The sequence below is a fragment of the Mus caroli genome, unplaced genomic scaffold (assembly GCF_978045245.1).
Source record: "Mus caroli unplaced genomic scaffold, Mus_caroli_1 scaffold_4, whole genome shotgun sequence".
In the NCBI taxonomy this organism is placed as follows: Eukaryota; Metazoa; Chordata; class Mammalia; order Rodentia; family Muridae; genus Mus; species Mus caroli.
In genome coordinates, this window is record NW_028227259.1 from 147,489,485 (window position 1) to 147,732,375 (window position 242,891).

The 242,891-nt window shown below is 46.8% G+C and overlaps 3 protein-coding genes and 2 pseudogenes across 5 annotated transcripts; 2 read left to right on the plus strand and 3 right to left on the minus strand.

Annotated features, from left to right (window-relative positions):
• Positions 1-40,867: 40,867 nt before the first annotated feature.
• On the plus strand, positions 40,868-54,113 carry Fscn1 (fascin actin-bundling protein 1). The gene is made up of 5 exons (XM_021162909.3): positions 40,868-41,801; positions 50,507-50,663; positions 50,769-50,890; positions 51,122-51,289; positions 52,835-54,113. Exons 1-5 carry the CDS (start codon positions 40,970-40,972, stop codon positions 53,035-53,037), a joined length of 1,482 nt encoding a protein of 493 aa, XP_021018568.1. The 5' UTR covers positions 40,868-40,969; the 3' UTR covers positions 53,038-54,113.
• A 17,071-nt stretch (positions 54,114-71,184) lies between these two features.
• Positions 71,185-186,042, minus strand: Rnf216 (ring finger protein 216). 3 transcript variants are annotated; one of them, XM_021162526.3, is made up of 17 exons: positions 185,957-186,042; positions 172,340-172,469; positions 166,567-166,697; positions 163,706-164,344; positions 162,269-162,345; positions 160,048-160,150; positions 158,374-158,538; positions 153,343-153,457; positions 152,594-152,733; positions 149,820-149,870; positions 148,149-148,286; positions 143,882-144,030; positions 143,342-143,420; positions 100,312-100,409; positions 90,855-91,077; positions 73,778-73,847; positions 71,185-73,246 (listed from the first exon to the last, which is right to left on the minus strand). In XM_021162526.3, the coding sequence occupies exons 2-17, from the start codon at positions 172,404-172,406 to the stop codon at positions 72,930-72,932; spliced, it is 2,562 nt and encodes an 853-aa protein (XP_021018185.1). In that variant the 5' UTR covers positions 172,407-172,469; positions 185,957-186,042; the 3' UTR covers positions 71,185-72,929. The 3 variants fall into 3 exon arrangements, with proteins under 3 accessions (XP_021018185.1, XP_021018183.1, XP_021018184.1); XM_021162524.3 differs by having other exon boundaries at positions 163,706-164,515; XM_021162525.3 differs by lacking the exon at positions 185,957-186,042 and adding an exon at positions 178,271-178,320 and having other exon boundaries at positions 163,706-164,515.
• LOC147005398 (large ribosomal subunit protein eL28 pseudogene) lies at positions 137,636-138,043 on the plus strand (annotated as a pseudogene).
• Positions 186,043-208,905: 22,863 nt separating the features above from the next.
• Positions 208,906-213,150, minus strand: LOC110294990 (olfactory receptor 10AC1-like). Its single transcript, XM_085836341.1, has 2 exons — positions 213,102-213,150; positions 208,906-209,897 (listed from the first exon to the last, which is right to left on the minus strand). The coding sequence occupies exons 1-2, from the start codon at positions 213,148-213,150 to the stop codon at positions 208,906-208,908; spliced, it is 1,041 nt and encodes a 346-aa protein (XP_085692467.1).
• Positions 213,151-223,869: 10,719 nt separating this feature from the next.
• LOC110294991 (histone H2A.J-like) lies at positions 223,870-230,850 on the minus strand (annotated as a pseudogene).
• Between the last annotated feature and the right edge of the window lie 12,041 nt (positions 230,851-242,891).

Here is a 242,891-nt window from a genome sequence, read left to right on the forward strand (position 1 = left end):
CCTGGGCTGATCTCAGAAGGTGAAGATTTTGGCCCCTGGCACAGTGTGAAGCCAGGGTTAAAAGTATGCACCACAACCAGAGAAAGAAGTTTTAAAGCATTTTAAATGGTAAGACTGGGGGACTTGTGAAGTTGTAAATGTTTTTTTTAATACTTATTTATTTATTATATGTAAGTACACTGTAGCTGTCTTCAGACACTCTAGAAGATGGCATCAGATTTCGTTATGGATGGCTGTGAGCCACCATGTTGTTGCTGGGATTTGAACTCAGGACCTTTAGAAGAGCAGTTGGCGCTCTTAACCAATGTAAACAATGTAAACATTTAACGGTTTAAAATGTTTCACAGCCTGGCGTTTGGGTGGCAGAGGCAGGTGGATTTCTGAGTTCAAGGCCAGCCTGGTCTTCAAAGTGAGTTCCAGGACAGCCAGGGCTACACAGAGAAACCCTGTCTCGAAAAACCAAAAAAAAAAAAAAAAAAAAAAAAAAAAGGTTTTGCATTGTGATGTCATATTAATGTGTGATCTTGGGGATGAACAAGAAGAAGACAAGGGTGTGGCTTAACAGTGACCCAGAGACAAGGGGGCTGTTTGTTAGGCTGGAGAGTTCTCTGTTCACCTGGTACAAGCTTTCGTAGCGAGGAGGGATCGTCAGTTGATGAACTCCCCCTGAAGACCGGGCTGGAGGCGAGCCTAAGGAGCAGTTTCTTAATTAGTGGTTTATAAGGCAGACCCAGCCCAAGGTGGGTGTGGCCACCCTGAGGTGGTGGTCCTGGGTTCCATAAGAAAGCAGGCTGAGAAAACCATGGGGCACAAGCCACTGCCTCCAGGTCCCTGCTCTGTTTGACTTTCTGTCCTGATTTCTTTCAGTGACAGACTATGATGCGGAAGCATAAGCCAAATAAGCCCTTTCCTTCCCAGCTTGATTTTGGCCATGATGCTCATCACAGCAATAGGAAGCCCAGCTGAGATCCTGTCAAGCCATCCATGGCTTGGTGGCTAAGAGCCCTGGCCACAGCCAGGGGCGTGGGGGCGGGGGGTAAAGGTGGCACACACCTTTAACCCCATCTTTAATCTCAGGAGGCAGAGGCAGGTGGATCTCTGAGTTTGAGGCCAGCCTGATCTATAAAGCACATTTCAGGACAGCCAGGGCTACAGAGGGGAAACCGTGCCTTGAAAAACAAACAAAGCCTTGGCTGCTCTTGCAGAGACACAGGTTAGGTTCCCAGGACCCACTCAGTGGCTCCCTAACAACTGCAACTCTAGTCACCTCTTTTGGTTTCCGTGGGCACCAGTACCAGGCATATAAGTGGTGGTGCACAGACATACACATAGGCAAAGCTCTCACACACATAAAATACAATTTAAAAATATAAGATATAAAACCGCACTCATATATATGTATATGTATTGTATTGTATATGTTAAAAGCAGAACTACTAATAGGAGAAGTGATTGTATATGTAAAACAAACAAATATAAGCTCCTTTGTCCTTCCTGCGTCTTCAGAACTGAAGCTGCTGCTGAGGTGGTCACACCCAGCCTTGCCAACTGTAGGCCTCCCCATTGGCCAGGCGGTGACTTTTGTCTTTTTTATTTATTTTATGTTTTGGTTTGGAAAGACAGAGGAAGGAAAGAAGGAAGGAAGGAAGGAAGGAAGGAAGGAAGGAAGGAAGGAAGGAAGGAAGGAAGTGAGGAAGGAAGGAAGGAAAGACGGAAGGGAAAGGAAAGAAAAAGAAGAGATAAGGAAGGAGGGGGGAAGGGCTGTCTTGACTCAGTCCTGTATCAAAAGTGGGGGGCGGGGACGGTGTGTGATAACTGTCTGGGGAGGTGTCCCTGTCCAGGAGGGTGTGACACCGTCTTGGCAGGGAGTGTGTCTGACACGGGCAGCTGATACCACACAGGCTGGGGAGGCAAGGCCTGAGCTAGCTTGGTGCTTACACCACATAGCGGATATTGGCAGCAGGGAGCAGGGGTGTGTCACAGGAAGTCCTGAGCTCCGTGAACAGCTAGTGACTCACTCACCCACAGTACTCACAGTTCAGACTCCAGCCTCACTCTCCAGAGGCCCCCAGGGAAAGCAATGAAGTCTGATATCTCAGAATGCGGGAGGGGCCAGCCCTGACGACTGTGTGGCAGGGAGGGGGCCTTGCCAAGGTCGAGAGTCTTTGGGGTGGGTTTCATCGTCTGAATTGGAGTCCACCAAGGAGTGGTTTTGGAGGAGGGGTGAACAGAAGGGCATGTTGGGGAACTGCTAGTTCTTGATGTAGTAGACACTTCAGGAAGTGAGGCTTTCCTAAGGTAACCTGGGCTCCATGCTATTGTGTTGACCAACTCCCAGGCTGTCCATATCCACCTAAGAAAGAGCCCAGGCAAGTGAGGGCTGGGTCCACTGTAGGTATTTGTTGGCGAGTCTTCTTAGCACTGCCTGTTCGTCCCCTTTTGATACTGATAATTCTGGGGCACGGCTTGGGAAAGGAAGGTCAAAGGGACATTATATTCTTGGCCCTAAGGGGACCTGCTGGACCTCAAATTGAGATTCCATTTTCTGACAGGGAAATGGAGGATCCCATGACTTCACTCAGCCTGGTTTCTGAATATTGTAGGGGTAAGAGTGAAGTGGGGCTGGAGAGATGGCTCAGCAGGGCAAGCCGGAGGACCCGGGTTCGATTCGCAGCACCAATATGGCAGCTCACAAACCCTCTGTAGCTCTAGTTCCAGGGGATCAGACAGCCTCCTCTGGCTTCTGCAAAGCACTGGCCATGCAAGCAAGCAGTGCACAGACATGCATGAAGGCAAAACGCCCATATGCACAAAATTAAACATTTGAAAACAAGCCAGGCACACATGCCTTTAAACCCAGCACTTGGGAGGCAAAGGCAGGTAGATCTCTGTGAGTTCGGGGCCAGTGTGGTCTACAGAGTGAGTTTCAGGGCAGCCAGGTCTACACAGAGACCCTGTCTTGGGAAAAAAAAAATGAAAACAAGAGGTGAGAGTCTCCTGGGGTTGGACAGAAATTAACATGTGGACCAGTGCCGGAGGAATGTGACAGAGGGCAGAATGTGTGCCCAACAGCCAGTTGCCCTTTGTGTAAGCTCCAAACCGGGTGTGGCAGGACAAAGTCAAAGGTTAGAGTTACTTCCTTGGGGAGGTAGAGGCAGGAGGAGCAAAAGTTTCAGGTCAGTTTTGAGTCCAGGGAGGGTTTGAGGTTTGCCTGGGCTACATGAGACCCTGTCTCAAAACTAAAATTCAAAAAACTTGGTGGGAACTGGGGACCATGCCCCAGAACAGAGAACAGAAGGGAGACAGGATGACAAGAAGGCTCACTAAGAGCACTTGCCGCAAAGTCCAGTGACCTGAGTGTTGTGACCCCAGGGAATCCAGAATGGAGAGACTTGTTTCTCAAAATAGGACCTCCACACATATACCTTGGCATCCAGAACCCACAAACGTATGCCCATAAGATAGACTGTCACCCAGGGCTACCCAGCGGAATGTGGTCTTGGAGCTCAGCCAGGAGGTGAAAAAGTGCTGTAGCAGCCTAGAGATTCGCTGATGTCCCCAAATGCCTGGGACAAGGTTGCTTCTCTGATATTGGGATGTCTGGGGCTCTCTGCAACTGGGACTTTGTTCTTAAAGGGCAATAAGGAAGCCACGGAGAGTGTGTGACAAGGAAAAGGCTAAGCCAGCATTCCAGAATACAGGTAACTTGATAAAAAGGCCTAAGGGACAGAAGGACTGCTCCGTGGGTAAAGGCACTCGCTTGCTGCCAAGCCTGATGACCTGAGTTGGGTCTCCAGAACCCACGTGGTAGAAGGAGAGAACCCAAGTCTGCAAGCTGTCCTCTGCACGTCTTCTACACATGTGTCAGGGCATGCACGAGCTCACGCCCGCAATAATACATATGTAAATAGGTAAGTGTGATAGAAGGACCTAATAGAACTGCAAATTAAACTCAAGTAGAGCCCAGACTTAGTGTGGGATGAGCCCGGGTTTGCAAAATAAATGATCAACATAATAAATAATGATAATAATGAGCGGAAGAAGATTGATAGCGCTGAAGGGATCTCAAAAAACTTGGGTTTGTTTTTTGTTTTTTGGTTTTTTTTTGTTTTGTTTTGTTTTGGTTTGTCGAGGCAGGGTTTCTCTGTATAGCCCTGACTGTCCTGGAACTCACTTTGTAGACCAGGCTGGCCTCGAACTCAGAAATCCGCCTGCCTCTGCCTCCCGAGTGCTGGGATTAAAGGCATGCGCCACCACGCCCAGCAAAACTTGGGTTTTTAAAAATAGGATGGGCGGGAGAGACGTCTCAGGGGTTAAGAGCATTTGTTGTTTCTCTGCGGAGGACCTGGGTTCAATTCCCACCACCCACATGGTGGTTCACAACCATCCTTAACTCCAGTTCCCAGGGAATCTGATGCCCCCTTCTGATTTGCATGGACACCAAAGCATGCATGCAGGCAAAACATTCTCACAGAAAATAAAGTGAATAAATGGAACAAAAAGTTTTTTTAAAAAATATGCACTTATTTCATTTTGTATATATGTATGTATGTATGTATGTATGTAGTGTGCCGGAGTGTATGTATGTGCACCGCATGTATGCAGGAACCCACTGGTGAGATGAGGTGTCAATTTCCTGGAACTGGAATTACAGGCAGATGTGAACAGCCATGTGGATTCTTGGAACCTAACCCAGGTCCTCTGCAAGAGTCATAGTAAATGGCTTCCAACTGAAGCCATTTGTAATTTGAAACAGTATCCATGGAAACGTAGGTAGGCATCTTACAGGTAATCCAGGGTTGTGGGTACCTTGCTCCAGTATGGAGGTCTAGGACTTCTCCTGGGTTCCTGAGTGCTGGGTGCGGCTGTGGTCACCTGGATGAAATGGGGAAGCACTGAGTCTAACCTGCTGTTGCTGTCTCTTGGCAGCTGGCCAGAGACTTTTGAGGGTTGTTAAGGGCTGGGCCTGGAGGCCAAGCCTGTCTTTCCAGCTACAAGGGAGGCTGAGGCAGGAAGATCAAAAGTTCAAAGCTACATAGTTTGTCCCCGGCCAGCCTCAAAATGAAAAGTAAAATGAGGACTGGGGCGTGGCTCAGTGGTAGAGTCCCTGCCTAGAATCCCCCAGTGAGGGCTGGGAGCATGGCTCAGTGGTAGAGCCCCTGCCTAGTCTTTCTTTGTTCCTGGATTCCATCCCAAAGCTGTCAGCAAAACCTCAGAAATGTCAAGCTGTTTGATTACTGCTCTTTCCTGGGAGGGGCTCAGGCCGTCTGCCTCAAAGGCAGGGTAAAGAGAGGAGGGAAAGGTGTTCAGGGGTCACCAGATGAGCTAAATTTCCTGGTTAGGTGATAGATAATCCACACCCAGGGGCCCCTGAACCCAGGGCAGAGAGTGAAGGGTAAAGTGCGGGCACAAGGGGCCTCAGCCTCCGCCTGCCAGCCAAGGACTGCAGGTAGCCTACACTGTGATAGTTACCCTTCCCCAAGGGTGCGCCAGGTGTGGCACCAGCCTCAAGCTGAACTCTCAGCTTTGAGCTCTTCCCCCCTCCCCACCCAAGTCATTCAGGCCCTTCGGGCAGAAAGCAGATATTTGCTAAGAGTCTCAGAAAAGTCAGGCACAGATTTTATTTTGTTTTGTTCACACACACACACACACACACACTCCATAGTCAAATGCTGAGGCAGGAGAATAACTGGGAGTTATAGTCCAACTAGAATTACCAAGTGAGTTCCAGATCAGACAAGAATATAGAGAACTGGTCTCAAGAAAAGAAATACAATGCAAAATAAATGTAGTTAAGCTAGGCAGGGCTGCAGGAGCCTGTGTCCCAGGGTGCTGGAGACATGGAGGTGAGTTTGGTTGCTTCGGCTACACTGAGGTCAAATACTGGACTACATGAGACCCTGTCTCAAAAACAAAACAAAACAAAGACCAAAAGAGGTTCTTGGGAGACACCTTGATGGCTGGTAAAGTCCTTGTTGAGTGGCCATAAGGACCTGAGGTTGTCTCCTCTGTACCTGTAACCCTAGCCGCTGGGGTCAGTTAGGAAGACCACCATTCATCTACACACATCCATACAAGGCCGGCAGGATAGAAAAGGAAAGTAAACATACAAAGCTTCCGCCTGGCAGTGGTGGCGCACGCCTTTAATCCCAGCGCTTGGGAGGCAGATCTCTGAGTTCCAGGCCAGCCTGGTCTACAGAGTGAGTTCCAGGACAGCCAGGGATATACAGAGAAACCCTGTCTTGAGAACCAAAATGAAAGGGGGGGGGAGCATTGTGCCCCCAGTTCCAACATTTCCGAGGCTGAAGCAGAGGGTCAGAAAAGTCAGCCTAGGCTTGATAGCAAGTTGGAAGTCAGCATGGGCTACAAGAGATTCAAAAACCAAAGCACAGAACAGTTACAGCGGCAAAATCAGACTGAGAGGGCTGAGACTAGGCTGTGGAGGGGGCCAGACAAGCCCTAGGTGGCACAGCAGCAGTAGTGAAGCCAGCCCAGGGTCCTACAGCAGCTTTGAGATAGCTTCTGGATGTCTGAACAGTCTGGGGTCTCTGGAGGGTGTAGTTCCGTGTCCAGGCAGAGATCTCTTAGCCATCTGTGGCTGGCTATCCATGAATGCCTGGCCTGTACTCTGAGGTCTCAGCCCTGGGCTGAGTACCTGGGTGGTACTCCCCAGGGTGATGGGGGAGCTGGGTGGCAAGGAGGACTCTTGATGGGAGTTAAGTAGAGTCCTGAGGCTGGAGGGGGGTGCACGGAAGAACCCCAGTAAAGGGGTTTCTCCATATTTTCTCTTGGGACAGAGTCCTATTAAATGGCAGAGGCCTGCTTTGAACTTTCAAGCCTCCTGCTTCAGTAGCTGAGATAACAGACTTTGGCTCCCAGGAGCAGCTGGGTGTTGTCAGTGCTATTCTCTTTGAAAGGTTTAGGTTGGGACTCACAGGCTCCCTGTCACAGGGCTTTGGGGCAGGTGACTACCTCTTATCTGATGGTTATCCCACCAACTCATGCGGGCCGGCCTGCCTCGGCGCCTTCTGAGAATCCCATAGCTCTCTATCTCAGCTCTGGAGATAAGCCAGGCAGCCGCCCCCTGCATGTCCCTGTCCAGCACAGCCTGGCCCAGGCTCCCTGCAGGCCCAAGCCAGTCCCTACCCCACCCCCTCAGCTAGCCCAGCCCACTTGGCCTAACTTCCTCTCCTTAAAAGGCTAAATTCTGGAGGAGAGTAGGGAGGGGGCGTGGGAGCCTCAGCACAGCTGTCCCCTCTACCCTCAGGGAGTAGTGGACCAACCTGGGGAAACAGGATGTAACCCCAGCACCTGGGGGTTCATGAGATCCCTGTCTGGGAACCCCACTACAGGCTCCTGCACAGGACCCTGAGGTCCTTTCTCGCTTTCTCCTCTCTTGTTCCCAAATTGGGCAGAAAATACTGACTGAAGCCCCAGGGTGGCCAGACCTGGGCTGTGGATTTGTGGTAATTAGGGTGTCATAAGCAAAAGATGCCCTGGGGCCCCAAGGGGCTACCTTGGTCTCTTTTACAAATTCTCCCTCACCCCCGCACCCCCCCCTGGGTCTCTGTCTGTCTCCCTCTCTCTGTGTCTCTTGGTCTCTGTCTCTCTCTGTATCTCTCCCTGCTGAAGATTAAACCCAGGGTCTTTCACATACTAGTCAAGAGCTCTATCACGCCCAGCAACATCCCGCCAGCCTCCCTTCCCTTTCTCTCAGGACAGAATCACACTAAATTGCCAGGGCTGGCTTTAACTTCCAATCCTCCTGCCTCCGTAGCAACTGAGATGACAGGTTCATGCCACCGGGATCAACTGGGAGTTTGTTGTTATTCTTTGTTTTTGTTTGTTTGTTTGAGCAGAGATGTAGCTGTGTATCCCTGGCTAGCCAGGGACTTGCTGCCTAGATTAGGCTCATCCCCAAATTGCTGTGCTCCCCTTGGCTCTGCCTCCTAAGTGCCGTGTCTACACAAGAGGGCCGCCATGCCTGGCTTCCATTAGTGTTTTGGAGACAAGTCTTTCTCTAAATGAGACTGACCTCAAATTCACCCTGCAGTCCAAGCTGGCCTGGAACTTGCAGCAATCCTCCTGCTTTCCCTTCTCCAGTGCTGAGATTACAAGTGAGTCTCCACACCCAACTTTTTGTCTACAGCTTCAGTATCCCTGTTTGTCAGCGGGGATGCTTCCTGCCAAGGCTCAAACTCCTAGTCTCCTCTGAGAAGCCTACTCCTCCAGGACAATAGACACAGCAAGGCCAGGATAAAAACTTGGAAGCTCATCACACGAAGTTCCAGCGTGGCCTGATGGTGCCCCTGTACTAGCTACTTGGAAGGCCAAAGCTGGAGCAGGTCATGAGTTCTAGGACATTCTGGTCAACTTAGCAGCATGGCTCCGTCTCCCGTCCCCACCGAGCCTGCCCCCCCCGCCCCCTCACCCAAAAAGAGTAAAGAGGGTTGGAGGGCGGGGAACGTAGCTCCCTCGGAAGAGCGCTGGTCAAGCAGGCATGAGATGTGGGACTCAGACCCTCAGCGCAGTATAGCGTAAACCAGATGTGACGATACCTGTCAGTAATGCCAGCACTTGGAAGGTAAAGGCAGAAGGACAAGAAATTAGTGGTCATCTTTGACTCCATAGGGAGGCCGAGGGTAGCCTGGGCTATGTGAAACCCAATCTCAAAAACAAATGACTGATAGGGGCTGGAGAGGTGGCTCAGTGGTTAGGAGCACTTGCTGATCTTGCAGGGGACCTGTGTTTGGCTCCCAGCACCCATGTCTGGTGGCTCCCAACTGCCTGTGACTCTAATTCCAGGGGATCCTATGTGTCTGGCCCCCATGGGCACCGACAGTTACATGCACATACCCACATACAAACACACACTCATACGCATAGTCAAACAAAATGAATTGCCAGATGTGCACCACCACTCCATGCCACACGCCTTTGCTATAGATCTCTGTGAGTTCTAGGCCAGCCAGGTCTACACAATGAGACCCTATGTCCCCCGAAACCAATAAATAAATAAATAAATAAATCTTAGCTAGGAGTGTGTGTGGCACAGGGCTTTAATCCCAGCACTCAGGGAGACAGAGGCATACAGATCTCTGTGATTTCAAAGCTAGCCAAGAATATACAGTGAGACTTTGTCTAAAATAATATAATAATAATAATAATAATAATAATGGCATGCAAATAGCTGTTGTTGGTTATTGTTGGTTCTTTTGGTTTTGAGATTGAGTTTCAGTAGGTAGCCCTGGCTGTCCTGGAACTCACTATGGCCAGGCTAGCTTCGAACTCACAGAGATCTGCCTGCCAATGCCTCTCCAGTTGCTGGAAGGTCAGTGTCACTATGCCAGGCCATAAATACAATTTTTTAAAAAGAAGAAAATCAAAAATAAGGCTGTGGCTACAACCCGGTGGAATGTTCTAGGCCCTAGGTTCAATTCTCTAAAGAAGCTCTGCCCTGCGTCCCTCCCCACCCGCCTTGGGAATGTCAGTCATCCAACCAGGCCAAGGGCTGGAGAGCTGGCGCTCTTGGCTGTCCTTTGGCCTCAAGTACTATGCAGGACCCTGAGCCACTCTCCATCCAAGCTCAGAGCCTCAGTTTCCCTTTCTGTACTTCAAGGAGGGCGGGGCCTGGCCTGCAGATGGGGGATAGCGGTGCACATCTGGGCTTGTAGTGGGAACTGGGGTTTGGCAGGGTTGGGGGGCTGGGGTGTCCCCTCCCTCTGATCCCCGCCCGCGGCCGCTGCCCACGAGTCGTCCATAAAAGGCAAGGAGCTCAGGTCGCGCCAAACTTAGTCATGCGGCGGCGGCCGGCGGCTGCCCGCGCGACTTCCTCCGCCGACTTCCCGTTTCGAGAGCGAAGCCCGCAGGGGATGTGAGGTGTGGTCCTGCCTTTCGAAATGGCCCCGATTCCCCTAAGGGGATCCGCGATGCCGGCGCTGGCGCCGACCCCTGTCCTGCAGAGGGGACCGCTAAGGGTCCGCGGGCACACACCCGGGCTTGTGTTTGAGAACGTGGGGATGGGGTGGGGGTTGGGTGGAGGCAGGGAATCTCAGATAGCCCAGGCTAGCCTGCCTTAGCCTCGGAGTGCTGGGATCTCAAGAGTAAGCCATTACTTTGGGCTTAGGAATGCATGAAGGGCTTCCAGAAAGCACAGCTGTTACCCTGGAGGGGGGAGGGAGCTTGGATAAGGGAGGTTAGGAGAGCATTGTTTGTTGGAGTTGGAGCTAGTACCTCATCCGTGCTAGCCCAGTGCTCCCCCTCTGAATGTTCTAGACTGTATTTCTTTGAAATAAGATCTTGCGTAGGTCAGGCTGGCCTTGAACTCTTTCTTTCTTTCTTTTTTTTTTTTTTTTTTTTTTTTTTGAGACAGGGTTTCACTATGTAGCTTTGGCTGGTTTAGAACTCACTCTATAAACCAGGCTGGCTTCAAACTCATAGAAATCTGCTTCTGGAGTGCTGGCATAAACAGTATACATCTTGGCCTTGAAGTCATTCTCCAGTCTCCACCTTCCAAGAGCCGCCCGCGTAAACCAGGCAGGCCTCTGGCTGCCTCTGCCTCCCGAGTACTGGGATTAAAGCTCTGCCCCATAATGCATGGCTTATTTTTTTATTTTCTTAACCATTTATATTGAGATAGGATTTCAATAAGTTGCCCAGGCTGGCCTGAACCTTTTCTGTATCCAGGTAGGCACTGACCTGTTTGGATTTTTGGAATTTTTAAAAAAAATATTAATTTTTAATGGGCATGGGTGTTTTTGTCTATATGAGTGTCTGTGTACCAGGTGCAGATGGTGCCTGCAAGGCCAGAAGAAGGCACCGGAGCTGGAGCTACAGACAGTTGTGAGGCACCATGGGGATGCTGGTAATTGAATGCTGTCAGTGCTTTTAGCTGGGGAAGAAACAGTCGGTCTGTGGGCACCATGCTCGTACTCCTTCAGGTACTTTTCCATAGATTGGAAATGTCTTACCTGGTGTGGCGGGCAATGCAGGTCTATAATCTTAGCACTAGGGAGGCATAGGGGCAGGAGGATCAAGAGTTCAAAGCCCATCATACCAAGTTCCAAGCCAGCCAAGGCAACAATGAGACCCTGCCTCAAGAAAAGATACTTTCTAGAAACAAGGAGACAAAATGGCTGCCCTGAACTGAGTGAGCTATCTCTTCCCCTGTTTCTTCTAGGCTATGACACTAATCCCTCTAAAGCAGTGATTCTCAACCTTCCTAACGCTGTGACCTTTGAATGTAGCCCCTCATGGGGTGGCGACCCCCCAACCATAAAGTTATTTGGTTGCTACTTCATAACTGTAGTTTTGCTACGGTTACAAATTGTAATGTAAGGATCTGATATGTGACCCACGGGTTAAAACACACACCCCCCTCCCCTGAACTAGGGGTTGTTATGAAACTATGACACACAGGCTGAGGCATGAGTCCCACGTACACAGTAGGTGCTCAACAAAGGAGTCTGCTGTATTGAGCGTCCTTTGCCTCAGCCTCTCTGGGAGATGGGAAGACTAAGGTGGGAGGGATCAGTTCACTGTGGCTAGTTCATGGCTAGCTGTAAAGGCTTATGTTTCTAAGGAATGGGGCCAGCCAGTCCCAAGGCTCAGTCTCTAGTCCTGTCCTGTCCTGTCCTGTCCCTTAGCCTGGGGTCACTCCAGGTAAGGCTCAAGGCCAGCACTCTTCGCAGGGCCCAGTCGGGCAGGTCACTTAGACTCCAATTCTAGGTGTCCATGTCCGGAACCTCAGCTGCCTGTTCGGACAGTGAGGACGTCTCGGGGCAGGTGCAGAGCTCACGGAACCCCTGAGGTAGAGAGGATAGTGTAGACTGATGAAAGGGCTGCAGAGGCAGAGGGCAAAGAGGACTGGCCTGGTGGCTCATGCCTGGGATTCCAGGACTCAGGTGGCTAAGGCCAGAGGCCAGAAAGTTCCAGGCCAGGGCCATCAAGATGGCTTAGGTAGTGTTTGTGGTGCAAGCCTGAAATCCAAACTAAGTTCAGTGGCTGGAACCCATGGCGGAAGAGAAGCAGTCTTCCAGAGTTTCTCTGATCTGCACGTGTGTGAATAAAAATTGAGACAGGGTCTCACTGTGTATCCCAGGCTAGCCTGGAGCTCAAAGAGCTCTCTGCCTGTTGCTGTCTTTACCTCCCAAATCCCAAGTGCTGGGATTAAAGTTGTCTGCCAATACATCATCGAGTAGTGGGACACGCCCACTCCAGTGCTCAGGAGGCAGGGCAGGCAGACCTTTGTGAGATCAAGGGTACCCTGATCTACATAGCAAATTCCAGGATAGCCAGAGCTTCACACTGAGAATCTGTCTTGAAAACGAATAAACAAAACAAAAAGAAAGAAATTGATCCTACGGGTCCTCTTGTGCATGTGTCTGACGCCCTACCCAAATCCTCCAGGGGGAGACTCCCCATGACCCCTCACAGTTTCTTTTTCTTTCTTCCTTCCTAAATTTTCATTTTTATTTTCACATGTATACGGATGCTTGCTTGCATGTATATCTGAGCACTGGGTGTTTGCCTGGTGCCTTTGAGGGTCAGAAAGGGGCACTTGCTCACTCTCCTGGAACTGCAGTTACATGAACTTGTGAGCACCGCGTGGGTTCAGAGAATTAAACTCCCGTCCCCTGGAAGAGTAGCCAAGGCTGTTAACCACTGAGCTATCTATTTCTCCAGCCTCTTGAGTCTTCCCCAAGGTTTAAGCAACTTGGCCAGAATGAACTAAAAGTGATGGGGGTGGGGTGCTCAAGAGGCGGGTGAGTGGGGCAGCTGCGGCTCTGTCTGGTAGGAGCAGAAAGGAAAGGGGAGGGAGTGTGAGGGATGAGGCAGAGTTAGTTACAAAAACTGGAGAGGTCCAGTTAGGGCGAGACCAGCAGGCCAGAGACCTCTCTCCGGCGCCACTTAGTGGCGAAACCTTATTTCTTGTTCTAGTCCTCCATATCCCCAAGGTACACTGGTGAGGGCTGACATCTCAGCTACAGGCATCAAGGACCAGGCCTGGTGGCTCACCATTGTAATCCCAGCACTTGGAAAGACAGGAGACGAGGATCACTGCGATTTCAAGGCCAGCCTGGGCTACATAGTAAGTCCAGGATAGCCTGAATCCTTCTTTTTTTTTTTTTTTTTAAAGATTTATTTATTATTATTATTACATGTAAGTACACTGTAGCTGTCTTCAGACACACCAGAAGGGGGCGTCAGATCTCATTATGGGTGGTTGTGAGCCACCATGTGGTAGCTGGGATTTGAACTCAGGACCTTCAGAAGAGCAGTCAGTGCTCTTCTTAAACCACTGAGCCATCTCTCCAGCCCCTGAATCCTTTTTAATAAACAAAACATAGAGCTGGGCAGTGGTGGTGCACGCCTTTAATCCCAGCACTCAGGAGGCAGAAGCTGGGGTCTCTGAGTTCGAGGCCAGCCTGGTCTACGGAGTGAGTCCCAGGACACAGATCACTTCTATGTTGGGAAAAAACAAACCAAAGTGAAAAGCGTGGGCGTGGCCAGGTGGAGATGTTTGCTGCCAAGCCTGGTGACCTGGTTTAACCCCTGGCGTGCACATAATGAAAGGGAACAGCTGAGACCTGCAAGTCGTCCTCTGGCCTCTGCAAAAATGTCTGGGCATGCGGAGGAACCACTTTAAAATAAGAAAACAACAACAACAACAACAACAAAACCCCAAGCGTTTGTAACTGACTTGGAATACGCATAGGATGAAAGTGATATGCAGAGTGTTATATGCTTATGCTTCGGGGTAAGAACAAATGTCAATATGTTCAGTACAGACGGTTTCGTAGAAAGTATTCCTATTGAGGTGTGGTGGCCTATTCCCGTATCTTAGCACTCTGGAAGCAGAGGCAGGAAGAGTGGGAGTTCTAGGCCAGCCTGGGCTACATGGTCAGACCCTGCCTATGAATAAACAAACAAACAAATAAATAAATAAGGGCTAGAGAGATGGCTCAGTGGCTAAGAACATGCACCGCTGCCTTGCAAGTTCAGTTCCCAGCACCCCACAGGACCCATATAACTCCCAACTCAGGGGATCGGACATTCTGGCTTTTGTGGGCATCTGCACTCTCCTGCATGAACTGAAACCAGCACAGATAACTAAAAATAAATATCCCTGGACTTGGCAATGGTGGCGCAAGCCTTTAATCCCAGCACTTGGGAGGCAGAGGTAGGCAGATGTACAAGTTCAAGGCCAGCCTGGTCTACAGAGTGAGTTCCAGGACAACCAGGGCTACACAGAGAAACCCTATCTCAAAAAATCAACAACAAAAAAGAAATCTCCTTGGGGGCTGGAGACATGGCTCAGTGGTTAAGAGCACTGACTGCTCTTCCAGAGATTCTGAGTTCAATTCCCAGCAACCACATGTTGGCTCACAACCATCTCTAACGGGGTCTGATGCCCTCTTCTGGTCTGTCTGAAAATAGCTACAGTGTATTCATACACAAAATAAATAAATCTTTAAAAAAAAAAAAAATACAGGGTCTAACTGCATAGCCTTGGCTGCCCTGAAACTCTCCATGTGGAACAGGCCCCTTGAACTCATCAGAGTTCCCGCCTGTCTCTGCCTTTCAGGTGCTGACATTCTATGTGCACCCCACACCTGGCTACTGTTTAACTCTGCCCTTTTATTTATTTATTTATTTATTTATTTATTTATAAGACAAGGTCTCTCAGGTTGGTCTCTAACTCACAGAGCTCTTCGTGCCCCTGCCTTCCTAATGCTGTGCCACCATGCCTGGCCTATATATATTTTTTTTATTTCTTATTTAGTCATTTTGCATTTTTGAGACAGATTCTCACGTAGCCCAGGCTAGCCTGGAGCTTGCTATGTAGCTGAGGCTGGGCTCGCACTTTTCATCCTCCTGCCTCTTCTTCCCAAGTGCTGGGATGACAGATGTGCACAAGCTCCTTCAGGCACGACTATCCTGTCTGCGCTGTTTGTTCTGAGATAGGGTCTTAAAATGTAGCCCAGGCTGGTATGGAACTTGATATGTAGACCAAGCTGGCCTTGAACTCACAGAGATGTGCCTGCCTCTGTCTCCCACAGTGCTGGGAGTAAAGGTCTGTGCCACCATGCCCGGCATTAAGTTGTGTTTCAAAGCATGCTTCTGTGAAAGATTTCTCCTAGGTGACCCATAGGAAGGTCCACCACAGGCAAGTTGAGCTCTGGTGCCTCCTATTGGCAAACCCTAACAGGAAGCTGGTCGCCAGGGATTCTGGGAGATGTAGTTTATAGTTGCATCCTGTAGCCCAGAGGAGACTAGCGGATCTGAAGCCGGGAGCCAATAGCTCTGAGCAGGCCATTAGGGACATTTTACTCTGGGTCTAACAAGTCCCTATGCTGCTACCCAGTTGCATGGATCTGGACACACAGCTGCCCACTAACATTACTCCACACACGGGTACTTTTGAGTTTGTGCCTGGACAATTTTGCCCATCCAAGCTATATGGACTTGTAGATGTCTCCTTGCTGGACCAGGGGCTTTGACTGTGACAGTGGACCGAATGTCTTGGCTTGCAGGTGCTCCAGACACAGAGCACAGGTAGTGCAAAGGTCCTGTGGTGGTAGGTGGCTTTGGGTGGAGGTGCCCTTGTTCCTCACTCAGCCTTAATTCGCACACATGAGCTTAACAACGTTAAGAATGATTCTTGCTGGATTTCTGGCTGAGCGTTGGGCACCCAGCTTTGTGCGGCGCTTGAAAACAAATGCACGCTCTCCAGGTCCGATTCCGACTTGTCCTCCTTAGGGAAGACGTCCACCATTGCTAGGAGGACAATTACAGGCTGGGCTCAGCTCTGGGGTTTACTTTTCTTAGGGACGGGAGGAAAGAGGGCCCCACTCTTGAATTCCACGTAGTTCAGACCTCGAATCGCCTCTCCGGGATAGGCTGCTATGTTCACGGCAGCCGCCAGGTGGCGATAGAGACGCGCCCATCGACTCAGGCTGGGCGGGGCTGTACCTGCCTATGCGGAGAACTGCAGGGGAGACGCCCACAGACTCATTTAGGAGGAGTAATTCTGAGTTCTAAAAGGCAAAATATCCCAGGCCCTGTTCTGAAGGCCTTTAATCTTAACGCTTGGGAAGCAGAGGCAGGCCGATCTCTATGAGTTTGAGGCCAGCCTGGTCTACCTAGTAAGTTCCAAGACAGCCAGGGCTATGTAGGTATGTAAAGAGATTCTATCTAGATGACCTGAGTTTAATCCTTGGTATGCACACGAAAAACTGGATTCAGGGCCATGCATCTGTAACCCCAGAACGCCTATAACAAGACGAGAGAAAGAGACAGGAGAATCTTTAGGAAACTGGCTCGCTGGCCAGCTAGCCTAGATAGAGGAAGAATAGCAGCAGAGAAGAGATACAGGAAACATTCCTGTGCTGGGTGTGTTGGCGATGTAGCACAAGCATATGACACAGGCTTATAGGAGGTAGGGGCCAGCAGTCTCTACGGGGCGCCAGGAGTACAGCTTTTTTTTTTTTTTTTTTTTTTTTTTTTTTTGGTTTTTCGAGACGGGTTCTCTGTGTATCCCTGGCTGTCCTGGAACTCACTTTGTAGACCAGGCTGGCCTCGAACTCAGAAATCCGCCTGCCTACCTCTACCTCCTGAGGCTGGGATTAAAGGTGTGCACCACCACGTCCGGCTTTTTAAAAAGATTTATTTATTGCTATATGTAATTACACTGTAGCTGTCTTCAAACATACCAGTAGAGGGCATCAGATCCCATTACAGATGGTTGTGAGCCACCATGAGGTTGCTGGGATTTGAACTTAGGACCTTCGGAAAAACAGTCAGTGCTCTTAACCACTGAGCCATCTCTCCAGCTCGAGTCCAGCTTTTCTTTTTCTTTTTTTTTTTTTTAAAGATTTATTTATATGTAAGTACACTGTAGCTGTCCTCAGACACTCCAGAAGAGGGCGTCAGATCTCGTTACGGATGGTTGTGAGCCACCATGTGGTTGCTGGGATTTGAACTCTGGACCTTCGGAAGAGCAGTCGGGTGCTCTTACCCACTGAGCCATCTCACCAGCCCGAGTCCAGCTTTTCATATGAGTGCTGAACACCTAACTCAAGCCCCCATGGTGTGTGTGTGTGTGTGTGTGTGTGTGTGTGTGTGTGTGATCATATATCACATAGCCCAGGCTACTCCTCAAACTCTGTAAGAAGGTGAAGATGACACTGAACTCCTGGTCCTTGCTTCTACCTCCTGAATGTTGGAAGTAAAGGCCTGTGCCATCAAGCTTGACTTGCTATTGTTGTGACAGGGCCTCTCTGTGTAGTCCTAGAGCTCCCTATGTAGACTAGGCTAACCTTGAACTTAAAGAGATCAACCTCTCATTGCCTACCGAGTGCTGGGATTATAGGTATGTGTTACAGGCTGGCCTCAGACCGGTATCATGCCTTCTCCCTCAGCCTCTTTTTTTTTTTTTTTTTAAGATTTACCAGAAGCATACATTGGATCTCATTACAGATGGTTGTGAGCCACCATGTGGTTGCTAGGAATTGAACTCAGGACCTCTGGAAGAGCAGTCAGTGCTCTTAACCACTGAGCCATCTCTCCAGCCCCTCCCTCAGCCTCCTAAGGGCAGGGACCACACACTTTTCAGCTGATTCAGACCCTACCCGCATGGATTTTACCTCCAAATGTATCCCAAGACACCAACTCCGTTTTCCCTGCTTTGGTTTAAGAGACTCTGGGTTTACTCGAGTGCTGTGTGATTTCACAAAAGTTCGCAGCTTCTCTGGGCTCCCACACACCACGTAGGCACAGAGAAGGGACTATGGCTGCTTCGACTTGTAGGAGTTGGAAAATCTTGCTTTCCTGGATCTCACTGGATTTAGAAAACCAAAATTTGCAGAAGCCTTTCACCTCTGTCCGGGTCAGAAGCAGCCGATTCTGATCTGCTGAATTCCCAGCGCCCTCTGCAGTGGGAGACCAAGGGTGGGGGTAGACACCACACACAACTGGGGCCAGGGGGTCAGAGAGAAACCCACCGATCTGCAGGCATCGTCTTCCCAGAACCACAGGCTCTGAAACAAACGTTTCCCCTGCAAGCTCCGCCCACGCTCCTGACCTCAGAGTCTGGAACTCTCCAATTGGTCCATCTCTGGTAGTTCCTACCCACAACTAACACAAAGAAATTGGCAAGCTTTGCCACACCCACTTCGCCAGGCCACGCCCACGAGAGTTCTGGCTTCCACCACCATATCTGGCTTAGGAGACAGATGTGGGACATTGAACCCAGGTTCTTGGGCCTGCGAGCAAGCACTCCACTGACTGAGCTCCAGTCCCAGCTGTTTGTTTTTCTGTTCTTGGGGTATCTATAACCCATACTGGCATGGAACTCATGGTGATCTTTCTGCCTCCACCTCTTAAATTCTTGGATTAGAGTGGGTGTCCCTGCAACAGTTTGATTCTGTTATTAGACTTGATCTACAGGGAGGTCTGGAGCCAGCTCCTACATTGTGTGTGTGTGTGTGTGCGCGCGCGCGCACACACACACACACACACACACACACTCACACACATAGATACAAGGACGCAGGCCAGAGAAGTACACCCACTGAGCCTGGAGCTACATTGGTAGCCAGCTGGTCCTAGAGTTCTGCTGTCTCCACAGCAACCGTGGTTACAGATCCTGACTTCCCTCATGGATGCTGGGGATTTGAACTCAGTTCCTCATGCCTGTGCCTCAAGTATCTTACCCACTGAGACATCTCCCCAGCTTCTCCTGTGTCCTAATGACATGTCATATGGCTCTTTCTTTTCACAGCTTGCCTATTTGAGACGATAATTTCTTTTTTTTTTTCCTTTTCTTTTCTTTCTTTCTTTCTTTTTTTTTTTTCGAGACAGGGTTTCTCTGTGTAGCCCTGGCTGTACTGGAACTCACTTTGTAGACCAGGCTGGCCTCAAACTCAGAAATCTGCCTACCTCTGCTTCCCAAGTGCTGGGATTAAAGGCGTGCGCCACCACGGCCCGGTGAGACAATAATTTCTAAAGGTACAAACAAAAATTTGGAGTCTGGGCGTGGCTGGCCGTGGCTGAAATCCTAGCACTTGAGAGGAGGGGAAGGGTCAGGGTTTGGCCGTGTGAGGCAGTGTCCAAGAAAGGGAAGCAGGGGGGCACCTCCGTGATGGCTCAGCAGGCAAAGGGGCGCGCTGCCAGGCCTGCCAATCTCAGTTTGACTCCCGAACCCTCAGAGTGGAGAGAACTGATTCTTGAAAAATGTTCACTGATCTCTACATATGTTACCAAGGTGCAAGTGTGTGCGTGTGAGCACACACACACAAACACACACACACACACACACACACACACACACACACACACAAATTGAAGCAGAACAGAATCAAAGACAGAGCTTGGTGGTGCTGTGCGCCTTCAATCCCAGATTCAGAGGCAGGCGGAGCTTTGAGAGTTGGAGGCTAGCCTGGTCTACAGAGCTAGTTCCAGGATAGTCAAGGCTTCAAACTTAAAATGTAACTGACAATGGCCTTGATCTCTTGTTTCTCCTGCCTCAGTTCTAGACTACTAGTACTGGAATTACAACACAAAGAAACTTTGTCTCAAAAACACAAAAACAACAACCCTCCCTGCCCTCCCCAAAATCCATGAGCAAACAAATGAAATGAAGTCAGGAGCCTCCTGTTTGAGGCTAAGCTCCCTCAGTAAGTCACAACCCAGGAGAATAAAAGTAAAAAACTCAGGTGGCCATGCTGAATTTTAAGTGACCCAGGGAAAAGAACTCACCTGCTGTCTGATCTTCGGAGAAACTCACAGATGAATATAACAGCCCCGCTTCCCAGCCAGGCCAGTTGAAACCATCAGGTATTGAAGTTCTTTGCTTTAATTATAACCAAAAAGTGTTACCACAAGACACCTGGGTCTCTTGAGTGTCCTTAGTTTTCGCCTCCCAAGGTCCCTCTTTCTCTAAACCCAGCCCCTCCCTAATGCAGCAGCCTACCCTTAGTAGATCTTTAAGTTAAAAAAAAGGTGAAGATTTATATATTTGTTTGTCTGTTCGTCTGCCCATCCATCCATCCATCCATCCATCCATCCATCCATCCATCCATCTATCCATCCATCCATCCATGAGTTTTACTACCTGTGCACTGTATGCATGTACATCTGCTTACCAGAAGAGGGCATCAGATCCTAATGTAGATGGTTGTGAGCCACCATGTGGGCCCTGGGAACTAAACGGAGGTCTCCAAAAGGGCAGCCAGTGTTCTTAACCTCTGAGTCATCTCTTCAGCCCCTGTTAAGTGAAACTTATTGTAAATTTTCCTTCCTGCTGCCTTGTCTCTCTCCATTTGCTTCTTTTTTTTTTTTTTTTTTGGTTTTTCGAGACAGGGTTTCTCTGTGTAGCCCTGGCTGTCCTGGAACTCACTTTGTAGACCAGGCTGGCCTCGAACTCAGAAATCCGCCTGCCTCTGCCTCCCGAGTGCTGGGATTAAAGGCGTGCGCCACCACGCCGGGCCATTTGCTTCTTTCTTTATTTATTTTGTGGTGCTGGAATCCCTAGGCCATACTGACTTTTTTACTTTGTAAAAACTCAGGAGTGGTGGTCCACGCCTTTAATTCCAGCACTCAGGAGGCAGAGGCAGGAGGATTTCTGAGTTTGAGGCCAGCCTGGTCTACAGTGTGAGTTCCAGGACAGCCAGGGCTATACAGAGAAACCCTGTCTCGAAAAAACAAACAAACAAACAAACAAACAAACAAACAAACAAACAAACAAACAACCTCAGGAGTGGAGAGATGACCCAGCAGCTAAGAGCATCCGTTGCTCTTGCAGAGGACCCAAGTTCAGTTCCTAGCACCCTACACAGGTGTTCATAACCACCTGTAACTCCAGCTCCCGGGGATCTGACGCCCTCTTCTGGCCTCCTCAGGCAACTGCATATATGAACCACCCCAAGACACATACATACATTTAAAGATAAAGTAAATCCTTTAAAAAATTCATTCATTCATTCATTCATTCATTCATCCATTCATCCATCCATCCATCCATTCATCCATCCATTCATCCATTCATCCATTCATCCAGAGACAGGGCCTCATATATCCCAGACTGGCTTCAAACTCAATACACATCCAGGCTGGCCTTGAACTCTTTCCCCTGCCTCCATTCCCGAGTGTTGGGGTTGCAGGCATGGAACAGCATGTCTTATGACTTCTAGTTTTTAAAATTTGTTTGTTTTCTATTTTTTGACACAGGGTCTCCCTATGTAGTCTTGGCTGTCCTGGAATTTGCTATGTAGACCAGGCTGGCCTTGAACTCACAGAGACTCCCCTGCCTCTGCCTTCTGAGTGCTTAGATTAAAAGAACGTGCCAACAAACCCAGGTTGTTAGTTTTGTTTGTTTATTTGAGAATCCTAAACTATCTCTAGAAAGGAAAAGGTGGGTCTGGGAGGTGGCTCAGTGGGTAGCTTTTACGTGTGTTTGTGTGTGGCCACATGAGTTGGAGAGACAGCTCAACAGTTAAGAGTGCTTGGTGCTTCCCAGAAGACCTGAGGTCAGTTCCCACCATCTACATTGGGTGGCTCACAACTGCCTGTAACCCCAATTCCAGGGGACCTCACACCATCTCCTGGTCTCCATAGGTACCACATACATGTGGCACACACACTCATACACACACACACACACATTTACACATACACACACACACACACACTCACAGACACAGGCACCACATACAGGTGACATACACTCACATATATACACACACATTCACACACGCATGTATACACATAAATAAGAAATTAAAAATAATTTGAAAATTAAAATTATTTTGTAAAACAGTAAAAAGGCTGGGGGTGTGGCTCAGTGGTGGAGCACCTGCCTATTCAGAAGCCCTGACAAAACAGTAAACAATTTTAGGCTCCAGATAATTTCAGGCTGTCTTGAAACTTGCTCTGATAATTTCAGGCTGTCTTGAAACTTGCTCTGTAGACCAGGGTGGCCATGGACTCCCAAGTGCTGGGATTAAGGACATGTGCCACCACCACCTGGTTTCTTTCTTCCTTCCCTTCCCTTCCCTTCCCTTCCCTTCCCTTCCCTTCCCTTCCCTTCCCTTCCCTTCCCTTCCCTTCCCTTCCCTTTCTTTTCTTTCCTTTTCTTTCCCTCTGTTATTTGAGACAGGTTCTCATGTAGCCCAGGTTGGCCTCAAACAGACCCCAGGTTTGTTATTAGCTCTGGGTCCCCATGTCTGTCCCTCTTCCTAATGCTGGGATAGCACTGTGTGCCCTCGGTTTATCAGGGTGGTGGGGATAGGAACCCAGGGCCTCCAGACCGCTAGCCCAGCACTTTGCTGCCTGAGCCATATCCGCAGTCCAGATCCCCCTTCTTCTGTGCTCACAGGATCCCGCAGACCTCTCACTTATCCCCAGGGAACAGCACATCTACCCCTGCAGGAAGCCATGGTGACTTAGGATCTGGGAGGATTAGAAAGGGCTGGGCCTGGGACCCTGCAAACTGGCTAGTGCTGATGGGGTGGGTTGGGGTTGGGGTGGGGGCGGGACTTGTTCTCTCTTGCAGATAATAGGCTAAACCTATGTTCAGAGGTAAAAGGCCACACCAGGGGCTGGTGAGATGGCTCAGTGGGTAAGAGCACCTGACTGCTCTTCCGAAGGTCCAGAGTTCAAATCCCAGCAACCACATGGTGGCTCACAACCATCCGCAACAAGATCTGGCACCTTCTTCTGGAGTGTCTGAAGACAGCTACAGTGTACTTACATATAATAAATAAATAAATCTTAAAAAAAAAAAAAAAAAAAAAAGGCCACACCAGGCACAGTCCTGGTGTGGTTCTGCCCTCTGTTGAAGGGATGGCTTCTGGTTTTTTATACCCCCTTACCTTGCACTTGACTCATGATAGAGAAGGGCAGGTGCCTTTGCCAGCGTCACTGGCCTGGGATGATGGCATGGCTGTGAAGTTGGAGACCTTGCCATAGCTGGCACACCCCACCTGGCTCTGGGATCCACCATAGCTCGAAGATAACTGCTTTCAGCCACACATGGTGGCACAAGCCTCTGATTTCAAGACTATGGAAGCTAAGAAGGCAGGACTGTAAGTCTGAGGGCTGCCTCGGCCTACAGAGCAAGGTGCTGAAAGGGTGAAATAAGAAGGAATAAGAAAGGGGAGGACGGGGAGGCAGAGGCAGGCAGATTTCTGAGTTCGAGGCCAGCCTGGTCTACAGGGTGAGTTCCAGGACAACCAGGGCTACACAGAGAAACCCTGTCTTGAAAAGAGAGAGAGAGAGAGAGAGAGAGAGAGAGAGAGAGAGAGAGAGAGAGAGAGAGAGAGAGAGGAGAGAGGGAGGAGGGACTAAGTAAGAGGGAAGAAGGACGAAGGTGGGAGTAGGGAGGGAGGGATGGATGTCTCTGAAGTGCTTTACGAATGAGATATTCCCCACGTAAACTATTTTTTTTTAAGATTTATTTATTTATTATATGTAAGTACACTCTAGCTGTCTTCAGACACTCCAGAAGAAGGTGCCAGATCTCGTTACGGATGGTTGTGAGCCACCATGTGGTTGCTGGGATTTGAACTCTGGACCTTCGGAAGAGCAGTTGGGTGCTCTAACCCACTGAGCCATCTCACCAGCCCTACTTTTTTTTTTTAAAAAAGATTAATTTATTTACTTTGTGCATATGAGTACATAGTAGCTGTCTTCAGACACACCAGAAGAGGGCATCACATCCCATTACAGATGGTTGTGAGCCACCACGAGGTTGAGATTGAACTCAGGACCTTTGGAAGAGCAGTCAGTGCTCTTAACCACTGAGCCATCTCTCCAGCCCTTTAACACTAAAGTTTTCTTTTAACTTAATTTAATTATTTTAAAATTATGTGTGCATGTGTGTCTGTGCATAGGTTCACCCATGAGTGTGTTGCCTGTGGAAGCCAGAAGCTGTCATTGGAGATGGAGATGGAATTATGGGTGGGGTGAGCCAACTGATGCTGGGAATTAAACCCAAGTTCTCCGGAAGAACAGGAAATGCTCTTAACCGCTGAGCCATCTTTCCAAAGATTTTGTGTTTTAATTATGTGTATCTGTATATGGATGGGTATGTGAATGTGAATGCAGGTGCCCTTGGTGGCCAGAAGAGGGCACTGTAGTCCCTTGAGCTGGTGTTTTACGTGGTTGTGAGGGGCCTACAGTGGGTGCTGAGAACTGAACTCAGGTCCTTTGCAAGAACAATGAGCACTTTTTTTTTTTTGTTTGTTTGTTTGGTTTGGTTTGGTTTTTTCGAGACAGGGTTTCTCTGTATAGCCCTGGTTGTCCTGGAACACACTTTGTAGACCAGGCTGGCCTCGAACTCATAAATCCACCTGCCTCTGCCTCCCGAGTGCTGGGATTAAAGGCATGCACCACCACGCCCAGCCACTCATTGAGCACTTTTAACCTCTGAGCCATCTGTCCAGCCCCTTAAGTTGTTTGAAAGTCTCATTCCACTTCCTGCCAGGAGGAAGGGTTCTGTGCCTATTGGTCTCTATTGCTGCTTATGGGGCCTCCAAAAAGAGATTTTGGGAGATGGAGGAAATCAGAACCCATTGTTTAGCATCTGGGGCTGGAGAAATGGCTCAGGAGTTAAGAGCACTGGCCGTGTCGGGCGTGGTGGCGCACGCCTTTAATCCCAGCACTCGGGAGGCAGAGGCAGGAGGATTTCTGAGTTCGAGGCCAGCCTGGTCTACAAAGTGAGTTCCAGGACAGCCAGGGTTATACAGAGAAACCCTGTCTCCCCCCCCAAAAAAACTAAAACCAAACCAAAACAAAAGAGCACTGGCCGTGTTCCATCCAGGGCTCACAACTGTCTCTAACTCCACATCCCAGGAATCTGATGCCCTCTTCTGACCTCCATGGGCAGCAGGTACACATGTGGTACACAAACAAAATCGCAAGCACCACACCACACACAGAATAAATCACGGCTATTTCTCCTCCCTCCTCCCCATGCCTCCGTCTTTCCTTGAGGACACCCCCCTCTTCTCAGAGTGCCCTCCCCGACCTGAAGCCTGTCTCCTCCAAAGATCTGAGGATCTCATTAAGAGAGAACCGGGGCTCAGGCTTCAGGTCTTTCCGGTGAAGAGGCCTTCCTTTCCAAACCTCCCTGGATGTGAAGGGAAACAGCTGGGGACTGCAGGGCAGCCAAGAAAACAACACAACTGCTTCCAGGCCTGCCCTGCCCGGATTTCCTGAGGCTGAGCTAGCTCCACAGCAGGAGGTCTGGCTGCTTGCTCCACATCCCTGGCTTGCTGGGTACCCTCAGGCAAGTCTCTTGCCCTCTCTGAGCCATGGGCGGGAGCAAGGCTTGAGAGTTAGATGGCCTGAGAGGTATCACTCACCCAGAGCAGGTGAGCTATACAGAGGTCACCACTGGCTACAGGTCCCCAGTTACCTGGTTGGTGGTAGTGGTGGTAGGCTTGTGTGGTTGTTGTTGGTGGGGGTGGTGTGTGGTGTGTGTGTGTGATGTGTATGTGTGTGTGTGTGATGTGTATGTGTGTGTGTGGTGTGTATGTGTGTGTGGTATGTATGTGTGTGTGTGGTGTATGTGTGTGTGGTGTGTATGTGTGTGTGTGGTATGTATGTGTGTGTAGTGTGTATGTGTGTGTAGTATGTATGTGTGTATGGTATGTATGTGTGTGTGGTGTGTATGTGTGTGTGTGTGGTATGTATGTGTGTGTGTAGTGTTTATGTGTGTGTGTGGTATGTATGTGTGTGTATGTGGTGTATGTGTGTGTGGTATGTGTGTGTGTGTGTGTGGTATGTATGTGTGTGGTGTATGTGTGTGTGGTGTGTATGTATGTGGGTGGTGTGTATATGTGTGTGGTATATATGTGTGTGTGTGTATGTGTGTGTGTGGTGTGTATGTGTGTGTGGTATGTATGTGTGTGTGTGGTGTGTATGTGTGTGGTATGTATGTGTAGTGTTTATGTGTGTGTGTGGTATGTATGTGTGTGTATGTGGTGTATGTGTATGTGGTATGTGTGTGTGTGTGTTATGTATATGTGTGGTGTGTATGTGTGTGTGGTGTGTATGTGTGTGTGTGGTGTGTATATGTGTGTGGTATATATATGTGTGTGTGTATGTGTGTGTGTGGTGTGTGTGGTATGTATGTGTGTGTGTGGTATGTATGTGTGTGTGTGTGTGTGGTATGTATGTGTGTGTGTGTGTGTGTGTGAATGCTGGTGTCTGTGGAACCTGGATGCTTTGTATGACCTTGGAGCTGGAGTTACAGGTGGTTATAAGCCAGGGCTATGGTGACTCGGAACCAAACTCAGGTCCTCTGCAACATCAGTAAGCACTTGCGACTGCTGAGCCACCTCTCCAGTCCTGCTCTCCCCTTTTATAGACAGCCTCCTTATGTAGCCCAGGCTGGACAGGAGCTTATGAGACCCTCCTGCCTCTGCCTCCCTATATCACCATGCCTGACTGGCTGTATGTATTTTCTATGTGATGTGTGTGTGTGGTCCACGTATCTGAGTGTATGGGTACATACGTGTGCCCATGCCTGTGCAATCAGAGGCCAGAGAAGGATACTGTCTCTCTCTCTCTCTCTCTCTGTTGCTCTCTGCCTTGTTGCCATGAGACAGGGTCTCTGGCAGGGCTTTGGTGGCACATGCCTTTAATCCCAGCACTGCGGGTGGAGGCTGAGGCACTCTGGGGGCCAAGGCAGGCAGAGCTCTATGAGTTCGAGGCCACCATGAGTGAGTTCTAGAATGGCCAAGGCTACACAGAAAAAAATCTGTCTCAAAAGTGAGTGAGTGAGAAGGAGAGAGAGAGAGAGAGAGAGAGAGAGAGTCTCACCGTTGTCTCGTTGTCTCTGTCCTCCAATGCTGGGTTACAGGCACACACAGACACACTTGGCTTTTTACACAAGAGCTAGAAACTCAAACTCAATGCCTCCTGTTTGCATCTATCTCCTCAGCAAGTGTATGCATACTGGAGATAGGATCTTGCTCTGTAGCCTAGGCTAGCTGCAAACTCATGGTCCTGCTTCAGTCTGCTGAGGCCTGGAATTGCACCACACCTGGGTGTTTTTAATCAATCAGTATACACACTGGGGCTGGAAAAATGGCTCAACTGTTAAGAGCATTTGTTGCTCTTTCGGGGGACCTAGTTCAGTTCCCACCACCCACTTAGCAGCTCATAGCCATTCATTGTAACACCAGTTCTAAGACGCCCAATGCCCTTTTCTGCCTCCCTTACATACCAGGCTGACCCATGTGTGCATGCATAAATGCAAGCAAAACACTCGTACACATAACATAAATAAATCTAAAGCCAGGCAGTGGTGGTGGACACCTTTAATCTCAGAATTCAGGAGGAGATCTCTGTGAGTCTGAGGCCAGCTTGGTCTACAGAGTGAGTTCTAGGACAGCCAAGGCTACACACACACACACACACACACACACACACACACCCTGTCTTGAAAAAAAAAACCCAAAAATTTCAATAATAAATCAATAAACCTAGACATATGTTAAAGTCATTTTAAAGATAAAACAACAACAACAACAAAATACAAGCACGCAGGATCCCCAGAATTTATATCAAATGCCAGGTGGGTGTGGTGGCCGATTTATAAGTCCAGCACTCGGAAGGTGAGACAACAGATCCCCGGAGAGAGCTGGCTAGCTAGACTAGCCCGGTTGGTGAGCTCCAGGCTCAGCAAAGAGACTCTGCTCAGTAAATAGAGAGTAATTACACAGGACATGCAGTGTCCACCTTTGACCTACACACATTGAGAAGGCAGAGACCAGCGGACCTCTGGGACTTAGACTCACCGGCCGGCTAGACTACTCTATTTGGAATTTCCATACCTGACAGATGACACTGTGGTCTTCCTCTGACCTCTGTGTGCAAACGTGCACACTCACACAGAAAGAAAGCAAAGTTAAGGGCTGGAGAAGCAACTCATTGGGCGGCATGCTTGGGTGTGGCACCACACACCTGGGGTTCTAGGCTCACCTCAGCTACATAGTGTGTTTAAGGCCAGTTCACGACACTAAAGACCTTCTCTGTCTCAAAAAAGGAGTCAGGCATGACCTCACATGTCTGTAATTCCAGCAATTTCAGAAGCCTCATCAAGAGGTTAGAAAGTTCAAGGCTAACCTGGGCTACTTTGAGTGACCCTGTTTCCAAAAGTAGCTAAGCTTAGGTGTTGAGGCAGGAGGATCATTTTGAGTTTGAGGCTGGTCTGGGTTTAGTATAAGACTCTGACTCCAAACCCCTGGGTGAGTGAGATCACTCAGTAGGTCAGAGCAGATGTCACACAAGCCTGACGACCTGGATTCCACCCCTGGGAGCCAGGAAAAAAAGCTGAACTCCATGGTGTGCAGCTGAAGTCATTTTCTGTGAGATGGGAGGTGGAGGCAGGAGAGCCGCAAAGAAGGTCTGACGTCTCCTGGCTGGTTTGAAGGATTCAAAGTGTGTGTGTGTGTGTATACATGTAGAAGGGAAAACTGACTCTTTGAAAATTGTCCTGTACTTGAGTACTGTGGGATATACTCAGGCACACACATACACACACAGACATACACATATGCAGACATACATACACACTTACACACATAGACACACAGACACATACATAGACACACAGACACACATACATACACAGGTACACACAAGCACACACACAGATTGAGATTAAAATTAAGAATTTTGGGGTTCTTTTTTTGAAACAGTGTTTCTCTGTGTAGCCCTGGCTGTCCTGGAATTTGTTGTAGACCAGGCTGGCCACGAATTCAGAAATCAGCCTGTCTCTGCCTCCCAAGTGCTGAGATCCAAGGTGTGCGCCACCACCACCCAGCAAGACTGTGATAAAAACAACACACAATACTGCCAAGCAGTAAATACCAACAACGAAACCCAAAGGGATGACTTGATGAGATCTGTACGAAATCTGAGTCTGAGTTAATTTTCTCTAATGCAACCCACGTAATTAATGTCAGACTGAGGCCTTTGCTCACTGGCTAGGCCAGGATGAGGCAGCCTCACCCGTTCTGAGGTTAAGGAGCTCTGCTGCGTTTGCTGTGGTGTGAGGGCGATGGACAAATGCTCACGCAGCATTTTGTGCTAGTGCCCATCTGTAATCCTAACACTCGGGAGGTGAAGGCAGGAGGACTAAGAGTTCAAGGCTAGCCTCGGACCCAGAGTAAGTTTGACAGCCTGGGCTACATGAGACCTTGTCTCAAAAGCCAATACATAAGTAAATACAGACTTTGAAGGGGCCTCATTTAGGAGTCAGGGAGGTGTGATGTCTGGAGACGAGGAAGCCATCTTAGGATCTTAAAGCTCTGTGTTAAGGACACCAAACACGGGCTGGTGAGATGGCTCAGTGGGTAAGAGCACCTGACTGCTCTTCCAAAGGTCCGAGGTTCAAATCCCAGCAACCACATGGTGGCTCACAACCATCCGTAACGAGATCTGGCGCCCTCTTCTGGAGTGTCTGAAGACAGCTGCAGTGTACTTACATATAATAAAAATAAATAAATCTTTAAAAAAAAAAAAGAGTTTAAAAAAAAAAAGACACCAAACACAGGGTGGTGGAATATACTCTAGGGTCCTTTCCCGGGTACATTCTAGTTACCCAACCCAGGGAATCCCCTATTTGGGGCCTTTCTTGTTTCTCATCACAATTCCTTGTCTTCCAGTTTAGCCACCAGAATTGGACTTTCCTGTATCTCCAATTTCAGCTCTGGAGACAGAAAGGGGAGTTCTCATAGCCAGCCAGAGAAACTGACAGGGCAGACCCTAGCCAGCCGAATCTGCTCTTTCCTGTAAATTAGATAAAAAAAAAACCACCTCACAGGTGTTGAGGCTGTCAGTCTAGACTCTGATTCTGACTTCCAGCCACTGCACATGGAGCCTTGAGGAGGGACACGGAGGCTGTAGAGAATGGGTGGGTTTCAGGTCTCCCAGAGCTGCAGTTACTGGCAGTGGATGCTGGGAGCCGAGCTTGCTTCCTCTGAAACAACCTCAAGCACTCTTTTTTTTTTTTTCTTTCCTTTCTTGAGACAAGGTTTCTCCGAGTAGCCTTGGCTGTCCTGGAACTCCCTCTGTAGACCAAGCTGTTCTTATACTCCTTCTGTAGACCAGGCTGGCCTCGAATCAAGAGCCGCTTGCCTCTGCCTCCCAAGTGCTGGGATTAAAAGTGTGTGCCATCACTACACAGCCTGTAAGTTCTCTTAAGCTGATCTGAGTTGTCTCTTTAGCCTCTCAAACTCTTGGTAATTCTCCTGCTTCGGCGCGCTGGGGACTGGAACTACACCTGTGTGCCACCATGGCTGGCTATTTCGCTCTCTTGAGCACTGGAAGAATGCTCAGAGTTTACTGGATCTGGGAGAAGCACGAGGCTGGGTTTTGGAAGCCGGCTCTGCTTGCTCCAACTCAGGGAGGAGTTGTCTGAGGGCCAGGCACTTCGAAGGACAGATGGGACCCAAGGCCAGACACTGGGCCCCAGCTCACCAGAAGTGGAGCCCTGACTGTCTCTGAGAGGGTAAGCTGGGGTGGCTGCCAGGCGGGCAAGGCCAAAGCCTGGCAGCAGCCAGTGGCCCCTCTCCTGGCAGAGATATCTTGGCATGAGCCTGGCTCTGCCCATGACACTAAAGTGCCCTCTTAATTAGCCAGGCTCTTGCCAAGCACTGGCCACGATTGCCTTGTTTCACAGAATTCACCTTGGACTGGCACAGATGGGGAGGGTGGACAGCCCAGTGTTTTGTCTTTCTTCTAGGGGAGCTGGGGTCAAGGCAGGGCTCCTGGGCCAGCCCAGGATTCTCCCTCAGAAACCACAGCATGGATACTGGCATGATGGGGCACACCTGTAATCAGCAGAATTTGAGACAGGAAGATTGTTGAGAATTTGAGGCCAACTTAGGCTAAATAGGGAGACCCTATCTCTACACACTCCCCCTCCCCCACCCCTGGAAATGCTGGAGGGTCTGGGGAAGATGGCTCAGTGGTTAAGGGCACTTGCTGCTCTTGCAGGGGACCCAAGGTTGATTCCCAGCATCTACAACTTGGTGGCTCACAACTCCAGTTCCAGGCACTCTGATACCTTCCTGTGGTCTGCAAGGCACCTGCATTCATTCACACATGCGTGCGCACACACATGCACACACACACACACACATCCCATAAATACAAATAAAATAAATCTTGAAAACAACAGTGACAACACCACATGCTGAACATGGTGGTGCTCCTGACATGGTGGTGCTCCTGACATGGTGGAGCTCCTGACATGGTGGAGCTCCTGACATGGTGGAGCTCCTGACATGGTGGAGCTCCTGACATGGTGGAGCTCCTGACATGGTTGTGCTCCTGACATGGTGGAGCTCCTGACATGGTTGTGCTCCTGACATGGTGGTGCTCCTGACATGGTGGAGCTCCTGACATGGTGGTGCTCCTGACATGGTGGAGCTCCTGACATGGTGGTGCTCCTGACATGGTTGTGCTCCTGACATGGTTGTGCTCCTGACATGGTGGTGCTCCTGACATGGTGGTGCTCCTGACATGGTGGTGCTCCTGACATGGTGATGCTCCTGACATGGTGGTGCTCCTGACATGGTGGTGCTCCTGACATGGTGGTGCTCCTGACATGGTGGTACACCCTGCACTGACAGTTCTGAGGAGGTGGAGATAGGAGGATCCAGACTTGGAAGCTTGCCTGAGATAGGAGACCCTGTCTCAGAATAGGCTGGAGGCTGCCTCTGCCCTTTGGTTTCTATCTCTTTTTCCATATGTGTGCGTGTGTGCATATGTGTATGCACATTTGTAAGTATATGTATATAAACACACACACACACACACACACACACACACACACAGAGAGACTTACTCTGTATACCAGGCTGGCCTTGAACTCAGAGACCTGCCTGTTTCTGCCTTCCCAGTGCTGGGATTAAAAGCATGTGCCAGCCGGGTGTGGTGGCACTTGCCTTTAATCCCAGCACTGGGGAGGCAGGGGCAGGCGGATTTCTGAGTTCGAGGCCAGCCTGGTCTACAAAGTGAGTTCCAGGACAGCCAGGGCTACACAGAGAAACCCTCTCTCTCTCTCAAAAAAAGCATATGCCATCATAGCCCAGCTTCCTATTTAATTAGTTAGCTGCATTATGTCTGAGTGAGGGTGTCAGATCCTCTGTAACTGGAGTTATAGACAGTTGTGAGCAGTCATGTAGGTGCTGGGAATTGAACCGGGTCCTCTGGAAGAGCAGTCTGGAAGAGCAGCTCTTAAGCACTGCGCCATCTCTCCAGCTGTCCTTATTTATTTTTAAGACAAGGTCTCTTGTAGCCATACAGGCCAGAAACCCACCATTAGCCACGGACCTTGAGCTCCAAGTGCTGGGTGACAGGCCCGAATCTCTCCTGGTTTGTGATCTGCTAGGGATGAGGTCTAGGACCTCACACAGGCTGCGTAAGCATTCCCCTCACCCACCCTCATCCCCACTCAGTTCCAGACAGGCTCTGGTTGTGTAGCCCTGGCTGGTCTCCTCCTTTCTATCCCCCTGCCTCAGCCTCCTGAGTGCTGAGGTGAAGGTGTGTGCTACATACCCAGCTGGATTCTCCTGGTGACCACATCCTTGGCGAGGGCACAGCCTCATGGCTCTAATTGGAGCCCCTGGGCAGGTTTGGAGCCTACTTTGGTGGGGGCAGGGGGTGGGCGGGGGCGGGGTGGGGAGGGGGAGTGGGGCTCATTTTAAGACCCAGGCAGAGAAGGGTCACACTTTGACCATTCAATTCTGCTATCTGGAAAGTCAGCTATGGTGGCTCACACCTGTCATCCCAGCACTCGGGGGGGGGGTTGAAGCAGGAGGGAGAATCACAGGTTCAAGGCCAGCTTGGTTTACTTGAGACTGTGTCTCAAAAAGACCAAACCAGGACTGGGAGGATGGCCAGTAAAATGCTTTTCCAGCTATCGAGGGAACCTGAGTTTCATCCTGGAACTCATACAAAAAGCTGGCTGTGGCCAGGTGGTGCATGCCTTTAATCCCATCACTCAGGAGACGGAGAGAGGCAGATTCTTGAGTTCAAGGCCAGCCTGGTCTACAGACTGAGTTCCAGGATAGCCAGGGCTCCACAGAGAAACCCTATCTTGGAAAACAAAACAACAAAACAAAACAAACAAAAAAACTGGGTGTGGCTAAATGTGCCTGTAACCCCAGTGCTGGGTAAACTGAGGCAGGTGAATGCATCTCCTGGATTCGCCAGCCTGTCCTATCTATGAGCTCTAGGTCTGGGGAGACAGCCTGTCAAATCAATGCAAGCAGGTGACAACCGAGGAAAGACACCCAAGGTTGATGCACGGGCAAGTGTGCACACACACACCACAGCAAACAAAAACTAACAAAACCCAAACTATATTTTGTTGTGGTGGTGGTTGTTAAATTTTATTTATTCTGTGTGTATGGGTATTTCACCTGCATGAATACCTGTGTAGCATATACATGCCTGGTACTTTCGGAGGTCAGAAGAGGGCATCAAATCCCCTAGAACTGGAGTTACAGAAAATGAGCTTGTGGCTTCTGGGAATTTAACTTGGATCCTCTAAAGGACAGGCAGGACTCTGCATTCCCGAGCCAGAGACACAGCTCCCCAAACCCATATTTTATAAGAGCCACCAGGCCTGAAAACCCTGGGCCATGTCCTGTTTGTTGTGTCTAAGCCTCAGTTTCCTGGAAGGCAGAGAATGCGTAGGTACGTTGTTAGTGGAGACAGCAATGGTGGTAACAGCCTCTTGGTCAGAGGGAGGCAGGCTGAGAGTAACTCAGGGCCTGGGGGCAACACCCAGCTGGGCCTGGGGCTAGTGGGGGCTCAGCCAGGCAGGACGTGTGGGTCCTCCTACTTCCTAAGCTCTGATGGGCAAGCGGTGCCAGTGGTACCAGGCTGCCTTGAGGGGCCCTCAGAGCAGGTGACCACAGAGCCACAAAGAGGCTATTCATGGCCTCTGGTTCACGAGGCTGCCCCTTTATTGAGGGCTTGAACCACAGAAGGCTGTGTGGTCTGCAGGGAAGCTAGTTCTGAGCTGTCTGGCCAGCTACAGTAGTGTGTGTGTGTGTGTGTGTGTGTGTGTGTGTGTGTGTGTGTGTATACACATGGTACTTTTTTCTATCTGTCTATCTGTCTATCTGTCTATCTATCTATCTATCTATCTATCTATCTATCTATCTATCTATCTATCTATCTTTGTGTCTATGTGTCTATGTATCTAACAATAAATTGATCTATTTAACTATGTAGATATCAATCCGTTGATCTATGTATCTATTTATGTATCTATCAATTGATGTGTATGTATGGATGTACCTACATGCGTACTTGAGGCAGGACTTAAAGTAGCCTAGGCTAGCCTTACCACATTTCATAGCAGAGGATGGTCTTGAACTTCAGGTCCTCCTGTCTCTACGTCATGAGTGCTGGGATTACAGGTTTGTGCCACCATGCCTGGCTTATGAGGTTCTGTGGTTAGAATCCAGGATTTCACTACCAACTGGGCCACATCGTCAGTCATATTCAATATGCTTTCTTTTACATTCTTACTTATTTGTGTGTGTGTGGCATAAATTACTGGAGCGTGTGTAGAGGTCAGAGGACAGCTTGTTGGAGTCAGTTCTCTCCTTCTACCATATGGGTCCCAGGAACCAAGATCGGCAAGCCTGATGGTGAGTGCTCTTCCCTGCTGGCTGACTGATTTGCTCTTTTTTTTTTTTTTTTCTAGGCAGGGTTTCTCTGTATAGCCCTGGCTGGCCTTGAACTCAGAAATCCACCTGCCTCTGCCTCCCGAGTACTGGGATTAAAGGCATGCGCCACATGCCCAGCTCTTATTTGCTCTTTTGAATTAGGGTCTCATGTACACAATACTGACCGTTCATGCACAATACAGCCAAGGCTTGCTTTGAACTTTTCAGTTTCTTTCTTCTACCCAACAGTTTCTGAGATTTCAGGTCCATCCTATGTCATGCCCAGGTTTTTTTTGTTTTTTGTTTGTTTTTTGGTTTTGTTTTGCTTTTTTTCAACACAGGGTTTCTCTGTGGAGCCCTGGCTGTCCTGGAACTCTGTATACCAGGCTGGCCTTGAACTCAGAGACCCTCTGCCTCCCTAGTGCTGGGTTAAAGGTCCCTGCCATCACCGCGAGACTTAAGCCCAGCTTCTCATTTGGTGGCTGGAAATTTGCCTGCCTCTGCCTCTCTCCAGCTGCCTAGCACTGATGTCTGGTTGAGAGCAGGGGAAACTGAGGTTCTGCTAGGACAAGATCTCATGCAGCCGTGAGCAGCCCTACTGAACCACCCTCCTGGGACAGCCTCTCAGGCCAGGCCTTCTGTGTCCTCTGCTATGTTAGCAGTACAAAGTTGACACAGCCTTGCTCTTGCCAGCAGCTGGGAGTTCCTGAGAAGTGTAAATGAGATTTCCAGGAAAACCAAGAGGTGAGAGACTGAAAAGTTGGAGTGATAAGGGGGTGCCTATCAAGCTGCAGTGTGGAGACTTGTTATCTGATGCACATCCCTGACATCTCAGCAGGAGGTTCAGGAGTTCAAGGGCATCCTCAGCAACATAGTAAGTCTATGGAGCTAGCCTGGGCTACACAGATGCCATTACAAACAAACAGTAAAATTAAAAAAAAAAAAAAATCTTGGGATATGGGGGATGGGTGGGTGAACTGTGTAGCCCAGGGAGTCACTACTGGTCCCTTTGGAAGTCCTTGCTCTGCACGGAGATCATGGGGATTCTGGGGACACTCCAGGAGTCCTCCTTCAGGGAACTAAGTTGGGGAGCAGGGCAGCAGGGCAGCCTATCCTGTGGCCTTATTTCCTGTCTGGTGCAAGCGCCAGGCAAGGCATCCAGCCAGGAGCGACTCAGGCCTGACCTCCCGCTAACTGTTCTGTTTTGTGCTGTGCCCTCATCTCAGTAGGGATCAGGTGGCACTTGGGTCCCCAGGGGATGCAGGGACACAGTGTCCATGTCCCCATCTTTCCCCACAGGGACCTGGGGCAGGGCCAAAGAGGAGACCTCGTGATGTGTACAGGTCTACTCATCCCTCCGAGGACTCAGGGGTGTCAAGGCTGGGGAAGGCTGGAGCTCTGTGCGGCTCTTTATTAAGTGTGCCTACAACAGCGGCAGAGACACAGCAGCGACAATGATAACAGCCCACTCCCAACCGAAGCTCAATGGTTACCAGACTCAGCCAACTGCAGAATTCCAGTCCATAACGGCCCCTCCTTTCCTTTCTCAGGACCTTACCAGAGAGGTCTCACCCCAAGCCTTCACCCCATCTAGAGCAAATGTTTATATCCCCCCATGTTTGCTCAGAGCAGAGCATGGAGGGATCTTCCTGTCATCAGAGGCAGAGGCATTCTGTATACGTGCATACACGCCTCTGTGTGTGTGTGTGTGTGTGTGTATTTGGTACAGATCTAAGCGAAGAAAAGTGAAAAGCATTGAGGCTGGTGATTGAAAGGTTCCCTGATGGGCGAGTCTGGTTCGAGTGCGCTAACTGTACGACTCTATGGATCTGAATATCATGCAGTTTTGGAAAGGAATGAGGGAGATACTGTTTCTAACGAAGAGAAGAGTGGGCACCAAGACATACGGAGGGAAGGTGGGAAGCCCAAGCCCAAGCCCTGGAACCCAAGGGGAAAAAACAGGTGTGGCCAGGCTTGGTGGCACACGCCTTTAGTCTCTGAGTTCAAGTCCAGCCAGGAGTACATAGCAAAACTTTCCCTCAAGAAAAGAAGGTAGGGGCTGGAGAGATGGCTCAGCGGTTAAGAGAACTGACTGCTCTTCTGAAGGTCCTGAGTTCAATTCCCAGCAACCACATGGTGGCTCAGAACCATCTATAATGAGATCTGACGTCCTCTTCTGGGGTGTCTGAAGACAGCTACAGTGTACTTACATATAATAATAAATAAATCTTAAAAAAAAAGAAAAGAAAAAAGGTAGAGGAGGAGGGAGAGGAGGAGGAGATGGCAAGACAAAACAATCAACTACATAGTTGGGGGAGGTGGTGCTTGCCTATAATCCCAGCACTTGGAAGGCTGAGAGAGGAAATCAGGAGTTGCTATGCAGCTTTGGCTTATGAGAGCCTTTCTCATAAAACCAAAAGCAAAAAAGCAAAACATGAATTGGTAACTCAGCTGGAGAGTGCTTGTCTAGACTCCCCCAGTGAGGGGCTGGGGTGTGACTCAGTGTCTAGGATCCCCCAGTGAGGGGCTGGGATGTGGCTCAATGCCTAGGATCCCCCAGTGAGGGGCTGGGGCAAGGCTCAGTGCCTAGGATCCCCCAGTGAGTGGCTGGGGGCGTGGCTCAGTGGTAGAGCCCTTGCCTAGAATCCCCCAGGGAGGGGCTGGGGGTGTGGCTCAGTGGTAGAGCCCCTGCCTAGAATCCTCCATTGAGGGGCTGGGGTGTGGCTCAGTAACAGACTGCTCACCTAAGATGTTCAAGGCCATGACTTTCATTGAAAACATCACAAAACAAACAAAACCATCAGTGAGGTTGAATATGTATCCATGTTTGCTTGTCTCCTTTTAAAGAACAACACCTGGAAGATCTCTAGCTGGTGGTGGAGGCAGGAGGGTGGGAACAGGGAGGTGAAGGCTGCTTCATCCTTTGTATTTGAACTGTGTGGCTGTGGATGTATTATCTGTCCCCAAGGACTGCACAGGAAATGAGAACAATGAAGGCTTAGGTTCTGCTGAAATGAACCTCAATTCTCCACAGATGATCTCACCCAGAGCCAGATGGAAGTCCCCCAACATTTAAGCCTCTGTTCTGAGTGCTGGACCCAAACTCATCTTAAGGGAAAACCCAAAGAGCCTTTCTGTGGTTTCCTTCCACAACCGTCTCTCAATGTGTGTATGTGTGCAGGTGTGTTTGCTTGTGTGTGTGTACTGTGTGCATGTGTGCACATGTATGCAGGTGTGTGAACGTGTGTATGAATGTGTGTATGTGTGTGAGCATGTGTGTATGCATGTGTGTATATGTATGTACATGTGTATGAGTGTGTGTGTGTGTGTATACATGTGAGCATGTATGTATAGGCCAGAGGTTGGTGCTGGGTAACTTTCTCCAGAGCTCTCCACCTTAGTTTTATTGTCTGTGTGTGAGTGACTGTGGGCACTGTACACCACAGCACATGTGTGGAGGTCAGAGAACAACTTGTGGCTGTCACTTCTCTTCCGCTGTGTGGGTCTAAGACCTGGATCCAGCGCTTTCGCTTGCTGAGACATCTCCTTGATTAGCTCCTCCATTGTTTTAAATGCTGTTTTTGTTTTTGTTATTCAACACAGGGTCTCACTATGTAGATCCAGTTATCTTGGAATTTGCTCTGTAGACCAGGCCGGCATCAAACGCAGAGATAGACCTGCCCTTGCCTCCAGAGTACTGGGATTAAAGGTGTGCACCACTACCGCCCAGTTTAAAATTCTAAAACGATTTGTGGGTGCAGGGATTTGAGGAGGCCAGGAGAGGCTGTTGGATCTCTTGGAACTGGAGTTAGAGGTGGTTGTGAGCCCCCACGGGTGCTGAGAGCTGAACTTGGGTGCTTTAGAGGGGGAGCTCACTGCTGAGCCCCCACCTTAGATTTGAGTCCCTCATACTGAAGCTGAAGTTCAGTGATTTGGCTGAGCCGACCGCTCAGGGAGCCCAGGGGTCCTTCTGCTCCCAGCTCCCCAGGGTGGGCTTTTAGATGTGCACCGTAGGCCTGGCTTTATAGGTGGGGTCATGCTTGCACAACTGGCCTTTTGGTGACTGAGCCAACTCCCCAGACTTTTTTTCTTTTGCATTTACGTGTGTGTGTGTGTGTGTGTGTGTGTGTGTGTGCGCGTGCGAGCACGTGCGCATGCATGAAGTGAGAGGGGGGATTTGGGTACCACAGTGCCGAAGATCTGGGAAGGGTCAGTGGACAACTTGAGGGAGTTGGTTTTGCCTTCTATCATAATGGTCTAGAGACTAAATTCAGCCCTTCAGCCTAGGAGCGTGCCTTTACCCTCCGACCTCCCAGCTTTGGGTTTTTGAGGCAAGGTTTCCTATAGCTTAGGCTGGCCTGGCATTCAAGGTCATCTCCGAGGCCTAGGATGACCTTGTGTTGTCGGTTCTCCAGCCTTTACCTCTGGTGTGCTGGCGTTTGCCTTACCACACCCAGGCACCCCCCCTCCCCCCATAGCTTAAGCCTAAAGCTGGGATGGCCAGCACGCCCATGCCCTGACGTGATGTTCAGTGACTAATCAATACCGAGCGTTTACGGAGCCCTGACACATAGCAGCAGTGACTTAACCTTAACAGCCTGGTGTGTAATGAGGCTAACTTGTCCGATTCTGCCCACGATGCGATGCTCTGGGTTAAACAGGTTTGAACAGAGTACCGGATGGCAGGGAGGGCACCCCTCAGTATAGGGTTTTGGGTGTTAGTGCTTCCAGTCTTCTGACCTGCTCCCTCAAGGCTGGTCTTGAACTCAAAGCAATCCTCCTGCCCCTGCTTCTCAAGTTCTGGAATTACAAGTGTGACTCACTGTACCCAGGAATATGTGTCTTTACTACAGAGGAAGGAGAGCTCAGAGAGCTAGAGTGACCTGTGCAAAGTCCCACAGCAGGAGAGGGCGGCTGGCTATCCACCTCGAACTTGGTGACCTTTCCTGTGACCTCTAAGGGAGGAACTAGATGTCTCAGCAAGGACTCTAAGGACTTGTCAGGACTGACCATGGGAAAGCCATGCCATCTCCCCTTCCCCTTTGATGGTCGCTGGAGGGGTTTGCCTGGGACAGAGATGTGTTTGGACACAGATCACGGTAAAGACTGGTCAGTTTCAGTACCCTGCCCAGCCTGTGGCTGGGAAGGGCCAGGGGCCCAGATCTTGTGGGCAGCCTGGGGTAGGGCCAGCATTCCAGGGGCCTGCCTGGCATGTGGGGAATGTCCCAGGAGAATTCTCAGTCTTCCAGAAACTCAAAGGGAAGTGTTCTTACTTGGGGTGGTGGGTGGTGGAAGGTGGTGTTTGTGGGAATGTCCCTCTGGTCTGGAACCCTGAGGGGCTGCAGTTACGAGTTACATTGGGGCTGTGCCATGCTAGGGAGCTGACCTGCTTTTCTGATGTCTTCATAAACAGAGACCACTATTGCTGCTTCCTGGTAGACCAGCACCCCAGGGCTTGAGCATCACCACAGTAGAGACTTTTGTGGGTCACTGACTTGGGCCACAGTCACCACAATTTATTTAGAGTCAGCAGGGTGGTTGTACTCTATGCTGACCCGGGAATAGAAATCTCGGTTTCTGCTCAGGAGGCTCAGGCTACAAGGCCTTGAGAAACCCTGAGGCGGGCGGGGCAGGTAGGGCTCTGCATGCGCCTTTCTATAGAAATTAATCTCCTTTCTACCCCAGACCCTTCTGATTCCAGTCCGTATCTTCTGGCGTCTCTGGCTTCTTCAAGGACCGGCTCTAAGGCTACACCCTGGACCCTCCCTCCATCCTGAAGTGATCATTATCTTAAACCTGGTCCTTCCCATCGACTGGGTTTGGGGGGTAGGGGTGTTCCAGGATGGCCTCAGAGAGCAGGAGAAAGTTGGAGATCAGCCAACTACTGCAGAGCACGACTGTGGAGGAACAGTTAAATGGACTAGCAAACACGAACGGGCCAGAGGCAGAAGGACTGCTATGAGTTCGAGTCCAGCCTGAGCCACACAGATACTTCAAGCTTAGTCTGAGTTACAGAGTGAGACCCCGTCTTAAACCCCAGAAAAACACGCCGGGGAAGCGCAGGGGCCCGGGCGCGCGCTGCAGAGCCCCCTCCCCGGCAGGCCGACTAGGGGCGTGGCCACGGTGACGTCACCCTCCTATAAAACCCTGGGCGCCGCCGGGCTGGCTTTGTGGAGAACTGCAGCGGGCTAAGCCGTGTTGAACAAAGGAGGTCGGGCACAGCCATCCAAGCTCCCGGGGCTACCGGGCCGCCCTCCGCCACCATGACCGCCAACGGCACGGCAGAGGCTGTGCAGATCCAGTTCGGGCTCATCAGCTGCGGCAACAAGTACCTGACAGCCGAGGCGTTCGGGTTCAAGGTGAACGCATCCGCTAGTAGCTTGAAAAAGAAGCAGATCTGGACGCTGGAGCAACCTCCCGATGAGGCGGGCAGCGCGGCCGTGTGTCTGCGCAGCCACCTGGGTCGCTACCTGGCCGCCGACAAGGACGGCAACGTGACCTGCGAGCGCGAGGTGCCGGACGGCGACTGCCGCTTCCTCGTCGTGGCGCACGACGACGGCCGCTGGTCGCTGCAGTCCGAGGCGCACCGGCGCTACTTCGGCGGCACCGAGGACCGCCTGTCCTGCTTCGCGCAGAGCGTGTCGCCGGCCGAGAAGTGGAGCGTGCACATCGCCATGCACCCGCAGGTTAACATCTACAGCGTTACCCGCAAGCGCTACGCGCATCTGAGCGCGCGACCGGCCGACGAGATCGCGGTAGACCGCGACGTGCCTTGGGGCGTCGACTCGCTCATCACCTTGGCCTTCCAGGACCAACGCTACAGTGTGCAGACGTCCGACCACCGCTTCCTGCGCCACGACGGGCGCCTTGTGGCTCGGCCCGAGCCCGCCACGGGCTTCACGCTGGAGTTCCGCTCCGGCAAGGTGGCCTTTCGCGACTGCGAAGGTCGCTACCTGGCTCCGTCCGGTCCCAGCGGCACCCTCAAGGCTGGCAAGGCCACCAAGGTGGGCAAAGATGAGCTCTTCGCCCTAGAACAGAGCTGCGCTCAGGTGGTGCTGCAGGCGGCCAACGAGAGGAACGTGTCCACGCGCCAGGGTGAGTTGGGGACATGTCCCCTCCCTTGGGTCCTGACCCAGTGCACAAAAGCATCTCTGCACTCCTTCTATTTCCCTATTTCCTCCTGGGCTCCCTTTAGGATCACAGGCCTCTGGGCTCCGCCATGGGGAGGTGGGCTTCTATTTTGAAAGACCTGATCTCACAAGAAAGCCTTGGCTATCCTGAACTCGCTATGTAGACTGGGCTGGCCCCGAACTCGCAGAAATCTTCCTTCCTGTCTCTTGTGCTGGGAATAAAGGCATGTACCACCCCTCTGATCAGGACGTAGGCTTCTTCTGCTGGGAGAAGGTGACGTGGGGAAGTGGGTAAGGCCTAACACATCCTAAAGCAATACTGTCCACCTCCCCCACCCCTGGCTGGGGGCGTGGGACTCTATAGACCTAGCTTAGATCTTCTCTGTTTCCTCTTCCTTCCCAGTCTGAGCCATCCCCATTCATGAGCCGATTCTTTGGGATAGGCTGTCCCAGGTCTTGGAGAGGAAGGGTTTCCCCCTCCACCCCCCTTGTTCATTTCCTCGTGCGTCCTCTCCCGTTTCGCGGGCCTTTGGCTGGAGGGCCAGGGGACAGTCACCCCTGCCCTCCCCGCCTTAAATGGCGAGATAGAGGAGGTTGGAGGGGCTTTTGATCCCGGCGGGGTGTGCTGGGCGGGGTCGGCCCTGCGACTGGTGGTGGTGGTGGGGTTGTCCGTAGGGGCTTCCCCTCCCCCACTCCACCTCCCCTCGCCAAGGCCTGGCGCTCCGGGCCGCGGCCTTTGTGAGCAGGGGGGCGGGTCGCCACGGCTGGGCCCTCCCTCGTCCCCTTTGTCCTGCTAAGGCTCTGCAGATGGGAAAACCAGATGCGGCGGAGCTGGGGGAGGGGATCGGCTTAGGCGGGTCCCTCTGCGGAAGAGCCACCCCCAACCCTCCAGGCGTTGTCCCTGGTCCAGGGTTCAGTGAGAAGGCGCGGAGTGAAGCCGCCTGGCTCTTCCTTCGCACCCCGGCTGGCAGGCGGCGTGGCGCGGGTGGCTGCGCGCCAGGCGCCCTCCCTGCCCTCCCATGCACGCCTTGCGGTCCGGCACTCGGCGGAGTGTCCCTCCAAAAGCCTCTACTCTCGAGTGAACTGGTCCCCAAGCCCTCTCTGGCTGGGAACAATCGTTTGCAACTCTATCTGTCCCCATCCAGGGCCTCCAGCAGGCTGGCAGGCCATTTCCGACCGGCATGGGCATGGCACAAGTAGGCGCCTCCTTTCTAGTGTACCCCGACTCTTCAAAGGGTTTTTGCTGCCTGCTGGCAGGGGCTTGTGAGAAGCCAAGGGGCTTCCTTGGTTGGGAAACTGAACCCCAGGCTTTGGAGATAGCTGGATGGGAGCCAGTCTGTGGAGAGGAAGACCCCCCTCCCCCAATGCAGAGGGCAAAGCCTTGGGTGGGGCCTGCTTGAGTTTGGCTGAATAACGCTCAGAAAGGCACAACCATTTGCTTACTGTTACACAGTAAGTCAGCACCATGCTGAACTGGGTGTACTTGATGCCAGAATGTTCTCTCATTACACACACACACACACACACACACACACACACACACACACACCAATGAACCATGGCCTCTCTTGTTTCACAGTGCTGGGCAAGGGGGTCAGAGTTCCCACCTGTTTAGCAAACATTGAGATACAAGCTGCGGTAAGTGTCTCTTGGGAATGTGACTGGTATGTAAGCAGAAGATTTGGGGGTACAGGATCGGGGTAGTAGATTATAAAGATCTGGGGTCCTTTCTGAGGACCCAGGAGCTGCCCCAGGAGAGTGAATAGAAATGAGCACGCACCAAGTTTATGGGCTGGTTTTGCAGGCAGGGGCCACAGCAAAGGCCCAGAGGCAGGGAGTTGCAAATAGAGAAGCCCTGCATAGCTAGGAGGAAGGTTGGGATTGGAGGGAATCCTGCAGATGACGGGTACTCCAGAGTCTAGAGAGACCAGCTCTCTGCTTACAGAACTGTGGCCAAGGCTTGTGCCCTGGGGAAGGTTAGGCAAGGCACAGGTGACTTGGGCCCTTGGGGCCTGAAAGGAGCTAGAGGGTGTGTTTTGCGAGCCTGGACAGGTACCCTTCTCTGAGGGTGCCATGATTGTGCATGATTCACACTGATGCGGCAGGAGGGGGCGGGAATTGAAGGAGCTGAAGGGGTGAGAATCTGACGGGAACTTGGGGTCACACACAGTCAGACCTCTTCTGCCCTCGTATGTCTGGGTCCATGTCTCATTCCCAAGTCAGCCAACTCCTCCCCAGGCTTTTTGAGGGTGAGCTGTTGGGTGGGTGTGCCGGGGAGGCCATTTTGGGCCGGCTTGCGTGGCAGGGAGGCGGGGCTGGGCTTCGGGGGAAACACGTGTTGAACTGCTAGCCAGGAGTAGGGGGAGGGAAGGCTCAATCTGGTCTGGGGTTGTGAATCTTCCATGCAGATTTGCTGCTTCCTGGCCTCAGTTTCCCCATCTGTAAAGCACAGAGGTACATTGAGCCAGAATCTTCCTGGGAGGTGGAGATCCTATAAGAGTAGGATAGGGGGTAGGGTCTTCTCCTCCTTGCTCCTCATACCCTCTCAAGCCCCTGCTGGCTCAAGGAGACCCCGTGCTGTGTCTCCCCACACTGCCCATCCTGGTTTACTTGTTGGGTTCTAATCCCCGAGAATGCTTTCAAAGGATTTTGTCCCCATCACTTCTAGGGCGGCTGGCTAAGAATGAGTGACAGGTGAGGCTGGGCTTTGTAGGGTATCCTTTTGACGGCTCCCCTCTTGGGTCAGTTTTGAGCACTTTGGGCGGTGAAGTCCTGGAGGGTTCTAAGCTAAGCCCCCTTCTGGGTTGTGGGAATTGCTTATTTCGAACAACAACGCTAGGGAGTCTGGCAAACAGCTAAGCCCAGGAAGGGGGTTGCGGGTTAAAGGACCCTCTGAGTCACCGCAGAGACGCCTAGGAAGCTGGAAGACAGCCACGCCCCCTCCGTGGGCTCCTAGGAGCCTGTGACTCAGGTTTTCTGTGCTGCTGCTGCTGCTGAAAAAAAAAAAAAAAATCCCACAGAAAACCTGTTACCATAGCAACGCAGCTCCAATATGATTCCAAGGCCAAGTGGGGCCTTTCCCCCTGGCTGAGCCTTAGAGGGCCCATTCTGGAAGGGGGATAATTTCCCTTTCCTGCTGAGGTGGGAGGGCCCACCATCTCCTTGGCAACAGGTCCTCGAGTCCTTTCACGGTCCCAACAGAATTGAGAGGCGATTCTTTTTGGCAAGGGAGGGAAACTGAGGCAGAGAGCGGAGAAGACATTCCCCGAAGGGTGTCTGAAGTCCACCTTTGGTGCCTCGGTAGCCTCTTTATTAAAAAGTGGATACACAGGCCCCATCGTCCCAGTACCTAGAGATGAGACCCAGATGGTGGCCTGGGTGAGGCCCTTTTTGTCCTCTGTCTGGACGTCTCATTTTTCAGAGGTACTGGGAGGTTGAAGGTTGGTGTATGTCCACAGCACTGTGCTGTCTTGAATTCAGTGCGCATGACATCTTGGGCCAGGGCCTCTCCTTTGTGTGAGGGAAGCTAGCATGCTGGGAAACTGCGAGTCCTTTAGTCCACCCACTTTAGTTGTAGTTTTTGTCTTGTAGCCCATCTGGCTTCCAACTCTCCATCCTCCTGCCTCAGTCTCCAGGGTGTGGCGATGACAGGCATGGGCCACCACAGGCTTCTGGCCTCCTCTTGATGGTTGCCGGGGTGGCTGGGAGTGGCTTTTCTTTTCTTTTCTTTCTTTCAGGCAGGGTTTCTCTGTGTAGTCCTGGCTGTTCTGGAACTATGTAGACCAGGCTGGCCTCAAGTGCTGGGATTAAAGGCACCATCTCTTGGTGGGGTTTTTATTTGTGGGAATGTGGGGATAAAACCTGAGGCCTGCTGGGCGGTGGTGGCTCATGCCTTTAATCCCAGCACTTGGGAGGCAGAAGCAGGCGGATTTCTGAGTTCGAGGCCAGCCTGGTCTACAAAGTGTCCAGGACAGCTAGGGCTACACAGAGAAACCCTGTCTCGAAAAACAAAAACAAAAACAAAAACAAAAAACAGAAAAAACCCTAACTACCTGAGGCTTTGTGCAGGACAGATGCTCTACCACTGAGCCACACCTCCAGCCCCTCCCTGGGGGATTCTAGGCAGGGGCTCTACCACTGAGCCACACCTCCAGCCCCTCACTGGGGGATTCTAGGCAGGGGCTCTACCACTGAGCCACACCCCCAAAGCCAGTTTTTCTTTCTTTTTTAAAAAAATACATTTTAAATCTAATTACCTTTATCAGTGTATGTGTGTGTGTGTGTCTGTGTGTCTGTGTATGTGTGTGTGTGTGTCTGTGTGTGTGTGAGAGAGAGAGAGAGAGAGAGAGAGAGAGAGAGAGATTGAGATTGAGATTGGAACTGACTGGTCCCAGTTCTGGCTTTCCCTGACTGTTCCATTCCCGCAGCGGGCACGGTTAGATCAGGTGGGGTCACTTAGGCTCGCTAGCACTGGGTGTGGCTGTTTTCTGCCCAGTATGCTGTGCTGACTCAGCTGTCCCTGCATGTGGCAGCTCAGTTACAGGTAGGCAGAGGGCACAGTGGGTGACACCCTGTATATGTGTAGCCAATTGTTCTCTTAATATTTAGCCATCCCTAGTGTGGGCCAGGGGCACCAGAGCTGTGGCCTTGGGGTGGCCGTCTAGCCTGGGATGGCCTTCCTGCTCTCCTCCATGCTTCAGTGGTAGATCCTGTGGAGGCACTGGGCCAGGGTCCTTGGGGACCCATCATGGAAGCCATGTCTGCTGATCCATACGTCTAGAAAGGGAGGCATCTGTCCATCCCCACTCCTGAAGCCAAGGGACCCCTTGGTCTTGCTGGGTGACCTTGGGCCAAGACCAGCCACCTCTGAGCTCCATCTTCTGCTTTGTGAGGTAGAGGTAAGAGCCTTTGGCATTGACAACACAGATAGAGACTTGGTTGGGTCAGGGTGGCATTGGCTGGCACACTCTTGGGTGTAGTGTCAACTAAGAATGAGTTCCTAGGGGCAAGGCTGAAGGTGGCATCTACCATCCCATACCAGGTTCTGCTGCCTAAGGACGCCTAAAGACAACTGTGAGACTGGCAGTGTGCACTGCTTCCAAGCTGAGGACATTGTTAGAATCCCAGATCCTTGAAACAATGAGTTTATCTTGTTAGGACCCAAGATCCCACTCCTAGGTGGAGTCAAAGCCACTATGCAGGGCCACAGAGCAGGCCTTGGGAGCTGCACCTCATTGGGGCTCAGTAAGGTCACTAAACCATGTAGTGTTACAATGTAGCAAGAAGTTAGAAAGCCATGCAACAAACCTGTAATTCCAACTCCTGAGGCAGAGGCAGGTGGATCTCTGAGTTCAAAGGTAGCTCCAGATACACTGTGAGACCTTCTCAAAACAAAACAAGCAGGCTGGAGAGATGGCTCAGAGGTTAAAAGCACTGACTACTCTCATTGGCTATTCTTCTAGAGGTCGGGAGTTCAATTCCCAGCAACCAGTTGGTGGTCACAACCATCTGTAATGGGATCCGATACCCTCTTCTGGTGTGTCTGAAGAGAATGACAGAGTAGTCACATACGTAAAAAGAAAAGAAAAATTAAAAGGGAGGGGGGTGATGGGGACATGGCTCAGACAGTTTTTTTGTTTGTTTTGGCTTTTTGGTCTTCTCTTCTCTTCTCTTCTCTTCTCTTCTCTTCTCTTCTCTTCTCTTCTCTTCTCTTCTCCCCTCCCCTCCCCTCCCCTCCCCTCCCCTCCCCTCCCCTCCCCTCCCCTCCCCTCCCCTCTCTCCTCTCTCCTCTCCTCTCCTCTCCTCTCCTCTCCTCTCCTCTCCTCTCCTCTCCTCTCCTCTCCTCTCCTCTCCTCTCCTCTCCTCTCCTCTCCTCTCCTCTCCTCTCCTCTCCTCTCCTCTCCTCTCCTCTCCTCTCCTCTTCTTTCCTTTCCTTTCCTTTCCTTTCCTTTCCTTTCCTTTCCTTTCCTTTCCTTTCCTTTCCTTTTCTTTTCTTTTCTTTTCTTTTCTTTTCTTTTCTTTTCTTTTCTTTTCTCTGTGTAGCAGCCCTGGCTACCCTGGAACTCACTTATAGGCCAGGCTAGCCTTGAACTCAGAGATCAGCCTGCCTTTGCCTTCCAATGCTGGGGTTAAAGGTGTGCTCCAGCACTGTCCACTCTGGACCACTTGTTCTTGCATTCACCTAGTTCTCACAGGGTGGCTCATGACAGTTCCAGGCGATCTGACCTCTTAGGGCACCAGGCACATGTGTGCATATTCATACACACAGGCAAGACGTTCCTACACGACACATAGAATACAAGATGTGTCTTTCTAAAAATTAAAGAAAATAAATGAGAAGAGAGAGGGAAAGGAGGGAGAGCCGTTGTTTGGACTGGACCACCACTGGCAGGGAAATGCCAGAAGGTTCAGTCAGCATTCAGGGTTTGTGGCTGGTGGGGGCAGGGATAAAGGAGGAGTTTTCTAAAGGAACATGTGGGGTGTGTGTGTGTGTGTGTGTGTTACAAGGGGTAGACTTCAGGGCCTTCCACCATGCTGGGCAAACACTTTACACTGAGCTATATTTTCGACTCCCTCTTTATTTTATTTTATTTTTATTTTATTTTATATATAGCTCTGACTGGCCTAGAACTCATTATGTAAACTAAGGTGACCTCAAACTCACCCATACTCAAACGAGATTCACCTGCCTCTGCCTCCTGAGTGCTAGAGACAGTCATGAACCACCACGCCCACCTTCTCTTTAAAAAAAAAAAGGCTTTTGTTTTTATTTTTGTTTGTGGAGGGTGGTGCTGGTTTGGAAGTTGGAATCAGTTCTCTCCTGCCCTATTCTACCTAGGGATCCACCTCAGGTGCGGTAGGTTTGGCAGCAGATGCTTTTATCCCATGAGCCATCTCGATGGCCTGTAGCCCTTTGTGTGTGTGTATCTGTCTGTCTGTCTGTCTGTCTGTGTGCATGGAGTGGAGTCTCATGTAGCTCAGGCTAGCCTGCGATTTGTGATCTTCCTGACTCTGGTAACCAAGGGCGGAGACTGCAGGCTCACTCTGCCACGCCCTTTTACACAGTTCTGGGATGGACTTTGCATGTCAAGTGAGTTATAGCCACGGCCCTATTTTATTTTATTATTTTTGAGATCGGGCCCCACTCATCATCGAGGCTAAGGTCAGCCTCCTGAGTGCTGGGATGACAGGCGTGGGTGGGTCGCTGTGCCTGGCTCCTACTCTATTCTTTTACTTTCACACATACCCACTACAGGAAGCGAGTAGCGAGCCCCCTTTTACCAGCACCCCGCCGCCATGTGACATTCCGCAGAACCAGCGCCATCTGTGTGTTTATTCAATGGTTTTGGTTGTATTTAAAGCAAATTCCCCACACTGGAGCTTCTTACCCGGAAACGCCTCCATCTGTAGCTACAAAACCAGGCCATTCCTTACATAACGGCAGCGTTGCCTAACTGGAACCGATCTTTAAGACCCAATCCAGGCCCACGGGAGAGTTCTGCTAGGCCTTAGAACATCTTTGTGGGTGGTTCGTTTGAAGTTTGATGGCTTCCTTCCTCCCCTGCTCCCCTTCCTCCTTGCCATTTTGGGCACTAGAGTTTAAAGAAACCCGCCTGCCACTGAGCTAAATCCCTAGATTTTTTTTTTTTTTTAAGTTTTTTCCAGACAGGGTTTCTCTGTGTAGCCCTGGCTGTCCTGGAACTCACTCTGTAGACCAGGCTGGCCTCGAACTCAGAAATCCACCTGCCTCTGCCTCCCTAGTGCTGGTATTAAAGGCGTGCGCCAGATTTTTTTTTAAAGTCTTATGTATCCCAGACTGGTCTTGAACTTGTGATCATGCCTGGAGTATCCGATTTTGATTGTTTATGTGAACACCCCTACTATGGATGTCAGAGATTCATATCATATGTGCCGTCTTTGGTCATCCTCCATACTTTTGGGGGATGGGTGGGGGCAGGCATGGAGTCTAGCCTGGGCTGTGGTAACATACGCTTTTCATTCCAGCATTAAAGCAGAGATAGGTCGGTCTCTGAGTTCTAGGACAGCCTGGGCTACACAGTGAAATTCTGTCTCAAAAAAACAAAAAGAAAGAAAGGAAAGGAAAGGAAAGGAGTCTCCCTATATTGCCCTGGCTGTCCTAGAACTCACTATGTAGACCACGCTGGCCTTGGACTCACAACAAAGATCCACGTGCCTCTGCCTCCTGAATGTCCACTCTCTGCTTGGAGACAAGAATCGCTCAGTGGCCCGGATTCAGGCATTCAGCTAAGCTGGCTAGTCCCTGAGCTCCAGGCCCCCATCTGTCTTGGCTTCCCTGTGACAGGATTATCGGCTCATGCCACCGCACCTGGCTCTTACACCATTCCTAGCAATCTGAATTTAATATTCTATGCTCAAGCCATCCTTCAATGCTCCCTCCCCTCCTGTTGAGACAGAGTCTTACTTGGTAGCCTGGGGGTCCCAGAACTCACAGTTAGTCTCCCGTTTGTTTCCTGAGTTTCCTGGCTAGCCTTGGCTGCTGACTTGGCAGCCTGGTCCCGCCCACTGCTTAGGATTATCACTGAGGGGGTTTAAGCCACACTTCCGGAAGCCCACTGCCCTGTGGATCCTGGAATAAGAGTGAGACAAGGGTAACACAGTGGCCTGACAGGCTCTGGTCTCTCTCTGCAGGAATGGACCTGTCAGCCAATCAGGATGAAGAGACCGATCAGGAGACCTTCCAGCTGGAGATCGACCGAGACACAAGAAAGTGTGCCTTTCGCACCCACACGGGCAAGTACTGGACACTGACGGCGACCGGAGGTGTGCAGTCCACTGCGTCCACCAAGTGAGTGACACGCTACACCCCTCCATCACCTGGCCTGGCGCTTCTCCCAGGACTGGGCAGCCTGCTTGATGCCCCCACGTTGCCAGCCCCTCTTCTCTTCCCCAGGAACGCCAGCTGCTATTTTGACATCGAGTGGTGTGACCGCCGGATCACTCTGAGAGCCTCCAACGGCAAGTTTGTGACCGCCAAGAAAAATGGCCAGCTGGCCGCCTCGGTGGAGACAGCAGGTAGTCACTTGGGGGCACGTACCCTAAGCCTGTTTCCCTAGTACCCCGTGGTCAACCATCAGCAGTCCCACCTGGACCTCTCTGTGTGTTCAGGGAATCCCTGTAAGTGGTGTACCCTCAGGCCAGCAGCCTGTGACCCTTAGCTTCTTGGTACCCCTCTCTGCGGAGCCATTCCCTGACTGGTCCATCTTTGTTGCTGTAAAGCTCACTGGCTCCCTTTCCCTGTGGCAGGGGACTCGGAACTCTTCCTCATGAAGCTGATTAATCGCCCCATCATCGTGTTCCGGGGGGAACATGGGTTCATTGGCTGCCGCAAGGTCACGGGCACTCTGGATGCCAACCGTTCCAGTTACGACGTCTTCCAGTTGGAATTCAACGACGGCGCCTACAACATCAAAGGTGGGTTCACTGGGTGAGGATGCACCTGGCCATTCAAAGCCGACGTTAGGGACGTTAGGGAACTGATGTTCTATGACTGCCTGGGGTATCCCCCTCCCTTCCCCTTGTCTTAGAACTTTCCTGGCCCATCCTGGGCAGACAGCAAAGGTGGGAAGCAGCTAGAGAGAGTGGTCGTGGCTCCAATCTGGGAATCTGAGACAGGAGAATTATAATCATGGCACATGCCTTTAGTCCCAGCACTCAGGAGGCAGAGGCAGGTGGGTCTCTGAGTTCTTGCCAGCCTGCTTTACAGAATATGTTCTAAGACAGCCAGAGCTATGCAGAGAAACCCTGTCTCAAAAACAAACAAAAAAAGGGGGTGGGGAGGGAAGATAGAAAATAAGGATATTCCTTCTTAGCTGTGGGACCAAAACCAGTGAGAGGACACAGCAATCCAGGGGTGTCAGTCGGAATCAGAGCCCTGTGCTGTGTGTGGCCTTAGCAAGGCAAACGTGACTCCTTTCTTACAGTGCTGAGGACTGAACTCAGAGCTAAGATCCAGCCCCTTACTGGGGGATTCTAGGCAGGGGCTCTACCACTGAGCCACACCCCCAGCCCCTCACTGGGGGATTCTAGGCAGGGGCTCTACCACTGAGCCACGCCCCCAGCCCCTCACTGGGGGATTCTAGGCAGGGGCTCTACCACTGAGCCACGCCCCAGCCCCTCACTGGGGGATTGTAGGCAGGGGCTCTACCACTGAGCCACACCCCAGCCCCTCCCTGGGGGATTCTAGGCAGGGGCTCTACCACTGAGCCATGCCCCCAGCCCCTCACTGGGGGATTCTAGGCAGGGGCTCTACCACTGAGCCACGCCCCCAGCCCCTCACTGGGGGATTCTAGGCAGGGGCTCTACCACTGAGCCATGCCCCCAGCCCCTCACTGGGGGATTCTAGGCAGGGGCTCTACCACTGAGCCACGCCCCCAGCCCCTCACTGGGGGATTCTAGGCAGGTGCTCTACCACTGAGCCACGCCCCCAGCCCCTCACTGGGGGATTCTAGGCAGGGGCTCTACCATTGAGCCACGCCCCAGCCCCTCACTGGGGGATTCTAGGCAGGGGCTCTACCTCTGAGCCACGCCCCCAGCCCCTCACTGGGGGATTCTAGGCGGGGGCTCTGCTGCTGATATATGTCCTTTTTGTTTGTTTACTTGTTTGTTTGTTTTATTGTGGCCCTAGCTGTCCTAGAACTTGCTTTGTAGACCAGAGATGTACCTATCTGTCTCTGCCTCCCAAATGTTGGATTTAAAGGCATGTGCCACCATGCCCCACCCTAGCCTAGCCCAGCCCTCTTATATTTTGTAGTTTGAGATGGCATGTTAGTAAATTTCCCAGGATGGCCTTGAATCAACTAGGTAATCCTCCTGCCTCAGTTTTTTGAGTATTTGAATTATGGGACTGTACCTTACATCCAGCTGAGCCCACTCAGTTCTGGAAGCTGACAGTGAGAGGGAGTGTTAATCCTTTTGGGGACTGACAAGGTGGGGTTAACGTGTAGTCTCCCTTCTCAGACTCCACAGGCAAGTACTGGACGGTGGGTAGTGATTCCTCGGTCACCAGCAGCAGCGACACCCCTGTGGATTTCTTCCTTGAGTTCTGTGACTACAATAAGGTGGCTCTCAAGGTGGGCGGCCGCTACCTGAAGGGGGACCACGCCGGGGTCCTGAAGGCCTGCGCGGAGACTATCGACCCCGCCTCACTCTGGGAGTACTAGGGCCACCTGCCCTCTGCAGGCCGCTCTCGTCAGCCCCTCCTCTTATCCTTACTCATCGGGTGGCCCTGCAGCAGGTGGCAAGCCCCTTGCCTTTCAAACTGGAAACCTGAGAGAAAACGGTGCCCTTGCTGTCGCCCTCTGTGGACCCCTTCTCCCTAACTCACTGCTCCCCATGGGTCGGTGTCTGCAGACTGTCCCCAGGAGGGACTCTGGTTCCCTCTGTCCCCTTCTTTCCATGGGGAACTCTGGCACCTTTCTTCTGACCTCAGTCAACTCTGAGCCTTATTTCCCCCCAGGAAGTGGCCTAGGAGAAGCTACAGGGCCTAGGGACTTACCCTGAGCTTGTAACTGGAAGACCCCGCCCCCGCTCCCGCCCCCACCCCACCCCACCCTTGCTCTGGCCCCAGCCTCTGGAGGCAAGCCTTTTGGCGGGACTGAAGCCGGGCATGGCCAACCTTGCCCACAAGTGTTTTTCTGGATCTTGGCTGGAAGGCAGTCTGTCCCATCCTGCAGTGTTTGGGCCTGGCTCTTTGACTCAAAGCTAGCTAGGTGGCACTCCGTGTCGCTCCTGCACATTCTGGAAGGGGCGGGGCTCTCTCCCACCTCATTCCTTTTCCCCCTGGCCTGACTGGAAGCAGAAAAATGACCAAATCAGTATTTTTTTTTTCTTTAAGGAAATGTTACTGTTGAAAGGCCCTAGGCAAGCCTGCCCTGTTGGTTGTAGCCGTGAGTGGTCTTGGGGGGAGATGCTTGGCTCCTGTCCCTGCCTCCCCAGCGGGTTCTCTCCCTCCCTTCTGCCTGTCCATCCCAGCTCTGGCTCTGTGATTGGTGCTCCACGTCTTCCCAGACACCTCGGGGCTCCTGGGCGGGAGAAAGCCAGATGTGCCCCTCCCTGGGAGCCCTGGAGTAAACCTCAGGGGGCCCTTTCCCAATCACCCCCTTCCACCGACTCCTCAACACCACGCATCTCACTCTGGGTGTCTCGCTCCTTTATTTTTTTGTAACTGTCATTTGTATAACTCTGAAGACCCATGATAGTAAGCTTTGAACTGGAAAATAAAGTAAAATCAAGTCTGCGGCCCGTGTGTGTCTCAGCGGAAGTGGATGCGGGAGTGGGCAGAGGGCGGGCTGGGAGGGAGGCAGCGCTGATTGATTGGCAGCCCGCAGACTCTTGTTCCGGTCTCGGACCCTAGCGGCTTCAGCATATGCCTTAGTAACTCTAGACTGAGAAATGGCTGACACGAGGTTCCTGAGTCTTGCAAGCTGGGCAGGCTAGAGGGTTCAGCAGGTAAAGTTGTGTGCTGTCAAGCTTGATCAGACCCAGCACCCGTGTGAAAAGTTGGGCACAACGGTGTACACCCACCCCAGGGCCTCTGGCAAGCGCAGAGACAAGAGGATCCTTGGGAGCCTGCTGGCGGCCCACCCTTGCCCAATCTGTGAGCTCGGGTTGAGTGAGTCGTAAGGTGGAGATGGGTTTTGGAAGATACCCCACATAGGCCTGCGGCCCCCACACCCAGAAATAAAAACAAGCCAGGCCTGTCATCCCAGTTATTCGGGGAGCTGAGGCAGGAGGATCACAGATTTAAGACTGCCCAGGTTGAAGAGTAAGTTCAAGGGCATCCTGGACACCTTGCTAGATTGTTTGTTTGTTGGTTGGTTGGTTTTTGTTTTTGTTTTTTTCGAGACAGGGTTTCTCTGTATAGCCCTGGCTGTCCTGAAACTCACTCTGTAGACCAGGCTGGCCTCGAGCTCAGAAATCCACCTGCCTTTGCCTCCCGAGTGCTGGGATTAAAGGCGTGCGCCACCACCATGCCCAGCTTAGATGTTTGAAGGGCTGTGGAGTGTGGTTCACGGGTAGCCTCGCTCAGACAGGCTGGGGCAGGAGAGATGGATGGCTCGGCTGATAAAGAGCGTCGGCTGCTGCCTTAGGGTTTCCATTGCTGTGAACAGACCCCATGACCAAGGCAGCTCTTCTGAAGGACATTCGCCTGGGGCTGGCGTACAGGTTCATCAAGGCAGGAAGCAAAGCTTCTAAACAGGCATGGTGCAGGAGGGGCTCAAGTCTTCATCCCTCCGAAACCCGGAGCATACTGTCCTCAGGCAGGGTCTCAAAGCCCACCCGCACAGTGACAGACTTTCTCCAACAAGGCCACACCCCCTCCGTCAAGGCCACACCTCCTAGTAGTGCCACTCCTTGAGCCAAGCTTATTCAAACCAGCAATCACAACCGCTTTTCTAGAGGACCCAAGTTCAATTCCCAGCATCCACACGACAGCTTACAATTGTAACTACAGTTCCAGGGGATCCAACACCCTTACACAGGCACACTTACAGGAAAAGCACCAATCAGTTCACATAAAAATACATAAATCATTAGAAGAGACCATTAGCTACCTTCACCCTTAACAGGCAAGCTGAGGTCCTGGGAGTGTGTTAGAGGTCCGCAGCTTGGAGCCTATAGGGTAGTGGCATCGCCTATACGTTCCTTCCTTGACAGGTAGGTACTTAGCTGAGACCTCTGGGGTATCCCAGAGACCCATTTTACAGAGGGAGGCACTGAGGCGGAGGGAAAAGACAACCTTGTTTGCTGGCTCAGGAGAGTGCCAGTGGGGTAGGCTCAGCCTCGCTAGGCACTGTGGAGGCGGTTACAAAGCCGCATTGATTGGCTGCTGATGACGAAATGAAGAGCCCCGCGGTGTGATTGGCGGTCCCAGAGGGAAGGCTTGTGGGGAGATTGACAGGGGCAGATGGCCACAAAGGGTCCAGTGACTTCCCACAGGGTGGAAGCTCTGGGCCCAAGCCAGTAAAGTGTCAATGACATGGAGAGACAGATGAATCCTTCCCAGTCGAATTCTCAGGCTCTGGTGGGGCCGCGCTGGGGAGAAAAGACACCCTGTCCATTACAACCACCAAGCGCAGCCTGGCTAGGTGATGACTGGGGAAGTCCCAGACGTGACTTCCTGCAGCACTGGAGGGGAGGGTCCGACAGAGGAGGCTGAGAGTCTGTTGGAGGCAGCCCAGGATCGGAGGGAAGAGGCACAGGTCTTACATGGGAGGCATAAAGTCTGGTGGGAGTCCAAGGGAGGACGGATGTAGGGTGATGGGAAGAAAAGACCTAATCCAGAAAAGGGAACAGAAGAGCCACCTACCTGGTTAGGGGACGCTGGCCCTCCGCAGGGAAAGCTGTCAAAGAAAGGCCTGGCTAATGAGACCATGTCGTGGGGGGGCCCAGGCAACTGTGGAGGCATCAGATACCTTGGGGCAAGGAGGGCACCCATGAGCTAGTACACACCCCTAAGTATCTCAGAGTCCTGCACACACACTCATTGACACAGGTGGGTGAGCAGCACCCACGGGCATCTGTAGCTGAGTATCCTGCCCGCCCCTTTGTTTCTTCCAACTGAGCAGGAATGAGAGGGATCCCTATGAATATGGCTTTTTTGTTTATTTGGTTGTTTGTTTGTTTGGTTGGTTGGGTTGGTTTTTGACTTGGTTTGGTTTTTCCAGACAGGGAATAAAGGCATGCACCACCATAACCCAGCTTTGTAAATCTGGTTTTTGTGTGTGAACCTATGAATTCCACTCCTGTTGCACTGATGGGAAATTGAGGCAAAGTCTCAAAGAAGCTGACAGCACAGGCTACTGTGTTCATTTTCTCTCTACAAAAAGAGAAAAAAAATTATTTATCATTTTATGATTAAATTAATTGTTGTATTTATTTTATTAATCTATATTTAATTTAATTTATTTTTATTTTGTGTGCATGAGTGTTTTGCCTGCATATGTGTGCACTGCCTGTGTGCCCACTGCCTATGGAGGTCAGAAGAAGGCGTTGGGTCCGGGAACTGGGGTTGTATAGTTGTTAGCCGCTACGTGCATGCTGGTTCTCTGCGAGGCGGCACTTAGTCCTGAGCCATCTTCTGGCTGGGCTTCGGCTTGCCTGGTGGTCAAGGATGACATCTTACATTTCTGCCTCACCTCCACCTCCTGAGTGCTGGGATTGCAGGCATGTGCCACTGGGATGGGTTTGGTTTAGTGCTGGCTTCTCACCCTGTAGCTTCATGTGTTGGGTCAGGGCCAGCCCTGTGCCCACTGAGCCATTAACCCTACTGAGCCCACTGTAGGTAAAAACCATAGAGAAGCTTTTGTGTCCCTCATGGGTCCCTCCAGGTCTGTCAGAGTTCAGGAGGCATGGATCTCTCTGGCAGGGAGCTGTTGACTCTAGCCTTGAAATTTCCCAACCAAGTCTACACTGAGCACCCTGTCCACAATCTGCTTCTGACTCCTCCTGTGGGGCTCTATGGGGGTGATCTTAGTCCCCACAGGGCCCCCATCTTCTCCAGAGCTGAGTGGCCTCTCCTACTGGACAGAGAAGAGCTGTCCTGACTTGGTTAAAATGTTGAATGCAAGGAGCGGAGGAAACGGCCCAGCTGGTGAAGTGTTTGGCTCGATCCCCAGAGCTGTGGAGTTACCAACAGGATGGGGCTCACTGGCTGCCCTGATCGGCAAGCTCAGAAACCAAGATGGATAGCTCCTAAGGCCTGGCATCGGAGGATGACCCCTGGTGACCACAGACACGCTTGCATATGCATCTGTCTGCACACATACACATATGCATGTAAAACCCTGATCCACGTGGTAGTGTCTGACTCTAATCCCAGTACTTGGGAGACAGGAGCAGAGGATCTCCTTCAGTTTGAGGCCAGTCTACATATCCAGCACCTTAGGAGACTCTGTTTCCAACTCTTCAGGGTGGCTCACATCTCTAATCGCAACCCTCAAGAAGAAGCCAAGACTGGAAGATGCCTAGAGAGGAAGGTTTGCTTGGGTTCAGTGCCAGCCTCCCGAGGCAGAGGCGAGCAGATTTCTGAGTTCGAGGCCAGCCTCTACAGAGTGAGTTCCAGGACAGCCAGGCAGCCAGGGCTATACAGAGCAACCCTGTCTCAAACAACAACAACAACACAACAAGAAAACTTGAGTGTGCCTGTGCGTGTGTGTTTACTATTTACAGTAAACGAGCCTTTGGGGAGGCAGCCAAAGTAGGCTAGGAACTTCTTGTCCCCTGCTGGACTTTCTGGTTTGAGATCTTGTCTTGATGGGGAGATAGGAAGGGATTCTCTGTCCCTCAGGGTGCTATCAGCAGAGGGAACAGATGGGGTCGGGAAAGGGACTGGGGGAGGGGAGAATCAGGGTGGAGGAGGGGTGTGATTTAGGTTTACCATGAAACCGGAGTCATCACCGGTGGGAGAGGCTGGTCAGAGTTCCTCTCCTTTCCTCTTCTTTCCCTAGGACCCAGGCCTGATCCGGTGGGGAGGGGATGATTGGAAAATGCTGCCTTCTAGAGTCCCCAGTGAGAGCCACACCCCAGGCCTCAGTAATCGTGACAACCTTTCTGTTCTCACTGGAAGCAATTAAAGATCTGTAAGATGAGTCAGTGTTACCCACTGTAAGCTGCTGACTGCCTTGGTCCCATCCCTGGGACCCACATGGTGGAAGGAAAGAATGGACTGATGTCCTCGGATCCCCACATGTGTGCTGTGGCACACATACACACACACACACACACACACACGCATGCACACAAAAATAAGTAATGTAGTTCAAAATTTAGAATAAATCAGGCGTGGTGGTGCACACCTTTAATCCCAGTACTCGGGAGGCAGAGGCAAGTAGATCTCTGTGAGTTTGAAGCCAGCCTGGTCTACAGAGTGAGTTTCAAGCCAGCCATAGATAGCTACATAGCCAGATCTTGTCTTAGCCTCCTCCTTCTACCAACAGAAATTAAGATCACAAATAAACGGGAAAAAGGGTGGGAGAGACAACTCAGTGGCTAAGAATATTTGCTGTTCTTGCAGAGAAACCAGGATTGAGTCCCAGCACCCACATAGTGGCTAAACATTATCTCTAGCTCGAGTTCCAGAGGATCTGGCTTCTGAGAGCACAGTACACATGGGGTGCTCTCTCTCTCTCTCTCTCTCTCTCTAACACACACACACACACACACACATGCAGGCAAAACAGAAAAGCACATAAAATAAAAACAAGTACATAAAAATAGAATCCAAGGGGATTCAACGATGTCATGAGTCCACAGAAATCCTATCCCCACTTTTTTCGGGTGTTACATGGGGGGATCAAACCCAGGGGCTCCCACCTGCTAGACAAGTGGTCTACCACGAACATGAATCCTTGGCTCACCCTTTTATATTTATCTTTGAGATGCTATTGGTTTTCTGTTTTGCTTTTTGTTTGTTTTGTGCCTGTTTGTGTGGGATGTGGAGTGTCTATGTGTGTGGATGCCTGTGGATGCTCCAGCATGTGTAAGTCAGATGTTGGATGTCTTCCTCCACCACACCCCACTTATTTACTTTCGCAGGGTCCATCCCTGAACCTGGAACCTGACAGTGCCCTGACATAGCTAGCTGGCTTACTGTAGGACCCCCATCACTGTCTTGGAAGTGCAGAATTCCAAGCTGTCTGCTATCCCCGCAGTCATGGGCACTAGAGATATGGACTCTGGTCCTTGTATTTATTTGGTAACAGCTTTTTCCACTGGGCCATGCCCTCAGCATGCCCATCTCATTCTGTTTGGTAGGATCTCACTAGGTAGTCCTGCCTAGCTTGGAACTCCTTAGAGTTAGTCTTGAACTCAGAGATCTGCCTGTCTCTGCCTCCTGAGTATTGAGATTAAAGGCACATGCCAGTATACCAGACCTCTTTTTAATTAATTAATTAATTAATTAATTAATTAATTAATTAATTAGAGTCATACCTTTAATAGGTACTCCAAGATTGGAGAGATGGCTCAGCAGTTAAGAGCACTGACTCTTCTTCCAGAAGTCCTGAGTTCAATTCCCAGCAACCACATGGTGGCTCACAACCATCTATAAAAGGGGTTCGATGCCCTCTTCTGGTGTGTCTGAAGACAGCTACAGTGTACTTATCTAAATAAATAGGTACTCCAGTCTGGCCTTTAATTTGTGGCAATTCTCCTGCCTCAGCCTCCTGAGTGCTAAGGTTAGGCACCACATCTGGTTTCAACACTTTCTTATGTTATTTCAGAACTTTTTGTTTATTTGTTTTTTTCCTGTTGTTGTTGTTGTTGTTGTTTTGTGAGTCTTGAGACAGGGTTTTTCTATGTAGCCCTGCTATCCTAGAATTCGCTCTATAGACTGGCTTTGAACTTAGAGATCTGCCTGCCTCTGCCTCCCAAGTGCTGGGTTTAAAGGTATGCGCCCCACTGCCCAGCAGTTTATGTAGTGTTGAAGGTCCAGTCTAGATCATTTCATTCATGGCAGGCAAGCGCCATTCCAACTCAGCAACATCCCTAGACTTCCTAATTTAGTCTTTTAAAAAATGTGGGTGTTGGGATTGGAGAGATGGCTCAGTGGTTAAGAGTACCGACTGCTCTTTCAGAGGGGCAGGCGGATTTCTGAGTTCTGTGAGCCATTTCTTCAACCTAGATATGTAATGCATATTGCATATAATTTCATTATATATCTAGGTTGAAGAAATGGCTCAGAGGTTAAGAGCACTGGCTGCTCTCCCAAAGGTCCTGAGTTCAATTCCCAGCAGCTACATGGTGGCTCACAACCATCTGCAATGGGATGTGATGCCCTCTTCTGGTGTGTCTGAAGACAGCTACAGCGTGTGTGTGTGTGTGTGTGTGTGTGTGTGTGTGTGTGTGGTGTGTATGAAATAAGTAAACCTTTTTTTAAAAGTGTGGTTGTGGGTGTGACGTTTGTACTACAGGAGACTGTGGAGGTCAAATCAACTTGCGGGAGTTAGTTCTATCTTTCCACCACAGGAATCATGGGGTTGGAACTCAAGTTCTCAGGCTGGGTGGCAACCACCCATACCCATTGAGCCACCCCACCTACCCAAATGTCCTCTCCATAAAGGTAGGTTGTCACTCACGGACAGCTTCGATAAAAAAGCCTTAACCCCAATGACCTCTGTGTGTTATATTTGTAGACAGAACCTTTTTTATTTATCTTTTTCCTGAGACAGGGTTTTCTCTGTAGCCTTTCTCCTGGAACTCACTGTGTAGACCAAGCTGTCCTCAAACTCAGAGACTGGCCTGCCTCTGCCTCCGGAAACTGAGAATAAAGGCCTGCGACACTACTGTTCAGCCTATGGGCAGGACCTTTAAAGAGGTGAAGAGAAGCCAGGCCTGGTGGTGCAGGCCTGCAATAAAGAAAGAGGTGAGGGCCGGGCGTGGTGGCACGAGCCTTTAATCCCAGCACTTGGGAGACAGAGGCAGGCAGATTTCTGAATTCGAGGCCAGCCTGGTCTACAAAGTGAGTTCCAGGACAGCAAGGGCTATACAGCTATACAGAGAAACCCTGTCTCGACCCCCCCCCCCCAAAAAAAAAAAGAAAGAAAGAAAGAAAGAAAGAAAGAAAGAAAGAAAGAAAGAAAGGTGAATAGGTTAAAATGAGGTCCAATAGGTTGGGGGCATGGCTCAGTGTTAGAGGGCTTGCCTAGCAAGTGAGAGGCCTGGGTTCAACCTCTGGCACTGAAGAGGGATGGTAGGTAGGTAGATAGATAGATAGATAGATAGATGATAAATAGGTAGATGGATGGTAGATATAGAGATAATAGATGAGGGATAGATGATAGAGATAGATACATAGATGATAGATTATAGATAGATAGATAGATAGATAGATAGATAGATAGATAGATAGATAGACAAATGGTAGGTATATATATGATAGAAAGATGAGGGATAAATAGATGGTAGATAAATAGATGATAGATAGGTAGTAGGTAGATGAGAGAGAAAGAGAGAGAGAGAGAGAGAGAGAGAGGGAGAGAGAGAGAGAGAAAGAGAGAGAGAGAGAGAGAGAGAGAGAGAGGATATAATAAGGTCATTAGGCTAATTTGATCCAAAGACAAAAGATTGGGGTTCTTATAAGACAAGTGATCAAGCGAGCCAGATATGGGGGAACTGATCTGTAATTCTAGCACCTGGGGTGGGAGATGGAGGCAGGAGGATGGGGAGGTCGAGGGTATCTGCAGATACATAGTGAGTTTGAGGCTATCCCCAGCCTCGTGAGACTCTGGCAAATCTTTCCGCACTAACAACAAAAATTCTGAAAGGAAAACCTCCCTTAAATCATAAAGCACGAACTGGGGCGAATGCGGGCCTTCAAAGCCATGTGGTGTGTTTGGGAACAGACAGGAAACACTGTTGAGAGGACTCAGACCCAGAGAGGAAGGGACAGCAGAGTCACCATGTGCACAGGCGTTGGGGCTTGCTGGGCAGCTCACAGGAAGCAGCGCACACCAGAGCCATCCGCCTAGGAGCTGGGCCACAGTTTCCTGCAGAGTGGGCCCTGACACACCCGGCCAAAGCAAGCACTCGACTGTGGACAGAAAGCAGACACAGGATGGAGCCCGTTCCGGGGTCAGCTCACTGCACTTGAAGATGTGAGCCCAAAGAAGTGAGGGGTGCCACGGCGTCTTCTGAAGATGTTACTATGCCAGTTGGTGTTAGACACTTAGATATATTTTAAAAAATATTTATTTATTTTATGAGTGTTCTGGCTTCACCTGCACCAGAAATCAAATCAAATCTCATTACGGATGGTTGTGAGCCACAATGTGGTTGCTGGGAATTGAACTCAGGACCTTTGGGAGAGCAGCCAGTGCTCTTAACCTCTGAGCCATTTCTTCAACCTAGATATATAATGAAATTATATACAATCTGCATTACATATCTAGGTTGAAGAAATGGCTCACAGAACTCAGAAATCCGCCTGCCTCTCCCTCCCGAGTGCTGGGATTAAAGAGGCATGTGCCACCACTGCCTGGCTCTTTTTTTTTTTTTTTTTAATTTATTATATGTAAGTACACTGTAGCTGTCTTCAGACACACCAGAAGAGGGTGTCAGATCTCATTATGGATGGTTGTGAGCCACCATGTGGTTGCTGGGATTTGAACTCAGGACCTTCAGAAGAGCAGTCGGTGCTCTTAACTGCTGAACCATCTCTCCAGCCCTACAATGACATTCTTCAAAGAGCAGAGCTTAGAGGCACAGGCACTTGCCACCAAGCAGCAACATGAGTCAGATCCCTGAAAACCCACAGGCAGAAGGAGAGAGCTGACTCCTGTCCGTTGACCTTCATGTGAATATAGTAGTGTGTGTGTGTGTGTGTGTGTGTGTGTGTGTGTGTGCATTTATGCCATGTGTGTCAGGATCGTGAGGAGGACCCAAGAGAGTTTCTAGACTTAAAGCTGGTTGTGAACTGTCTGACTTGAGTGCTGGGAACTGAACCTGGGCCCTCTGAAAGTGTAGCAAATGTCTTAATGTCTGAGCCATCTCTCTAGCCTCTGCTGTTTTTTAAAATATGCTTTTAATTGAACACCTCTCTTTCTCTCTCTCTCTCTCTCTCTCCCTCTCTCTCTCTCTCTCTCTCTCTCTCTCACACACACACACACACACACACACACACACACACACTGCCACATACACTGCCACACAGACACACATAAAATTTTAAAGATTTTTTTTTCAGGCTGGGGGGGTGTGTGTTACTTTTCAGACAGGGTTTCTCTCTGTAGCCCTGGCTGTCCTAGAACTTGCTCTGTAGACCAGGCCGGGCTCAAACTCAGAGGTTCTGAGATTAAAGTCTTGCTTCAACAACACCCCGTTAAAAGATCTTTTTAAACTAACTGTAACCCAGTACTCAGAGTCAGGAGCATCACGAAGCCAAAAGCCTCCTGAACTCCACCATGAAGCCATCGCTCACTAGCCCAAGGGCTTTGGGCAGAGCCCCACAGCAAGGCATGCGTCTAAGCGCGCCCACGGCTCTAACTGGCATCTTAGCACTTCAGGAATTCGAGCATGAATAGAGCTGCCTTGTCATCGGGCCATTGCACTCTGGAGAACAGAACGAGCGTGTTCTGCTCTCTCTCTCTCTCTCTCTCTCTCTCTCTCTCTCTCTCTCTCTCTCTCTCTCTCTCTCTGTGCTGGTGAGGGAGAGGATAAGGCCTCCCGTCTTCAGAGCTGAGACTCTGGATCTATACTGCAGCACCCGGCTCACTACACGGCTTTTAGGGGTTGAACTCAGGTTGTCAAAACTTGCATGGCTAGCACAGCAGAGCTATCTCAGCCTCTGCTTGAGACTGGGTCTCACAGTGTAGGGTTGGCTCACCTGTCACTTTCTGTGTAGATCAGGTTGGCCACAAACCTTTGGTAATCTTCCTGCCTCTGCCTTGGGAGTTCTGCCAGTATTATAGGCATGTACCACTATAACCAGCTTAATTTTTTTTTTCAAGAGTTCCTCTATGTTGGTCTGACTTTCTTTGCTTTGTAGTCCAGGCTGGCCTCAAACTCAGGGTGTGGAATCTCCCAGTGATGAGCTGGGGTGTGGCTCAGTGGTAGAGCCCCTGCCTAGAATCCCCCAGTGAGGGGCTGGGGCGTGGCTCAGTGGTAGAGCCCCTGCCTAGAATCTAGTGGTAGAGGATCTGCCTGCCTCTGCCTCTGTAGTTCCTGGACTTAAATGCATGTACCCCCTTAGCTGGCTACTTTTTAAGGAAGTATGATAGAATTCACCACAATGGCTGTCCCGTCTTACAGTCCATGGCTTGACAGTTCCAATTTTGTTTGTTCACACATGGGCTACTATGCACCCCGTAGCTGGGCACCTGAGTTGTCACCTAACGAGCGTTCATTTTCCTTATCTGCACAGACAGGCCTCACTGTGTCTTCAGCCCACGCTCTGTGAGTGGATGAATGTCACATCTTATCGACATCCCCCCACTCCCTGCCGCAGACATCGAGTCTCATTCATCACTAATACAAATACGCCTGTTAAGAGCTGCTGTGTCCATGAACCTTTGTGCGAATGTCTGAGAAAATTCCCTGGAGGGCAATGCTGGCCCATTTGACACTTTAATAAATGTGGCTGGATTAAAAGAAAGAAAGAAAGACAAAAAAACCAAACCAAACCAAACCAAACCAAAAAACCTGACTTCGTGGTGCACCCCTGTAATCCCAGTGCTAAGGGAAGTTGAAGCTAGAGACTCTGGAGTTTGAGGGTAGCCTGGGCTACATATAAGATCCTGTTTCAAAACAAACAAGATGAGAAGTCATTCAGTTGGTAGAACGCTTTTCTAGCAAGAATGCAGTCTTGGCTGCCTGAAACTCACCATGTAGACCAGGCTGGCCTTGAACTTAGAGATCCATCTGCCTCTGCCTCCTGAGTGCTGGGATTAGAGCATGTGCTACCATGCATGCTTGGTTAGTTTTTGGTTTTCTGATGTATCACAATGTAGTCCAGGCTGCGTTTGGACTCCTGATGCTCTTGCCTCAGATCTTAGAGAACAACAATCCTTTAGTAACACTCTCCTGCAGGACCAGCCCAGCCGAGGGTTGTGATGTAGGCTTGTCATCACAGACGCTTTCCGCAACCAGTGAGTCACAGCCCCAGCCCCTCACTGAGAGATTCCATGCCCTGAGCCCTCTTATTATTTGAAGCAGATAGTGCCTCACTAAGTTGCTTAGCCTAGCTTTGATCTTACTCTGGTTAGTTATTTCCCCTCTCTCCAATTAAGTGTCTTTTCTCTTTCTCTTCCCAGAATCCCCCAGTGAGGAGCTGGGGGCGTGGCTCAGTGGTAGAGCCCCTGCCTAGAATCCCCCAGTGAGGAGCTGGGGGCGTGGCTCAGTGGTAGAGCCCCTGCCTAGAATCCCCCAGTGAGGGGCTGGGGGCGTGGCTCAGTGGTAGAGCCCCTGCCTAGAATCCCCCAGTGAGGGGCTGGGGGCGTGGCTCAGTGGTAGAGCCCCTGCCTAGAACCCCCCAGGGAGGGGCTGGGGGCGTGGCTCAGTGGTAGAGCCCCTGCCTAGAATCCCCCAGTGAGGGGCTGGGGGCGTGGCTCAGTGGTAGAGCCCCTGCCTAGAATCCCACAGTGAGGGGCTGGGGGTGTGGCTCAGTGGTAGAGTGAGCATCTGTGATAACATGCCTGCATCACTACCCTTGGCTGGGCTGCTTCTTTGGCTGTTGGGAATGACATCCAATGACCACTGCAATAGAAACCTTCCTAGTGAGCATCTCCATGGACTTTGAAAGCTTCACATGGCAGAATGATGGGGAGCAGGTAGAGGGCTACCCAGGCAACTCTCTGTTTTGCTGATGTGAAAACCAAGACTCTAGCTGTCCAGAGTGACTTGCACACCATGACGCTGGCAAAAGTAACTTGATCCTAAAAACAGCAAGCCAACTTTCATGTGACTTCTAGTGGGTCCCACTGTCTTCACCAAGGCCATTTCATAGGATCCACAGCAAGTTCCCTTCTGGGCTAAGAACCTTGTCTTCCTAGCTCTTCTCTGTCTCTTCTCTTCTCCCTTCAACTCTCCTCTCCTTCTCCTCCTCCCTCTTCATCTGAGGCATAGCGTCACTAAGTAGCGTAGGCTAGTCTTTTTTTTTTTTTTAAGTTTTTTTTTTCTTTTTTTAAGATTTATTTATTTATTATATGTAAGTACACTGTAGCTGTCTTCAGACACTCCAGTAGAGGGTGCCAGATCTCGTTACGGATGGTTGTGAGCCACCATGTGGTTGCTGGGATTTGAACTCTGGACCTTCGGAAGAGCAGTCGGGTGCTCTTACCCACTGAGCCATCTCACCAGCCCTAGGCTAGTCTTAAACTCACTCTGGAGTCTAGTCTAGCCTTTAGTTCTATGGTGTCAGCTCACAGATGTGAGCCACCATTTCCACTCCTCAATTCCCACCCCTTCCTCCTTTTTCCCTTTCTTCCCCTACTCTTCTCTTCTCCCCTTCTTTCTGAGACAAGGCCACATTTTGTGTCCTAGGCTGGTCTTGAACTTACTATGTAGCTCAGGTTAGTCTTAAATTTATTACATAGCCCAAGCTAGCTTCGAAGTCTTCCTGATTGTCTTGGCAAGTGCTGAGATTTACAGGCTTATGTATGATTCCATGTCCATACATAGATGCTTCCACACAGCATTTCCTAAGCCTACCTGACCCTGATCTGGGGCTGAGGAGGTATTTCTGAGCCAAGTGGTTGTTTATGGTCTTTTGGGGGTTTGGAAAATATCCTTAAGGAGATTATTAATGGGCGCGTTAGTGCCACAGATGGGGGAAGAGGTCAAGAGCTAGGACTGAAGCCCGGTGTGGTGGCAAACGCCTTTAATCCCAGCACTTGGGAGGCAGAGGCAGGAGAATTTCTGAGTTCCAGGCCAGCCTGGTTTACAGAGTGAGTTCCAGGACAGCCAGGGCTACACAGAGAAACCCTGTCTTGAAAAAACAAACAAACAAACACCAAAAAAAAAAAAAAAAAAAAAAAAAGAGCTAGGACTGAACCCAGTGTTCTTGGTTTCCTGTGGCTCTGTCAGCTCTGACTTCATCCTGGGGGCTTCCTGGTTGGCCCTGTGTCCTGTCAAAATGGAGGAGGGAGAGGGATATTTTTAGGCCCATCAGCATACCTTCATAGGTTGGGTGGGCTGGTGTGGCCATGAAGCATGAAGGCTGGGGGGTGGGGTTTACAAATGTTCTTTTAGGTGTTTGTTTGTTTGTTTAGGTTTTTCAGGACAGGGTTTCTCTATGTAGCCTTAGCTGTCCTTAAAGTCCATCTGTAGACCAGGTTGGCCTCAAACTCAGAGATCTACTTGCCTCTGCCTCCTGAGTGCTGGGATTAAAGGCGTGCACCACCACTGCCCTGTTCACCAATGCTCCCCTGGGGCCTGAGCCTGTAGCCCAGTTGAATGCTAACCCAGCAGGGATTGATCCCTGGTTCAATCTCTAGAACCTCAGCATCTCTGTGCCTTTGCTCTGTGAGATCACACCAGGCCACCCTTGAATGCTCACAGGACAGGGAAGAGGACATAGTCTCCTGAAGATTTTATGTGTTTGTTCATTTGAAATAAAGGCAGTAGATAGCCTTGGCTGGCTTCGCTACTTGTTATATAGACCAACCTGGCCAGCCTGGTCTCCAATGCAGAGATCTCTCAAGTGTTGGGGTGAGTGCGTGGTATGACCTACTACCTCCAGCTAAAGTTAGATTTTTTTAGTTTATTGCATCGTGTGTATATATGGTGAGTGTATGTTTGTCTGTGTCATGGTGCAAGTGTGGAGATCAGAGGGCAACGTGCAGGAGTTGTTTCTCACCTCCCACCCTGGGATCCGGGGGTTGCCCTCAGGCGCTCAGAGTCTCGCCGGGTAGCCCTAGAATTGACTAAGTAGACCAAGCTGGGCTTGAACCCAGAGGTTTGTCTTTGCTGGGATTACAGGCATGTGCCACCATGCCCACCTAAGATTGTCCTATTTTTCTTTATTACTGTAAGTATATGCTTTACATATGTGTAGTGAAGTTCAGAAGCCATCTGACCACACCCACATCCACGTGGGTCCTGGGGATCAAACTCAGGTTGTCAGGGTTGCATAGCAAATGCTTTACCCTAAGGGTACAAGCTCATGCTCACCCCAGAATGCAGTCTTTGTCTTTTCTTTGTCAGATAGGAAATCTCACTGTGTAGACCAGCCTGGTCTGGATCTCACAGAGATCTGTAATCTTTACCTCCCAAGGGCTGGGATCAAAGGCATGTCCCACCATGTCCAGCTAGAATTAATCTTGATTCTTACTTTAATGACAAATAATAGGTCCCAGAACCTGGGCTCCAATGGCCTGGAGGACTTGCTGGACAAATGTGACAGACATCCTAGGGCCACCACAGCGGAGCTGTTTATGATCACTGACAGGGCTGGGCTGGGCATGACTGGGAGAGACAAATCTTCCCTTCGCTTCCATGTTCCTTACTGGCAAGCAGAACAAAAAGTCCCTGGTAGAGGAAGCAAGAGGAGCAACTGAGGAAGACTCAGGCAGCCCTCAGGTCATGCCAGTGACTGTCTCCCCAGTGGTCACAGGATCAGAGTGCTTGGAGCTTGGCTGCCACCCTGAGAGGGAAACCCTTGAAGATAGTAGTACTGTGCACCAAAGGCAGCTGGGCACACTGGCACCTGGCCAAGGAAGGATTCCAAGTTCAGGCTTCACAGGAAGACTAATTTGGCATTCCCCTCTCCCTAAAAAAAAAAAAAAAAAAAAAAAACGACACAACAAAAGCAAACAAAAAACAAAAAGAAAAGAAAAAAAAAGCCCGAAGTATATATATCATAGCAAAACCCACAGCAATCCTCCTCTAACAAAAGATGTTACATGGTAGGGGCTGGAAAGATGATTCAGGCAGCAAAGGGCTTGCCACACAGGCATGAGGATTCGAGTTCCACCTAAAATACAAAACCAGACCCAGCCAGGGGCAGGTATGTGTAGTCTCAGCACTAGTGAGGGGGAAATGGGCCCCTGGAGCCTGCTAGTTAGCCAGCCTCGCTAAATTAAGTGAATGGAGGTTCAGTTGGTCTCAGAAAGTAAGATTTGCCTGGTAGTGCACGCCTTTGATCACAGCCTTTGGGAAGCAGAGGTTGGCAGATCTCTGAGGCCAATCTACAAAATGAGTTACAAGTCAGTCAGGGCAACACAGAGGAGCCCTGTTTCAAGAAAACCAAAACAGACCAGCAGTACTGGTGCGCACTTTTAATTCCAAGATGCCTTTAAACCAGGAGCGGAGGCTGAGGCAGGTGGATTTCTATGAGTTTGAGGCCAGTCTAATCTACAGGGTGAGTTCCAGGATGGCCAGGGTTGCACTGAGAAACTGTCTGGAAAAAAAAACAAAACCCAAAACCAAAAGCTAAAAAAAAAAGAACACAATAAAAGACGGGAAACCAGTTGAAGAACAAACTGACTCCTGCTCTCCATAGTCGCATTTGTGTGCACAGTACCCTACAAATGCTGTCTATATAGGCCAGGTGTAGGGGTGCACACCTATAATCCTACCACTTGGGGCACAGAGGGAGGGGCATTAAGATTGAGGCCAATGTGAACTGCTTATCTGTGACCCACTACGCAGAGGGTTTTTACTGAGGGTCTTGAGTGTAACGGCAACAACACTGGAGGCCCTTAGATTTACTTTCTTATTTTATTTATTTATTTTTGGTTTTTCGAGACAGGGTTTCTCTGTATAGCCCTGGCTGTCCTGGAACTCACTTTGTAGACCAGGCTGGCCTCGAACTCAGAAATCCGCCTGCCTCTGCCTCCAAGTGCTGGGATTAAAGGCGTGTGCCACCACGCCCGGCTTACTTTTTTTTTTAACTTGGGCAATGTTTGTGAAGTAGGGTAAATCCACACAGTGGAGTATCAGGCCAGCCTGTCATCATCAACTCCTTCAGTGCACGTGGAATCCGGGAAAGCCTACGGAGAAGGGAAGATTCCTGAAGAACTGAAAACAGAGGCCTGAAGCCTGGAGCCTTAGCAGTGGGTGTGAACCTGCAAGCAGGGGCCTGGGGAGGTGCAGGACACCACTATCACCTAGAAGGGAGAACGGTCCGGTTTCCTGGCCCCACCCAGCTGCAGAGCCTCAGCCACCACAGATGTAATGTGTAACCTATACAGAAGCAACTCCAGAAGGCTCTGGACAACCAAGGAAATTGTAGGCAGTGACTGCTTTGGAAGCTGGGGATGTAGAGAAATTTTGTCCCTGAGTTTTACTTCAGCAAAAAACCTTCTGATGTGAAACAAGTCCAATAAAACAATAAAGGGCAGGAGAGCAGACAATGTCTTCTCGGGAGTGTTGTTTTGGCTTTCCTCCACCTGCAGGTCCCACGTTCTCTGTGCCCAGGCCCTCCTGGCCATGTGGTGGTGTTATGGGGTGCAGGTCTCAGAAGGCTCAAGTCCTTCAAGCCAGCCAATCAGGCCAGGCACCCCCATGCCAGGCTCATGGCTGTTTTCTTGGCCCTGTCAGCTGGATGAGGCTAGTCCAGGATTAGAGGGCTATTCTCTAATGTCATACTGGGAACATCTGGGGGTGGGGGTGGGGTCCTCCAAGGACTGCCTGTGCTTTCTTCAAGGTTCTCTGCTAAAGACACTTCTTTATTGTGTCCTACTTGGGACTTAGCAGCCAAGGCACCAAGTTTCTCCTCTGGCAGATGAAAGGGGTCTTTTCTTTCTGGCCTACATCGGGGCCACTAGGAGTCCTGTGTCCTTCCCTGGAGAAGTGAGTGGTGCATGGTGTGTGCTCGCACCCAAGAGTTCCTGGGGACCTGTGATTTGACTGGGGGCAAACAGAGCCAAGAGAAGCGTTCACAAACGTTTATTTACACAAAATTCAAGTTACATATGATACAGTCTTTTTACACAGTAGTTTAAACAGACTTGGTTCCTCTATTTTTACTACCAAAAGGTAAAGAAAAACTTTTAACCATCTACTTCATTTTTTTTTTCTTTTTTTCTTTTGTACAAAGTGAGAGCGTGCACTTTCCTCGTAACGTTGAAATCTGTCGCTAAGTGCAAATACTAGGTTCTCTCCAGTTTTAAGGCAAATACACTGGGAGTGGTTAGGCAGTTTCTCACACCAGGAAGCAGTCCGGGTCCTAGATGTTAAGGTGGTAGCTGCCTTGGGGATCCCTGCTGGCACGGAGGTGTTGGGAGGGTCACTCCTGGATGGAGACAGGCAGGAGCCGCCTCCCTGCATCCACAGACTGACTATACTTTGGAGGACACGACCCTGGCCTCATCCCAGAAACTGCCGCCAGTTGTTTGCATCTGGTCTCCTGGTGGAAAGGCTGTGAGAGGGGTAGTACTGAGTCAACCTAGAACTGGGCGCCCAGTCCAGCGGCTCATGAGGCCGTGGAGGGGCAGTGCTTGGAGTACCACCCAGCCACCCACGCATGGGGGCCTCTGGACAAGTGCAGAGAACACGGATACAGTTAAGGTACTTGGAGGATCCTGTCATGCAGCATGTGGCCCATCTTTCCAAGGCACTGTCATTCAGACTAACACCACAGTTCAGGTGACCATGGCAGGGCTCCTGAGCCACTGTGCCCCATCCACACTCTCCCAGGGACTTTCCCCCTTCTAAGTCTGTACACTCTGAACAGGGGACACCCCCACAGCAAGGGGAGGACAAGGACAGCCAGTACAACTGAGAAACCTGCTGCTGGTCCTGCTCAGCAAACGCTGGAGGACAAAAGCCTGGTCTGGACAGGAGGAGACACAGGCACTGGGAACACGGCAAAGACTCTGCAGGCCTGGACTCTCATCTGACTGTCATCACACAGGAGCTGGGAGCTCTCCTGTGTGCACCCACTGCTAACCAGTGAGGGACGGGGAGCAGGCAGCAGGGTTGCTGTGACGACTGTAGCAGCTCCATGAGGTCAGCTGCACTGCCAGGGAACCCCCAACACCTTAGGAGAGAGAAGCTGCTCACCCCAGAACAGGGCCCCCCTGGGAATAAATGACAGCTTCCTAAAGGGCCCTTTTGTTTGACGTCAAGTGTCAGGACTTCTGGCTCTCAGCAGTTGCCAGCCCCGGGGAAATACTTTCAACCTGACTTTCCACGGATAGGGACACAAATGAGTAGACCACAAAAAAAAAACTTCAGCTCAAACTACGTGAATAGGAGCAACCTCTTTAGATAACAACAGAACAAAACTTGCGCCACAGATTCTCGGAGGCTCTTGGACCTAAGTGGGCCTTGGGCAACAAAGAGAGAGCCCCGGCTTAGGGATGGTAGGCCATTTCCCCCCTGGGCTTTCATTGGGCTGCTGGGGAGGAAGTATGGCAAGTGATTAGAGGCCTTGCTTCATGGTCAGGGCCACTGGATTGGCTGCTAAGATGGCAGACTAGGGAGCTGCCCTATAATTGGCCCAGTGACAATCAGCACCCAGAGGGCATCAGACCTGAAGGAGCATGGGCCTTGCAAAGGTAAGGGCAGGAGGACACGCGCCCACTTTTGAGAGGGAATGGAGGGCTTCACCCCTACTCAGAAGATGAGACTGGGCCCTCCTGCAGACTCAGCACGGCTGACAGGGCTTTGGGTGTCAGAAGCGATGCCGTGGTTGGGGGCCAAAGTGCATGGGCAGGTTGTGCTCCAGGGGCACGTGCATGTGGCCAAAGTCATAGTTGACACGCACGTTGGGCAGAGGGGGTACATAGGGCGCGGGCACAGGACCCATGTTGATGGGGAAGTTGTTGAACACGGGCCGCACAGGTGGCAGGGGGAAGGGTGGGTGAACAAAGGCATAGGGCGGCATCTGAGGATGCAGGTTCTGTGGGACAGGCCGAGGCAGGGCTTCCACACGCTGCACCTTCTCAGCTGGCTTCTCCAGTGGGGGCCCGATGCGTTTGAAGGTGTTCTCTGAAAGGAAGATGGGATTCAGTGAGGTGAACAGAGCAAACCAACGCCAGCAGATGCTTGCCTGTGACTAGGGCTCTGCATGCCACTTCTGACCCTCACTATGTGCTCCTGTGGGCCCAAAAGTGGTGGCTTAGAGTAGGCTGGCTAATGTTAAATTCCAGACAAAAGACACCACTGCCCATCAGAGCAAGATGCCAAAGGGCAAATCTATCCTTTCCCAATGGTCACTCCCACAGCCTACAGAGGACAGCGGCATGTTTATTTAGCACGACACAGTTCGTGTGAAATGCCCCTGCAGAGCCCCTGGGGCTTGCTGTCATCCCTTAGTAAGCCTCCACAGTGGTAAAGCAGTCTCCTAAGTCAAGTCAGGCTTCTGTTTGCCTCCAGAGCTCAAACATGCACTTGGGAGTGTCTCATCGTGAGGGGTGCCCAAACAGAACCCAGGGCTTTCAAAGCCTTCCCATGGTTCGAGCAGTGACCAGAGGGGCAGGGACTCCCCACACCTCATCTGTGTCCAGGAAGAATACTTGCCTCCATTCTTTCTCTTCTGTTCCTCCTCGGCCTCCTTTTGGATTTCCTCAATCAGCTTTTCATCATCTTCCTAGAACAAAAGCAACATCAGGGACAATGCAGGTAAGCCCACAGCTCCGTGCAGTGGGTGTGGGCTGAAGCTAATGTATCATCACAGCCCATTCCCATCACCTGCACTCTCTTCCCTCACCAGCTGCCTGGCCTTCCAATGAGGAGGGCTCTGTGCTGGAAAGGTCTGTGTTCGGGCTCTCAGAGCTGCACAAAAGTGGAGGGCAGATGATAGCTGAGCTAAAAGCCTGAGGCATTCCTGATCTCCAAACTGCAGCCTGGCACAGCAGGCTTTTGGACCCACCTCTTTGAATACAGGTAGGCCCTATGGACTGGAAGCTGTCTGTGGCTCCAAGTGGTGTCCCTGCAGCAAAGGTGAGGCCTCGGTGGGACAGAAAGAGAGGTATTTTGCATACCCATCACCCATGTTTGCTTCATCTCACTCCTGAGTAGTCTGCAAAGTGGTTCTCCAGTTTACAGCGAGACAAAAAGACTCTTTACTGTTAGGGCTGGGTGTGGCGGTGCATGTCTTTAATCTCTGCCCTTGGGAGGCAGAGGCATGAGTATCTCTGTGAGGTTTGTGACCACCCCAGTCTCCAGAATGAGTTCTAGTGAAGGCTACATAGTGAGACCCTATCTTAAGAAACCAAAAGAGGGGCTGGAGAGATGGTTCAGCAGTTAAGAGCACTGACTGCGCTTTCAGAGGTCCTGAGTTCAATTCCCAGTGACACATGGTGGCTCTCACAACCACCTGTAATGGGATCTGATGCCCTCTTCTGGTGTATCTGAGGACAGCTACAGTGTATGTGATGGAACTCCACCAAGATGGGGGGGGGGGGTGGTCCATCAGAAGCAGGCTATGGCCCTACAGCAGACCTTGACACATCAGCTGAACTGACTGAGAGTATGGCTCTGATCGCAGCCAGCCCTTGGGAAGCAGAAGTGGGAGTGCTGGGAGTCCTGGGCTTGCCTGGCTACCTAGTCAGATACTAACCAGGCCCAGTGTGTGTGTGGGTGCTTGCCTGCAAACACAACACTTGAGAGGTGGAGGCAAGATCAGTTTAAAGCCATCCTTGGTTATTTAGCAAGTTCAAGGCCATCTTGGGTTACATGAGACCTTGTCTCAAAAAACCAGTATGGGGATGAGGGCAAGTTGACCAAGTCACCAAACACTTGACTCTCTAGACCAAGTCACCCAGCCTACCTTGACAATGTTGGGTTTCTCTCTTTTTTCAAGAGAGGGTCCTACTCTGTAGTTCATGCTGGCTTGGTACTTGTGGCTCTCCTGCCTCAGTCACCTGAGTGCAAGTGCCACTAGTGTTCTAATGCTCATCCCTGAGACCCAGGAATGTTCTGAGATGAACAAGAGACTACAGTGCAGCTGTGAATGACAAAGACCTGGACCTGGACCTCTTGTTGGAGAAGTCTGTGCATCTGCTTTGCAGGTGACTCAGATCACAGCCACACAGTAATCAGTGATCTTACCACATGGCTATCATGTCCCCTGATCAGGAATTTCATTAGACAGATGTGTACCACATGCTGCTGTGACACACTACTGCTAAGCCCACCTCTGAACTTCAGACCCACAAGACAGCCACCCAGATGGAGTGTGTCACTATGCAGCACTCCCTTTCTGTGATAAAGGACTTTAGAGGAGGGCTGTTAGAGATGGTTCCGGGCTTTAGCTGCCAAGTGACAGATTCGGTCGAAATGATCCAAATTAAGCTTTCTGTGATACAGGGAACTCTAGCTGCTTATCTCACTGTGCCACTAGTCACACCTGGCCAGCTGTTCAAAGGAAGGAACAAAAGTTCAGTTTCCATCAAGCATTTTAGAAATTGTGAAATAATGCCCATGTCCACTGTCTGGGAGGAGTACTGTGGACCCATACACATCTGCTAGGTGATCACAAAATTCTCTATATGATCCAGCACTTGGGAGGCAGAGGTAGGCAGATTTCTGAGTTCGAGGCCGGCCTGGTCCACAGAGCAAGTTCCAGGACAGCCAGGGCTACACAGAGAAACCCTGTCTCGAAAACCAACCCAACCCAAACAAACAAACAAACAAAAAAACCAAAAAAAAACCCAAAACCAACCCAACCCCCCTCCCATAAAACCCCCAACAAACAAACAAACAAAAAACCCCAACTCTATATGTGATTGCTGAAGTTCTGGGTGGCTTTTAATCTGAGCACTAGGGAGGCAGAGGCAGGTGCAGTGAGTTCCTGGGACAACCAGGACCACACAGAGAAACCATACTCAAAGTCACACTTAGGAGGCTGGTGCAGAGATTAGACAGGCAAGGCAAGAGCTCACTGTAGAAAATGGTGGGACACAGACTTAGGGACATAAAAAAAGGGTACAGACTGGGACATGTCTTTAATACATATCCCAGTGGGTGTTTAAAGCTTTTATCTATCTTATCTTATCTATCTATCTATCTATCTATCTATCTATCTATCTATCTATCTCTACCTATTCTATTTATTTTTTTGAGACAGGGTTTCTCTGTATAGTAGTCCTGTCTGTCCTGGAACACACTCTGTAGACCAGGCTGGCCTTGAACTCAGAAATCTGCCTGCCTCTGCCTCCTGAGTGCTGGGATCAAAGGCGTGTGGCACCACGCCCAGCTAACTTTCATTTATTTTTGAGACAGGGTTTCTCTATGTTGCTCTGGTAATCCTGGAACTTTCTCTGTAGTTTTTTATGCTGGTTTCTGCCTCCTGATAGGATTAAAGGTGTGACCCACCATGCCAAGCTTTTACAGATTATTCTTATTTTATATGTCTGAGTGTTTTACCTGCATACATTTCTGTTATCATGTTATCATATCATATCATATCATGTCTGTTGCCTAAAGAGGTCAGAAGGGGCATTAGGTCCCCCTGGAACCAGAGTTACAGGTGGCTGTGAGCTGTCATGTGGTTGCTGGGAATCAAACCCAGGTCCTCTGGAAGAGCAGCCAGTGCTCTTAATGTTAATGAACACTGAGTTATCTCTCTAGTTCTCAGTGGCTTTTTTTTTCCTTGAGACAAGTTGTAGCCCAGGCTGGCCTTACACTCATCTCAACCTCCTGAGTGTTGGGATTATAACTGAGCTACCATACAAGCCTCTGTGTGGCTTCTTCAGTTTAAGCAAGAGGTTTCCTCACTGACCATTTAGTAACATGAATGGTAGTACTGTATCACCATCCTTCATCCCTGTACACCTAAGTGTGGTGCTGCCTGTACTTCCTAGGGAGACAGCTAAGGCCTCTAATGGTATAATACAGTACTTAGAAACCACACATTCCAGGTCTGGTGTGATCTAGTATACCTATAAGCCCAGCACTTTGGACGTGGAGGTAGGATAATCAGAGTTCAGAGTCATCTTCAGCTACATAGTAAATCCGAGACTAACCTTGGGTACACGACACCCTAGTTTTAAACAATCCCCTGCCTCCCCATTCATTCTCATTTCTTTTCTTTTCTTTTTTTTTTTTTTTTTTGGTTTTTCGAGACAGGGTTTCTCTGTATAGCCCTGGCTGTCCTGGAACTCACTTTGTAGACCAGGCTGGCCTCGAACTCAGAAATCCACCTGCCTCTGCCTCCCGAGTGCTGGGATTAAAGTCATTCTCATTTCTTTAGAGCTTAAGACTGAGGTCCCAGAGAGAGTGAGCTGCTCATGCTTGCTTGGGTAAGGTGGATTAGGAAGAACATCAAGTTAAGGAATGCCGAATGTCCCTGTGTCCTCCAGGTCTGCAGTGCTTTGCAGTGCTTAAGGGCAGGGTTACTTGCCTTCCTCCCCTTAGCCTGTGAACCAGTTCGTGTACACTGTGCATTGTCCTGGAAGGTATAGGAAAGGTGAGGACAGAAGCAGTCTGGTCCCTTACAGGACCAACACATCTCAATCCTGAGCACAGGTTATAGCTGGCTTTTCACCATGGACTTTCTGCTATGGAATTTCAGAGCAGAGAAGACTGGTTGCCCACCTTGGATCCTCAGGGTCCTATTTTAATTAGGAAGAGTAACATAGCTGGCCTTCCAGATCCATGAATTTAAACCATATGGGTGGAAATTATTTGGGAGAAAACCCAGCATCTGTTCAGAACAAGGCAGAGCCTGAACACAGCATCTCTGACTTTGTCTAGACAGAACCTTGTGTCTGTGGAGGATGGCTGGAACAGATACAAGGTCTAGGCTGCTTATGGCAGCATGAAGACACCTGCATGCTGCTGTCTGCCTCAGGTCCACCTCAGGCTTCCTGTGGCCAGGAATACTGTGGGGTGCCTCTCTTCCTCTTCCTTCTGCACAGCACTAGCAAGGGAGCGAGCCAAGTTTCCTCGACATAACCCCAGCTTGCTGATCAAGAGTCCTTCCTGAGCACAGGAAGCAGTCGCCCAGCCTTTCCTCTCATTCCTTCTTTTGTTTTCATCACTCCCTGAGGGGCCAAGTTCCTTAAGGCCATTCTCCCTCAATCAGTCTGGGAGTCTGCAGATGGCCTTGGCATCTATGTCAGTCCCTGCTACCAAAATGATGGGGCACATGTATGATTTATGAGGAATCATGAGTAAATTGCTGGTCAGACAGCTGAGATCTCAACTATGAGCAAGGCATGGGGCACAGACCTGTGATCCCCACCCTTCGATGGAGGAAAGTCTGTGAGTTCCAGGGAGCCTGGGCAAAACCAAACAACTCCGAGCAAACGGCTGCATCAGATGGCTTTTGCTGTGTTAACAACTTTAAAAGGATTTCTTTTTAAACAGAAAAAGCCTCCGTTCAGCCAGTCTGTGTATTCTGGTCACTTCCCACTTCTCTGGGTGGAGGGTCCCTACCCAGCAATTTCCCTTCAGTTTAAGTTCCTCAAGCTAAGGCAGGCTGGGCAGACATACAATTTTTACCTAATATCCACTTTATCGCAACTGAAGAAAAATCTGTACTGTTCAAAAGGAGGGAGGGCTGGGGTTTAGGGTTTATTTGCGCCCTTTGATCTGTAAACAGATGGAGCTCTGGAGGCCCTAGGGGACAGTCTAGGCCACCTGAGTGAGGGACGATGGAAAAGGGCTTGCTATGGCCCTGCTGGAAATAGGAACAATCGGCGGAAAGAGGAAAGAGGATGACAGGCTGGGAGTGAGCGGGATCACAGGCCAGTCCTCAAGTTCTTTAGGCTGAGTCACTTACAGGAAGCTGGAGTCTGAGAGCATAGCCACAGGGTGCAGTAGTGGAGATGGCTAGAAGAGCTACAATTTTGGGGCTCCAGATCCAGGTTGGGGTCTAGCCCTAATCCCATGCCAAGCCTGTTTTTTTTCAGAAAATTGTTGTGCCAAAGAAGTGAAGGGCTCTGTGATGGCTAATTCTGGTTGTCAACTTGCTTCACCTGGGAAGAGGGACTTTCATTTGAAGAATCACCTCCATCAGTCCTGTCACAGGCAAATGTATGGGAAATTTAGGAATTCCTAATTTTGTAGAGAAAAGTAATGCACACGGAGGTCCCACCTTACAGCCTTGAGTGCTTGGTCACACAAACCATGGTTTACAAGTGAGGGGTCTACTTCATTCAGACTCTGCCTTGCTCTGGAAAGATGCTGTTTTTCCTGCTCACAGATATCCTTCCTCTTGGTTGGTTGAGTTACTGGACACAGTATACACTGGGGCACACAAGCTTCTCTCACTCAGTTTGGCTCACAGCACCCATGGTGGGAGGGGAGGCTCATAAGCACCTGTAACCCAGACCCACGGACTCTTGATGCCTCTGTGGCCCTGAACACATGTACACACACACACACACACACACTCAGAAAAATAAAAGGGATGGCTCAGTGGTTTGAAAGCACTAGCTGCCCTTACAGATGCTGTTCTCAGCATCCACATGGCAGCTCACAACCATTGTAACTCTGGTTCCAGGAGATTCACTGAGTGTAGTAGAGAGCAAGCACATGTGTACCCACCCAGTCAAACACACAAAATAAAGATAAATTAACAAAACAAAACGAAAAGGCCAGGCAATGGCAGTACACACCTTTTACACACCTTTAATCTTAGCACTCTGGAGGCAGAGGCAGGAGGATCTCTGAGCTTGAGGCCAGCCTGCTCTACATAGCTTTCAGGTTCTATAGTGAGACCCTATCTCAAGTAACCTTTAAAATAGTATTATATATATTTGTTGAGTGCAATAGTACATGGTTTAGCCCTACATTGGGGGGCAGAGGCAGGTGAATCTCTAAGATTTTGAGGTCAGTATGATATACATAGTGAGCTCAAGGCCAGCCAAAGTCACACAGTGAGTCCTTGTATTAAAATGAATAAGTAAATAAATAAATAGACAACAAAGAAAAAAAAAAGAAAGCATTAAAGCATATATGCCCACAGGTTAACCTGATGGAGGCAGTTCCATAGTTGCCGGTCCCTCCCTCTCCCCAGGTGTGCTAAATTGACACTCACCATCAGTCATCAGAGTCCCTTCAAAAGAACAGACTGGGGAGTGAGCACTAGATCCACGCCTGAGTCTGTAGCCCCAAGGGGAAGGTCCCCTAGTCTAGTAGGTCTGGTTTATAGTAACAAACACAACTGCTGAGGTGGAGAGTCTAGCTCAATGATACAATGCTGTACGGAATGATCAAGGTCCTGGGTGTAATCTCCAGCACGGAAAATACAAATAAAACCTAACAAACCAGCAAACAAACAAAAACACTTACCAGACATAATTAACTCCTAAGGACATTCTGGTATATTTCTAATGTTTCCCCGTCTTTTTCTGGCTTGACTTTGAAAATTCTAGACTTCACACTGGAAGGCCACTTTCTGCCATGACTTCTATTCTCACAGGGACTGGCAGAGTCAGTCAGAGGGCACTCAAGGGCAGAGGCAGAGACTTACAGACCCCAGTGCTCCACCGGTCCTCAGGCTATCTTGAAACCCACCCCCAACCTGTCTGCCTTGGTCACAGGCAACAGTGGGGAGGAGTCTTGGCAATGCTCTCTCTGGCTCCTGGGCTAGAGAAGAATGCTATAGGCCTGAAGAAGCTTGTCTGTGTTTTTTTCTGAAGAGAAAAGAGAGGGAGGTCGGGGGAGACTGGCCAGTGCTAAGGAGAGGGTGAGGACATACCAGGCTGCCATGAAGTGAATTATGAAGTGCCTCTTTGACACCTACAGCCATCTTAAGAAACAAGCCCTCAGATCACCTGAATTTGGTGAAAATGGGGAAGGAAGTGCGGGAAGCACCCCAGGGTTGGCAGGGCAAAGGTGAAAGTGGAATGTGGCCCCTCACATCCAGCAGACCCCATACTTGCAGTAGAGAGAAGGAGGGCGGGAGGTTTTAGTTCCCATCCTTGAGGTCTCTGAGCTCAGCAGGACACAGAAGGCACCTGTGGAGAGAGGCTATAGGGCTGGCCCCGGTGGGTGGGGAGTTGCTTGCGTCCAGAGTTTGAGGGAGAAAGCAGGCCTAGCAGTTCTAGAATTTCACAGGAAGTGAGGAAGAAATCACCAGAGTAGTTTTCATTAAGAGCGGAAATGCAAAGACATCTGCTTGTCCCTCAACCACAAGCACCACAGCAGTCCACGCAGCGGGGTCTGCACAAAGAAACTGCAAGTAGTGGAGACAGAGGCTGTGTCTACAGGTTAGACACAGCTTGTGGGTTAAAATACATGCCTGAGTACCTGGCACAAGACCTTCCCTTCCAAGACCCTATGAACCCAAACCCCGGTCTGATTTCTCATTACCTGCTTGCCTGCTGGCCAGGCTCCTGTGACTTGACTTTCCTTCCCCCTAGAAAGATGACAGGCGGGCGAGCAAGCCTGCTGCTGCCCGACCCAGCCCCTTCCCCCATGATTCTGTTCTTGTGTGGCCACAGCTGTTGTTAATAAACTTGCAAGGATTTCGTGAAAGCTTCCAAAGAGCTAGAGATTTAGTTTCAAATTATTCCCAGCTCAGTTGTGGGACTGCATGAGAACAGCAGCCCCTAACCCCCTCCCCAGCTGTCTCCCGACAACAGGAAATTGGGGTGTGTGGGGGGAGCAGCATGGAGGGGAGGCACATGCTGTGCAGAGGGAAACAGAAATGTGCTGGGAGGAGCAAAGATTACACAGGCTCCAGACCAGCCTCTAGCTTCAGCAGCCATCTTCTTAAGTCAGGAAGCCAGGTATCCCAATGCCTCTGAGCCGCGGGGCACCTCCTCCACAAGGACCATCAAGGAGGCAGAGCTGCAGGCCTCTCCGCCATCCGCACTCTGCTCAGCTGAGAAGGTGTTCAGTGAGCCCCCACCCCACTGGAAGGCCTCCTTGGTTCACAGGACTGAGACCCCATGGGCACATCAGGTTGTGGAAGAAGCCTTAGGAGCAGAAGAGCTGGGCTTTGCCAAGTCCAGGATCCTGGACAGTTTTCCTCATGCACAAAAATGGGAAACTAACCCCCCCCCCCCCCCGTCACGTCCTCAGCTGAAGTCCCACTTGTACTGTGAGGGAAGTTTCATCAATGTACCCATTCTACCCATGCTCCTCTTTGTATTGTTCTACAGAAACAATGGGGCTGAAGACAGTGAGCAGAAATAAAAGTCAGAGCTGGTGACTACAATTGTTGTTGTTGTTTTTTTTTGAGACAGGGTCTTCTAGCTGTGCTAGAACTTGCTATATAGACCAGGCTGGCCCAGAACTCAGAAAAAAAAAAAATCACCTGCCTCTGCATTCCCAGTGCCACAATACACAGCCCAAAGGTTTTGAGAAGGACGTGAAGGCTGACTGCTATTTCAGCAAGAGGTTTCAATACTATGGAGGACACAGCGGGGTGAGGCTCTGAGGAGAGAGGAAAATCTCTTCTCTGACATTTTACAGGAGGGGGCTTTGCTGGTTTTTTTTTTTTTTTTTTTTCCCCAGACAGTCTCTCTGTGTAGCCTTGGCTGTCCTGGAATTTGTCTTTAGACTAGGGAGGCAGCAACAGGAAAATTTCTGTGAGTTTGAGGTGGGCCTGGTCTACACAGCAAGTCCCACGATGGCGAGGATAACATTATAAAGACTCTGTCTCAAACAAGACAAAACAAAACTAAAACCAACATGCATGGCCCTGGTTAGCAGGGACTACTGTTCTAGGGGTGCGAGGGAATGCCACTGTTCTTTTTTCTGAAGCAAGGATTTTATACAGCACAGGCTGCCCTTGAGCTCACTATGGAGCCAACGATGACCCTGATCATCTCATCTTTTAGTCTCTATTTGAATCCTGCAGCTGATGGTAGATGCATGTACCACCACGCTCGCTCAGTTCTGAAGAGAAGAAGCGAGGGTTTCACGTGTGCTAGGTAAGTACTCTACCAATTACCATTCTAAGCCTTTCTTTTTATTTTTGTAGAAAATAAAATGTAAAAGTTAGGGGAAGATGATGAGGTGTTAGAGAGATGGCTTTGAGGTTTAGAGTGCCTGGTTTCTGTAGAAGACTGGGGTTCAGTTCCTAGTACACTCCTGACGTTCTTGTAACCCTCCTGTAAATCCAGTACAGACCAGCTGACCAGGGCAGTGGTGACGGCTCGTGAGGTGAAGCATTAGTTTGTCCAGGTGTAAGCATGGGAGAGCTCTCCTCGATAGTTTCTCCTTTTTCTTTTCAATCCCCTTGAGTCCACTCCCACAGCCTTCACTATTCCTGCAGCCCCCCTTCCCCTCCCCGCCGTCCTTTCCGAAGGACTACTAGGACCAGAGTTTCCAGGATGCTGCAGGCCCTCAGGGGAGAAGGCAGGACTGAAAGAGCACAAGTGACCTGGGGTGCTGCTATTCACTTACTAACAGGCCTCATTTGTGAAGCTGGGCACCGCACGCAGCACCACAGCACTAAGCCAGGTGCTGTGGCCCTCACTCCCCAGGAGCTGGCAGGAAAGCTAGTGCTTTCTCAGAATAGGCTCCAAACACAAATTCTCAAAGCCTGGTGTGATGGCTCCCACCTGTCATCCCAGCACTTGGGGTATGAGGCGGTAGGACTGTCAAACGAGATCCTGTTTCAAAAGACAAAACCCCAAACTAAAAGCAAAGAAGAGTTCAGGATGTAGCTTAGAGGTAAAGTGCTAGATTGGCAGGCCATGGATTCTATCTCCAGCACTAGAAAACACCATCATCAAAGAACAAACGCCTAAACCCAGACCCAAGAAAAGCCCTGACTTTGTGATTTTGGGGTCTTTCTAAGACAGTGGTCTCACTATGTAGCTTAGGTCATGGTGGTCCTCCTCTGTCTCCCAGTGCTGAGATCACATGCCTGACTCTTAAAATCGATTTTCATTACAAATATAATAATAATTACTTTTACAAAACACTTCCCCTTTTCCTTTCCCTCTCCTTTTCTTTCTCCTTTCCTTTCCTTTCCTTTCCCCTTTCTCCTTTCCTTTCCTTCTTTGAGAAACGGTCTTATTCCGGGCCAGCCTCAACTCAGAGAGATTTGCCCGCCTCTGCCTTCTGAGAGCTGGGATTATACATATATGTCACCATGCCACGTCTTAATTATTAATTTTTATTTATTTTCTTTGGCCTTTTTGAGGGGTGGAGTGGGTGGTACTCTGAACTAAACCCAGGGCCTTCCACATGCTAGGCAACCACAGAGCTACACCCCAAGCTCACGTTGGTAAGTGTATGTCATCAACCTCACCACTCCCGTAGAATGCAGCCTGCCAAGTGATGAAGCTCATGTGAACACAGCTCTAGTCAGATACTGCTTCCTGGTCTTGGCTGCCTCATTCTCAGCCATGTGCAGACAAGCAGAACTCAACTCCGCACTTCAGTTCTGCCCACTGCAGAGCAATACTTGTTCATCCCCCCCCTGGGCAGCCCTGGGGTTTGAATGCACAGCCTCGGACAACATGCTATACAAGCACTGTACACTGAGCTGCCCCTTGTCCTGTGTAGCATGTCTGTTTCCCCTTCTTCCTAAAGAAAGCAGCTTGCTTCATGACTTGTTTCTGGCATACTCGCTGCAAGGTATTTGTGGTAGCAAACAGAGAAAGAGCTATTATTCACCATCTAGCCCTTAGCACAGAGTCCATTCAGGCTCCCAGACCACCTCTAGTCATTAAGGGCTCAAACTTCTCTTCACCCCAAGCTGTGTAGAAACAATTCCCTGCTGACAATTCGAGCTTCTTCCTGGCCTGCTGGTTAATGAAGCAGAGGTCGGGAGCAGGACAGTGCAAGCTTTGTCTCTGGCAAGTCTGAATGGCTTTGTGTTCTCAGAGGACTCAGCAGATGCTGGGTTGGAATTCAATCCGTCTCCTGGTGAGAATCAAGGAAACCAGGCTGATGCCTGGTTTGATGGGAATGGGACAAGTGGAACAAAATCTCCACCATGGTACCGAGGAAATCAGAGGCACTGCTATTTGCCTGACCTTCTTTTCAGGCTGCAGAGCCTTCCTCGGGCTACAAGATGGCACTTCAACAAAAATACCAAGGACAGGTACCTGCTATGGCAGGCAGAGAGGATGCGAAATGTAGGGGAAGAGGAGGCGTGGGGGAGAGAGCAAGCTCAGCTCAGGCTGCTAAACTCCCGACCTCGTGTGGAAATGCCCACTGTGCTGTTTCTAGGGATAAGTGGGGGTCTCGAAAGGGCCTAGCTTAGGAAAAAGACTCCATTTCCTCCTGAACCTGTAGAGATGCAAGCTAGACAGACAATGACAGGAGCTGGCGGAATGACCAGGCCATATCAAAGGCCCTAAGTACCTGAGGCATACCTCCTCTCTCCTTTCCCTTGTAGGCTGCCTCCCCATAACTAGCAATTTGGGAAAATTACACTTCCTACACACAAACCCTCTACTCTGTTCCACAGACCTCCTTGGAGACCTCCCTGCTAGAGGCCTCATTGGGTGGCGAGCTGCATGACCAGCTAACTCCTTCAACTTAGCACTGGCACAATGGGCCATAGGAACCTGCTCCTGACAAAGCACTGCTGATGCAGGCGCGCCTGGCACCCGGAGCATCACTGCTTTCCTACTGTGGTGGCTCTGAGCAAACTTTTTTATGTATGTGAGTACACTATAGCTGTCTTCAGACACACCAGGAGAGGGCGTCAGATCCCATTACAGATGGTTGTGAGCCACCATGTGGTTGCTGGGAACTGAACTCAGGACCTGTGGAAGAGCAGTCAGTGCTCTTCACTGCTGAGCCATCTCTCCAGCCTGAGAATTTTTTAACATAGATTCAAGCCAGCCTTTAAGACCACCCTATCCATGACCACCAGAGTGGCCAATAGTGACCTGACTGCTTCTTGTGCTATGTATGCTGTACATTTCCACACCAAAGATAGAAAAAGGCCTTTGCTTTGGGTGACAGGATGCTGGTTGAGAGTTTAAGATACTTTAGTAAATGCCAGTTTTTAAAACCAGGAAGACTCTACACTAAGGCACAGATTTTCAGCTCTGGGAGCTGGGAGCTGCAGCAGTTCTAAGCAGCCTGAGGTAACCAGCAGCAGTAAGTGCCAGTTGAAAGCAGCCCCTGTTAACTAACAGGCCACACCCTTACCATGCCATGCTGGCTCAGCAATCCTCAGTCCTGGCTGCCAGCTGGCCTTGTGGCAATGGTCTGTGGTCCCGGCTATCCATAACTCTTTTTCTACGCATCATTCTTTCACATTATTTTCCATATTTGGAGAAAACTGACATGACATACATGCTGCATCTTGGGGGTCTTATTCTAATGTGAGCACATATAAAATATGGCATACATCTTGTTTTGGGGCATTTAAAAACTGTGGTTCTAAGTGTGCTGTCTCTGAACAAGTGGTGCACGGCAGCTCTGTAGCCCTCCAGGACTGATGAGCTTATCGTCTGAAATCCAAATGTCCATTCGGCCGGCCAGCCAGCTGGGGACAGGCACGTGGCCGTTATCCCAATTACTAGGGAGGCTTAAGCAAGATGCTTGCAAGTTAAGGTCTAGGCCACACAGGTAGCACATCGAGAAGCCACTCAACAACAGCCTCCTCTGTATAAAGCTGTCCCCACCAAGGTTGTGTGAATTCAGTGTGCACAGCCGGCAGCTTTGCACAAGTTCTTCTGCTCCCTGTAACTCTGTTTGCTTTCTTACCTCTCTCTCCCCGTGGAAGTAAACAGAGTTAACTTACTAGCAAAACATTTGTCTCCCAGAGCAAGGGGAGATTAGCCGAGAGTAGCTAAAGTCACAACCAACCTTTGTTATTTGTATTTTATTATTGTTATTACTGCTATTTTTCACTGTGTGCATGACACACACAGAAGTCAGAGGCCAGCTTGATGGAGCTGGTTTTCTTCTTCTATCACAGGGCTCCTGGATCAAACTCAGGTTACCTGGCTCAGCAGCAGGGTTCCTTTACCCACCAAGCCATCTCACTAGACCATCTCACACTACTTTTAGGCTTGCTGTTACTTAGAGCTTAAAACGCTTATGTATAGGTGTGGCTTGCATATATGTCTGTGTACTACACTAGCTCCTGGTACCTAGGGAGTCCACAGGAGGAAGGCAGATTCCCTGGAACTGGAGTTACAGATGGTTGTAACCTTCTGCAAGAGCATCAAATGCTCTTAAAGTGCTGAGCCATTTCTCCAGCTCCAAAGTTGATAATTCTTTTAAAAAACTTTTAGCATTTATGGCATATGGCTGTGTTAACTACATGTATGTATGGGCATCACATGTGACCTCTCTGGGACTGGAATTATAGATGGCTCTAAGTCATCGTGCTGGTGTTGGGTCCTCCAGAAGAGAAGCCAGTGCTCTCAAATACTGAGCTATCTCTCTAATTCCCCTTTTCTTCCTTCCCGGAGACAGGGCTTCTTTGTGTTACAGTCCTGGAACTCACTGTGTAGATCAGGATGGCTTAAAACTCAGAGATCTGCCTGCCTCTGCTTCCCATGTGTTGGAATTAAAGGCATGAGCTACCAACTGCCCAGCTAATAATTTTTAATATTACCACATTTATTGATTGACTAAGTCATTTTACTCTAGAAGAGCACGTTGGTGAATTGCCTATGTTAGGTTGTGATTATTACCTGTGTGTGTGTGTGGTGTGCAGGTCAGTTTTCTCCCTCCACCTTTTGGTAGGTTCTAGGGACTGAATTTTGTGCAGCACAATCTTTCCCCATTAACTATCTCATTGGCTCTCTTTCAGTTTTTCGTTTATCTTGTATGTAGAGTCTTCTGCCAAAGATAATTTACATTTCTTTTAAAAAAATCTATTCATTTATTTGTATGTGTATGCTGTGTGTGCCACAGGGCATGTGTGAAGGTTAGTGGATAACCTGGGGAGTTGGTTCTGTCTGTTATTTTTCTTATTCTGATATTTCAAGTTACCCGCTTGGTTTCCCAGAGGTGCTTCTTACTGTCTGGACAGGCATTCCATACAAGGTGCAAACCTCCCACCCCCACCCTAAAAGTAGACAACGTGATCTGTCACACTATGCAGTGCTCCAGTGGCACTCAGACTTGCCACAGTTCAGAACCTTGGAGCCACTCCTGCCCTCTCTCTGGGCCCCTAAAGGCTAAATCTGGTGGTCCTGCACCTCTTCTATGCCCCTGTAGCTTTTGCTACACTACTGGCTCACTCTGACTAGTCTGAAACTACTAAAACCATGAAGCACTGTTTCATACTATATTAGGGCATTTCTGCTCAACAGATTGGTTTTGCCTCCATTTCCTAGTTGAAAAACGAAGCAATGGAGCCTGCAGACATGCCTCCGTGGTTAAGAGTGCCTTTTACTCTGGTACATGATTGGGATTCAGCCCCTCGTACTGACATGGTGGCTCACAAGGATGTGGCACTCCAGTTGCAGGGAATCTAACGTGTTCTTCTGGTCTTGGCAGACAGACACCAAGCACAAAAGTGTACATACATATACGCAGGAAACCACTCAAAAATAAAATAAAGATAATGATAAAAAGAGAGGATGAAGAAATGGCCCACATCTATAACCCTAGCTCTCGAGAAGCTGATGAATAGCTGCGTCATCACTTCAGTAGTATGACATGCTTTGTTTTGTTGTCTTGAGATAGGCTCTTACCTCAGCCTCCCAAGTGCTAGGATTATAACTGCTGTAGCTGCTGTCTGGTTTTTTCTTTCCTTTCTCTCTCTCTCTTTTTTTTTGGTTTCTCGAGACAGGGTTTCTCTGTGTAGCCCTGGCTGGCCTCGAACTCAGAAATCCGCCTGCCTCTGCCTCCTGAGTGCTGGGATTAAAGGCGTGCGCCACCACGCCTGGCATCTTTCTTTTTTCTTTGTAGACAGGATAATTTTATTTTAAAAAAGATTTCCTTACTTTATGTGTTTGCTTGTTTTGTCTGCATGTATGTTTGTGTACCATAGGTGTGGCGTGTCCTCTAAGGCCACAGATGATATAGAAACCTCTAGAGCTGGAGTTCCAGGAGGTAGTGAGCCAATACTAGGTGCTGGGCATGGACCACTAGTCCTCTCAAGAGTAGCCAGTGATCTTACCTGCAGAGCCACCTCTCCAGTCTCCCTGTGATATACAGAGTTGGTCTCATGCAACCTAAGAGGTCCTGGAACCTGTGTGTAGTTGAAGATGGCCTTCAACTTCTGATTTCCTTTGACTTCTTCTTTGATGGGAGTATAGATGCTCACTAACACTAGTAAATCTCTCCTTCCCACCCCCAACCCCACTCCCCTGGACTGGGTTTCTCTGTATAGCGCCCCTGGCTGACCTAGAACTTGCTTTGTATACCAGGTTGGCCTTGAAGTCATACAGATCTGCCTGCATTGCCTCCCTGACTACTGGGATTTGCATGCCTGGCATTATTAAAAGTTTTAAAAACGATTTTGTGTATGATTGTTTTGCCTGCATTTGTATCTGTAAACTGTGTGTGTTCCTGATGCCCACAAAAGTCAGAAGGATGCATGGGATCCCTGGCTGGAGCCAGGGACGGCTATAAGCAACCATGTGGGTGCTGGAAACTGAACAGGCACTCTGCAAGAGCAGCACACGCTCACTGCTGAGCCATCTCTCTAGCACCCTATTGTTGTTGTTGCTGTTATTTTATGAGACAGGGTTTCTCTGTGTAGTTGGGTTTCTCAAGTTCCTGGCTGTCCTGGAACTTGCTTTGTAGACCAGGCTGGTTTTGAACTTAAGAGAGCCACCTGCCTCTGTTTCCTAAGAGTTGAGATTATAGGTGTGTGCTAAATCGGGTGTGGTGGCACACGCCTTTAATCCCAGCACTCAGGAGGCAGAGGCAGGCGGATTTCTGAGTTCGAGGACAGCCAGGGCTACACAGAGAAACCTGTCTCGAAAAACCAAAAAGGTGTGTGCTACTTCTGCCACCCGGCTTTTTATTATTCTTTTGTGGTTTGGGAGATTCAATGCAGGGTCTCTTGCATGCTAGGCATGTGCTCTAATAATGGTATTTTTTCAAAATTTAAATCAAGAATGAAGGTTTTGAGTCCCTTCAGTCTGTTAACATCTAACTGCATCAGTATGGTGAATTACATTAAGAAGGCTGCTAATATTAAACTACCCTTGCCTTCCTACAATATACTGTATCCTAGAATTACAACATGTTTACTTGGCTTTTCTTTCCTTGAAAAGATTGTTGGGATAGGGTCCCCCTACCTAGCCCAGGTTGGCCTTAAACTTGTAACCCTCCTGTCTCATCCTCTGAGTGCTGAGACTAGAGGCATGCAGTCGTGTTTGTCTGTAGGCTCCCCAGAACTCTGTAGCACTCTGTCCAGTGAAAGCTGTTGGGTTTTGGTGGCAGCAGTGTGTTGTCTATAACTCTCCCCTGTCCTGTATAACACTCCAGATGGCAGAGAAAATGTTTATCCCCTAAGTGACTGAAGTGATTTGTCCACAAGACTTTTTTCTTTTTTTGAGATGGGGTCACCCTCTCTTGCTTAGTGATTCTCCTACCCTAGCCTTCTGATAACGGCTACAAGGCATGCCCACCACACTTAGTGTATTTTATGATGAGTGTTTTCTGATATTCTCCGTTTTCCCTGTGGTTATTGGTTTGTATGTTTCTAAGAGTCTGAACCTGTCACTTTGTAAATACAGAGTACTTTTCATTACAGGAATGTATTGCTCTTTTCTCATATATGGAAATGGACGGACATGCGTCTACTCACAGTGGGGTCGGTCCACAGGGAGCACCTGGAACATTCCTGGCAAGGGGCTCCTGGAGAGCGAGGATGCTGGCAGAAATGGTCATAGCCGTTGATAGAAACTCGACAGAGGTAGCACATCTGGGCACCACAGCGGCAAGACATGCGGTTGCAGCCTTCAGACTTGATGAGGCCAGTTCCGCACTTGTGACATTTTCTAATCCGAGCAGCAGTCATTTTTTCTTCACTGAGAAGAAAAAGAAAAAAGCAATTGGAGTTGGCAGGGAAGGTGGGGGTCAATAAATGATCATGGCCACTAAGGTTTACTATTTCCCGTATGTAAGAACTGCCTGAGCCTTTCCAAGACATTGAGACAGTGGAAAGGGCCCAGGGTTTGGAGTCTGAGAGCTCTATTACTTTGGGTAAATTTCCCCACTGCCTGGAGACCCAGTCCCCTCACTTTCAAACTGAGAGCATAATATTCTCATGTGGTTTTGGAATTCAGATAAGATATAAAGCCATCTGACATGATGTGTGGCATTTTTTTCATTCTAGGACTCCTGCAGGCTGTCAAGAGGGAGAAGAAACTCGGCTCCTTCCTAAACCAAACCTGGTCTGCGCAAAGCTAGTGATTTAAGAAGTGTGAGGCAAGTCTATATACACTGATCTCTGAATACTTGGTCTGGGAGTAGGCAATCCCCCTGTTGAAGGAGCACACTTCCAAGCTGACACTCTTACAGCCCCCACAGCGAGACTGTTTAACTGATAAGGAGCCCACTACTGCCAGGATGCTTTTTACTGTGTTGGTATTTTGTATTGCTGCTCCCAACACAAACGACACCCTTCACCTTTCTCTGTTACACTGAGGGCCTTGAAGACAGAGGGAAGGGAGGCAGGATCAAAACAAATCTGCTATTGAGATAAAGGGTGGGTGGCCAGCTACAAAGTGAAGCAGAGAGGGTGTCCAGCAGGATGTGCTGCTATGTAAAGGTGAGTGCAATCTAGGCAGCAAATGCTTTCACTGTGTGCCCTTTCTACTCGCACTGCAGCAGTTTGTCACTTAGACACCAAACTATGTACCTAAGAACAGTAAAATGCAATATAACACTGGCTGCTACTTATTGAGGTCCAATCTGCGAGTGACCTGAAATGAAGGAAAGCAGAACTGTAGCTTGGAAAGAATCTACACCCAGTTCAAGTTACAGAAGAACAAATGAGTTCTAAGTTTTGTTTAATAGGAGGCCGAGTTTAACTAATTAATCTTTTGAATCAGGGTGTCACAAAGCCTAGGCTGGCCTGGAGCTCACCACTTGACGAGGCTGACCTTGAAATCAGAGAGATCCATCTGTGGATGCCTCCTGAACTGGGACCAAGTGTGTCCAGGAGACTAGACTCTATTACTACTGCCAGCTGGGAGTAGCACAATGAGTTTAGTGACTGAGCAACTGTGAAGACACTTCTTCTTTTTTTTTTTTTTTTGGTTTTTCAAGACAGGGTTTCTCCGTATAGCTCTATAGCCCTGGCTGTCCTGGAACTCAGAAATCCGCCTGCCTCTGCCTCCTGGGATGCAGAGGCCGGCAGATCTCTGAGTTCAAGGCCAGCCTGGTCTACAGATTGAATTGTAGGATAGCCAGGGCCATACAAAGAAACCCTGTCCTGAAAAACCTCCTCCACCACCACCACCACCACAACAACAAAACAGAAAAGGCCAGAATGGGCCTATATAAAAAAGGACTGCGGCTATATGGAACAGAGAAGCCACAGCTGCTTTTTGTTGTTAGAGTGAACTACGCAGGAAAGAGTCTCACAGGATGTGCTTCCAGAAGCAGGACAGGAAGAGAAGCCTAAGCTGAGGCTGTCTCTGCCTGCTGACCTCATGTTCAACAGGAAGACTAACGGACATCCTCTGTGCAGCTGACACCCCACCAGTCTGTCACTACTTGTGCTTTACTCCCCAAAGACATCGGGAAGGAATCTTGGGGGCTTCCTTCCCTCTACACTCTCCACACCTCCTTCTCTTCCCAAACAAAAACATACTCTGCAGTCCTGGCTGGTCTGTAACTCCCTATGTAGACAAGCCTGATTTCAAATTTATAGAGACCACCACTTTCTCTTGAGTGCTGGTATTATAGAGAATTCTTTAAAAAAAAAAAAAAGGAAAAAAAATTTAAGAACTGGGTAGGGTTGGAGGAGATAGTTTAGTTGGTAAAGTGCTTGCCATATACAAGCATGAGAACTTGAACTGAGATTCCCAGCACCATAAAAAAGCCAAGTGTGGGTGAGCATGTCTGTTAGTCCAGTACTGGAGAGGTGGCGACAGGACAATCCCTGGGGTCTGCTGGTCAACAAGTCCTGCTGAATTAGCTGAGTTCTAGGCTCAGTGAGAAACCATGCCTCAAAAAAAAAAAAAAAAAAAAATAAGGCTTAGAATGTGGGACGATTGCGACCAACCCTGAGGACCTGTGTCTCTGGGACCCAGATGGTAGAGGCAGAGAAGTGATTACTCAAAGTTGCTCTTTGATTTTCATAAGCCATGTGTCTGTATACATTTTTTTTTCCTTTAAGAGACAGGATCTCATCAGGTCATTTACCCTCAGTACTTGAGGCAGAGACAGGTGGATTTCTGAGTTCAAGGCCAGCCTGGTCTACAGAGCAAGTTCCAGGACAGCCAGAGCTACACAGAGAAACCCTGTCTCAAAAAACCAGGGACAGGGTCTCATTGTATAGTTTTGGCTGGCCTTGAATTTTGTATGTAAGCTGGGCAGATTTCCAAATCACAGAAATCCATTTGCCTCTGCCTCCTAAAGCTGGTATAAAGATGTATCTACCATGCCCAACACATAATTTTTTAAAAAATGGTTTATTTAATCTTAAGTATATGAGTGTTCTGCTTGTATATGTGTGTGCACCATGTGCATGCCTGGTGCCCATGGAGTTTAGTCTGATCTCCACAGACTCAAGTAATGGGAGGTAGTGAGTAACCCACCATGCAGCTGCTAGGGAAGAATACTGGGTCATTTTATGTCAACGAGACACAAACTAGACTTAGCTGAGAGGAAGGGACCTGAACTGAGAAAATGTCTGTATAAGAGCCAGCTGTAGGGCATTTTCTTAATTATCCATCTATGCAGGAGCACCCAGCTCATTGTGGGTGCTGCCATTCCTAGGCTGGTGGTCTTGAGTTCAGTAAGAAAGCAAGCCGTGAGGAACAAGCCAGTAAGCAGCACCCTCCATGGCCTTCACACCAGCTCCTGCCTCCAGGTTCTTTTTCTGACTTCCTTTGATGATGAATATGGAAGTGTAAACCAAATAAACCCTTCCCTCCTCAAGTCACGTTGGTCATGGTGATTCATCACAGCAATAGGACAAAGAGCAGTGTGTTCTTAAATGCTGAGGCATTTATCTCATCCAAATAAAAATATTTTTCAATTATAAAAAGATGGAGAGAGACTAATGAAGATGCCTCTACACATATACAACACATAACTCACCCATTCCACCCCCCCCCCCCGCCCCCCAATCATTCTGGTGTAGCCACCCTAACAGTCACTTTGCCACCACTCCTGGCTCATTTTCTTAAAGAAGTATGTACTGAAATGATCTTGCTGGTTTCATGATCTCTGTCTATTTGGGCTGAGACCAGCTCTGTGGGAGAACATTTGTCAGGCATGTGTAAGGCCCTAGGTTAAATGTCTAGAATTGAGAATCAGCTAACAAAGGAACACCTGCCCCACAAGCCCAAAGCACTTCTCCACTTTTCTTCTTTTTTAGCAGTTTGACTCTCATGTGTCTTGTTTCAGACTTGTAAAAAGTATTGGTTCATGTCCCTGAATCTGAAGTTTTCAGCTATTCTTTATTCAAATATTCTCTCTGGCCCCTTTTATACCCTCTGAATAGGAATATACCAGATAATGGGTCATAGGTCCCTTAGGGTCCATACATTGCTTTTCCTTATTCTTTTCTTCTCATCTTTCAAACTGGACAATGTCAGGTCAGTAAGTCTGATTCATCACTTTTTTCAATTTATTCATAATTCTATGTGTATAAGTGTTTTGCCTTCATGTGTTAAGTGTACCACTTGTGCACGCAGTGCCCTCAAAGGCCAGAAGGCGGCACTGGATCCTCTCCTCCCCAAAACCTGAGTTGTAGACAGCTGTGAGCTGCCACATGGGTTTGATTCAAACCTGGGTCAACTGAAAGAACAGCCAGTGTTTGTTACCCATGAGTCATCTCGAGCTTCTTTCTTTTTTTGTTTTTTTGAGACAATGTCTAATGTAGACATCAAATGTGCTATTTAGCTGAAGATGACCTTGAACTCTCTAGATCCTTCTGCTCTGACATCCCAAGTGCTGGGATTACAGGTGTGCACCTCTGTAGTCAGTTTTCCACAGTGCTGGGAAGTACACTCAGGACACTGCACACAAAGCAGACCCTTTACCAATTGAGCTACACTGCTAGCCTGCGCAAATCTGTTATTACATTTTCATAGTTCTTTACTGAAGCTCAAAGTCCTTTGCAGTTTTCACTGGTGTCTTGATGACACTCTTCACTTGGTTAGTCACTGTGGAACTGGTTTCTTCTGTCCACGGTTTCTTTTACTCTCTGACAAAGACAATAGATCTTCATTTTTCAGGCAACGAGCACTCCAGTTGACTGCTCATCACTACCTCATTTGCTTTTTTTTTTGTTTTTTTGATACAGGGTTTCTGTGTTTAACCTGGGCTGTCCTCAAACTTAAGAGATCTACGTGCCTCTGCCTGCAGAGTGCTTGGATTACGTATTTGTATAATCAATCAGTCCACTGCTTTTCCTCCTGTGAATAGGCTACATTCTCCTACTTTCTTTTTTCTTTTCTTTTTTTCTTAAGATTTATTAATTATTATATATAAGTACACTGTAGTTGACTTCAGACACACCAGAAGAGGGCATCAGGTCTCATTATGGGTGGTTGTGAGCCACCATGTGGTTGTTGGGAATTGAACTCAGGACCTTCCGAAGAGCAGTCAGTGCTCTTACCCGCTGAGCCATCTTGCCAGCCCATTCTCCTTACTTTCTTTAAATGCCTTGCAAATTAGTGTTGAATATTGAGTATGTTTAATACTGTCAGTAGAAACTGCAAAAAGAAGACTGCTTCTTGGAGGCCTGGCAGTTGCTGAGGCTTTGTAGAGCTCAGGGCTAGAACTGAGAGATATTTTTAAGATCTAGATCCAAAAGCATAGAAAAAAGAAAAAAACCAGAAAGGCAGGCAAGTGGGTAGACCTGCTGTCCCGATCCCTGTGGCTGGCTCTGATTCTGCACGTCTACTATGCTAAGGCTACTCAACTCTTGCTGGCCTTTTATCTGTCATTCACAAAGCCACAACTAGAAGCTTACAGTCTTGTAGGACTTGTCTGAAGTGTGGCACCTAGCCTATTTCTGTTAAAACTACTTGCTGTGTAGTCATGAACTCTAAGGCATCAGGGCCTAACACTAGTTTAGGAGCATCTGATTGTGGGCCAGACACTAAGCACCTCAGCTCCTTTGTGAAAGAAATATCACTGAAGTCCCCTGACAGTGACACCTTCAGACCCTGCTCTAAGCTAGGGAGGCAGTAGCAGTGAGTGTCAGAAAGTATTCTGCAAGCTGTCTTTATCAGAAGGCACAAGATGATAAGCTGAGCCAGCACTTGGGAGGCAGAGATAGATGGGAGGACTTGTGGGTCTGGGGCCAGCTGGCTTGTGCGGGGAGCTCATGTGAGAAGCAAACCTTCTATGGACCTGATCTGATTGGGGGTCTTCTGACAACTGGGGGACTGTGGATTTGCAACAGACACTGCAGACTCACTGCCAAATTTTGTTAATGATGACAGTGGCAAATGCTAAGTAAGAGCTAAGTACTTTTGCCTGAAACAAATGATGCCAAGGACAGATTTGCTTGAAAATATAAAGGGCTTTAAACAAGAACAACAGACAAAGTATGGCAAAACAACTGCTGGGGCTTATTAACTAGTGTTTTTGCTGTGGACACCTGAAATTTGTGTGTGTTTCTGAGTATCCCACTCAAGCCTCACACTTCTATGCAATCACTGAACTGAGCCATCAGTTGCATGCTTAAATATTTTCCTAAGATAGAGAAAGGTGAATTTTTTTTATAAATCTTTTTTTAAATTAATTAATTAATTAATTATATGTAAGTACACTGTAGCTGACTTCAGACACTCCAGAAGAGGGAGTCAGATCTCATTATGGATGGTTGTGAGCCACCATGTGGTTGCTGGGATTTGAACTCCAGACCTTCGGAAGAGCAGTCGGGTGCTCTTACCCACTGAGCCATCTCACCAGCCCCAGAAAGGTGAATTTTTAAAAAAAGCAGCTGGGGCTGGAGAAATGGCTCAGTGGTTAAGAGCACTTGTTATTGCAGGACACTGGGTTTGAGTCCCAGCACCAACACCGTGATTCACAACTATCAATAACTCCAGCTCTACGAGATCCCTAGCCCTCTTCTGACTTTCCTGGGTATCAGGCATGTACAGGTGTACATATATTGACACACAGAAGCAAGCTATCTGTACACATAAAAACATTTTTTTTTAAAAACAAGCTACCACAGCTTTCATCATTATAAAGTTAGGGTGCATTTTACTCTGACCCCCATTGCTGTAACAAAGGAAAAGAGGTTTATTTTGCTCACAGTTCTAAAAGTTCAAGAACACAGCAATGACATCTGCTTGACTGTGAGGACCGTGAGGTTGGTGTTCACAGCAGCAGGAAGCAGGTGGAAGCGAGCTCATGGCCACCCCTCCTCTTTGGCTGAGAGGTCTATGCAGGCCTGGCCATGAACTCATTCTCCTTGCCTGTGTCTCCCGATGGCTGGATATCATCTGCATCAGGTATGCACCATGATGCAGAGGGCTTTTTTGTAACTTTTTTTTCAGTGTATTTAGACTATCTTCTCACTTGCAGCCCAGGCTAGTTCTGAACTCTAGGCAGTCGTGCTTTTCCCTGCACACATTAGGGAAGTGCCCGACCACTGTGCCACATATCCTAGCCTCAGTGGAAGTTTATTCTTTTTTGTTGTTGCTAAGAAAGCCTGATAGGACCACCTTGGTTTTGTGAGAACTACATTCTTGTCCAAAGGTAGTGTCCTCACCCTCTATGACCTAATTTCCTTCTGGTGGACCTAGCACATAAACCTTTAGGAGGAACATGTAACTATACCCAAAGCCTCGTGAGACTCAGGTGTATGTCCTGTAGTGGAGCTACATTCCTAGCCTTCCACACAGTGGTTTTATTTTTTTTGAGAGGTGTGCGTGGGCGTGCAAGCGTGCGTGTGCGTGATACTTTTGAAACAGGGTCAGTATCAAACTTAATAGTACTCTTAATACCTCAGGCTCCTGAGTGCTGGGATTCCAGGCCTGTGCCACCACACACAGCTCAGAATAGTTTCCTGCAGGGTACCCAGACAGAGCATTGCTTCATATCACATCCCTGTGTACACAATGAGCTTTCTTATTTTTTGCTACAGGTAGGATCCCCTGGGTCAATTGAGGAAGGCAAATTAAAGCTACCTAAAAACAGTACCCAACTCCTATGGCATCTCAGAAACTGCAGTTACCACTGACTTCAAGGCCTAGAATGTTGGTCCTCACAGGCTATTTATTTCTGTGTGGTCTGTAGAGAAGAATGGGCTGAAGAGAGCAGTGTGCCAGGTACACTGCTGAAGCCTCATCAGGTATTGAATAACTGCAGCTGCTGTTCCAGATGCTATTCTTACTGTAGCAAAAAACAGCTCCTGGCAACTGGCACACAGCTACTGATCTGGAAAATGCTTTTATTCTTTTGTCCAATGGTAGAGAATAGCAGCTGACAAGGATCTTATCTGTCACCCACCAATACAATATACTAGTCTGTGACTCAAGTGATCTGAGCTGATGAATAGAAGCTGGTATTTCAACAAGGTGATCTAGAATGCACTGATATGGAACTGTGGCATATGTCATCTCTACAAAAGCTCTGGTAGTCTGGAGGCCAGGTCTATAGCAAGAAAGCCTTCCCAAAAGCAAGCATGTGCCCTCTTCCAAGCACAGTGAAGCATACTTGAGAGGCTTTTTTGGAACTGCATTAGACAGTCCATTCTGATGGTCTCTGTTGCTTTAGAGTATTGCCAAGCTGAGAAGATCCTGTATACTTCAGGTGTCCAGGGCTATCAGAGAAGCAGAATGGAGTTTCTATTCTAAAGCAAGCACAGACTCTCTGAGAAATATCCACAGTCTGCAGGCTGCATGGCAGGGCTGTTGAGGATCAAGGTTTTCTTTGGGGACTGCAGGCTAAGGGTGGCTCCTAACTTTCAGGGGTTACCTTACTCCCTGGCCAAGGGCCCCTCTCTGCACCTTTAAAAGGAGCAACGCATGGTCAAGTCCTCATTTTTCAGGTCCAGTTACAGCATCTCTGCCTGACGACTTCCAGGGAATGTTATTCCAGCTCAAGAACAACCAATCAGATGAGTTCCCTCTGAGAATCTCAACACCTCAAGGCCCACAACTTAAATAGATTTGAAAGGAACCCCAAGTATATCATTATGACGACACAGAACACAGTCAGAAGCCATGTGCCTGGGTTCAAGTTCCTCCTATACCACTTATTACCTGTGTGAGAATGGTCAAGCTACTTGGGTTGCCTCAGCTGCAAAGTGAGGACAACAGGACCTATCTGTGATGCAGACCTAGCAACTGCAAACTGCTTAAATGTCATTGTCTAAATACCCCCAACCCCCATACTTAGGAGTGCCGTGAAATCATCCACCCAGAGGCCACATATAACGCCAGGCTGTCTCCATGCAGTATGTGTCATTTTACATTACTTCCGACTTGAGGAAAAGTTGCTTGTCTAATTAATAAACAATTTCTTTCTTCCCTTCCTATGCTGAAGTAAAAATGTAGCAATGACCCAAAGCACAACCACACAGAGGCTTAACACCACACACAGGGAGTGGCAGTCAGAGGATAAAGGACCCGGATCTCTAAGTGATCTAATGGGACACTGCCCATCAGCCTGGCAAAGCTGAATTCTTTATGAAATAAACAGACTTCTGTAGCACTTAGGTGACTGTCTTACCATCTATTAACATTTTGAAGTTGCTCAGCCACACGGGGAGTACAACACAGTGCCTATTATCAGTATTACTGATAACTTTTGTCTTCTGGAGTTTGGCACTTCTACCTATTACCTCAGGCCACTAGTATCTCCTGACATAGGCAGAAGCAACATCAGTGCTATAAGACCTGTTATCTACCTACTGAGTAGACAGTAGGGAGAGAGATGGCCGATTTTTACTGAGTGTATATAGGCCAGACCTTCCACAGATACCGTATGCCATTTGAATAGCTATGGGCTGTGGAGACTAGGACTAGGACTAGTCTACATCTGTGCAGGGGTGGCTTGAGCTGACACTTGCCATAGAACCCTCTGCTCCTTGCAGGCTCAGCTGCCATCACATTACTCACATGGATGTCCGGTACTTGATGTCATCCTTTTCTGCCAGCTCTTCACAGGTGAGGCCATTGTGTTCTTTCCAGAGTCCCTGACACTTCCTACAGGTCTCCTGAGGACAAAAGACAGATACAAAGACAGTCCTGGTGAGTGGGTGTCACTCAAGCTTGTTCACAATGCCTGTGAAATGTCCCAATGAGCAAAACTGTTTCTAAAGACAGCAATCGCAGAAGTTCAGAAGGCACAGGCCAGTTTTCTCTTTTTCATTAAAAGAAAGCATTGCTCTCATCTGATCTGAAATGCTAAAGAGCCACCTAGAACCAGCACAGAAGACAGTGTGCAGACTTGTAAAATATTGTGAGCTGTTTGAGGGATTGTCTATTAGGACATTACGCTTCCACAATTTTTCCAGCCAGGGCTCTTGATGTAAAGTGAGGGATAGTCTAGAATATGATGACCAGGAAGAACTCAGGAAGATATTCTTTCTGTCACCTATCATTCATAAACATAGATGTAACCCTTCATGGTTTCACTTCATTACAAATAAAAACTGAAAAACATCATCACTTCGGGGCTGAGAAGATAGGTCAGTTGGGAAAGGGTGTGCCTTGGGAGCATGTGTATACACCCATACATAATTACCTTTTATTTTACAGAAACTATCTTGTACTAATAGCAAGAACCTAAGAAAACACTAAGCCAACGATCACGAGCATAAGTGAAAATTGCAACTCTGTTTAGAATAGCACAAGAAAAGATGGTGCCTGTCAGCTGACTGGGTTCTGGCCTTGTCTGGGGAGGCAGGGGAGCTTGAAGAAAATAACTGGAGAAAACAGCATTCTGGAAGATATTGATAGACAAAGCTGGGTTGTTGAGTATTGTGGCTTATACAGATGATGCAAGCAGGCCTAGCTCGGCCTACATGGCCGTCCATGTAGAGTCCTGTGAGACCTAATTATCGGTTTCATCTTGAAACCAGGGCATCAGGAAGCATAGAGGCAACATGAGCAGATTTGGGACTTTATTAGAGCATTCTTGGTGGGAAACAGATTAGAGGCAGAAGAGACTGTAGTATTCAAAAGACAGCTGGAGGACTGGAGCGATGTTCAAGTAGAAGGGCACTTGCTGTTCTAGGTGGTGGCAATGCACACCTTTAATCCCAGCACTCAGGAGGCAGAGGCAGGTGGATCTCTGAGTTTGAGGCCAGCCTGGTCTAGAGTGAGTTCTAGGACAGCCAGGGCTACACAGATAGTCCTGTCTCTAAAAACCAACAGAGGGAAAAAAAAAAGCACCCATTGCTTTAGTTCCCAGCACTCACATGTCAGACAGCCTATAACTACAGTTCCAGGGGACTCAATGCCTTCTGACCTCTGTGGACTGCAGCATGTAGTGGCACTATTAAATGCATGCAGACAAAACACTTATGTACACAAAATAATCTGGAGAAGAAAAAAAAAGGACAGTTTTGGGAGTTAGTATAGCCACCCGGCCAGGAGACAAAGGAAGGCCTAGACCATGGCAGTCCATGAAACCCTGTAAAGAAGTTGAAAGTTGACAAGACATGGAAGAAACTTGAGAAAGCAAGCTCAGCAGGTTTGAGTGTGAGGCGGCTCCAGAACACTTTTCTGGTTTGTCAAAAGAATATATCAACTGCAACACTGATACAACTTGGGTGGTAGGCAGCAGACTGATCTGGTGGTGTTAAGGAATCAACAGGACAAGGTAGGGGTTGGTGGCAAATTTAAAACTTAAGGAGAGGACAAGGCAGATGTTGCTTATATACTAGAGCTTCAAGGCAACTCTAGAAACATTTTCCAGAGCTGAACTCTCCACGAGTAACTGGTGACTTAGGCTTAGGCTTGTACCTATAGTATAGACACTACCACTGCACAAAAAAGTGTGCACGTGTGTATAGAGTTCAGAGGACAAACCTGCTTTTCATCTTGTTGAGATAGGGTCTCTCTTGCTGTTACGTACTCCAAGCTAGCTGGCCCATGAACTTCCAGGCTGTTCTCCAGTCTTTACTTCCTATCTCATGGTATGGGCAGCTGTCACAGTCAGCTTTTATGTGGCTTCTGGAGAGCTGAACTCAGGTTGTCAGGCTTGCGTAGCAAGTGCTATACATATTGAGCCATCTTCCCAGCCTGAAACTATTGCTTTTGCAAAAGGTACCAGCATGGTAGCACCACCCTTGGTAGCACCTGCACTTAGGAAATAGAAGCAGGAAGATGGAGTCTGAGGACAGCTTAGTGGGGCAAATTCAACTAGCCTGCAGGGATACTGCAGTACTAATGGCTATAGGTGGCTCACAGACGGGTGGGGGTGGAGGACACAGGAGTAGACTGACTAAGGACACACAACTTTTGACTGTAAGCCTTTTGTGTTCAACCATCTCCCTAAGACATGGTATCATGTAGCTCTGGCTGGCTTGAACTTGCTGTGTAGCTGAGGGATTACCTTAAGCTGCTTCTTTTTTGAAAACATAATCTTCCTTAAAAAAAAATTCAAAATTTATTTACATATATGGGCGTTTTGTCGGCACATACATTTGCATACAAAAAGAGATTATTGGATCCCATGAGTCTAGTTTTGAACCACATATGGTACTAGGAATTGAACTCAGGGCCTCTGGTAGAACAGTCAGTGCTCTTTAACCACTGAGCCATCTTTTGCCTTGAACTTCCTGTCTCTCTGATCTGAATGCTAAGATTACAGGTACATGGCACCACACTTGGTTATTTTGGGCTTGGGATGGAGCCAAGGGTCTTGTGCATGCTAGGCAATCACTCTACCAATTGAGGTATATTTCCACTCCTTCATTTCATACCTTTTAACTGTCTATGTCATATATGTGCTAGTAACAGGAGAAACACTGAATGTTAGAGCATGTCTGGGCATCTAGAACATGCACACTTTTGAGCGGGATGCGGCCCAAAGGCTACAATCAATGGTGTTGATATAGGACACATCTCAGTGTCACTGCTTCTAGGATGTAGACGTTCTCTCTCTCTCTCCACTGTTGGCATTCCATTCAGAAATCAGAGCTAAGTCACAAGTATACTTAAAAACAGCAGTTTGTAGTTGCACAAGTGTTCTTAAAAGACACTGTGTGGTCAGGCATGGTATCGTACACTTTTAATCCCAGCACTCAGGAGGCAGAGGCAAGTGGATCTCTCAAATACAGCCTGGTCTATATATAGAGTTCCAGGACAGCCAGAGCTACATAAAAAAAAAAAAAAAGAAAAAGAAAAAGAAAAAGAAAAAGACCTTGTAACTGTTCCAGGAAAGTGGCATAAACAACAGCTGGAAAATAGATGAGCTGGTGTTTGGATCCTGTCTTTCTAAACAAAACCAACAGCATGCCTGCCCACGCAGCTAGGAAACAATAGAAGGCCAAATGGCAGTATTTACTTCTGAGCAGTCCTGGTGAGTCAGTCATTAAATCATGGCCTGACTTCTTAAGTAAAGAGACCCCATTAAGTTGCTGCCCAAGCCCACAAAACAGCCTGTCCACACTGGGGCCTATGGTTCATGAGGCTTAGAGGAAGTCCTCTGGCTCGTATTCAGTACTGTAGTGGTCAGCCTGTCAGTTGTATTTCTTCACAGTGAAGGACCCAGGGGTCCCATAGAATAAATTTTGATTGTATTCTGAAGAGGTGCTGTAGCCAGACACTGAACCCCACAATTAGAATAAGACAAACACAGAGTAGGCTGGGCAGAGTTATCACATGGCGCTCTCTGCATCGTCTCTATAAGTAGTGTGTACTAAACAGTAATCTTTCATCCCCAGCTCAGCTCGGCTTTGTTCCTCAGCTCCAAGAAGCTTCAGTACTGTAGGAGGATGGGAGATGCCAGAGGTCATTTTGGAGGGCAGAGCACCCTGACACGAGCAACCTACCAACACGAAACCCAGAGCACGTCCGCTCAACCAGGCACCAGCCCTTCCTGGTGACTTCAGTCCAGGAGGAAGAGAGGTGAGGTGAAGGGGACACAGGTGCTGACTAACCTAGGCAACTCATTCAAGGAGCTGCTACCAGCTGCTGCCGCCTTTTATGTCATTAGGAGCCCGGCTGCCTAAGTCTTCCTGGGCAGCGGACCCTTGAAATGCTAAGATGTCATGTAATAAAAACAAAAAACAACCACAGGTGGCCAGGACATGGCTCAGTTGCTAATTAGGATCTGAGTTCAATCCCCAGAACCTTAAAAAAAAAAAACAAAAAAAACAAAAAAAAAAAACCCAAACAAAGCAGATTAGAGTCTGTTTTGGCTCAGGGTGCCTAGGCAGGATGACTGTTCATCAAATTCAAAGGCAGGTTAGATTACATAGCAAGTTCATGGGTAGTGTGCACTACATACCAAGTTTCTGTCCCTAAAACATCATCAAAAGACAAACAAAGACTACTGTGGCTGCCTGTGCTCTAGGCATTCAGATTCTATTGCCCCGGCTTAAGCCTAGCTCAGAGTCAGAACACCAGGCCAACTACTCTCTTGTTTTGGACTGATTGTTCCCGCTTAATCTTTCAACTTGCTTGCCAGGAGAAATGAAGTTGCAGCCCCAGCTCTGGGGCACAAGGCTGGACCCAGTATGAGAAACTCCGTCTCTCTGTTGTCATTTAAGGCACTCAAAGGCCACCACATGGTTGTGATTGTCAATTCCCTGAGGCCTCCAGGTGAAACATGAGAAACATGACTTCACTAATGCTTAGTCAACTTTAGGGACCACAGGGACAAAGGCTTTTAGGCCACCTGAGTCCTCCAGCTGTCAAAGATACCAGTCATCCCTGCCCCCATCCCCAAAGTCACATGTGCTAAGAGCCAGAAGATCTGGAAGGATACTGATTTAAAGAGTGTGAAAGACACAAGAAACTAGGAGAATCAATGTGGCTCAGCTCGGACAGATTCAGCAAGCTTCCTTTTTTGGTGGAAGTCAATGGAGACTCCAGGGACTTCCTTTCTCCCAGGCACACCAGCAGAAGGAGCCTGATCCTTACCCACAAGTTCAGTAGCTGGTGCGTTTGGCAAACCAGGGAGGGCACAGTGAATTGCCATGACATAGCACAAATGTATGCACATGTACATAGTGAAAGAGGGTGGTGACAACTCATGAGATGTTTTATTTTCCTTTTGTTGTTCGTTTTTGACACAGGACTCTCTAAGAGCCCTGGCTGTCCTGGAACTACATACAGCAGACCAGGCTGGCTTCAAACTCAGAGAGATCCACCTGCTTTTGCCACGAGTGCTGGGATTAAGATTGTACTACCAGACCCTACTAGTGTCTTAAACTGAAACTCTTCCAGGAACACATACCCACACAACTGATAGAGTACTTCCCCAATCTGGAACTACATGGTCTGGAGCTGCCTGACTACAAGTAGGCTTGCTCTTTCCCTCTATTTCCACGGCTTCCCTATGTGGGATCTGTGGGCAAGAACAGGTCATTGTTTAGTGGAAAACTCAAGGTATAAGGGCACAAGGCAAGGTGCGAGGTCCCAGTGGAATCTCATGTGGAGGCCACAACTGGGCCATTGGCAAAGCTGCACCAGACGGTGCTTCCTGAGAATGACCCAGTGAACAGCAGGATGGAAGGGGACCAAATCTGAGGCTATTCTTTTTTTTTTTTTTTTAAAGATCACCCTAGAGCCTGCTAAACAAAGTAACCTTAAACTGGCCACAAGGAAGTGGTTGTTCCTCCCATCGCCAGTGACTCTGCACATCTGGTGGGGCAATAGGAAGAAGCATGGACAAAGAAAGGCCAGAGCCAAGGATCAGCCAGTCACTCCTCATGACGGGACAACCCTGAGCCTTTCCTGTGAAAACTCATCAATTGTCTCTGCAATAGTGGCTAGGACTCTGACCATTAGGACTTTATTTTTGTGATTTGGGAGTCTCATCATATAGCACAGATTAGCCTATAGCCCAGTCTTCTTGTGTCTGCCTCCTGAGTCTTTTTTTTTCTTTGTTCTTCTTTTTTTTTTCCTTCTGCCTCCTGAGTCTTAAGACAAGTGTCACTGTGACCAGCTGTTAGGATTTGCTGGTGATTATGATTACTACTATCAAAAAATTGGGTCAAAGTTCTGGTTCAGGGTGATATTTGAAATGGCAATGATTTCTGTATTGAAAGGAATGAAAACACTCTTCACTCGCCCATTCTTGCCTCTTCATCCAGTGCTACTGAATGCCAATCCATCTGTCGGGGCATCTCTCTGCAAAGGGCTGAGAGAAGGGCATTATGAAGTCCCGCCCTCTCCATCTTCCTTTAGGGTTGTGGGCCCTTATCAGGTCTTGGGGTCCCCTGAGAACTGAGCATGATAAGTTCAGGCCAGGCAAGGGAGGGTACTGCTGCTCCATCCTGAGGTTATCTGGGAAAGTTGTTGCATACAGAGAGAATGGAAGAGGGACTGAGGTGTGATCCAGACCTGGAATGAGGAGCCTGGAGAATTACCTGGCTAGCCAGTACCCATGGCCAAGGCCCATAGCCTCTTGCCAGTGACCACATCCTCTACATCTACCCATGGCTAGATGTTTCAAATAGTAGAGAATCTGGGAAACCTTGATGACCCTGAATTTTTGGGACATTTGGCTTACATGCCATTATCTTCCTTCGTCTTCTCCTCCTCTCCCTCCCCCCTTACCCCCCTCTCTCTTGGATTTTTCAAGACAGGGATTCTCCCTGTAACCCGGGCTTATCCTGGAACTCATACTGTAGACCAGGCTGGGTTCAAACTTAAGAGATCTGCCTGCCTCTGCCACCTGAGTGCTGGGACTAAAAGGCATGCACCACTACCACCTGGTATGGTCAAGTTTTTTATTATAATTATTATCTTTCATTATTTATTTAAAAGATTTCTATTTATCCTATGTATGTGAGTACACCATCACTGTCCTCAGACACACCAGAAGAGGGCATTGGATCACATTACAGGTGGTTGTGAGCCATCATGACCATGCTGCTGAGAATTGAACGTAGGACCTCTGGAAGAGCAGTCAGTGCTCTTAGCCATCTCTCCAGCACCTATTTATTATGTATGTATGTATGCATGCATTTATTTATGAAAAGGTCTCCTTGTAGCCCAGGCCTTGTATCTACCTAGCTTCAACTTCCCAAGTTACAGGTTCTATGTTCCTGCTCTTCTCCCACTCTTTCTCACACCTTTCCAGAAGTTGCACTCTACGTGCAGGAGTTTGCCCTGCTTCAAAACAAACCATTTCTCAGAACTTCAACCTGGGTGTGGTCAGCTAAGTGCTGTTGTGAATCTTACGTTCATCTTGATTTTCTCTTTAGCAAAAGGCTTCTGAAGGAAAAGATTTCCCTTAAGTTTTAGAAATTTGATTAACCAGCCTGGTCTACAAAGTGAGTTCCAGGACAGCCAAGGCTATACAGAGAAACCCTGTCTCGAAAAAAACAAAAACAAAAAAACAAAAAAAAAAAGAAATTTGATTAACACACACTAAAGCTGATGTGTGTGTGCACTGGATGGATACTGCACTACTTCTCAGTAAAGGAACCACTCAGCATCACTCCCCAGAAGGCTAGAAAGTCAAGCACCTCTTTCAGGTTTCTGTGTTAATGCTGCCCTCTAGGGACAAAGGAGTGTAAGAGCCATTTGGTTTCCATCTACCCTACTTTGGAGACTGTTTATCACTTCTAGTGATATCAGAGTCACAGGACGGCTTCCTTCATTACAGTTGGGATCAGGGTTCTGAGATAAAGTGGCTGGCAAAGCCTTCCTGGCATTAGTAACAGTTCAGTTTGCCTTTATCAGAACTGACTGCATGTCAAACCCACCAATTCCTTCCCAGAAGTTAATAAGAGCTGAGTCTGGTTTCTCTGAGCTCCTTCAGCAGATTGTTGACAACACCTGGACAAGTAAACATTTACACAGAAGCTTACAAACATTCATCTGAGTTCCTTCTAGGCACTGTAGGTCCTATTCTGGGGATAAAGACATGTTAAATAAGTGAAATACAAATAAGACAGCATTATAAGTACTAAGTGGATAAATTCAGGCAGGAATGTTGTCAGGATTAAGGTAGAGGGCTGAAGGTCACAGTCATGAGGTGGATGGTAGAGAAGACCTGTATTTGAAGTAAAGAACTAAACTAAAGAACTGCTAGACAGACATCTAACTGGGATATATTAACTAACAGTAATCCTATTGGTACAGGTGAACTTTTGTCTATATTTAGGCTGGAAAATCTAAATATAAAACTGGTGGCTATAGGTTTCCTAACTATGTGCATCCTGAAGGCTCAAGCCCCATCTTGTTGTCTACTGACAATCTTTTACGTTAAGAACTGGGCTTTGGGGAAGAGGATCTGTCCTGGCTGAGCCTGCTATCCTGTTACCTGACCATGATCCCCACTCAACTGTTTTTTTTTTTTGTTTTGGAGCCTTAAGAAAATGGAATCTCAATGCCAGGCAACTTTAATCTCTGCATTTGGGAGGCAGAGACCAGCGGATCTCTGTGAGTTTGAGACCAGCCTGGTATACAAATCAAGTCCAGGACAGCCGTGGCTCTGTTATACTGTGAACCTTGTCTCAAAAAAGCAAACCACACCAACCCAAACCAAACAAAAAACCAACCAACCAACCCACCAACCAAAAAACCCAACCCAATCAAACAACAACCCTTCTACTTTCCTTTTTGTGTGGGTGTGGTGCAAGTGTGAGGTATGGGTGTACACATGCCACGAGCAAGCAAAGTTCAGAGGAAAACTTTCAGTCGCCTCTTATCTTGTTTCTGCTGCACTGTGTTCCCAGGCTAGGTGCCCACTAGCTTGGAGTCTCCTGTGAGCTCCCATCTTGCAGCAGGAGTGTGAGTAGTGCATCCTACTTTTTCTCATGGGTTCCTGGGATCAAATTTAGGTCCTTGGTTTTTTGTAGCAAGTGCTTTTTTACCTGCTGAGCTATCTCACTAGCCCAAGTCTCCCCTTCTTGTGGTTTCCTGAGACAGACAGACAGACAGACGGTTTTATGAAACATTTTTTACTGTTCCCCATCCTGGGTAAACAGATTGGAGGTAGAAGTGACAGTTATGTTTTGCAGTCACAGACTCTGAGTCCTGATTTCAGGTATATTTTGGGGTTGCTAACTGGAAAGTCCCATTGGTTTTCCTTCCACTTTTATTTTTGAGGTTTAAGTCTCTCCATCTGCTGCCCAATCTACTGAGAGGAACAGAAACCATTCAGTATGTGTGAGAGGAGCTCAGGCTTCAGTGATGGAGGCAGGCTGGAGTTCAACGCCTTGGTCTGCTATCTTCTGGGCAGTGCAAGGACCAGTGAGGGTACAGCTCTTGACTCAGCAGGCATCCTAAACACTAACTTCATGGAATGGCCTGGCTCTGCCTCTTTACCTCTCTGACAGTTCAGTACCAACAAGCCTGATGGCTGCTAGCTTATTCTTTTGAGATCTGCTTCCTGAAAATGACTAGAGATAGTTCATCCAGGTCACCTAGTTCTCCATACTCAGGGTGAGCAGCTGTGTCTTCATCTGGGGACTTGACAGATGACACAAAGGACAGCTCTGTTCTGAGCCCCAATAATCAGCAGATCACAGAGTGATTTCAGCACACTGCCCTGTGTGGGAGGCCTTGCTGAGCCTTTGGTGCCTATTCTGATCAGGTGAGCTCTCTGCAGATTGCATTTTGCCATCAGGGGAGTTGTGCTCTTTCTTTTTTCTTTTCAGTATGGATAAAGGACTAGCAGAGTTCATGCAATGTTCATGAAACTTTTGCCCATTTGGCTTCAAATGAAGTCTACTGAGTTAACAGGAAGACCTTGATTTGATTATTCTTGTTGTTGAGATATAGTCTAACTGTGTAGCTCAAGCTTTCCTGAACTCACGACGTAGACCAGCTCTGTGAGATCTCTGGACTCACAGGGCTCTGTCTTCCTGGTATTGGGATCAAAAGCATGCGCCACTAGTGCTCTGGGTCTTAGTTATGTAGCCCTGGCAGGCCTCGGAGTGATAAATGTGTAATAAATAAATAGCCCTGCCTTTGCCTCCCAAGTGTTGGGATTAAAGGTGTGCCACCACTGCTCAGCTCGCTTTCTTTTTCTCAAGACAAGGTTTTTCTATGTAGCCTTAGCTGTCCTAAAACTCTAATATAGACCAGCTTAGGATTTGGGAGCTTAGGCATGGAGATTAACATGAGTTCCAGGCTAGCCTGGTCTACATAGTAAACTCCAGGCCAGTTTTGGGCTTAAACTATTGTCACAAACAGCGCCTTTATTGAGTCCTTCTCAGGGGCGAAGGCCTGAGTGACTCTGTAGAACCCTGTGCCAGGCTCTTTGTTTTCATCCTTATTTTTTTCCTTACAGCAACAGCTCTGAATGACACAGAGAGACAACAGGATAGAGCGTCACCGAGAACAGTGTAACTCCTGCCCACAGACCCAGCTAAGTGCTACAGGCTCAGCAGCTCTGCTGTGTGCCTGTGTGAAAGCTGACGCACCGAGTAAGAGTCAGGACTTGTGCTGATGTATCACTCGCCTCCTTTGGTTCCACTGAAGCCCTAAATATAACCATGCTAGTTTTATGTTGTTTTCCTAACCACAAACAGCCAAATGTTGGTGTGTAGATGTCAAGGGACCAAACTGTATTTGTCCCTATAAAATTCATGTGTTGAGCTTTGAGCTCTAGTACCTGAGAGCATGACTATATTTGGAGACTGGACCCATAAGTACAAAGGATATAGCTCAGTTAGTGTGTAAGTATGTATAAGACACTGGGTTCAATACACAAACAAGGTGCAAAATTAAGATGAGTCTGGCACAGTGGCCCTAATCCTGACTTCTAACAGGAATTGACTGTGGATCCTGTCCTGAATTTATGTTGAATTAAATCTGTAGCTATGGTACTCAGTGTAAGTAAGTACCCATTTCAGCACTTATTTAATTTGAGTAAGTCCGACACAGTTGAGAAGTAGAAATTAAAGGTGATCAAGACCCTGTCTCTTGACTTTTAGTAGAGCATTGTCTACATCAAGATCTGTGATTTCAAATGCCTGTTTGAGAAGCAGCAACAGCAGTTGAAAATCTGATAACAGGTATGACCAGCAGCTGCCAGGCAGGATCCATTTCCATTTCCTAAATTTAAGAGACTCAGAAACTGAGGATTGATGTGAAATCTGGTTTCATGTGGTATAGGTAACTACAATACTATATATTACGAGTGAGTACACTTGGTAAGATCCAGGGTACATGTGTACTAGAGGCCCAGATTACCATCTCTGGGTATGCATTTTACAGACTGGGGACTTTCTGGCAGACCTGAATAGCATGGCCCTGAGTGTGCACACACAGAGCTGCTATGCACATATAATACACTTTGCTGTGGCCCTTACCTAGCCTAAAGCCCCTCCTACCTTTGCACCATTCAAGAGAATGTTCTCCTCCTGCTCCACTCTGACTGCTTAGCCTCCCTAAAGGGTTACTGCCCCAGCCTGCATCCACAAAACACTACCTTGGATCCACAAGAGGCAACCTTGTTTCTTACATCCTTCTTCATTCGAACCAATGCAAGCAGGAACCACACAAGCCAGGTGAGGCCTGGGTGCCCCTTAGTGAGTTCTTCCCATTTCAAAGAGATTCTGTTTCTCCCAGACATATACTTTAAATTTTTATTTGACCTTAAAGATGGAAGTATGGGGCTAGAGAGATGGCTTAGAGGTTAAGAGCACTGACTGCTCATCCAGAGGTCCTGAGTTCAAATCCCAGGAACCACATAGTAGCTCACAACCATCTGTAATGGGAACGGATGTCCTCTTCTGGTGTGTGTGAAGACAGTTACAGTGTACCCATATAAATAAAATAAATAAATAAAAAAAAAGATGGAAGTATGAGTCTTAACAGTAGGTGTAAATAGTAAGGCTCCAAACTAAGGGAAGTTCTACCAGCAGAAAAATTGCAGGACCTCCTGGCAACAATTACAGCTGTGCTCAAGGGTACTTTGTGGTTTCCTTGTCCTGTCCCAATGCCCAGCTGTTTAGCTAGCACCCCCTAAGGGGCTCTTGGTACACAAAAGACCACTTGGACAGGCATAGGCAGGAAGGGAATCCACATACCACTAAAAAGACCCTGCATGCCTGTGTGCTTGTGTGTGTGTCTCCATCTGTCCATCTGTCCCCACCTGAGACCCTATTCTGGCCTACAACTGGGAAAGAAAGAAAAGACACCTAAACACCTGGTATAGCAGAGCCATGACAGACACAAAAGTCACTGGCCTCAAGGTTCAGGCACTTCCTCTCCAACCATTGTCCCAGGCTTCTAATTACAGGCTGGCCTTAGGCCTTTGAACAGGTGTAGGCCCATGTGGGACCAGGGGTTTGGATATAACCTCATCCAGGTCCATTATTTCCTATGGGTAGAAATCATTGTTCTGTAATAACACAACAAAACCAAGGCATATAAGACACATGAAATGATTTTACGGAACACAGGGCTTGATCTCAATAAGATACTGTACAGGCTAAATGCATCTTATAATAGATTTGTATGTACAGCTTATAGTAACAATGCTATTCTTCTGCTTCCACTGAGACAGGCTGGTCCCAAACTCAATTCCCACACCACAGCTTCCCCAGTACTGAGATTACAAGTCCATGCCACCACATCCAGTTTAATGAGTTCACTTTCTACTGGTATGGTCTCTGAACAGTCAAAGTGGGAGTAGGTTGCCCCCCACTTGCCTTTCTCTGCCTCTACTACCCTCTTAACTCCCTTCCCCATGCCCTGAATAAACTTTATTCTATTCTATTCTATACCGTCATATGGCTGGTCCCTCAAGGGGAATCCCCCCTGTACCTGACTACACCTCCATAGAACATATCCCCCACCCCCTTTATCTTTTTATAAACACATCAATATGTATGTGTATTTGCCTGCATGTCTGTGCACTATGTGTGTGTAGTGCCCATGGAGGTCAGAAGAGGGAGACAGATCTCCTATGACTGTAGTTATAGATGGTTTTAAGTAGTCATGTGGTTGCTGAGAATTGAATCTGAGTCCTCTGAAAGAACAGCCAATACTCTTAACCACTGAATCATCTCTCTAGACCTTGGCCATCTTTCTTTAGGAAGTCCTACCCTCTGCTTTGAGAATAGTGTGGGCAATGTCACATGCTGACATTAAAGAACAGGCTGTTCTCGCTCCCCTTTGAAGATTGTTATTGCTACCCAGAGAACCATGTTTTTTTATTTTTTAACTTTCTTGCTGTTGTCTCAAGCTGCCCACCCATCTCCCTCTCTCTCCCTATATATATATATGGGGTAAGAGAGTGTGTATGTGTATACACACACACACACACACACACACACACACAAACATGCACACATTTATATGTGCAGAACCCTGCTATAAGCCACATTCAGCTAATTGTTTCATACCTATACTTAGCATCTGGACTGAGTCTAGAATTTGCCTCCCTTCCCACCGTGATTGCTTCTCTTCTTCTGCACATGTTTCTTATGTATGCCTATCTTCTCTGTGGTACTGCTGTTTCTTCCCAGGTGAGGACTGCTGGTCTCTGGTTGCAGGGACTTGTGAAAGCCAGGCTTATCCTGGAATGTAGGTTTTTTAGTCAGGCTCCAGGGCCCTCTGCTGGCTGGTTTTAGTAACTGTTAACTCTTCCTCATTAAAAAACAAAACAAAACAAAAACCCAACTTCCTGTTGCTACCACCTCTGAAGCTCTCCACTGATTCTCAACAATGCTCAAACTCACTAAAACAGGCAAGAGAGCTTTATTGTGCTAATGTGCTTTCTATGGTATTTTCTGGAAGATAAATAATTTATTTACATTTTATACAGTAAAGTGCATGTTAGGCTTAAAGAGAAAACAGAAACAAACTTAACAATCATTAAAAAAACCAAGGGGTAGCCGGGCATGGTGGGTGCACGCCTTTAATCCCAGCACTTGGGAGGCAGAGGCAGGCTAAATTCTGAGTTCGAGGCCAGCCTGGTCCAGAGTCAGTTCTAGGACAGCCAGGGCTACACAGAGAAACCCTGTCTTGAAAAAAACAAAAACAAAAACAACAAAACAAAACAAAACAAAAAACCAAGGGCACCACCATTTTGCTGAACACAATGTAACAACCTCATCTTGCAGGACAGACTCTATGGCTCACCTGGTTTGGCCCAGAGCCTAGTGACCTCCTTAGTCACTCACTGGGGTAACACTAGTCAGTTTAGTCACAGCCCTGATGGAGCAAGTGGCCTCATATACAATGAGGGAGGGGATCAGCACCCAGGAGAGTGGCTACCCTGGCCCTGACTAAGAAATGCTATTGTTGTTCTTGAGTTGCTGCTGTCACCCTGCCAGCCTGGGCTCCTGGGTCTTCTGCTCTCTAGTACAGCAACTCTGATCAGTGTGATGAGCTGCAGAGGCCACTCTTCATACAGATGGGGACAGATCCAGCCCACCAGGAAAGAAAGTGGTAACTGGACCAGATGACTTAAAGGCAGAAAGAAACTTCTAGAAGGGCACAACAAGAGTACTAAAGAACTGCAAATAGGTTTGCAGATTAAACAACACAGCTAAATATAGCCAGAGCTACTTTACCAATGATTTCCCCCAACAACTCAATGAGGAGAGCAACATGGGAATTTACCTGTGCCACAGGAAGATAGTATCTTTTTGTTTGTTTTTTAAAAGACAGAGTCTCACTATGTAGCTCCTGCAACTACCTATGTAGACCAGGCTGGCCTCCAACTCAGAGAGATTCATCTGCTTCAACCTCCTGAGTGCTGGGATTAAAGAAATGCAGCACTATACCTAGCTGGAAGCCACTATCTTAAAGACTACTGAGTAGAACAGGAAGACTGGGAACAACGAGAGGAATAGTGTCAGCCATCTCTTAAGGAAGTGGTTAAGTCACCAAGCCATCAATCTTCATTCCTCTTCAGGAGTTGCTGCTACCCTTGCCTTTGGTCAGGGAAGAACTAAGTGTAGCTGAAATTCGAGTTGCCGGGGAAGGTCATTCAAACACAAGCAACAGGACCTCAGCCAGTCCTTACCAAGGGTTCTGAACATTTAGTGACATGACTTGGGACAAATAAGCTCCAGAATGGTGTGGTATGGAGCAAAAAGTATGGGGTCAGCTCAAGAGGTGGACACTGACAGACACACACAATATATGCATTCATGTATTGATAGTAAGTTACGGAGGATGCTGGTGCACCACGGGGAAACTGGGCAAGGGGCTCCAGCAACAGGAAAGCTGACCGGGGAGTCCTTGAGAGTACTCTTCCTGCTGCCTGTCTCTGGAATCTACGTGTTCATGAGATAAGTGTTTGATAAGGACTGTGTTCTAGAGCTATGGCAACGGACCACAAAGACCCTGGAATCAAGCAAGCAAGATGGTACATTCTTACTATGGAATCTGCCCAGGGAATGTACTGTTTCAGGAAGGGGGAGGGGGAGAAAGGTGGAGGCACAGGTGTACACTACTGACAGAAGGCCTTTAGTAGCCTGCTAGCGTTTTCCATATAACTGTTCTCATGGGAGTAAGAACAGTTTTAGAACTGCCTATGCTAGGACTGACTCCAGTAGGCAGGACAGCATGCTTGGATGAAAAAGCCAGCCCCACTCTAGCAACTTGGGAGCCTTCAGATCTTTCTGTAGAGCAGCCAGTCTTAGGGCGGCTTAGCAAGGTGGTTTCACAGTCCCCAAAGAAATGGGGACCTTGTGCAGGTCTCCAAAAGTCTCTGCTATCAGATGATAATAAATAAATAAATAAGACTGGCCCTGTCATTTCTGTGGTCAAGACCCTTGATGTTGGTTACAGAAAGCTGTACAGTCTTCATCAGGGCATACCACCCATTCCCACAATGACTGAGGTTTGCATCCCCAGAACTGTTCTCTACATGTCCTTTTGTTCTGAAGGCTCTTAACAGTCTCTAGCCTGCTCTCAAGGGCCTTTATGTTGCACAGGGTCACTGCTGTGGGGGTTCTTGTATGTACCTGAGTTAGGGTTTCTTCATCTGGAGCCTCTGCAAAGAACACGGTCTATGTCTGTTCAGATGGGGCAGAGCTAGTGTACACCTCTCTCTGGAGTTTGAGGCCTACTCTATAAAGTTCAATGGATACTCAACACTTTTGGGTAGATTCCAACAGGTACCCAAACACAGTTTGAAACTAAGTTTCTGAAATGCTGGCTTCTCCACAAAACTGTTGTCTTCTCTGGATCACCAAAAGCTACAACCCAGCTTTCAGGTGAACTGCGCTAATGCTTCTTTCTTCTTCAGCCCTAACACCACATCTACCAGCCGGCTCCTCCTATCCCATCCCTACATTCATCTCAGATCCCCTATTTGTGCCCAGGTCAGAAGCCAGCATCACTTTAGACCTGGAATGCCATGGAACCCTGTACTGTAAACTTCCCCAAAGGAATCTTTGTGATCCTAGTCAGGTCCTAGCTTTTCTTGACATTACCAACCTTAGACTTTGAAGAAATATTCTAACAGTTTGAAAAACAGACTGAAGATACACAGGAACACCAGGAAAAACCACCATCGGGAAAAACAAAGTCTTAGCACAATTAGCACAAAAATTAAATAGGAAAATGTTATATGTGTCTGGTTAATAATACATGTAGTTGCACACATAAAACACTTAACCACTGTAAATTTCTGAAAGAAATTCTCTAATATTGCCTTAAGTGTGCATTTAATCTAGAACCTTGGTATTCCCATCAAATGGTCTAGAATAATACAACAGCATAGCAGTAGAAAGACCTGAGCTTGTCATGGGGAGAGAGTTGATAGTCAACATGTTTTTTTATTGCTAAGCAGTTCCTAACCTATTAGCTATCACTCAGAGAAGAAACAAACAAGAGACTGCATTCTATCTCCTGCAGGGGACTGAGATCTGCACTGCTTGTATTTACAGACAGTGCCGTTCTGTCACAGTTAGGTCAGATGAGAAGGCAGACCAGGCTGATGTGAGGATAAGTAGACTGAGACATGAGCAGAACACAGAGGCAACACTGAAGCTGGTCCTGGGCTCTGGCACAGCACATGCGCCTGCAGCTGGGTTTTGTGGAAGCCTTTTTGTGAAGGAAAGAGGACTACTAGGGACTAAGAGGTACCAACTGTGCTTTTCAAGGCCCTGGGCAGTACAACTTCCCAGAGTTTCTAGACCAAGGCTGGCTGATGGATGGGCAGCAGATGAACTCACCTGCCCATGTAATGTCTCCAGTCCATCGCTCGTGCTTTTCTCCCCCCCTGGAAAGGGAAAGGTACTGTGCAGCTATCTCAGCAGCAACACCAGCACTTGCTTCAATGGCATCCAAGGCTGTGGAAGGCACCTCATGGATGGAAAGTAAAACAACTAAAACTTCTGTGGATCCTGGCCTCTAGTAAGCTGCATGATAAATAGCATTATCCTTGAGTGGACACAGGAGGACACAGTAAAACAACCACTTTATTAGACCTTTGTTGTTATTGAGGCAGGGTCTTACTCTGAAGTTCTGACAGACCGAGAACTCTTAGACCATGCTGGCCTCAAATTCAAAAAGATTCTCTCTAGAGGGCTGGGATTAAAAATTCCTGATGTGGGTTTTCTGAATACACATGCTCAAAGACATTCTCTAAGTCAGGTAACTTATTTAGTTCTCCAAGAGGAAAAAGGCTTGGGTACACAGACAAGGCTGTGAAGGATTGAGGATTCTTTACCACATAGGCCTTAGGGCAGCTTCAGAGGGCATGGGGTTGAATAGGGCAAATGTTCAGCAATTATGGGCATGTTTTTCTAAAGCACAGGTCTCCAAGTGACAAGTTACCTGAGGTCTCTTATGGGTTGTGAGCCACAACTCTGGACAGCACTGGTTCTCCTGCCCAATCCTCTGTTTTCCCCAGCCCTATGTATCGGCTACTGGCTCTCAAGTCACAGTGGACTTGGCAGGAGCCAAATCAGGCAAGAGCAGTGGACCTTCAGCTGCTTTGTTTCCTGTGGTCACAACCACTACACATGCATGGATAGTTAAAGACAGAAATGAGCTGGGAAAAAATTAGCCCCTTCTCTATGCCCCTCAGGATTCTGACTACATGGACTAAAGAGAGTCTTTGGAAGAGCAGGGGGTTGGCCTTAACTGTCAACTTGACAGAGTCTAGAACTATCTGGGAGATGGGCCTCTGGTCATGACTGTGGGGGATTATCTTGGTTACATTAATTGAGATAGTGAGACCCATCTATTGTGGGTGGCACTAGGCTGGAGACCTAGAAAAAGAGCTGACCAGCAGCAAGAGTTCATCATGCTCAGCTTTCTAAACACAAAGCGAACACATCCTTCAAGCTCTAGCCACCCTGCCTCACCCACCATGATAGCTGACCCTTGAACTGCAAGCAGACAAACCCTTTTTTGCCTTGGGATTATCTTTTATCACAGCAACAGGGAAAGAAGACACAGGGCTAGAGAAACTGTTCTGCTGCCCACTTCCCCAGGGCCAGGGCATGCACACTAAGCACTAAAACTGTAGCAAACAGCACTGAGAGAGGAACCCCATAAAGTCAGACAAAGACAAAGAGATGCTAAAAGCTGGAGGGGAGGGGCACTGAGGGGAAGTAAGAAGCCCAAAGCTGAGCCTGTCACAAGTCATGCTTCCTCCCCTTTCCTCTTACACTCCATCCAAATGGCAAGTCACCAAGGCTGCAAATGCCTATCTCAGGAGTAATTAAATCAAATGAATCTCAGGAGAAGAGCTTTAAATATTCAAAGCCCCATTAATCCTCATGCCTTGTAATTAAATATGTATGCTAAGAAGACCTGGACAAAAGCAAAAACACTTTCAAAATGTGCATTTTTAAAATCTGTAGCATTAGCATGTATTTCTGTCCTGACCTTGTGGAAACTATGTAAAAAATTCCATGAAGCATACACTGTAGAAATGGATAGAAGAATGCAGATACAATCTTGGCCCATACTGAGCTTTAAAAATGTTCCTGAATAAACAGTTTTCTCCTCTCTCCCTCTCCCTCTCTGTAAGAGCCTAATTCCAGGGCCTCACTTGTGTAAGGCAAGTGACTGACTGTTGAGCCACACCCCAGCCTGCAAAGACTTACTTTTAAGGACTTAGAGGTTTCAACTTGCAAATAATGACCCCCTTTCCTTCTTGCAATGTGACCTGGACCCAGCACCTTGGAACCTTCTTGTTTCTGCAGTTCAGCTCCTCTCACTTGAGTCCTGTTAAGCTCAGTGACTTCTCAGCCCTCAGGGCCTACCTTCTATGTGACAGTCAGCATGAGAGAAGACTGCTCCAACACAGCATCCTGGAGAAGAGCAGTAAGATGGCCAGCCTTCCCTTGTAGGAATAGTGTGTGCCTGAAAACTCACAGGGAGACTTGGATTGCCACAAGCTCTCTGGTCTCTTTCCAGAGCCCAGAGCCCTGGGGAGGGATAGATGGAACAGGAAGGAATGGCACTCCTGTTGTTTCTCTGGTGAGCAAGTCAGGGTGAATGCTCTGTTGATGACCATATAGTTCAGTTTTTGAATGTCTTTCCAATGAGTAGGAGTTGCTGCTGGGAACTACCAGAGCCATGGGCAGGCAGAGTCACCTACTGAGTGTTCCAGTGACAATTCTACTTTACTGCTCTGTTAGAATCATTCACTTATTTAGAATACATACACGAGAAAGGTTTTTGGAAACTTGCCAGATCAGCCATCAAAAGCAGTGCTATTTGCAGCAACGGACTGTTTCCTACAGAAGGTCTTAAAGATGAAAGCACAGGCCCTGACCAGCCCAACTGGATTCATTACCATGGTCAATTGATTGTGCCTGTCAGGAACACCAGGTTCTAAATTAAAAGCAAAAAATTCAAGAATATGTGAAATTTCTAGACATTAAAGAGTTCACAGGCAGCTATCTCTGAAGCAAAGACAGTCTTGAAGGACCCTTTCCTTAGCACCATGGAATTAAGTAACACTGAAGTATTTTCTAGTATAAGCTGGAATGAACCCCACTGCTCTTTCCAAGATTCTGAACTAAGCAGATACAGAGAAAATGATCCCAGATGTGAGGCGTCCCAGACCCAGGAAAACCAAACACACCGGTCTCTCCACCCACCCAGAAAGTGGCTCATCAAGAAAGGGATACAAGACTCCATTGGCATTTTCAAGGATGTGAAAGTGAAAGTACTGAAACAATTAGGAACCCCCTTTCCCCAACCAGGCTTTCTCTGTGCAGCTCGGCTGTCCTAAACCTAACTGGAACGCTAAGATTATAAGCATGTGTCATAATACACAGCTTATTCAGTGCTGGAAACCAGAAACCCAGGATTCCATCCATGCTAGGCGAGTACTAAGCTGCATCTCAACTGGAAGCCATTTTGCTAAGGGATTGAGGATTTGGGCCGATCATTAAGAGTGGCTTAGAATTGTGTACCAACACAGCAGTAATGTCTCTCACAGTCAATACACCTTCCTGTTTCCTAGAGGAAAGGAGCCAACCTGAAGACAAGAGCAAGGCTTAGCACAGCACATTCCCACTGACATCACAGACACTATAGCTGGCTGGTGGGGACAACAGGCCTTTTGTTTTTAGAAGCACAGAACTGGGTGAAGTTGAAAGCACTTCCAGCAATGTTTACTCTTCTTTTAATTATTAGTTGCCTGAGGGAAAATATATATAATACAAGTGTGACTTAACAGTACAAGACGCTGAAGTGAACTAACTGCATACTGTATCACACCCTCAAGTACTTCTGAGCTACAAAGAAGAAAGGGGGAGGGAGCTATCCTTCATTTCATTCTAGGAAGAATAAGGGGAGAGATGTTCAGCCAAATTGAACCCCCCTTTTTAAAGATTTATTTATTTTATGTATGATGAGTACACTGTAGCTGTCTTCAAACACACCAGAAGAGAACATCAGATCCCATTACAGATGGTTGAGAGCTACCATGTGGGTGCTGGGAATTGAACTCGGGACCTCAGAACCGCTGAGACATCTCTCTAGTCACCGCCCCCCCAATTGACTTTTTTTTTTTTTAAATCTCTACTAACATATGTACATGCCAAGAAGTACATAAAGGTATAACAGAAGGTGGACACTCTTGTCTCAAGCCATCCTTTAGCTACTGAATTCCTTATAGGAAAATAAAAAGCTATGCCTCGACATTCAGAAAGAAGGAGCAGAGCAGGAAGCTCACACACTGCATTCCATGTCTTGCTCTCAGCCTTTAACAGAGACTTCCATGTAACACAGACTTCCATGTGTCTTGTGTTTTCTGGAATGGGATATAAAATTGTGTTGATGACTAACAGTAATTCTATGTATCTCACTTTCTTATCAATGAGAGGGTTGCTTTAGACACATGATCTCCTGGATGAGAACTAACATCAAAACACAAAATACTGCTCTTAAAGATAAAACTTAGGTATAGTGGTGCCTACCCGTGAGCCCAGCACAGGTAGCTGGAAAACCAACAATAAAACAAATTGGTAAAACTCAGGAGTCTGAATGCCAAAGCTGACTGAATGTAGGAAGAGAAGCAAGTATTTAAAGACTAAAGACAAAGGCGCTGCTCACTCTGTCTTCAGTGGATCTGGGAGACTGGGCTTCTGTGGCTCCTGCTCAATACAATGAAACAGAATGAAAGCCTTCAGAAGCCTGTGTGCCAACCTGCAGGGCCAAGAACACTACGAAGGGATTCTTTGGTGCAGGCTGGAGAAGGGATGGCGGTTGCAATAAGGCTGGCGTCACCATGTGATAAGTGCAGCAACTGCATTTCTTGCTATGTGAGACATGGATAAGTGACAGACTTATTTTCGGTTTTGGGATCCATGACTCACCCCAGGACTTTCCCTCAAGCATGGCCATATTTGAGTATCACACAGAAAAAGGAAAAGAAAACTAAAAGGAAAGGGCGTTGGGAATACAGCTCAGTAGTGGGCTGCTTGTCTAGTGTGCAGATGCTGAGTTCTCAGGACTGCATGAACTGAATAACGCAGGTCATGACGGTCACCCCACCACCTGATCAGAAGTTCAAGGTCATCCTTGGCTACAAAGACACATTTTGAAAGATTAAAAAAAAGAAAGAAAGAAAGAAAGAAAAAAGAGGGAGTGGAGCAGAGGGGAAGGGAGGAGAGGACGGGAGCCTGGGAGAAGCCTGGGGAGCCTCGAGCAGCATCAATTGAGCAGCTACACCTCTCAGTGGCCCCACAATCAATGGCTCCTAGTTTTCAAGGAGCTCTTTTCTTTTCAAATAAAATCCAAGCTTCTGCTCCTATGTCCTTTGCTGCCTTGCACTAGTCTCTAAATTACCTATCTTTTGAGACAGAGTCTCTCACTGTGTATCCCAGGTTGGCCTCTAACTCTGGATTCTCCTCTATGTGCATTTTTGGCTAGCACAGCTCTGTCCTAACAACTTCAGGTATTCCAGTCACACACTTTGCACCATGCACAACGTGGACAATCACTAGGGATTCACTATGGTTTGTGACATAGGGAGAATGCATGAGCTTATCCAAGCACCTTGAGCCAGGGTATATTCACCACTTCTCTGCATTCTGCTCCTTTCATACACAAGGACGTGCTGGTGATGCTGCAGGTTCTGACAGAAGCACTTCTGTTTCTCTAACCCCCCATGCCCAAAGTTATCAATTGAAAAGTATCTGCAACCTAGCTGGATCTGCTTGTCTGGGGAGACGGAAGATAAACCCAGCCACACCCTGAACAGATACCCCATTGCTTGAGAGTAGGAATGCCTTGCCAGGAAGAGTGTCTCAAGACTCTCTACTCACTTTTAGGTTCTAAGAAGTGATAAGTAGCCGGGTGTGGTGGCGCACGCCTTTAATCCCAGCACTCGGGAGACAGAGGCAGGCGGATTTCTGAGTTCGAGGCCAGCCTGGTCTACAAAGTGAGTGCCAGGACAGCCAGGGCTACACAGAGAAACCCTGTCTCGAAAAAACAAAACAAAACAAAACAAAACAAAAAAAAAAAAGAAGTGATAAGTAATGTCAGGGTTTTGGCTGAATTGCTCAAGCCCATTAATAATGGACAAGCTGGAGTGCCATGAACGCAGAAGCACAAAACATTTCAAGTTAAATAAAAGCAGCAAAATGAGCTGAGGGCAGGGACAGGAAGGGTGCCCATGTAATGTGGGGAAAGAGAATGAATGCCAGTTTCAAAGGGGCTCCTCGAAATGCCCAGTTCCCTTAAGAGTACTCAGCACTATGTGGCACAGCTACCAAAGGCATGCCTTTTTTCTCTCTGGGGTAGGCCCACATCCCTGGCCACCTGTCAGAGGGTTCATTGACACTGCAGAGCTGCCAGTGGGTAAAACTGAGGTCAGAGGAAAAAAATGTTGTTGGCATCTTTCAAACCTATTTCCAATGTTTGAATTCCAATGTTTGAAACAACTTATTTCATAAAGGGTGAGGCCTGCTTGTTCAGCAGAACTTGCCTACTGATCACTTTTTTTAGCCACAGCTAAGAACAGCAGCACACAGCAGCTTGCAGCTCCCTCCTCTGCTCAGTGTTCATGCTGTTGCTACTGCCTCTCTGGTGTGTGCGTGCGTGCGTGCGTGTGTGTGTGTGTGTGTGTGTGTGTGTACACGTTGTTGCTACTGGTTCCGCAAATCTCTTCAAGAAGGGATTTCAAAAGCTCCCACTTCTGACATTCCTACAGAGCTTTGTAGACAAACTGAATGATGGCAAAGAAGCCTGTAAATGATGCCTGGGAAAGGCTTAGTTTGGCTATTTGAAGAGCATCTGCTTGGGAGGAGGCCACAGCCATATGCGAATTCTTTAGCTGTTTATAGCCCACACTGCCCCCTCAGCAGAGGGATTTGCTACTCAGCCTTCAGCACATACCAGAAAGCAAGCTGTGCCACATACCAGGAAAGCAGCGACTCCTATCAGCTGCTCTCACAACCCAAACCAGATATTGCCAAAGCCTGTCATAGCAACGCTTCTTGAATCAGAACTCATCCTGACCTGCTTGTCAGGAGCAGTATCTGTGGGAAAGAGAAGCCACTGGAAGCAGTCTTGAATCCCAATTATAAAGGCTGTATTATATTCTGCACCTAGTGCAGCAGTAGCAGCTCCAAAGCAGCTGCTGTGAATGGGGCAGAGAAGCCTTAAGAAAGGTGGTGCAGTCTACATTCACACAAGCCTAGCACCTCACCCATGACAGAAGCCCTGAGGCATAGCCGTCCTCTTCAGGCACTGTAACAGGCCCTTGTGGGGAACCATGGGGACCAGAAACACACAGAATAAAACTAGAAGTATACAAACATTTTTGACAATTGCATTTTCTGTCTTTTTGAGTTTTCTTGAAACAGAAAAGTCCTTTAGCTCTAAAAGACTGAATGAAGGCTGGAAAGTCAGCAGCAGAGCACTAGCTGTTCTTGCTGAAGACCCAGGTTTGATTTCCAGTATAGACACAGCAGCTTATAACCACTGGTAACTCCATGCCCTCTTCTAGCTTCCATGGTCACCGCACATATACAGTGCACAGACATTCACACAGGCAAAATATCCACATACATAAAAATCAATTCTTAAAAAAAAAAAAAAGATCAGAATGATCTGGTAACAAATCTTTTTGTTAAAAACAAAGGCTGTGTATATCCCTTTTGTCTTGACCCTCAGGAGGACTCCTTATGCGAGGGATGCATGCAACCGATGTCTGTGTAGCCTTCCAAACCAGCGTTATGCACGCCAGCAAACATCCCTCTCATCCCATTTGAGATCCCTATGTAGAGTGCTCACCAGTGGCGGTGCCTGCTTGTGACCTCAGCACTTAGGAGGTCTCTGAGTCTGTACTTCCTATCATAGCAAACCAAAATGACCCGATAGATACTAGAATGCTGTGCTCACACCCTACTCCTTGTTCTCTCCCTTAGAGTGTACTCATGGCAGCCACATGGTGGCCACACCTGAGCTTCCACCCACTTAGTAATCACACCTCTAATACTTACAACCTATTTACTTGTTTACTTGCAATCCAGTTACTTTTATGATAAACACAGAAGTGAACAGCCTGATACACTGTATGGCCTGTAAAACCTAAAATATTTACTCCCTTGCTTCTTGTAGGAAGTTGGCTACCTCCTACCTACCATATGCCATAGAATTAATATACCTAGCTGTTCTCTGTTCATAACTATCCCAAGAGAAAATGCACAGTTCCCTCCTCCCTCCACCCCCTTTTTCTTGACAAGGTCATTATGCAGCCAGGTTGGGCTCAAACTCTCCCTGCCTCTAACTCCTCAGTGCTGGGATTTCAGGTGTGTATCACTAATTCTTGAAAATGGAGGGCCTTAAGAATAAAATTAAACTTAAACTTGGAAAGAATTATGGATGAAGAAACCAAGCTTCAAGAGGGAACTTTAGAGAGAGCAACCACCTCTTCAGAATGTTACTTCTTCTTTGTAGAGGAAGTAAGAAGGGAACTGTGGGTTTTGATAAGAGGAAATTCCCCTCTGCTCTGTGGGAGCTATTCCTTGTGTTTGTGTTTTTCTAAGGTTAGGCAAGACTGCTTGGAGCATACCGTAACCAAATTAGGAAACAAGCTGGCTGATATCTCTTAAGTGGTCGACACATGGTCAGGATGTACAGGCATGCAGAGACAGTGAGGGATGGGGAGGGAGTATCAGTACCAGAAGGAAATACTATTTGCTTGAGAAATCAAGCTTTAAAATTAGACTTAATCAGAATTAATACTTTTTCTTGCTGTGGGTGACAAAAAAAAAAAAAGGTGGGGGTGTCCCAAAAGGCTAGGTGTGGTAGCATATACTTATGATCTCATTACTCAAGTGGAGGAGCAGCACAGAGCACACAAGCTTGAGGCCAGTCTGGGGTATATATCGAGATGGGGAGGGAGTGGAGACAAGACAGGGAGCAAACAAAGCTTCCAAAAATTTCTAGAAGCAAACCACATGGGACCAATGAAATGTGCCACCCATCCTCTTGTGCATCCCCTGGGCAGCACAGGTCTTGAGATAAGCCAGAGTTATCTATCAAATTAATCAGCAATTTAACTGATCAAAAGTGTCAAGAGCTGGCTTATGCAAAGCCTCAGGTTTGGGCTAGTGAGAAAAAGGAATCGAGAAAAGTCTTAAAGAGAAAACAAATGACCAAGCTCTGTGAACCTTCCATTTTCAGGTACCCATCCAGAACAGCGTGAGCTTCAAGCTAGTCTTACTGCTTTGAGAACAGGGTCTAGGTATGTGATACTTTACTCCACAAAACTTGCCTCTTCAATGACTCTCTCGTTCAGGAATGACTTGTGGTCAGACCCAGCCAGCACTATTTGGGTAATAACGTGCAACTTTGGAGAGCCTTGCTTTCCTCCCAAATTTCTGGATCAGCAAGATTCTTGGCTGACCTTTATTCACTTAAGAATGTGTTCTACTCAGTCCCAGCTTCCGCCGTGAAACCAGTCAGAATGGAGATTTAAAAGACAAAGCCAACTGCAGTTCTTAATAACAAACCCCTGTGCTGGCTGAGGCTCCTTTTTTTTTTTTTTTTTTTTGACACTTTCTTAGCTTACCCTAGTCTTATGGCTGGGGAGCATAGAGCAGAAACTTCACAACAACTATTTCAAAAGTACTCTATTAAAAATTTTTATTTTATTAATTTTACTGTTTATGTGTGTACAGTGACTGTGGAGGCCAGAGGTATTGGATTCCTCTGGAGCTACAGTTGGAGATGTTTGTGAGCTGCCTGACTTGGGTGTTGGGAACGGAACTTAGGTTCTCTGCAAGAGCAGCATGTGCTCTAAGTTGCACTAAGCCAACTTTCCATCCCCATTCAAAGTATTATAATAGTATCAAAAAGGCTAAGTGCTTGCTTTCTCTTTTGATTTTTCTTTTTTTTGAGCCAGGGCTTCATGTAACCAAGGTTCCTAAAACTCCTTGATAGTCTTTGCCTTGACCTAACGTGCTAAGACTGCAGAGGTGCCCTACCAAATCTGGCATGAGCATTTACTTTTTAGAACTACTTGTATATTGATTCTAACAACTATTTATTATCACCGACAAGATCCTAGAGTTTTAATGGATAACACTTAACACAGATTTTACACTTTCCAAAGACTTGAAGTGATGAACAGAAACCCACCAATTAAGACCTTCATTTATACTGGCTAAGAACACTGAGGGTATCTGGCATATAGGATCTCCCAGGTCTCTTTTAAAAACTGGGTATCTACAATTACAAGTCATGAGAACCAAATGTCAACAATACACAGCTGGGCAGAGTTCAAGTCTTATTGCAGGCAGAGAATAAGCAGATGAGTCCCCCTCCTGCCTCTGCTGTCATGCTGGCGTCTGAACTAAGCAAGACCAGGACTGACCACAGTAGCACTCCTTGTCTGTCTCTGCTTTCTCCCCATGGTGCAGCAGGCAGGGTTACTACAGAAAAATCTCATTGCCCTTTTATGGTAGAAAAATGAATTACTGGCCCAGCATTGGGTCCCAGAGATGACAGAAGGAAAGCTGTCATTTGTTGTGGTTTTGGCAGCCACAGAATAGTGTTCTTGCTTCAGGCTAGATGGTACATACCAGGCATCTGCTAAGAGAGAAAACAGGCCTGGCCAACTGCTGGAGGCGCCCTCCTTTACTTTGCCTGTGAATGGACATGCCACTTAGGAGGAGCAGTGAGCCTTGATTTTGTAGAAATGTTCTTTTTCTAAAACAAGGTATGAAAAAGTCTTGCTTTATGGAAAGGTCTGAGCAGAGATGCCCAGAGGACTCAGTTCCAATCACTGATCCATGTACCTTGGACACAAGCTATTGAGACTGGGGTCTGGCAGGGGGGTAATCTCACATGACAGAAGGCCAGGAGCGCAGCCACCCACTGCAGAGAAGTCCACCCCAGGAAAGCACAACAAGGTCCCAGGCCCTTCTGCTGATAAAGCAGTAGTTTGCAACACAAGGCCTTAAACTGTTTGCATTTCTGTCAAGAGGCCTGAAGAAAAAAAGCAGGCTTCCCAGCTGCAGGCACACATTGCAAAAGAAGAATTAGGCAATTCTCTGTAGGCACATCAAGAGTTAGGGAAATTAAGCTTATCTGAGTGAGAGAAATTAAGCTTATACAACATGCTTTCAGCTGGAAAACAAGCCCTTTAAAATGGGGGGTGGGGTCTGTCAAACTGTAGGGACACACCAACTGCCCAGAAATCTGCTTCAGAGACAACCACAAGTTGGAGGAACGATATTCCTGGGCACCAATGTAGAGTCTGTATCCCAGATGGACCTGGAATGGCCTGTGTGGCCCAAAGCCACTCTCCTTGGCACCTCCAGTTTACAAAATCCAAAAGACTGGTGCTTCTTTAGCCACTCCCATCTCACTTCTGGGAACTGGGAAATACCCAGGCAAATACTCAGAGCTTTGTTAACAGGCTTGTTAACAAAGGCTAAGAAGATTTATCTAGGACTAAAAGACCACGTGTCCTCAGGCTCTGACAAAGCTCCCGGAAGATCTCTATCTGTTACTTCCTCTCAGAATTAAAGGTTCCCTCTAAAGCACCATGAACCCACTGTGAAACCTGTTTCCTGGCATCTATAGAACTGATTTTACACTGTCACAGTCCATGATCTGGAGTCTGTTTTTCTGCCTAATTGTAGTTCCTTCCACTGTGGTCATACTTGTCTATTAGCTGACCCTGAAAACAGCTCAGCTCACACAATCCTCTGGCCCCACAGTAACATTCTGTCTCCACCCATTATATCTTACAGCAGCATAGTCAGGCTAAGACATAGCTCACACATAGTGGTTTCCTCAGTGATCTTTTCTTCTTGGGAGTCCCACTATCTCTCACTGCTGTCTAGATGAGTTGGGCCTATAGCATTGCTCCCAGCACAGCTGCTGAATTACCTAACTGTTCTTTAACTGTAGTGTTCCATTGCCTCTGTGCAGAAGAGAGGCAAAGGGGGAAGGGGAACAGCTCTGCCAGTCTGGGTAAGCAAGTCCTGGCCTAGTGGGTAAAGGGGAGGCTTTCATAGGGTGAGGAGAAAGAGTCAAGTTTCTGAAAGGACAGTGGTGTTTTTAGTTTGACAGGAAAGGAGAGGAAGGCAAAAGGAAAAGCTTTAGACAAGACAAGAAAAGAAAGAACCTAATATTTTACTTGCCTTGGCTTAGAATCTGGATCAGCTTCTCGGGCACAGGGAGCATGTGAAGCTAAAATGCTTTTCATATGAACCTCTGGTGGGAGATAAATCTGGGGGGTGGGAGTGGGGAAGTACTTTCAGGAGGCTACTGGAATTTAATTTGACAGACTTAGTCTGTTTCTTTTTGAAAAGCAAATGCCAATCTCAGCTTTCTAAGAAGCATTGACTTTGGACTGGAAGTCCAAATAATTTTGGATGCTCTAAAATTATCTGGTCTCTCTTCAGGCCTTCAGGTAGAATAGCCTGCATGCAAGATGCCCTGGAGATGGAACAGTCAGTGTAGTCACACCAGAGCCTGCAGGAGTAAGGAAGGCAGGAGGAGGAGGAGGAGGAAGAGGAGGAGGCCACACCTGCTGCACAGTCTTTCCAAGCAGCCGCTCTGCTGTCCACAATGAAGCTCTTTGGGCCAGCATGAATTCCATGTGTGTAGCTCTGATAGGTTCCACCTGCTCCACCTCTCAGGTACTAATCAAAGAACACAGGCTCTCATGTACAATCTTGACACAGAGCCCTCTTCCAGGGTGATGAGCCATTTGTCCTTGCACAGACAGTTGCTGCCATTCCTGTGACCAAGCTCATCTCAGAAAAGTACAGATTTGAACCCTAGGATAAGCCATTTAGTAAGGGAGTTTCATTCCCTGTGAGGGATGCATACATACTCAAGACTAGCAAAGCAAAGCAAAGCAAAGCAAAGCAAAGCAAAGCAAAGAAGGCAAGAGCACAGACATAGCAAAATGGAAGATGTGCAATTGTTTACTTGGTGTTTTATTTAGTTCTTATAGTGCTAGAACTTGAACCCAGGTCCTTAGACATGGCTAGGTCTTCCAACACTTAGTGATGATTGGTAAGGAAAAGGCAAAGGTAGATAATATCAAGAATCCCATGGACCCAGCCACTAATGATCGACTCAGAGGTCCCTTCATCTTCTTCCAGCCCACCCACCCTCCCGTACAGTCATGAACAAATTCCAGACTACTTGGTTCATGTATAAAGATGTCAGTGACGATCTCCAAAAGAGAAAGACTCTGAAAACAAACACAATAAACCTTTCCCAAGCATACATAAAGAGCAGCTGGAAGCTCTAGGTTTGACTCCTATTGGTGTCACTTGCTGCTGTGTGGCTTGAAAGCAAGCATACCCACTCATACCCATTAGGGGAGAGCTCCATCAGATGTGTATCTGGACTTTAGCCTGAGGAAGGTGTCAAGCTCCCAAGCCAGAGAGTCAGACTACACACACTGAGTTAACAGAGGCACTGACCACTAACTGTACTGTGTCTCTGTCTCTCTCTAGTACTCTGGACCCTGACCTCAGCCGATGAGATTCTGTTTCTCTCCACTACTACTCTGAGTTACCAAGGTTACTGACACACCACAGGGTTCATTACCATGCAGTGCAGACACAGAGTACACAGTGCAGTGCAGTTTCAAAGAAACCAGCATCTTCTCCTGTTGTGGACCGTGAGGGTTTCCAGGCCATGATAGCTGAACCTGCTCAGAATGGGGTAGCAGGCCATAGAGAGACTTTTAACTGTGGCCTATGGAAAGGTCACAGGGCATGTGGGGGCTAGTAAGTGGCACTTGTTCCTATTCTGTTTTCTGTCTCTACTAGGGGTCAGAGGCCATTTCCATTTCATGGCTGCCACACTGCAACTGGGAAAGAACCCTGAATTCAAAGTAAATGCAAAACCCAGAAAGAACACCTATGGTTTCTGTGTTGCTCCCATTTTGCTCAGTACATGCTCTCCCATCTTTTTGCTACCACTTCCCTCCCATGTCCTCTGCCTTGATACACACAGCCCCTCCAGGATTGGGGAGCTTTCTGCCTCTGGTATTGCCATAGCAACAATATCTCTTTTACCTGGCAAAGCAGGAAACCCTGCATTGCTCTGTGCTGAGAATGCAAAGGAGGGACCTGATAGCTCATGTTCTCTTTGGCACCCTCTCTGCACATGCGTACTCTGTCTTACAGAGCCCTTGCTCAAGGACATCGCAATGAGATCACTAAAACAAATTAAAGTGCTGGCACCTGGTTATTCACAATTAGTGTGAAGATAGGTTAAGTCATTGTTTGCTGATATCAATTCTTGAGATTTTTTTTTTTTTTTTTTGGTTTTTCGAGACAGGGTTTCTCTGTGTAGCCCTGGCTGTCCTGGCACTCACTTTGTAGACCAGGCTGGCCTCGAACTCAGAAATCCGCCTGCCTCTGCCTCCCGAGTGCTGGGATTAAAGGCGTGTGCCACCACGCCCGGCTTTTTTAAGTTTTTTTTTTTTTTTTTTTTTTTGGGAGATATTTTTTAAAGAGACAATTAAAACACATTTTCCTTTCAGTGAAGCCACAAGCACAGAAAAACTCCATTAAATAACTTTAGCAAACATAAAAAGTGGCTAAGCAAATTGGTGTGTGGTTTTTAGAAAGATTCCCCCTGGAAGTTTATGATCCTCATAGAATATGCAAATAGGGCTGTGATGAGTCTGAAAAGCAAAGCTAAACCAGTGACCATAAAGCCACCAGAAGAGGGATTTTTTTTTAAATTTATTTATTATTATACATAAGTACACTGTGGCTGTCTTCAGACACACCAGAAGAGGGCGTCAGATCTTAGTAAGGGTGGCTGTGAGCCACTATGTGGTTGCTGGGATTTGAACTCAGGACCTTGGGAAGAACAGTCAGTGTTCTTACCTGCTGAGCCACCTCACCAGCCAAGCAATTTCTATTTTAACAGAGCAAAGACCCGATAAAAATCCAGTCATTTTCTGTAAGTGCACACAGTGAGAACAGGAGGTGGTAGCTCCGTCCTGCTGCATGGACTGCAGAGGAAGGAGAGAACAGCAGCCTGAGTGGAGGACTCCTGCTCTGGGACAGGAGAAGCAGCCTGGACTTCAAGGTCAGGGCCTCCCACTAAACTTTAAAAAAAAATGTGACCAACAAGCCACACAGACATTTTATCTTTTTTCTTGTAACTAATTCTGAGGTCTCCAGCCAAGTGTGCTGTGAACTTACCTTTTAGGTCCTTCCTATACCTCTCTGAACACCAGCCCCTGAAATTCTAATCCTTCTGGATACCAATGAAAGCAATGAGCAATGCAAGAAGAGACAGGACAAAGACTACAAGTGACAGCAGCAGCCCACAGGCAGCCTTCCTCAGGATAAAGCTGTCCCTGGGCATATGGGGCCTTCTTGGAGCCAGGGTGATTTGGGTTGGTGGGGGTAGGGGTTAGGAATCATGTCTACCTTTCCTTTCTTTTCCCTTTTATGGTGTTGGAGATTGAACCTGCAGGCTCACCTGTCCTGGGGAAGCATTTTACTACTAAGCTATAATATGCCGAGTCCAGGGAGTTGTAAAGTCTTCCTCCTCATTAATTCTGTTAATACAGGCCTATAATCCTAGCACTAGGAGGCTGAGGTGAGTTCAAGGCCATTTTGGGGTATATAGTGTCCCTGTCTCAAAACAAAACCCAGACCTACCTCTCCCTTTATGTTGCTGCAGACCAAAAGCTGGTGAAATGAGTGTTCTGACCCCAATTTTAAAATCCCAGGTGAGTTATGAGACATTTGCTCCCTGATGGGATGCTATGCCTGATCACATAATAATCTCATGGCAGTAAAAAAAATCACGAAGAAGGCCCAACTTTCTAAGAATTCCTCTCATTACTGGGCTTGTCTCTCACCAGCCCCTCAAACTCACAGCCACTACTGAAGGACATAAAGCGCTAGATACTGGACCTTAGCATTTTCTATATTATACCATTTGTTTTTCTTGGTGCTATGTGAAGTTTTCATTTTACAGGTAGTGGAAATGTGGTCAGGGGAATATTTAGTGTAGATCACAATTCTAGGAAGGAGAGGAACTGGAATCTAAGCCCCTCATGGTGAGCTGCCCCCTTTCTGCAGGTAGCCATGAGCTTAATTGACTTTCCATACACTCCGAAGTACCCAGTATACAGGGCTGAGTCCACAAGACTTGGTCAATGAATATTAACTTATGTATCACCAACAGTCTTCAAGACAACTCTCAAAACAGATAGCTTACCAAGAAAGCATAACAAAAGGATCTGTGCTGTGCAGTGCTGACAGAGGAGAAAGCCATGCTTTGCTGACTGACTGGAACAGAGGATTCTGTGATGTGTCTCCTGGGAAGTATTAACACTTTAACCATCACCACAGACTACTTCATGGGTTTAAAAAATTAAGTACCAGGGAGATGCCAGTTCCTGGGCAAGTGGGCAAACACTCAAAGCCCAGGGGAACTGCTGCTAGATCCCTGGGGCCTTCAGCTTTCTCTCTGATTGCTGAGCTTGTGTAGATGGCTCTGGATAGGAAAAGGTAGGTGAAATATAAAAACCAAAACTTCCTTTAGGGATAAGGGGGAAACAAAAGGTCTTAGTTTATATTTTCTTCTCCTGTATGGGGTAAGTTATCTTTCTTCCTTTTAGGCAGTCATTGCTAATAATGGCAAATGTGGGATTTATTTAACTCACAGTGAGAAATGGGGACATGAGGTAAGCAGTGTTATCCACTGGTGCATTTTTTACTCTTGGAAACACACACACCTGTTCTCTGGTTTGTCCCAGGACTAGGATGGCATGTACAGTTAGCAGACATGCCTATGTAATTGTCAAATTTCATTCCAGGAGGCTGGTGAGATGGCTCAGCGGTTAAGAGCACGGACTGCTCTTCCAAAGGTCCTGAGTTCAAATCCCAGCAACCACATGGTGGCTCACAACCATCCGTTAACAAAAATCTGATGCCCTCTTCTGGAGTGTCTGAAGACAGCTACAATGTACACACATATAATCAATCAATCAATCAATCAATCAATCGATTGTTCGATCTTAAAAATCATTCCAGGGTCAAGAAACCCATGAAGAACAGATGTATGGTGCTGTTCTGACAGAAATTTTTAAGATTAATTTTTACTTTATGCATATAAGTATCTTGCCTGCAATATATGCATGTGCACTGTGTGTGTGCTTGGTGCCCATGGAGGCCAGAAGGCGGCACCAGATCACTAAGATTGGAATTAAGGGCAGTTCAAAAGTGCATTAGGAACTGAACCCTGGCCCTCTGCGAGATCAGCCAGTGCACTGTTAACTACTAAGCTGCTTTTCTAACCCCTGCTACAGGAAATGTAAAAGTGGGTTAGAAAAGTTTGACAGAAATATTTGAGCAAAACCAGTGCAACTCTGAAACCCTTTGCTAGTGTGCGACTTGTGTTAACTGTTGCTGTCTGATGGAAGGATAGCTTCCAGGTATGGCCTTGGGATGCCCTGGGGCTTTCCTTCGGCTTTCTAGCTCTACTACTGTATATCACCTGGTGTCAAGCTTCAGTGTCCACTTAGCACAGTCTCTCTATAGTGACCAGTGATGAGTCAAGGGCTCTCTTCCATCCCTAATGGACACACAGAAAGCACAGTAACACCACAGCACCGGAGACCTGAAGCTCTTCAGTAGGACCTCTCTGGAAACTGCAGGAAGAGCAGACCACATTCATAACAAGGACTTCCTCTTCTAACTCCTCCCTTTCTGACTCCAATAATGGAGTATGGACTTTATTCTAGTAAGTGAGCCCTCACCTACAGGCTTCAGAATCTTTTTGTCACCAAGACTTTTGGTTCTTGTCACTGTAACTTCCTGATTTAAAGGTCCTCCCCGACAGAAGGAGCTTGAAGGCCAAGCTTCATCATCTCTGGATAATGTGAAGGCTTGGTTTAGTCCAGGAGTCAGCAGACTAGCTAAGTTCCCCAATTAGTACGTGGCCAGTAAGTGCCACTGGCCTGGTACCACAGCTGGAGAGTTGTCTTGGCAATGACAGCTGGATAATTTACATTCTCTCCACATAGCCATTCAGCTACAGCAGGCAGCTGCAGATTCCTGGTTTTGTTTTTTCTTTTTTTTTTTAAACAACAAACTGGTTTACTGCAGACGTAAATTTTGGTAATATTTCACAGACACTTGAGTTATGAGCATTGAAGGCTACAGAGGATGTCACAGGACCTGACAACTGTAAGAAAGATAAGCATGGAAGAGGGTATGTAGGTGGAAACTAACGAATAAGCCAAACTCAAGTGATACTGGGCAGAGATGGGTGTCTGATTCCACAACCGATAGACATTCAGTGTCCACAGAAAGAATCCAAACAAGATTTTCTTCATGTTATTTTCATACAACACTTTACACTGGCCATCTTTCCTTCCTTAGTGCTTGCTTACTGTGCACAGGTAAATCTATACCTCATTACTAGAATTTATCTAATTTTCCACATTAAAAAAAAGCTCTATGTGTACTATGGAATAAAAAGCAGACTTGTGTATTTAAGAGGGTAGAAAGATTCAACAGGGAAATGTTTGAACCTAAGGAAAAAATATTCCATAGAATATTGGAAACCATCTCAGAACCTGCCAAAATTTACCTTCTTCCACTCCATATCCAACATACTTAACCACTGTTAAAAGCAACATGCTGAATCAAGTTGATGAATGCTTTATATAAGAGTATACCAGAAAAATGAAGGTCTGGATACACACTCCATCACCTATTTTATCAGCCTATTTTAAAGAGGACAGTCTTCAGTCTCAGTCTTCAGGGATTCTGGGCACCAAGTATTTCCCAGATAATGCACCACTATCAAAGCCTTATCTCAGAGTGACAGGTTCCTGAAACTCCAACTTGAGTGTAGCTTCCTGGCAAACACTGCAGTGAGAAAGCAGATGCCTTTGGTCTTACATAGGACAAAATTAGCTCCTGGCTCACTTTTTATACATGCAAAATCCTCAAGGATGAACTGTCAGTCCCGCCATCTTGTTGAAGAGAAAGGGTGCCACCTATAATGCTGGGGCGAGTATAAAGGAGAGGCAGATGTCCTCACAGTACAACCATCTCTGCCATGAAATCTCAGTGCACACAGTAGTTTGCTTTAGCACTAACCTCAAAGAATTTTGTCCATTCTGCTTAAAAGACAGTTGTGCTGACACATCTATTTTGGAAATACCCAAGGGGGAGAAGGCACTTTTCTTGTGGAATACTAGTGCCATCTAGTGGCAGCTTATTCCATAGTTCACACAAAACAGCTTAGTACAGACAGATACCTCTCCGCATTGTATTATAGGTTTGGATTTTACCTTATCTCCCACAGACCCTTTCCTCCAAGAGCAGAAAAAGAACCTAGAGCACGAGTGGCTTATCTATAGGTAAAGGTTAAGTTCTGAAACAGATGGTCCTGGAAGCTGTAATACCCTGTGCTACATCTCTTCACTGTGGACACTGTAAATAAGATGAATGAGCAGAAGGAAGCGCTGAGAGCCAGCCAACATTTGCACAGTAACCATCTCCCTACCGGGTCACAGTCCTTTCAAACTGCATCAAACTCCAGACTCCACCATCCTTCTCCAGCCTCAGTCTCTTTACACTGGGTGACTTAGTCACTTCGCAAGTGTGCGCTGACAACTGTACTGGAAGGCACCAGGCAAACACACAGTTTACATACTTTACTCCTATCTTGAAATCCATACATGTGCAGAGCAACATCAACTTGTTTTTTGTCCTGCTGAAACGCTCTATATTCCCATCAATCACTGATGCAGTGGATCGAAGCAAAAGACTCTCCTGCGCCCTGTCTTATTCACATTCCATTTCTAACTATATAGCCCCGACCTGGCATCACTAAGCCTGTTCCTCTTCTCTCGATTTCCAGCCAGTTCTGATCCTTGGGATCTGAAACTGCTGCTGAGACAAACCTGAAGCTTAGTAGCAACAGAGCCATTTCTCAATCATGGCGAATGTCCATCTTAGCAGGAGAACACAAAGTGAACTAAATGCCCTGTCCTTTGCAAAAGCTGAGAACACATGATATGCAGTTCATTATGAACTGCTAGCTATAAGCAAAATGTTGTATTAACAGATAAAGAACTTTTCATCTGGCCTGATTCAAAGTACTCACTGCACAGTAATTCCTATTTTCACTAGGCCTAGACCTGGCAATTGCTGTTCAGTTCTTGCTACTTGTATCTGGTTACTTAAGAAACTGCACATGAGCTGGGCGTGGTGGCCCACGCCTTTACTCCCAGCAGTCAGGAGGCAGAGGCAGGCGGATTTCTGAGTTCGAGGCCAGCCTGGTCTACAAAGTGAGTTCCAGGACAGCCAGGGCTACACAGAGAAACCCTGTCTCGAAAAACCAAAAAAAAAAAAAAAAAAAAAAAAAGAAACTGCACATGAGGTCTCTGGCCACCATGTCCCTGCATCTGCAATGGATGGTCGTTCGGAACTGCTCCAGTTTCTTGATTAAGAGGTATAAGCAGACGTACAGCACAGAGCCAAATAAACTGAAACTCCTTCCGCTACAACGGGCTAATTCACTTCAAGACTGTCGGAGTGGAGCCAGCAGCTGATGGCAAAGGGGTCATAGTAGTTATGAAATGCAGATTCGGTCAGGGAAAACCTGCCACTTCTTACATGAGGACCACACCATCAACAAGAATGCTCAGGCTACCCTCAGCAGCATCAGGCACAAGATCTGAAAGAAAGAGTCCCGCCCTCATCTGCACATGGCTGTCATCTACAGGGCCAGTGCCATCCTTCAAAGCCAGAAGCCTATTGTAGTGAAGAGGAAACAGACCCGCCCTGCCAGGAGCTCCTGAGCCCCACACCCCAGAAGCAATAAAGAGTCTTGTTGAACTGACTTGTTGAACATCCTTCAAAAAAAGAAAAAAAAAAAAAAAAAAAAGAAAGAAACTGCGCATGAGTGGAAGGAGTCCTGCAGCACTGTCCTCCTGGGTCTTGCTAGTTTCACTTAGGATGGTGTCCTCAGCACAGCCTGGTTGTTTCACAGAACAGGATTTCTATCTCAACGTGAAGAGTATCCCATTAGATAAATAGACCACAGTTTTAGCCACTTATCTGTAAATGGTCATTCAATGGTTTCTGATTCATTGCAATGGTGGCTAATGCTGCAATTAACATGAGTTCTACTTTGTTCCCTGAGGTGTAGAAGTCTGGTTTGAGGTCATCCATCTGTCTAGTTTTACTTTTACCACTTTCTTTTTGGTGTTATAGACAGGAAATCAGTACCAGTGTTAGGCAGTTTCTCCTATTTTGTTCTCAGAGCTTTATGGTTTCAGGACATAAATGTAAATCTCTACACCCCCCCCCCCCCCGTGACAGTGGTGGTGCATTCCTTTAGTCCCACCCCTTGGAAGGCATAGGCAGGCAGATCTCCAGAGGACTTCCTGGTCTACAGAGTTCCAGGACACCAACCACTACCACCACCACCACCAAAAAACTCGAAACCTGGGGGTCCTGCTGGATGGTGGTGGTACACCCCTTTAATACCAGCACTCAGGTGGGAAAGGAAGGCACATCTCTGTGAGTTCGAGGCCAGCCTGGTCTACAGAGTGAGTTCGAGGCCAGCCAGGGCTGCACAGAGAAACCCTGTCTCAAAAAACTCAAAAAAAAGGGGCTGACTTTTATTTTATATGTGAGCGTTTCACCTGCATGTGTGTAACTGTAGGTTGTTTAACATGTTTTGAAATAGGAAAGTGTGAGACCTCCAGCTTTGCTGTTTCTCAAGATAGCATATGTGAGGCTCTGGTTCCATCATTAGCACTAAAAGCCCAAAGCAACTGTGAACAGATAACTTTCCCCCTTTCTTGTATGAATATCTTTTATTTTTTTTAGGTTTCTGATGTCATGCTGAACAGATGTGAAAAGAGCTGGTGCTATACTTCCAATCTTTACTGTCCCCCCAAGGACCGATATTATTATATCATTAGGTTACTGGAGGCAGAAGGTATAGATTATGTGTGCTTGTGTGTCTGATACCACAGAAAAGAACTGTGGGACTCTTGTCTCTTGATCCTTAGCTGTAAGGTGACTGCTTTTGTTCATTCACAAGCTTCTGTTACGACATTCTGCCTTTATCAAAGCCAAACACAACAGAAACATTTAAGTAGTTAACCTGCAAAGCAGGAAAATATGTCCTTTCTCTTGGTAAGCTGGTTTTTCCAAGCATTTGTAACTAACAGCTTATTTCGCTCTTGATCTCAGCAGAGATCATATACTTTCTGCTGCTGATTTTTAGTTTCAGTCCACTATGGTCAGAGAAGATAGCTTGTATGATGACAACCTTTAGTCTTACTACTTGCATTGTGACCTCTCAGTCTATCCTGGAAAAAGTTTCATGTATGCTTATGACCCCTTATAAAGGGGTCTTTTGCTTCTGATTGGTAGAATGTTCTGTTAGATCACCCAGTCTATAATGTTGCTGAAATTTGCATCTTTTTTAGTTGTCTTCTGTTGGGCAGCTCTATTCATCATAGATCTTCAACTGTTTGTGTGCTCCAATCTATTCCTTCTATCAATCAGTTCTATTAATATCTGCTTTATACATATTTGGGCATTGACACTGGGTGCATATAGTCACATCTCTTGGTACCTATGGACTGGATCACGGCTCCCTGGGAGGTCTGAACGCGACTTGCTGCCCACTCTTGGCCCTTGGCCCCAGCAGTGGTGCTGCTTCAGGGAGGTTTGTGAGGAGCAGCCTTGCGGGGGAGAGTAAGCCACTGGAGTGGCTTTGAGATCGTACAGCCGTACCCTCCACTGGTCTGCGCTCGATGCTTCTTGTTTATTGTTGAAGAGGTGATATGTCGGTTTCCTGCTTCGGCCCCCATACTTCCTTACCATGAAGAGAGTTCCCCTCTGAAACTGTCAGTGCAAACCCCTTTCCTCTTACCCCATGTCTCGGTCATGGTGTTTTACATAGCAGTGGAAAGTAACTCATGAGCCCTCTGACACTCTGTGCCCTTCTGTGAGGCTGCAGCACTATCTGTACACGACCTGTGCGCATCCTCCCATACGTGACAGTTTCTTATATGTAATTGTCAGACAATACAGCTTTGTGGGGAAAGATAAAGGGTCTTCACTGGCTGGGCGGTGGTGGCAATGCACGCCTTTAATCCCAGCACTCGGGAGGCAGAGGCAGGCGGATTTCTGAGTTCGAGGCCAGCCTGGTCTACAAAGTGAGTTCCAGGACAGACAGGGCTACACAGAGAAACCCTGTCTCAAACAAACAAACAAACAAACAAACAAACAACAACAACAAAAGGGTCTTCACATGTCTAATGCAGGAGCCATTTTCCCCTTGGGTATTTTTATCTGCGGTTGGCTAAATCCACGGGTACAGATTCCATGGATATGCAGGCTGATCATGATTTATAACTGGTTTGTCTTCCTGGCATGTTGACCGTTTCTTATTATGCTATAATTCCCTTGTTTTTCAATTGATAGTTTTTTCTTTAAGTGTTTTTTGTAGAAGTATGGCCAACCTGCTCTCTTTTGGTTATCTTTTCTACTTAATGTCTTTCCTTTCACTTTTAGCCAGTAGGTATTCACAAATCCAGCAAGGCTTTTGAAGACAGACAACCAGAACCTGATTTAAAACCCTTCCAGTCACTTTGCATGTCTTTTGTTCATGGGGCTTATTCCACATTGCACTAAAGCAATGGAAGGAGGAACTTACTTTTGTAACTTATTTTTTTTCTTTAAATACTGATATTCCTTTTTGTTTTCTTTTGCATCTTTGCTACAGGAATCTTCTCTGGGGTCACCATAGAATATATACAAAATATCATATTTATAATAATCTTTTAATCTGATAATAACTAATTGCATTCATTCTACTTTTTTTTTTCTTTTTAAGATTTATTTATTTTATGCATGTGAGTACACTGTAGCTGTACAGATGGTTGTGAGCCTTCATGTGGTTGTTGGGAATTGAATTTTTAGGATCTCTGCTCGTTCTGGTCAACCCCTCCCCTCCGGTCAACCCCACTGGCTCCAACCCAAAGATTGATTATTATACATAAGTACACTGTAGCTATCTTTAGACACACCAGAGGAGGGCATCATATCTCATTACAGGTGGTTGTGAGCCACCATGTGTTTGCTGGGATTTGAACTCAGGACCTGTAGAAGAGTAGTCAGTGCTCTTACCCACAGAGCCATCTCTCCAGTCCCTCATTCCACCTTTTTACATCCACCCTCAATATGACTTACATCACACATTACATGTTTTTGTTGTTGTGAATCCATTAGTACTTTTGAAGAGATTTTACGTTTTTTGTCTTTCAAACTCTGTATTGACTTATGTATAACTACCTTATTATAGAATTCTATATGTCCATACAGATTTTCCCTAACTTACTGTGAGCTGAAACAGCATTTGGTACACCTAACCAATCAAACACCAAAGCTTAGCAACACACAGTACCGCACAGAGTAGAATGCCTACGGATGGAATTCCACACAGGTAGAATACCTGTGGGTGTGTGACGGAGTGGGAACTGTAGCTGCTGCTGTGATCCAGCCATCATACTGAAGACGGTCTTATCATCATAAATTACTGGCCTTACAAAGGATCAAAATTGAAAGGAGTTTCTTGGGCTGTCAGGATGGCTCTGTGGGCTTGATCTCTGGGATCTATATGGTACAGAGAGAACATATTCCTACAAGCTGCCTGCCCTCTAACCTCAACATGTGCTTATACAAACACACACACAAAAATGAAATTAATATAAATTAAATAATTAAAATTTAAAATTAAAAGAAAAAACATGGTTTCTTAAAGTTGAAAAACCTTCTGTATATCAGGAACTAGCTGTATAAATGAACTTTGTAGTTTTACATTAATTTGTATTGCTATTTAGTTTTTGTTCCTAAATACTGGGATTACAGGAACATATCTGGTTTCTCCTCCTCCTGCTTCTTTGAGTTTGTGTGTACACATTCATGTATGTGTATATGTATACATCTTTACATCAGGTCTCGGTTGTCCTTCAGGAACCATTCACCATGGTTTCTAAGAAAGGTGTGTGGCTAGGACCTGGGCCACACCGAGACAAATTCTGCCTTTCAGGTGCAGAGATTATGGTGAGTGTGTGCAGCCATACCAGAAACTGAGTGCAGGACCTCCTATTTGTGAAGAAGGACTTTACCAAGCCCTGCTGCTGCTGCCTCCTCTTCCTCCTTCTCCTCCTCCTCCCTCCCCTTTCTCCTTCTCCATTTTTCTTTTTCTTTTTAAAAGACAGTGTCTCACTAGGTAGCCTTAGATAGTCTGAAACTTGCTATGTAGAATAGACTGGCCTAGAACTCACATTGATCCTCCTAATTCTGCCATCAGCAACAAACAGCCTGAATGGACAACTTAGGAAAAGGCTACAAAACTCTACGAATGTGTACAGGTTTCAGAGAAATGTTAATATTAAAACAACGGTGAGAAGTTTTTGTTGATTAATATCTTTTCTAACCTTTACTTCAGAGTTTTTTCACTGTCTCCAAGACAAGGCCATGCTTAACTCTGATCATATAGTTTTATAAAACGGCAGTGTCCATTAGAAATCCCTAAAGAGTTTATAACAGTTGGTAAATTTAAGACACCCTTACTCAAAGTAGAAGCCTCATTAAAAAGGAAGAGGCACACTTTCACCAGTGAGGCGACTACACAGCTCTGGCCTCTCCTGAAACGACTGATTCTTACAGGAGAAAACTCAAGTGAAAAACCTACCAGATGTGACATAGATGCCAACACAATGCTTCGCCTTTAATCAAAGAAGTGTGTCACTTTGACTTTGAAAATTACAGGAAGTGCATGTGTGTATGTGCTGTATGAGTACAGGACAGGGAAAACAGCAGAAGACACATTTTCACAGCACCTGTCTTTATAAAATGACATAGATGAGAAATCCTCCACTTTGCAACTGGATTTCCACAAGTAATTTCATCTCTGTAACTACGCCACCTGCCATCACCGATCTCCACTTCCACTTGCTTCATGAACAGCAGAGACAAACTATCCTCATGCATCAGCCCACAAGGGTGTGTGTGTGTGTGTGTGTGTCCCGCAGAGCGCAAGCCAAACTCACACAAGCCGCTGTTCTTACCTTCCGGCAGCGTGGGTTAGGGCAGCTGAACCTCTTCACATCGCTGTCCAACAGAGCAGGGAAGCTGCAGGAGGGGCACCTGGAGCGACAGGAAAGCGGCATCACTCAAGATGGTTAAAGGTGGGTCTCCTGGCATTGTGCTACCAAGGTGGAGGACTAAGCACGGCAGACGACAGTGCTTTGTATTCCTTAAATATCACTGCAGCCTAGACTGAGCTGCCTCCTACACTGCACTTACAGGGGAATCATAGACACCATGCCAACGTGTAAACTTACTGCCCACCACATTCCCCAAGCTCTCCAGGGTTCCTTGTAACCATTACTCTTCCCCCTTCCCAGGGCGCAGTGACTCAGCTACAGGCTGGAATACCAGCTAATAAGTAAGGTGTAGGCAGAGCCATAGGTAGACGTTTTCATTATAAGCTTAACTGATTGTTTCATTTCTTAGCAAGAAGGGCCAGAAAATCCAGACAGAATCTTCTTGCCTGGTAAAAGCAGACTTTACCTTGCTTGGGGAATGAGTAGATTGTCAGCACTCACCGGACAAGCTCATCAGCATAGGCTGCAGCGACTTCTTCCTCAGCTTTCCGTTCATAGTATTTGTACAGAATGGTCTGGGGGAGCACCTTCTCCAGCTCACTGGTTGGGAAGGAGCACGTGCAGCTGCCTTCCATGCAGCTGAGTTCTGACTAAAGCAAGCAGGCAAAGGAAAAAGTTAGCCAGGGCTCAGAATAACGAAGAGTAAAGGGTGCCAAATGCATCTTTCAAAGGGAAGGACAAGAGCACAAACATGAAGGTAGCAAAGCCCTTCTCCTCCGACGAGGAAGTCGTAAGTAAGAGCATAACAGCCTTCCTTCTGTGATCCTACCAGAGGACCTCCAGCAGCCCAAGCTATGATCTATGAAGAAGGAACACCAGTGGCTAAGGTGATACAGCTCAGTGAGCTGGGAGAGGCTGACTTCACTGTCTGAAGTAAGCAGCTTCACTTGTAGACTCTGGGAAGGGGAGGGAAAGGTGGTAACTAGATATGAAATTGGCGGCGGGGGGAGTGGTCCCAGCTTCTACTCTGGCTTTCTCTGGATGGCTCTAGTTGGAGCATGCTGGGATGATGGCAATTTCATATCCACAATAAGGTGACAATGCCTTAGAATGACCTTGGAGGATCACAACAAGAAGCACTAACTATTCAGACACCCAAGGTCACTATTTGGCCCATATGCCCATGTCTCAAAAAGCTTTCAAATACATCATTACTAAGAATGTTACACAGAAAATGTTCCTAAAAACCAAAAAGAAAGGAAAAAAAAAGGTGGGGGGGTACTAGACCTCTGGGGAACCATAAGAAGAAAAGATAGTTCCCAAAGTGAACACATGGAAATGACCGGACTTAACGGTCCCAACAGTCCCCTGAACATCTTCCTTTTCCAGGGGAAGAAGCTGAGGCAGAAGATCTCACCAGGTTTTCCACTTAGGTCTTTTTTGGTATGTGTGTATGTGTATATATATATATTTTTTTTTTTTTTTCCCCAATCATGGAATCATGGTTCCCATGGCCCCTATTACTTCCTTAGTGACTAGTGTGGTTAAAGTGTTTGACACTCTGTCCTTGGTTCAAGAAGCAGCTTCACGACAACTTGTGAGTGATAAAGCTGAGAGACAATTATTTGCTACAATGCTGGGCACTGTTGGCCTGAGAAATCAGACCACTTGACCCTCTCATGCCCCATTTCAACTGTTCCTTTTTCTTCCCCAAAGCAGACTACAAAAATTTCTCTTCAAGACCAGTCCAAAAGAACTATATATACTACCTTCTTTCTTGTCTTTTGTATTGGAGCCAGCCATAAAGCAATTCTCTGAACGTTTTATGTGACTGCACACTAAGACCTTCAATTTCAGATGGGTCATATCACAGGCCAGGAAGGATCTGAATAGCCTTGGTGGGTTTCTCTAGTATATCAGACTCTTGTATAATGCCATTTCTGTAAGCTGTTGGTACTTCAATCTTATCCATGTAATAAAGACTCCTTAAAAATTCAAAGGACAGGATCTAGAGAATTTTTGGGTGTTCAACACCAGAGGTTTACAGAATGCGAACAAAACTCCATTCCCTTGCTGGGATGGAGATGTCTCCAAACTCTACAGAGACAGAGCTTGTATATTAGGGATCTTGCTTGCTCTATCTATCTACCCCTCTACCAACCTCCTTCCCTTCCTTTCCTTTCATCCCTCCCTCCCTCCCTGCCCCCCTCCCTCCCGATCAGTCTGTGGACCTGGAGCTTTATAACAACCTATGTAACAAATTTGAAGTATAAGCATTTCTCTGAGTTCTGAGAACTTTGTTAAATAAGTCAACCAAACCTAATGAGCAGGTCATGAAAACCCCAGTTTGTAGTCAAGAGATAGATGGTCCAGAGGCTTCAACCTATAGAATCCTGAGTCTCCATAGACAGTTGACTTCAAAACTGAACCAACTTACACCATGTGTAATGATGACAACTACAAAACTGAGTACATGGCTTGCCAGTGGAAAGAGATCCACACATCCAGGGCCATGGGAGTAAACAGTGCTTTAAGCAATTAGTGGAAGGGCTGGAGGCTGAGGCTTTCCCTCCCTGTTCTCAGAGAATGATTCTCAGTATTTCCTGGTCTTTTAGGATTTTGATTTTAAAGGGATAATTATTTATCAATTCAGATTTGTCTCAGGATTTACATACTCATTTTTCAGTGAACCATGGGAAGTATACGATTCGGATGGGTTATAGAGGACTAGTGATACTCAAGGTTATATGTGGGGGCTAGAAAGATGACTTGGTGGTTGGAAACATTGGCTGGTCTTCCAGGGGAGCAGATTTAGATTCTAAGGAACCACATGGTGGCATTCAACTGTCTCTACCGCTACTCCAAGGGATCTACATCCTTGTCTATGCTCCTCATGCACCAGGACCTCAATGATACACATGTATACATACAGGCAAACATTCCTACCCATAAAATAAGTACATTTTTTAAAAACACATTTGGGAGGCAGAGGTAGATGGATTTCTGAGTTCGAGGCCAGCCTGGTCTACAGAGTAAGTTCCAGGACAGCCAGGGCTGCACAGAGAAACCCTGTCTCGGGAGAGAAGGGTGGTTATGTTTAGGGAGTGATGAGTAACATTAAAGATGCTTGAAAAACAAAACAGCAACCCATCCTATTTTATGTTTAATTAAAATCACACACACACACACACACACACACACACACACACACACACACTTAAATGAAGTTATGCCACTTGGAATGACAATATTCCTTTCTAAAAGCCACAGACTATCTAAAAGAAAACCCAAATGTCACATGGGAAACCTCCTTTAGAACTGTCCTTCAGGGGAGGCCAAGAGACTGTGATAATAGTATAGTTTACTGCTGCTGACCAGAAACTGAAGGAAAGACCTTACCGATGAAGACACCAACACTATGGCAGAAGACCTGGAGGAATCTACCTGGAACAGACCTGAAAGCCTCCTCTTGAGGACAGGCATCTGATGGAGCTATACAAGCTGTCCAGGAAGAAAATCAATCAATAGTCCTACCAGGAGTAATGCCTATGACTACAATAATGACAAAAAAGACAACTAAAGTTGTTCTCAAAAGTTCAACAGAGGCATCTTTACCCTAGGGGTAACTAAAAGCCATCTAATTGGACTTAAGGTCAGTTCTATAGCAGAGAATTTATGCCTGATACTATAAAACTAGCCTAATTCCTGTATCTGATAAGGCCATGGACACGAGAGGAAAACTTACTACTGCCACTTCACTGAACCAGTATAATTTCAAATTACATTCTAAATATTTATCTTTATAACTTCTACCTCTAATCCTTCATCAAGAAAATGTCTTTTTGCAGCAGACAGACATAGCTGGGTCAAAATGCAGAGAACAATTGACCCTGGGGTACCCAGCCCCATATGATACATATGTAACACAACCCCTAATCTAAGGTCAAAAGAAAATCACAGAAGAGGTGGGAAGTGTCTAAGAGTCAGAGTACAAATCATAGTACCAGGATGTCAGCTGCAATATACCATCTTCTATAGTTGATATGGCAACTGTCAGAAAACTTCAACATGCCAACATAGATGGGAAAATCTCACAAGGTCCTACTGGAAATGAAGAGGTTCATGTAAGAGGCTGCTGACAGAGGGAGAATCAGTTTTCTCTAGGGATAACCCCTTAAACACACATATATAGCACTAACTTAGCTATGTGTATGCATACAGATACACACACACACACACACACACACACACACACGACAAGAGGTCAAAAGTTTGAGGAATAATAGGTACAAATGACGTTGGATGGATTGTGTGTATGTCTGTGTGTGATGCAAATACAGTACCACATATGAAAATCTATAAAAATAAAAGGTCACGGCCATGTTCTGAGTCACTGTGTTAGTTTTTTTTTTCCCTCTGCCACCTCTCTTCTTCTTTCCCCCTTTCTTTCAGTACTGTCAGTTTAAAGCAACCTTAAAACCGTCTTAAAGTATGTGAAAAATGCTAAGGCATTTTTATATGCTCAAATAAAATGAAGACGAATCCTGAGCTCACCATTTCTCTAACTTTGACCAGCAAGGTGAGCGCTGAGACAGGAGCCCTGTGGAGCTAGACATATGGTGTGAGTGAGTCAGGAAACCTATTGTACTCAGAACCAACATGACAAAAATCAGGTTGTGCATTTATCAGCCTATTAGCAGAACCGTGCTCCCACATAAGTGCTCCTGTTCATAAGCACGGTCACCTTTCTTATGTGCAGCACACTTACCTTTCCAGATCCAAACACTGCCTCCTGGGCATATCTGATGAGACATTCTTTGCAGAACAAGTGAGCATCGGCACATTGTGTCAGCTCCTCAAATGGAAACTCTCCATAGCAACAGCGGCATTCAATCAGCTGGCCATCCTATAAGCCAAAAAAGATATATGTTAATGCCCCATAACCCATCCCAAAGAAGTGAGGTCTCATCTACAGCCCTACACACTTCCTTGCCCCAGACACACAATGAGGTCAACACCAACTCCTATGAGACACCTAATAACAAAAAACGTTTAAACCTAGCTCAGAAGCTAGGTACCATGGCAATGTATGTGTGACAACAGTACTAAGGATACTGAGAAAAGAGGAACTAGAGTTTGAGGCCAACCAGGGCTATGGAGTAAGATCTTGTCTCAAAAAGCAAGTTAATAAAAAAAAAAAAAGTCTAATTCAGGATATCAGTGTAACAGTACACCATAAGTAAAGACAGCAAGCAGCGGCTCCGACAGATGCTGATATGACTATAAAAGGGTTAATAATAGCATGACACATTGTCCCAAAGCTTTGTAAAGCTGGGCTTTGCTCCTCTGGTCAGAAGACAGGAGTGTAAGAGATCTTAAGCCAGTCCTTGCTTTTGGTTAAGAGACCGAGGAAAGCGATGAGACAGGGCCAGCCAGAGGCCTGCTCACTCTCAGGATGCTCACAAAAGCCCCTAAGCAAGTTGGCAGATACGGCATGGCAACCCCTGGCCCAAGGCTACATACAATGAATCTGAGTTCTACATTTCCATCTAGAACTGAGGAGTGGATTTCTGTAGCTTTTTGGGGAGAAAAAAAAAAAAGAGTAAAAAAATTTCATTTATTTATTTAATGTATATTATATGAGTACACTGGAGCTGTCTTCAGACACACCAGAAGAGAGCATCAGATCCCATTACAGATGGTTGTGAGCCATCATATGGTTGCTGGGAATTGAACTCAGGACCTGTGGAAGAGCAGTCAGTGCTCTTAAACTGCTGAGTCATATCTCTAGTCCCCCAAAAGTAAAAATTTTAAAATGTAAAAATGTCACATTTTGCTTTATGTTTTCTCTGTAAATGTACAAAGCTATTTTGACTGTGGCTCTTCGTGGCTTCTTCTCTTATCTGTCCCCTAACAGTATCTTCTTGGCTCAGCTGTCACCAATGTCTTCACAGTCCACTCGTCCAGCTAACTTAACTGTCTCTCATTTATCTCTACTCTTTTCTAGTCCTATGTGCAACCTTCCCTCTTTTTCCCTGACCTACCCTTCAGTCTCCTGACTTCTGCCCACTAACACCACTCTGTCCAACTCCTTTCTTCCTCCTCCCCTCAGCCTCTGGCTCAATTTTATATCTTCTCCTGTTCCTAGAAGTCCAAACGCCAACTGTCACTGAGGAACATAGGGTCATTTAAAGGGCCAGGCACATAAAAGATTTTGTAGTATGGATCTCTGCTCATGCTCTTTAAGAACACATCTATCTCCTTTAGTTCCGCTTTGGTCTTGTATAGAGACAGCCTCCTCTAGCTGATGTCACTGACTGAGACTGGACTGATCCACAAACTGACAAGTCAACAGGGGATTTTATATAGAAAAAGTGTGATTTCAAAAGCACAAATGAGAAAATCCAGAATAAATTAACTTGGTGAGATTTCAAAATACCTTTTGATACTGTTCTTCATTCATCTGCAGGGCGAGCAAGAAGTCTTCATGCTGAGGAAGAAAAGCACCACACATTCAGGCACAAAGAAACCATAAACCACTAGCATGCACTTCATCTCATGCACATTACCATAGGGGTCGCTTCTGCTAACATTGCTTAGTAAATGAGAAAGCTACCAGAGCATAAATCTACAGAGTGAATAAAGGAACACACCAACACAAAACACTCTGGAACAGCACAGAACAGCAAAAGCAAACACAAAGCTAAAGGGGCCAAAACCAAGTCTGACAACACACTTTGCAGGTTAAGTTGGGAAACAAACCGCATTTGTATATTGTATTGTGTATTGCTGCAGAAGGCAGAAACTAGCTGACCATAAAGGAGGAGTGTGGTAGGAACTCAAAAGTAAAAAATATTTTTTTTTCCCCAGATAGACCTCTCTATGCAGTCCTGGCCTGGCTGTCCTAGAACTCAGTATGTAGACCAGGCTGGCTCCCTCCTGCTCAAGTGATTAAAGGCACAGACACAATGCCTGGCCAAAACATGTGCCTACAGGGCATTTTCTTAATTAGTGATTAGAAGGGAAGGACCCAGACCATTGTGAGTGGTGCCATTCCTGGGCTGGTGGTCCTGGATTCTACAGGAAAGCAGGTTGAGTAAGCCATGAGGAGCAAGCCAGTAAGCAGCACCCTCTATGACCTCTGCATCAGCTTCTGTTTCCAGGATCCTGCCCTGTTTTCAGCTGCTGTCATGACTTCCTTAGATGATGAATGGCTATATGGTAATAATGTAAGCCAAATAAACCTCTTCCTCCTTATGGAATAACAGAAAAGCAGAACTAAGGCAAGACCAGAGAAACCAGCTCACTTTTCCATGCCAGAAAGCAAAGATGTGGTCAGAGACTACCAGATTAGGACAAAGGGGCTACCACTGGTTAGAAGGACAACTTGGATACAAGGGTAATCATAACTACAAATAACAGATAATCCATTTTAAAAATCACTTTTTGGGTAGCCCTGTGATTTTAAATTTAACTTTATATGCATAGGTATTTTTCCTATATGCATGTGTGTGTACTATGTGTGGGTGTCTGGTGCCCACAGAGGGCCAGAGAAAGTCATCAGATGCCCTGGGACTGGACTTATAGATAGTTGTGAGCCACCATGTGCGTGCTGGGAATTGAGCCTAAGTCCTTTGGAAGAGCAGCTATTTCTTCAACCTCCCATGGTGGTGTTAACAAATGTGATTCTGTGATGGATCAAGATTTGAAGACTCTTTCTTCAAATTCTAATGTCTGCTTGAGATATATAATTTTTACCCACACACATATATACTACCACTTCATTTTGAGAGAGTGTCTATCCAAATACTTAATTTTGATTAATCAGTAATTTTTCTGCCAGTTGTTTTCTTCTGTGTTCTGAGGTGTGTGCGTGTGTGCGTGCTGATACAACTACTCTCAACTCAGCTGACAAGCACCTCTCCTCTCCTGAGGATGAGTTTTCACGTCTAGACGCTCGCTCTAAAGGCACTCCTGGACTTCTCATCTTGTTCCACAGAACTACTTCAAAATTTACCGGAAAATAGCAACAAACACTACCTTGGACTTTCTTCAAAGATATTTCCACACGAAAGTAGATTTTCTTTTTGCTTTTTTTAGAGACAGGGTCTCGGTATACAGCTCAAGCTGGCCTTGAACTTGTAATCCCCCTGCCTTAGTCTCCCCAGTGCTGGGACTACAGGTGTGTACACCGCCATGCCTGACTGACACTGCACATTCTATTATTTTCATGGTGGTCTGGGAATTGGACATAGGACCTGACTTATGCTAAGTCAGATGCTCTCTCACTCAGCCACATCCTTGGCCTTCTCTTATTAAGTTATCTAGGGTAGTTTTTATGATTTTGGCCCTGGTTGCAAGGTAGCTAGGATTACATTCCAACACATGGAGAATATTATCATCTTAAAAAGTATGAGTACAGAGAGACTGCTCAGCCACCACTGCTTGCTACAAATTTAACAGTTTTTTTTTTTAACAAAAGAGCAAATTCTATTGTTTTTAGAAATGTGACCTAAGGTTGCATACACTTTTAATTCCATGCAGAGGAGAACAGACCTTTGTGAGTTTAAAGTCAGCTTGGCTTACACAGAGTTCTAAGACAACTGGGCTACACAGAAAGAGACCCTGTCTCCAAAAAAAGGAAAAAAAATGTGATCTCACAGGCCTGAGTCTTTGGGAACTCAGTACCTGAGGTCACCAGAGCCTAAAAGGTTTTTTATTAAATAATTTATATATGTGCATTCCAGTTGAATTGCGTTTAGAAATATTTGGGAAAGTATAGAACTAAATAAAACTCCTCTTTGTTTTTTCTTCACTTGAAGAGAATAAAAGAACTATTTTACTAAGTTCTCATATAAGCCTCTTTAATGCAAGGCTAGCCTAACTCAATCCCTGCAACCTGAGTAGAGAAGAAAAAAGCTGACATGTCATGGGACATGTGTGCCCACAAATGTGCAATAAATGGAATTTAAAAAATTCTGTCAATATGATTTATGAAACCATGAGGTTAGTCACTATCATTGCAAAATAGTTGTTTCTACTTAAAAGCCTTTCTTTTAAAAAGGAATGCATGTGGTACCAGTGATGGAATCCTAGCTCAGCGACATCCCGAGCACCCAAAGGAACTCATAAAGCCAGCCATGTAGCACACTCCAACAAGGAGCTAACTACAACCCCAAAACCATATTCCCGGATCAGAGCACAGCTTCCTACCTCTGCCATCTCTTTAATTTTCTGCTCATAGAATTCCTGCTCTTGTTTCACAGCTGGAAGGAGGGCCTGATGGTCATAGTACCTACAGTGTCGACGCTTGTTTTCCAGAAAGAACATCCTCTTTTCTATTTTTATGTTACCTAGAAGACATATCACAGAGTGAAATTACAGGGACAACTACTCACTAGGAACCCAAGCCAACAATGCTGTCAACGACTTAGCTCCCCCAGCCCTGGAGCAGGGCACTCTGGGCCCCACAGCTCATCTTGCCATTGGAGATGGCGTGCGTCATCATGCTTAATCTGTGGTAAGGTTTTTCCTTCCTCCTTTTTATTTTGTGAGAACCAACTGCAAAGCCTCTCCTGTTCTAACAGCACTGCACTGTGAGCATACACCTTATAACCCATATAAGGACAGTGGTTTCACAGTTTTGAACTATTACAGATACAACTACAACAGCCTGTGTTGGTTTATTGGTCAATCAGCCAGTCAAATATATAACCAATTCTCACACCTCAAGAGCAGTGTTTGTCTCTGATTCGCAGCATTTGTTAGTCCATACATAACATTTGCTACTGCACACATCTTCCTCAATAATGTACCTAAGGAAGGGGACCCAACACCTGCAGCTACTGTCTATACATTGTGATGTGCTGGCCAAGTCAGTTAGTCTTAGGCCTGTCAGGTCTTTGTAAAAAACCTCGGGCTACAGCTTTACATGCTGTCACCAACATTCAGCTTTCCCTTACCTTGTTCAAACTTGAAATCTATGAAAGAATACTGATTCATTTCTTTCCTCTTTTTCCGTTTTCCACTGGTTTCAGGTGACAACTCCTGCCATTTCTTAATGGCATCGGAAAAGGCCTAAAAATTGAGAAGGGAAAGGTTACCATAAAAGAACACCTACACAGAGGCAATCTGAGTCTCATCTTCCCTCACAATGCCAGCTCTGCCCAGAGTGACACCACCAAAATGCTCCCTAACAGATTAAAAGGTGACACAAGGAAATGAAAGCCATCTATGTACAAGTACATTTACGTTCCATGAATGCTTGTGAGCAGCAGCCTACAGTGTTTTTGGTAGCAGTCCCTGTCTCGCTCTCACTAGACTTCCTTCCTTACACACCAATGCTCTTCACTGTGTACTGCAGTCTGAAGTCATTAAACCAGTGTCCATCTTTTTACTTCCCAAACCCAGCTTCATCATTTCTTAGTTTGATCTTTATTTATTTTTATTTTTATTTTTTGGCTTTTCAAGACAGGGTTTCTCTCTATAGCCATGGCTGTCCTGGAACTCACTCTGTAGACCAGGCTGGCCTGGAACTCAGAAATCCGCCTGCCTCTGCCTCCCAAGTGCTGGGATTAAAGGTGTTGTGTCACCACTGCCCGGCTCTTTTTTTTTTTTTTTTTAAAGATTCATTTATTTATTTTTATGTGTGTGAGTACACTTTAGCTGTACAGATGGTTGTGAGCCACCGTGTGGATGTTGGAAACTGAATTTTCTAGGACCTCTGCTCGCTCTGGTTGCCTTTGCTTGCTTAGTCCCTGCTTGCTCCGGCACAAAGATTTATTTATTATTATACATAAGTACACTATAGCTGTGTTTAGACGCACCAGAGGAGGGCCTCAGATCTCATTACGGGTGGTTGTGAGCTACCATGTGGTTGCTAGGATTTGAACTCAGGACCTATGCTCTTACCTGCTAAGCCATCTTGCCAGCCCTTCTTAGATGTTTCTTAACATCACTTGAAAATACTGCATTTCTCTTTCAGCTCTTAGCCCCACCCTCTTTACCTTTTTGTGGTCAAAGAGCCATCAGATGCTATTTCACCCCCCTACCCTCCCAGGGCATGAGCAAAATTAAGAAGCCAGGCTTCCAACCCAACTTTTATTCAGCCCATATACTAACAAGGGGCCAAGCACACCCCTCCACGTGAGTCCTCATCTCCCTGATCTCCCTGGTAATGGGCATGTGCTAAAGCTCCCATCTACTCTCTCTTCCTCATTCCTCTACTGGCCCTCCCTGCCCCACACTGTAACCCTGGCATACTCTTTAGGTATCTCAATACAGGTTTGCCTTCTGCAAACTGGTAACTCTCAAAATCCTATCTCCAGCCACTTCTCCAACCTTTTCTGTCCATTCAAACACGAAATATTTGACTGTCTCACAAACACTACTCATTAGAGTGGCATCTTACTCTTCCCTTGCAAACCTGTTTTTTCCAGTTTTCCTCCCTCTAGCAATGCTACCTTCTTCCATGCCTAGTGTTAAATCCTCTATAAACATACTGTATTTTTATTCTTTCAGAGTATATCTCAGTCATGAGAGGATAATTATTTGCTTGCTTCTCTGCTTCACATCACTTCTACCAGACTGTGAGCCTCTGAAGGACAGAAATGCTGCATAAGTTTCTAAAGGAAGGGCTAGCCCAAGTCAAACCTGAGAAAGGCTAGAGTTGCCAACAGCACAGTCTAGGAATTGATGTTCCCTTTTCTGACACTGCCACCTCATACAGACTTGGAGAACCCCGAAGCCCACTAATGTTAACATCCGTCGCATCTCCTCCTTTGGGTGTGGAATTTCCCATTTCTTTTTTCTGGAATTTCCAAACCTGAATGCACCCGTCTTAAAGTCACAACTTAGTTCTCAGGTGCTAGAAAGATGCCTTAGCAGTTAAGAACAATGGCTGCTGGATTTGATCTATAGCACCCACATGGAGGCTCACAACGGTCTATAACTCTGGCTGCAGGGAATCTGACACCCCCAGGCACCAGGCAAGCATGTGGTGCACTGACCCATATGCAGGTAAAACACTCATGCCCTTTCTTCTCTTTTCTTTTAAAGACTCATCCATTAAAGCAGAAGTGCTACTTGGAAGGTGAGCTCAGAGCTCCTGAATGGTGGTGTGCTGGCCTGGGGTTGAAGAGAGGAAGAAGCCAAATGCCTAGTGTTATAGACCAGATGTAATCAGATTGCCTTGTGACCACTGTGCACCATGGCACATAGGCTACTTTCCTGCCTCTTAGGCTGTGGTGAAAGTATCTCTCCATCAAGGTGGCTCTACTCGAGGTGACCTTCCATCTTTCCCAGCGCTCTTATTTGCCCTTACCACGCTGCCCCCAGACAGACTAAAAGCTCTTTGGAAGAAGGCTACTCTGTGTCTGAGCTCCACTCTGACCCTCGCTTCCTGTCCTACCGATCCCCAGATCCTAAGGATCAGTGACCCTCGCTTCCTGTCCTACCGATCCCCAGATCCTAAGGATCAGTGACCCTCGCTTCCTGTCCTACCGATCCCCAGATCCTAAGGATCAGTGACCCTCGCTTCCTGTCTTACCGATCCCCAGATCCTAAGGATCAGCCTGGCCGGTGTACACTACTAAGTAAGGAATCAAAATGACCTGCCTAGGAATGACAGGAGCTCAAAAATAATCTTCTGTTAGCTGTCTAATCTGTCCCCTGAATTTATTTACATTTTGAAATTAAACATCCACTCATGTGATAGTTCTAAGTCAAACATACAGTCAGTCTGGTAAGGTTTTTAAGACATCTAAAACAAGGGCCAAAGTTACCTTAAGAGATACCTAGAAGATCTTAAGAAAAAAAAGAAGAAAAGAAAGAAAAAGAAAACACAAAGAAAAAGAAAAGAGAGATACACCAAGAAGGTCTCGTGGTATACACCTGTATTCCAGCACTGGGGCAGAGGGCTCCTGAGGCAGGATCTAGAGACTGAAGCTAAAGGAGGCTTCTGTGTGAAGGGACAGGAAGAACCTGGAGCCTTGTAGAGGATAGGTAAAGGTGGGGACATGCCAGTCCTGCAGAAAACAAGGTGACTATTAAAGCCACATGATGGAAGAAATCTATGAAGCTTAGGGAGTGGACACCCGGAGAAAGAATAAACGATGGCCTGCTCCATTACAGGCTTTAAATGTTACTTTGATGTTCCTGTACCTGGTGCATGAGCTAGGGCAGGAAATGAACAAAAATGAATGAGATGGTCACACTTCAGCAGAATAACCAAAAACAAACAAACAAACAAACAAACCACCAAAAATCAAAATTTCAAGCTGTTAAGTTCATAGGCTTGAGTATGCAAACCAAGAGAAGTGTCTTGGTCAAATCTAGTAACAACAACAACAAAAACAAGCCCCTGGACAGATCTATAAGGGTATTTCCTAGAAGTTTCCGAGAGGAAGTTAACTGAGACTCCCCAGAGTGGGTAGTACCCTCCAGCAATGGCTCAAGGAAAAAGCTATTGGCTTTGCCTTCTTGCCTCTGAAGTTGCTGAATTATGCATTAGCCTGCCGCCACTGCCACTGCCAGTGGTTAACTTTAACTTCAAAATCCCCCCAAAAACTCAAGAAAGAAAACGTAGTAAAGAGTACATTATCTATCTTAATAGCAAATATATTCCCAAAGTAAATCCTGAAAAGCAGAGATTTTCCAAAAAGTACATGTATGAAAAGGGTATGTGAGCCAGACTTAATCCCAGCACTCCAGAGGCAGTGGCAGTAGAGTCTGTTTGAAGCCAGCTTGGTCTACAAGCAAATTTCAGGCAAGCCAGAGCTACCCAGTGAGGCCTCTCTCCCCAAAAGCAAGCAGGGCGAGGTGGTGTACTCCTTTAATCCCAGCATTTGGGAGGTAGAAGCTGAGGAATGTCAAGACAGTCCATACAAGTTCCAGGCTACACACACAGTGAGACTGCCTCAAAACAGGAGATGTGTATGTGTGTAAGAGCTCTTATCACAATGAGAACTGAAAACAGGTTTAAAAATGATTAAACATAAGGCCTGTGTCACGGAGGCAAATGCTACAAAGCAGATCAAAGCTGTCTCAAGAGAGCAGAAGCAGCCCAACCTGCCACTTTAAAACTGCATGCAGGCATTTAAGTGATAGTTGACTTTTCTAAAGGCTTATTTTATGTCATGTGTATAGGGGCTCTGCCTACATGCATAGCTGTGCACCATGTACATGCAATGTCCTCAGAGACCAGAAGAGGGTGTCAGACCCCCTGGAGCTGGAATTACAGACATAAAGTATGTTAGGGCAAGCATTACCTTACTGAAACTACATGAGGCAGGTGTCACCAATCACAGCTTTACACTACCATCTAGTTTTTCTAATGGATGTACAAGAGATCCTTCCTATACTGCAAGAAACTGAAGTTCAATGTATACCAGACATTTGTTCAAATCAAATCTCACACAGTGTATTTAAATTCGGTGGTGGTGGGGGGAAATCACCCCTAAGTTTTATTGGATACAAGAGCTATAATTTAAGGGAAAATGCAGGGGACACAGGGCCTAGCTAATAACACCTAGAGGAAAACAAACAGACAAACAAACAAAAAACTCCTAGAGGAACAGATGACAAAAATCCAGATTCTTGAAACCTACAGGATAAATAACTCTTTTTCTTCAACAAACTTCAAGAAAAAATAAAGCAGGAAGGAGAAACTGAGAACCTATAGATAAAAGACTTACCAAAGACTCTCAACCTGGAGTTTGGTATAATTGAACAAACTATCAAACAGGTAGACACAGGTCACACTCTAGATCCTGCTTTTCACAGAATACCATCCCATAGCGCCTTATGGAGACTTGAGATTCCCTCCTTCTAAGTAGCACTTCCTCTCTCCCAGTGATTGCTAATCTGCAGCTACTTCCCCTGACAAACTCTGAAGCTTCTGCCATCACAAGCCACCCCACTGTCTGCAATCTGTACCTCTCCTGTCTCTTCAGGAGAATCAAGAAATGACCCCAAAAGGAAGCCCAAGGGTGCACCTTTCGGGTGATTGCATAGTGTCCTTTGAGCTCATGAAGGGCCCACTTGATGTCCTGGCTGCTAAGCATCTTGAAATCAGCCATCAGGAGGTCAGCAGCTTGGATGAAGCAGCGCTGGTCAAGTGGAGTCAATTTGGAATAGTCAAAAAAGTCTATTTTAGGCAACTGAAATGAGAGAAAAAGCATAAAGTTAGAGGTGATAGAGCACAGTCATCCACGAGGAGGAGGCTGGAGGCTGGCTAGGAGGCCTTAACAGTTAAGAACATTTGTTGTTCTTTCGGAGAAGCTGGGTTTCATTCCTGACAGACTCATAGCTACCTGTAACCCAGCTTCAGGGAATCCCAGGCTATCTTCTAGTAGCCATGGACTTGCATGCACATCATGGTGTGCTCTCACTCGTGTGCACACACACACACACCCACACACACACACTCAGTCCCCACCCCACAAAAAATAACAAATAAGATGGACAATGATGGTGCACATCTTTAATCCCAGCATTCAGAAGACAGAGGCAAGTAGGTCTCTGAGTTTGAGGCCAGCCTGGTCTCCAGACAGAGTTCTAAGATAGCCAGGGCTACACAGAGAAACCATGTCTCGAAAAGCAAACCAAACCAAACCAAACGAAGCAATCAACCAACCAACCAACCAAATCTTTAGACAAGTATATATTACAAGAAAGATTCTTCTTTGGGCTCATAATTACTCTGTAGGGTAACCAGACTAAAAAAATAATGAAGAAAAGGTAAATATCTGTTAATTCTGGCACCAGAAGGCTGTGGCGGGGATGGGTGCTGGTGCTGGTGGTCTTGGTGAGTACAAAGCCAGCAGAGGCTACACATTAAGAAATCATCTGGGGGTGGGGGTTTTTACCACACAACATACCCAACATTAGTGTAGATCACAATTATTGACTAAATATTAAAGTTTTGAAACTTTTGACATCTTGATATGGGATTTGGCTAAATAGGCTAAACACAAATTTTTTTAAGAATGACTACTTGTGGGCTGAAGAGATGGTTCAGAGGCTGAGAGCAGTTCCCAGCAACCACATGGTGGCTTCACAACCATCTATAATGAGATCTGGTGCCTTCTGGCACGTAGGCATATATGCAGGCAAAACAGTGTACATAATAAAATAAATCTTTAAAAAAAAGAATGGCTACTTGCATGCTGAAATATCTGCAGGGAAGTGCAATAATGCTTTGCAATTTAGAATGAAAGTATTCTAATAAACGGCAGTAAGAGAGATAGAATGAAAGTATTCTAATAAATGGCAGTAAGAGAGATAGAATGAAAGTATTCTAATAAACGGCAGTAAAAGAGAGAAGTACAATAGAGTCGCTACAAGAATACTAGTAGGTACGCCAACAATTCATGGGAAGTATTCAACTTTTATATAAGTTCACAATTATAAAATATAAAGGAAAAGAAACTACTAGAACAACACAAATAATCTTGGCTAATTCTTTTCCCTTATCTTACTGTGTAGGATTAAAGGCCCAAGGATTTGCTTAATTCTTTCTTTCTGGGAATGGGAAGATTATAAAATGCTCTTCTCCCTGCTTGCCTTTAAAGCTCTGTGCTAACAGCACTTCGTTGCTGTCAGGATGACAAGGATGGCAGCAACAGAACAGATCAGGTTCAAGTGGCAGAGCCACAAGGAATACTTGCCTTCACATCATCCTGGCTGGCAAGCAGGCTGCTGCTGGGGTGGATAATAATCCGGTCTTCTCTCTTTGGATAATCTGGGTTTTCCAGAAGAAAATTACAAAGTCTGCAAAAAAAAAAAAAAAACAAAAACAAAAACCCAAAACCCCATACAATGTGACATAGTCCTCTTCAAATCCCATACTTGCCCACTGAATCATAAAGCACTCGGGAGAAAAAAAAATGTCTCTAGAGACACAAGACAACTAAATTATCAAGGAATTAAGATGTACCAGTGGTGATACATCCCTGCAATCCCTACATCCAGGGGTTCGAAGCAGGAGAGTCTCAAACTTGACACTATTTCAACTTAGGGGAAAAAAAAAGAGTTAAGATGTCATATTTATGGAAAAACCAGCAATTAATAACAACAGTGACATCAGCCCTCTGATTTCACTTGGCTAGATGTGGTGGCACACAAACATAACCCCAGCACTCAGGAGGCTTAAGTCCTAAAGTGGAGGCTGCACAGTAAGACTCTCGCTCAAACAAAAACACTGACCACACTGATAAATGCAGACTCCTCTGAGCTTTATCTTCAAGAGGAAGACACTGAGAGGAGTACCACTTAAATGGCACGGAACTAGAGAGTATAGAAGGACAGTAGCCATTCTTCAAGAAAACTGTGAGCATATATAAACAGGACTTAAGTATGTATTCACATTCACAATCAAACACATTTGCTATGAGGTTTCGTTGCTGAACAAATAAAAGAACTCCAAAAAATCAATGTCCTTTGTATCCTGTGGTGAAGCAAGCTTCTAGCCACTGAATCAGTCTCAGCTTATTAGCTAACTCCAAGACTGATCAGCAGACCATGTCTTCTAGGACAGATTCTCTTTGTAACAAACCCATAAGGCTTTCTCTTTTCACTGGTGAACATATTTCTCTATTATCACTGTTGAAATACTTCAAAGCTAAGATGAGATAGCACAAACTAACCCATGACAATGTATCAGTCAACTCAAGCCAAGTCAACTACCTAGGCTCTTCATGCAGTCACCAAGCCAAATGAGAGGACTGGACAGAAGACGGCAGGCACAGCAGTCAGCGGTGAGCTTGGCCTGGGTGGGGCTCGGTAGCAGAAAAGTGTCAGCTCAAAGGTAATTATGATTTCCTCTGTTGTTCTCCTTTCCTTGCTATGGTGGATATGTAAAATCCCTTTCCTTAAAACGCTCATTTCTTATCCAGTGTCAGTAGTGTGTCCCCCTTACAGTATGACAGATGTGGCCAGAAGAGAACAGAGAAAAGGAGCCCCTTTCTAGGATCCTCTTCCCACCAAGGTGCCAGTAAGAGGACCTACAAGGGGACTCATACACTGGGGACAATGAGAAGCTGGACGTAGTGGCACACACTGTTAATCCCAGTACTCAGGAAGCAGAGGCAGCTGAGTTCCAGGTCAGCCAGGGCTACACAGTAAGCCCTTGCCTCAACAAACAACATCATGAAAGAGGAATGAAAATTAGCTGAACATACCTCTTCAAAGTCTACTTCAGGCCTTTGGTTTCCCTGTCTGTTTGGTCATAAAAGAACAAATGTATGATTTCATACTTAATCAAATTCCCTGAGTCTAAAATACTGGTGAGCTTTAAGGCTGGGAAGAAGGGATGAGGAAGTATTCAATGGATGGAGTCTCAGTTTGAGAAGATGATGCAATTTCTGGAGATCAACAGTTGAGAGAGTTATACAGCAGTGAGAAATGTGTTTAACGTCATTCAACTGTATGCTCAAAAATGGCCAAAATGTTACCTATGTTTTACCACCAAAAAGAGAAAGAGGAGGTGTGGTGGTCCTAATAGGGATAGCCCCCATGGAGTTAAGTGTTTGAATGTTCAGCCTATAGGGAGTACCAGTATTAGGTGGTGTGGCCTCGCTGAAAGAAGTGTGCCACTGTGTGGGTGGGCTCTGAGATCTCTTATGCTCAAACTTTGCCCAGTAACCTCTTGCTGACTGAGGGTTAAGATGTAGAATTCTAAGCTCCTTCAGCACCATGTTTGCCTCCTGCCACGATGATAACGGACTACACCTCTGAAACTATATGCCAGCCCCAATTAAATTTTTCCTTTATAAGAGTTGCTGTGGTCATGGTGTTTCTTTATGGCAATAAAACCCTAATAAAGACAAAGAAAGAGAAAGAAAGACACACACACACAGAGCGAGCATGAGGTTATGATAGAATACTTACACATTCAAATCATAGTAATTTTTCAAATGAATTATTTCTTCAACATATCCACTTGCTACATCTGGAAATCTTGCTTCCTAGAAAGGAGTAAATATTATTTATATTTTGTCGCTTAGAATAGTTTGAGAAGGCAATTAAAATCCAAAAGGCAGAACGTATACAAAATGCCCAAAGACCTGAGAATGGCTATAAAGCAGGCTCTGTGCCTAGCTTAAAGGTCAGCTAAGAGAACTGCCTTTAATCTTAGCACTAGAGAAGCAAAGGCAGGTGGATCTCTGAATCCAAGGCTAGCCTGGTCTACAGGGTGAGTTCTAGGACAGCCAGGCCTACACAGAGAAAATGTTGTCTTAAAAAACCCACCATCATCAACAACCATTAAAAAACGTATATAGGGGCTGGCTGGAGAGGAGGTTCAGGTTACGAGCACTGGCTGCTCTTCCAGAGGACCCAGGTTCACTTCTCGGCACCCACATGACAGCTTACTTACAATTATAACTCTAGTTCCAGGGGATCCGACACCTTCACACAGACATACACATGCAGGGAAAATACCAATGTACGTTAACATAAAAAAAAATTATATATCAGCTCCTAGTTCTCAGATCAGAGGGCACGGATGAAGCCTACAAAGAGGTCATCTATCATGTCGCATTAAATAGCTCCACTCTCCATCCTTCCAACAAATACTGAGTCTACAGGCCAAAAAGAGATGAGAAAGGCATAATCCCAATGGCCTGCCTTCAAGCTCACACCCCACAGGGCCAAATAAAAAGATCTGGCAAATTAAGATTAAGAGACTCAGGGAAGGCAAGCAACAGCTAAGCTCAGAAAACAAAGGCCTGTTTTGCTCTCTACTGCAGGTGTCCTACAGAATCACAGCTATTAAGATGTCTGATCCACTAGAAACAGAATGTTACTTTATTCAGTTGTCAGAGATTTATAATACCCACAGGAGCTACAGGCTACTGGATCAGATGGCCCAGAGCTAGGAAATCCAACAGGAACCTAAGGCCTTTGACAAAATGCAGTTTACAAGAATGCCAGCATCAGGTACCATGTGGTACAACTAGCACCAAGAGCCCTTCCTAGAGGTAGACTGCACAGCCTGGGTTACAGGTTGTATAGCTACCTGGATTCCTTTCTTTCACCCTAAATATGTACTTCTTAAGAAAATAGTTTATTGAAATGACAGAAAACAAAGGTGTATGTCAGTATAAGTAGCATAGCATTATTTAATAAAAATAAATGGCCGGGCAGTGGTGGCCCACGCCTTTAATCCCAGCACTCGGGAGGCAGAGGCAGGTGAATTTCTGAGTTCAAGGCCAGCCTGGTCTACAGAGTGAGTTCCAGGACAGCCAGGACTACACAGAGAAACCTGTCTCAAAAAAAAGAAACAAATAAAATAAAATAAAATAAAATAAAATAAAATAAACGTACCGTTTCTTTCACTAACAGTGGAATGAGGTCTTGATCTACCTCAGCAGCTTCTTGTTCCCACATGTTTGCCAAGTTGGCCTCCTGAGGTCCTGACAGGGGGAAGGCTGGCCCAGGGTCTTCATCAATTGCTAACTGCTGGTCTTCAAGCTCTCCTAGAGGATGGGCTGGCTGTGGAGAAGCAGGGCCTGGAATCCCCTCCTGCTGGGGTTCTGGCCTTGGAAAAGCTGGCTCTGGGAAATCATGGCGGAAAAACATTGGGCCCATTTCTGATTCAGAATGTCGCTCTTGGGGCACAACCTGGTTTGTTCTTTCCTGAGGCTGTGGATTCGGAGCCTGGAAGTATGGGTGGTCAAGCCAGTACTCTTCTCCAATTAGCTGGTCATCTACTGAGGCAGCCGGCTCTCCAGGATTTGATAAGAGATCTGTCTCTGAGTCTTCGGATGACTGGTTCTGAACTTCCAAAGGCTCACTTTCTGGGAAAAGAAGACCATTTTCTCCCAATATAATGACTTTCTGTTCCAATCTGGGGTTGACAATATTGTCTGCTGTCTGCTTACTGCTTGGTCCAGGTTTGACTTCTCCCTCTTTTTTGCCACTCTCAAGATCCAGAAATCCACCATATTCATCCTCAGAATCATCCTGTGCCCCAGAACCAAACAATGAGTTGTTACAAAAGGAAAAATAGTTGTGGATATCTGCTTCAAAGTCTGCTCTAGATTTTCTAGGCCTTTCTTCTCCCAATCTGTTCAGATCTTGCCACTGGGCAGCTGGTTTGATGAGATTGGGCCGGGATGTCTGAGGTTTATGTGTCTAAGAAAAAAATGAAATTTTAATAATAAAAATTCAATGTCCTTCCTGTATCGATGCCTGCTTCTGGACTTATAATGAAAGGATAGAAAGAAACAAAGTCAGAAGCATCCCGAGGAAAAAGACTATACCATCTTTTTTTTTTTAAAAAAAAAGGTAGGACGGGACTCATGGTCTACTCCTGGCTGGTCTTGAACTCAAGAGCTACACCTGCCTCTGTCTTCTGGGTGCTGGGATTAAAGATGTGCAGCATCATAAATACCATTCACATTTACTTTAGTATTGAAAATTGACTAGATCTAAAGTAGAGGCTAGAAAGACAGCTTACCAGTTAGTTAAAGTATCTGACCTATAAGCACAAGGGCGTGAGTACACAGATAAAATGCCGGGTGGGACAGTACATGCATGATTCCAATGTCAAGGAGACAGAGACATGCAGATGGCAATGGCCTCCTGGCCAGCCAGTCTAGCCAAAATGGTGAGTTCAAAAGAGTAGGTGGAGAACAACAGAAAAAGACAGCAACCTCCTAAGATTTCCACATGTGTACATAAGTGAATGGACCCTCACATTGGTCCACACACATGTAACATACAAACACACACACATACAGGCAAAAAACAGAGAAAATTAGAAGCCAATGAGAATGCAAAATCATATAGCTGCTGGCAGGATACAACAATTTCTAAGGGATGCAGCAACTCTACCTCTTGGCATATAAAAATAGAAATGAAATAGATAGTCACACACAAACCTTTACGTAAATGTTTACAGCACAACTACAACATGATAGTCAAAAAGTACAATTCAAAAGACCGTTATTGGTCGTATACATAAACAAGATATCTGCAAAATTCTCAATTTATACTGAAACCATTAATGTGATCTAAAAGCATGCATAATATGCTTGAAATCATTAAGTTATAATGAGGTGTAATAAAAACATGCAGCTGGGTGTACATGCCTTTAATCCTAGCATGCGGAAGGCAGAGGCAGGCAGACCTCAGAGATAGAGGTTAGCTTCATCTAGTGAGAAACCCTATCTTGAAAAAGAAAAAAAGAAAAGAGGCTAACCACACAATGAAAAACTAAAGTAGTAAATGAACCACTTAAGAAACCAAGTGTGTCAGACACAATAAAGCAGAAGAACTACATAAAACACCAAAGCAGAGCACAAATGCACGCACCACGAGGTGAATTTCAGAGTTGTTTCTTGGGTGAAGAAAATGAATAAAACCAAGAGAATGAACTGGATAGAAAGCTGACTCAGCTGCTAAAGAGCACTTGCTGCTCTTCCAAAAGACCAGTGTGGTTCTCAGCACCCACATCAGGCAGCTTAAATGCCTGTAACTCCATCTGATGCCCTCTTTTGGCCAAGGGCCCTTGCACACATGTGGCATTCATCCTCACAGACAAACACATAAAATAAATCTTAAAAATTATTAAAAAGGAAGGGAAACCAATGGTTAGTTTATCAAATCAAGAAAAGAGGAGAAATGCCTGATGTGGTAGTGCACATTTCTTATCTCAGCCCTCAACTTAGAACACAGAGGTTGGTGAGCCTATGTAATTTCCAGGTCAGCCTACTCTATATATAACAAGTTCCAGGTCACCTGAACTATACAATGAAACCCTGTCTGAAGGGGGAAAAAAAAAAAAAAAGCGGAGAAAAGTAAAAGGTAAAAGAAAAAGGAAAAGGGGGCTAAAATAATCAAAATAGAAAATCTACAGAAGTAAAAAGAATAGGCTTTAAATTTTTTCTACTTATATATTCAAAACCATAATGAAATAAAACTCAAGTCAGCATCAGGTTCATAAAAATGTTATCAAGAATAGCATAAGTGGGGAGTAGAGACGCCTGAGAACTATGAAGGAATTAAGTTCTATGTTATAGTGAGGCATATCATATATAATATAGTTTAATTGCAAAGAAGTGAGAGTAGGAATGTGTTAACAGACAGAGAAAGGGCACAGACCACATAGAGCGTTAAAGCTAAAACACAAGAGGCAGATGGGAACAGGCTGTTTTCAATATAGGCAGTTTGAAAACACTCACTTCTGTCAGGATGACATCATCATCCAGGTCGTCTTCCTGTTGCTCTGTAGCTGGGGTAACCAGCATTGGAATCCCTTCCTCATCAGAGGAGTCAGATATGGTGATGGGCCCCTCTCTGACAGCCATCCATTCTACAGGGAGGTAGAAACATGGTCACTGTGGGGTCAGCAAGAGCTTATTCAGTTGGCCAAGCCTCAACAGTTAACTTACCACCGTAAGCGCACACAGACTCAAGCAGTAACAACTGTTTCCATGTTGATTTTTGCCAATAAGATTGAGAGATGCCAAGCAAAACGCTCGAGATGTATCAACTCTTTATGTTAGGTGGGAGAATCTTTTTTTTTTTTTTTTTAAGATTTATTTATTGCCGGGCGTGGTGGCGCACGCCTTTAATCCCAGCACTCAGGAGGCAGAGGCAGGCGGATTTCTGAGTTTGAGGCCAGCCTGGTCTACAAAGTGAGCTCCAGGACAGCCAGAGCTATAAAGAGAAACCCTGTCTCGAAAAACCAAAAAATGTAATAAAAAATATTAAAAATTAAAAAAAAAAGATTTATTTGTTTACTATATATAGCTGTCCCCCTTCTGGTGACGCCCACACCAGAAGAGGGCGTCAGATCTCATTTCGGGTGGTTGTGAGCCACCATGTGGTTGCTGGGATTTGAACTCTGGACCTTCGGAAGAGCAGTTGGGTGCTCTTACCCACTGAGCCATCTCACCAGCCCAGGTGGGAGAATCTTTATGTTAGTTGGGTGCATGCCTGAGATTCTAGCACTAGGAAGATCAGGAACTCAAGGCCATCTTCTAGGCATAGGAAGATATAGAAGCCAACCTGAGGGAGTGAGATTTTGCCTCAAGAAACAAACACAAAACCAATTCTCCTGAATGAGCTATGTCTTTGGGCCAAATGCAATTTTTTTTCATATATGAAATTATTTTATTATGACACTGTCATAGAATTGTCAGATTCTTTAGAGACTCCCCATGTTTACTCCTTGTAGAAGAAATGAGTCTGGTTTGTTAATTTAAAAAACTACATCTGAAACAATCATCACTCAAAATTAGCAATATACCCACTTAAGATTTAAAAATCAGCTTACTTTATACAGAAACTATTTAAGCAAACATTTCCACTTGAACCAAACACTTACTTAGCATCTACCTGGCAATCATCTGGCATCTGTGACACTAGGCAATTTAACTTGCCTGCTCTCATTTTTTTAAAGAACCCATGCAGCATTTTTTAGACTTATTTATTATATATACAGCATTCTGATTGTACGCATGCCTACAGGCCAGAAGAAGGTACCAGATCTCATTACAGATGGTTGTGAGCCACCATGTGGTTGCTGGGAATTGAACTCAGGACCTCTGGAAGAGCACTGAGTGCTCTTAACCACCAAGCCATCTCTCCAGCTCCACCCACTCTCCTTTTAAATGTAACTGAAGTGGAAACGTAGGGGTTCTTTGGAAAATCAGTTGGGTGATGTTTTGTTGGGACAAAAATTTGAAGGAACGTTTACTTAAAGTGGACACAGATGTGAAGGACTAAGGCAGACTTGTGAAGGAACATTTTGCTGAAGCAGACACAGGAGAGAGGATATTCTGCTAAAGCAAGCATGTGAAAGGACACGTGATGAAGGATTATTGCTACCGACATACATGTATTGGTCCACCTTATACTTCATAGTTGAGCTGATAGAAACACTCCAAAAAACTTCTGGTGGTGTACAGCAGTTTCTTGCCACTTATGTGGACTCATGGATGCACGTGCTGAGGCAAGAGCCATGCATGCTGAGGCAAGGCATGTGGAGGACGCGTGATGTTAGGAGGGAATAAATAGGACTCCACGGACTGATGAAGACAGAGCTTGGCTTGCTGGTACAGCTAGCTAGCTATATAACACTTGTGGGTCTCACATCTTCGCTGAGAGAGGCGCAGCCGAGAACTTCTCCTAGTATACCTGTTGATCCCTCCTGCTGATTCAAGATGAGGCTGAGGCCTGGCTGTCTCCGCTAGGTCCTGTCACCACTGTTGCTAACCATTCTACAAAACTGGACTGCTGGCGTATCCATGAGGTGTTTGTGAATTGATCGAACTGCCACTGACTGCTAACCTGTTAACTGAACTGCCCATTTCCAGACAACACAGGTGAGATTGCTCTAAAGAATCTTTCTAAACAGGTCTCCCCCACCTCCCATCCTTTTTTTCCCACTACCTCTGGTGGATGGTGGGCTCCAAGAGAGGTTAAAGCATTTTAAGAGCCAACTCTAAAAGTAAGGTTTGGAAAATTCAAGTTACACATAACTAGAGCTAGTTAAAGCCAGAGACCCAGTTCTGAAGGTAAAGAAGGCTGACAATAGCTGTTGCTCCTGCTACTCTGGGTATGTGCAGATTCATCTTTCTCTACTATGTGTGGATCTTATCAGTTACCTTTTTTCTTAAAAGAAAAAGCGGGGTTTTGTGTGTGTGTGCGTGTGTGTTTGGTTTGACTGTGGAGTCCCCACAAGCACTGTTTGTGAAGGCCAGAAGTAGAGTATCAGGTATTATCCTCAATTACTCTCCACATTATTTTCTGCAGACAGTCACTCATTAAACCTGGAGCTTTCTCGGATTCAGCCACACTGACTAGCAAGTGAGATTTTGGGATCCCTCACTGTCCCCAAATTCCCGGTGCTAGGAATATAGATACACATTGCCATGCCTGGCCTTTTTAAAAAATAAATAAATCTTTGTGGTGTGTCAGCACAGGAGTTTGGGTGTGAGTAGCACCAGGACACATGTATTATTATTATGACACAGGCCAACATTGGATGTTATTAGTCTCTGCTTCCACCTCGTCCGAGATCTCTTGTTCATTGCTGTGTATCCCAGATTAGCTGGCCAGCAAGCTCTGAGAAATTCCCCTGTCTCTACCTCCCATGTTGCTGTAGAACCACGAGGGTTATAGACATGCACTATGTGGATTCTGGTGCACTGAGTGGGGAAACCAAACTCAGGTCCTGCTCAGCAGGCAGTTATAGTCACTGAGCTGCCTCCAGGGTTGCAGAGCTATCAGAGCTAGGCATGAGCACTCTCACTGAGAGATCCCAGCCCTAACTTTGTTTTTATGTTTGTTTTCCCTTTTAGACAAGGTCTTACACTGTAGTTCCCACAAGTATGGAGCTCAGGTAACCTAAGCAGGCAAACACTACAAGTCAAGGGTTTATTTTAGTTCCATGAATAGTCACAAGATGACCATGTAACTTTGACAATATCAGGAAACATTTCTAGACCATTAGCAGCCTTCTTATGCCTCTTCCCATCACTGCTCTCTCTCTATCCCCCTCCAAGAGAGGATCTTCTAACTCTACGCGTTAGTTTTGGTTGGCTGGGATTTCTCTGAGTCTCACTTTCTTGTAAATCACATGACTAGGATACATCCATACTGCTGTGACGACAGTTCTCTTTGCTGTATGTGAATCTGCTCTGTGAATGCATCATAAATAATTCATTCTTCCTTTGATGGACATCTGAGTTGGTGCTAATATGAGCTATTTTGGATACTGCTATTATGTGCATGCTTTGAGCTGCTCATTCCAGTTGGGAACATTCTAGGAATGGAAATGCTGAGCCACAGGGTAGGCAAATGTTCACTTTTATGGCTAAGTTGATGCGGCAGAGACACACGGTCTGCTATCTGGACGTTAACATCTGCTGACCCCTGACTTGCACTCCTGACTCCCAGCTCTGACAGACAGTACATGCACATTTATGCCTGAAGTTTTCTCTAAAACATGGATTTCCTTGAGGTTAGTCAGAAGTCTTACTGCCCAGCCTGAATTCTATTCCTATCTTTCACATATACAAGCATTTTTAATAAGAACTTGGGCTGGAGAGATGGCTCAGTGACTAAGAGCCCTGGCTGCTCTTCCAGTGGTCCTGAGTTCAATTCCCAGCACTCACAGGCTCATAACTGTCTATACTAGGATTTAATGCTCTCTTCTGCTGTGCAGTCATACATGCAGACAAAACACCCAAGCATAAATAAATAAATAAATAAATAAATCTTAAAACAACCTTGTGACTGATTTATGTCTTAATTCTAATATGCTGGGCAAAAGAATTCTACTAAAAATAAAAAATAAAAAAAGTGTCCGGTGGTTCTATTTATAGGAAACCGAGTAGTAAAGCAAGAAGATAGTGGCCTCCCGAGGTCAAGGTGGAGTGAGGCACGGCAAAGAAGAATCTCATGGAATGGCAGAAATGCTCTGGTCGCAATTCTAAGGTTGTGTGTTCATTTTTCAGAACTCTTAAGGAAAAAAAAAAATCTTAAAAGATTGGCACTGAACCGGGCATGGTGGTGCACGCCTTTAATCCCAGCACTCGGGAGGCAGAGGCAGGTGGATTTCTGAGTTTGAGGCCAGCCTGGTCTACAAAGTGAGTTCCAGGACAGCCAGGCTATACAGAGAAACCCTGTCTCGAAAATCAAAAAAACCAAAAAACCCCAAAAAACAAACAAACAAAAAGGTTGGCACAGTAAATATTCCTAATGCAGCTGACATAAACTAACTCTACATACCTGACAAACATCCCCACAATGGGTATAACGTTTATATTTGTTGAACAAAAAATACATTTCCAAAGCTCTATCTATCGATTGATCTATCTAGGGTTTTGTTTTGTTTTGTTTTGTTTGAGACAGGGTCTCACTATGTAGCTTTGGCTATTCTAGAACTCTCTATGTAGACCAGGCTGGCCTTAAACTGACAGAGATTTAACTGTCTCTGCCTCCTAAGTGCTGAGATTAAAGCATGTGCCACCACATCTGGCCTAGTAGTTTTGGAAGGTAATTCTGTTCAATTATATTTAAGGCCCAATTTAAAAATTCTAACAGTCAATATACATATACAAAAAAATCAGAAATGAGCATGTGTATATACAAATTACAGCTAAGATTTCTAACTCTGAATCACAACAAGCTATGACTATGATCACTACCAAGTTGTAACAGAGTATTAACAAAATCGTAAACTCAGTATTTCTTTTGTACATGTAACTTGTACAGTTTGAATGGTTGTTTCCCCTAGATTTACTCACTTAATAAAGTTTCTTACACTTCAAACATGCTGAAGGCAATTATGACTTATTTCATAGGAGGAAAAAAATCATCTTCATCAGTACAAAATATCAAGAGAAAAAACAAAGCTAGCTGAACCTCTCTGTGGAAATGTGCTCACAAGAAGGGAATATATTAAGGATTCTCTTTATTCACCAATATGATTTTTTTCTTTCAGACCAAGTATAAATATACATTTAGTCTTGACAGAAAATTTCACATACATTTAGGAAATGCAGGAACTCTTCTGTTCTTTGCAAACAAATGAACTTGTCAAAGTTTTAAGGACTATAAAACAACTATGTCCTAACAGTCTCAATAAGGCTAAGCCAGGATCTCATAGCAAAAAGAACAGAAACGAAGTATTGTAAGACCAAGAATGCCCAGCACTGCCGATGGCATTTTCGATTCGACTCACCCCAGGTATTCCTGTGTGATCGCCATTCCCTCAAAAACTTCCAGAAGCAAATCCCTACAGTATGAATCTATTTATGATGGCTGAGTCATTAAATTTCACTTCTGCTGCATGTATGTGACATAATTCTAGCTTGACATTTTATGTCTAACAGTAGAATCCCTCTGGCTAATAAATGATATGAAACAGGTTTATTTCAAAGAAGATACTGCCACCACACTAAAGAAAAGCACTGGGTGAAGGGAGAAAGGACAGCAACTTACCCTTTCCCCGGTGGCAGTGAAAGTTGTTCAAGTGAATGACCTCTTCTTTGTTGTTTCCCTCTGCCATTTTCAAATTCAGATACAAACATATGTGATTGCTAGTAACCAAACATGGTGATCATCATCTGTTCTGCAGGGTTTGAAAAACAAGAGAAGACAGCATTAACAATGGCAGCACAAGCCAGGCAGTGGAGTATACATCTTTAGTCCTAGCACTTGGAAGGCAGAGACAGTCTGATCTCTTAAGACCAGCCTGATCTACATAGCAAGTTCTAGGACAGCCAGGGCTACACAGAGAAACCCTGTCTTCAAGCACCAAAAACCATACAACCACCAAAAAAACCATACAAAGGAAGTACAGACCTAATATCCTTGGAATTGGGTGGTTGAGGCAGGATGGCCATTGAATTTGGGACAGAGCTCAGTGGTAGAGCTCTTGCTTAGTAGGGATAAGCATCTAGGTTCACTTTTCAGTACCAAAAAATAATAATAAAGTAAATAATTTTTACACTATAGTCCTTTCTTTCATTTTTTATTTTTGGTGGTGGTTGAGACAGTCCAGGCTATCCTGGAACTTTCTTTACAGCGCAGTCTAGGATTAAAGGCATGCACCACCACATCCTGCATGTTACAGCAGTTTCACAACATGATTTAAATTTATTACTTAAGTATTTTAATAAAATCTAATGGTGTCATAACTACCTTTGAATTTTAAAATTATTGATCAACAAACTGAAGTGTTAGGGAATTCAAGGCCTTGCACATGCTAGACAAGCAATCTCTCTACCACTGAACTATATCCCCATTACATACAGAAATATACACCTCTTTTTTGGCTTTAAAAAAGATTGGTTTTGAGGTCAAGTCTCACTGTGCAGCCCTGGCTGGCCTTCAACTCAAGAAATTCTCCTACCTCTGCCTCCTAAGTGGTGGATTAAAGGTGTGCACCACTATGTAGATTTGTTTGTTTGTTTTTTCTTTTTGAGACAGGGCCTCACTCAGAACCCAATATAGACCTTGAGCTCATAGCAATCCTTCACCCTCATTTCTGAAACACTGAGATTGTAGGTCTCACTAGCTAGAGAGACTAATTTTTAATGACAGAAAATCAAAAGCTGCTTTGTGGAAGGAAAGGTGACCACAAAGAACATGAAGCAACTTTGGGGGGTGGGGGTGGGGGTGGGGCAACAGAGTGTTCGAGAGCTTCAAAAGGTAGTCTATTACATGAGCCAATTACATGCATCGGTAGAGATAGATTGAGTTGGCAATGGGTCCGACTGTGCCTTCAATTATCTGCTCATGTCATTGTATATAGATTATACTTGGAAAAAAATGTTAAGGAGAAGTTAGTCATAAAAGACAAACATTCTACCACAGAAGTGCTGGAGAATTCAAGAAATAGAAAATAATGATGTAAAGCAGTGGTCTCAGCCTGTGGGTCCCAATGCCCTTTGGGAGTTCATGGAGACAAACAGTCCTTTTACAGGGGTCGCCTAAGACTATTGAAAACAGGTATTTGCATTACAGTTCACAACACTAGCAAAATTACAGCTATGAAGTAGCAACGGAAACAATTTTATGCTTGGGGGTCACAACAACATGAGGAAACCATTAAAGGGTTGCAGCATTAAGAAGGGTGAGAACCACTGATATAAAGGGATATTTTAGAAGATAATGGCAGATTTTTTTTTCTGAGTTGTCACAAATTTATACATTTACTTCATTATTTGTTGATCAGTTTTGCAGAGGCAGATGTCACTTTAACATAATTGCAAGGACACAAATAGGCAGCTCATCCTCTGGCTGAGTATACCCAGGGAATATTCTGTAAGACACATTACACACTTTATAACCTCAAGGATCAGGACTTCAATCTCTGGATATGGAGTGAGATAGCCAGGAAGAGCAGCAATCTGACAGCAATGTGCATGGCATGCCATGGTACAGACTAAGACTGGTGGAGCTCTGAGCTGGAACAGGACAGGCTCACAGATGAGTGACTACGAGGGGATGCAGAGTGTGGAAGAGCAAAGCTAGAGTGAGGAGAGGGACAGCACGATGGTTCCTATTTACAATGCCTGTGTTAGCTCTTCAGCCTCATCAGTCCTCACGCAGGAGGAAATAGTCAGAGCAGCTTGGACCTTAGAGATGCTATGCTATGTATGCTCTGGATTCAGATCCATAGCTGTCTGATTCTGAAGCACACTTCCCTCTGTATAGGAAATCACCGGAGGACACCTGCTCTGTGACTCAGAGAATGGTATAACGATATCCAGAGTAAATAAAGTGCCTTCACGGTAAAGTAAAAGAACAGTGTGTGGTTGGAAGAGAAGGAAGGAGGAAGAGACAAATAGACAAAAACACCAACACCTAGTCTCCTCATATTTCCCACCATTCCTGGATGAACTAATACAAAAGATGCTGAAAACATGGCATTTATATCACACAGAGCCACCTGGGCTTCGCTGTGGTATCAGCTTCTATGGTATCTTGCTTATTTGGAGCCAAAGAGGCCAAAGGACTCTTTACTCTGCAGTTGCTGATGCTTCTTAGCTCCAGAAGACAGTCATCTTTAGGACTTCCTGGCTGTGGGCTCCAAATTCTCAGGTTTTTTGTTTGTTTTTGTTTTTTAAATTTTTTTAATACTTGTTCAAGATATCCTCTTCAATGGCTCTTTTAATAATCTGCTGAATTCTCTCAGGCTTTTCTACAGCACAGTGAACCTGGAAACTGACAGAGTGCTCACAGTGCCCCAGATACCCTTAGTTGGGAGCTGCTAGCAACAATGCAACAAGTAGCTGTAGAGCTGTCTGTAGGCCTCTAGACCAGGTCTACCTCTAGCAGCTGGGCCATGTGCAAGTCCCAGTCCCATCTCTGCTTAGGATGCCAAACCCAGACTCTGGTTTCTGTTATTGTGAGACAGGGTCTCACTGTGTAGACCTGGATAATGGCTTAAATTCCACCATGTAAACCAGGCTGGCCTCAAACTGACAGAAATCTGCCTGCTTCTGCCTCCTAAGTATTGGGACTAAAGTTATACTTAACCATACCTGGCTAAGATTATTTTATTATTTAGTTCTTGATTGAAAACACAACTATTTACCATGAGTAAAAATAAAATCATACTTAAATTTGTTGTCATAATGATACAGATTAAAGCCATAAAAACTGCTGGGCAGTGGAATCTAGAATGTCTCCCTGCTCCCAAATTCCTGCACCTACTCTAGTCTTTCATTGTGACATGAGTTGTAGGCTGGGCCTTTGGGAGGTAATTAGACATAACAGAAGGCTATGGGGTGAAGCCCAATTATGGTTTAGCACCCTCAGAAGCAAAGGAACCAGACAGCTTAAGTTTTCCCCCCACTATGAACTGGGAAAAAGGCAGCTGTCTTGAGATCCCAGAGGAAAAACCTCATGAGAGCTAACCAGACTGGCAATCCGATTTTGAGACTACAAAACAGTAAATGAATAGAACAAGTCTAAATTTTGGGTAGCCAATGATCACTCCAACTTAGAATCTTTTCCTAAAATTGAAGTTCAAATCTTACACAAGTATAAGGGTGGTGTAATGAGGGAGTGTGGTATTCAGATAGCTGAATTATGATCCCTAACCTTGTGTGAGAAGGTAACTATGACAAAATAAAGTGAGGGCTCTGTGTAAGGCATTTCTAACCACTGCCCTTGCATTAACTAGTCCATCATGCTCACAATAAACCCTGACACTTGCTTTATTACTAACATTACAGATTTTTCACTCCAGCCATAACTGAGCATGTATAGACCAAGTTTTAAACCTTCTTACATAAAATAATAATAATAATAATAACATAATAATAAATAAGTAATTGAGGGCAATAAAGAAAAAACACAAAACAGGGTTTTCTCCAATCTTTGAAATTTTTTCACCAAAAGTAATTTTGGAAAATTACCAACACCAGGTTGTGGCAGGAGTTAGATACACAGAATGGGCCTGGAGCATCTTGTCACTCAGACATTAAAGCAGCTATCACAGACTATTTGTTAAGACTGGGTCCCGTCAGACCTAGAAAACAAGGCTGGAGAAGTTCCCGTTGACCTAAAATAGAACGTCTTTACCTTCTGTAGGTGTTGATCTGGCATGGAATTCTTCAGTGTGTATAAATTAGAGTTCATAATTTTGGGTGTGGTGTGTATGTGGAGGCCAGAGGTGAACCTTGGGTGTCATTCCTCAAAACCAATGTCGCAAAACCAATGATGACACCCATTCCTTACAGGTTCTCTCACTGAGAACTGGGACTCACCAATATCGTCAGGCTGGTTAGCCAGCAAGCCCCAGGGAGCCACCTGACTCCAATTACCCACCACTAGGATTACCCTGGTGCTGCAGCCTTTCACAAGAGTGCTGGGGATCAAACTCAAGGCCTCATGCTTTCTTAGCCATCACTCTACCAACTCAACTATCCCACTAGCTTCTGTAACTTTTTAAAGGTCACGTTCAGATGATGAAAAGTGACAGATATATTATCTAGCAAATGAAAGCTGAGTGCGATGACTCCAGCATTTGGGAAGCCAAGGCAGGAAATTCAAGGTTATCCCCAACTACAGAGTAATATGAGGCCAGCCCAGGCTCATTAGACTCTGTCTTTAAACACGCGCACACACACACACTCAGAGACAGACAGAGGCAAAGACAGAGACAGACAGACAGAAGAGGAAAGAAAGAAACTAACAACTAGCTGGGTGGCATTGGTGATGGCAGAGGCACACAGTTGGAGGACAGATGCAGGTGGATCTCTATGAGTTTGAGGTCAGCCTGGTAAGTTCCAGGCCAGAGCTGCATGGTAGGACCCTGTCTCAGAAAACAAACAAACCCATAAAGAAATAAACATAGTGGGCTGGAGAGATGGCTCAGGGTTAAGAGCACTGACTGCTCTCTCGGAGGTCCTGAGTTCAAATCCCAGCAACCACACCGTGGCTCACAACCATGAGATCGGATGCCCTCTTCTGGTGTGTCTGAAAACAGCTACGGTGTACTTACATATAATAAATAAATCTTTTTTTTTAAAGGAACATAGAAAATAAATCAACAGATTGGTATATAGGGCAAATAATTCGACACTCCCTTGCCTTTTCTACATAAATTATACCACTGGGTGACTAAATAGAAAAATGCCTGCCTTCTTTATAAAAGTATTCTAAAACAAATAAAATCCCAATAAAGAGATCATCATCTTCCAACCTTCAATGAACTGCTAACTCTAGACAATATCACTGGTTACTCGAGAAACCACTATAGGGACAAGATTCAGTCCCATCGAAGGAAAGAAATGTTACCTCATCAAGTGAACAGAATCCAAGTCTGGTCAAGCCACATTTTACAATAGAAGCCAGAGGAACTTTTCATTACACAGTATTTACCAAGAGCAAAACATGTAGAGAAATAAAGTCTAAAAAGGCTCACATGAGGAAGTGATATTTTAAGGCTAACAAACATTTATCAAGACTTGGAAATTTTAGGTATAGAGGTTCAAGTTCAACAACAGATAAATTCTATGGAAAATATGGAAGGGGAAACCAAGAAATGTTTAAGAGAATACATTTTTAAATGGATAAGATTAAACAATAGTATCTGAGGATACTGTCTTGAGTGAAAAGACCTATTTATTCTTGAAAGTGATTAAGAGAGACTAATGGTTTTAGGAAGAGGGCACCAGTTATAATCTGCATAGAATACTATACAGGCAGGACCTTGGATGAATAGTTCCTGGGGGAGGGTCTATTTCTAACCTAGGTGGTGGCTTGAAGTTCACTATTATAAGTAAGCTACACATTTGCTTTGTATATAGATGTTTCAAAAAAACAATTTCTGATTTCAAAACTTGCAGTTTCAACTCAACACCACAGTACTTGTACTTTTCTAGCAAGTCCCTCTCTTCTCACTCCTCTACTCACGTCACTCTCCGGGTTTCCTCTCTGTACTCCTGAAGTCATACTGCAGATTCCAGACCACTAAACGGAATGTTCCTGTGTTCCAGAATACTGCCCACAAATACGCGTGTCATGCTGCGGCAGGATTCTGGAGTAAATAGGCTTCAGTTTAATTAGTTAGCACAGGTCTCAATAAGAGCCCAGGCTGACCGTGATCCTGCTTTCCTTCCACCTCAGTCCCATTCCTATCCTAAGGCTGGGATTATGTTAGTACAATCTCTCTCCAACTAAGACTTTCAAATGTAGTGAATAAAATCTCTTATTTTCCAGTGAGAAGTGGGCAAAAGCAGGGAGGAACTGCCAGGCCTCTTTCCTGTTTTGTTTTAAAGATTTATTTATTTATTTTATGTATATGAATACAACATTGTTCTCTTCAGACACCAGAAGAGGGCATTGGATCCCATTAGAGATGGCTGTGAGGCACCATGTGGTTGCTGGGAACTGAACTCAGGACCTCTGGAAGAACAGTCAGTGCTCTTAAGTGCTGAGCCATCTCTCCAGCCCCCTCTTTCCTGTTTCTTAATGTAACAATTACTGCTTTCATTCTAGTGCTAATTGCTCACATTAATCATTTGCTGTATATCCATACTTGGTAAGTTTGTGTATCCTGATGTTAAATCAAGACATTAAAGGTTTATGTCATTGTTTTTATGTCCACATATTTTCTCATTTTTTATGCTAAACTGATATTTCCACTAATGATTTTAAAAATGTATCCCACTTATTTACACATGAAGATATGAAAACTGGTATGAAACTGCCGAAGTCAGTTCTATCCTCCTCTGGGTCCCAGGGATTAAACTCAGGTCGAGAGGCTTGGGAGCACACACCTTTTACTCATGGAACCGTCTCACATTAGCTACGATATTAGTTTTAAAAACATTAAAGAACTCAGCAAATATTTAGTGTGGGTTTGCTACATGACAAAGACGTGAGACAAAGACAAATGCATGAGGAATATACACAAAGAAATTCAATATGAACATTGCTTTAAAGAACTTTAGTGGGCAGTAGCGCTGTACACCTTTAATCCTATCAGAGGTAGGGCAGGCAGTTATCTGTGAGTTTGAGGCTAGGCTGGTCTTGAGTTCCAAGACAGCCAGGGTTACACAAACAAAACAAAACCAAAAGCAAAACAAAACACACACACCCAACAAACAAACAAAGCAAGCAAGCAACTTGGAGCAGTGTGAGCTGTCGTGATAGCTCAAGGCTTTAGGGCACTAAAGGTCAATTCCCAGTACTTAAAAGGATGTCGAAGATCCACCTAAAACTCTAGCTCCAGGCAATCCAATGCCCTCTTCTGGCTTCTGTAGGCACTGTACCCACACGCTGTATATGAGAGCAAAACACCCATACTTTGTAAAAAAGAACTCCGAGCAGTGAGAGAAAACATGCAAATAAATTATGTATATTATATGCATTATTCATGCAATTAGTCATTTAAGCACAAGATCTCAATGATCCCCAGTGTCCAACACAAAAAACCATGCACAGTGGCCCCAAACTAGCAATTCCAGTGCTGGGGAGGTAGCTCTGTGGGGCTCACTAACTAGACAGGGTAGCCGAGGTAGCTAAGTTCCTGGCTGTGAGAGAACAAGCTGGACAGCTCCTGAGGTCTCCACAGAAACACAACACACATGTGCACACATACACAGTCAGATAGGATAGTTTATTATTCCGATACACAGAGACAGATAGGACAGATAGACAGGGACAGCTTAGCAAGGCTAATCACATTTGAGTCTGTGCCAGAGTCTAGCTTAGCTTTCAGAGCATAGGAACTTTTATCAGGTCTCCTAAGAAGTCATGGTGGTCTGTTGGAGTCACATGGAACCCCCTGCACTACACAGACAGTAAATTGAAACTTTCCAGCAGTCTCTAACCTCGGACAAGGCATGTGAATGAAGAAACCATATTATGAGTTGTTGGCCGTCTTGGCTGACAAGGTGTGCCAGGTGAGCCCTCTTCAGGCTGCAGAACCGACGGTAAGAAAGCTGGATGTGGTGTGCTTCCCTGTAATGCTAGCATTCCCGATGTAGAATCAGGAGGCTCACAGCAACTTCAGCCTCATCTACACATCAAGACCCAGACTCAAAACAAATGCACTCCTGTCAACAGATTAAACTGTGGTACTAAGCCTTTTGGGGGTAGTTTGTACTGTTGGTAGGAAGCTGAACTGGAGTTCAAGCTATATTTTCCAGCCAATGGGAAACAGAACTATGACTGCTACACATTAGGAAAATCAGCTTTGCTGCAATGGGGAAAAGTAGGGACATTTTGTGCCAGGAAATCCAGCAAAAAAAACAAAAAACAAAAAACAAAAAAAAAAACCAGTCAAGCCTGAACTAGAGATAATGGTATATAAAGGTGTGTGTGTGTGTGTGTGTGTGTGTGTGTGTGTGTGTGTCGGCAACAAGATATGGAGTACAGAATTGGTGGGATTTTGAATTGGCTGTCAGCGGAAGAGAAAGAAAGGAGTCTAAGCTGACCTAGATGCTAAGACCAGGCTGCAGCAGAAAGGCAAAGCCCTTAAGAACAAATAAGATGATGAGTTCAAAATTTTAAAAATTCAGTATATTAATTTTAATATACAGACAAAATGAAATAATTAAGGTACAATAACATCCACATTTACAAATATTAGTAGGTAGATAATGATAAGTTTAAGCAGTTTAAACAAAATCTAGAAATCCTACTATCATTGTTTTCTACACTAGGATTCATACCAAAAATTAAATTCAACCGGGCGTGGTGGCGCACACCTTTAATCCCAGCACTCGGGAGGCAGAGGCAGGCGGATTTCTGAGTTCGAGGCCAGCCTGGTCTACAAAGTGAGTTCCAGGACAGACAGGGCTACACAGAGAAACCCTGTCTCGAAAAACAAACAAACAAACAAACAAACAAACAAAAAATTAAATTCAGTCAGGTTAGTTAGCTAAACATTTTGAAAAGTTTTAATTTATGCAAATGTTTGTCTGCATATACGTATGTGCATTATGTGTACCTAGTGCCTACAGACGCCCAAAGGAGGCACTGAAAACCCTGGAACTGCTGTTACAGATGTTTATGGGCCCCACATGGGTGCTGAGAACCCAAATCCAGATCAGCTACTAAAGAGCTGCTGCTGCTGTTCTTTAATAGTGGAGCCATTCTTTCCAGCCCCAACGTTAGCTTTAAGATTTTAACATAAGGGCTGGGGTGTTGTGGCTCACAGAATTCTGCCCAACATCCAGGAAGCCCTGAGTTCAAGTACCACATAAACCTGGTTGGTGGCACAGATCTTTGATTATAGCACTCAGAAGAGGTAGAATAAACAGTGTTTATTCTATTCACGGTCATCCTAAGTTACATTGCGAGTTTGAGGCCAGCCTGCACTACAAGAAACGGTATTAGAAAAAGTAACATAAAATGCTAAAATTTTTCTTAGCCATTAGAAAATAGATTCTGAAATGCAAGCAGGTAAGTGAACACACCCACCTTTGATTTGTTTTTGATAGTGTGGTACAGTGCTGGAATTGAACCCAGGGCCTGGCAGGTGCTGTGTCATACTCATGAGCTACAGCCCTAATACTCAAAGATCTTACAAATCAATTGTCTAGGAGCTTATCACACTTTGTTCTTTTAGCTCAAGTTCTGCCTTCTAGGCTCCATACATTGACCTCTTCATACAGCACTAAGGGTTGTTTTGTTTTTGTTTTGTTTTCCAGACAAGGTCTTACTATGTAGACTACACTGGGCTCTGCTGGGGTTAAAGGCATGTACCTTCATGTCTGGCTGTTTTTTTAAATTACACGTCACCACGACAGTCCCCAAGTCCTTACCATAGTACAAAAATCATGGCTCATCAGGCTTTTGCTGACCCAAGTAGTGTCACCTAATCTTTCCGCACTCTCTAGCAATGTGTTGGTCCCTTGTCAGACCAAACTTTCTTTAACTGCATTTGTCTCAGGCTGAATGCTCTTAGTGAGACTTCCTCTCTTTGGCCAAATTACCTCTGTTCATCCCTCAATCCTCCACTTCCTCAGAGAAAAACCTTTCCTGATTATCCTTTAAGTGCCCTGTTCCATGTTCATTCACAAAACATCCCTCAATCCCTCAAATACTACATGATCACTTCAACTCAACTATCTAGGAAACTATACTTAACATTAACATCTGCTGCTGGAACTCAAGTTCCAAATGCACAGCACCGTGCCTTACTCAAAGCTTCCAAAGGCTGGAGACAAGGCACCAAGAAGCTGATCTAAAAGGCATTGTAAAGGTACAGCAGGATAATTAGAGGAAAGGATTGTGTAGCCGTAACTGTCCTCTGAGAGGCTCCACCCAGCAGCTGACTGAAACAGATGCAGAGTCCACAGCCAAACATTAGATCAGAGAGTCTTGTGAGAGAGTTGGAGGAAGGATTGAGGAGGCTGGAGAGGACAGGGACTCTACAGGAAGACCAATAGAGTCAACTCGGGATCCATGGGGACTTCCAGAGCCCAAACCATTAACCAAAGAGCAGACAAGGGCTGGACCTAACCCCACCCTATATGTAGCAGGTGTGCTGCACAGCTTGGTCTTCATGGAGGTCTCTCAACAACTGGAGTGGGGGCTTACCCTGACTCTGTGGCCTCAATGTGGATACTGCTCCCCTAACTGGGCTGTCTTGTCTGGCCTCAGTGAGAGAGGATGTGTGTAGTCCTGCAATGACTTGAGGTGCCAGGGTGGGCTGGTTCCTTGGGAGGAAACTCCCCCTTCTCAGGAGTGAAGGGGAGAAGGGAATGAGGCAAGGGGCTATGTGAGGGGGAACTAAGAGGAGAGGAGGGCTCAGATCGGGATATAAAGGGAATAAATAAATAAATAAATAAACGGGGGAAAAAAACCTAGCCATTGGATAGCTCCCACCCATGCTCATGAGAATGGCCCTAGTTAAACTCAGTGGATTACAAAAGAAAACAAATAAAAAAATTCATGACTGTGGGAATGGGAAGTGTGTATGTGTGGGGGGAATTAATGGGGTAAGAGTCATTATACATGAAATTGTCAAGGAATAAATGTAATTTAAACATTTTACAAATTGTGTAACTGAGTTCTAGAACCAGCTGTGAACCTTTGTATCAAGTTATTTTTCAGCACCTCTCTTCCCCCTCCCCGACAACAAAGGCTATTAGATTATTGACAGGACTAAGTACCTAGCACTTAGCGCCAAGTTTTGTGCAGCTAAGGCTGGTGATAGGTTAAGGGCACTTGCTGCCAAACCTGACCGACAGCCTGAGGAGCACGTCTGAAAGCCATATGGTAGAGGAAAACTGACTTCCAAGAGTTGTCCTCTGACCATTAAGTGTACTTAAGTGTCCATATACATATTAAATGTTTCATTAATGATTTATTTTTACTTATGTGTATTGGTGTTTTGCTTGCATCTGTGTAGTGAAAGGGTATAGGATCCCCTGGAACTGGAGTTAAGACAGTTGTGAGCTGCCATGCGAGTTCTGGGAATTGAACCTAAGTCCTCTGGAAGAACAGCCCCTACTCAGGAGGCAGAGGCAGGAGTACTTCTGTGAGTTCGAAGCCAGCCTGATCTACAAAGGGAGTCCATGACAGCTGAGGCTCTGTTACACAGAGAAACCCTGTCTCAAATAAATAAATAAACAAACAGACAGGCAGGCAGACAAGATATGTTTTGTACAGATAATGTGGTGACAAGCCCGGCAGTGGTGGTACACACCTTTAATCCCAGAGTTTGGGAAACAAAGGCAGGCGGATTTCTAAATTCAAGGCCAGCCTGGTCTACAGAGTGAGTTCCAGGACAGCCAGGGCCACACAGAGAAACCCTGTCTTGAAAATAAATACAAAAAAACAAAACAAAAACAAAAATGATGACAACATGAGAATTCCTGTCTGGAAGGATCTAGAATACGGGAGAGCCCCAAGCACAGTCAACACAGAGCGCATTACCTCACGCTGTAGTTAGTAAACACTCCGCAGACTTCGTAAACTCTCAATCTCCCTGAGCCACACTTTATTAAATTCCTCCTCAAGAGCCTTTTACTAGCTGCTCTTGTCCTTTTTAGGCAAGTCTAAAGTTGCTAATGCAAAAGGCTCACAGGTATCCAACAGCCAGGCTCAAGAGCCTCAGCAGTCTCCTCAAGCTCACCATCCTTCTCTACCCTCAGAAGGCAGAGCTTGGCTATTTCTTGGCTATTTCTTAATTAGGATAAGCTAAGGTCATAAAAATACTGTCCTTCCCTCCAAGCAAGGGAACAAGAAGGGACAAGCCCCTTCTCTGCATACGTTAAAATAACAAGCAAGCGGCGCTTTCATAAGGTCACCATGAAACTTGACCCGATGCACACAGGCTCCTGTACATACTCTTTCACCCTTGCTCTGAAGGAAAACAAAATAAATCCTAGTCTCACCCAAACCAAAGCAAACAAACAAAAATCCAGCAAGGAAGCTGGGCGGTGTTGGTGGCGGTGGCGGCTGCGGTGCACGCCTTTAATCCCAGCACTTGGGAGGCAGAGGCAGGGGGATTTCTGAGTTCGAGGACAGCCTGGTCTACAGAGTGAGTTCCAGGACAGGCAGAAGTGCACAGAAAAACCCTGTCTCGAAAAACCAGGAAAACAAACAAACAAATAAAAAATCCAGCAAAGAGTTGAGAGTGGAGCTCAGAGGTAGAGCGGCTGTTGAGTAGGAGAAAAATGACACATGCCTTTAATCAGGAAGCAGAGGCAAGCTGACCTCTGAGTTACATGCCCGCAAGGGCTACAGTTAGACTCTACAATAACAATAACAACATAATGGCAAGATGTGGTGGCCTACACCAGGGCAGAGGCATGCAAATTCCTGAGTCCCTTGGGCCCAGCCTCTACTTTTCAGGTTTCAGGCTAGCCTCGGCTATTTAAAAAAAAAAAAAATGAAGAAAAGAAAAGAAACAAATCCAAGACAAACCCCAGCGGAGATGGCGTCCAAGGCACTTAGCACAATGGAGAAGACGATCCCAAGTCATTGCACCCTTTGGAGATGCAGGGAGTTCGGGATCTCCGAGCAGCCCCACGAGGGGCCGCCTCGTCCCCTCGAGCGTGGGTCTTGCCGCTCACCCCAGGGTGCCACGCGCACGTGAGCGCTCTCTGCCACCGCGCACCGGGACTCCGGACTGCAGGAGTTTCGAGTCCCCTTCACTCGGGAGCTCAGACTGGGATGACAGGCGTCAACTTGGACTCCAAGGGGCCCCAAACTGGCCCGTGCTGGAGTTCGAAGTCGCCAGTCGGTCGCCTCTTCCGCTTCTCCAGGCCGCGGTGAGGAGCGCGGCCACCAGAGCGAGCCGCCAGCGAACCGTCCCTCAGCAGCTCGGCGCCCCCCGCGCAGCAGGCCGGCCCGAGAAACTTCAAGTGACGGGAGGGGAGCCGGCAGGCCAGCGGTCGTCCGCGTCGCTCCTCTCCCGTCACCCCCCGCGCGGGCCCCCGGGCCCCCGGGGCTCGCGAGCGCGGCCCCCTCGGCCCCCGCCCCCACCCCGGTGGCGCCCCGGCGGGAGGCCACTCTCCTCGCTCGACCCGCAGCCCCGGGAGACCGCGCGCGCGAGCGCCCATCACGGACTCGCCCCAACACAGCCAGCCCAGCTCCGCGAGCGCGGCTCGACGCCCGGGAGTTCAGTCTCAAGTTCACCTGAAGAAGCAGCCGTTGGAAAAGCTCCCCCGCTGCGGCCGCCACAGCTGCGACCGCCGCCGCCACCGCCACCGAGGCCGCTACTGCGTTCCTTCCGGCCTCGCCACCGCGTCCACCTCGCGCCTGCGCGCAGCGCCCCCTCCCGACTAATAACAGGAAGAACCATAGAGGGACGCGGACGGTCGGGGAGGAGGGACCTGGAGAGCGAGACCATAGAGATGGGTGCCTAGCCGGCCTCCATCCAGGCTCCACGACTGCAGAGCCTTGACTCCTCCTTGCTGCGGGAAGACAAAAGAACAGCTGAACCCCAGGGTCACTGTAGCCGACCCAGCTGAGCCATGAAATCAACCGATTAATCACGTATTTATCCCCTCTTGAGGTGATGCTGTGTACCAGATGAGACAGGTAAAATGACCCAACTCTCCTCCCAAGGTATTTGGTGGAGAGTAAAGCATTTTTTTTTTTTTTTTTTTTTTTTTGGTTTTTCGAGACAGGGTTTCTCTGTATAGCCCTGGCTGTCCTGGAACTCACTCTGTAGACCAGGTTGGCCTTGAACTCAGAAATCCGCCTGCCTCTGCCTCCCGAGTGCTGGGATTAAACGTGTGCGCCGCCACACCCGGCGAGTAAAGCATTCTTAAATTCAAGCTCTGTTCAATCAAGGTTGGAGAGCTGGCCAGCGCTCAAGAGCACCGACCCAGATTTGATTCATGGAACCCTCATTGCAGCTCACAGTGGTCTGTAATTTCAGTTCTAGAAGATCCCTGACGATCTCTTCTGACCTCTGTGGGCACCAAGCATGCAAGTTGTACACCGGTATACATTCCGGCAAAACATACCTATGCATAAAATCAAAATAAAAAATAGAAGTTGAATATTTTTCAGCCAGGCAGTGATGGTCCACACCTTTGATCCCAGCACGTGGAAGGCAGAGGAAGGTAGAGCCCTGAGTTTGAGGCCAGTCTGATCTACAGAGTGAGTTCAGTATAGCCAGGGCTATACAGAGAAATCCTGTCTCAAAAAAAATTTTTTTTAAATAAAAAAAAACTCAAGACATTGTGTGTGTATGTGCTTGTATGTGTGTATATGTATGTGTATGGTGTATCTGTGTGCTCTGTCTGGGCTTTTGTAGGTTATGTATGTATAAGTGTGTGTGCTTGTGCGTATGTGTATATGTTGTGTATGTTTGTGTGTATGAGTGTGTGTATGTGTGCTTATATGCATATGTGTATATGATGTGTGTATGTTCTGTGTTTATGTTGTATATATATATATATATATATATATATGAATGTGTGGTGTGCTTGTGTGTGTGTATATTATGTGTGCTTGTATGTATGAGTATGTCTGTGCTCATGTGTGTATGTGTGCTCTGTGTGTCTGTGTTTGTGTATGTTATGTGTGCTTGTGTATGGATGTGTGTATATGGTGTGTTTGTGCTCTGTGTGTCTGTGCTTGTGTATGAGTGTGTGTGCTTGTGTGTATGTGTATATGTTATGTGTGTGCTCTGTGTGTCTGTGCTTATGTGTGTGTATGTTGTATACATATGAGTGTATGGTGTGCTTGTGTATGTTTTGTGTGCTTGTGTGTGTGTGTGTGTGTATATGCTTGTGTGTGTGCTCTGTGTGTCTTTGCTTGTGTGTATGTGTATATGTTTTAAGCGTGTGTGTGTGTGTTTTTTTGAGACTGAACCCAGGGCCTCATAGATGCTAGAGAAGCTGTCAATCACTGAATTACATTTCCAGCCCTCTTCTTATTTTTATTTAAATTTTGAGACAAGATCTCACTAGGTCATTTAGACTGGCCTTGAACTCACTACATAGTTTAGCCTGTCCTTGAACTTGTGATCTTGCTGGGAAGACCAAAGGCTCTCATGTAGTGCGAATCAGGAGAGAAACTCCTTACTAATTATAAAATAACAGAAGGCATTGCATTATCTAAGAGAGTATGTGTGCCAGCTTGGGTGACTCTTCCTGTTTATAAAGCCACTAATGTCATCGTGAGAGCCCCACCATCATGACCTCAAAATGGACCACAGAAGCGCCATTTCAAATACCAATAAACATGCAGAACTGACTGAGGAGTGGGTTTCAAGACATGAACTTCTAGAGCGCATAGTCAGACCATGCCAGAAGAGAAGGCTTGCCAACAGTGGTATAAGGAGGAGGGTGACAGAGACTATGGGCATGCTTCTAGGATTCAGTTGTGAGCTTTTTACTGCTATGTAGCTCAGGCTGGCCTCCAACTTTCTCCCAAGTGCTGGGATTTCTAGGTTGTAGGTATATACCACCATTCCTGGGAGAGAGATTCTGGGAAAACACAGTAAAACAAGGGTGATTAAACCAAGTGTGGTGGCACATCTATTATGTGACAAAACTTTTCCTGGAAAGACACAACACCTTGCTTCCCCCAGATAAGGACCGTACAACAGACCAAAGTATAGGTACCACCAAAGTCCAACTTGGTGAACCAGTGAGTTTTACTGAGGTTACCTGCAGGGATGTGGGTGAGGGGTCACTTACAAGAGCAAAAATGCCTCAAAGACAGCTGCATCACCAAAACCCACCCCAGCATGGTCAATGGCTCACCAAGCTGGGAACCTGGAGCACACAGCACAGCCTACAGGTAGCTCACCAGGTTGGAGAGTGTCCTTTCCCGGTGCCTCTATTGGTCTAAACCTTTTCCAGGCAGCTTGGCTGGTTTCTGCTGCTTCTAGGAAACTGGTCTAGTCTCAGGAGTCTCTATTGTAGGCTTTGCTCATCTGAGACTCTTCTCTGCAGTTGGTCTCTGACCTCAGCTTTTATTGCTTACTCTGGCAGGGAGGGGCCTAGTGAATCTGGTAAGTTTCAGGGACTTCCTAAGATCTTTTGAGTTGTTTACCTTTCTGTTTAGGGAGCTTTCCTGCAGGATAAACTATTTCAATCTAGGAAGGAACTGTTAAACCACAACATACCTGTGAACCCAGGTTCAGGAGTAGAAGTAAGAGGATTACCATAAATTAAAAGAGCAGCCTAGCCAGGCAGTGGTGGCACACACCTTTAATCCCAGCACTTGGGAGGCAGAGGCAGGCAGATTTCTGAGTTTGAGGCCAGCCTGGTCTACAGAGTGAGCTCCAGGACATCCAGGGCTATACAGAAAAACCCTGTCTCGAAAAACAAACAAACAGGCCAGTCTGGTCTGTACTGGGAGTTCTAGGCCAGTCAGGGCTACAGAGTGAGACTGTCTAAAAAAAAGTCAACCAACCAATCAAACAAAAGGAACAAAACAAACAAACACCCAAAAGGTATGTTAATCAGTTTTTTTGTCAATGTAACAAAATACCTGAGAGAATCATTTTGTGAAGAAAAAAGGTTAATTAATATGGGCTCTCGGTTTTCCAGGTTTTAGTCCAAGATCAGACCAATCATGTCCTTGGTCTCTGATTGGTGAACCAAATAACAATGGTGGTAGAGCAAACTGCTTACCTCATGGCCGGGAAACAAAAAAAGAAAGAGGGAAAGGACAGGCTCCTTACTGTTCGGTTCTAGGTAGAAGCCAAGAAAACTCACTTCAGATATAGAAGTTTAAAAATGAAAGCTTTATTTTCTGAGCACACAGAGAGGCAGCCAGGTCGGGATCTGAACTGTGTTCCGGAAGGAAGACTGGACAACATTTTTAAAGGATGGGAACACAAATCGAACAGGAAGCTGGGGGTGGGAGCAGCTGCAGTGTTATCCGATTGTATTTTAACATAATGAGTTAAGCAAGGGAGTACCCTTTGGAGACTGGGCTGTATACAGGGAACCTGGCTTCAAGGACTTTAATTCATTCTCCTAGACATTTGGTCAGGAGCTCAGAGTGAGAAGGGGACGAAGGAACGTAGCAGGCAATTTGGGGTGTGTGTGTATCATGCACCTTGGTTCAGATTGATTCAGATAACAGTAATTTCTATATTCTTTACCAGTTAACAGACAATTAAGAAAACCTTTGGAGTCATGGGGTAGGTGTTCATTCCGAGGCCTGGGAACACGAACATGTTTGATCCTGCAGCAGGATGGAAAAGTTGTCCTTGAGATGTCAGGACTCAGACAACCGTTTACAACAGAAGCTGCTCAGCTATAGCGAAGTCCCCAGCTCCCCTAGGGCCTGGGATCTTGTATTTAGTGTCTCCCTATGATTAAATGAAGTCTAAAAACCGAAATGGTAGTGCTTAGAAATGAGTTTCTTTTGCTTGTTCACAACACTTACACTCTCCCTCAGGGGCGTGCCCTCAATGACCTACACAGCTCTAACCGGGCTCCACCACCTTGGCGATGTTCATGCTTGTTTTCAACCTGACAAGATCTAAAATCACCTAGGAGATGAGTCTCTTGACTTGTCTCGGAGGTATCATCTAGATTAGGTTTACCTCTGTTAATATCTGTGAGGAACTGTCTAGATTAAGTTCACTGAAGTGGGAAGGCCCTTGCAGACTGCCCAAAGAGCAGAAAGCCAGTGGAGAGCCTGCATTTCTCTCTTTGGTCACTGACTGTGGCACAAAGGAACCTCCCACTCCAGTTACCACGACTCCATCATGGACTGTACCCTCAAACTGTGAAGTCTGCCTGGGGCTGGAGAGATGGCTCAGCCCTTTATGAGTGTGAACTGCTCTTGCAGAGGACCCGAGTTTGGTTCCCAGCACCCACATCAGAGGGCTCAGACCACCTGTGACACCTGCGCTTGAGGATCTGACAGCCTCTTGTGGCCTCGGTGGGCACCTGCATGAACATGGACACACACACACACACACACACGCACATGAATAAAAGAAAAATATATCTTTTAAAAAATCCTCCCTCTCTTAATTTATTTTATCACCAGAGTATAAAATATTAATAATTAATGCTGCATCCCAGTAGAACCACCCTGGGGACCAAATCTTTATTTAACACATGGACCTTTTAGGGGACATTTACAGTCCAAACCATAGCAAAGGACATGGGGTGTGATGGGCTCATCCTCCTGACCCATGCTCTTATGGGAGGTAGATAATGCTTTTAGGTGTTGACACCTTCTGGGGCGGTTCTCCTTGTCACACTGTAATGCTAATACAGTTGGTTATTAAGGGGAGCCTTGATTACATTTCCACTGACTGAGCCATCTCCCTAGCTCCTCAGTGCTCTCCAACTTCACCTCTCTTCCTTTTCCCATCAATGTTCATTCAGCCTGTAAAGCTGTCTCAGTAGTACAGGGCTGCCATTAGTCTAGTGTGTGTCCTTTTCTGCTCCTATGAGCTATGGTCATTGTCATCAGCTTAATGCAGATGGAGGCTCTTTGGGTCTTGTCACAGAGGAAACCAGACCTAAACTGGCTCTGCTTTCAGAAGCAGCAATTTTCTTCCATTCTGGCCCATTATCACAAAGGAAAGAAAATTGATGTTATTAAGGTATAATTTATATACAGAACACAGCACCCAGATTAAATGTACTTTCTATCAGTTTTAACAAATTTACAAACACACAAAACTACCACACACAATCAGGACTGGGACCAGAGGCTAGGGAGTTGGCTTGGTCCTTAATGTGTCGACTAAGTTCCCCAGCACCCAGCGAAGGCTGAGTCATCGCATCTGTAACCCCAACTAGGTACAGACAGGCAGGTCTCTGAAACACAGTGGCCAGTCAGGCTAGCTGAATGGATGAGCTCTGGAAACTCTCGCCTCGGCTAATGGTGGCCAAGGGAAAGGTTATCATTGTCTTCAGTGGTGTAGCCACTGTTAAGCTGACCACACTCCTGTCAATAACCTCCTACTTAAGGCCATGCAATGATCCTAGTTAAACTCAGCTGGTTACCATTTTTAAAAATACATGGAGGTAAAAGGGAGTCTCATGGAGAAGAAAAGTTTTAAGGGAGAAAGACGCGGTAATGAGGAAAGGGAGGAATGAGATTCTTCATGGACATGTATGAATCTCAACGAGAAATTGTCTAGAACAGGTTGGTCTGGAAGCGTGTCTTGATTGCAGAATTGAGGTGGAAAATCCTAGCCCACTGTGGGCAGCACCATCACCTGAGCTTAGGTCCTGGACTGTATAGAGAAGAAGGGCGGGGACAGACATCTCACTGTATAATAATGCTCAATGCTCTTGTAGAGGACCCAAGTTCCATTTCCAGCACCCATGTCTGGTGGCCCAGAATTGCCTGTAACTCTAACTCCAGGGATTTGAAGCCTTCTTCTGGCTTCATGTGTCATACATTATACATACAGAGACACACATGCATACACATTAAAAAATAAGCTCAAAAAGAGGGGAAAGCAAGCTGAGCACTGTGCGTACACGTATTGAGTTCTCTCTGCCCTTGACTGTGGATGTCTATGACGTTTTATAACATTATGTGCATACGTGTGACTATACACATGAGGACTGGTACTTGAGTCGTGCAGGAGAGCATTGGCTCCCCTGGAAAAGAGTCACAGGCAGTTGTGGGCCACTTAACATGGGTGCTGAGAACTGAGCCCCGGGTTCTCTGCAAGAGCCATAGTGCTCCTAACAGCTGAGTTCCTATCTCCTGCCCAGCACTGGTTTCTTCTAAAGTTTCTATCACTGTGACTTCCCTGCTCTGTAACCCTGGGCTGTAACCTGGTGACCTAAAGTAACCCTTACCCCTGGGGTTGCTGCTTATCAGAGTGTTTTATCACACTAATAGAACCAAAACCAAGCCGGGCGTGGTGGCGCACATCTTTAATCCCAGCACTCGGGAGGCAGAGGCAGGCGGATTTCTGAGATCGAGGCCAGCCTGGTCTACAAAGTGAGTTCCAGGACAGCCAGGGCTATACAGAGAAACCCTGTCTCAAAAAACCAAAAAACAGGAGAAGAAGTAGGAAGTAGTCGCATAACACAACGGTTTCTGGAGAAAAGGATTTCTGCACTTATCATCTGAGTTGTGGGAGGAGCTAATTTCCCTCCTCAAGACACATGGTGTTTGAGGGGGGGGGGGAATAAGTATGATAAACTATGCCAATTCCAACGTGGGCATATTTCAGACTTTTTTTTTTTTTTCTCAGCATGGCTTCTAGCGGAGCAGCTGTGTGTGCTTCCAGTGATAACGTCTGAGCTTTCTGGGAAGGGTCAGAATCTGAGATTTTCCATCCACCTTGTGAGCTTGACCATGTCCCATCACTTAGATACGTTGCTAAGATGGCGGGGTGGCAACAGATGGGACTTGCTGGCATCTTGTGAACTCTGTCAACATTTCACTAAAGCGACTGTGATTAGGTCATACATAAGAAGTATTGGGCTGGAGAGATGGCTCAGTGGTTAAGAGCACTGACTGCTCTTCCAGAGGTCCTGAGTTCAAATCCCCAGCAACCACATGGTGGCTCACAACCATCCGTAATGAGATCCGACGCCCTCTTCTGGTGTCTCTGAAGAAAGCTACAGTGTACTCGTCATATATGTATAAAATAAATAAATAAAATCTTAAAAAAAAAGAAGTAAGTATTTTGGTTATCTTCCTGGTCAGAGCCCCCATTAGTTTTCTAAGTATAGGACCTGGGTTGAACCTATATTTTGCTTATTTATTGAATGCGTGTGTGCATGTGTGCAGGTCAGAGGACAACCTGCAGAGGTTGGTTTCTCCATCCAGTGTGTGGATCTTAGCAATCAGACTTAGGTTCATCAACCTTTACACTGAGCCGTCCCCCCAGCCCTGGAATCAGATTTTCTTTGTTTCCCCCTTTTGTTTTGTTTTGTTTCATTTTGTTTTGTTTTGAGACAGGGTTTCTCTGTGTGTCCTGGCTGTCATAGAACTTACCAAGATCAGGCTAACCTAAAACTCAAAGATCTGCCTGCCTCAGCCTTCCAAGTGTTGGGATAAGAGGCAGGCACCGGGCTGGCGAGATGGCTCAGTGGGTAAGAGCACCCGACTGCTCTTCCGAAGGTCCAGAGTTCAAATCCCAGCAACCACATGGTGGCTCACAACCATCTGTAACGAGATCTGGCGCCCTCTTCTGGAGTGTCTGAAGACAGCTACAGTGTACTTACATATAATAAATAAATAAATCTTTAAAAAAAAAAAAAAAAGAGGCAGGCACCACCACTGCCCCACTAAGTCTCCTGGTGTCATCTTTTGCTAGACTACATCTATGTTTGGTTTCTGTTCCTAACTCCAGGGAGATTAAAATGAAAGAAGTGTTCTGATTTTGTTATCACTGCAAGCTCCTTTCAACCACTTTTATTTGTACATAATGAAATGACTTTCATTTTTTTCAGTTACTCATTTCTGTTTTGTGTGAGGCCAGAGGTCAACATCAGTCACCCCCCACTCCACCTTTTTTGGTCATTTAGCTACTGAGGAAGCTCCCTACCCCCCAATATGGCTCAGCAGTCAAGAACACTTGCTGCTCTTTTAGGGGACCTGGATTTTTCCAGCACCCATACAGTGGCTCACAATCTTCTGTAACTCCAGTTCCAGGAGATCTGACATCCTTTTCCGGCTTCTATGCACACCAGGTACACATGTGGTGGACAGACTTACAGCATCAGGTGCACATCCAGTGGACAGACTTACAAGCAAGCACAACCGTCATTCACATAAAATAAAACTTTAAAAACTAAGGCTGTAGAGAGGTCATCATACCAGTTTCCAAACTGCTACTTTTAACTAAATTTTAATTTTTTTTCTCTCATTTTGTGATGTATGATTATTTTACCTGTGTGCACATGCAGTGTTTGCCTAGTGCTCTTGGGGGCCAGAAAAGGGCATTGGATCCCCTGGAACTGGAGTTACACACAGCTGTGAGCCATCATGTGGGTTCTGGGAATCGAACACAGGCGCTTTTAACCATGGAACCAGCACTTCCATTTCCCCTCCCTTTTGGGAATAGAATGAAGAACCTTGTGTATTACAGACAAGTACACTACCCCTAAACTCTATCTGTTCTTATGCCTTTTAATCAGTGTGTGTGTATGTGTGTGTGTGTGCTGGAGCAGGTGTGTATGAGTGTGGTAGCACATAGACAACTTGCAGGAATGAGTTTGTTCCTACAGTGTGGGTCTTGGGGATGGAACTCAGTTCATCAGGCTTGGCAGCAAATGCCAACCCTGGGCCATCTCACAGGCCTGCCTCCCCTACCTGTTCCTTAATATCCCATCTCATGAAAGAAAAAAACAAATCTAATCTTATACTAATTCACCTCAATTTATTTCATGCTTCAGTTGACTTGGAATAAATGGGCATCTTTTGTTCCGGGTCTAAGCTGCACACGTCTACACTGCACCACAGCAGAAGTTCTGTGGGCTGTCTTCTCAGAGTGGAGTCAGCTGTGCAAAGAGGGACAAATGATGTCACCAGATTCTTTTTTTTTTTTTTTTTTTTCCTTTTTGAGACAGGGTTTCTCTGGATAACCCTGGCTGTCCTGGAAGTCACAATGTAGACCAGGCTGGCCTTGAACTCAGAAATCCGCCTGCCTCTGCCTCCCGAGTGCTGGGATTAAAGGCGTGCGCCACCACGCCCGGCTGTCACCAGATTCTTACAAGAACTCCCCTCCCCTGAGGACCATTCCTCTCCGGTGACTCAGGAGTTAACAAAGTGACTCTTGCTACACTTCCACCAAGTGACAGTGTCTACTTCCTTCCACCTGAAACTGGGCTTGCCTTGTGGCTAGCCTGGTCCAATAGAAGGCAGTGGAAAGGATACCAGGCTACTTCCAAGGCTAGACCCCAAGAAGAAAAGGCAACTTTGTCTCTTTTGGTTTTATGTCAAAAAGCTAAGTGTAAAGCTTACCCTTACACTGATGGGAAGGTGGATCCATCAGTAAAATGCCTCCCACATAAACACAAAGAGCCCAGTTTGATCCCCAGCACCCATGGGGGGGGGGGGGGAAGCCAGGTGGCTGGCAGTGGTGGTGTATGACTTTAATCACAGCACTTGGGAGATAGAGGCGGGCAGATCTCTGATTTGAAGGCTAGCCTGGTCTACAATGAAGTTCCAGGACAGCCAAGGTTACATAGAGAACCCTCCCTCCAATCTCAAAAAAGATAAACAAAAAGAAAAAAAAGCCAGGTGTGGTCTGTAACCTGAGCCTAGGGGAGGCAGTCAGTGCAGGCAGAGATAGGAGGACCCCCGGAGTTCCTTGTTCAGTGAGAGGCAAGGCAGGGGCTAGGGGATCCTTGTTCAGTGAGAGGCAAGGCAGGGGCTAGGGGATGGCTCTGTGGACTAGAGGTGATTGCTACTAAATCCCTGGGACCAACGAAGTTGAAAGAGAACCAGCTCCTTTGATCTCACAAGTTTGCTCTCTCTCTCTCTCTCTCTCTCTCTCTCTCTCTCTCTCTCTCTCTCTCTTACACACACACACACACACACACCCCAAATGTAGTAAGGAAATTGAAGAAAAAAGATGATGGAAAATGCCTGTGGGAGACACTTGCCATTGACCTCTGACCTCTGCTCGCACACGTAGTTGAATGCATGCAGACATTATACACACACACAAAAATTAAAAAGCAATTAAAGGCCAGGAAAAGCCTCCTGGATAGTAAGAAGCCACATGAAGACCAAGTGTCTCAGTCATTCTTTGGATGTAAGAAGGCATCATAACCAAGGCAACTGGAAAAAAAATTTTTTTTGAGACAGGGTTCTCTGTGTAGCCGTGGCTGTCCTGGAACTCACTCTGTGGGACCTCGAGAGACTACTGGCTGTTTACTTTTCTTGTGAGGCAGGGTCTCACTGTGTATCCCTGGCTACTCTGGAATTCACTCTGTAGACCAGGCTGGCCTCCTGAGCTCCTCCTACCTCTGCCTCCTGAGTGCTGGGAGTAAAGGTGTGCACCACCACACTGAGCTAGTTTGCTGTTTTCCTTACCCATTGTAGGAAGCCTCCAAGATGGCAATTACACCAGGCAAATAAAACCAACAGTTTTTTAAATAAAGTTTTCAGGTTCAACCGTCTTGTAGTATGAACCTTACCTTCATTTCTTTTTTAACAAAAAGATTTATTTATTTAGGATATGTAAGTACACTGTAGCTGTCTTCAAACATAGCAGAAGAGGGCATCTGATCTCATTACAGATGATTGTGAGTCACCATGTTGTAGCTGGAATTTGAACTCAGGACCTCTGAAAGAGCAGTGTCTTAGGGTTTTACTGCTGTGAACAGACACCATGACCAAGGCAAGTCTTTTTTTTTTTTTTTTTTGGTTTTTCGAGACAGGGTTTCTCTGTGTAGTCCTGGCTGTCCTGGAACTCACTTTGTAGACCAGGCTGGCCTCGAATTCAGAAATCCGCCTGCCTCTGCCTCCCGAGTGCTGGGATTAAAGGCGTGCGCCACCACGCCCGGCCCAAGGCAAGTCTTAATAAAACAACATTTAATTGGGGCTGGCTTACAGATTCAGAGGTTCAATCCATTATCATTAAGGTGGGAGCATGGCAGTATCCAGGCAGACATGGCGCAGGTAGAGCTGAGAGTTCTATGTCTTCATCCAAAGGCTACTAGTGGAAGACTGACTTCCAGGCAACTAGGGTGAGGATTTTATGCCCACACCCACAGTGACACACCCATTCCAACCAGGTCACACCTATTCCAACAAGGCCACACCTTCAGATGCTGCCACTCCCTGGTCCAAGGATATACAAACCATCACAAGCAGTCAGTGCTCTTAACTGCTGAGCCATCTCTCCAGCCCCTAGACCGACATTTAAGATTCTATTACAGCCTGTGCTGTTAGCCTTGGAATCAGTTACACTCTGACAGGAGTCCCTGACTTTTCTCTCCGAGTCAGTGAGTTAGGACTCTCCAGAGAGGACACAGAATGAATACAGTGGTTTCGCAAAGGGCTTATTAGATTGGCTTACTTGATTTAGGCTGGCTAGTCCAACAATTGCAATCTGCATTCTGGAGGGTTAGGAACACCTGTAGCTGCTCAGCCCATGAGGCTGGGTGCCTCCACAATCCCGACATGACCCTTAAGGCCTGGAGGATTCTGGGAGACCTGCTGGTCCTTATTGGAAGACCAAAATAAGTTATGTCCCAACGTCAGTCAGTTATGGACAGTGAGTGGTGGCAGTGGCAGGAGCAGGAACCGGAGCAGCAGCAGCCACAGCGGGATGGATGCACTCACCAGCAGGACATGAAGGCAAGCAAGCAAACAGCACTGTTCTGTCCTCAGAACTCTTTATACCTGAGTTGCTGCTGGAAGCTCCCATCCACTCAGGAGGAGGGGCTCCCCTCTTAGTTATGCCTTCCTGGAAGTACTCTTCCAGGGGCTGTCTCCGAATAGATTCCACATCTCTGCAAACTGCCAGCCGAGATTACCCACCACAGAGGAGGTGGATGGCTTGGAAGTAAAGGGGGTGGGAGTGGGGGATGTATGACAATGGGTTTATGATCCCCCCTCTTTCTCCAGGTATATGAGGGTTTTGTTTGATTAAAGCCCTGCAGGCTAGGCATGCACAGTCAGCCAGTCCTGATAGCGGAGTGCTTTGAGAACAGGCACTCTGGCTTAATTTCCTTCCCACCTGTAGACTCAGGAGGATGTCCCCACTGCCAGCTCTGGGACCCTGCTCTGGCTCCCAGAGGTTCCGCCTCACAAGATAATCCTGAGCCCAGCAGCCAAGAGCCCTTGAGGTAGTGCCCACTCCAGCAGCTCAGAGTGAGAACTCATCATTAGGCTTTCCTGCCTGTGGCCAGTTGCCAGAGAGGTTTCTGCTCAGGTGAGTGTGATTGCCAATTTCCTGGGTGTCTCTCCTTGTCTGAGGTCCTGGATTTGCCTGCCCCGGGCCTCTGACAAATCTTGTCTGAGTCACTAAGCTTCCAGCAGGTTCACCATCTTGCTTGTTGGGACAAAGTGGTGATTTCTAAGAATGTTATCTCACCAGCCCACAGATGGCAAGTCCTGCTGGGTCTTTGTGAATTCCAAACTAGCCTGGTCTACATAGCAAGTTCTGGGCTAGCTGGGGCTACATAAGGGAGCCGCCTTGTCTCAAAATAAATTAGTAAACAAACAAACAAACATCTGACCTGCTTCCAGGCCATAGGTTAGTGCCTTGATTGTAGAGAAAATAGTTTCCTATTGCAATGCTTAATTAGTGTTCAGTGAGAAATGAATGTGGGCTTCTTGCTCTGTGGTCTCCAATACTAACACTTCCCCATTCATCCCTGACAAGCTCCCTTCTCCTCCATCAGTCAAAACACAAATCAATCAACCAAAACTCCTTTGTTCCTAATAACCCAGCTACAGATTCACCTCAGCTGAAGAATCAGCAGAGTGGGGGCTGGGAAAGCAGTTCCATGGATAGAGCCTGAGTTCAATTCCTGACACCCACCTAAAAGCCTGGCCTAGCCGCAAGAGACAGATTCAGCAGTGTTTACTCCCGCGTTCATCTTTTTTGTATCAACATTCCATTGTATTTCTAAGGAGTATAACCCAGGCTTTGAAAGCCATGGGGGGAGGGGAGGCAGCGCTGTCTTGGTTTGTTTCTGCTCTTGTTTTCATCTAAGAGGTTGGCCTAAACAGGCGCTGTTGCTACCCCGCTCCAAAGGACTATGATTCTGCGTTGCTATGGGGATGAGATGATTCAAATGCACAGCATGTTCTGTTGCTAAGGCAATTACTGACATCCTCACCTTTTCTGTCAGAAGTGGCTTTGCCACAGATTTCTCCTTATTATTTGTTTTGAGGGCACATATGTGGTGTGCATGTGCATGTCTGTGTGAGCTTGTGACGGTCAGAAGACACCCTGGGGAAGTTTGTTTTCTCCTGCTACCATGTAGGTTTTCCAGGGATAGACCTCAGATCCTTAGACTTGGCAGTAAGCACCTCTACCCTCCGAGCCATCTCGCTGGCCCTCAGCTAATTCATGTTTTCTTCTTCCCTCTCTTCCTTATTTTTGTCTTTGGCATTTATTTATTTAGGCTTGCTCTCTATTTGGTAGCCCAGGATAGCCCAGATTTCATAATCCCCTGCTTCTGGCTCCTGAGTACTACGGTTAAAGAAGTAGGGGTGTGTGTGTGTGTTTTGTGCGCTTGCACGTGCATGCGCCATTAGTAAACATTGGAATTTTTCCTCAGGGCTGCCCAGCTTGATTTTTTTTTTTTTTTTAATTTTTTTTGGTTTTTCGAGACAGGGTTTCTCTCGTAGACCAGGCTGGCCTCGAACTCAGAAGTCTGCCTGCCTCTGCCTCCCAAGTGCTGAGATTAAAGGCGTGCACCACCACTGCCCTGCTCCAACTTGATTTTTAGTTAGTTAATTTGTTTTTGCTTAGTTTTGTCTTTTGTCTGTTTTGAGATAGGACCTGTTAAAGACCTGGAAGTCTCAGACTAGACTAGATGTAGACTGCGTGGCATGGTCTGTCCTGGGCTGAGATTTACAGTCCAGCCCTCATGGCCAGCTTTTTATTTAGATGGTTCTGACAGTTGGACTCAGGTCTGTGTGCTTTTATATCAAGCACTGTCTGAATGAGCTGTCTCCCTGGCCCAAGTTCCCATTTTAACTTTACACCCTCCCTTTAAGTCATTTATCTTTTAGCTTTGCTCTTGTTATTTTATGCTATGTAAATACTCTCCTTTCCACTTTCACATAGCTGAATCTTATTGTTAGGAAAGTTTCCTGGGCTGAAGCGGAGGCTCAGACGGTAGGGTGCTTCCCTAGTGTGCACAAGGAAACCCACCCTGTGTTCTATCCACAGCACCATGTAGACCAAGTCTAGCAATGCACACTGTAACCCCAGCCCTGGGGAGGGAGAGGCCGCAGGAGCAGGAACTCAGTCATCCTTACCCACACAAAAGTGCACAAGGTCAGCCACAAGGTCAGCCTCGGATAGGCAAGGCCATGTCTCACACAAAACAACAGCAATTAAAAAAAAAAACTCTCACTGGGGCTGGAGAGATGGCTTATAAATTAAGAGCACTGGACTTACCCTCCCTGAGGTCCTGAGTTTAATTCCCAGCAACCACACGGTGACTCACAACTATCTGTAATGGGATCTGTACCCTCTTCTGGAGTGTCTGAAGACAGCTGTATTTAAATACATGAAAACAAACAAAACCTTTCTCTGTTACAAATTGTGGGAGAGTTTCTACGTATTTGCTTTTCTCTTTGGTTTTTGCTTTGTTTTTTTTTTGTTTTTTGTTTTTTTTTTTTTTATTTGTTGTTTTTCTGTTTGGCTCAGTTTTTGGAGACAGGATTTTTTTTCCGTGTAGCCCCGGCTACCCTGGAACTCTCTCTGTAGTCCAGACTGACCTCAATCACAGAGATCCACCTGCCTCTGCCTCCTGAGTGCTAGGATTAAAGGTGTGTGCTACCACTGCCTGACTGCTTTTTCTCTTTGTATGGTTTTATTTTTTAAGTTCTTAAAAAACTTTTAAGCCGGGCGTGGTGGCGCACGCCTTTAATCCCAGCACTCGGGAGGCAGAGGCAGGCGGATTTCTGAGTTCGAGGCCAGCCTGGTCTACAAAGTGAGTTCCAGGACAGCCAGGGCTATACAGAGAAACCCTGTCTCGAAAAATAAACAAACAAACAAACAAACAAAAAACCCAAAAACAAAAAAAAAACCAAAAAACCCAAAAACTTTTAACTAAGTGTATGTGTGGATATATGCATGTGAACACAAGTCCCAGAGGAGGTCAGAAGGAAAGGGTGTCAGATCTCCTCACGCTGGAGTTACAGGCATTGTGAGCCACTTGATTATAGGTATAGAACAAAACCTGGGTCCTCTGCAAGAGCGGCAAGCTCTCTTCTCCAGCCTCTTGTTTCTTTCCTTTTCTTTTCTTTCCCATTTTAATCGTTGGTTCATCTCAAACGAATCGACTGGATGGAACTAAGACTGGCTGTCCTTTTGTTGCCACCAGCTACCCTGCTATCCCACCATCACACACTGGAGTCCTTCATCTGGCTTCCTGGCTCGAGATGCTATCTGTACTTCACGCTGGCTTTGCATCTGTGGCTGGTTCTATTTCTAGATTTGATTTTTTTTTTCCCCCTGCTTCCCTGTGGTGTCTGCAAATGACAGTGTCTTGCTTTAATGACTAAAGCTTAAAATATGTCTCAATATATGGCAACCCGCCGCCTTTCAAGACTTGCCTGGCTTTCCCTAATATTTTCTCAAATGATACTCCACTTGTCTCGAACTTGAAGATGAGGGAAATGAATAGTGTTTTTATTGATCGCGTGACTGGTTTATTGATGCACCCAGAGAAGATGGATGTGCTCAGGAAATTAAATCTATCCAAGAGCAGGCATATCTTTATGTTGGTTCACACTGTCTTTTGACATTCAAGCATATTATGTTTTATTGTTCCTATGAGCTCCAAATACTTCTTTTAAAGCCTATGACTCAGTTTCTTTATTTTAATTCATTCAACTTTTTAATGTAATAGCTTATTCTTTTGTATTTATTTGAAATAGGGTCTCCATTTTCCTTGGGTAACTTACTTTTTGCAAAGTTGACCAGGAACTCCAGCTGTAACTGCATCAGCTTCCTGCGTGCTGGGATTACCAACACACCTGCGCTCAGTCTGCATACATTCACCCATCTATCTTCCTCCCTTCTGTACTTCCTTCCTCCCCACCTCCTTCTTCACGGTCATCATTTGTAGTCTTGGATGTCCTGGAAAAAATATTTTTTATTGTGTATGTATGTATGTATGTATGTATGTATGTATGTATGTATGTACTTACATATGTATACCACCTTACCCAGTGCTCACAGAGGTCATAGGATCCCCTGGAACCGAAGTTTTGAACGGCAATTGATCACAAGTCCTCTGTAAAGCATTATGTTTTCTAAACCAGTGATTCTCAACCTGTGGTTTATAGGGTCCCCCCTCAAGAGGTCGTCATTTCACAGGGGTTGTCTAAGACCATTGGAAAATACAGATATTTACATTATGATTCATAACAGCAGCAAAATTACAGTTATGAAGTAACAACGAAATAATTTTATGGTTGGAGGTCCCAGCATGAGGAACTGATTTAAAGTGTTGCAGCATTACGAAGAAGGGTGAGAACCCCAGCTTTGGATTAGACCTCTGAGTCAGCGCTACTGCCCCCAAGCGTTCAGATCTTTTTGACAGCTAATTCTACAAGATGGCTCTGGGGCCAATCTGTGTGGTATCCACGTGGAGCATCGCAACTTCCGGGACTAGGCGTGCCAGGAAAGAGTCTTCTGATCTGGCCACACAGCTAACCGGGATGGGGGAACCTGGTCTTATACCGGGACTCTCCAGGCTGTAAGCGAAAATATGTCATTGATGACCGGAAGTGCGTTGCCGCAATGTGCCGCGGTGACCTTTGGGAGTTGTATTCTCTTCACCCACTGTGAGGGTCCCCTTAGGCTTGTTTCAGGGGTTGGACTCGGAAGTGCATACTTCCGAACTCCAGGCAATACCATGGCAACTGCTATCCCATCATCTCCGAGAAGCACAGTTTTGCTCTCTGCTGGCTGTGCAGGATACGGGATGAAGCTCAGGTTAGCCCCATTTTAGCAGGTTCTGGGGATGAAGCTCAGGTCAGCCCCATTTTAGCAGGATCTGGGTCAAAACTCTGAGTGTGACCTCACAGTTTATTTCTCTTACACGTTTAAGCACCGTACAACTTTGGAAAGAGACGGCTACGTGGCAGTTATCATAATAAAGCTTTAGGCCTAGATATATAAACTCCCTTGCAAAGGAGCAAAGCCCCTGTGACCTTTAAGAACCAGTTCTCTTGTCTGATGAACAGAGCTCAGGGCTAGGGCCTAGGGAGGAAAGCCTTGTAACAGCGTAGGGATGGGTTGTATTGATGGAGGATGTAAAGTACACGGGACTCTCATACCCATGGGCTCCATTCACTGAGTTCGAGGCCAGCCTGGTCTACAAAGTGAGTTCCAGGACAGCCAGGGCTATACAGAGAAACCCTGTCTCAAAAAACCAAAAAAAAAAAAAAAAAAAAAAAAAGAGAGAGAGACTCAGCTCAGGATAGGGGTCTAGACAGCCCGGGATAGGGGTGGACCCTGGAAGGCCGGCTCCACACAGAATGGCAAAAGATCACAGGCTGTTAAACAGCAAGCACCCCAGCCTTCTGGTGAAAGGGCGGCAGTCATTTTCTTCCCTTCATGGAGTCTGGTTCCTGCAAAGCTTTCTCTAAGCTGTGCCTCCTATGCCTGACCGCCATGCACTGCTTTAGCAGGTATGCTCACATGCACAAGTGCACACATACAAATTAACTATAAAATTACTTTAGGGCAGGAAAGATGCCCCAGTGGTTAAGAGCACTGACTGCTCTTCCAAAGGTCCTGAGTTCAAATCCCATCAACCACATGGTGGCTCACAACCATCTGAAATGAAATCTGATGCCCTCTTCTGGTGTGTCTGAAGACAGCTACAGTGTACTTACATATAATAAATAAATAAATAAATCTTAAAAAATAAATAAAAATGTGTACCTGATATTTCTTGAATTTATTTTTGAGAACAGGGTCGCATATATTTTAAGTTCTTTTTTGTTTCTACTTTTATGGACAATGAAGTCTGGGGAATATTGTTCTTAGTATTTGTTGTTTGGTTGTCTGTTCTTTTGTTATTGTTATTGTTGTTTATATAGTAGAGTAATGAGCCCAGGGCATTGCATTTGCTCAGCAAGTGTTCCTCAGCCAGGCCAAATTCTGAGCCACATCTACACATATAAAAAGAACTGAAAGTAGATCTGTCAGTGGGCCTCTGAAGAGAGTGGCTGAGCAAGACGGGTTGAGGCCAAGAGCTGCAGGGGTCCCCAGTGCCCTGGTGAGCTGTATCTATCATTTCTGGTTTTAAAAGGGCAGGCTAAGGGGCTGCAGAGATGGTGGCTCAGCAAATAAAAGCATTTGCTTTGCACACATGAGAGCGTAAGTTTGAATCCTCAGCACATGCCTAAAAAGCCACGAGTGGTGGCCCATCTGTAATTCCACCACTGGAGATGGCAACAGGTGGATGCCAACGGCCCATCAAGCCTAGTTAAAATGTTTATGAAGAACTGGGGGCTGCTGTAGTTCAGGTAAGGCCAGAGGATCAATCCCCAGTTCTGTAACAAGCAAAACCATACCTAGATTGTGTGTTTTAGATGTGGGGAAACAGCTCACCACTGGATCTGGTTCATTTTTTTCTGCTTCTGGGAGCCCGCGAAGAAAACCTCTGACCACAGTTTTCCTGTCATAGGTTTATCTTATCTTTGTGGTCGGTGGGAAGCTGCTGGGGGTATTTCCAGTTACTTAAAGTCAGCACTGGTTTATCATTGGCTGTGCTTACTGACAGATGCTGAGGCCATCTCTGGGATTGCGGATTGGTCGGGACCTGGAATCATCTTCCTCATCTGGGTTCCCTAAGTCTCTGCCTAACCCCGAGATGCCGGGCTTAATTTTAAGATAATCGTTTTACAGCCAGGCAGTTACTGTGCACACCTTTAGTCCCAGCACTCGGGAAGTAGAGGCAGGTGGATCTCTGTGAGTTTGAGGCCAGCCTGGTGGACAGAGAAACTCTGTCTGGTGGGGGTGGGGTGGGGAGGGATCATCGTACAGAGTCGGTTCTCACCTTCTACCTCATAGAAGCAGGGTTTCTCTTGGTTCTGCTGCTATAGAGAGCACTTCTGGCCGGCTGACTCATGAACTCCCTGGATAGATTCTCTTGTCCCTACCTCCCATCTTGCTGATGGAGTGCTGTCATTACCACTATCTCCTACCAGACGCTGCTTTCTTTTTTTTTTTTTTTTAAAGATTTATTTATTTATTATATGTAAGTACACTGTAGCTGTCTTCAGACACTCCAGAAGAGGGCACCAGATCTCGTTGTGGATGGTTGTGAGCCACCATGTGGTTGCTGGGATTTGAACTCTGGACCTTCGGAAGAGCAGTCGGGTGCTCTTACCCACTGAGCCATCTCACCAGCCCCCGGACGCTGCTTTCTATGTAAGTTCTGGAGATGAAGCTTGTGTTTGTTATCCGGCTTGTATGGCTAGTCAGAGCTTTTTATCCTCGGTGCCATCTCTCCGTGGCCCTAATAATACAACTGCCTCTGCCTTTTTAATGTGTGGGCCACACTTGTTTTGGCTTTGCATTAACCAACACCAGAGTCCACTGCATTCTGCTACAAATATGCTACTTAAGTTTATTAGGTTTTATTTTTGGCAGACCCAGGGCCTGGTGTATGCTAGACAAATGCTTTATACTCCAGCCCCTCACTGGGGGATTCTAGGTAGGGTCTCCACCATTAAGCCACACCCCGAGCCCCTCACTGGGGGATTCTAGGTAGGGTCTCCACCATTAAGCCACACCCCGAGCCCCTCACTGGGGGATTCTAGGCAGGGGCTCTACCACTGAGCCACGCCCCCAGCTCCTCACTGGGGGATTCTAGGCAGGGGCTCCACCATTAAGCCACACCCCAAGACCCTCACTGGGGAATTTTAGGAAGGTGCTCTAACCACTGAGCTAGAGTTACAGGCAGTCATTAGCTGCCCTGTGAGTTTGGGCAACCTTACTGGGTTCCTCAGAAAGAGCAGCGAGCACTCTTAATCTCTGGGCTATCTCTTCAGCCCGGAGTGATATATTTTCAAAGCTTTATTATTTATTTATGTATGTGGGTGCATTCATGCAGCATACAGATGCTTGAATATCCATAATCAGCTTAGCTTGTTTGCATACTTTGCGATGCATACATCTTCAGTGTGCATCTGGATAGTTTTAAAAACTGTCTTTATTTATTGAAGGGTGGGGTGAATGTATAGAGATCAGACAACTTTTAGAGAATGGTTCTCTCCTTCTACCATGTGCTACCCTACCTGGGCATTGAGCTCAGGTCTTCAGGCTTGACAGCCAGCACCTTTGCCTGATGAGCCATCTTGCTGGCCCAAACCAGAAAAGTAGCAGCCTCAGGACCCAGGCAACATTTCTGACACTTCCTAGTCAGCCCAGGTGTCCCACCAGTCACTTTCAGAGGACTGCCCCTGCCCTTCACTTGCATGGGATTCTTTGGTGTATACTCCGTGTCTTGCTTTACAGACTTGGTGCCATGTTTGTGTTGGCATTTTTGTTTCTGACAATTGTAGTTCATTCTTTCCAAGGCTGTGTCGCAGGCCACAAATACAGGACCTGAACATTCCACAAATATGCCATAGGTTATTGATAGTCTGCATTTGCAGACAGTTTAAAAAGATGTATTATCATTGCGAATATGTGTCCATGATGTCAGGTGGGGTGTGCGTGCCCTGGTGGGTTTGTAGAGGTCAGATGACATTGTGGGATGAGTATCTCTATCTTTGCATGGGTTCAGAGGTTCGAACTCAAGTTGTGAGGCTTGCTCAGCCCTCTCATTGGCCCACATTTGTGGATTCTTTTTTCTACTTTTCATAGTGCAAAGGATGCTTCTATGAGCTTTTTATGCTTTTTGTTTTGTTTGTTTTTTTTGTTTTTTTCGAGACAGGGTTTCTCTGGGTATCCTGGAACTCACTTTGTAGACCAGGCTGGCCTCGAACTCAGAAATCCGCCTGCCTCTGTCTCCCAAGTGCTGGGATTAAAGGTGTGCACCACCACACCCAACCTTTTTATGCATTTTTAAAAAATATTTATTTATTATTATATGTAAGTACACTGTAGCTATCTTCACACACGCCAGAAGAGGGCATCAGATCTTATTACTGATGGTTGTGAGCCACCATGTGGTTGCTGGGATTTGAACTCAGGACCTCCAGAAGAGCAGTCAATGCTCTTAATGGCTGAGCCATTTCTCCTGTCCCTTTTTATGCATTTATCTAAGAGCTACTATTTGGCTAGGACTTAAGAGCATCAAAGCATCAAAGCAGAAGTTGGGTTTGCCCCTGGGTGGCCTTTGGTAGGCACTAATATTATTTTTAAGATTTAATTTTACTACTTTTCTTTCTTTCATTCCTTCCCTTCTTCCTTCTCTTTCTTTTTTCTTTATTTTTTTCAAGACAGGGTTTTTGTTTTGTTTTGTTTTGTTTTGTTTGTTTTTTTGTAGCCCTGGCTGTCCTGGAACTCTCTTTGTAGACTGGGCTGGCCTCAAACTCAGGATCTCCCTGTTTCTGCCTCCCAAGTGCTGGGATTGAAAGTATGGCTCTCCACACCTGGCCCTTTCTATTTTTATTTTGTTTTATTTTCTTCAAGACAAGGCTTCTTTGTGTGGCCCTGGCTGTCCTGGAATTCACTCTGTAGAAAAGACTGGCTTCAAATTCAGAGAGCCACCTATATCTACCTCTCTGGTGCTGGGATTAGAGGCGTGTACCACCACAGCCTGGCCCTTTCTGTACTTTTAAGATGGGATTCATGTACTCCATGCTGCCACGTAACTGTGTGGAGGACCTTAAACCTTTGCCCCCACCTCCCACCATCTATGATTACAGGTATAAGCCACCCCCACTCCATCCAACCATTCGGAGTTTCTTTTGTCTTGTTTTCCAGGCAGTGTCTCCTTGTGCCAGCTCAGCCTGGCCCTGGATTTTCAGTCCTCCTGCCTTTGCCTGCTGAGAGCTACAGTTACAGGTGTGAGCCTCCATACTTGATTCCCACTACCATTTTTTGATTGTCACATCTTGGACAGCAGATGCCACCAGCATCCAGTGAGTGTAGACCTGAGGTGTTGTTGATTTTTGTTTTGTTTTTTGTTTTTTGTTTTTTTTTTTCGAGACAGTGTTTCTCTGTATAGCCCTGGCTGTCCTGGAACTCACTTTATAGACCAGGCTGGCCTCGAACTCAGAAACCCGCCTGCCTCTGCCTTCCGAGTGCTGGGACTAAAGGCGTGCGCCACCACGCCCGGCCTGAGGTGTTGTTGAATGTCACAGTTTACAGGATATCTCCCCACAACAAAGAGCTACATCGTTCTAAATGGGTGCGGGAACATTGCTAACCTGCTAGTTCAGTTTGGAGGTCTTTGGATGCTATTACCAAGCTTACATCAGGCAGGTGATGGGGCGGCTGTGGATGATAGCTCCGGAGCGGTGCAATTTCCATCAGTGGCCCCAATACCACCTGGCATCCATAGCTAGACAAGCTCAGCTTGCTGGACCGTCCCCATCCCCATCGTCCTCTGGCTGACCACACGCTGGAGGGCACCCTGCATGTCCCGGTTGCGCAGCGTGTAGATGGCTGGGTACAGCAGCGGTGTGAGGTTAATGTAGATGAGCGACACCAGCTTATCTTCCTCCAGGGAGCGGCTGCTCAGGGGTCTGGCGTACATGGCTGTAGCACAGCCATAGTGGAGCACAGCCACTGTGAGATGGGATGCCACTGTGTTGAAGGCCTTGCGACGGCCCGCGCTATCCCCCACCCCCAGGATAACCACCAGAACCCTGGTGTAGGACAGCAAGATAAGGATTAGAGGTAGCACCAGCAGAAGCATGCAGGCCGCCAGTAACACGTGTTCCTGAAGCTCCCGATTCCCACAGGCCAGCACCAGCACCGCGGGGAGATCACAGAAGACATGATTGACAAGGCCACCGTGGCAGAAAGGCAGCTGGAATATAGCCATGGTAAGGCCTAAGGCTAGGATTGAGCCACCCAAACAGCAGCAAGCTAGAAGGGCCCAACAGAGCCCCGAGGTCATGAGCTGGGGGTAGTAGAGAGGGCGGCAGATAGCTAGGTAGCGGTCCAAGGCCATGGCTGCCAGCAGCAGGCACTCAGAGCCACCGAGAGCCACGAACAGACCCATTTGGGCAGCACAGGTGGAGGGTGCTACTGCCTGGCCACCAGGAGGCAGGAGGAAGCCAGCCAGCATCCGCGGGGTGAGTACCAGTGTGTAGGCCACCTCTACTGCAGACAGTGAGCCCAGGAAGAAGTACATGGGTGTGTGCAGGGTGGGTTCTGCCAGGGCCAGGCCCAGAATGAGCAGGTTCCCAGCCAGAGTGGCCAAGTAGAGCGGCAAGAGGAGAGAAAACAGCAGCACTCGGAGGCCCTGGGGCCACCCCGAGAAGCCTAGGATAACAAACTCCTGCGGCACTGTCCAGTTGGGCTCAGACCAGTGGCTCAAGGTGGGGCCTGGTGGAAGACAAGCCAGAGAAAAGCGTCATGGTGGACACCTTCCTCCGAAGACCCAGGTGCCCCTACCTTCCTTCTCCTGCACCCAAGAATTCCGTGTCAGGTCTCTATAGCCCATGCTATGATGGTTCTTTTTTTCTTTTTTTTCTTTTTTTTTTTTTTTGGTTTTTCGAGACAGGGTTTCTCTGTATAGCCCTGGCTGTCCTAGAACTCACTTTGTAGACCAGGCTGGCCTGGAACTCAGAAATCCACCTGCCTCTGCCTCCCGAGTGCTGGGATTAAAGGCATGCGCCACCACGCCCGGCTCTCTTTTTCTTTTTTTCTTTTTATTATTTATTTATTTATTTTGGTTTTTCGAGACAGGGTTTCTCTGTCTCGACCTGGTTGTCCTGGAACTCACTCTGTAGACCAGGCTGGCCTCAAACTTAGAAATCCACTTGCCTTTGCCTCCCAAGTGCTTGGATTAAAGGCATGTGCCACCACTGCCTGGTGGTTCGTTTTAATTTTATTACTAATTTTTATTATGTATATCTAAGTGTTCATGTGACCTGCGGGGGGTCAGAAGAGGGCACTGGAACCCCTGGAGGTGGAGTTCCAGGTGGTTGTGAGCTGCCCAGCGCTGGTACTGGCAACAGAACTTGAGTCCACCTGAGAATAGCCAAAGGTCTTTATGAGCAATAGCCCTGCGTTTATGAACTGAGCCCCAGTGGCTGGTAAGCCTGTCTTAGGATGGACTTGCCTCTTCACACCACACTTTTTGTGTTCAAAGGCACCCTAAGCATTTTTACTCACACGCCAAATTCCCTCTGGTCCTACTTGGACCTGACACAGGGTTTTCAAGGCAAGTTTCCCTTTTTTTCTGGACACAGAGCTGACCAGAACTGGAAATAAGTAGTCCTGGATCAATTCTCTCTCTTGCACCTTCAAATATAATGAGGAAGGGCTGGAGAGATGGCTCAGTGGTTAAGAGCACTGACTGCTCTTCCAGAGATCCTGAGTTTGATGCCCAGCAACCACATGGAGGCTCACAACCATCTGTAATGGGATCTGATGCCCTCTCCTGGCACACAGGTGTGCATGCTGAAAACAGTTATATACATAAAATAAGTAAAATAATAAATACTTTTTTTTTTTGAGAGAGGGTTTCTCTGTTTAGTCCTGGCTGTCCTGGAACTCACTCTGTAGACCAGGCTGGCCTCGAACTCAGAAATCCACCTGCCTCTGCCTCCCAAGTGCTGGGATTAAAGGCGTGCGCCACCACTGCCCAGCAATAAATACTTTTTTAAAAGTATAACAAGGAGGCATGCCCTGCCAATGGAATCTCATACCACATTTTCTTCTCTTCTCATGCTGTTCATTTCTGACTCCTGGATAATCACAACTCACCCTTATGGGTCCTTTCACTCCCAATACAATTCATTTGCAATACCACAATTTAAAGTTGGTGTGCATGTATTTGTATGTATGCACACACACATACACGTATGTGTGTGCACGGGTGTGTGGGGACCACACGTCTGCAACAGGCGGCTTCCTCAATCCCTCGTCATCTACTTTTAAGACAGGGTCCCTCACTGAAACTGGGGCTTGGGAACTCTGCTCAACTACCTGGCCAATAAGCCCCAGGGATCCTTCCATGCCGGGCCTTACGGGCATGTGGCACCATGCCTGGCTTTTTAATGTGGGTGCTTGGACTTGAGCTTAGGTCCTCATGCTTGCAAACAAGCACTTTGGTGACTGAACTATCTCGAGATTCACTTTTTTTCTTGAAGCAAGGTCTCTGTATGTAGCTCAGGCAGGCTTCAGACTCATGATTCTCTTGCCTCAGCCTTCCTAGTGCTAGGTTTATAGGTGTGTACCACCACAGTTGACTGTCCTTCTAACGACTTCACAGCACCGACTATAGTGAGTTTTTGTCAAGAGCAGTGCAGAATCAAGATCTAGAACCCCCCAGTGAGGGGCTGGGGCGTGGCTCAGTGGTAGAGCCCCTGCCTAGAATCCCCCAGTGAGGGGCTCAGAGTATAGGTCAGTAGTAGAGCCCCTGCCTAGCAGGCATGAGGCCCTGGATGCTGCCCCCAGAACTGCCAAAACAAAGTTCTATTCAACCCCCAAGGCTGTACTTGTGTGCCCGTTCCCAGGCTGAAGCCACAGTTGTCACGACACCATTAACCTCGGTGTTCTGAGATGGACAATTTGAGCTGTCTGCATTACTTGCTGAATTACTGAAAGTAGACGGACCCGTTGCTTGGTCCTCAATCCTCACACATTTCCTTGGAACCCCTACTTGCCATCCTGACCTGAGTTTCCAGCCCCGGGATCTCAGAGAGCCCCTGGCCTCGACTTTCCCCACAGCGATTACTCCATATTCTGCTGAACTCTCCCTAAACACATTCTTGGCACTTGCTATCACTGGAGCTATTATTAGACTCAGCTGGGATGTTAAATTCATCACTTGCCTATCCAGCGTCTCCCTGGACTGTTAGAACTGATCCATTCCCACACTCAGCTACCAAAGGCCACATCAATGATGGCATGCATTTCACCTTAACATTTTCCTGCAATATCTTCATCACCACCACCATCATCATCACCATCATTACGATGACCATCATTATCACCTTTACCATCATCACCATCATCACATGTGTGAGGGATGCTTCTTCAGATGGAGCCCAGGACCCTTCTGAATGCTATACAAGTGTTCTACCATCAAATGGCATCCCTACCCCTTGGTGAAAGTCCAGGCTGGCCTCAAACTCTAAAACCTTGTACTGCAGCTTCCTGCATACAGCCATATGCTATTTCATCTATTATTTTATCTTACCCTACTTTGAGGAGCCTGAAATATCTTTAGAGAGCGCAAACATTCTGCCACAGAGCACAATCTCTAGTACTTCCTGAAAACTACCTCAAGCTCTGGGGCTGGAGAGATGGCCCAAGAGATGGGAACAAACTGTCTTGTGAGCATGGGGACCTGAGTTCAATCTCTAGGACCCACTCATTGTTTTAAAGCTACACTGTACAAGCCTTCAACCCCAGCATTGAGGAGGTAGACATAAGAGACACGGCAAGCAAAAGACCCTGTCTCAAACACACACACACACACACACACACACACACACACACACACACACAAAGCTAGCTTAAGCTCATCTCTCCCAAGAAGCTCACCTGGCTGGGTCCAGTCTCCGCTCACCCACCTACCTTCTCCATCATGAGACCGGGCAAGCAGGCTGAGGTGGAGCCCTACCATCAGTGCAGCTGTCCCCTGTCCTCAGCCACTGGTCCCTGTCCTCACAGGAGACTCGTGATGGACTAAGGTCATGTTGTAGAGCTTAGCCACACAGGGAGCCGTGAGGTCAGTTCTCCCACGCTGTGCTGGACGAAGTCAGAGCCCACTGCAAAATGAGAGTCAGGCCTTATGTCTCTTGTGTGTCTGCTATTTTGTGGCACTTTAAGAAGCTGAGTTTGTGGGTATGTATTTTCAAAATAAACTGTTTTTTTTTTTAATTTTTATTTTTTGATCTTTTTGAGACAGGGTTTCTCTGTGTAGCCCTGGCTACCCTGGAACTCTCTCTGTAGATCAGGCTGGCCTCGAACTCATAGACTCACCTGCTTTTGCTTCCCTGAGTGCTGGGATCAAAGGCATGTACCATCACTGCCCAGCTATAAACTGTTTTTCAAAGTGTGTGTGTGTGTGTGTGTGTGTGTGTGTGTGTGTGTGTGTGTGATTGCGTGCACTTGTCTGTGTGCAGTGAGTGTTACCTTGGCTAGAGGTCATCCTAGGGATTATCCTCAACAATAATGAGATAAAAAGGATTTATGTCATTTATGTGCATTTGTCTCTGTGTGTGGATGTGTGCACCTGCGTGTGGGTGTCCAAGCAAGCCAAAAGAGGGCGTTGGATTCCCTGGATCTGGAGTCTGCAGTTGTGAGTCATGAAATGTATGTGCTGGTAACCGAATGGGACTAGAGCTCTTAGCTGCTGAGCCCTCTTTCCAGCCTCTCCATCTTACTTTTTGGGGCAGGGTCTCTCCCTGGATCCAGAGCTCACTGATTTGGCTGGGCGGGTTGCCCTGCCAGTCCCCACCTCTGCCTCCCAGCGCCGAGGCTGCAGACACCCTAACTAACTAGTTGGATAGCTGACATCATCATTATCATCTTGGAAAATAAAAATAAAGTCAAGTATGATGGCACAGACTAATCCCAGCACTCAGGAGACAGAAGCAGGTGGATCTCTATGAGTTCAAGGCCAGCCTGGTCTACAGAGGCAGCTCTAGGTCAGCCAGGGCTATATAGTAGCTGTATGTTTCAAAAAACAATCCTCATCAGCAGCTTGGATTGTTGCTCAGTGGTAGAACACCGGTCTAACATGCGAAGCCTTGAGTCAGTTGTCAGCACCACAGGAGAGATAAGAAAAAGAGGGAAGCCGTTGACTTAATTTAGAGAGAGAAGCCAGTTAGCGGAGTGGGATGGGAATGTTAATATAGGATAACATGGTGGCAGTTTTGGACAGATCTTAGAAGAATTTTTGACCAATGTAACTAACCCAAAGGCTCTTTTGAGCCAGTGAGATGGCTCAGCTGGTAAAGGCACTTGCTGCCAAGCCTGATGATCCAAATTCAGTCCCTAGGACCCACATGGTAGAAGGAAGAGAACCGAGTCCTTGCAAGTTGTTCTCTGACCCCCACATGCATGCTGGGGCATGCATGTGAACACTAATATATATGCACACACACACATGAATAAATAAATGTAAAGAGCAAAGTCTCTTCCCAGTGATCCCAATGTGTGTAGCTGTCTGTACATGTGTGTTTATGCATACTGCATTCTGCTCTGGGGTAGCCTCAGGTAACAGTGAGCTCTGGAATGTTCTGGGGTAGCCTTAGGTAACTGAGCTCTGGAACTAGAATCAGAGTTTTGGTCTTTGATGTGGTATGTTGTTGTTGTTGTTATTGTTGTTGTTGAAACAGGGTCTCATGTAGCCCAGGCTGGCCTAGAGCTCACCACATAGCTGAGGATGACCCTGAACTCCTTGTACCTCCTCTTCCTTGAGTGCTGGCATGACAGGCATGTGCTGCCATGCTTAGCTCCTGTGCACACAAGGCAAGCGCTCTACCAACTGAGCCAAGTCCTTAGCCCTTTGATGTGTCATGTTACCCAACTCACTTTTCTCCCCTAGGTACCAGGTTCCTCACCTGAGGGGTCTGAGGAGTCACTGGGGATCACCTAAGATTCAGCTGTGATCATACTTACCGGGCATCAGAGATCATGGTAAGAGCCCCATCTTCTCAGACACCGGCGGCATCCTCAGCCTACAGGGTGGTGGCAGTGATTGTTCTGATGACGTGTGTGATGCACCCAGCAGAAGGGTCCCTACAGCTAGGAAGCACCATTGGATTAAACAAACAAATAGGGCTGGTAAGGTGGCTCAGGGGATAAAGGCCACCAAGTCGGCCAACCTGAGTCCAATCCCTGAGACCTATTTGCAGGACAGAACTGACTCTCTGAACTTGTTCTCTGACTGCCACACAAGCATTGTTCATTTGCTCATGCACATGCATGTGCACATACACCTGCATACACACATGTGCACACACACACACACACAGAGCAACCAAATAAATATAATAAAAGTTAAAAATAAACATTGGGCATGGTGGGATACACCTTTAAACCCAGCACACGGGAGACAGAGCAGGAGGGTTTCTGTGAGTGTGTGTGGCCAACTTTGTCTGTATAGTGAATTCCAGGCCAGCCAGGACTTCGTAGTAAAGTCTTGTCTTATAAACAAATGATAAAGAACAGACAAGGCTGACCCATCAAGGTGTGGTTGGCTGTCCCTTGGCTCTCTGCCCACCGCATACCTGTACGCCACATCTCACATGCAAATATTTATCTGGACAGATGGAGCAAGGTGTGGAAGAGAGCAGGAAGCAGGGCAGGGGCTTGTAACAGATCCAGGCTCCATTCACGGGTTGCCTGGACACTAAGACCCTGATGCATTTAATGCTCCAGCCCAGGACAAGGGAGATGGGTAAAGCACGTGCTGTGTGAGCCCACAGACCCAAGTTCAGTTCCCCAGATCCCATGTAGAAGTCAGATGCAGTAGTGATTCGTTTGTAACTGAGGTGCTCCTGTATGGAGATGGGAGTTTGGTACAGGAGAACACGTGGGCGATGGCAGGTCAGCTAGCCTGCTGTATGCAGTGGTGAGCAACAGAGATGCTACCTCAAGGTAAGGCGAAAAGCGAGGACTGACCTTTTGTCCTCTGACCACCACATGCACAATCTGGCATGGGCACACACATACATGCACACATGCTCACACCCACACTTGCACATGCACACACCCACACACAGATTCTAGCCCTTCTTTCTCTCTCTCTCTCCCCCAGCCCCCCATCCCTACAGTTCAATGCTTTCTTGGGTCTGGACATCTCTTCCAACTTCAGTGGCTGTGTTTACACCTTCTCTCTAAGCACTGATGGGAAGAAGGGAATGGAATGAGAACAGTGGCCCTCACTGCAACTGATGTCACTGACACTGCTGAGTGGTCACAATGTACAAGTGATGCACTATCCTTGAACAGTATCCGTTCCTACACTGTTACAGCTTATGATGCTGCAAGACAATTATGTAATAGGCATTATTATGGATTTGTAGAGGAGGAAGCTGACATCAGAGAGGGTGAATTATCAAAGGGGAGACACACAGCTTTTCCTTGCCCTAGTATTTATTATTCCTGATGCTGATATTGGAGGGAGGAAGGAATTGCTGCACCCTATCTCTCTCATATGCCCGGATCTCTCCATCTACCTGAGGAAGAAATGAAATACAGCAAAGGACTTTGAGGTGAAAAGATGCAGGATTGGAAAGACCATAGCCAGGGGCTGGATGGGAGGCAGGGTATGCCTGCTCACAAAGCATGACAGGCAAATGAGGGATGGAGACAGGTGTCTTTGATGGAGCAGTCCAATCAGGTGGCTCAGAGGACTCCAGGCTGCAAGACAGGGATGGGATGACAGAGAGAGAGAGATTGAGAGGAAAAGATTTGGGAGGAAAAAAATCACAGAGAGAGATGGGGGAGAGGGAGAGGGGAAGAGAGAGAGAGAGAGAGAGAGAGAGAGAGAGAGAGAGAGAGAGAGAGAGAGAGAGAGAGGAGAAGAGGAAGGAGATATTGAGAGACACAGTTGATAGATAGATAGATAGATAGATAGATAGATAGATAGATAGATAGATAGATAGATATCTGGTAGGAAAAAGATTTGTGTGTATGTGAGAGAGAAACAGCGGAGAGATTTAGAGAGAGGAGAAGGACTAAAAGACAGAAGAGAAATTTTAGAGGAAAAGACAAGAGGGAGGAGACATATTTCAGAGGGAAAGGTTAAAGAGATTAAGAGAAGAGAAAGAAATAGAGGAAGAGGTGTGGGGCTGAGAAAGAAAGATGAACTAGGGAGGCAGAGAGAAATTCAAAATGAAAGAAGTCAAATGGGAGGGAGAGAGGGGGAGAGAGACAAGAGGAGAGAGAGACAAAAAGAGAAGAGAGAGAGAAGAGAGTGTTTGGGAAGGAAAAGGTGAGAGAGGAGAGAAGAGGGAGGCAGGGAAGAGGGAGAGAAAATAAGAGATTTACCATGGAATTCACAAAGCATGGGTTTCTATTGGAAAATTCCACTGGAAGCTTTGCACTTCAACCCCTGGCAGTCACACTCTGCAGAGAGCCATCTTCTCTGGCTCCTCCCCTGCCGTCCCTGGACAAGAATGACCGGTGGATGGAATATTAACCTAAGAAGACGCCCAGACACAAGCCCCTGAGTCGCCCCTCTGACCCCTAGCCTTCTGCTTGGCCAGGCTTCTGTCCACATATCGACCCTGGCAACAGTGAGAAGTCCCACTTAGAATCTGAGGTTTGCATCAGTGAGGGGACTTGGATCCAGGCTAAAAGGCTAAGCCCCGTCCATCAACACACAGACCCACCACAGCTGCTTTTAAAATTCTCCCCCACCCCTCTGTTCTGCCTCAGTCTTCACTGGCAAATTTTCCAACAGCACGAATATGTCCCTGGTCCCCAGTTTCTCTCAGATCTGGTGCGCGTGCCTCTGACATCAGAATATCTATCATTTTCTCACCTGGAAACATACTTATTCTTCAAAGTCCACGTCAAACAAATATAACTGAAAATAATGCAAACAAAAATGGGAAAATAACGGTATCAATCATGGAAGGCTTTTTGTAGAAACAGACGCAGGCTGACCCTATCACACCCCATCTTCTGACTCCCCTGATATCCCAACTTCTTCCAAAGCATGGACGAGATTCTTACTCTAAGTTAGGGAAGCGATGCTTAATGGGTTTCCCAGGGCCCACTTAGGGGTCTAGCTTGAGCTAAAGCCCCAGAGTCTCGTTAGCACCTCCTCTCCCCCACTGTGATGTCTGAGGGGTATTGAAGGGTCTCAGAAGGATGAAGCTTGAGGGACCGGAGGGAGAGGAATAAGGGGAACCAGAACTTTAGTATCTTGGGAGAGCCTGAAACTTCTGGTCCAAGGAGACAGGAAGGCTGTGTCCCAGCAGTGACGGTGACGGGAAGAGCTGGCAGAGACTGGACCCCAGGGGACGGAGTAGCCCAGAGCACTTTGAGGAAAAGCTTCCCAGAGAAAGGAAGAAGAACTCCCTACTTCTCTGTTCAAGCTTTTTATAAAGTTTACCAGAAGTTTGACCCCAGAAGTGGTCAAGAGTCTCATAGTTTAGAAGGCCTTGACTAAGCATGATGTCAATCAAAGGCCAGGTGGTGGGGGTGTACACCTTGGATCCCAGCACGAGGGTGGCAGGGGTAGGCAGATCTCTGAATTTGAGTCCAGCCTGGTCCACAGAGTGAGTTCCAGAACAGCCAGGGCGACACAGATTGTAATAAACCCTCAGTAAACAATGGTTAGATATCTATCCACTGGCTAGCATCCTCTGGGAAAGCCTGAGTTCAAATAAAAAGCCACAAAGGGCTGGAGGCCTGGAGAAGCCCATGCGTGCCGCACACACACTAACGGTCTGAGTCTGATGGTCTACAATTTGTGTAAAAAGCTAGGCACGCAGAGCTGGAGAGATGGCTCAGTGGTTAAGAGCACTGACTGCTCTTCCAGAGGTCCTAAGTTCAATTCCCAACAACCACATGGTAGCTTACAACCATCTGTAATGGGATCAGATAGCCTCTGCTGGTGTGTCTGAAGACAGCTGCAGTGTACTCATACATAAAATGAATAAATAAATCTTGGGGAAAAAAAAAGAATCTGGTTTAAAAAAAACAAAAACAAAGCTAGGCCCAGCAGCACACACTTGCAATCCCAGCACTGGGGAAGCAGAGGCAGAAGGACCCCTGGGGTGGCTGGGCAGCCTGCCTAATCCAACCAGAGAGCTCCTGCTTCCACGAGAGATACTCGATTGACACCCAGCCTTGTCCTCTATCCTTCAGTGCATGTGTGCATGTGTATACACACACACACACACACACACACACACACACACACTGATGAAATCAGAACAACCCAAACTTCCTCTAACCCCAGAATAAATGCAGACAAAAGAGAAACCATTTGGTTTGTTCTGTATCACCTTATCTGCAAAGCCAGCCCAACCTAGAGAAGAGTGAGTCACCTCAGCCACAAGTTTCCCCACAGGAGACTGAGAAGGATCTCCGCGGTCTTCACCACCAGCGACTCCAGCAGCCCTCTCTACTGCCACACCCTCACATAGCTTTCTCTGCCAAGGACCTTTGTTGTCTTCACTGAAATGAACACCAGTCACAGGAACTTCCTAGAGTTCATGCCGTTGTTCTTTCTTGGGGCAGGAGCACCACACCCTGGTCCTCTGGACCGAGCATCACCGCGACTCCCACATTAGCAATCCAATCTGCTGGTAAAAGTCTTTATTTACCCAAGCCAGTCCATGTAACCTGGAACAGCTCGGGTGTGTGTGTGTGTGTGTGTGTGTGTGTGTGTGTGTGTCTGTGTGTGTCTGTGTGTCTCTGTCTGTGTGTCATGCATGTGTCTGTTTACCCATCCATGCACAATAGGTGTTGTATCTTCCTCAATTGCTCACCACCTTATTTTGAGACAGTGTCTCTAGTTGAAACCAGTGGGAGCTCACAGATCTGAGCTAGAGTCACTAGCTGGTGGTTCCCAGAGATCAACTTGTCTCCACCTCCCCATCACTGAGGTTACAGGGACACAGTACAGCACCTGGCATATCCATGGGTGCTGTGGATCTGAACTCAAAGTCCCCATGCTTATGTGGCAGCCATGTTACCTGCTGAGCTATCTTCCCAGTTCCCCAGCTGCTTCTTCAAATGCACACATAATAGCATGCGGCTGCAAGGAACACACACACACACACACACACACACACACACACACACGGCACTAGGACCACTGGTAAGTAAGCTCCAGGAACCGACCCTAAATAAGAGATCTCTGTACCACCTAAAAAGGAATCCCAAATAATGGGCTGGAGAGATGGCTCAGTGATTAAGAGTGCCAACTGCTCTTTCAGAAGACCTGGTTCCAATGCCCAGTGCTCACCTGACAGCTCACGATAGTCTGTAACTCCAGTTCCAGGGAATCTGATGCCCTCTTCTGGCCTACAGATGTACTGCATTCACATCATGAACAGACACAAGCAAAACACCCATACTTTTAAAATAATGAAATACCTTCATTTAAAATTTAAATAATTGTCATCAAGAGGCTCAAAAGCATGACTCAGCAATGGGAAAGGAATGCATGAATAAAATGAGAGTTTAACAAAGAGATTGAAACCATCTTATAAGTAAAATGACCAGGTGGGCTGGGGAGATGGTTCAGTGCTTAGGAGCCAAAACTGCTCTTCCGGAGGTCCTGAGTTCAATTCCCAGCAACCACATGGTGGCTCACAACCATCTGTAATGGGACCTGATGCCTTCTTCTGGTGCATCTGAAGGCAACTAGAGTTTACTCATATACATAAAATAAATAAATAAAACCTTTAAAAAAAGACCAGGTGGTTTTTTTTTTTAACTGTTCTTTCTTTTATTATCTCATGTACATGGGTGTTTGCCTGCTTGTCTGTATGTGCACTTTGTGTGTGCAGTGCACATGGGGGCCAGAAGAGGGCGCAGGAGGCCACATGGAAAATCAACAATGCTCACCAAACCTTAGGTTAAATAAGTAGGAAAAAATGGGAGGAGGTTCAAATAAATAAAACCAGGATGTAAAGACATCACAGCAGATGCCCAAGAAATAAGAAGGCTCATAAGGGATTATTTTGAACAATTTTATAATAACAAATTAGGTAACACAGAAGAAATTAATAAATGGCCAGGAACACAGAAATTACTGAAACAGAATGGAGAAGGAAACACAGCTAACAAGGTCAAATTACAATAGGAAAGTCCAGGACTATGCAGCTCTAGCAGTACATTCTATCAAACATTCATAAAGAATGGGCCGCCAGGGGGTAGTGGATCACACCTTCAATCCCAGCACTCAGGAGGCAGAGGCAGGCAAATCTCTGTACCATCGAACCAGAGAGTTCCAGGATGGACACGACTATATAGTGAGAACCTGTCTCCAAAAAAGAGCGGCGGGATCTGGAGATCTAATTACCAGCAGACAGCTTTGTAGTTAAGAGCACACAGTACTTCTGCAGAGAATTCATGCTTAGTTCCCGGCATCCACATCTGTCAGCTCACAACCACTTGTTACTCCAGCGTCAGGGGATCTGACAGCCTCTTCTGGCTCCTGTGAGCACCTGCACCCACATGTAAATACACACACACACACACACACACACACATCCATGCATACACCACTGCCACCAACACAATTGAAGGTAAATCTTCAAAAAAAAAAAAAAGTAATCAATTCTGATTTTTCTTAAACCCTACCAAAAAATATAAAGAGGGATATTTCCATCTACTTTTATGAAGCTAGCATGCTCCTAATGCCAAAGCCAAAAATATGGGAAGAAAAAAAGCTCCAGGCTAATGTTCTTAATCAGATAAAAAATGTTCAATACTACACTAGCTATGGCACTTAACAAATAGAGACATTAGATGCAGGAGTTCATTCTTGGCTACAGAGAAAGTTCCAAAACATCCAGGGCTGCATACGCTCTGCTTACAAACATTTCCCAACTCTCTAGCAAATGAAATTCAACAGTATATTGTACAAGGAGATTATCTTAGTTAGGGTTTTACTGCTGTGAACAGATACCATGACCAAAGCAACTCTTATAAAGGACAACATTTAATTGGGGCTGGCCTAGAGGTTCAGAGTATCAGTTCATTATCATCAAGGTGGGAGCATGGCAGCATCCAGGCAGGCATGGTGCAGGAGGAGCTGAGAGTTCTACATCTTCATCTGGAGGCTGCTAGTGGAAGGTTGGCTTCCAGGCAGCTAGGATGATGGTCTCAAAGCCCACACCCACAGTGACACACCTACTCCAATGGGGCTACATCTTCTAATAGTGCCACTCCCTGGGCCAAGAATATACAAACCATCACAAAGACTGAATGGGGTTTATCTTTGGAAGACAAGGATGACTGAAGATACACAGCTAGATCAGCGTTAAACATGGTACCACAAAGCGAAGACGCAAACCCAGCACAGTCATCTCGGGGACTTCAGAAAAACACTTGTTAAAAGTTGACATCCATGTGTGATTTTTTTAAAGATGCTCTCAGTGAAGTCAATGTAAATGGAACTCAAGGTCAGGAAGATGGCTGCAGGGCCAAAGCACTCACCCTGCACTTGTGAGGACCTGAGTTCAGATCCTCACATAAAGTCTTACAGATTCTACAGTCCAGTCTAAATCCCTTTCAACATCCTACTAGTCCCACGGAATCATGATGCTTCCAAAGCAGTACAAGCAATCCTGAGCAAAAACACCACCAAAGGTGTTACAGTCTGTGGTTCAAAACATATTACATGTACATATACATATACATATACCATCGACAGTCATCGAAACCTGCTGGTGCTGGCATATCAACAACATAGAACTCCAAGGCTCAGGGAACGTCATGGGAAGAAAGCAGAAGGAACATGGAGTCAGAGGATGCTGTCTTCTGAACATCACATGCCCATTGGACCCATGAACTCACAGTAGCTGTGGTTACCTGCACACAGTAGGGCCAGCTGAAATTCCCTCAGGGACAGGGGAGGGGCTCATGAGACCCTACTCCCGGCTGAGCAACTACTGGCAGCTGATTGTTGCTAGGGGAAGGAGAGCAGTTTTTCTTTAGGGTTGTGGCTCTTGGTAGATTGCCCATGTTCCAGCGGATGGCCCCAAACCCATGTGCATACAGGCAGCACTAAACGATCTTGTGAGTTATAAAAAAATAAAAAATAAAGAGGGGGCTGGAGAGATGGCTCAGTGGTTAGAGCACTTGTTGCTCTTTCAGAAGACCTGGGTTCAATTCCCGACACCCACACTCACAACTCTCTGTAGCTCCAGTTTGTGGGAATCCAAAGTCTTCTTCAGACTTTTTGGGCGCCAAGCATGCATAAGATGGCACAAATACAGACATGCACACTCACACACAAAATAAAATGAATACATCTTAAAACAGAATAAACATAAAAATAAAGAAGAGGACATGAGGTGGTATTAGGGATACATTAGGAGAGGTCCAGGGGAAACTGGAGGGTGAAGTGGGGGATGGGGGGTAAAGATGACAAAAAATACATTGTATACATGTAGAAAAATTCAAAGAATAAATAAAAAATAAAAAATACGGAAACAGACACACAAGCCTGATGCAGCCACGTGGCAGCGTCCTAGAAACCTAACGGGGAGAGGCCGGAGAGTAAGAAGGATACGCAAGTAACTAACGCGGGGCTGGTCCGGTCACGTGACTGGGCGGGGCCACATGGATACCTGGACACCGCAGCAGGCTGAATACTGAAGACTGTTTATTACATAAGGCATAAACAGGAGGAGGTGGGTTAGTTAATCTCTGCAGTAGCTCCCTGTAGGGGAGCAGTCTCATGGGTCGTGATCATGTAGTCGCTAGAGAAGAGTCACCAAAGAAGAGGCAGCTGGAGTCTTTGGAGCTGCGACAAGCCCTGACTGTTTGTAATTAAAAGTCACCCTTCATCAATATCTGTATTCTGACCTTGGGAAGACCTTGCCCAGGCAGGGGCTGCACTGGAGTCTGGGACTTGTCGATGCTTAGGTAAATGACACGCATTTTCTTCAGCGCTTCATCCACTTTCCACACCAGCCAGGCATCCTGGCTCATGCGCGTAGTGTAACGGTTGCACCTGAGAGGCTGAGCCAGAGAGATAGCTGTGAATTCAAGGCCTGTCTGGGCAGCAGACTGAGATGCTGTCCCAAATAGAAAGATGGAACAACAGAAGAGAGTCGAAAGTCCAGAGGGAGAATGAGTTTCTAGGGGCACATGACCTACCAAAGCTGAACCAGGGTGAGTTAAATAATTTACATCAGTGGTTCAAGCTACGTGGGTCTTAACTCCTTTGGAGGAGGGTAACAAGCAACCCTTTCACAGAGGTCTCCTGAGATAATCAGAAAACACAGATATTGATGTTATGATTTAAGACACAAAATTACAGTTACGACATAGCAACAAAAATAGTGTTCTGTTGGGGGTCACCGCAGCTCGAAGGACTGCAATATTAGAAAGGTTGAGAATCACTGATTTAGACAGATCCACAGATTCTGTAGACAAAACAATGAATTGAAGCAGCAACAATGTAAAAAATCCACAACCAGAGGTGAGTGGTGGATTAATCCCACGTTTAATCCCAGCACTCTGGAGGCAGAGGCAGGCAGAGTCAGAGCTACAGAGTAAGAACCTGTCTCTCAAACAAACAAACAAAGAAACGAAACAGAAAACGTTCAACCCTTCTGACTAAGGTCCAGGCCCAGATGGATTCCTTTTTTTTTTTGGTTTTTCGAGACAGGGTTTCTCTGTGTAGCCCTGGCTGTCCTGGAACTCACTCTGTAGACCAGGCTAGCCTCGAACTCAGAAATCCACCTGCCTCTGCCTCCCAAGTGCTGGGATTAAAGGCATGTGCCACCAAGCCCAGATGGATTCCTTGAAGGATTCTATCAGACTCTTATGAGCAACGGCATGGGGTGCCTTAACCCATGTCTTCTTCATCTCGCAGCGCCAGTTCTGCTTACCAAAAGTGGCCCACTAGGCGCTTGCATTCCACGCCCGGCTTCACGCCAACGAGCTGGGCTTCTTACCCATTTAAAGTTTGGGAATAGGTTGTGATCGTTTCCGCCCCAAGACTTCTAATCATTCATTTTACAGGATGAAACGGTGGGTCCTTTCCTTGTGAGAGAGACTGCCAGCTATCCTGAGGGAAACTTCGGAGGGAACCTGCTACTAGATGTTTCGTTTCGTCTTTCGCCCCATTCCTCTGGCTTCGCCCTGCCCAGGCATACATAGTTCACCATCTTTCCGGTCTTAACACGTTCACTCTTCCTCCACACCCGCAGCGCAGCAAGTGAGACAGGCGGGTGGTGCATCCTTGGCAGCAGCGGACTGGAGAGGCCTCAGGTTCCCACCTCGGGCCTCCACATGGGGCTCTTCACCTTCTTTCACCACATGGGCAAAAACAACACTTCTCAAATTATTTAGTAAAATAGAAAAGAACACTTGCAAATTCCTTTAACAGAGCCAGTATTACTTTGAGGTCAAGATCAGATAAAGGCAACAAGAGAGAAAATTATAGGTCCATTTCTCTGATATATATGAGTGTAGAAGTTTTCAATAAGATAAGTATAAACCCAGCACAGGAGCACATCAAACACCATTGCCCTGATCAAGTTAGCTTTAGTCCAGAGACAGAGGGATGATTTGAAATGCTCAGATTTATAAATGGAATACATCTGAAGGGCAAGTTTCTGGTTGTGTCATGTGGTGCAGACTCCCGTGGTGTTTCACCGAAGCAGATTCACCAGATGTTTTGCTGAGGCAAAACCCGTGAGAGGACATGTGATGTTTGGAGAGAGTATAGATAGGACTCAGCGGACAGTGATGGGGGGCTTGCAATAGCTAGCTTTGAGAAGCTTCATTGGTCCTGTGTCTTCACTGATTGTCACTTCTTCTTCTTCTTCTTCTTCTTCTTCTTCTTCTTCTTCTTCTTCTTCTTCTTAATAAAAAACAACATTTAATTGGGCAGGCTTACAGGTTCAGAGGTTCAGTCCATTATCATCAAGGTGGGAGCATGGCAGCATCCAGGCAGGCATGGTGCAGGGGGAGCTGAGAGTTCTATGTCTTCATCCAAAGGCTGCTAGTGGAAGACTGACTTCCAGGCAACTAGGGTGAGGATCTTATGCCCACATCCACAGTGACATACCCATTCCAACCAGGTCACACCTATTCCAACAAGGCCACACCTTCAGATGGTGCCACTCCCTGGTCCAAGAATATACAAACCATCACATTCCACTCCCAGGCCCCCATAGATTTGTTCAAACACAAGAGTCTATGGGGGCCATACTTAAACATAGCATAGTAATGCAAAATGCATTTAGTCCAACTTTCAAAGTCCTCATAGTATATAGCAGTCACAACAATGTTAAAAGTCCAAAGTTCAGGGTCTCTTCTGAGATTCATCCAATCACTTAACTGCAATCCCCAAAGAAAGACAGGAGACCAGCTGGGCAAATTCCAAACTCTGCATCTCCATGGCTGATGTCAAAGCGGTCTTCAGATCTCCACTCCTTTTTCATCTTTGTTGACTACAACAAACTGCTTTCTCCTGGGCTGGTTCCACTCCCTGTTAGCAGCTTTCCTCACCATGTATCCCATGGCTCTGGCATCTTTAACATCTTTGAGTCTCCAAGGCAATTTCAATTTTACAGCTTCTTGTTTCAGTGTCTGGGATTCCGCTTGATCTTTTGGACTCCTCCTAAGGGCTGGCATTACTTCTCCAGCTCTGCCCTCTGTAGCACACTAAGCTCAGGTTGATCCACTCCACTACGGCTGCTGTTCTTGGTGATCATCCCATGGTACTGACATCTCCAATACACTGGGGTGTTACACTCCAAATAGGCTTCACCAATAGCCTCTCATAGGCTCGCTTCATGCTGCCAAGCCTCAAATCCTTTGCCTAACCCCTTCAGTCCTGGGCCATCAACTTCAACTGAGGCTGTACCTTCACCAATGGCCTTCCACAGCCTCTCACAGAGCCAAGCCTCAGCTGCTCTTCATAACCCCTTCATGCTTTCCAAACCAGTACCACTTTAGTTACTCGTTCCTATTACCAAGTACAGCTGTAGCAGGAGGTACAAACAACGCTTCTCAAATTATTTAGTAAAATAGAAAAGAACACTTGCAAGTGTTCATCCAAAGGCTGCTCTTTGAGGAAGGCATGATAGAGAACTTCTGGTGTCCTGGCTGGTTCTGGTCACTCCTGCTGACTCATGCTGATTCAGCAGAGGCCTGGTCGTTTCTGCTGGGTTGTGCTACCACTGCTGAGTCATGTTTGGTATCTTGACACTACTGAACTGGACTGCTGGTATCCTGACAATGGAGATTGGAATCGCCCCAAAGAACTACTACTAAACAGGTCCACGTCCCCCTGACCTATTTACCATCTTTCCCCCTTACCTTTGGGTGGTGGGCTAGAAGGGAGGTCAATGTGTCTGAGAACCCTTATTAAAGTAGGTTTTTTTTTTTAAAGGTTTATTTATTTTTATTATATGTAAGTACACTGTAGCTGTCCTCAGGTACTCCAGAAGAGGGCATCAGATTTTTGTTACAGATGATTGTGAGCCACCATGTGGTTGCTGGGATTTGAACTCGGGACCTTTGGAAGAGCAGTTGGCGCTCTTAACCACTGAGCCATCTCGCCAGCCCCTAAAGTAGGTTTTGAAAAAAAAAAACAAAAAAACTAGGCCTTCATACATCCTATAAGTGGACTCAAAAGATAGAAATCACATGATCATCACTACAGATGAAGAAAAAGCCCTTGGCAGACTCCAACGTCTCTACAGAAGATTCAGCAGTAGGCAAAATTGTTGGCATGCTTTTTTGAGATATTTTAGTGGGTTGTTATACCTCACCCTTCCAACCTTTATCCCACCCTAACTCCTTCCAACCCTCCAGTGCTGGGCAGGAGAGAAAGAGGTTAGAAAGGAAAGACGGCTATAGCTCTTTAGGTTGCTTCCTGCTGATTGAGTTCTTTGGGGCGAGTCCAATCCTCATTGTCAGGAGACCTCCAGCTCCCCATCCCTTTGCCCAGCAACACTGGAGAAACCGCAACAACAGCAGCCAGGTGCAGCAGCGGCCGCCTCCTCCTCTTCCTCCTCCTCTTCCTCCTCCTCCTCCTTTTTCTCCCTCTTCTTCTTTCCCCTCTTCTTCCTCCCTTCTTCTTCCTTCTCCTCCTTTTCTTCCTCCTCCTCCTCCTCTTCCTCCACCCCCTTCTCCCTCTCCTTCCCCTTCTCCTCTTCCCTCTTCTTCCTCTCCTCCTCCCCCTCCTCCCTCTTCTTCCCCTTCTCCTCTTCCCTCTTCTTCCTCCTCCTCTTCTTCCTCCTCCTCCTCTTCTTCCTCCTCCTCTTCCTTCTCCTCCTCTTCTTCCTCCACCCCCTTCTCCCTCTCCTTCCCCTTCTCCTCTCCCCTCTTCTTCTTCTCCTCCTCCCCCTCCTCCCTCTTCTTCTCCCAGTGTCTCCTGCTCCTCTTGGGGCTCTAGCATTTATTCCCTCTCCAGAGTCCACAGAATTAAACTAATTAAATTTGCAGCTAGCACAAATCACACTCCTAGAGCACGAGACAATCATGGTTTACAGCTGTGGACAAACTGAAACAGCCCCATATCTCACATCTAAGATTAAAACAAAACATATTTACATAACATAACTGGATCTTTTTTTAAAAAGAAACTAAAATTCTTTTTCTTTTCTTTTCTCTCTCTGTCTCTCTCTCTGTCTGTCTCTCTCTGTCTCTGTCTGTCTGTCTGTCTCTCTCTCTGTCTCTCTCTCTTCACCGACTTTATTGGCTGCGGACTGTGGTAGGCTCTGCACTTGCTCTTCACCTTCTTGGGCAGCAGCACGGCCTGGATATTAGTCAGGACGCCGCCCTGCGCGATGGTCACAAGGCCCAGCAGCTTGTTGAGCTCCTGGTCGTTGTGGATGGCCAGCTGCAGGTGGCGAGGGATGATGTACGTCTTCTTGTTGTCCCTGGCCACGTTGCCCGCCAGCTCCAGGATCTGGAGGCATTCCAGCACCGCCGCCGGGTACACGGGCGCTCCCGCACCCATCGGGTTTCGCATAGTTGCCCTTCCGCAGCAGCCGGTGAACGCGGCCCAGGGCCCATGGGGAACTGCAGGTCCGCGCGCGACGATCGCGACTTGGCCTTGGTGCGCACCTTACCGCCCCGCTTGCCTCCGCGCCTGGAGCTCCAACACTGGCTCGCTCAGTTCCACGATGCCACCCCGGAATTGCCTGGCCAAACTTCAGCCGCTACTGCCTGAAATTAAAATTCTTACTACACAAAACACATCTTAACATAATAAAGGCTATATATTAAAATCCTACAGCTTAAGTTATGTTAAATAGAGAAAAACTTGAAGATTTCCACTAAAATCGGGAATAAGACAAGGGTATCCACTCTCTCCGTACCTATTCTGTATAATACTTGAAATCCCAGCTATGCTGTAAGACAAGAGAAGGAAATAAAATGATCCAAGTAGGAAAAGAAGAAATTGTAGATCCCTACTTGCAGATAATCGGATTCTATATGTAACTGACCCTAACAATGACTCTACCAAAACCAAAAACAACAAACCAAACAACAACAACAACAAAACAACAAACAACGCCCCCCCAAAAAAAAACCAAAACAAAAACAAAAACCTAGAACCTACAAACACATTTTGCAAAGTGGCAGAATACAAAATCAACCTATAAAAATCTATCGCCTTCTTTCCTTATCTACAAAACTGACAGACATCTTGAGAAAAAATATCATTAAAACATTCCCGGGGGCTGGTGAGATGGCTCAGTGGGTAAGAGCACCCGACTGCTCTTCCGAAGGTCCGAAGTTCAAATCCCAGCAACCACATGGTGGCTCACAACCACCCGTAATGAGATCTGATACCCTCTTCTGGTGCATCTGAAGACAGCTACAGTGTACTTACATTAAATAAATAAACAAATAAATAAATCTTTAAAAAAAAATTCCCATTCGCCATAGCTTCAAGAAAAATAAAAAGAAACAAACCTAACCAAGAAGTAAAAGACCTCTATAAAGAAAGCTTTAAAATTCTCAATCTGTGGGTCTCTACCCCGTTGGAGATTCACCGACTCTTTCACAGGAGTCGCCTAAGACTGTCGGGAAACACAGATATTTATTTACATTAAAGTTCATAGCAGTAGCAAAAATGCAGTTATGAAGTAGCAACAAAAATAATTTTATGGTTGGGGGGCACTACAACATGAGGAACTGTGTTAAAGGCTCACAGCTTTAGGCAGGGTGAAAACCACTGCTCTAGAAGATTGAGAGATCTTTCAAGGTCATGGGTTAGAAGAGTTAACACTGCCCATCCTACCAATAACCAATAACCAATAGCCAATAACCAATAACCAGTCTACAGCCTCAACAGAATCCCAATGAAGATCCCCATGGCTCTCAGGACATAAATAAGCGAAATAGAAAAAAATCAGCCCCAAACACCCTGGATAGCAGCCATCTTCAACAGAAAGAATACAGTGGAGGCAACATTGTTGTCAACCTCAAGTTATACTACAGAAGCACAGCCCATCAGAGCCCATCTCCCACACACTCACAGTTGGTGACTCTGTCTTAGCCTTCACGCCATACATTTTAGCGCATCTGCTCTGGTCACTGGGGAGAGGAACAGCCGGGGATAATGAAGTGCCATGGAAGGAAGCACTCTATGCCTGGAAACAGGAGGGCTCTCCTTCAGGTGTCTTCTTTAGGACCCTGTCATAGACGCCTCAGGGAGTGAGAGAGTTGGAGTGTTCTTGCTTCCTCCTTACATGCCTGACAAACATACTCAAGGGAGTCAGGCATCCTCTTCCCAATTACAGAGTGGGAAATGCAGTCTCAGATGGGAGCAGGGGTGTGTGTGTCTGTGTTTTGGTGTATGTACGCCATGATGCCCATGTAGAAGACAGAGGAAAACATGCTGCATTGACTCTCACCATCTTCTGCTGCAAACACCAGGCTAGACAGTAAACTTCCAAGAAGACCCTAGGGGCACTCATATTACAGATGACTATGGTACACATATCCTTAGGTAGGCACTGGGGATTTGAACTCAGTTTCTCACATTCTTTTTTTTTTTTTTTTTTTTTTTTTTTTAAGATTTATTTATTATATGTAAGTACACTGTAGCTGTCTTCAGACACTCCAGAAGAGGGCACCAGGTCTCGTTGCGGATGGTTGTGAGCCACCATGTGGTTGCTGGGATTTGAACTCTGGACCTTTGGAGGAGCAGTCGGGTGCTCTTACCCACTGAGCCATCTCACCAGCCCCAGTTCCTCACATTCTTGTGGCCAACACTTAACCTGTTGAGCCATCGCCCAGCACCTGGGTGGGAGAGTGGGGTCTTTGAGGTGGGATTGGGCTATGAGGGTGGAGCCCTCATGAACGATATTAGTGCCCTCACAAAGGCAGTCCCAGGTGCTGGAGTTCTGGCTCCGTGCTTAGGAGTGCTTACTTCTCTTCCAGAGGACCTAAGTTCAGTTCCCAGCATCCACACTGGATTGCTTACATCAGCTGCAGGGAATCTAATGCCCTCTTCTGCTTCCCTAGGCACCTGCACACGTATGGCTCTCACACACACACACACCCCAGTAAAAGTTAATGTCCAAGAGAGTTCCTGTGTCCACATTCTGCACCATGGAAACCCTCCCAGCCTCAGATCTGTGAGAAAGAAATGTTTATACGCCACCAAATCTACATACTTCACTACAGCATCCCACAGCAGCAAAGCCATCTCTGGAGGGTTCACGCTTCCAGGGAGGAGCGAGTCCCTCTCTGAATCACTTCTGATCTGTGTTCTCCAGCATCTGTGTGCTCCAGCCCATTTCTGGATGTGTGGGTAGAGTACTGTGTACCAGTGTACTTGTCTTAGCCAGGTTTTTTTTGGGGGGGGGAGGGGAAGGTTTCTAAGAGGGTTTCTCTGTGTAGCCCTGGAACTCACTCTGTTAGACCAAGCTGGCCTTGAACTCAGAAATCCACCTGCCTTTGCCTCCCAAGTGCTGGGATTAACGGCATGCACCACCACTGCCCGGCATAGTCAGGGTTTCTATTCCTACATAAACATCATGACCAAGAAGCAAGTTGGGGAGGAAAGGGTTTGTTCAGCTTATACTTCCACACTGCTCTTGATCACCAAAGGAAGTCAGGACTGGAACTCAAGCAGATCAGGAAGCAGGAGCTGATGCAGAGGCCATGGACAGATGTTACTTACTGGCTTGCTTCCTCTGGCTTGCTCAGCTTGCTTTCTTATAGAAGACAAGACTACCAGGCCAGGGATGGCACCACCCACAATGGTCCCTCCCACCTTGATCACTAATTGAGACAATGCCTTACAGCTGGATCTCATGGAGGCATTTCCTCTAAGCTCCTCTCTCTTTGATAACTCCAGCTGTGTCAAGTTGACACAGAAAACCAGACAGTACAGTACTCCACTCAATTTCTGACCCTATCCACTCCTCCAGGAGATCTGGGCTTCTCTCCATGGCAGGCCAACCTAGAAGGAAGCGGGAAAGATACTGCCTCTTCATATTGCACAATTTGGTGAAGACATTTTTCTACAGCTGTTATTTTAAATACTTGCTTATTTATTACTTTATTTTATGTGTACATGTGTACATATTATTTATATTATTGTGCTTCTTCTGTACATGTGCATGCATGTACATGAGTATGGAGGTCAGAGGGCAACTTTCAGGAGTCAGTTCTATCCCTCTACCATGAGCATCCCAGGGATTGGGATCAGGTTGTTAGGTTTGGCTGCAAGCCCCTTAAACTGCTCAACCATGCCAGCAGTCCTGAGGGGTCTCTCTCTCTCTCTCTCTCTCTCCCTCCCTCCCTTTTTTTTTTTTTTTTTTTTTTGAGACAGGGTTTCTCTGTATAGCCCTGGCTGTCCTGGAACTCACTTTGTAGACCAGGCTGGCCTCGAACTCAGAAATCCACCTGTCTCTGCCTCCCAAGTGCTGGGATTAAAGGTGTGTGTCACCTCGCCCTGCGGTCCTGAGGTTCTCACAAAGGCACTAATCTCATTCCTGGTGGCTCCACCTCCAAGACCTAATTAAGCATATCTCAAAGTCTCCACCTCTTGATACCACTGTATTGAGAGTAGGTTTCAACACACAAATTGTGAGGGGGACACAGTCTATCTCAAGAGCAACAGGATAATGGCCAGTGTTGAAATGTTGTCTATAGTGCAGTCACAGGTGTATGCTTAACAATGGCCTCATCTCTGAATATACCTGTGACAGTTAGTTTCTACTACTAACTTGATGTGATGGGTTGTATATGCTTGACCCAGGGACTATTAGGAGGTGTGGCCCTGTTGGAGTAGGTGTGTCATTGTGGGCTTGGGTTTTAAGACCCTCCTCCTAGTTGCCTACCAATCAGTATTCTGTTAGCAACCTTTAGATAAAGATGTAGAACTCTCAGCTCCTCCTGCACCATGCCTGCCTGGATGCTGCCATGTTCTTTTTCTCGCCTTGATGATACTGGACTGAACCTCTGAACCTGTAAGCCAGCCACAACTAAATGTTGTCCTTTATAAGACTTGCTTTGGTCATGGTGTCTCTTCACAGCAGTAAAACCCTAACTAAGACACTTGCCTTCACCTAGAAACACCTCCAAAGAGTCTCAGGATTTGAAGAGATGGCTCAGCAGTTAAGAGTACTTGTTGCTCTTGCAGAGGACCTAGGTACAGTTCGCAGCGGTCACCCAGTGACTCACATCCCTCTGTAACCCCAGTCCTACGCCCTCTTCAGATTTCTGCAGGCACTAAACACATACATACATGCAGACAAAACACTCATACACAAACACACACAATCTTTTTTTGGGAAAAACCCCCACTCTCAATGAGGGATTATCTAGATTAGGTTGTTTTACGGGCATGTATGTAGGGAATTGTCTTTAATATGTTGAGGTGTGAAGACCTGCACACTGTGGGTTATACCATTCCCTACACAGGAAATACTGGATTGTATGAGAGTGAAGAAAGCAAGCTGAGCACCTGTTTGCATGCATTCATTGCTTTCTGTTTCTGATTATGGCTGTGATATGACTAACTCCTCCCCAGTGACCTCCCTACTATGATGGACTGTACTGTAAGCTGATAGGCTGAGGTAAACCAAACCCTTCCTTCTCTGAGTTGTCTTTGTCAAAGTATTTTGCCGCAGACCCTCTGGGCCCCTTTGTCTGCGTGGAACGGGTCTCTGGGGCAGGTGGGCAAAGCGTCGGATGGGATGAATGACAGACAGATGCACACAGGAGAGGTTGTGTAGGATCTGAATGTATTTTCTCAAATCGAGCATCAGACTTTTTATGCAGAAGACAATAAGGAAGTTGGGTGACACACCAGCAAGGTACAAAGAGGTTACTGGAATCTTACATAAAACAGAGGAATGCAAACACAGAAGGTCTAACAGGAACCACCTGGGATAGAATTCATTGTTAACAACTGGGATCAAAAAGGGCTCCACCTAAGATTCGCTTAATCTTAGAAGCCAGGGTCAAGGGCTTCGTGCCCTTGCCATAGTTCTTATTTTAGTCTATTGTATAGTCCACCTTCCCCTTAGGCCATTGTAAATATGTGTGTATGGGTGTAACTCAACTATAGTCTTAAGAAGCCAGGTGTGAGGTCTTTACTCTCCTAGGGCAAGGGCTTTCACACCCAAGTCATGGTTCTAACTAGGGAGTTCTGTTCTAGCTAACCATCTCATGAATAATGCAATACTCTAAAACCACAGCCCGCTCTACTTCCTAAACCATTGTAAATTCCTGCATATAGGAGCGACTTGGCTTTTATTCTAAGTGATGGTGTAGTACCAGAGGCTATTCTGAATGCCAGTGAATAAGCAACATTCTTACTGAATTTCAAGCCCATGGTCTTGCTCAAGGACGTTCTAGGACTGTTGGAACACTGGCAGAAGGCTTTAGCTATGTCAGAATTCAATCTTAAAAGGCACTTATAATAGGATAATACTAAAAGAGAGCATGTGGATCCATACACTAGACTAACGTGGGAATGGAAAATTAATGTATGGGTTAGAGAGAATGCCAGACTCCAGGAGCGAGTTTCTGTGAAACTCTTTTGCCTCATGAGTAGCTTTTAAGCCTCTCGGCTTGTCAAACTGACTCGACCGGAGTGCATGGCAGTATTTTTGTCATAGTCAGTGGGAATGAAAGCCAGACAACCTGCCTCCAGCTTGTTTTAAGGCTGGTCCCTGGCATCTGTCTGTGTCTTCTTCTTTCTTCAAACTCCTTCCTTATTCTAGGTGGTTGGACACAATTCCAGATGATGAAGGACCCTAATAGGACACCTCATACATGATTTCAAAGACTCCTCAACCAAGTACAGACTTCATAGACATAAGTTAGACCTCTGTTGTGTCCCATGGATGGATTGGTTTGCACAAGAACAGCTCATACCAGGGCTGTTGCTAAGATTTCATTGGCCCACCCAGAATTTTCTATGGGTTTGGCCCCCAAGCCATCATTACCATATCTACCCACTTGTATGAGATCTCTCAGCTCCAGACAGAATCTGGGCCCAGGAGCTCACAGAGAGGTGAGCTCAGGAGACTCATTGAACTTAGGCCACAGACAGTGCCTAAGCCCAGAACTCCTGAAACCTCCTGGGTCATCTGCTGCTGGAATGAGGAGCCTGCTCTACGGCCTGGATGATATCAGTGACAAAGTCCAGTACCGGGGCTTGTCCTATGGAGTCCAGACTCTGCTCTTCAGACTCCCTATCAAATATCCCATAAGAGCTGGGCCTGGTGGCACAGGTTCTGTGATATCAGCTACTCAGGAGGCTGAGGCAGGAAGCTGACACATTTATGGCAAGGCTGAACAGCTCAGTGAGACTGTTTCAAAGTAAAAATTAGAGGGCTCGGGTACAAGTTCAATTGTAGTACAGTTGTCTAGAACCTCCACTCCCCAGTGAGAGGCTGGGGTGCTGCATGGGACAGCATACCATGACAAGGAGCTGCCGTGGGCTTCTGAGATGCCTCCATTCCGGCCTGCTGTGGGCAGTCCCTGTCATGGTATGCTGTCCCCAGAACTGGGTTATAGCTCAGTTGTCATGTAGCTGCCTAGAATCCCCCCAGTGAGGGGCTGGAGTATAGCTCAGTTGTCTAATCCAACCCCCCTCAACCCCCCCCCCCCCAGTAAGGAGCTAGATGTGTTCCTTAGTGGTAGAGAACCTGTTGCGGTGCTTTGAGTATGCCTAGCCCAGGAAGTGGCACTATTTGAAGGTGTGGCCTTGTTGGAGTAGGTGTGTCACTGTGGGCTTGGGCTTTTAAAACCCTCATCCTAGCTGCCTGGAAGCAAGTCTTCTGCTTCAGATGACGATGTAGAACTCTCAGCTCCTCCTGCACCATGGCTGCCTGCAAGCTGCCATGCTTCCTGCCATGATGATAACGGACTGAACCTCTCTGGAAGCCACTCCCAATTAAATGTTGTCCTTACAAGATTTGCCTTGGTCATGGTGTCTCTTCATAGCAGTAAAACCCTAACACACAAGAGGGGGTGGGGGTAATCAGTAGATTCAGCTGCAATGTTATTTCACTAGGCAATCTGTGACTTGGCCATGATGGCACACACCTGTAATCTCAACACCCAGGAGGCCGAGGCAGGAGGAATGAGAGTCCCAGGCCAACCTGGGCTACATCACAAGGTCCTGTCTCCAAACCCCAAATGCAAGAAATTGCTACCTTGTCTAACTCAGCCCCATCTCCCTAGGTCCTGGTTAAAACTGGAGCAACTCACTGTGGGAAGAGAAGGCCAATCACCAGCGGTCGTGGTCAGAGACAGCAAACACAACTGCACAGGTGAACATGCAGATGTCAGTGTCTGGGGCAGGGGAATGCCAGGTCCAAAGCTGGGAGGAACTGCTTGGCCAGGAGCTGGGGACTGATCTTCAAAAGCAAAGAGCACAACTGTGAGGAACAGGTGTGGCAGCAGTCCCAAGATGGCACCCAGGACTGCAGCCAAGTCTTATGACTTGCACCTGACTTCCTCATACACCTGAAAATAAGCCGCATCCATAGTGAGAACTGCGCAGGTGCACCGTGATGCAAGATTCGACCATATGACAAGTGATGATTCTGGCCAATGGACTGCTGTTACATGGACTGGGCTGATGGGGCGTAGTTGAGAGGATATATAAGGGATTGCGATTGGGGAGGGCGGGTTGTTGTTTTTTCCTGGAGAGATTGATTTCTGGAGAGAGATTCATACATGATATTGAAAGGTTCCTGAATAAACTGCTTTGAGAAGAACGTAGTGTTGTCGCTCTTTTCTGCTGGTTGGAATAGGAGGCGACACACAATAAGCTTGAAATTTGACTTTTATTTTGAAATGGTGCTGCAGGTGGGTCTGGTGAGTTCCACATATGTCCCCTGCTAGGATAATGGTGTCCACCCCCAGCCCCTTCAGCAGCTGAAGGGCCGCGGAGGAGACCAGAAGGTTTTGGGAGGAGTGTGGAGCTCCAAATCTGTGCCTGGCAGGCCCTCATGAGGTTACAGGTCCTCGCCCCCAGCTTTTGGACCACACAGAAGCCACCTCATGAGCCAGGAGGACAGCGGGAGCCAGCGAACGGGTTGTCTTCCCTCCACATGCCTCTGTCTCCTTCAGTTTGGATTTCTGTTGAAGAGTGGCAAGTTTAGCTGCGTGGTGCTGTCAGGAAAAGAGGTAGCTCCCCAGCCAGGCCCCCTATGCTGTGGCCATGCACATGGGAATGGACAGCAACCCATTGCATAGCGGGTCTCTTGGGAGTCCAAAGGGTGTTTTGGGGCATCTGGTAGTAGAGCACACCCATCAAACTGACTTCCTCTCTACCACTCACCCATCCAATTCTCTGCATCCTCGCCAATATTCTTTGTTCCTATTGGTCTCTGCCTACTGCTGCCTCTTTCCCTTTCTGCAGGTCCCCAAACTCCTCTCTTCCCAAACCCACCAACCCGCTACAGGGCAGTGGAAACCTTCGAGTACACTTGGAAAGTTTTCCTGGAGGTCCGCAGCCGGGTGGGGGGCGCCATGGGCAGCAGGAAGCAGCAAAAACAGCAGCACCAGTGGTGGCCACATGACCCCGGAACAGGGCGCTGCAAAAGGATGGGCTGTTGGTCAGAGGACTTCCCTACCCAGGTGGCTTTTATTCCCTCCCGCTTCTGCATGCCACGTCCATTCCTCTCTGGTACTGGGAAGCCCACCTTCTCACTTCCGAGGTGCCCTGTGTCAGCCCTCAGCCTGGTCAACGGTCTCCAGGTCCCCAAGAACTGTCAGGTGCGGACAGTTGTGGCTCTGGAACTAAGGGTCTCCTCGAGTCAGTTTGCAAGTCCTGGCCACGCCCCGCACCCAGAGCCACGCCCTTCGAACATGAGCTGGCACGCCCACTCTGATCACACCCTTCAACCCAAGTCTTACCTGCCTACTACTGAACTGCTCCTTTATACAATGGCCACGCCCTTAAAACATAGTCACACCCACTCCTTAAAATTCAGAGCCTTCTCCACCTGCTGGCCACACCCTCTCGCTGAGAAATGCATCTTGGCTGACCATGGGCTCTTTGGCCCATTGCAGACCCAGTTCGCCACTGCCAAAACTCTGGTGCCCATGGGCCCTTGCTCCTGTCCATTCTTCGTCTCTTTTGCATACATGGAGTCCATCCTTCTTTCTGTCGTCTCTATGTGTTCATGAAGTGGCCAGAGGGCAGATTCCGATAGCCTCCTCTTTCTTCACCAAATTCCTTGGATCCTGGAGTGCATGCTTTTCAGCTGAACATGTAACCAGCAACCCGGCCATCCTCCTGTCTCCACCCACTTCAATGCTGGGATTACAGGATTCTGGGACAGCCAGGGCTACAGAGTGAGACCCTGACTCTAAAACAAAACAAAACAGAAGACCACCACCACCAAAACCCCCCAATTTGATAGAAAACAAAAGAAGACACATTAGCTTCTATATTGAAGAGTGCATCCAGACAGGTTTCACAGTAGCGAACACATTGTGTGTGTTAACATGTGAATGAAGAAAGATTTACTGGCCCTTGGACTTTTTCAAATATTTTATTTAAAATATACGATGGTGGTAAGGCTTCAAGGGCCTGGGGCAGAACATCACAGCAGATGCCACCAAAGCTAAAGTGACCGTGAAGAAGGGTCCTGTAAAGCTATAAAAACTCACCACTCGCGGCTGGAGAGATGGCTCAGTGGTTAGGAGCACTGACTGCTCTTACAGAGGTCCTGAGTTCAAATCCCAGCAACCACACGGTGGCTCACCACCATCTGTAGTGGGATCTGATGTCCTCTTGTGGTGTGTCATGTCTGAAGACAGTGAGAGGTAGGGTGTGTGGCAGGTAACAAGGGCTAGTCAGTTGTGAACTTTTAAATCCTCTTTATCAAAGGGTCCCATGGATGCAGAGAACAGCATAGTACAGAACACACTGGGTTGTTCAATGCCAGCTTTATACACAGGCAACCACAAGAACCGGATACATAACCCCTGTAAGCCTCAGCTCTTGTCAATGGTGTGCTGCTGAGCGTGCGGTGTTTTGCCTGGTTTTATCCTTTGCAGAGAATCACACCATGTGCTCATGAGTGCCCAGGCTTCTTTATTCAGCTATGTGGCTGTTCCGACTCCATCTTCTCCCACTGTGCAACAGGATTCCACCATGGGAATAAACTCCTCCAATCTGTTCGTCCCAGTCCATATGTGAGCCTTGAGCCTTCTGGGATGTGTTTTCTTTTGAAGTTTCATATTATGTATATTTTTAGTGTATTAGTGTGTGCCTGTGTGTGTGTTTCTACCTGGCTTGAGTAAAAGGGTAATTACAAGCTTGTGGTGGTTTAAACAGGTTCGGCCCCCATAGATTCATGTTTTTTTGCTTGGCCCAGAGGAAATGGCACTATTAGGAGGTGTGGCCTTGTTGGAGGAAGTGTGTCATGTGGAGGTGGGATTTAAGGTCTCATGTATAGCTCAAGTTATGCCCAGTGTGACAGTCTCCTCCTAGCTGCCTTTGGATCAAGATGTAGAACTCTCGGCTCCTCCAGCACCATGTCTATCTGCATACTTTCATGATGGTAATGGACTGAACCTCTGAAACTGTAAGCCAGCCCCAATTATATGTCTTCCTGTATAAGAGTTGCCTTGGTCATGGTGTCCCTTCTCAGCAATGAAACCTTAACCAAGACAAGGCTTAAGTTAAACTTTTCCAAAGTGGTTTATCATCTGTCCTGTTCCAGGCTGGAGGGGTGGCTAGGTAGGGTGTTTTCAGCATCCATGTAAGGAGGCTCATAGCTGCTTGTAACTCCAGTCTCAGGGGATCCAATACCCCTTTCTGTCCTCCAAAGGCACCTGCACACACGTGGCACACACACATATGCACAAATTAAAAATATCTACTTTTTAAAAATTCATGTTGAGATTCTTGCTGTTGAAAATTCTTGTTGAAACATTCTTGCAAATACCTGTTTTGTTTTGTTTTGCCTCCAGTTTAACTATTTCAGTGAATGGGTTTTAAATGATTGTGTATAACGTATAAGTGTGGAGATGCCTGTGCCATACCATGTGTGCAACCCAGAAGAGACCAAAGGAGTTAGGTTTCTTCCTTCTACCATAGGCTCAGGTCATAGGACTATGCAAGCATCCCACAGATCTCAGTGGTTGGGTTTTTAATCTACAGTCCCCTTGATAATTGAGATAAAACATCTTCTCATATATGTATTGCTATATAGTCATTTTTTTCCTCTCGTGATGTGGATGTCTTTTGCTTATATTCTCCTCCTACTGATTAGGTGTTCTTTATATGTTCCAGATAAAATCCCAGGAAACCAGGAGCTCTAGGCCTGCTTCTGACTGTCCTTATGCTTGTGAATAATAGCCCAGTGGGAAATAGCCATACACCATTGTCTGTGTACAATATGGGGTTGCCTGCCAATTACAGGAGGAAAGCTAAGCAACAGTGCTGGGACAAAAGCCACAGTATTTACTAACTGGGACAAAAACCACAGTATTTACTAACTGCCTCCTTACTGAAAAAATTTACCGATACCTTTTCCTCACCATATGAACTGCAAGAATAGTCAACCTTCCCCTTTTCCTAAACTTAAAATGATGTATTCTTTTTTTTTAATTTATTTATTTATTATAGCTCTCTTCAAAGATTGATTGATTGATTGATTGTAAGTACACTGTAGCTGTCTTCAGACACACCATAAGAGAGCATCAGATCTCATTATGGATGGTTGTGAGTCACCATGTGGTTGCTGGGATTTGAACTCAGGACCTTCAGAAGAGCAGTCAGTGCTCTTAACCTCTGAGCCATCTCTCAGCCCCAAAATGATGTATTCTTAATGTCACGTGTGTGATGCACACAAGAGTGCAGATGTCCACAGAGACCAGAAGAGGGTGTCAGACCCCTTGGAGGTTGAGTTAGAGATGGTTGTGAGCCACCTATCATGGGTACTAAGAGCTTAACTGAGGTCCTCTGGAAGAGCAGCAAGTGCTCTTAAATGCTGAACCATCTCTCCAGCCCATCCCACTCACTTAAGGATTATTGAAAATTGTGTCTGCGTATGTTCAGGTGGATGCAGAGACCGGTGTTGCTGGGTGTGGAACTGGAGTTACAGGTGGTTAAGAGATGCCCAAGCAATGAGCAGTCGCTGTTCCCTACCCTCTACTTTCTTAATTGTGTCTTACTAACCACAAATTCAATTCAGTATAATTCAATTAAACCTTTATGCTTTAAAACCTTCTCAATCTTGCTTAGAACACTGCCTGCACTAAAAGCACAAAACCCCCTAAGTTTTTTTGTGTGTGTGGCAAGGTCTCACTACACAGTCCTGACTGGCCTGGGACTTGCTTTGTGAATCCAGCTGACTCCATCTGCCTCTGCCCTTCAGTGCTGGCTCACTACGAATGATCACCATGTATGCCCTTCCTACTCTCACATTATTTCACACTTCATAAACAAACGGCCTAATTTGGTTTTACTGTTCATTATACACACAACTGACAAAACATCAAACAGAAGTGTTATCTTTGCCTCTTAAGTGTCACTTGCTAAGACAGATGACCCACATTTCCAGGACCTGAGTAATATTCTATTCTCATGGTCAATTTACTCTTATGCCATACTGTCTATGGCTTTACAACATTTCAACACTAGTGAGTAGCAATTGCTTTATTCTGTTTTGATTCAGCGTCTCACTACATACACGCTCTTGTCACCCAAGTCTTGAAGTCACAGCACTTCCTGCCTCTTCTGTGCGGGAATTACAGGCCTGAAGTCACCACAATCAATTTTTAATTTTTTTTTTAAAAAACCACACTTTTGTGTGTATTGTATATGTACATGAAAAGAGTATGTTGCATGCCCTGGAGCTGAAGTTACAGGTGGTTGTGAGCTGTCTCATGTAGATGCTAGGAGCTGAGCTCAGGCCTTCTGCAAGAATGCACACACTCTAACTGCTGAGCTGTCTCTCTCTCCAGCCTCTACACCCCAGCCCTTCTATTTTACAAGTTAGCTTCAGGAATTATTAATCTGTTGGCTCTATGTCTCAGACTCAGCATGCTCATTTCCATGAAATAACTAGGTTTGAGAGTCCATGGCACATGGGCTTACAGGGAAACTGACATCCCTCGAGCTTCTCTTGAAAACCACAAGAGGCCCTACTGTGTGGCCACATTTTGTTTTTTTCCTAGACATAATTCTCGAAAAATGAATTTTTCCTTAGGCACTTGAGGAGTGTTTTAAATAGGCATTGCTCTCAA

Coding starts and splice junctions, on each gene's coding strand:
- Fscn1 (XM_021162909.3), top strand. CDS start 40,970: ATGACCGCCAACGGCACGGCAGAGGCTGTGCAGATCCAGTTCGGGCTC. Junction 41,802..50,506: donor GAACGTGTCCACGCGCCAGG/GTGAGTTGGGGA, acceptor CTCTCTCTGCAG/GAATGGACCTGTCAGCCAAT. Junction 50,664..50,768: donor CAGTCCACTGCGTCCACCAA/GTGAGTGACACG, acceptor TCTCTTCCCCAG/GAACGCCAGCTGCTATTTTG.
- Rnf216 (XM_021162524.3), bottom strand. CDS start 172,406: ATGGCAGAGGGAAACAACAAAGAAGAGGTCATTCACTTGAACAACTTT. Junction 149,871..152,593: donor AAATTAAAGAGATGGCAGAG/GTAGGAAGCTGT, acceptor TTTCTTCCTCAG/CATGAAGACTTCTTGCTCGC. Junction 148,287..149,819: donor ATGAAGAACAGTATCAAAAG/GTATTTTGAAAT, acceptor TTTGGCTTATAG/GATGGCCAGCTGATTGAATG.
- LOC110294990 (XM_085836341.1), bottom strand. CDS start 213,150: ATGGTAGGGCTCCACCTCAGCCTGCTTGCCCGGTCTCATGATGGAGAA. Junction 209,898..213,101: donor CCGGTCTCATGATGGAGAAG/GTAGGTGGGTGA, acceptor GTCTTCCACCAG/GCCCCACCTTGAGCCACTGG.